The 254,246-nt window shown below is 40.6% G+C and overlaps 12 protein-coding genes across 24 annotated transcripts in view; 9 read left to right on the top strand and 3 right to left on the bottom strand.

Annotated features, from left to right (window-relative positions):
• The window catches only part of LOC110989492 (epidermal retinol dehydrogenase 2-like), a 7,427-nt gene extending 718 nt beyond the window's left edge, over positions 1-6,709 (top strand). The window contains exons 2-4 of the mRNA XM_022253899.2: positions 679-926; positions 2,930-3,046; positions 4,807-6,709. Coding sequence (XP_022109591.2) covers positions 679-926; positions 2,930-3,046; positions 4,807-4,936 — 495 coding nt within the window. The 3' untranslated portion in view covers positions 4,937-6,709. The remainder of the gene's footprint in view (positions 1-678; positions 927-2,929; positions 3,047-4,806) is intronic.
• A 129-nt stretch (positions 6,710-6,838) lies between these two features.
• LOC110989497 (estradiol 17-beta-dehydrogenase 11-like) lies at positions 6,839-11,525 on the top strand. The gene is made up of 4 exons (XM_022253923.2): positions 6,839-8,032; positions 8,601-8,845; positions 9,358-9,474; positions 10,050-11,525. Exons 1-4 carry the CDS (start codon positions 7,562-7,564, stop codon positions 10,192-10,194), a joined length of 978 nt encoding a protein of 325 aa, XP_022109615.2. The 5' UTR covers positions 6,839-7,561; the 3' UTR covers positions 10,195-11,525.
• Positions 11,526-15,771: 4,246 nt separating this feature from the next.
• LOC110989490 (YTH domain-containing family protein 3-like) lies at positions 15,772-26,019 on the bottom strand. Its single transcript, XM_022253896.2, has 5 exons — positions 25,789-26,019; positions 25,530-25,554; positions 24,252-24,334; positions 20,828-22,606; positions 15,772-20,070 (listed from the first exon to the last, which is right to left on the bottom strand). The coding sequence occupies exons 1-5, from the start codon at positions 25,807-25,809 to the stop codon at positions 20,032-20,034; spliced, it is 1,947 nt and encodes a 648-aa protein (XP_022109588.2). The 5' UTR covers positions 25,810-26,019; the 3' UTR covers positions 15,772-20,031.
• A 5,458-nt stretch (positions 26,020-31,477) lies between these two features.
• LOC110989494 (protein scribble homolog) lies at positions 31,478-132,616 on the top strand. 9 transcript variants are annotated; one of them, XM_022253910.2, is made up of 38 exons: positions 31,478-31,809; positions 34,995-35,112; positions 56,261-56,339; positions 70,088-70,177; positions 85,332-85,527; positions 85,975-86,119; positions 88,470-88,542; positions 89,819-89,948; positions 90,409-90,591; positions 91,236-91,338; positions 92,719-92,849; positions 94,565-94,660; positions 95,077-95,361; positions 97,510-97,728; positions 99,076-99,165; positions 99,855-99,932; positions 100,664-100,834; positions 103,997-104,092; positions 105,938-106,030; positions 106,596-106,676; positions 107,275-107,401; positions 107,915-108,096; positions 108,626-108,802; positions 109,564-109,680; positions 110,927-110,989; positions 111,541-111,789; positions 113,510-113,566; positions 114,222-114,236; positions 115,176-115,319; positions 116,411-116,563; positions 118,075-118,206; positions 121,564-121,830; positions 124,119-124,221; positions 124,728-124,908; positions 126,130-126,321; positions 127,465-127,559; positions 128,306-128,404; positions 128,967-132,616. In XM_022253910.2, exons 1-38 carry the CDS (start codon positions 31,648-31,650, stop codon positions 128,969-128,971), a joined length of 4,977 nt encoding a protein of 1,658 aa, XP_022109602.2. In that variant the 5' UTR covers positions 31,478-31,647; the 3' UTR covers positions 128,972-132,616. The 9 variants fall into 9 exon arrangements, with proteins under 9 accessions (XP_022109602.2, XP_022109608.2, XP_022109604.2 ...); XM_022253916.2 differs by lacking the exon at positions 97,510-97,728; XM_022253912.2 differs by lacking the exon at positions 103,997-104,092.
• Positions 132,617-133,167: 551 nt separating this feature from the next.
• LOC110989496 (uncharacterized) lies at positions 133,168-143,281 on the bottom strand. 3 transcript variants are annotated; one of them, XM_022253921.2, is made up of 9 exons: positions 143,056-143,281; positions 140,043-140,141; positions 139,363-139,539; positions 138,515-138,626; positions 137,997-138,173; positions 136,510-136,593; positions 136,096-136,203; positions 135,542-135,738; positions 133,168-133,904 (listed from the first exon to the last, which is right to left on the bottom strand). In XM_022253921.2, the coding sequence occupies exons 2-9, from the start codon at positions 140,133-140,135 to the stop codon at positions 133,809-133,811; spliced, it is 1,044 nt and encodes a 347-aa protein (XP_022109613.2). In that variant the 5' UTR covers positions 140,136-140,141; positions 143,056-143,281; the 3' UTR covers positions 133,168-133,808. The 3 variants fall into 3 exon arrangements, with proteins under 3 accessions (XP_022109613.2, XP_022109612.2, XP_022109614.2); XM_022253920.2 differs by lacking the exon at positions 143,056-143,281 and adding an exon at positions 142,863-142,990; XM_022253922.2 differs by lacking the exon at positions 143,056-143,281 and adding an exon at positions 142,858-142,979.
• Positions 143,282-146,308: 3,027 nt separating this feature from the next.
• LOC110989491 (C-type lectin domain family 4 member E-like) lies at positions 146,309-148,137 on the top strand. Its single transcript, XM_022253898.2, has 3 exons — positions 146,309-146,313; positions 147,348-147,688; positions 148,088-148,137. The coding sequence occupies exons 1-3, from the start codon at positions 146,309-146,311 to the stop codon at positions 148,135-148,137; spliced, it is 396 nt and encodes a 131-aa protein (XP_022109590.2).
• Positions 148,138-157,143: 9,006 nt separating this feature from the next.
• On the bottom strand, positions 157,144-235,811 carry mcm3ap (minichromosome maintenance complex component 3 associated protein). Of its 2 annotated transcripts, none has more exons than XM_087132907.1 (30): positions 235,676-235,811; positions 233,284-233,386; positions 230,773-231,975; positions 230,238-230,446; positions 229,122-229,242; positions 228,127-228,297; positions 226,895-226,993; positions 225,082-225,224; positions 222,023-222,079; positions 219,182-219,393; positions 218,021-218,227; positions 179,654-179,767; positions 178,981-179,146; positions 178,196-178,345; positions 177,230-177,478; positions 176,321-176,517; positions 174,443-174,610; positions 172,940-173,143; positions 171,927-172,106; positions 171,098-171,416; positions 170,030-170,212; positions 169,033-169,263; positions 168,022-168,183; positions 167,314-167,440; positions 165,146-165,247; positions 164,429-164,516; positions 163,241-163,404; positions 162,634-162,763; positions 161,452-161,658; positions 157,144-160,725 (listed from the first exon to the last, which is right to left on the bottom strand). In XM_087132907.1, the coding sequence occupies exons 1-30, from the start codon at positions 235,706-235,708 to the stop codon at positions 160,521-160,523; spliced, it is 5,904 nt and encodes a 1,967-aa protein (XP_086989033.1). In that variant the 5' UTR covers positions 235,709-235,811; the 3' UTR covers positions 157,144-160,520. The 2 variants fall into 2 exon arrangements, with proteins under 2 accessions (XP_086989033.1, XP_086989034.1); XM_087132908.1 differs by having other exon boundaries at positions 162,634-162,760.
• On the top strand, positions 182,677-188,251 carry LOC110989489 (uncharacterized). The gene is made up of 2 exons (XM_022253894.2): positions 182,677-182,855; positions 185,109-188,251. The coding sequence occupies exons 1-2, from the start codon at positions 182,853-182,855 to the stop codon at positions 186,474-186,476; spliced, it is 1,371 nt and encodes a 456-aa protein (XP_022109586.2). The 5' UTR covers positions 182,677-182,852; the 3' UTR covers positions 186,477-188,251.
• Positions 196,220-200,182, top strand: LOC110975364 (uncharacterized). 2 transcript variants are annotated; one of them, XM_022227809.2, is made up of 2 exons: positions 196,220-196,691; positions 196,850-200,182. In XM_022227809.2, exon 2 carries the CDS (start codon positions 196,851-196,853, stop codon positions 198,552-198,554), a length of 1,704 nt encoding a protein of 567 aa, XP_022083501.2. In that variant the 5' UTR covers positions 196,220-196,691; position 196,850; the 3' UTR covers positions 198,555-200,182. The 2 variants fall into 2 exon arrangements, with proteins under 2 accessions (XP_022083501.2, XP_022083500.2); XM_022227808.2 differs by having other exon boundaries at positions 196,221-200,182.
• LOC110975313 (uncharacterized) lies at positions 203,131-212,347 on the top strand. The gene is made up of 2 exons (XM_087132921.1): positions 203,131-203,281; positions 208,468-212,347. The coding sequence occupies exon 2, from the start codon at positions 208,505-208,507 to the stop codon at positions 210,452-210,454; it is 1,950 nt and encodes a 649-aa protein (XP_086989047.1). The 5' UTR covers positions 203,131-203,281; positions 208,468-208,504; the 3' UTR covers positions 210,455-212,347.
• On the top strand, positions 214,331-217,100 carry LOC110975342 (uncharacterized). Its single transcript, XM_022227759.2, has one exon. It carries the CDS (start codon positions 214,448-214,450, stop codon positions 216,221-216,223), a length of 1,776 nt encoding a protein of 591 aa, XP_022083451.2. The 5' UTR covers positions 214,331-214,447; the 3' UTR covers positions 216,224-217,100.
• Positions 235,812-243,492: 7,681 nt separating the features above from the next.
• LOC147799807 (lysosomal proton-coupled steroid conjugate and bile acid symporter SLC46A3-like) lies at positions 243,493-251,865 on the top strand. The gene is made up of 6 exons (XM_087132926.1): positions 243,493-244,017; positions 244,724-245,716; positions 246,272-246,403; positions 248,028-248,111; positions 248,787-248,943; positions 249,745-251,865. Exons 2-6 carry the CDS (start codon positions 244,732-244,734, stop codon positions 249,947-249,949), a joined length of 1,563 nt encoding a protein of 520 aa, XP_086989052.1. The 5' UTR covers positions 243,493-244,017; positions 244,724-244,731; the 3' UTR covers positions 249,950-251,865.
• The last annotated feature ends 2,381 nt before the right edge of the window (positions 251,866-254,246 follow it).

Raw genomic sequence — 254,246 nt, 5'->3', positions numbered from 1 at the left:
GTCCTTGTTAGAAAAAACAGAGGCGCTATGCGTCGACACCATCGGGTGGAAGGGGGCATGGGGCCAGTGGTGTAGCGAAGGCATTTTCTTGGGGTGAGGGAATACCAGAGTAAATTTGCCGACAGTTGTAACTAGTTCGCCACCCGTGGTACGCTGCATTTCATGTTTCGACGTACATCGTTTATGTACTAATGTTTGGATTCATTTGCCGACCGAAGCTCGATTTGCCTACTGGAAGTAATTATTCGGGGTGCCACAACCCCCGATCGCTACGCCCCTGCATGGGGCCCACCTGAAAAAGGGGGGGGGGTAAGCCAGAGTTCAAGCCAACAAAAGAGGAAAGGGGAATAAAAATCAGCAATTCGACTGAAATGTTCCGCGACAGACCCTTTCCAGGATTAATGTTTCATGGTTTGCTGCTGCTGAGTACTGTGACCACCCCCCCAACAAATCACGCGTACTGTTGCCTTTTTGCATGTATTGTTATAGGGGAGCTTAATGGATCGGTCTATTAATGGCTGATGCCTGATGGTCAAACAACTTACCCCCACCCCCTTTGAAAATTGTTCCGTCCTTATTGGCTGTTTCGCCTTGCATACCATATCTTGTTCTTTGCTTTATTATATACCGGTCCATGTCTGTTCCGATACACTGTGAATGGCCACCAATGCTCTGCAGCTTCTCAAGACCTTTCTGCCCGCCATGAAGGAAGCTAACCACGGCCATATTGTGACCATTGCTGGTACAGCTGCCTACGTTCCCATCCGCCACATGGGTGCCTACACGGCCAGTGTCTGTGCGGCAGTAGGAATTCATGACGCTATCCAGGTGGACCTGACATTTGAAGAAAAAAGCGGCATAAAGATGACCCTAGTCTGTCCGGCCTTGGTTGCCACTAACATGATACTGGGTCGGATTAATTATGGGTAAGTTTTGGTTCTTTATCATGTTCTCCATTTTTTATTTTCGTACACTGGAAAGATTAAGTACTCTACGGTGGCCCCGGAGGGACATCGCCAATCGTCAATATTGACTTCAATAAATTGCAAGAAATTTACGGCCCACCCTTCGATCGCAAATATTGCTGTCAATATTTGCGACTGAATTTCATGACTTGCTCTTCAATTCAGTCACGAATATTGAGGGCAGTATTTGCGACCAGAGAATGAGTCGTAAATGTGGTCGCAATATTGACGTCAATATTGACGATTGGCGATGTCCCTCCAGGGTCACCATAGTACTCCTCTTTTGCAGTTACCACAAGTGAACCCACCGAGTTTTCATTGAAGTTCAAAGGCAGCACAGGAACCCAAATTAATCTGCATAACCCAAAGAGTAGATCCAGAACCAAATTTTTGTCGGGGACATCAAAATTGTGGATTTTTTTTTCATGTTACATATACTTTCTGGAAAGTGAGCCTACTTTCTGCGACTTTGAAAGGCAAATGAAATAGACCAAAAATCGCCTTTTTAATTTTGGCTCTTGTTTACGCCTTTGACCTGTTCACAATGTAAGGACTTGCTGATGTCGACACTAAATTGTTAGAGCTTTAGCGACATGTCATTTTGTGAACCAACGCGTTGGTTAATAGGTCAATATGGGCGATTCACAGTAGAGCCTGAAAGTTGACCCCTGATGGCGCGCTTCCGGAACCCTTGGATAGGAAAAAAAATAACGTGCAAAGGTTTTAGAATTTATAATATTTTTTCAGTTTCTTCTTAAAAACTCCAACTTGAAAAAGGGGCTTTGAAAAATATTTGCAAGTATATCAATATATAGAAACTGAAAAATTACCTGACCTAAAAGATAAATATCCTGCCAAAAATTGACCCATCATTTCCGAAAATCTAAAATACATGAAGAACAGTGCAATACGGCAGTATCGTACGCAGATGAAATTTTACGGTTTGAAATTTTATGGTAGTCTGTGGGTAAAAACCGAAATAAAAACAGATCAACATATTTTGCACAGTTTGATAATTTATAAGATAATAAACATAAAGCAATATTCTACTTTTACGAAAGATTCTAATATTTTATCTAACCTTTGCTGACAACAACTGCGTGATGGCAACTCAACGGAATCTGGAACCCATCGACTGCAGGTAGGTAAATCTTTGCAAGGTTGTACAATCTCGTTTTCAAGAAAGCACGGCGAATGAAAACAAACGTACATGAATAAGGAGACCTAGGTATGATATCGCCGGTCGTAAAAGGTCGTTAATAAAATTCGTTCTCTACCCATCTCCATGTGACTTTTCCAAAGTATTACTTGAGGAAGACAAAGGTAAAATTCCAACATGAGTGTTTCATGGGGTGGTTTCAGTAAGGAATTATTTTTCCAAAAATTATCGAACATGACAGGACGGCCCAATGTAAAATCCCCATAGGCAGACCTTTTACTTTCAGGCTCTATAGTGCGCCTCCAAGAGTTTGCAACGCGTTGACTAATGCCAGTGCGCGAAATCTGCCGACCCTTTCCAAACGCGCATTGGGTCAACAGATTTCGCGCACTGTGATTGGTCAATTCAACGCGTTGCAAACTCTTGGAAGTGCACTATTGTGAATCGCCCGTATTAAAATTAATTCCTTGTTTATCATCACCGCCCAACCGGATGGAATAATATAAACTGAAATCTTCTTTCTCTTATTATTTAAAAACAAAATATTTGCATCATTTTTCGAGGGTGGGGTAGGGTGGGTATGTGTTTCCAGCTCAGGGCATGACGTACATGCCTCAGTTCTGCTTTTCTCGGAAAGTTTTTTGTTTGTTTTTAAGCCGTACAGACAAGATACCGGAAGTGATGACGTAATGTCTGTAGGAAGTGGGCGTAGCCATATAAGTGTGCATGCATTATCTCCAGCCGCGACTATAACTTTTGGACGTAGCCTTACTATGTGTTTTTCTCTCTTTGAACATGAACTAAGGACGGCGAGCATAACATCACCCGAGGAAGCGGCGGAGACCATCGTTGAGGGCGTCCTCCTTAATAAGCGTATTGTGTGCGTACCCAAAAGAATTTTCATTTACGCCATAATGAAAAAGTGAGTAAAATAGTTGTCAATTAGTCTTAATTGTGAAGAGATTGCTGTTTGTAAACATTCGACCCTGCAGAAGAAATTGTACCTGTTTTGTAGGTGGTTTGCACGGATCAGCGTTCTAAATTGCCGAGTATAAATTGGGATGCTTGCATAAAAACACAAGCGTACAAATTCGGTTTTGTCCCTCGCGTTAACCCGTAACGTCGTCATAGGTTCAGGCAAGTATGCACAATATGTGAGAACGATCTCAGGTTACTCAAGGCATCCTACCTTCATGCTTGAGGTGATCCAATTGATCAAAATGTCATGCAGATAGTAAATTTGTAAGACATTTTAAATCTTTCGAAACGACGGACATCTAGGTACACGTCTGGCCTTTATTTCGCATAAGACTAACTTAATTTAACATGTCTGGATCCAACTTCTCCTGCATGCAGCGATTTTTCTGATTAACTTTTTACAACGACGTCAACTTTCCTTCGTATCATTCAACTAAGTCGCCATGCTTTCGCACTGCATTGTCGGCCTCTGATCAGCGCGCGCGTCGATTTTGAACGTGCGCGTAAATTTTTGTTTCCTTTTTTTCTTAAAATTTTCAAAACAGCGCCCTCTATTTCCGTACCGCCTGAATGCTCTCGAGTAGACTGATTCCCGGCCACAAGTCCACAATTCAGAAGGGCAGTTTGTTCAAGGAACCAGACTAATTCGTGGGTAGCTCGCGCCCAGTGGCAGGGCCGTTTTCCAATACATGTACTCAATTCGGCTCCGTATCAGGCTTCAACTGTTTTTTTACTAGCCGACTTTGAAGCTGTAAGCACAGTAATCAGTCTAATAGTGCCACAGAACATCAAATAAGATGCAAGAAAGCCAAAAATTACAGTAATCCAATGTAATTTAAACGCTTCAGGCCCACAATCTGGGATTGGTTTTTGGGAACGAAGCCTCAGACGGAGACGAAGATGAGTATTGGAAAACGGCCAATATTTGGTACGAATGTTGATGTCGCACACAAACCGTAGACCATGGATGTGTTACAGAGTTGTAGCCAGCTGATCAACAACAATGGCGGCATGACGTGCGACGTGCTACTACTAGCCTTTGCTCTTTGATTAAATATGCCACTCATTTCCGTATCAGTTGGCAGTCTGAAACAGCCATCGACACCCCACCTCCCCCAAAACGAAACAAAACCGCATCGCCGCATCAATTCTGGAACTTTGGTATGACCAGAGCCCGAGTATGGGGAGGGGGGGGGCTTAAGGCGCCTTTCCATGTGTGCGTCAACACTTGCGCCAAGCATTGTGTATATCCGTCAGAATCGCCCCCTGGGCGATTTTGACAGCCGAACCACTTATCTCTATAATAAAATTATTCATTACAGAGATCAGTGAGCCGAACGCAACGCACACATGTGTTATGTTTATCAGTCGAATTTTAGCTTCAGTGAAAGTGTAACGCCTGAACGCGTCGTATACGTAACGCACCGAAAAAAAGTACATATGAAAAGGCGCTTTTACTCTTCCTGGTCGAGACTCCAGGAGGAATTTTTACCAAGTACAAACCGGCTCAGCAGTTCCGTTACTTGGGCCAGGCCTGGGTATGCGCGAAGTCACGTGGGCGTCAAATACAACACAATCGCTCTTACCCGAGCAAGCGCGACCGAGGAACAGCTATTTGTCAACAGTTTTGCATGTTTCTTACACAGAAATTGTAAACCAGTTGACAATGTTTCATTGGCAGTTCGATTTCTTTTTTCCATCCAGCATGATTCCAGTGAAGTACCTTGTGAGAATGCTGCGATTCCGTAAGATCGAAGATCCTTTGATTATCAAACATGGCGTCAGTTACGACATCTCAGATGATGAGGAAAGTGAAAAGATCGAGACCCACTGAAAGAATTTGTACACCTTATGACTTGGTGGTTGTTGGAACTTATTCTCTGAAATGATTTTAACTTGACCAGTAGAAAAAAATGGGTTTGTGGACATCACAATAGTCCTTTGCAAATAATGTTTTCGACATTTAAAGACAATGTGCTCGCTGCAGTCAATGTGTGGAAGGGATAGTTGTGTGGCCTTTAAAGAAGTACATAGTATTGCTAATTTAGAACATTAGATTTTTGCCGCAAAATGTACCGTGCTTTAGTGTGATAAAGTATGGCATATATTTTCATGTCACAAAAGGCAGACTGTTCTGAGTAGAATACCTGTGCGGGCTTGCTTATTAATTAATGATGCACTATACACACCGATCATTGCCCATCTAAAAGGCCATTTGCCTCAGGGCCAGATTCGGAACTTTTCGACATGGGGTCTGAGCTGCCGTGCTTCCAGCCATAAAGAGAAGACTGGTTTAGTAATTTTACAGGTGGTCTTACTTTCCAGGGGATGAGGGAGGTTGTCAGGATGGAACATTTTGTACGATCTCTTTCCCTGGGGGCGCTTTAAGTTGTCCATTATTAAGAATGCGAACAAACAGGTCAGGACGCTGTCGTTGATAATGATCCATCACTCCGTCTCTCTGTCTCACAAGATAGGAATAGGATTAGTGATGGGAAATGTGTTTATACACATGTCAGAAGAAGTGAATGGATTCTCTGTACACTTTTTGAAGGAAAAGTAGCCGGATTATTTAATATCGAATTGTTTAAACCCGGTAACTTATTATATAAATCAGGAGTATATATAGGCATGGGCGTAAATCCCGGGGGATCGGGGAATATATTCCCCCCTCCGCTTTGAGGGGGGGCTATTTAATAATCCCCTCATCACTTTTTTGTAATGAGAAAAAAATAAATTAAGGCTGATTGTGAAGAATTTTGGGGATATCCCGACGACTAAAACGTTTGCAATATCATTGAAAGGAAAAACAATTTTAAAAAGCCATTCTGATGTAAGATTCTGCATGAATATGATACACATTACAGATGTACATCATTATCTTGAACATCGCCTCCTATATTGTGAATACGGTGTAGCCCCCCCCCCCCCCCGCTTTTCAAATTTCCACGGCCAGGTGAGTTATCCCCCCCCACACCTTTCGCCATTCCCCCTAATTTTTCCAGAACAGATCTACGCCACTGGGAGTGGGGCATTTAGAGACATATTCAGGTTTGGAGTGGGGAAGGGGGGCAACATTTGGATTTTCCTTATAAACAATTGTTTACATTTCATTCCATCTGTCAAATGCTTTTCTGAGATCACAAATATTTGTCTCAATTGTTTCAATTTTTTATTTGAACGTGTGAAGCAATTAGATTTATTCTCACACAGAATTTATCGTGTCGCTGTGTAGAAAGAATTAGAACCCGCCGCAGTAGAGCAAAGAAACACCAAGACACGCACAGTATGTGGTGTCGTCATGTCTTAAAGCATTGGCAATATACCGCTAAGTTGCAATAGAAGCTTCTGTCATATATAGAACTAAAACTGTTCTGACTCTATGTGTGATATTATGCTGCAGTTACCCATTTGATTCTTGGAAAAACAAAGATTACTAATTTTATTACGGTAGTGATGGTACAACTTTTTCATGTGTCAGTGTAGTCAGGCATGTTTAACGCTTAGACGAGTTATCCTGTTATTTGAAATGCATGGCATTGTGGCAATAGGTAGCGTTTTCATGTTTCGAGCAGTTGAACCAATAAATGTAAGATGTTTCAACAGATCTAGCTGTTATAATTACTGTCCGTTGCAGTCTCAAAGGGCCATGGTGTTAATTTTATCAGAGAGCACATCTGTGCAACTTTTACTTCTCCTAAATGTAGGAAAACTGTCTAGCATACTTTTTGGGTTACTTTTATTTGAAAAGTGCACTTTTAAAGACATCTCTGTTTTTGTTTTGTTCTTGTTTTTTAAATAGTGACGGTACTGTTGCTGTGGTGATGGGGGGTCCGTTCAAATTGTAGACCAAAAATGTGTTCGTTGGAAACATCTGTACCCAAAAACCTCGTTCATTGCCTTACTGTCACGAACTGAATGAGAAAAACAAATCCCCAAAGTACACAAAATTTTTACGACAGTAAAATATCCGAAATTTGGGGAAATTTTAGTGCAGAATTTGGTAACTCTGCCTTAAATGACGTCACACTTTTGCTCACAAATAAGCAAGTTTGCATTAGTGCAAAAATAAACAGTTCCACAATGCCCTCAAAGTGGCACAACAAAAATGAAGTTGGATTAACAAAGGAACGTTTACAAGAACTGCATCCAAATTATGCATTATGCATAGCTCCTGTCGATAGCAATTCTATCCCGCTCGGGAAAACGACTTTCAGTCCATTTGTGAAGCTATACGTTTTCATCAGTAAATGGGACGAAACAGCTTGTTTAAAAGCCATGAATACCATATTAGATATCCTGACATATGAATAACAGTTAAAAATACGATTCATTTCAAATCGAGATGAAAAGGATACAAGTTGTATAAGGATTCCACAGTCCATAACGACTGCTTCATTTTGCACTTTGCCTCTTTAACAAAGTCAGCCGGTGTGTTCATGTACCTTGTACATCAAACATGGCAGCTAAAAGGGGTGTTGTCTTGCTGTTATATGCGATATGGTACTGTATGGAAGCCTTCTTCAAAACATGCGTCGATCTTTTCGTTCCTTCGTCCTTCCGTCGACTGAAAGATGTAAAAGGTGAGATTGTTCTAATAACAGGTGGCGGAGCAGGGCTTGGTCGTCATCTTGCGATAGGATTCGCTAAGAGGAGAGCCACCGTGGTGATCTGGGACGTGAACCAGCACGACAACGTGGAAACAGCGCGTATGATACGAGAGCTAGACGCCGGAGACGTGTACGCCTACACGGTGGATATCAGCAAGGCCGACCAAGTGTATGCTGCGGCCGAGAGAGTTCGACAAGAGGTCGGCGATGTGACGATGCTGGTCAACAACGCGGGAATAGCACATTACAAACCGGTTCTGGAGTGTTCTGAGGAAGTTATCCAAAGAACTATCGATGTCAACGCCGTCTCGCATTTTTGGGTGAGAAGCTCAGACTGCCTGTCGTAGGCCAATTCCAGCACGCTCCGCGACAGAATTAGTACACAATAGTCCTGATTTTTGTCAGGATGCTTAGCAATTTTCAAGTTTATTGGATAATCGATCATTCATTTGATTCATTTGATAATTCGTTTGATTAAATCTAAATTGATCTCATACCCAAGTTATCCGTATAGGAATAGAAAAGGCATGTGCCCATTCTCCGCAGCGATCAAATGCTTGTGCTCAATCCAGTTTCATAAGAAGTACTGAGCAATATTTCTTAATTAAAGTAAATTTATAAATAATAGCCAGCAAATACGCAAGATATGTTCTTGGTATATGGGTCGATTGGGTAGGCAACGTCATTTTTTGAAGTTTTACAGAATGGTTTACAATAATTTATTCGAGCCACTTTTTCCTCTCATTCTCTAAGCATTGAGCGAAGAGAAATGTCTCAGATTTCCACAAAGAGGTTTTACTATACCATTCTTGAGAACACAGAAGAAAACCAAAATAAAAACAAAACACGCATGGCCACGGTAATACCTCAAGCACTTTTCCTTTACAGCTCCACAAAGCCTTCCTTCCTGCCATGAAAGCCCAAAACAGCGGCCACATTGTCACCATTGGCAGCATCATAGCCTACGCCCCATACAGGTCTATGGGTGCGTACACTTCCAGCAAGTGTACCGTGATAGGTATCCACGAATCCTTACAGCTAGATCTGGCCTACGAGAACTCTGCCATTAAATTGACGCTGGCGTGCCCTAGTGGACTTGCAACAGGCATGATACTGGGACGTATAAACACTGGGTAAACACTGTCAAATCGATATTCAACTTTTTTTTCAATCTAGAAGCCTTTGTTATAGAAAATGGCACAAGTTTATTGTGAATTTAGCGACAAGGGAAGTGCAAAGGACGTATAAGGTTTCTTGTTATCTCCAGTTTCTTCATTTTTTCCTTGGCATGCCCTACCCATGAAACCAAGCCCACTCTTGATGCTATAGCCTATGGCTCCTAAAAGCGAAATGCAGGCAGTCAGGTGATTCGAGGGGGTGAAAAGGTGACTGACCCTGAGGGTGGAAAGTTGTCCTAGACTAGTTGCCCTTTTTAAATTCATTCTTGAGGAATTTAATCGCGGCAAGTTACAACAACCCTTCATTTGGGAGTGAAAAGCATTTTATTTTGCGTCCTCCCCAATTTTGCACCTGGAGACGCCAGGGGTGTTGTCAGTCCGAGGGCTTTTATTGTATACAGGTGCGGTAGTCCTTGTGTGAAATTCCGACTTTGTGAACTGTTTGCAATTTGTGAACTCTTAAACAGGGGAGCATTGCTCAGTCGACCTGATGATGCGGCCGAGGAAATCATAGAGGGCGTCCTTCTGGAAAAGCGGGTATTGTGCGTGCCTTCTTCGGCTTACTTTATGACCATCGTTAAAAAGTTAGTTTCCACACTCAGAGTCAATTCACCCGATAATCCTTTCTTTTAATTTGATTTGTTGTTCAATTTGATGTGGTTTTAATCATACACAGCATAGTACACCTTTAGGAATTTAACTAAAATAAATTCGAACGGTGACCCGTTGTCGGCAAAAACATTACTATGCTGACACAACTGATACGAATGGTTTGTATTATATGGCAACCTGCGTCAAGGGATTTGCGCTCGTCACCCACCGGTCCATCGGTAAGACTAGTGACTGCTAACTCATATATGCTCACGTGTTGTGAATACCAAGTGCTTAAGGTAGTGGGTAGATTTCTAATTTGGAGTAAACCTCATTATTGTGTCCGCCATACCTCAAAGAGGTTAATGGTACACCTGATAATAATGAACATTTTTTTCCTGTTTACAACTGAACAGCATTACCAGCAAGAAAGGTTATCTGGGTAAAATGGTAATTAATTAATGGTTGTGAGGTGCTTTTCAGGTTTCCTCCTCAGTCCACACAACTTCATTTCATGTCCAAACGGCTAGACCAGTAACACTCGTATTCTTCCGTTTCTTCAATACAGTTTAATACCTGTCAAACTGATGGTGATGTTACTCCGGTCTGTCAACTTGGAAAACACATTCGTCGAAGACAAGGAAGAATCTGAAGGTGGCACCGATGGTGGTGGTGATGATGATGATGATGATAATGATGATGGGAAGGAATAGACGGCTGTTCCATGTCCTAATCAGACCTAATAGGCATCAGGACTCGGGAAACTATTCTTCCTTGAAACTTGTGTATAGCCATGGGATTTTAGAAGGCACTTCTAAGAGCGTTATGTGCTAAATTTATTATTGCACTTTTATAAGGGCCTCCTACCTCACATTTTGTAATTCTGGTATTATGCATGGCTCCTTGAAAAACGGGTGATCATGAAAGCTTATACATGTCCCGACAACATAGTTATTTGTACTTTAAATTACAGGAATTGACGTGTGAAGAATTGTACTGGTCGGTATCTTTACAATGAGGAAGATAGAGTTTAATAAAATATTAGCTATTAACAAATCGAAGGAAAATAACAACGTACTCCAAATATAGGACACATTATTACATTATTGCTGAGTGAACTGTTACGCAGATTGAAAATGAATTTACAATTATTTTAAGGAACTCTAATTAAATTGAGCACAAAAACACAAACGGGCACTATTCTGTCCATTTGCTTTGTTTATATTCATTAATCATTTCATAACAAGATCAACAGAAATCAGATCTTTCATTAATGTCATTTTTCTCGAAATGTTAGACATAATCTTTTAACCAAGACTATCGATTGCAAGCTTTCTTGTATAGGAATTGAAGTTGGTTTATATCACTTTCATGCACTAGGCCTACTCTTGTTTGCGTTTCATTTGTTCGTTTGCTTAATTCTTTGTGTTTTCTCGTCTTGTTTGCTGCCTGTTTCACTATTTGCTTTCTTGTTTTACCGTGACCAACAGTTCTGAGAGAACTCTTAGCTTAAATATAAGAAAAGACTACTTACCTGCTTTATGAATTCTTTTCCATCACTCGCCATAATTCCTCTTGTCCATACAGTGTATCTTAATCACCAATCTGAATATGATGTAGGCGGCTCTTAGGCCCGCAAATAGCTACAAATGCACACGGCGTCGCGTATAAAAACGAAACAGCTCAGATGATCATGATGTCGAAAACTGCACTATGTCAAGATGTTCCTTCATATTTGTCAACTAAAAGGTTTACAGCTATGCACTAACAAGCAAAATTTCATAAACGACTATATCTGAGGACTTTCAAGACCAATGTTGGTATAATATAATTATTCAGATACTGAAGTCAAACGTAATCTTTTGAGTAGATCTATTAAAAAGGGTGCTGAAATGAAACGGTTACACTGTTAAAAATTATGTTGCTCAACAATGAGTTTTCTGTGAGCGCAAGTAGCCTCCCTCAACCTTGCCTAAGCTGTTTTGTCTTCCACAAACGTTAGTGTTGGAGTCCGAAAACAACTTCTGTCCATGTACAAAATGAACCTCTGTAACACGACATTAATTTTGTAATGAGACTTAACATAAGGGTCTATGTAAAGGTACATGGATTTTCTATAAGTGCACGTTTGGGTTCCCAACTGTTTTGTCTTCTTGTTTCATAACGAACTAACCTACAGAATCTCAATCAGACACGAAGATGATAGTTGTGGTTAGAAATTCCTCAATCATATTTAGTAGACTTTAAAAAGTACTGTCCTTGTCACAATCAATTTTCTGGTAATAATGCTCCCTAGGATATGCATGCAATAATAAAGTAGTTTCATGTCGCCATACGAGTACGTAAGTGTGTGGAGAAAGAACTAATCGAAAAAATAATGGTTTAGTACATAAAACTTCCTAGCTTGAAAACACTCTGTACAGTTATTATACAAAGAGTGCTTTGCAAACTTTCCACAAACGTCATAGGCGTATTTGCATCTCCAGCGGATTTGCTGCCTTTCCGACGGGAGACTGTCTTTCAGTACATGTCATGAAATATAACTGCTTACTGCGTTTCCTCCCGGAAGTATGAAGAAAAGCATGCAGATTATATCCCCATAACCAATGCAGAAAGACAATGCGATTGCATGAAAAAAAATCTGTGTTGGCTATTATCTGGCTCCCTAAAATTTTGGGCCTGGATTTGCCCCTGCTCGTTTTAGACAGACATTTCAGTTTACTACTACCTGTCATGGCCACTGAACTTGTCCGAATACTTGTACACTGTACAGTGGAACACTGCTACAACAAAGTCCTTGGAACTTAACAAATTACCTTGTTATAATATTCACCTTGTGTTATCAGTTGTGAAAAAACAAAGACTTGGGACCTACAATTGTCTTTGCCATAAATATGACCTCGTATGAACAGTGCTCTTCGTATCTGCGTTCGACTTGCTTTTGTTTAATTCTTTGATATTGTGACATGACAGAGGGCGCTAGTCACTAGGCGCGGTGCAAAGTTATAGATGGCGCTCTGCCCAGTAACAGAGGCAGATGTTAGGCGCACATAGCTAGCTGTGTGTTAAGCGAGCGCGGCGCATAGGCTCCGCCTTGTGCGTAGTGTGATAGGACAGCGGAAGTCACTGCTTGGTTACGTGAGGTGTGTGAGCACGTGCGCGGGCGTGGTCACAGCAGCACGAAGGCTATAAAAACGTGCCTAGGTAACGTTTAGTCGTCCTGATAAGCTGATCAAAGATTATGTAGCGCCGCGTAGCGGCGCAAGATGGGTAATTTGGCCATAAAGGTCGAGTTCGGGCGGTCCGTTCTTGACACGGGTTTCGTGTTCTCGCGCTCGAACGGCGGGAACAAGACCCAAGAACACTGTTCTCGGAACAGGATCACACACCATCCTCGTCATGATTTCACACGAACATACGGAAAAACTCGTGAGATTTGATTTTTGAACAGCCACAAAAAGTACCGACATGGCTTTAAAAAGCCGAAGAAAATGGAAAGTTTTGCGCGGCAAAATTAACATTAATAATTTTCCAACACAGAAGTGATTTTTTTAAATGGAAAAGAAGTAAGCCCAGTTATCCAACATTAACTCTCGAAGAATGCACAAGGGACGCTGCCATGTTGCATGTTGCTCGCCACAAATAACTACTAGCGCTAATAACATTTCCAGCGTTCGAGCGGCCACCCACGAATAACAAATCAAGCTGTTCGTGAACAAACGAGAAAAAGCCGCCCGAACTCGGCCGAAGGTGTTATCACTATGGGCGCCATTCGAGTGTGAACGTTCATGTGTGTGCGCGTGCCTGTCGCGGTGCCTGCGCCTGGCATTAACATGCACTGCGCAGTCGTAGTCCAACCAGAATGGCGCACTTGTGATAACAACGTTTTACGCGTATTCACGGTGAAGTTTCCCATCTTGAGGTAAGGGTCGGGAATCCTGTGCAAGGGTTAAAGTCACCTAGCCTAGTGTGACTGTGCCTAAATCCGAGTGGTGCGTGTGTTGTTAAGGGGCTCGGTAGGTTGAGGGGCTAATTGGTGGGAGCTCCGGCGTACGTCCGACGCGCCTCGCCTCGAGGAAGAGGGCGCCCTCGCCTTCGTCGGAGGGGCGCGGCGTCACAATATGTTTTCAATGTTTGTTTCATTGTTGCTTTAGTAGATGCAAATGTAAACGCAAGTTCATGAGAAAATGATATGGATAGCCATGCTCGGAGAGCTGACTTCATTCAAATATTGGTAATCCTTAACCCTTTGAGTCCTGCTGAGTTAAATTGGCACGTCTGTGAAGTTCCTGATACCACTAGTACTAGTGTGTACCTGAAAAATGTCAACAGCGCCCCCACATTAACTGCGGTTTTTTTTCTGATTGGTTTTCCAATGCAAGCGCGTCAATTTACCTGTGTTGAGCATAATCACAGACACTAAGTCATACAAGGCACTTCCGGCACTTGCTGCATGAAGGAACTGCCAAAGCAACAGATTTTAATAATAACCTGAGGATTCTTCTCCTTGAATTCTTATTAACGGTTTCTGAACCCGGTGATATTCTGTGTCATTACGTGTTTCAGGCACACAGGCACAGCAGCCCAAACTTGGCAACAATAAATTTAAACCGAGGGATATTTCTAAGATATATACCCATATGCTGTAATTATTACTATTATTGGTTTATTAAACATTTCGAAATCAGTTAGGAAATTTTAGTTTAGTAGTTGACCAATAATGCCAACTTGACAAGGAAAAAGTCTTCCTTGTCTGCTTAATGGTTCAAAATGAAAAATGAGAAACATAATTATTAGGATGAAGGAAAATGCAGAGCGTGATTTACACAACCAAAATGATACTTGCGTTAACACTCGTCCACCCTGCTTCCACCAGTGAGCTATTTGCACTGTCGGGTTTGGAGGGGAAAAAGGACACAGACATGCCACCTGAACAATAAAGCTGCGTAACAATAACGGTGGTAGCTGCGACAACAAACATACATGTACATTCAGATATGCAGCAAGTACAAAAACAACTAGTTTCTCATTTTCAAAATTAATTTCATGGCTCTGAGACAAAATGCACATTCAACTGACTTCTTCGCATTGTGGGGGGGGAGCTGTCTGATGAACTGCGTCAAAATCGGGCTGGTAAACAAGCGGCAGGTTAGTCTCGCCGCTCTTCTTCGGATCACAAACTGACAATGACTCCAGGCGAATCTCTGCAAACCATACATACATGTACCACTATCCAGCACCTATAAAAGGAGCGACCGTAGCCAGCTTCTGAATCTCAGACAAGCTCCTTGATCAAATCCCCAGCTCTAATCTCCCGTGATATGAAACTACGTTGCACTGTCTATCTCATCTATTAGAGTAGTTCTCAACGCAAGAAACGTTTATTGACACAAGACACGTCCGAAGTCGTGTGCCGCTTGAGGTTGTGCATAGACTTGTATCAGGCTGTGACGTGTGCAAGTCTAAAACAGCACGACAACGCTGGATCCAGGCTCGTAAGACTCAAAATCGGCCAAAAGGATCGAAATGTGAATTAACTTCGGTGACCGTTGACATGAGTGGCTCATGGAGCTGATTTCGAAGAGGCTAGCAAACAGAAACTGAGTGATGGGAACCGGTACTGTACATGTACAATGCAGGCAAAAGAAATATACGTACAGTCGACTCTCGGTAATAACTAACAACTAACTACATGTATACTGTTATAAATTTTGCCAATCTCAGTCTCTCCAAATCTGACGCTTTTCATCCTCTTTACATTCCTTTTGTGACATTGTCCTGGTTATAACAAAGCAATTGGTCTTGTCCCTAAAACTTTGTTTTAACTATTTATCATTTCTGGAAACGACACCACGGATTCCTTAAAAACGCCCTAGCTCGCAAGCCTGAAGATACCCGTAAGAGAGGAGACAAGACAGGCAGAAGCAGTCATATACATGTGGTTGCAGAGCTGGGGAGGAAAGCCCAGAGAAATATTGTAGGTAAAACCCAAGGAATCAGGTAACGACTGAAAACTACATCCACACGTGGACTGAGCCGGGATTCGAACCCGAACCGCCGAGGTGGAAGGCGAGGAACGAACCAGAGCCAAACTGATTCCCCAAACGATTTCACTGTGATTGGAAAACGTTTATGGTATGCACTGCTCGAGCTGGAATTAATGACTTGACAGTGGCCCAGAAAATAAACTCCATAAAGCTGGACTTTATACACGGAGGGTTTTCTTTGTATTCGGTAACAGTGCTAATCCTTTTAATGTGTGTACACGAAATAAACAACAGACCACTCTATTAAGATTGCTCATGTTATTAATTCATCCACTAATCAACTAACAGAAAGCTTCCAGACTTTTGTTTGCTGCCTTCTTATCACAGAATTGTATTCATTTAAATTTTGCTGTGCTATAAGCTTAGAGCTTGAGTTTCATTTTTAGATGTATTTACTCTGATTACCTCACATCCACTCCATGAAGTCCAATCGTTCTAATGACCTTTGACCTTCAATTAGTATAATGTACATACGTAAGGCGGGAAGCGTTTTTCCAATTTTAATTTTCGCAACAGGTATTCTACAGACAAAAAGAAATTTTATTAACGGGTATACAGTGTTATTACATGTGTATCATTTTAACGAGAAAGAAAGCCTTTTATAACCTATTCTAATTAATATCAATACAGGCAGTAATGAACTCTTTCGTGTGTACAGCTGAAAAATAGTACGAATCCCAGTTGGCTAAGACTTGGTTTGGGTGATTTTTACATCGGAAGGTTTTTAAAAATCACCATTTGTTAGACTTGTTTTGAGAGTGCTATGCCAACGAATAAAATGTAGACTGAATATTTACCGTGCGTGCTTTCTGCCATCAAACCCAGCAATAATTTGCAAATAACGATTAAAATCACGAAGCAACACCAACTTTTCTCCCTCTTTTTGCACTACAAGGTTTTGTGAAAATATTTTAGATACTGCCGAGATTTTACCTCCTTGCTCAATTTTTGGTTAAAATGAAGATATTAATCATCACAAAAGACAAAGGTAACAGCCTCCACAAAGTGTACACTAATTAACACCTGACGTTGAGTGACGTCTCAAAAACAAAGTGCAAGGGCAAGTGAACCTGACACTATGTGCATTGCATTTGAAGACGATAAATGTCTACATTGACGGAAATCCTATATTCGAGTCGATATTATCCAATGTGGCGACTTTCTTATGGAGTCATGGTCTTGTCACCTATCAGATCAGATACCCACTTCGGGAATGGACGCGTTACAGACTTTTTTCCAAAAGCAGCACTGATGGATTGCCATTTCTGTGTTACTTCTGTGACACGGCAAAACCTTAAACGGTGATCTTGCATGACATTCAACATGCTCTCCAAACTTTACAAAGGATTTCGTTCGACTAAAGCGCCACAGCTGAAAGAATCTGATGAGGGTAAAATGCACCGTTAAGAACTGGCTAGCGTTGAATTGAACACTTGGTTTTGCACTGAATCAATGTAATTCAAAATATACATCCGCCCAATGTAACATTCCATAAAAAATGGCATTTCTGAGTAACCCTCATGTCTCCAGGATTTAGATCTCAATGTCGAACACTGACTTTCTGTTTAGACAACATGCACTGTTGCTTTACAACAAAACCCAACACAAGCTCTTGCTTTGATGTGCACGGTTGAGGGTAACCAGCAAAAACTGGAGACCGACATGACGATCATAATTACGGTACGGTAACCAGACGTGCGTAGGAATGATAATTCAAATATTCAAGTGTGGGTAACTGGAACTATTCACATTTGACTGGCAAATGGCTCGTTAAGCTCACTAGGGACAGGATCCTTCTTCCCACTGAGACTTCGTGTGAGTTCTCTGAATACTTCTAGTGAAAGTTTCTGGATGCACATAAACCAAAGCTTATCAAGATTAAACAAAAGCTCCTGGGGAAGCATCTTTCAGGGTCGTACCTTTGTAACACAAACCAGGCTTAGATGTCACTGACACAAAGCTAGGAAGCTTTGTAAAACGTGGCCATCAAACAATGACATCACTCTAAATTGTTCAACAACGGACATTTCATTAAGGGGGGTTCACCAACAGGTACAATAATATTACCACTAACACAAACCGCCACAAAGAGGATGCAGAGAATAGACTATAGACTCTATGCAGACATGCTTGGCCAGTGCACCATGAGATCATGCCTACTTGGCACCAAATGTTTACAGTGTGTTAAAGGCATGCAATGTGTTGGCCCTACAGCACATCACTGCTAGGAACACTGTAACGTATCAATCTCTCTAGTTCATGCACAGGACCTATAGTCAAGAATCAACAGCGATCCTCATAAAATCAAAGGCATGGTTAAACATGTGACTAATAGTACCATACACTGCTCAACACAACACCACATTTGTCTGTGCCAATGTTTGCAGTAACAAATAACCATGCAGGTACATGTATCGGGTTTACCTACGCACAGACCACGGCAGTGTCACAATTCCAAATATTTTTGTTTCAACATCGCTAACAAGGTCCACAGAACACGCACAAAGATTTCCTTAAAAAACCAGGGCTCATGCTTTAGTATGGTCACAGGAAGGGAAGTTTAAGTTGCCTGTGCCGTAGAGGAATGCTGTTGATTGTCCTCATAACTGTCCATAAACAGCAGTTCTGCACAAGTACATTGTGAAACATGCTTTAGCTATTGATGTGACTGATATTGCCAGGGCTTATGCAACAACAAAGTCAGGAAAATTTGGATCGACTTTCACAGCAGATGGTGCTAAACCGTGGTTAACATCAAGAAAGGGCGGAACAATTACAAACAAGGGTAGCATCCGCCTTGTCCAGTTTTCAAAAATTGTTATCTAGAACTCTCACTATTGACTGATGCTGCAGCTGCACAATTCATTGGCCAATGTGTGAATGTGCCGGGCTGATACATGTACTTAATGTGAAGCCACACCAATTCCAACATTAAAAAGTAAACATTAAAAATGTATCTATCATTTAAAAATGGACAAACCCTGGGAAACAACCTTATAAGGGGAGGGAATGTTTAAGTGCCAGCTGGTGGCAACTACGCCCCCCCCATTTGTATGAGTACAGTATATATGTGAAGACAGTGGACTGTCTATTGTTTCAAATTTTGTTAGCATTCACCTGATGACAATACATAACTGTAAATGTAATGGCAGAAGACTGGAAGCCTCTTCTCAAGTCAACATTACATTGGTGATTTGTGATGTCATGTTGACAACCCCTCGTCCTCTTGGTCTGTCGTTTAAAGTGAAGTTTCTTCACATTAGAATTTGTAAACAATGGTGCTGCGGGTGGGATAACATACAACATTTCTTGTCAAGCAACTCTCCTGGAAGTGATGAACACCAGTTGTGTTTTTCAGCAAAATCTAGCCATCCAAGGCCTACAAAACACAGACGAGGTAGTTCATAATCTGGTAGCAAAGACTCCATGGCTCCTGTGAATGTGGTGTTTTGAGGAAACCACGGCGACTGCAGGTCTGGCTCCACATAACCAGATGACAATATCTTTCATGGTGGTGGCGTCAAGAGCACCATACTTTATGCATGATCAAGCTCCAGCCATCCAATTAAAAACTGAAGTCTGAACTCTGTAACCATTTACTTCAACTCTTGCTTTTTAGAGACTGTCTAAGATATTTACTGGTGTTTACAAACACAAGTGCAAGGAATTTCGTAAGTTTACAGGTTCGCGTTCTTACTTGCACTGATGACTTCCCTTTGAGTGCAAACACAATTTTAAAATTGGAGTGATCTCAGATGTCTCCTCATGGCAAAACCACACGTTGCGTTATCAGTCCAAATCACAACATAAAAAATTCTGTTGGTGGAAATTCCTAGCAGGGTTATCTTCCCAGCTTCTGAGGTCCAGAAAAAATCCTGCTTTAGCCAGGTCTGAAATCTTGGGTTTATTTCTCCCGAGTAACAAACAACTCTCTAAGAGTTCACTGAAGAAGCAAAAAGCAAAATAGCATTAAGCACAATTAAAGGTACTTTAGTTGACTATCCATTAAGTTTTTTAAAACATCCATCCAAGATATCCACAGAGTAAATAATGTAAAACATCACCGCTATCCAGCAATAATTATGCAACACAGGGTTATACGACGACCACTCTTACATATGTATGTTCATCACTACTTCAGTCTTGTTGATTCGAATTGTGTGCTTATCGTAGTTCTGCAGTTTTTTCACATGTTGCTGCTGTTCATTACATAATACTTAAGAAGTTGACGGTTTTGTTTGTTTTTTCCAGAGAGTTTGGGAGTTCCTTTACCATTAAGGTACGACAAAAATACTAACTTGTTTTTTTTTAAATTATGTTAACTTCACAAGATGCAAACTGCCTCTCTCTAAATGCGAACATCACAATCAGCGAGATGATTGATGTTTCCAAGTGAAGTTTCCTGGGTCCTTCATGCGTGATCCTCAGTAATGATACTTTCATAGGATTACTCCGAATGCTCCGATTTGAGCACTTGAGGGCAACATTCCCGACAGCGCATGATTAGTTCCTGTGTTGGTTCCTACGGTCACGACCAGAGGGCTATGAAGAAAATAAAACAACAGAAAAAGCAGTGTTACGAGTGCACAAATAGTGTCAATTGCATATACATGTTTCAATCTCGACGTGTTGACCAACTGTGAGAGTAAACAGTAAGCTTCCGCCAATATTGAAATTACCGTTACTGTTGTTTCTGCAATTCAAAGTTCTAAATCACTTCTTTCCTAATTGCTGTGTGTAAACTTTAAACCCTAACCCTGCCATATGCAGCACAGTGTATGTCGTGAAAAAGTCTGATGCACTTTGCACACTGGCCAATCAACATAAAGGCCAACAAACTGGCCATGTTGAGGTAATAGGAGCTATTCCCATTGAGCAATGCCAATGTAGGATCTTGTGGTGACTGGCAACCACAGAGTCCCAGGCTGTTTGGCCTTGGGCAGAATTGACTGTGGGATCTTGTGACACTGGGCAGGCAGCCACTATGACAAATGATGCAGACTGATGTGTCTGACAGAGTGTCAAACCAAAGTATCCTGGAGGGTTAGGGTTAAAAGACCGATAACGAATTAGTGCATACCTGCATAGACTTTATTGCACAGCAGTCTGTTCAGATGTGCACTTACATGTATGGCTGTCATACTTCTTTCAAACTTACATGGAGACTATGTAACAAATCACCTTTCCGTCTTGCTCCACGTTACCTAGTCTTGTTGAGTATCTAGACAAGGTTATCTTTCCAAAATTCTTCTCAAGTTTGCTCAGGCTGAGGCCCGAGAAATGTTAAGCTCTTATTTACCTTACGTGCAGTGTCTTCCTCTTGGCGCTTCTCGTAATGCCCAAAGTCGTCAAAAATGGATGTGGTGTGGCGGTATGCATGGATGATCTTGACCACTTGACGTCCCTTGTCCAGCGAAACTTCCTGAGTGTCACGTGAGTTTGTCACTGGCTTATTGTCGTTGTTCTCCAGCCGAATGTGACGCAGCTGACTGTTAGGCACATCTTTGACATACACCCAACGCACGTCAAAGCGCCCCTTCCACTTGTCTTGCATCCAGACACCCGTATTGACGTTGTAGTCCACCGGTGACATCATCTCGGCCACACCGCAGAAGTGTCCACTGCCATTGACACTATACAGCAGGTAGACGGGTCCCTTGTTGGCGCGCTCACGGAACGCACTGTCCAGGCGTTTGTTGCCGTGCTCAGTGCTGCACCAGATGCCATACTTGATGGAGCGATGAATATCATCCTCTGAGTAGCTCTTGATGATGAACATGCGCGAGTTCTTAACATCCAGTGTGAATTCGCCGGGGTTGTATGTATTAGCTGAGCGCAGTTTATCCAGCACAGGGCTGGGTGTGCTACTCTGCTGGGAAGAAGCTCCACTGCCAGCTTGATTCCCTGACATGGAACTCATTCCAGAAGTTCCACTGGCACTGCTACTGTTACCGCCACCACTGCCAGAATGAGAAGCATAGCTGTTACTACTCCCATGACTGGTGCTGGTACTCCAGCGCTGCATCTGCTGTTGTTGATTGGGTTGGTTGCTGCCATGGTTCCTTTGCTGTTGGGACTGCTGATGGGCACGGCTCTGCTGTTGTTGTTGTTGCTGCTGCTGCTGCTGCTGTCCATGATGTCCACTATGCTCTCCTTGCACATGCTCTTGGTGCTTAGTGGCCTGACCGCCCTGTCCTTGGGACGAGGCTTGGGAATGGGTTGCTTGCTGCATCTGAGGCGGCACGGTGGACGCGCTTGAAGTGGTCGCCGGCTTGGGTCCTTGCTTGTCATTACCATTCCAAGTGCCAATGGTCATGGTTTGTTTCATGGGTGGGAGCTGAGTTGGCACAGGAGCATGGGATCCTATCTTGGTTTTCAGTTTGGGTTGAGGCTTTGCTGGTTTGCTAGCAATAGCTGCCCAAGACTGGGGTTTGGCAGCTGCCACTGGGGCTGAGACTGCCGGAGGAGGAGCCTGCTGAGCCATGGATGTGGTGACTTGCTGTCCACGCACCATGTCCTGATCTGACCGCATTCCATGGGTGTTCTGGGTCATCACCGCACCAATCCCTGTCTGCTTGTCGCCAGCTGCTCCAATATTCAGTCCAGCCATCCCCTGCTCAACCGCCTTCATACCATGAGCCTTCCCATCATGCCCGTCCAGTCCATTAATGCCCTGGTAGCCACGTTGACCACCTGACGTCACTGGTTGCTGAGACGCATTGGGATAGCGGGCATAATCATAGTAAGAAGTCCCCTGCGCTGCCTGCTGGCTACGAGAGGTCACCTGCTGCTGTCCCTGTGGTCCTGGAGCAGAGCTGTTACCCCAAGATCCAGTCATGAAGTCAGCATTTCCCGGGAAGAAGTTCAAGCCTTGGTTCAAGTATGGCGGGGTAGTGCCAGGCTGGTTGTAGTAGTTCTCCGCAGGGTAACTGCTGTCATACCCATAGTTGAAGTTGTTGAAGTCCCCTCCTGTAGACCAGGTAGTCTCACTGCCAGGCATGGAGTATTGGAAGGAATAGGATGGGTAGTAACTTGGCATATAGTCCTGTGTAGGTGCCATATTGGGAGCGGTGTACCCCTGGGATGGTCAGCGTCCACGAGTAGCAATACATTGGGAACAAAAGGACAACATGGTTAGAAATTTTGTCACCAAAAATAAATTTGATTATAAAATTTGTTGCAGCTATGTCTGTACATATATATCAGCAGAAAAATTGTACATTTACATAATTACTGAAAATTGACTTATTCTTGGAGGACTCAGTATGCCAATTATAAACTGTTATGACCAACATTTGATAAACTGGTGTTGGAAACATGCCCAGTATATGAGATGTGTATGTACCAGTAGGAAAAATATATTTGTTATTAACCACATATTCATTGTAACGTAAACAAGACATGTGCATTTTCAAAAGTGATCTATTACACTCTTTGAAACATACAGACTGCTACTTCTGCATATCTACAGTTCCAACCACCACAGTGCTATGTTTTGCAAAGCTGTCAATAGCTGTGTGTCAGTGATGACCTGTCACGCAACAAGGGTTAGCTTGAATTTAGAATCAATCACTTTGAATGATTCTCTCCCCATTCTGAATCCAGGGTGCTCATTTGTCATTTATTCAAGTCATTCAGTTGTCAATTGTACGATGCAGGTAGACCACATCAGGCCAAAAAGGCAGCATTTAAGTGTGGGTTTGGAGTTTCCCCAATCTGATTCAGATGGCATGCGGACTCCTCTAAACCCTTTCAATTCATGTACATTCTCATTATAGCTGCCAATGTGTCAGTGCTGAAGAGCTGAACCCTTCATTGGAAACCAGGAGAGCCACAGGGTACACATTTCATTTTGTAACCTGTTTTTGTTGACATGCTGACTGCTGGCATGGAGAAGACCATGTTGTTACACCAACTACAAGTATATTGTACATTGACGTTACTTGTGACAAGATTGCTAGGGGATAGTTCATGCCTTGGCAGTAGTACACGTTTTTCAACAATGACAATGCATTGTCTCTTGGTTTTTCCTCAGTGCTCCACAAAATAAAGCACTTCCTTTGGCGACATCACACTTCCACCTTTGGAAATTTCCTATATTCTTTTTACAGTAAAAAATAGAAAAACAGTTGAATATAACTATGAAGTTGAGAGAAATTGAATCTACGTGTAATTAAAAAAAAAAAACGTCCAATCTGCCGGGAGGTTTTTCTCTAAAGTTCACAGCATTGTGGGTGTATTATTATTCCCTTTCAAAACAGCTGACAGTCAGCATGCTAAAAAGCGGTTTTTCCACTTGAAACAAAAAAGCAATTTCTGGTAAATTCTACACTGAATTTAAATTTTTTGTGTGTGTGCCACACTTATTAAAAGCACAATGGAAGTTATTGGTTACAACAGCAAATATATGACCATTACCGTACTTGTGACCCTCATACTTCTCTGCCGCACAAAATCAAGGTCTTGCTAGAGATGGGCAACCTCCATTCAATTATGGGCAGCCTTCACTGCTCATGACATGCCTGAACGTGACTTTGACAAGTCACGCAGAGCATCTTGTGGCATGATGTAAGTGCCCATTACAGGGGGGACATGACTGCAACCCAGTGCCAAATCACACGACTTATGCAAAATTTTCTCCTAATCAGTCAGTTTGTTATCTTGAAAATACCAGCAACATTCACGAAAGTCGGATCTGAATGATCCAGGATATACCTACACACCTGATTGGCTTGATTTGTCTGCATGTATCGTTCAAAGTCTTCATCAGAAACACCATCTTTTTGGTTCACTGGACCATTTTGAACTGCAAAAAAAAAAAAAAAACGCAACAAGTTAGTAAAGCTTTGTTCTGACGATAATTCCTGATATTAAAATAAAGTACATGGAAACGAAAACACATCTTTCAAGTAAAACTAAATTCTTAAACTGTGATATTCTGGGCAAACCGTTCCAAAGAGATCCAATTAAGACAAAAAGTGTCAGCCCTCTTCAATCTGCAATAACTTGCAATATCTAAACTCAATGCAATCATTGGCAATGGTCATAGCTTCAGAGTTCAGTCACTACATGCACCAGCGTGAAAAGCCAGCAGGACAAGATAAATATACTATAGAAAAAGTTCCATAGATGGGCATCACTTGACACCCTGGACACAAACTCTGTGAGACTGGTCTGAACAATTTTAAGCGTTTTCCAAGAAAGTTCTTTCCTATTTTCCCTGCTTGAGTTGACTTTGTGCGACTGTTATCACTTTCTGATGGCCAGTAAACCACTGCAAGGGAAACAAGTGATGTCTGTGTATGAAACTCTGATATGAACACCTGAAACTACTGAACACCTCTTCCGTTGTAATGAATTGGGATGTCAAAGAAACATTGGGCCCCTAGGTTTAATGAGGCAGTTTTTAAAAAGTATGCATGTACGCAATAAATCTGAAGCTTAAAATAAAAAATTGGTAGAATTTAGTTTCAACACATAACTGGATTTGAAACATTCAATGTGGCTGGTGGAATAGTGATGGCCTTACATTGTGAATAGCCATTACTTCTGTTTGTTGACGTGAATTCAAGGCCGATGTTTTTCAGTGTTAAAACAGAAAGAAAGATTTACTAACATACAACCAATCACAAATATGGGCAAATAGCCCCCCATTCTTAGCACAACTCCATTCCAAGAAATACATAATTTGAAATATGCCAAAAAAGTATCTGCTGGATGCCTTCCACATTGAACTATATTATGGTCCTAGTCTATTACAATCGTACAATGCTGGTCTGACCATTTCAAACTCACTTCTCAGATTTCACGTTCCACTCACATGATTGTGGAACTTGAATGAAGCTGTACCAACTTTTTGGTTTATTTTGTTGAGAAAAGGCCAGTCATTTCCTTAGATTTGACTTGCGATAAAAGCAAGTCAGCAAAATGGCAACTCCAACAAAATTTTCAGTTTGCAATAATTTCATATCCTTCACGTAACAATCACATCATATTCTCACCTTGAGCCCTTTGGGATTTCGGCTTCTGTGAACACCAAAGATCATCCATGCAGCGGAAAGCGAGGGGGAAAAGGTAAAGAGACGTGTTAAAATGGGAACAAACATTTCGCTCTAACGTTAAGATCTGAAGATGGCGGAAGTGACATGTACCGCACTGAGTGAGATGAGGCGCGGTGTGCTGTGTGTTACCGCTATTTTCAAGGTTGAGTTGACAACCACAAACGCAATGTGAAAAGTAGATGGAAAATGCGATACAAACCTGGTCGACTCCAGCAGACATTGCCCGGTTTAATTCCGAATATATCCAAGTAAAACTTTATAATGGCCAAAAGTGGCAGTTCAGATGTCCCCGCACGGGATAAGAGTCACACTGTTGCTCTAGGTGCCGTTCAAAGTCGGCAAAATGTCCACAAATTTGGGGCTTGCTGGTTGTAAAGAGCGGTAGAACTTGCTTTCCTCACGGACAATGGCGATGCTGCACATGCGCCAAGATCAGCCTCGGTCCCGCGTTATGACACTCACCCACGTGATATGCAACGTCAGCACCTTTGGAATGTATTTTTAACTGGTACTATGTCATCTTTATATTTTATACGCTATGTACGAAGGTGTACGGCACCAGTGAAAATTTCCCCTTCAATCAATTACCTAATTTACGTGCAGGAAAATAGGGGTAATTATTCGACATTAGTTTTCACAGAATTTAATTCTCTTTTCCAATGAGTGTTCCCCCAAAAATAAAGTGAAGTCAAAATGAAATTCTAACGAAAAGAGGAAATTTGAGACTTATTTTGCGACGTAGGAAGATTCCGTCCTAACAATAGGCTCTCTTGATGTGAATTGTTCTGGTTGCCTCATTATCATTTCTAGCAGGAAAGGGCTTGATGTACATGTACTTTTATTCCATATTTATGCTGGAACGAAACAAACGAATTTGAGCCTTCACCTAACGGTCTATAACAAGTCCAATATTAACGATGAACATTCATTCTTTTGGCTGGTGATATTACAAAACAATACACGTATCTTAAAACACTGCTCGTTTTTCTTTCTTACGGTACGCAGAATATACATGTACATGTACTCCCTGTTGTTTCACTTAGTGACTTGAACCCGCTAAGTTTCAGGTTTTTTTTTTCGAGTAATCGGAATTCATTCCCGGAGGAAAAAAAATCTGAAGCCGTTCAAGACACTTTTGATAATATATCGTACTCTCAACATTATTTTGGGTGATGCTTCACTTTACGTACGTACGTTTTGGGCCGGCCGCGGGGGTTGCGCCATAATACATGTAGCTGTATTCTTTTTTTAACTTACGGTTCTTTCTTATTTGCTTGCTGATGCGGAATTTTGCACAGATTCATTTTTTAGAGAAATGTTTTTTTTTGGTCTGTTTAGTGATACACTACATGTATTTTTAATGTTTGCTGCTTAATACGGACGATTCACAATAAAGCCTGAAAGTTGACCCATGATGACGCGTTTCCGGAACTCTTGGATAGCAAAAATACCGTGTAAAGATTTTAGAATTTGTAATATTTTTTCGTCCAGTTTCTTCTTTAAAAATCCAACTTGGAAAAAAGGCTGTGAAAAATATTTGCTAGTATATCAAGTTATTGAAAACTGAAAAATTACCTGATCTAAAAGAGAAACATCCTGCCAAAAAATGACCCATCACTTCCAAAAATCTAAAATACATGAAGAACAATGCAATGCAGCAGTGTCGTACGCAAATGAACATTTACGGTTTGAAACTTTATGATAGTCTGTGGGTAAAAGCCAAATACAGACAGATCGAAATATTTCGCACAGTTTGATAATTTATCAGCTAATAAACATAAAGCAATATTCTACTTTTACGAAAGGTTTTAATATTTTATCTAGCCTTTGCTGACAACAACTGCGTGATGTCAACTCAACGGAATCTGAACTTGAACCCATCGACTGCAGGTAGGTAAATCTTTGCAAGGTTGTACAATCTCGTTTTTAAGAACGCACGGCGAGTGAAAACAAACGTGCATGAACAAGGAGACCTAGGTATGATATCGCCGGACGTGAGAGGTCGTTAATTAAATTCGTTTTATACCCTTCTGCGGGTTACTTTCCAAAATATTACTTGAGGAAAACAAAGGTAAAATTCCAACATGAGTGTTTCATGGGGTGGTTTAAGTAAAGATTTTTTTTCCCCCAAATATTATCGAACGTGATAGGACGGCCCACTAGGCAGACCACGCAAGGGGTCCGGAAGCTCGCTGGGTGACCTTTTACTTTCAGGGTCTGTAGTGTGCCTCCAAGAGCTTGCAACGCGTTGTCCAATCACAACCCGCGAAATCTGTCGACCCTTTCCAAACGTGCATCGGATCGACAGATTTCGCGCATTATGATTGGCCAATGCGTTGCAAACTCTTGAAAACGCCAGTATTACCCAGTTCAGTATTTCACGCATGCGCGTGAGTCAGCGTATAGGGCCCTGCTGATAGAGCACAGACTTCAAACACTCGTCCGAATAACCTCGGACGTGCTTCAGTTTTGGCTTGCGCTGTTTGAATACAGGCTGGCTCATTAATTAGAATAACCGCGACTGGAATACTTTTTGAAGGGCTTACTTTGTTTCCCCGAGAAAGATTAATGATCACTTTCGTTATTAATGGGTTTGCATGGCTGCCATTTTGCAGGCAAGTGCTTTTCTTCCACAGGGCATGCGCAAAAGAGGGACAACAGAACTGACCTGCAAAGATGAGCACTAAGCAAAACCTCTAGTATTTTTGCCAAATCCATTCAAACTTATTTATTTATTTATTGTAATACCTAACTAGGGTCGTCCTTTCAGTTAAATTTAAACGGCTTTCCATTTACGCCCTCACATCAAAACCATTAAATAAATTTATAGATAATTAGAAATGTACAAATAAATAAGGACAAAAGCAAACATTACACAGTGAATACATTACATTAGACAGAAAAACTATAAATACACAATGTACGGGGAAACAGGCTTAATTAAACATCCAAACACGTATTGAGCTTCCGGAATATAGTGATAAAAACTAGAATGAATTCGTGTGAAAAGGTGATTATATAACAATTACATGTATAAAGACTGATTTAAAAAGTGGTTTGCATCAAAGTCGTATCATTTTAATTAATTAAGGGAAGAGGAATATCTTTGCATAGTAAAACAGAAAAAAAATCCGGATAAAGATTTACCATGGTTAGTGTTGACCTTAGTGAACGCAATATTTTGTATTTTTTATTATACAGAAGATAAATTACCGTGATTGTATCAAGGCTGTGTTTTATCATAATAAGCCAACGCCTTCGTTTATACAAAAGCTTTGCTACTGGCTAACCAATGCTTAAAATTATGCTTTGTCGACGGGAAGTGACAACCTCGCGGTCGGAGGTCGTACACAAAGTAGCCAATCACAGCCATCAGCCCTCCTCAGTCAGCGCCCTCTTTGGGCGCTGGGCGACGAGCTAATAAAGCTAGGGGTCTCAGGCCAATTTTACTTCTTATCTCTATTCCACAGATTAAATTTTAATGCAGAGGCTCCTGTGGTTGGACCTGCGTTTCGCTGGTTCACAAACGACCATGAAATGCACGCATTAAGGTGGCGTCGCTACCAGCAACATACTCCCCAACCTGGCACTGTTCAACCGATGAGGGGGTGCTTCTGCTCAAGATGGATCGGTATTTAAAACACAAGTGAAAACAACTGCAATAGCTAAATGCATAAACATTGCCTAACGAATTGAGGCGTTTGGTTGTTCAAACACCTCACTCACACAAGACGGGAGAAGAGTGGGACAAAGAAAAGAGTGAACCGCATAATTATAACACAATGTTTCTGTCTGTATAAACCTTTCTGCCTTTTTGCAGAAATGAGGCGCCATTTTGAAATAATTTCAGTTCAAAAATGTTTAAAAATCTCATATTTTCAAGTTGGCCGTGTGGTGTGTGTCAAGCATCGATTTCTTTCTTCTGTGCCAACATTTCATTTTCATAATTTTTTCCTGCCTTTACTCCCTTTTCCATTGTACCTTTGATGATACAAGCGTGAAATTTAACACACAGTACAGGTATCTTAAGAAAGATATCTGGTGATATCGCCATTGCAGATTTGTTCGGTGATTTCTTTTCTTTTTGCAAAATGTCTTTTTAACAATAAAAAAATAATGGGCAGAAAAGAAAACGCACGCGTGTATTTGTGCAGCCAGTGGTTTTTGGACGTATTAAGACCATAGAGGGTGTTTTTTACTTGTCAATCTGAGGGAAAAGTCAAGCATAAGGCCTAATATAATGACTTTAATTTGCGTAATCCCGAATAATTGAACCAGCCCCTGTGTGAACTGTATTTTCAGCACTGATGTTATTAGACGATAATTCTTAACTATCTGTAGTTGTGTTCAAATGAGTATTGCTTTAACGATTTTGAGCTTCTTTCATAAGTCTCTATCCAATGAATGCTCAGATAAATTACGTCATGCGACCCGAAGAAAAAGACAGTAGTGGCGTAGCAAGTTCATTTTGACGGGTGGATGGGGTGGGTTGGTTGAAAAGGAGCATTTGATGTCCGCGATGAAAGGTGAAACACTCTCATCTTCAGCTGACCTCCGAAAAATCAAAGAATAACTTCGACGCTCATCCTCAAAGCAGACATCGTGGACGATAGGTGGCGCTTTTGACTTCGGTGTGTGGTGCGCTAGTCAAGTTGGGCGCTCGTGTTTGGGGGGAAGGACACTTGTTTCAAAATTATTGGAGGTAAAAAGTACACTTATTGGGGAAAACAGGGCACTTGTTACAAAATACTGAGGGCGGTTGGGCAAAAAGGCACTTTATGGGGGTTAGGTGGAACTATAAGGCCACTTGTTACAAATACCGTAGAGTGGGGGATACACTTTCAATACCCCATATCATTGAAGTATTCTGACGCGAAGTATCTTGCTAGAGCAATATTTCAACCTAAAATTTCACAATAAGTGAGCTTCAATTATTGCAAGCTCTCAATATTTTGGCCTGATTTTTTTCAAAGTGTGCAATGAACTCCAATAAAATGCCCCCATAATAAAAAAAAATAATTTCCTACAGATTGTAGTTGGGCATGGGAGTGGAAGTAATAATGATTCATCCTAATTTATCAACTTCAAAATTCTTACAATTTACATGTTAATATGAGATTTTTTTCAAGTGCAACACGTTAGGGAACACTTCGAATTTGTCCCCCATTTTCTGGACGACACCGTTTTCGAATTTCGGACTTCATGAAGTAGGTTTTAACAAGGACTTTTTATAAGATGGATATGAAGTTTCAAATGGTCGTTTCACCATAGACTTGATAAACTGGAGTCTGGGCACATGTGTCACGGTTGTAGAAAATTGCTGGTTTTACGCAGTTATAGACTTCTACATGGACATAATTATTTAGGTTGACCCTAATGGCACCAGCAAAAGAAAATTTCGCTTCATGCACTCTCCGTTCACGTCTGGCTTGTAATATTTTTCAAAAAGACTAGTATATACTATATACTAGTCTTTTTGAAAAATATTGACAACCAACCGACCATTTGGAAATTTATTTTCTTTCAAACAAAAAAATGGAATCGGCTATATAATATAGCTAAATGGACAGTGGTTTGCAAATATACGTAGTTCATTCAGTTGCACACTGCCCCTGTCCCTTTTTCAATTGTTGATCAAAGGGTTACAAGCAAGCCAGTCCCCATCAGAGAAACACTGGATTTTGGCGAAACCAAGCAAAATGATTCAACAGCACCAGTATAGTATGCAGACATGCGTGAAACATTTCCACATACCGCCCCCATTCCGTGATCGCTTGCGGTCTGGTAACCGATCCCTCGATTGTAACTCTGCGCTCTATCATACACTAAATATCTTGTGCCTACGTAGGAGGCGGGCGCTTGTCTACATTGTTATCTGACGTCATAGGGCGGACATCTTGTTTGAGAATATGTAGGGTATCGCTTAACACATTCCATCCGGAGGACTCATCGCCGTGATTTCTGTTAATTCTCTACAGTTCTCCCTTTGTAAAAGCCCATGCTTACCTGAGACTTGGATCTTTACTCTTTTTCTTTGTAGACGCGGAATTTTGCCGCCATGTTCCGCTGTATTCCATTGTTTCGAGCCTGTAACAGGCATGTGGATGTTGTGGACCGCCGGCACGGGAATTTGTCAGCGGTACCTGACGACGTGTACCGCTATTCACGGACCCTTGAAGAGTTGTTACTGGATGCAAACCAGATTAGAGACCTACCTAAGGTGAGAATCTTAGATCGGGTCTACTTGACAATGCTTGATCTGCTGATTATATATATTTGAAAATTAATATCTTTCACCGTGTAGAAAGTCCTTATCAAAACTTAGTCCTAGTATTAACTTGGACCCTACTAGTTTACTACTGCTGGGCCTAGGCCTATGCCTACAAATTGTAGTCCTAAATCCTCCAATTTCAATATGATTTTACGCACACCCTAGGGGGTTAGGGTTAACATTCGGACGTGGTCGGGCGATAGTCTGAGAGTCCAAGTACCTTCCATAGGCAATACATTTGCTTCCATGAATTTGTTTCACTCAAAATGGCTTGTACCCCTTGTCAAAATCCTACTTGCCCTAATACTGCACAATCTGGGCTCTGTTTACCATTGTTAGGTGGCAGGCCTGGCTGAAATACTCTGGCATCAATAGATGTTGCCTGTCAGATGGAGTAGCCATCAGACAGTCATTCGTGCAGGTGTAAAATGTCCAGTAAATAAAGTTATGAATTTCTGAAGAATTTTGAAAACGGAAAATCTTGAAAATCCCCTAGGAACTTGTCGTGCAAATTCTAATTGAACCCAGCAGCATGTGGTTAATAAGAACAATTTTAGGTACCTAAGTCTTTGTTTTTCTTTGTGTTCCATCACTGAGAATAAGAGGCAGGTCTACATGCACATGTACCTTGTCCCAAGGACCTTGTTATAACAATGTAGCCTTGTACTGTAATGTTTTTCCATTGCAACTATATTTGATAAGAAAGTGCCATTTAACTTTTAAGCTTTGTTAGATTTGTTGGCATCTTAAAGTTCAGAATTGAAAAGGCTGTGATTATACGTTTTTCCATACCTCTCCAACCCAGTCATGCTATTTAGTGTCAACAAGTGTCAACACACACAAGTAGCGTCAACAAGTGTCAACGCACACAAGTAGTCTCAACAAAGCACCACCAACTTGAAAATACCCTCTAAAGATTTATAAGTGGTTTTATCATATTTTAGAGACTCTAAGACCTGCTACTGTGTAGGAGAAATGACGAATTTGCTGCCAGATTCTCGCAGAAAAACAAAAATTGTTCACGATATATGGAGGCTGCCATTTTTCTTTACTCTGCTGTCCATGTGAAAACAAGATTGCGGCCGGTCGGGCTGCACTAGCAGGCCCGACTTTGTAATTCAAATTTCAACACTGAAATACCATTTGAGATAGATATGACAGATTGACAGGAGCCTAATTAATATTGTAAATTGAAAAGAATTGCTGAAATGTACTTTAATAATTTGTTGACGCTTTGTTGATGCTCGTTGACTCTTATTGATGCTAAATAGCATGACCCGCCCAACCTGAAGTTTATACATGTGTATGTAAAATCCCAACCCCGCCTTTCTGTGACATGTCATGCGTGACATGTCATGTTAACAAACAGCTACCGGTACCGCATTGCTTGTGGTACATGTACCAGTGCTGCTGGTAAATGGTGACTGATTTTTGAGGGAGCAGGAATCATTTACAGACATTTTCACCAGGTTATGCAAGAAACGAAACAAGTGATTTTTTATTGGAATAGGTTTAGGCCTAGTATTAGGAACAGTGTTGTGCAGTGACTTCTTTTCTAAAAATTAAAGGACAAAAATCCGAAAACTGTATGTTGTAGTGATTTTATGCTGTCGTTTAGATGGGTGACTGCTCCATAACATACTTTGACATACAGCATATATAGAGAGGTTACTGGAAACCAGATTAAATGTAGTCACCCACTTTCTCAAGTTTGCCAAGAGATTGCCTGTGCCAGAGTACAGACAACTTCGCACTGTAGGATCAAACACAGAAAAGCATTCACAGCAATAAAAACTGCATCTAATACGGGTATCTCAAAATGGTGTGGTGTTTACTTGGAAGTTGGAACACAGCACTCACATGCCTTTTTTTTCTGCCTTTCTATCAGTTTCGTGAGCTAAGTCTTTTGAGTCGTTGGTTGTGACTTGCAATGACTGCCTTTGCTCAGCCAATATTTTCTCTGGCCCAGCATAGGGATGTTGTGGTGAGATTAGATTTGGTTAATGTTACTGTGCTGTCTGATTGTACATATATTTTGCAAGAGCTTTTTTTAGCCTGTTGATTGGCATGTACAGTGTACATGTACAATGTATGTACTCTCAGGATTGCAAGAGGCACATACGGTACAAGTACACGCAGGCATCTCTTAAACAATTGAAGCAACAGTAAAATCTTTAAAATCATTTTTTCCCTTAAAAAGTAGACTATTGAATGATAGAGCTAAATGGTGTTTTACCACAAGTGTTACATTCCATGGGACACTTTGTATACATTCTGCTAGTGCCTACCACACATTACCAAAGCCAACAAGATTCTTTGTGATTTACACTCAACCTTGAGGCTTATGGTCATTGTGCCATGCTGCTTTTACCAAAGCATTTCTCAATGAATCCAAATTCATTTCTGAATTTCCAAGTTTCCTGCATGAAAGGACCAACTTGCCCAAGTTTATGAGCCATTTTGTGGTATTTCAAAAAGGCAAGGCAAATTCATTCAACAACAAAGCCCTCCAGCTGGACCATATTCAAAGTTTGTGTCAGTGTATCGGCCACTCTGAGAGGACCAACTTTGCATGCATTGCTCTCCTCAAATGACTTCCTAAGTGCTTTATTTTGGGCTCATGCTATTAGAGAGCCAAACTGGCTCATACATGTAATTTCTTTTTAAATTTAATTGTAATTTCTTTTAAAACAATACCCAAACTTTATGAACAGATTTCAAAAATAAATTTTTGATTTCCGTGTCATGTGTCAAAATGTTTGAAAATGCTGGTTGTCAGCAAGCATGTGATTAGTTGCTTCTTTGGTCCCTGAGTGGTGAATTATGTTTTGAATTTAGGATTGTAAATCTGATTATCAAGTTGATCAAAATAAAATTATTGAAAAAGTAGTTGAGAAAAATGGTAAAAATGTTTATGTGGTCTCATTACTATTCTCAAAATGTCAGCTGAATTTGTTTTTGTGCCACTGGAATAGGTTTTAATGGTTTTCCGGGGGGGACACATTGAATTCCAACTTAACCAAATGTATTCATTTCATGTTCACACAGTCATTTTTTTGGCATCATTTTAATTTGTTGGGAACAATAAGAAATTAAAATGGTGATGGCAAATATAATTTTTGTTAAACTTTCAGCAATTTTTCCGGCTACAAAATCTGCGTAAGCTGGGACTAAGTGACAATGAACTGGAGAGGCTACCTGCAGAAATAGGAAACTTTATGAATCTGACAGAGCTTGATATCAGCCGCAATGGTAAGTATTCTCACGCGTGTACTCTTTAGATCAGGAGGATACAAAGTAACAGGCAATATTTTGAAAAGTCAAGATTTTTGAGCTGGAGTAAATGATGTTCTACTCTTACAAGCACCAGTAGCACCTACATGTACATGTACCATAACAGCATGGCTTTTGAGTTTAGAAATGTCTTCTTGCCTTCGTTGAGAACTTACAGGTTCCCCAGTATGTGTACCTGTGAAGTTCAGCGTGAATGTGTGATGACTAACTTCTGTTCATAAGTGTATACATGTACATTAGTGTGTACGCCTACATGTACATGTACATGTATAGTGTGCAAACACAAACTTTCCTACATATGTGCAAATTTAGAGTAAAATACACAAGACGTGAAGTGTTTAATTAATGTCAGTAGACATGGTAGAGTTTCCATGCATCCTTCTTTTCCATCCATGCTTTTTTTTTTCAAAGAACTTCTTAGGGCATTTTTTTGGCACAGAACTTCACTCATCAGGAGTTGCTGTTGAATCACACGTATTTATATTGTAGAAAGGTTGAACCATGGATTTTCATGTACATGTACATGTGGATATGTGTATGTCTATTGTATATTAGACCAGGTTGCTTCCCGCAACAGAAATTACATGTAGTTTTCAGAACTTTTTTGTGTTGTCCCTGATTTTCCTACGTGTGCCGACTGGTTTTTCTTTTTCTTTCAACAGTCTAGTTGTCTGAGTTCCACCTTTGGATCTATGTACGTGTTTGTATTGTGGAAAAGCAAATAAATCAAATAAAAAATACCATATATCCATGTATGCCACCTGCAGACATGTCTACCGGTATGCACTGGTACATGTACGTACATTTGTGCACAGTTCTGATGTGATTTGTCAGATATTTTTAAATTTCTTTTCAATGAAGAAAACATCAAGATTATAGTTGGTTACAGTTCATAATAAAATCCAAAGTGGTTATACATGTACATGGACAGGTAGGTCATCAGGAAAATTTTCCTTGAAATTCCAGAACTCCTCATCATTACATGTACGTGTATGCACATGCACATGTACATTGTACTGGTGAGGTACATGTACATTGTACTGGTGAGGTACATGTACATGTGTGTACCAGTACGGCAGGCCCATCATTTCAAGGCAGCTTCTCGGTTACCCCTTGATGCTACGTGTAGATTTACAGTACATGTAGATTATGCAGAAGCTACATGTACATATATATGTATGTATGTGTACATGTCAGTGGGAAGACCGGTCTGTCCCAACTGCTCAGTGTATTTGTGGCATACGTGTACATGTACATGTATTTGTACTGATGTACATGTACACGTACCGGTACCACCATAGTGTACTGTACGGCTGGGCCTACAGAGTGCTACATGTACCTCCTCATTGCCCAATGCAAAGAAACATTGGCGCTGTCCTGATCCAGACATCCTGAATTCTTGTTTGCACTTGTAGAACATAATGAAATAAAATGGAATAAATTCTGAATAATGTGGTTGAAATACAGTGCACCAGTACCATGAGTACTGGCAGTACAACATACATGTGTGGACATGTAGGCCTACATGTACGGTACCTACATGTAGTGGTAGTTTGTACAAATACATGTATGCATTTTGTATGACTCAGACAAAAAGTAGTAACATTTGTCTGCTGGGATGTGTGTGTAACATACCGGTTCATGCACATTATTTTCTCAGAGCAAAACAAATGCACATTTACATTGTAATGGTTTGATGATGCGTCCTATTAAAAAAAGAAGCAGATACTGGGTAATATACATGTACATGTCCATGTACCAGTATATGCAAATAATATGGTAGCCACTCTAAAGCTGCACTAAATCACTAAATTTTTTTATAGCTTAAGTGTACAAAAATGGATGTGCCTAGCAGGCTACACTTTGCACAGTGAGATAACACAAGTAATCTGCTGTGTGATTTGAACATGGGGCTGTGGCAAAGGCAGAGGACTGGGTATTATGAGGGTGTGTGACATCTTTCTCTATCCATTTTTTGCTTGACATTTAAAGGCTTGAGTCTGCAAAGGAACTGCCAAACTGACATCTCCAAGGACTGTCTCTCATCACAGAATGTTAATTTACCAGTACATCATGCTCAGTTGATAACACATGTACCTGTACATGTAGGTGGGTTGTCCTCTGTTTGGATGTGGGTCTGTCCACACTAAAAGACACATTTTCATGACATTCATTGCAAATTTCCAACTGTAAAATTTGGCCATTATTTTTGGCTTACGTACATGTACATGTATGGCTTCACTATTCCTGATTGTTGCCACAGAAAGGTAAAGATACACATACATGTATATTGTAAATTGAGCAGTATTTGAGAAATTACAGAAGTTTATTATCGAAGATATAACGTTTGTCACATGGACATATTTTCCTAAAATCAGTCTTAGTTTTGTCGTCTGATTGAAAAAAACCCACAAACATAATGTAAACTATTATTGTAAAATCTTTTCTCCAGAAGATATGTATTTTTGTTGAGGTTATCTGCTCAAGAAATGGCAAAATCAGCCAGTTTCATGATAGTCACTCTGGACAGACACCATGACGTACGTTTCTCCTTAATTAGCTCTCCTTAAATTCCTGTTAAATAACTTTAAAAAAAAGCTATAGATTTTGACACATTTCTCAAATGTTATAGTCCCCATGTTTAAACAGATGAATTGCTTTTCTCCATGAGAGCTGTATTTTACATGTAGATCTATAACCTGAAAGACCTGAGTTTAAAACAGTTATGTGCATGTCCACTGCAACCCCTAAAATAAGCTGGACATTTTCATCAAAATCCTGATTATTTTAACAACAAACAACCAAATCCTGTTTAACTGTGTAAACTATATCTCTACAGTTATACAAATAAAATCGTTAAAGTTGATTTCTTGTCTCTCAACACTGTGAACCCTAACACTCCTCAGTTCTCCAACAGGTGAAGGATTGAGGAGGGTTAGGGTTAAAGAAAGAGATGATTTTTGTTACATGTATGTGTAAATGTGTCTTTTAGTGTGGACAGACCCTTGTGCATCCAACCCACACCTTACTTCACTAATAATGCCATTGAAAGTGAGAAAGACTAGATTTGGTGGCAGTGACGACTCCCCTCATGATGATGACATAAAAAGACATTGAATTATACACAGGGTTTTAGCTACACTGTACATGTAGGATTAGGGACAGTGGGAGTGCAACTTGAAGAGCCAAGAATTCATATGCGAAACATACAAAACAAGCAAGCAGTGCAAAGTCTGTAGGGCCGGTGAGGGCCAACTTCAGAGCCATAGAAGCTTCTTTATATCGTCTCCGTTAGTCTCTTAGATATTTTTGATATTTTCCAAATAAAAGAGAGCTGAAATGGTTTGATTTTTTTATACAAAGAATAACACAAATTGTTAACAAAATACACATACTGGTACCCAAAAGGTTCAAAATACAGTTGCACTAAGAATTAGCCTGATTTGGTTTGCTCTTTCTGAGACTGAAAGGCAATTTCAAGTGAAGGCCAGTTTGGTATCATGACCTTGAAAGACCCTCCCATTCCGCCCCCCCAAAATTGCTTTTATTAATCAAGTAGCATCGAAGGAACATGTAAGCAGACAGTACAAGCATGGCTTGGCTAAGCATCACAAGTAGATATCTTTTTTTTTGGCACAGCAGAAATAAAATAGGTGATCGTGACAAAGAGTCAATTAAAAAATTACGAGTTTCTTCTTGGCCCTGACCTACATGTAGGCCAAGTGTAGAAAAAAACACCTTTTCGATTTACTGACTGGAAAAAGCAGTTGCTTTGCCAATAGTTGTTCAGGACTACCGGTACAGTTGCTGAGCTGTGAAATGCATGCTGGATGGTATGTACATGTATACATGTACATGTATGTTCAAAACTACATGTAAAGTATGTACAGTACTGATCGTTCAATGACTGCATATTGTCAAAGTTCTGTCATCGGAGAAGTCACTGGCTCCCGGTGCGTGCTCCCATATCCTTTGCACCAGCTTTGCCAGTAGGAACCAGCATTATCACCGCGATGTGAGAGATGAACACGGACTGGTTCCCTTTTTGGTTAAGCACGTGCGGATATAATTCTTCATGAAACCATAGAGGAAGGACACAGGAGTTTGAACTTCCCAGGCTGATTTGAAACTTCAAGTACAAGCAGTGCTTGAAAATTCTGCCCGTGTTTTTTTTCACAACTGGCTGTGCTATCACGACCTTCACAGCTCGCTAGCTACATGTAATACCAGTACACTGATTATACGTGTACATCTCATGTACATGCACATGTACTATTCTAGTTAAAACAATCATTACAATTAAGTTAATTGATGATAATGTTGGCATGATAATTCCCAAAGTATTTATATATATCATTTTATAAGATGTCTATAATTTTCATGAAGAATAAAATTCAGACGAAATACATGTACTTCTTAAATGAGCGGCACAGGACTTCGGACGTGTCTGTGTCAATAAATGTTTCTTGCGTTGAGAACTACTCTAATAGATGAAATATGGTCAGACGTCCGCCTCTTGTATTAGAAAAACTACAAAATTGCTTTCAACATCTAAGCTTTTAATTTGGACTGAAGGGATCATCAAAGTGACAACACTTTTCTAGTTCAGAATCAATTCAACCAGTTTGACAATTTTTTTCTCATATAAAAGTAATCGGGCAAAATATCCATTTTCAGCCAAAGCCCTTTTAGCAAGCTGATTTTCTAATTAGTTGCTTTGGCGTACTGCATACAAAGCCTTGGAAGTTGGAAAGCAATACATGTACTGCTTACTTTTACTGATTAACAGGCAATTATATGTCATTACATTCTTCAGAATACGGAGATGAAAGAGCTTTGAATAGTAACCTCATACTTTGTGATATAACATTTTAGTAAGTAATAGGCATACAATATTTCACATACATGTCAAAGCTATTGTGTTACTGAGCTGGTAAGTATATATGCAATCTCATCATAGCAAAAATAACAAAAAATCATTCCGTAGGCTTGTGTGATATTCTTTTTTCATTGTAAACCAAATTATCAGGAAAAAATATTGTTATACCGGTATTTAATATTGTTGTGATGACCTCTTTCTGTCATGTCAGCCACTAGGTCTGCACAAATATCATGGTCAAATCACCGTCCATCTGCAAGTGGAGCCTATCCCCAGAGTGCTGTAGGCCTACAGTACATGTAAATCTTATATTTCTTGTTTGGTGAACTCATCTCGGATTGCATTTCCAATACCCATTTGGCCGAGTTGAAAAGGAAATTGCACTTTCTAAAATTGTAGCATTTTAACCTGGAAACGGTGAAGCGTATTGTGAACTTTGTTGATGAGAGAATGCAGTCATCTTCCAGCACTGGTTGCTGTCTGAAGTGTAGTGAGTGGATCCATTTCACAGGCAAATCTCGGGGTTGATGCAGGGTTGAAAACGGCGACGATTCACACTTGAGAAGTTCAACTCCGCGCCTACCCTGCATCAACTCTGAGATTGACTTCAACTGCAGTTGAACTCAACACTGCTCCAGACTAGGGTTAAGATTTTTCAACCCGGGCTAAAAATTGTTCATGCTCATCTCTGGGTGGCCAAAGTACCACGTAACAGGTTGCAAAGAAAGAGCAGTGAATAATGACAATAAAGAACTGTCACAGGGCAAATTGAAAGGAGACGTCTACCTGTTGCAAAGGGTCTGTCCAACAATGCAGAGTTTTCTTTTACCTGCCATCCATTATTGCCTAATTTGACAACCAAATTACTAAAATAAAAACCAAACACTGAACAACCAAAAAAACCAAGAGACCAAAAACCAAACAACCAAAAAAAACCAAAAAACCCAAAACAAAAACCAAACAACTAAACCAAAAAAACAAACGATCAAAAATACCAAACAACCAAAAACCCAACAGACCAAAACACCAAACAACCAAAAAAAACCAAAAAAACAAAACAAAAACAAAAAAACCTGAACCCCAAAACTAAAAACCCAAACTCAAAACCAAAACATACTTGTACTGTATCAGAGTAAATCTGGACAGTCGCTGTCATAATTTTTCATTCATGTCATGTGAAATGTGCACACATTTCATGTACCGTACATGTACATGTATGTACAGTACATACATTATGTGTAAATGCACATTGTACATGTACATGTATGTGTACATACATGAGGTGTCTAACTCACGGCTCAACAAATTTCCCTGGGCCAGCATTTCGAAGTTAGTCTGAAGTATAGGTGTATGTTTTACTGTAAACAAATCATTGTGGTTAGAGCAGATACCGATAGGTACGTGTACATGTTCTGGTCGCACCTGCATGTACTGTACACGTATCCTTGCCATCTAATTGTACGTGTACGTGTAGGTCAGTATAAGTGAATTTCAGTAATTCTCTGTGCACATTAGATCCTTAAGAATTCATGTTGCCACTGACTAAGTCTCACCATGGAGGATGGTCTCACACATTTACATATACCGGTACATGTACATGTACATGTACCTGTGTACATGTACAATTATTATTATTTATTTCTGGTAATGACACCAAGGATTTCTCAGAAGTGCCCCAGGCACTGTTGCTTACAAGCCTGAAGAAACCTGTAGAGAGGAAACAATGAGAAGGAGTTACAGTTTTAGAGGTTGGAGGAAAACCCGCAGGAATATTCTGGGTAAAACCCATGGAATCAGGACTGAAAACCCAATCCACATGTGCACCGAGCTGGGAATCAAACCAGAACCACAGAGGTGGAAGGCGAGGAAAAACCACCTGACTACATGTACATTTTAAATAGGCCATGTAGATTTCCTTTACATGTACCAGTCATATGTGCAGCACTGTGTAAAGGACTTGTACCATATTAGCTAAAGAGCCAGTTATTTTACCAGATGTAGCCACGCTCATATTATGTAAATTTGAATTTATGATGATGTGTCCGATAAAGTCATTTTCTTCTGCAGTTTTCTTCAATGTTTTTTGGGGTGAAATTTTGATTTGTGTTTTGGGACGTACATTTTAAGTTTGAGAAACTGCTGTGCTAATCAATATTATCAATGTTGACAAAGGTGTTATTCTAATGACAAATATGACACCCTACAAACTATGTACATACATATACAGTACATGTAATGGTACAGTAAAAGGACACTGAGAGTGAGCTGTCACTGAAACTAGTACAAGATAAACATTTTCGCAGACAGTTCGCAAAGTACATGTAGTGAGTACACCAAATCTGATGCTGCTAGCCATTATGGCCTTCGGTCAAACAGTCCCTTACACCCCCCCTACGGTATTAGTCAAGTTGCTTGCGGTCAGAGCTGGAGGAGCAGCTCAGGTTGGACACAACTGAGATCTACTGTACACAAAACATGATTGCAGAGGTACCCGTGCATGTACGGTACATGAACCTGTATTCTTGACAAAAGCACTATTGCACCGTTGATTCCTCAAGGCATAACCGCAAAGGCATATATTGTGATTGTACCGTATTAGGCATATTGGTACATGTATCAAATTTCTTGATATCCTGGCCTGATGCAGTGTCAGATATGAAAAACATACCAAAGTACAATTATACGTTTACTGTCCTGTTTCAAGCAAATTCAAGGGGAGACCTGGAGTAGAGCAAATGCCAAGTAAATGACATAATAGTTGTGTGCACCTGTTGATTGTCACTTCCATGTCAGTTCCACCTCAATGGACTAGGCAGCATCAAAAGCCCCAAAAGCTAGAGGTTATTGTATTTTTAAAGAGAGCTGCTTCACGTTTGAATGTGCAGGGGATTGTGTGCATTTTCAGCCCAAAATTGCTGTACTGAATGACTGCCGTGCCCGCTGTCACAGTCTCGTGGATTCCATTGGGTTCTTTATCTGCCCTGACTAGAAATTTACATGTACATGTACATTGTACATTTACATGTATGGTACATACATGTACATGTACATGTACCCTCCAAGTAGCAAAGGAGAGATTTTTTTTGGTGGGGATTAATTGTTTCAGCTTGGTGATGGGGCTTGCGTAGAGACAGTACATTCCATCAGGAGTGGGTGGTGCAAGCGCATCACGGCCTGTACCGATCCGTGAACCTAGGCAAGCTTGTGGTCTGTCCCCGCCAAAGGAATGTCATTTCATGGAAAAGCATACCATCTCTTGCTTCTCCATGGAGTGGACTGTGACGTTCTATACATGTATAAATGTACTGGATGTGTACATGTACATGTGTTGGTACATGTACCACTGTTACCAGTGTTGATTCATTTGCGCAGATCTCTACAACAGTATGAATCTTTTGTTGCATTGTCCAATTCTTCCAGCATTGTGCTTTTTTTTCCATGACCAGGCAGTGACCATGAAGCGTTGCAAGGAAGTGTTGTCATTTATTGATGGGCGTGAGCTGACCTTGTTGTCAGTCTGCCTATGTTGCTTTCACTGAGGGGTTTCTCTCACCTTAAAGAGCCTGTGTTGGCAGAATGTTTGGGTATCAGTACATTGTACCCTATGCACCTACCGGTGCCGGTACATTGTACATGTATAGTACGTGCAACTATTCATAATTTTGATAAAGCCCTGAGGGTAACCTTGGGATAGGAGTGAAGCCCTTGATTGTGTTGGAAGTTCATGTGAGAGAATATTGGTACAGCATTCTGAAAGCTGCTGTTATGTGTCCAAAGGTTCACTGAAGATTTCTGTGAATTACATGCATAAACGTGCACCAGTACATGTTGTAAATATACATGTACATGTACCGTAGGATACATGTGTATGTGTTATCTGTTAGTGTATTCAGGTAATTTTATGAGTAACAGTCTAACATGTTGGAAGGGATTCTCAAAATGTTTATCTGTGATCGTTAGCAGTGCATGCACACAGCAAATGTACATGTACGTGGCTACATGTACAGTACACATACATTTATCTTCAGGCAAACTTGAATTCTCAATTCGGATAGGTCAATCCAAGGGTAACAAACAGTGTGGCATATAACTGTATTGTACGGTCTGTGTCAAACCCCGCGTAATGCACTGTTCTGACTCAAAGCAATACGCTATTTTTATTCTAAAAGGAAAACGCACAACTGCAAAATTTACTGGAAATTCAAAGGTGACGTGTTGCACACATAGTCCCTTATAACATCTTTAGTGCAAAGTTAAGTTTGTTTGAAGGGGAACTTGTTAAACTTGTGCTCATCTGTGTCCTGTTCGACCTCGTGGAAATGGTATACAGGACGCAGGCGCTCTACATTTTTCCGTGTTTCACTCGCACTTGTGTGATAATTAATAGCATCCGATATGTACAAAAGGGACCTTGCTGGCCCTTATTCCTTTGCAAGACTGTAATACCGGTACGTGTACTTTGTAAACATGAAATCAATCCTAAAGATATTTCTCTCAATTAAAACAAGTGTCAATGTTCATTACACAGTGTACAATAGGTGTTGGGATAATTTGTGAGCCAACGGTACAAGTACATGTACATTTACATGTACATGTACATGCAATGTTTAGAAAGCAGTGTTCGATTTAGGGAGGACAGTAAATATACCACTGGTACAGGCTTTGTGGAGTAACATTACATGGATCTCTCAGCTTGCCAGTACAAATTAATGCAAGCTGGCAAAACCTATTAGATATGGATGGCTGGGATTGGTCAGGCCATGGCAGACTTTGTCATCACTGGATGCGCTACATGTAAATGCCTGGACAATCTTGCACTGCATAATTATGTACCCATGCACATGTGTATGTAGAGGCAGAAGATTTCAATTCATCCCCTCCTTATTCACAGCCTACATGTACAGAACTCAAAATCTGCCATAATAGGCCCTCTGTATTCTGCACAACTGGGTTACTTGCTTTTGGTACGTGTAATTTTTTGTTGTGAGCCCTTCAGCAATAAACAGTGTTTTCTGAAAAGAAAATGCCGTGGTAGGCAAATTTGTAAATTGTCTTATTCAATTATTTAGTTTTCTGTCCAGAAAATGACATTAAAAAAAGTTTGAATAAACTGTGAATAAATTTGTGAATTTCTACGTTGGATTGGGTAACAGGAAACTCATTTTTTGGGTTACCTCATGAGGATGTGATTTCCTTTGAAGATTTGAGCAATACTTCAAATGATAATACCAGGTTACCTGTACATGTACTTGTGTCAGGTTCTCAGTGATTTAAGGATTTATTTCTTGTTTATTTATAATTTTTTATATACATGTATTTTTCATTCATATTTTAAATTCTTATGGTAAATGTACTGCAAGTACCGTATCTTTCCCTTGAGGGAAGTACCGGGCATATGTACATACATTTGTAAAACGTTACAGAAGTTTGAATAAAAGCATCATGTAACAATATAGTAATCTGTTTGAATGTTTCATTTTGTGTTCCATTTGAATATTCTGTGTTCATTGCTGACTCATAAAGTACTTCCCCTTATACCTGTTCATGTACGTGTCATTGCTCAAAGCAATAACAATTACTGTTACACTAATGAACTAAACCACACCATGTCCATTACAGGCATATTTATTTTGATACAGTGCATGGAGCTAGCCACTGGTTGCAGCAAGCAATTACTGGAAAGTACATGTACATGTATTGTTTTGACAGTGTCTTTCTTTGATGTATTCCAACCGGTACTATTGCACAAAATTACCTACGGAAACCAGTCATTTTTGCATTGTACATACCGATACTTATGGTCAATCACAGTGAGCATACACAATAAAACTCTATGAGTAGTTTGGAAAGATCTTCTCTCTGGTTTTATGTACATGTACATGTATGAACAGGTGCAGGTACATGTACCTTACCGTTGTTGTGATTTAATCCATAATCAAATGGACTGCATAAATGTACTGATATAGATAATTCCTCTGCTGTACATGTAGAAATTCTCAGAGTCCGTGCCACCCAAGATTAAATCCTAAGTTGTTAACAAGTGCATTTATTTCTAGTGGAGTTTTGTTATCGTCTGTTCTCACCAAATTATTGCAAGTGTTTTGACTGTCAGTATTTTCGTCCTGGGTTGATGCTCCTCCCCTGGTGCTAATGCTGTCTTTCCTGTTATGTCTCCCAATGAAAGGAAAGATTTTTTTGGGATGTCTTCTAAGTTCTTTGGAACATATTTTTGGATAGCACCAGGGTGCAGTGGTAATTTATTCCACCTCTCCTTGTTTTGAGAAATGGTGTGCCGGTATTTTCCTAAAATCTTCTAGCAATTAAAGGAACCATGCACGGAATGTTTAAAGACTCACTTTATGTGCATCTTTGTACTTCAATTTAACCCTAACCCCAAGGGTGTACATGTATGTACTGTAAAATCATATTGAAATCGGAGCATTTGGGAATTTTAGGGTTAATTGTATGAAAACTGAAATCCATTTGAAGTTACATGTACATGTACCGGTACATTTCAGTGTAGGAATGTGCACTTTTAAATCATGCAAGATTTTGTGGACAAATGAGGTCTCTATTGTTATGACGTATATCAAGCAAAACAGCTTACATTTCACAAGTTTTACTCTGCTGATTTTGAACCCAGAATTTGCTCTGTGGAAATGTGTTCTCTTTTAAGAAAAGATTACCCTTTCGCATATTGCTATTTACTTACGCAACAATTGCCAAGCAAATTTAAATGTACATACAGTTGATCTAAAAAAAAATTCCCAGCATGCTTCTGTGCACAAATCAATGCAACATTGCGGTTCGGTGCTTGGGATGATATTACATGTACATGTATTTTACTCAAGAATTTGACTAATTTTGATTAGCATTTACACAAGAAAGGCTCTAAAATACATACTAAAATAGCTGAGCAATCACTGAAACATAAAGGTGCAATTTTAAGGGGTGTGGAAAAATAATTGTGTTACCGTACAGGGTCCCTTTATTGCATACAGTCTAGTGTTGACATGCATTTAAAATATCAATGAGTAATAGAATCGTATTTTAATTTCTTCAATCCTAACCCAAAGGGTGTGTGAACAAATACATGTACAATGTTTATTAAAATAGGAGGAATGAAGATTACATGGGTTGATAATATTTTTGAAAACTTATTCAAAATTTCATTTTAGTTGGTTGAACACAGCGGGTATGCTTCAGACTGGTACATGTATGTTACATGTACATGTAATATCATACGCTTTACATGTGATAGTTTATGTGTAATTTATTATTACATTTATTTTGCACATCAAAAGTAACCAGTGGTGTAGTTTGGCAGTTTCCTTTGTCCTGTTTGGTTTGTGTACAGGCAGACCTTGAATTGCAGACAAGATTTTGTGGATACTTTGCACAAGTACATGTACATGTATTAGCCTTGACCTCCTGTACCAGTGTGCTGGATTTGTCATTAGTGAAATTGGTATGCGTGAAATGCAAAATGTTTTGACAGGGGCATGTACATGTACATTTGTACATGTACAGTACTGGTAGTACATAGTCCATGGGTACTTGTATACATGTACATACATGTACATATACCTGCACGTACTTGTAAATGTACATGTATGTATTGTACACATACATGTACACTGTACATGTACATGAGCATCGTACCGGTGCATACCATACATGTACATGTTCGCACTAAAACCTGTACCATGTACAAATGTACATGTACGACCATACATGTAGTAGGTATTTTAGGATTCAGTGCATTTATTCTGTACATTGGTGTGTTACATGTACATGTACCGGTACATCACAATGGCATTTCATCCTATTCACATTCCATATGCTTGGGTACTGTACTGTATTGTATACAGTACAGTGCAACTGAAACTTAAAGTCAGAAGTGGGTAAATTGTTCTCATTTTTTCCATCTGAGAAAATGAATATTCATTTCACAAATGGTGAAAAGTTTCCCCCTCAGTGGGAAATTTTTGACACCTTTTCACAAGTGGGAAAGATTTTCACACCTTTTTTCACAGGTGGGACAAAGTTTCACACCTGTTTTTCACAAGTGTGAAACTTTTTCAAAGTGGGATGTCAAGATGCCATAATTGCCTGCAAATGCGAATTCTTTCCCCCCTTTTCCGCAGTCATTTTGCCAGGGTTAACTTTCAATTGCACTGCACTTTTTATGCACCGTTAGTATCACTGACATAAGTATTTCCTTGTTGAGATACATGTACAGATAGGTGTCCAAACTACATTTTAAACATGCACTTTTGCACTAAGGCAGGGGTTTTGGATAAACAATAGAGAACATGTACATGTACATTGTATGTATTGCTGAAATGCTTCAGTTACACATGTACATGCACAAGCAACCATTTATATAAATAAGTGTTGTTGATAAATTTAAACTTGGTGAGTGGACTTTTGTTTAAATTACATTACCGATACCAATTACCAGTCACACATGCACGGTGCATGTACATGTAGATGTGGTTTGAGAATGCTTTCTTTGAAAGTGAATGTATATGTACATGTACTGGTACATGTTCAGTACTGGTACTCATGTTATAAAAAAAAACCTGAGACTGGAATGTACATGTACATGTACATTCTAAATCTTGAAAAAGAACCGGCTCCCTATTTCAAAAACCCAAGGTCTTTCGGGAACAAAGCATGCATGAGTCAATGTGCATTATGGCTGTGCTGATAGGACAGATTATCGCGCTTGTGTGTACCGTTAACTGTTCCCAAATAGCCTCGGACAGGGTATGCTGTTGGAATACCGAAATGGCTCTTTGGACCTGCTCTGGTTTTTTTGTGTGAAATTTTAATTCTTCCAGAGTCAAAGACATTTTCCCATGGATTACAATATTAGGCCTTCCCAATATTTGCACATGTTCATTGTACTGTGTGAATGAACGTGTACACATGTAATGCTGAATGTAATTTGATGTTGTATTTTGTAAGCAGCAGCTGCCCAGTAGGGAGTGTTTATGGAAGAAGACTGTAGGGCCCACGTACCGGTAATGCACATACTCTATGTGTACATGTATGTGTAAAGAGCTTCACGTGTACCCAGACAGTACCCTACAAATGTACTGGCAGTAATTGGAACTTGTCAATTAGCATTTCATACCAGGTACCAGTATATGGCTCTTAAAAACATCAATCAAATGTACACAAGCTGGCCACCACAGTATTCAGATTCAGTTCAATGAACTTTAACAATCTACCCGGCGGAGCACTTTTCCTATGTGAGTCTTGAAGGCTTCAGCAAGCCAAAAATTTTGGTACAAAGGACTTGTTTGTATAAAGCTGGCTTTTACATGTGTATATATACAACTTCACCTGAGGTCTGTTACGTTTTCATGTTTGTGTACATGTATATACGTGTACAGTAGTCATGCAAAGCATGCAGTTGCATCTTGTCATTAGTTGCATATATCTGTACTTAACTGACATATGCCAGTGTGGAAATAAGTCACCGTCAACTAGGAGGTGAAGACTAACTCTCAGCTTCTTACTGGTAACTGCAAGATTGACATCTTCCAGTCTGAAGTAGACCTGTTTTATCGTACATGTACATGTACATGCCCTGGGCATACATTGTACACATAGGCATAGTTAGCAAACTACCAAATGACCCTTGGTTAGATCTGTCAGGAGTTGCTGTCAGCAAATCATCAACTGTGTTGTGAAGATTCTCTCTTTGTTTTGGCAAAGAAGTCAAGCATATTGCATGCATATTGCATGCCCACCAAACAAGCTTACAAAATGTAACATGGTCACTTGTGTGTAAAAATCTAATCCATTACGTTTACCATTGAAAACCCTAAAGAATGAGTGCCTTGTCAGAGGAGAGTAAACCGTGTGCCATTTGTGCATTTTTTGTTTGGTGCAATAAAGGTGCTTAAAATCTGAAGAGAACATACATGTACATCGAACAACTAACCTGAAAGAAGTTACATGTACATGTATATCTCTAACAAATATGGTATTATGGGGTCTCATACCAGGGGTAACTACTGTACATGTACATGTAGGTGTATACTCAACAATTACTATGTCATGGTTTGAATATGCCCCTCATGGCACAATCACTATGAAATCAGCATCTGGGACAAGATTCTGACATAAGCAGCCAGTTATAATAAAATACATGTTCATGTACCGTTATATATACTGGTACATGACTGTTTTTTTTTGTCTTGGTACGTGTACTTTCACATATAAATCTTACCAATGAAGAGTATAGATGTACCGGTACTAATACCAAACCTGCCATTGGAGCTCAGCTGCCAATCCTGTGGTGCGCTTGTGTTACCATATGCGCCTTAACAAAAGCCATCCACATGTACACTACCTAAATGGGACACGTCATATTTACTGTGAACAGGCTTATCTGAAGTCCATTCATGTGGGTTCAGTCACTTTTAATGATGTACCCATGTACAGTGCCATAATTTTCGGAATATAAGCCGCCTGGTGTATAAGCCACAGCGCGCAAAAATTGGCTACTTAAGATTTAAAATTGGCATTATAAGCCGCAACAGCGTATTTAAGCCACACCGCAGCATTGACGATCCAACCATGAAGGTGCTGCGTGCTGAACCGCTAATACAGCATGAAAACATGACTGCGCCACCTGCACGTGGTACATGTACGTGTGGCCTGACTGCAGCTTTTTGACTGATTTTGTCCTTATAAGCCGCCGTATAAGCCGCCTGGCATATAAGCCGCAGAGTAGCCAATTTTTTTCAGCCTGAGAATCAAGGTACATGCATAAGCTCCGAAAATTACGGTACTCGCATTTGCATTGTGTCCAAATTGGGGCATGGTCAGCAAATATAAAATAAGAGACTTGTCTTCCAAATTGAAGATGGTGACAGGAGCCAAGCTGAAGAAGTGTAAGTGTTTGTACACACATTATATTGGTACATGGGAATAGTTGTTGTGATGGCATGCCATCCGGTCTGGCCGTGGTTATGTGTGTAAGTCTTCCACTATGCATGGATTCACTTTTTAAAAGTAAACAGAGGACGTGGGAGCTCAGTTGTTGTTGACCCCTTTGAACTGTCACAAGACCCTACAGGACAGTTGCAAGACCAACCAGGATCTCCAGTCTGTTTCCTTGCTCTGCTTCTCAAAACGAAACTACTTTATCGTCGTTCAACCTGTTACTTAATTTTTTAATTGGCTCGTCTTGTGTCTTACATATGGGAGGGAGAGTGAAGATTGTGGAATTGTCCACTAAATCTGTCAAATGGCACATCTTTGGAAATTACCTTCTGGTGTGATTTTTTTTCAAACTGACACTGAGCCAGGTCAGATGTAACAGGGAGACAAAAATATCACATTTTTGGATCCCTAATTTCTTGAATTGTCCAACTGCAAATGGACCACTCTTTACCTTAAAATTTCCTCTTGTACTGTAGGCACTGTAGTATTGGATTGTAAATGGTGAACAGGGTATAATTTATGAGAAGCTTTGCTTTCTAGGACAGTGTCTTTGCTCAACACACAGGAAAGTCAAACAGGCACTTGAAGGGGGGACAAGATGGTTTCCAGGAGTCAGTTTCCTTTCTTTAAGGTCTCATTTCTGCAACCATGTGTGTGCATAGCAGAAAGCGGTCAGAGAGGTGCCAGAGCTCACAGCAGTTGTTTGCTTTGATGACCTTATTTGGGGTCAATTTGTCATCATGCACCAAGAGATCGGTGGTACACTGCACTTGTAGTGTCTGTGCTGTAACTTGTGAGCTAGGCTAGATTCTGGAGAGCAGTCATCACTGGAAGAAGTGTACCTGTGTACATGTACATGTATGGCACAGTTGCGTGGTGATCAGTGAAATCTTGACAGGCTTGGAGACTTTTGCCTGTGCTCCCTCATAAGTCATGTCACTGATCTAGATGTAGGCCTTGCGTAGTGTTAGAATAATAGCCTAAGAGAACCTAAATTTCCATTGCTATTATACATGTATCTGTAACAGCCAGTTTAAAGTGCTGCTATCAGTGCTTATTTATAAATATAGATTACTGTGCCATCAGGTCACCTTCAGGCTCCTTTACATGTGTTTACACCTTCAGAAACAATCTTGATCTTTGTGTATACTGACAAGTACAAATATACTCAGTATGTGTACATGTACATGTAAGTTCAGAGGCCCAGCATGATATTTTTGTACAGATTTTTATCACTGCGGCAAAGCCTGACATTTCCCCACTGTGCACTTTCCATGCTATACTACTTCCATTGGGATGATGTAGAATCTGATTATTGGGTTTTTTACTGGCCAGCAGACTGGTGACCAACCATGACAAGCTCGGCGGTTGAGTGGTAAGACATCTGCATTTGTGAGCAGGGAGTTATTTTTTTACTCGTCGTAAGCACTGAGTATAAAGTGTTCATAGATATTTGCCAGTGAAAATCTAAAATATCCAATATAAAATGAACAGCTCTGTGATGCAAAAATTACTTCTGGAAAAGCTGTAATTGGGGTTGGAAACCCTACCTGTACTAAGCACATGTAGGGATTTCAACAATATGCAAAAGGCTGACGAGGGAGGCAATTTTGCGAGGCAACTGTACTGTATCATGTGTGATATTTTGCAATAACGTGTATAATTCTGTTTCACTTCGAGATTCAACTTCCAGCAAGAACTGTCGTACATTTACCCATTTGAGGTGAAACAAAAAAGGAAAAACACTGAACCAAGTGCATGAATATTGGTGTTCCACTTGTACATTTAGAGTGCACAATACAGGCACCGGTATGTGTTTTATTTGGACTTGATTATTTGGTGTGGGAATTGGAAGTGTTGGCTAAAAATCCTTATTCAGACACATACATGTACATGTACATACATGTACATCACCTACATTTTTAGTACCAGTACATGATGTACATGTACGTACATGTACCGTGCCTACCGTACCTACATGTACATAAATACTCAATACATTTGTCTCCTGTTTCTCCCACCCATCCCTCAGGAGAGTATCCCTTCACGTGATGTAATTATACATTCCTCAATTTGCACTTTCCACTGAGACAAGCCTGAAATCACATTAAATTTTCAGTGTAATTACATTGTACGTACAAGCTTTATACAGAGGGATTTAGTCCCTGACAGTGAGTCATATGCCATACTCCCAAATCTGACATTTGATTGTTTTTCTAAAGGAGTTTAAATGAGCGTGTACATGTACATGTACATGTAGTTTTAGCTGTGTAATTTTTAGTTGTAGCACTGTATTGGTAAGGTTTGTTTTTGGTTTTTACTGAGTTACCGGTACAAAGTTTGGCAAGTCATCATTACTGGTTGTCTGTGATATGTAAAAATATACGCTGTCTGGAAGTATTGGTGTAAATGATCTATGCACATGTATACTGTATACATGTATGCCTATTTCCTTTAGTCTCTCATATGCCTTGCATCATTGTATAAAGTACATGTAGCAGGACTTTTGTGTACCCATTTCTATGTTTTGTTGGTGACTTGCGTGGTGCAAGCAGCCGAACCACTTTGCGTGTTGAGTTGCTGGTGTGATCCCAGCAGCAGTCCCACCGACGGATATTTCCAATGAGCTGTGGTCGATGACATCATAGGCGGCCCCCATAGCTACCAGTCCCTACAGGAAATGCCCGCTCATAGTGCTTACGACGAGGACTATTATTAGTCAGGGTGGGATCTTGTTGCCTCACAAAAGAATCTGAGAAGTTAACCTGTTGGTAATAGTACTCAAGAGCATGCAGGAAGTACATGTACCGTAGCTAAGGAACAAAACACATACAGGGCGGCATTGAAATAATATTTTTGGGCCATGAAATACATGTAATTACATGTACAGTACATGTAATTACATGTACAGTACATGTAATTACATGTACAGTACATGTACCTTTATACGGTACAGCATATAGCCGAATTCATTGTGCTTTTTGCTCATTTGAAATGCGTGTTATGCATATCACCCCTCCGTCTAATCTTTACACACATTTTCAGAAGATCACATTTCTCTACTTTGGCAGAAGCATAGACCTGTAAAGAATTTAAAATTCCTTGTACTACTAAGTCGCCAGAATCCTTAGTAAACACGTAGAGAAGCCAAGTGTGTCCAGTAATAATATTGAGTGGCATGTTTTCAAAATGTCTCGTCACCCGACAGGTGTATGCATGTGTCCAGATGGAACTGAAATTTGCGACAAAGTCCCAAATAACTGAGAACACTTGTTTTTTTCCTCTGTCGACAGTGAACTTGGTGTTTGTAATGGATGCAAATAACTGTACATTTGTGTCATTAGAGTTTAATTTGATACACGTGCCTGACCAATTCATGGATATGTTTGTGGTGATGTGATTCATCAATCAACCTTCCACTGAGGTTTGCTGTTGGTTAGCCATGCATGTTGTGTGTACCGGTACATGTACTGTTATGGTGGTTATAATGTACGTCATCGTGTTGCTTCCGTTCTCCTTCTTTCTGCTCACCGCTATTGTGTCTATCCTTACCAAAAAAAATGACATGCCTGTTGTTTAGTATGGTACCTTACAGTAGTCAGTGTACATGTACATGCATGTACATGTAACGTACGGTATTTGCCAACAATTTTTGTGGACAAACTTTTTTTAATGAAGGGGGTTGTGGGCGACATCAGTTGTATCTCATAGGAAACAGGAATTGGAAACAAATGTGTGTGGGTGGGTACATGGGCAAGTACCGTGCATGTATACATGTAGGCTAATGTGCCAATACATGTGTGTAGAAAGTTTAAGGCATTTGGCAGCAGTATGGGTGTAGAGACTAACAGAGGGTCAGTTGTCTCAGCTGCGGTACTGGTGCTTTGCTTGATTAAGATAACATGATTCGTGTCAACTTTCATAAAGAATAAATAGGGGATTTGACTTGAAATGGATGACTCTTTCTTTATAGGGTGCGTTCAAAATGATTAAATTCACTCTTATCGTGGGCAAAACAAAACTAGTTTTCAGCCATGCTTACTCATGCTTTCCAGTTCAGGGAAAACTTACTCAATCACATCCCTGGAGTGAGCTTCACTATTAAAGGGCGTGCTGCAGGGTATGGAGTTCAAAGAGTTTGATCAAAGGTTATCTTTGTGTACACAGTGCGATCACCAGGTGTCATTTTATTGAAATGTCTTTTGCCTATTTGAGCCATACACAGTATGATATGATCGCATACATCTTCAAACCAAGCCCCACTGAGGGCAGTCATAGATCTGGGTCAAAAGTTTCCCAGTAGGGGTCATGTCCTACAAAAACAGTTTCCAGCCATGCTTACTCAGTAAACAGGTACATATAGTTTTCCATAACGTATATTTTCAAGACTGCATGCAAATATCTTCTTTGCCAACAAGTTTTAAAAACTCACATCAGGCCACACATGGTCAGCTCGTACAGTACATGTACATGTACTGTACATGTATTTCAAAGTGGAAGTTGTTCTTTTTCCACAGATTTTCATGGGAGGTATACGTTTAAATGTCAAAAAAGGCAGGATTGTTTGTTCAGTCATGTACATGTAGTGCTTCGTGCATTCCTAAGTGTAACCGTGCACTTGCGATATTAAGGCTCCAACCTTTTGCATGTCATTGAGAAACACTAGTGCCGTTCCCTCCAACGTTTTCCCTAACCGTATCCTGAGAAATACAACACGCTCCTGACCTTTGCAAAATTACATTTTGTCACCGAGTTTCCCGAGAAATTCAATGTGAAACATTATTATCCAATATGAACCCCAGGACCGTTGGAGCCTTCAGGGAGAGCCTTTGCCAGGACATGCATTACATCAGCTGTACCTTGCTGCAGGATCGTGTAGACATGCCATCTCAACCCCTGTCTTTTTTTCCATCAGTCCCAGCCAGACTTTTTTCTTAGCGAGTGTATCAGTATTTCGTGGCCCTGGGGCAAGTGTATTGAGGATAATCAACCCAGTCTCTTGCAATTTGTCAGCCCAAGTCAGATGTGTTGTTTTTGATAACATCTACATGTGCAGGGTACAAGTAATCCATTTAAAAACCAGGTCTTATTAAATTTATCATTTGCGCAGTGACAGTTATTATCCTGATATGACACTGACTGCATATAAATAAATTGCTTGTGAAAAGATCGTATCATGAAAAAATAAACATTTAATGAGCCTAAATTCATTCTCTGTTTACCTTGAATATAATGAACATTTATGTTTTATTATTCATGCAGATATCATAGAAATTCCAGACAATATTAAGTACTGCAAGGCTCTGACTGTCATTGACTTCAGTGGCAACCCACTTTCCAGGTATAGTATGCAAATAAGATATATTAGCATAATTGTCAGTGGTAAGCTAAGTATGTAGATGTGGTTACACGTACATGTAAAGTTACACAAATTGGGTTTTGCCCCTGGAACACAGATTAATTTTGGTGAGGTTGCAAAAATATGTGTAGGTAAATGACCCATTTGTGCTTGGTTTTCAAATTTTACTTTAAAGATGATGGAAATCTTTATCATGAAATTTGAAGCTATAGTTACTGTATAAGCCGTTTGCAACTTAAATTTGAATGGAATCTGGTACGCTGAGTTCTTGAAATTTACCCGAACATAACAATTTGAATTCATCATACTAATGACACAGTTGCTATACATGTATATGAACCTTGTTATTTGGGCAAGGTTTTGCTTACCATAGTTACATACAAGTACATATACACAAGAGACGCCGTGCACTAATACACTGTTTTCAATGAAAAAGAAGGGCACAAAGGAACCAGTCCATTCCAGAGACGGTGGTCGCTATGTAAAAGCTTGCCCTGAATTACGTGGTATAGCAACAATATCTTTAGTCTGGAAAATTCAAATTGTTTTGTTTGTTTATGTGCAATCAGATAACTCAGTGTACTAGATTTTACTCAAATTTAATTCGTAAAAGGCTTATTGGCTTGCTAGTCCGGAGTGCCATTCTATCAGCCAAGCTCACCCCCTTCAATTGGCTAGTCAAAAGTAAGGTCTTCAGGTGAACTTTGGGTGCAGCGCTCTACAAAACCAAGCGTGGGACATATGGCCTGCTTACTAGTAATGGATGAGGCACTGTCATATATTCTACATGTACCATCTGTCACTGTTGAAGTTACATGTACGGGGTACAATGACATTCAATACCTAAAGGAGTCCTTGCAGGTGTTCTGTTGTAAGTGAAGTGTCCAGGGCATCCACTCCTGAACGCATTTGAACTCCTGGATTTCCCAAGTGGGAGAAACTCTACTTTGTCCGGGTGTTGCTAAAATATGAACAAGCCTTTTGGGTATATCAAAAAGCAAGGCCACTGAGCCCAAGAATAAAGCTCATGTGCTAGTGGACTTATGGCAGCATTGATAGGGCTGACCTTGCACATGTAAGGCCTAGAGCTATTTTAGAATGAAATGGGACATGGTTTATGTACTGGTACATCTTGGTCACATGCTGATGGAATACTGAATAGACTCATTAGTGCTGATTGATACTGGCAAATGTACGCTGTATTCATGGTGTGTGAGCAACACACGCTTTACTTTCAAGGACAGAGATTTGTGCAAACGCAATGATTATTGTTGTCTGCATGATGCAGTGAACTTACCGTAGGGATTAGTTTTTCCTCATAAATAACATTTTACATTTCTCCTTGGAGTTAGTGGTACATGTACCGGTACATGTATGTAACCAGTACGACAAGCCATGTCCAACGGCCGAGTCAGTTTTCCATACCGTTAATCTTGATGGACCTTTCCAGGCAATTCATGTGTATTTTTACATGTAGTGGTACAAAAATCAATGGGAACCACTGAAGCATACAGTACCGGTACAGTATATTTTGTGCAGGTATTCATGAACATACATACACATACATGTACGGTACATACCATGTACACACGCAGGTACATGTATATGTATATGGCGTCTTCTTCATAAAATGAACCAAAATGCAATTCCGGATGTCATTTTCAAACCTTTTAAAAAAGACTGACTTTGGTCATTTAAAACAAAAATTAGCACCTTCAGATTTATAAAAATGGTTATTTGGGGATAATAAGGCATACTGTGTACATTTGGTGGACATTGGTTGGCTACCCGTGCAAATCAAATGGAGTTAAACTCATTTAAAGATTCACGTCAAAGTATTTGCACCAGGAAACTTGATTTCAAAACTTCTCTCAACAACAAGGAGAATTCAGTATATTTTCAAGTTATGTACCGTATTTTAAAGCCCTTCAGAAGTGTACTTTAATGAAACACGAGCCATGAAAAAAAGACCACAAAATCCTTGTTCTCTTACTGTGTATAATCACGCTCACTGTACATGTACATGTACCAGCATATGATATCTGCCAGGTCTCAAACTCTTCAACCACTGAAAAAGTTTGGCTGCATGAAAAATGTATAAGAGCACCCTGTACATGTACAATATGTTCGTTGCAAACGTCACATTTGAAGGAATTTTGATGACGTTCGAGACTTTTGATGGAAAATGCATGACGTTCGACAGTGTGGAAAATACTGTCACATGTAGTGCTCAAGAATTCCATGCTTGATGTTCATTTTGCTGCTTGTTTTAGAGATATCCCCGCTCATGTATACATGTACATGTAAATCAAAATTAAGAACTCTGAGCATTGGATTTTTTATCATGAATCAAACAGTACCGGTATGTTACGTCACGCTCGTCATTTGTTTGTGAACATCATTCAGTTTGACAGATTTTCATTTGAGAAACCATGGTATGAAGAGAAAAATCCCAGAAACTTACTTGAAGAAAATGTAATCATTCCAGTCATAAAAGAATGATGGGTTGGGGTGCTTGTTTGCACTCTTTTAAAAACTTGTGTTGTACATGTACATGTACATTGTTTTTGATTTTACTCGCTGTTTTTTCTGCTGTCGATTTTTTTACAGAATCAAATGAAGTTTGTGACTTTCGACTTTTGGACCCGATTATTTGCGAGAGATATTTATTCATTTCGGGATTATGGTTTTAATATGTGTAAATATTGTCACCAGTCACCACATACAAATCTGTGCAAAATAACCATGGGAATTATTATTTCCTGACATTTATTTTGCCAGGATTTCAACAGGTTGTTCCCGTCTGTCAAAAATTCAAGTTGAAAGATGGGCAAAGTCATCAGTGTTCCAGACATCAGCCATGACTTCCCTCATTACATCAGACATTGGGAATTAATTCACTGCTGTTCACTTCAGGAAAAATGAACCCCCGCAAGTTGAACATTATCTAATGGACCATATTTCGAGGAACCTGCCATATAGATATAGGGCATTTCAACTTTGTCATTTGTTACTGTGGGTACTTTTAGACAAGGCACAAGTTACACTATGAACATTTAACAAAAGAAGTGTGGTGCATTAACAGTGGACGCTCATTGTAAGTGTACCGCATTTCTTTTATTAGATGTTCATGAATAGCGTTAGTACATGTACATATATGTGCACTGAGGTAGGAACACACCAGAAAGCTGTCACCCGACCAAAGCATTGGATCTTGCCTTCAATTCTTTCAATCTTTTCAATGTACATGCTGCTCTTGTCTCACAAGCCGACAAGCATTGTCTGGAGCAGATGACAAGGGTGCAATACAGTGATTAGATAAGATACATAATTCCAGCTGAACTTGGCATAAAAGTCAGGTAGGGTTGTCCCTCTTGGGCAGTCAAAAATCGCAGGTATTCAGCTTAGTGATGGTAATACATCCATGTACATGTACACCATGTCAATGATTGTGTAGCGTGCCATGTACATGTATATGTACACAGCATCGTTTTCGCGTGCGTATGTCTACGTACGTATAGTCGTGCTACAGGAAAAGAATCTTTTTTTGTTCGCGTGTAATGTATGCTGATTGGATGATTGAAGCACTTGACATGCATCCATGTAAACAATGCTAATCCCGCCAAACATTTGAATACCAGGTGACCAATCAAACTGCTTGACTTTGCCTATGCAGTTTTCATCGCTTTTCCAAGTAACTGTAGTTGTGTGGAGATCCAATCATGTAGCGTCTTTTTGCTTACGTAGGCATAGCTCGTGAATGAGACGCAGCTTCTCAACATAACAGAGGAGAGTTGTTTATTTCCTTTTGAGGCCTGGAACAGGCTAAAGGTCATCCAGTCAATGATATCACCACTATACATGTAAATACCGGTAGGCTCTCTAGGGAAAGCCCTTTCCAACAGTACCAAACTTTACTCAGACACAACAGTTGAACTGTTCGAAAACACGCTCAGAATATGGACAAAATTTTGTCATGTAAAAGGTAAACGCTATAAATTTTAGAAAATATTGATACACACTCACTCCAGAAATCCTCCTTTTTATCACCTTTGCTTGATTTTCTTGTGAAAATGGCATAGCTAGAGGAATTTTTGACACATAACCTACATGTATCTAAAAATCTAAAAAACTGAAAATTGATTTTTGCATGATTTTTCATGTATATCCAACTTCAGGCACTGATGACTCAAAATAAGATTTTAGGGAACATTCCTCATTATGCCTTTGGAGGTCACAATTTATTTAATATGGATGCCTGATGTTACCAAAAATTCCTTGAAAAAATTCTACTTGGGGAGGATTTTTTCATCTTTGGCCGGCCCATACACGTGTGCATCGTGGAAATCTCCTCTTTCTACATGTGCATCGCAGTGTCTGAACTATACTTTTTTTTGACTGGGTTTTGAGTTGCCCGAACCCCTGATTGAAAGTTCTGTGAAAAGATGTGAAGTTTTCTGGAAGTTTTGTTCTGCTAAAAAGGGCAGTTTTCAAGTGGAGTTTTAGAGGCTTTCTGGTTCATCTACAAGAACCTAGGTATTATTTTTTAAAAGAATGGGTCGAAACCCCTCAGAAATATTGAAGTTTAGATGATGGATGTGGGCATTTGACTGCTGAGTGACGAGGTGTACCGTGATTTTCTGAATGGCGGTTGCCAGGCATGCTTGCATGGCGACCGGTCAACATGACGTATGCATTTTCAGGAGGGGATGCATGTAACGCATTTGTGACTACACTTCTCAATTGGGTGTTAACATTTTCCCATTTGTGAAAAATGTGTGAATAGTTTTCCCACTTGTGAAAAGTTTTCACACTATTGGTACTTACATGTAGTCTCTTTGACCCCTATGTACATGTATCCTGTGTATAGCTTTCCAAGAGTAAACTGTGGAATCCAGCATTGCAAGACAAATAAGCGTAGCCCTTAAGATTGCTTTCATTACTTCTTTGTTTTATATATAAATGGCTACCATGAACATTCACTAGGAATACAAACTGTCGTGCTAGCATTCAAAATTGAACCTTTTCAGTGCTTCCTGGTCTGTTGAGATGGGAAACCAGACCAATATTGAACATGGCCCAGCACGGATTGCACAATAAAAACTCTTGTTATTCTTAGCCACATCTGGTTACAATTTTGTGGCATAATTACAGCCATGGACATTGCAATTTTGATAACGTACATGCACCAGTATCCCACGCATCAGCGAAGCATGTACCGGTACTCACGCAATCAGGAGGGACCACTAGAAAGAATTCAGGATAGGTATGCCGGCTCGGAAAACGGGGTGGTGAAAGCGCAGCTTTGTGTGGTTTCTTACATGTAATCCCACACACTGTAACTTGTAAGCAATGTTCCAACACACATACATTTGCAAGTACATGCACATGTAGGTTTTTGAAATACACAAATCAGTAATGTACACTACCCAGTTTTTCGGAGCTGCATTCAGATATTCAGGTATGTACCGGTATCCCCGCATCTGTGGTATTTCTGTAGGTCTCAATCCTAACAGTGCACAATCTTCCAATTCAGTATGGTTTTTACATACATGTACACCCTAGGGGGTTTGGCTAATGACGTGCCATGGCCATGCTTCAGCAAGATTCGCGAGGTGCGGTTGACATAATCATCGTGGGATTACTGGGGTAACTTGAGCTACTTTTTCATCTTGTGCGTGGGGCAGTGCCGGCATAACTTTCTGGTCTGGACGGGAGCGTTGGATTAAAGCACTTATCTAAATTCAGCCTAAATTGTGCCATGTCTGAAGTTGAACGTACATGTACATATACATGTACATTGGCACTTAGTGCACATTGTAATTTACATTACAAGTCCTCTGTGTGACTGCAGTGGGAAACTGTTTTATAGGCTTGCACATTCTCCTGTGTGATGTACATGTAATGAAGGCCCCTTTCTGTCGGAAAGATTATTTGGAAGGCTCACTAGGTATCCAACCATTTTCCTTGAAACAAAATCAACGAGACCTGTTTGTCAGTCCTTAGAGGAAGGACACTGAAGGAGTTTGAACTGCCCGGGCTGTAACATCTGGCCAATTACCACTCTCTGGCATGCCTGGTATAGCGAGAGTGCAGCGAAAGCTTGCTACGCACCATCTGTGTCGCAGCCACAAAATCCCTTTGTACCCTATGATCGCCGCCACAATTTGTTGATGGTAATCGGCATCCTTAAAACCTCATGTACTGAGGTATAGGAATTTGAATTTTCATGCTTTTGTTGGTGCTTGGTATGATCTCATGACAACATCAAATTTAACTCTTGCACAGTTGCTTGAATTACATGTATGTTGTGTGCCCTATATCTAAATGTGCAGTTATTGCCCATAATGAGCTCTTTCTTCTGGAGTTATTTTGGGAATAAGTTGCCCGGTTGTTTACAAGGTTTTGTGTTTTGTTTGAATTATTTTTATTATGGCATTTGTACAAAAGCATAATTTATGAGATTTCACGATCACTCCCTGTGATGAAATAGCGCATTTTGTTCCTAATGAACTAAGCTTTCCAGTAGTAGTGAACATTTTGTTGGCCAGTCTTAGCCAAATTCTCACCAACTCTCTGAACACTGATGTATTGGACGGAGGAGAATAAAACTACAAACTTTGCTTGGATAATGGAACAGTGTATCAAAATTTTAAAAGTTCATTTACGATGGCAAAAGTACATGTAGGTCTAATATCAGGGATTTTTCTCTCTCTGTTTCCTGGTCACAGCGATAATTTGTATTTAATTGCAAGCAAAAAACTGCAAGTATTGCTGGGATATTACTGGCCCCGTTTGTCCAGCTAAGATGCAGGCAGTAATCAGGCATTTTTGGAATGTTTTGTAGTACTGGTCTGACTCCGGCAATGACCATCATTGAACAGTTGGCAACTCCTTCTGTGTCCTTCCTCTATGGTCAGTTAGATGAAAATTGAAAGTGAAATACATGTGTACTTTTACTACCGTAGAAGGCCATACCACTTGGTCTGTCTGATAGTTTTCAGTTGCTTTCGTGTTCAAGACATGTACATGTGCCTGTACACACGTGTGTGTATGTACATGTACATGTACATGTACATGTATACCAAAGCACACTGTGTGTGTGTTCTATGCTACCAGTAAAACAAAAGGTAGCGGAAGTTTCTTTTTCATACATGAACATGTTTGTACATGTATAAACATGTCTATGTACAGTACTTGTACATCAGTAATGGAACCTTTGCATTTTATTCTAATGAAAATTTACTGCATTTTACTCTTCTGAAGGAAACACCTCAGTGGAGTAGTTCAAATATTTACATTATTAACAATAATATTTACCGTAATCCGTTTCTGTTTTCTTCCCGTCCTTAGGGGGCCTATGTTGAAGCAAGAACAATCTAATTACCGGTACTAGTGAAAAGTACCGTATATGTACATGTATGAAGACTGTGATTCTACTCACATGTACATGTACATGCATGCCTTTCGCTACAGTCCTTATAACTGTAATCACATACATGTACAGTAGTATCAATTGAAGGCATGATCATTGGTCCCTGCATGCAGCACATACTGTATATATTGTACATGTACATGTACAGTGTACATGTACCAGCTGGTATGTCTAATGGAACCAGTGCAGCACTTTGCCTGTCAGGCATCATACAGGTACTGGTAATGTACATGTACCGTACTGTACATGTACTGTATGTGTATACAGTGTGCATAATATCAAAGTGTAGCAAACTACATGTATGATGACATGTGTATTTGTATCATGTATGGTCATGTAACGGTACATGTATATGTAGCGTACAGCACAAGGTACATGTACATGTGGCGTACAGCACAAGGTACATGTACATGTATACATGTAAGGTATGATGGTAAGGACTACATGTACATGTTCAGGTAGCATTGGTACAGTAGTTTTTTTATAAGAGGCACTTATCAATTTAAGGTTGTTCATAATGGTTTTTAAAGAGGAAAAGGGGTCCAATCTTGAGGGAAAACAGATTAAAAAGCATAGTGAACTAGTGTACGTGGTAACACTTGGAAACCTGGACCTACATGTGCATGTACACTATACGGGTACGTACTCATGTGCATGCACAAGTATTGTACAGTACATGTATAGTTTATTCAATTGCAAGTCAATTTGTTTAACTTGAAACAATGGGAGTGGGTGGGTGGGTGAAAAAAAATTAATAAAACGGGAAACGTCAAAAATGTAGAAACACTGAAAATTTTGAGTGGTCCCTTACATGTATTATTTTAATGTTCGGTCAGTGGCATCGGCTGTATCATGTGAGCAGCGGAATCTGTGTAGGCAGAGTGTTAATACATGGACATTGTACATGTATATGTTAATAGTATTCAGTGACATACATGTACATGCTCATCTGTGAAGAAGTTAAGATGTGATAATTTTGAAGCATTTTTAGACGATTGTACTTTACTGTATTCCTCCCCACTTCCTGAAAATCAGTGTAAGTGTTATACAGTGTGCGTTTCTAAATTGCTTTTCTTTGTCAGGCGTTGAAGATATTTTTCAGTGACACCCTGTTCATTTTGTATTTGATCTGAAGTCCTGTAGATTGTCGTTACTTGTACATGTACATACATTTATGCACTTGCTTAAAAAAACACGCTCATGCGCATGGCACTTGTACTGCATAGGTGCTTTGCCCCATTGAATTACATGTAAATCTGAGTGAAGCCCAGTGACTAATCATACTAATTGGCCTGTGCTAACAGGATATTGATTACAGTCATAATTGCAGAGGTACATGTACATATCTATCACTGCCATCAGGAAGCTTCCGGTTATTAAAATAAATGCTACTTGGGACTGAGCTGCTTAGTGTTTGCAGCTTGTACCCGGTACATGTACATGCACAGTATGTGCAAATGTAGCTTTGTGGTTTTGATATTCGGTGGTTGTTATTCTGTTATTTTGCACATAATATTGAAAGTAACAGTGTGAATTTGAACTGTTTTTATGTTAAATTAATTTTATTCTTACATGACTGAATCATTGGAATCGTAACTTTGGAACCTTTGTACTGGGTATGCTACATGTATGGTTCAGTGGGGTGTCGGTCACTTTGCCCCATTTCCACTTAACCCTATGGCACTTCGCCCCTAACCACTTCGTTCCATTTCCACTTGGCTCCATTGATTATCGTTCATTCTGTTCTTAGGCATAGGCCTACATGCAACAAGTAAAAACATCGACATTTGAGTACCCAAATAATGATTGGAGAATCCAACTTGCAAAAGCTAAAACAATGCTTCCTATTTCCCGACCACCGGACCCAAATTTTTTTGTGAGACCCTAAAATTTTTATTGGCAAGTTAAAAAAAAAAGTTTTCTTTGTTTCGTTGTTGCAGTGGTAAACACCTGTGCACAAAGCGCTGGTTCCCGCCGCACCTGTGTAAGAGAATGCGTGATGGAGTGTGGCAACCAGCAGTGTTGTAGTACTCGTACTCAGTACTCGTACTCGAGTACTACTCGAGTACCGTTTTCAGAGTACTTGTACTCGTACTTTTTCTCGGACGTCCAAGTACTCGTACTTGAACCGCAGTTGTCTATTCATGCCGCGGCGACTGTACATGTACGTGATCCGTCACGCATCGAAAAAAATTGATGTTGCAAGATTTCTTCACGTTAATTCTTAGTATTTTGTCTGTGTGTGTATTTTCTTCTATTAATCAGTTTAGTTTGAGGTTGTTTTGCTCGTACTTGAAGGGAACATGTTTCCACTAAATTTCCTGCCCGCTGAGCTTTATCCAATCGCCCGGGTACAGCTGTCTGGATGCATCGACAGTTAACCAGAATGATGTGAACAGAATTGTGTGTGTTGCTTTAAAATAAACATGCAGACGATGAGAAATAACCTTGATGCTAGTCCATCCATATGTATTAATTCACCATAATGGACAACGCAGTCGACATTAATTCAATACTGTAGAGTTCTCTATAATAACTACATGTCGTTTGTGGAACTCGTCTCTCGACCATTTTTTGAAGAGGCTTGTAACAAACTCGAGCACGGACAGCAAAGTGGAAATGGGGCGAAGTGGTGATGGGACGTTAACTTGAGATGGGGCGATGTGGGGATGGGGCGAAGTGGTTAGGGGCGACGTGGAAATGGGGTGAAGTGACAGTAAATCGTCCAGTGGATGATGGAAAAAAAAGAAATTTGAATGGAGTAACCATGGAAATGTGCCTGCATACATGTACATGTACAGTGTATACTGTGGAGTACATACGTGTACATGATGTGTGAACTATGCATGTATGTACATGATGTGTGAACTACATGCATGTATGTACATGATGTGTGAACTACATGCATGTATGTACATGACGTGTGAACTATGCATGTACATGATGTGTGAACTACATGCATGTGTGTACATGATGTGTGAACTATGCATGCATGTATGTATGATGTATGAACTATGCATGTACATGATGTGTGAACTACATGTACATGCATGCATGTACATGATGTGTGAACTATGCATGCATGTACATGATGTGTGAACTGTGCATGTACCGGTACATGATGTGTGAACTACCTGTACATGCATGTATGTACTGTACGTGATGTATGAACTACATGTGTACATGTACATTTTTGTTGTACATGTGGGAAAATGGAACATACCAGTGCAAGTACCGGTACAGAACCAGTACATGAACTTGTATGTAAAACTGTCATGACAAATATTGGTGAAGAAAACTCCCCACATGTGCCTACAATGCACAGGTGATCAGATAATTCATTGGGTACCATACATGTACATGTATTTACAATGAGTAGTCTGTACATGTACATGCTCGTACACTGTATGTACATGTACAGGTACAGGTACAGGTTTTCATTTTTTTGAAAAGGGGTTGACATTTTAAAGAGCGTTTCAAACAGTGTACATGTACGTTTTGTTACGAGTACATGCACCGGTATGTTTATGTATTGTTTACATTTACAAGTATCGGCAGTTTCATGCCGAAACTTTCGCTTTGTTAATGAGATTTGCTGAACTTACATGTACATTACATTTGATTAATTTGAATGTCAAAAAATCAACAACAAGATTGCGATGGAGTTACTGGTAATTTAGACTTTCCTGGCTTGACAAATGGACATGTGACTGCAGAGGTGACACCTTTTGGAATTTTACTTGAGTAATTGAGCGCCTGATTCGAGCGTTGTCACTGCATTCTGAGTATTGGTGCAAACACGAGAAAAATAACTGAACTAGCATACAATGTACATGTACATACCGTATGTAGATACTTTGTGCAGTGCTCAGGTACCGTACATGCGCAGGTGTTTGTGCAGATAATGCATGGATGTACAGTACAGTGTACATTTATAAGAATTCTACAGAAATATATGTACTGTACTAAGTACATATACCTGCTCCAATATGGCCATTGGAAACAATTGACCCATGTCCATTACCCTTGCAATTTTGTTTGGCAATGCAAACAGTAGTTCTCTTTCATGATGTATACCAGTTCATGCATTCACTGATGCCTCTACCTGTACAACATGTATGTTACCGCTTTGTGTACCGTACACCCATTATAAATAAATAAATACAGTTTAAAACAATGAAAAATACAATTTTCTGGTCAGATGATTTAAGTGAAAACAAGAGGAGATATTTACATATACACACTGTGTACATGTAGGTGTCTGTCGTTGCCTTTTGTTATAATACTAAATTTTCAGCTGGCTCTGCGCATGGTACATGTACGGTATATGTCGGTACTCAACGTGTACATTGTACATGTACCAGTTTGTACATGTACATGTACAGTGTGACGTACATGTACATGTACATTGTACAGGTGCATGTACAATGTACATGTATGGGACTTCTGGCCATCATATGTGCATTGGGTGACGTTAAAATCATTGGGAAATTAATGGGTCCATTGCTTGAATGAATCTGGATGAATGGCATCAAAGAATTGACAGGATGGAAGACAAAGACTTTGTATCTGGTCAGACTTGCTGAAAATCAAGCTGGTTGGAGCCACATCATCAATTCCTCTGAGTTACCTAACGACCATTAAGCCGTGGGACATGATGAAGTAATGTTACGTGTACAATGTACCGTTATGTAAATATTTGTCTAGTCAAATTGGCAAATGAAAATTTATTCCTCTAGTGTTTCTTAGAATAATTTATTATTCTTAGAATGATTTCTTAGAATTTCTTATTCTTAGAATAATGTTCAGAAGACTGTTCCACACACATGTACATACACGTACATGTCAAAATCAACTGAAATGCATAAGACAAGTTAAAAATCTCTTTCGGTCAGCACATTGTACACAAACACGTAGCATCTCCTCTTCCAAAAGTGCGTACATGTATATTCCTGGAGTGTGTAAATTCATGCCAATATATTAACTGGGTGATGTAGGAGGATAGTACCCTGAGGCCGTCCAGAATCCATCGCTGATTGAGGAAGAATGCCACTGCACCTGAAATGTGTGTCTGTGGGACCACAGAGATGCCGGTAGTTGTACTCTGCATATATGTATACTGTATGTACATGTGCCGTATACACATCGCCCTGTACATGTATTGTATGTGTACATTTATAATTCTTCCTATGAATATACCGGTATGGCTTCCCTGTCAATTTGTAAGGTTAAGAAATCCTACACATGACACTACATGTAGGTGAAATGTACCGGTACATTTTACGTGTGTGCTGTAAAATACATGTATATATTTTTCATCCACTCATCTATGTACCGGTACAGTGTACATTTGAGCTATGGGTTACAAAATCAAAGCCCGAATCATGTATCGATATATGTACATGTGCATGTACCGGTACCTGTAATCAACCCACTACATGTATGATTTATCACAGTATACACACATGTATGTGATACATCGCCTGTCAAATTTGGGAGACATTCTTCTCATGATATTTATGCCTACTTGTAAGCTAAAAGTTCCTACCACCTACCTCTGTGTGGGTTTTTTTTTTTATAAATAAATTGATCATTTTGTTGCACATGTAAACTGTAATGTGAATTTGCTGATAGGGGCAAGTCCAACAGTGCACATCTGTACTAGTACATTAACTTGCCGAATGCATACTCCTGGACTTGCATGCATGTGGCATTCACAGGTACATGTATGTTTATATACGAAGTCTCATGACGTTCCTATAAAGTTTCATGTACATGTATGGGAACTAAAAGAAATGTTCAGCCATACAGGGACAGAGACTTCATGTACATGTAGGTGCTTACAAATCAAAAAAGAATTTAACTGGAGGAGGATTCGAACAAGCCACCTCCAGAGCACTGTGTCAGGGCTGTACCTTCTGAGCTACCCAGCCCTGTATTGAGAGTTCTTCTTATATGTCGATATATTCCTTCAGGGGAACTAAGGTTCCCCTAAAATAAATCCCAAAACACCATGTGATCAGGGATCCCACCATAAGGACACCGTATGATGCAAGCAACATAAGCAATGCTGCAAACCGGGGAAGTGGTGAAGGAACGGAAAACTTGTTTAGAGCGCCAGAATTAGTTATGGAAGGAGAGGGCTACATCTTGGCATGGTTGCTTGGCACATTCCTCCAAGTGTTCATCTGAGGAATCCAAAGAAGATTGGGATCAGAATTACCTTAAAGAGGCGTTTCTGGAAGTAATCAAATCTCATTTTGGTTTCATTTTCCTCCCCCCTTCATTTCTGTAGACTACCCTCTGGTTTCACAGAGCTGCATCATCTCGCCCACCTTACGCTGAATGATGTTACCCTGGAAAACCTACCCACAGACATAGGAAAGTAAGTATGCAGGTTGCTACACATTTGCATTAGCTGACTGACTTACAACCCAATTCACATGTCTCCCCCTGAGATCAACAAGTGCGTTTTCAATATTGCCTGTCAGGAAATGTTTCTAAGGCAGCCTCTGATCGTGTCTGGATTTGATTTAAGTTCAGATGGGTACATTTCAATGCCTGAAGCTTCTCAGAGAGACCAAGCAAAATGTAACCTCAACTTGGGCAAGACGTTTAACCTAGCAGTAATTTGCAATCAGTTTCAGTGCTGTAGCCAAGAAGGAAGGAGAGAGGGGAGGGACAACTGCCCTCTTTGGATCTCTTGCCCTCCCTCTTGACCCCTCCCCTCCTTCCGATCCCCTCCCCCCAGAGCCTGGCTATGCCACAGTTCAGTTCAAGAGTTACTTTAATACCATTCAGCACTTCTTCATCAACAAAATACCGGTAAATTTGTGCGGTATGTTCCATGACTTCAGTACAGACATAATCTCTGAGACTTCCTGCACATACCAGTCCATGTACTGCAGCTTGTTCAAATCACAGCTCGCTTCGAACGGGTCACTGTCAAAAGAGGCAGTGCTGATTTGCCTTGCCCTGAATACACACAGTTTGCAAAAGACACAACACAGAGAAAAGGCACTCCCGTCTGGTGTTTGTTTCAACCTTGTAACCATGGCTGAGGTGGATTAAGAAGGGGAAGTAATGATGCATGGGGTGGCATGAGTCACAGGCAGTCAAATCTCTACACCTGGGTACATGTGTACATGTACGTGAGTGTACACAACAAAACCCAGTGAAACATTCATGCCCTCAGATACGCTGAGGATCGAACACAACTCAACCCCAACATTTTTAGAGCCAAGGAGCTTTCAGGATCCCGGAATGTACATGTACTTCAGTGTGCGCTTGCAAAATGTACTTGCACTGGTACATGTACTTGACACCGTTCTGTTTGATACTGCTTTTGAGATTTCCTAAATGCACTCCTTTTCTTACTTGAAACACAGCATAAAATTTCATACCGTACATATTATTAGTACCGGTAGATTTGTAGCCATGTCGTGTGCAGTACTGACACCTGTAAGTTCAGGTTCAGACATACATGGACATGTAATGAATAATACATGACATTTGTGTAGTGCTGAATACAGGCATTTCAGTGTGAATGAATAAGGGAATGAATGTGTGCTTGGCTGGTCTTAAACATGTGTTTAAGACTGGCTCAGGAGAATGGACGCGACTAATGCCCGAGCTGCAGGTGAGGGCAGTAATAGCGTTCAGGCCGGCTAAGCACATATTTATTCCCATTCATACATGTACATGTAAATACCTTTTTTGTTAGAGAGTCCAAGGAATTTTATATATAGTAAACTCCGGCTAAGTTGGCAGTCTTGGGACTCAAGAAATTATGACGACTTACGCGAATGCCGGCTTGTGTTGTACGTTGTCGTTTTGCCGACTTACACTTACACATGTATTACCTGTGTACTAATTCAATGGCTTTGATTTACCCTGGTTTATTTCTACCTCCATGGTCGATCCCAGCAAATTTGTTCTCGATTTTTATCCTGCAAATTCATTAATTGATCATGTGCGCCTAAGGATGAAGCTAGGATGGCAAGCCACTTGCTTATCACATCACAACCTGACATATGTGTACATCTACATGATACAGTTACGGTACAAAAAACATACACTCATCCACACATGTGCATTGGTTAAGTTTGTTCCATAAAGTCTGGATACCAGATCCGATGATTCTGACTACCCGATGAATCATTATCAAGGGTCGTCCGGGAATGTTTGGGCAGGGAACAAGACTACGTTCAATAAGGCGACCCCAAAAATGGACAGAGCGCATGCGTGTAACACTAGAGGGGTTACTGGCATGGTATTGATGTGCTCATGCTGGCCGGCGGCGTGTGCATAGGACTTGTCACTTGAAACTTCTTGGCAGCCGCGGTGAAGGAAACCGATACTGAAGCTCGACTTTTTTAAAATGCCGACTTACATGAAGGGATTTTTGTGGTTTTGTGGAAAAGGGACCGAGAAAAACATGGCGACATATGCAAAATGACGACTTATAAATGCCCACTTAGAAATGAAATTTTCAATGGAAATGCATTACAGACGATCGGGACTTTTGTCAAATGGCCGACTTGGATGATATGATGGGTTATGTGATGTCGACTTAATCGGAGTTTACTGTATAATGGATTTTCAGTGTTTTTGTTCTAGAATTTTATTTTCATTCTCCCGAACACCTCCGTCCAATTTTTGGAATATTCCTTGTGCAAACTGTCCAAATGGCGTGCATGGCAAGCCGCGTGTACACAGACTCTTGACCAATCAGAATCTATTGAACTTTCTTGTATCCAGGTGCCAGCGCGCGATAAACACAGCGGGCACTATCACTTTTCAGCGGGCATTATCAAATTTACATGGATGTTAATACACGATCAAGTTGCATGTTGTTGAATGAAGAGACTGCTTGAGGTACCGGGGTACCAGTATTTATGAATGTGTCTTTAACTGAGTCTTCAATTTGTTTGTTGTTGGTGAGTCTCGGATGTATACCAAAGGGTGGGAGACTGTTCCACAGGGTTTGCAACAGTCACTGAGAATGCCCTTTGACCATTGGTGCATGACCACTAGTCGAATTGAAGATGGAGATGTGTGTGATCGAAGGTGGATGTTGAAATGTTGGGACAGATGAAGTTACTGAGGTACCGGCATGTCAGAGTGAATGTACGGACGAAGCGTGTCAACTGAATTCACTGGGAGATGGGGGGGCCAGTGCAGAGACTTATGGTACATGTGATATTGCATGATTACAGCTTATAATCAATGTAGTGTTTGCATGTAGTGGACACTGGATTAGAAATGGTGCAACAAGTTACCAGTTTTATTTGTATTTGAAAGGCTAGAGGTTTGGACTCATTCACCCAGTCACCCTCCTCACCTGTTGTCAGTTATTGGATAGATGATACCTGTACATATACATGTACTGCTGGCAATACTGAAGGTTGACAAACGACTTGGCTTAGTTGTTAGGCCTGTATATCAACCTACATGTACCTATCATGGTACACTCTTTTAATAGCCACAGATGAGTGTAATACAGTACATGCATGTACCTCAGAGCCAATGCACTCAATATGAACCATATTTCTTCACAGCCTATAATGATCTGTTTCCATTTGTTGTCGAAAAATGTTTGATACTTACGTAGAAACCACCTGTGATACATCACACCCCTCCCCTTACCCTTCCCCTACGCTTCCCCTACCCTTCCCCTACCCTCCCCCGTTGGTACTTTGTACATGCATATGTGCCTTACTCACTGTGTGATCACGGAATCACAGTTCACCAGATGCAAGTTACATGTAACTTTGATGTATTATGAGACAGTGGTGCCTTTCTTGCTTAGAGTGAGTCAGAATGTTTGGCACAGAACTACCCAAAAGGTTTAACTTACATGTACATGCATCTCATATAAATAGTGTGCAACATGTGGCCATTTTTGTATACCGGTATCGGTACATGTACATGCACGGTATATGTACATGTACATGCACATGTATAACATGTACATGAAGCTACAAGAGGGACACGTACCAGTATGTTATACATGTGTATGTATGTATGTATGTACATGTTTGTACATGTATGTACAATGTACAGATACATGTATGTGCATTATTTAAAATTTGCGTACAGGTGCAGGTAATGCCTTTGTCATTGCAAACCATAGACTGCATGCACAGTCAGTGTACAGGTGACAAGTGTTGAGCATCGTGCTTGAGCAAGTGAAATGTAATTGCAAACCATAGACTCCATGCACAATCAGTGTACAGGTGACTAGCGTTGAGCAGCTTGGGCAAGTGAAATATCCTTCAGAAGCTTAATGTCCTTTGGTTGCAGTGCGCCCTCTGTTGTTACTGAGTGGGGTGAAAACTCTTGAATGCATGACTGTAGGGGAAAGGCCCAGTTGAAAGGGTTAGTGGAAGGTGGTCAGCTCTGGATGGTTGGGATTTGCTGTCTGATTTACTGCTAGTTGGTTCATACATGTGCATGTACATTGTATACAGATGAGCACAATCTTTGGAAAGTTCATTCATCGCCTCAATATGTTTATTGATGCTATTGAATTGTACACACCATGACAGTTTGTTCATGCAAAAACCACTGTTTACCCACCCATGTTGAGCATTTACATGTACATGTATGTGTCAGAGTGACATCATTTCATAGCAGAATTCATCCTCTTTAATATCTTGACTAGTCATTTTGTAAGGGGGATAAAGCCCCTCTTTCCTACAGAACTCAACTCACTCACCTCACCACCCTACATGTATGCGCCCACGTACATGTACATGTACTGGTACGTGTACACACATACTTGTACACGTACTGAGGTAGGCACGGCACCAGATTATTAGACTGGGCCGAAGCAGTCATTAGCTATTCATAAAGCAAGGAGGTTGGAGTTTGCTGTGGGGCCTGGGGATGGAGGTTTGTGAAATTCTGACTTAACAGCGACAACGTGTGAAACATATTTGTATTACCGGTACATGTATATGTACGTGGACCGGTACATGTACATTACTTGTGTCGTGTCTGGAGAATGTACAATATGCATTCGTGATCAGAACTGCCCCATACTGTACATACGGGGGTGAAATCTTTTGGTGAATTATGGCTTTGCAGTGTAATGAATACCAGTGATAATGGATATTTCCACCCTTGTGGAAAACCTTTACCCAGGTAAAAAAATGGGTGTTTTATTTGACCACATTTCAGTGGAAATCAAAATTTACCTTTTCTCACTGCCTTTTCAATGGCTGGTTAGAAACTGAGTGGCATCGTGGCTTTACTGAAGTGATTTCAAAATTTTCTTTTGTGACTTTTACAAAATTATTCAAAATTGCAGGTGTTGACAAAACCTCAAAAAGGGCTTGAATACACCAGAATTACATTCTGATTTCAGCCAAGTGATCAGGAACAGTTGACATACACGTGCTTACATTATGTAAACTAAATGGACACGTATGCTGGACCACAAAGATTACGCAGTGAAGCACTGCTAAAGCTTGGTCACTACAAAATCAAGTGGCAGATCCAGCATACATGCATGTACAAAAAAGGATGTACCCAAATTGGATGTGAAACTTAAAGATACTAGTACTTGTATGATGAAGGTGTTCACACTGTACATGTACATGTATTCATGTATTTGTTCATCTGGCTGGAAAATTCAGTCTATTTACTCAGTCCACTTGACAACATAAGAAACGGGAAACTTGACCAGACATGCCTCTCCAAAATTAAGAATTAAAAACAAGGAATATGTGCCTGGATTTGCCAGTGGCAGACTCCTGTGGAGCCCAGAGGATTCCTGTATGATTTACAGTGTGGCACCCAGAACTTTGCCATCAGCTTTTTAACACTTCATGGTAAATCACACTTCTTGAAACACAAATCTGTCATTTTGTTGTCAGAAACGCATGATGAAGCACTCCTCTTTAACCCTCCTATTTCAGCAGTCAAACTTCTCCAGAAGATCCATTCGTCTGTGCGGCTTTGGCATCCTGCCCAGGCGAACCATCTTTCTAGGAAATGCACTGGCATGTATGGATATTTCTGCTGCAGCTGTTCATGAATTACAGTACAGCATTATTGGAGCTATAAATAAGCAATAAACTACTCTGGCAGGCATTGGAATACCCAACTTTGGATCAGTCAAAAATTGAGATTTTCCCTTCGACCATGTTGTGAAAGGAATCGTCAGTGCTCATTTGTAGGGCAATGAAATCTTTCACCAGCAGCGAATAACAAATTCCTGCTGCAGTTGGTGTCAAGAAATGAGGGCAGGGTGTCTTGTGGGGCCTCTTACCTGATTCCACCAAGCAAGGACTGGGGCTGTGAAGCGTGACACATGATAACCTGCAGTGCATCAGGTGCTACTAGGTGGAGCTGTTACCTGATGCTGCGGTTAAACCAAATGCATGTATTTCCCCAGCATATTTTCTTCTTGAGCTGCTTGTTGAAAGGAGACATTGCATTGCAGGTAGTACAAGCATCCACATGTTTGGTGGGGAGAATGCCTTTGCTCGGGTGCCTGGTACGTGTAACCTCCACCGTACCTTGTACAGGTACGTGGATGTTCCCCAGCGTGTGAAACAGTCACATGTGTCTTAGTCCTTGCTCTGTGGTTCGGACTGCAGTTGTAGTATTCATCAGGCAGTTGTGAGGCAGATATTTGAAGTTTGAACCAAAGTGCACCATGTGCCGGTACACTGTTTGAGTAGTCCGCTGGGCTTGAGTTCATGTACACTGGACTTTCACCACATACTGAACATGTACAGTATCCATTAGTGCATGGTGCTAGGTTGTAATAATAAGGAGATGATGGCATAGTTTTCTAATGTGTGGGTTAAAAACAGCTTGGCATCTGGTCACTGATCATGGTTTCAGCTGAAGAGGGTCTGATTATATTTATCAGTGACCAGACCCCCTAGTAGGTTTCGAAATCATATCTAAACCCGTTCCTACTGTTATCTTGGTTCCTATTCCTTTTCTGTATATTTCGTCCTGATGTCCTTGATGTTTTGTGAAACGCTCATCTAGGCCATGTCTGTAGTGTTTCAGATTCAATTCCTTGGGGTTTGTCCATGAGCGATGGGTACCCTCACTATGGCAATCATCACCAACAGTTGAATAAACTCAAGCCAAGACAGAACAGCATGGCACATTACACGTACCAAACATTTTTCACACTGAACCTGCCGTTCTTTAACATCTTCACTGGCGTCTTATTTAATTCAGAACCATGTTTATTTACAAACTGATGTTTCTCTCACATCGTTCTCTGAGTAACATCTGTCCACAGAAGTGAATCCATTCGTTCAGGTCTGGGATCTGCTAACCAGCATCTGCTGGCTGTACCAAGATTGTACTGACCCTTGAGCGACAGATCTTTCCATATTGCTGCCTCACATCTGTGGAATAGTTTCCTTTTGAACCTCTGGTCCATCAGTTCATTCAAAATGGCACTCGAAAAATACATGTACATGTACGTCTATGTACATGCACTTTGCGTTACATCTTGTGTATGACACCAGATTGCAAAGACATGTACCGGTACATGTTCATTGTACATGTACTTTAGTGTGCTCGTATGGATGTAGTTTTTGGGACCAGTATTTGTTTTTGTCTGTTTGCTTTTGTGGTGCCAAGAGCGTCATGTATTATTTGGATGTGTGCACTTTATGAATGAGCATTATCATTGATGTGATGCTTCTTAGTTGTTTACTTGCAATTTAAATGACTCGCAGGATGGACTTTTGACAAATGGGAATGGTGCAATTATGGTACGTGTTTGTATTTAATGTATTAATGTTCATCAGCTGGGTTGCACTGTAACATCGAGCACTGGGAAAGCGTACTTAGAGTCAACAAGCATCAACAAAGCGTCAACAAGTTATTCAAGCACATTTATTCTTTTTTTTTTTCATTTATAATATTAATTAGGTTCCTATATACAGTGTCTTATTAAAGGATCATATCTATCTGAAATGATATTTCAGTGTTGAAATTTGAGTGACAAAGTCAGGTGTGCTTGTGCAGTCCGACTGCATGGCTGCCATCTTAGTTTTGCATGGACAGCAGAGTAAAGAAAGATGGCGGCCTCTGTACATGTACATCGTGAAAAATTTTCATTTTTCTGTGAGAATATGGAAGCGAATTCAATGTTTTTCTTACACTAGCAGGTCTTAGAGTCTCTAAAATATGATAAAACCACTTTTAAATCTTTAGAGGGCATGTTCAAGTTGTTGACGCTTTGTTGACTCTACGGTACTTGTGTGTCTTGACGCTTATTGATGCTAAATCCGAAGCATGTACATGTACCTGTATGACGTTGATGCCAAAGGTTGAAACATTGATAGCAGCCACTGTTTGGGTGCCATGTGAGGTACTGTCTGTGCTGTGTTTCCCTGAAAGCAAGATACTGAAGAATAGCACAACTGCAGTACATGTATGTACAGTAATCCTTTCATGGGTAGGTTTTGTTATTTATGTGCACGATGTGTGATATACCAGTAATTTCCATGGCACTTCAACCTGTAACTTGTAGATCAGTTAACTCTTAAACCTTTGACAGAATTATGTTTTGTGCGCTTGCTTAGAGAACATTCTGGAAAGGGTGTACGTGGACATGCATTTCATTAATTTTTCAAACCTGGTTGGCAAAATTGTAATTTGAGGACCAAATTAAAAAAAAATCAGAATCCATCAATTTGCACAAATACTTTCCATCCACCATCCACTAACAAGTACTGCATCGTGTCTTCTTCCTTTTTAACCCCATGACGATGGGAATTTCTTCTCGAAAGCCGACTTCAAGAATTCCAGCCTCATTTGGCCACTAAGGCCACCTGCCAAACCGCAAATTCTCGGTTTGTGGCCCTGCGTGCTCTGCACGCTTTGAATTACACGGTGAAAAGGCTGGTTGTTCGGTGGCATGCGGCTCTGTTCACGCTTCCACCTTCCCGTTGCCTCTTTTCAAAGTGGGGACTATTGTGAAGCTGGTGATTATGATGCAAATTTGGTCTTTTCATTTCTGGGCTATGCACAAAGACCAATTACCATATATACAAGAGCCAGGGTCTGCCGTCTTTCACCATGTTCGGTCGAGCGGGGGCCGAGAATAATAGCTGAAAAGCGGGCTGAGGATCTCAATTTTTTCGGCGTGTCTAGCCACCTCCCGGCGCGAAGGGGTTAAACATGTACATGTACTGGAATACTGTATTATCAACCATGAGCAAAACATTGAATAGCTGATTCATCTTATCAATTCACAAGCTGGGGCATTTACAAGGAAAGGAATAGTGCATTGACATGTGCAGATAACATCATGTTGGTTTTTTTTCTTCTTGTCAGTTGAGGTACGGTACATACACGTACACGTATGTACAATACAGAGCATGTGTAGGCACGGAGAACTTTGCATAGAATATGCCGTGGCATATGACAAAAACAAGTTTGACACTACTTGAACCCCTTCTCCCAAGCCACACCCACGTCAGCTGTATATATCAGTGCAGCTTTTAAATGCTGATATGATGTTTACCATCCCCAAATGCCAGCTGAGGCTGCAGACACAAGGCTCTCTGCCAGATCTGTTTGCTGGCTCAGGCCGGTTGAATCCCCCCCATGCACGCAGCCTAAAGGTCAGGGAAGGTTTGTGCACTGCACTGCAGGCTGGCAGGGCACCCAGTGTACCCCACAGGATAGTGACACACAGTGAGGAGTTGTGGACGATGTCAGACTTTGATCGATTCGCGGGCATTGGGTTGTTACTGTAGGCAGCCAAGGAGGAAGTGAGGGGACAGGTGCCCATTATACATGTACCGAGAGGGATATTGCTGGAGAAAGTTGTATGAATAATCAACCTGAAGATAAGGCTCAATGATGAGACATGAAAACTCTAGCCATGCTAAATCCAACATTATTCCATGTGATTTACATGTACGCTAGCCTTTGAAGTTTGTCAAAGCCATGATACACTTTACAACTGTACTATGGGGCGCCATAGGGCCATAATTTATATTTTATTAAACAAATGCTCTCAACCAAAAAGAAGCTCAAAATTTAAAAACAAATCATAAAAAACTGCATAGACAAAGGACATCGAGAAAATAAAAAGGTAAATTAAAACAAATGACAGAAAAATGAAGCAGAATTCTGAATCCTGCTTTGTGAACAGCATTTACTTAATAAATTACGAGAACCTCAAACGATTAGAAAAAGGAAAACAGACAAAATTAAACATAAAAAGACAGAAATAAATAATAAAAAACAAAACAAAACAAAATGATAAAAAAACCGAAGAAACTAAAAACAAAACTAAACATTCAAAGGACAGAGCTTAACGATCAAAGGACAAAAAGAAACGAACTAAGTAAAAAGCAAACGTTGAGGGCAGCAATTGCTGACGCTATGACAACGCGTAATCCGATCTCCAATCCAGTGTGTCAAGGAAGTCATAGCTCGTTGTTGCAGGGCTTGGACTAGCTGCACCATAGAAACAATCTCATCTGGGTCTATGCACTGACACTCACATATCCTAGAGGAGGCAGCGTTCTTACGGTTGTGCCACCGCCAGTGCTGCCAGTAATACTGATGTAACTGCATTGGTGCTGGAATTTGGGGGGGATGACTGCCCGGCCATGAAAATGTGAAAAGCGGGGAGTCGGGGGTTACACTACACTAAATACGGGGCGATGTTCTTGATAAAGATGTGTTTATGTAAATTCATTCAGAATCTAATCTTACATCGGCATGGCAGTTTACAGCTTTTAAAAATTGTTTCCCCTTTTTCGTGATATTTCAAACATAGTCGTTTGGAAATTCTAGAAATTCTCCACAATCTGCTTTAAGTTTTGCTCATTACAAAAAAGTGGGGGGGGATGATTCGATTGCTAATCCCCCACCTCTAAAATGTGGGGGGATATATATATCCCATCCCCTGGGATTTACGCCCAGGTATAACTGGGCATAACAGAAGTGGGCCCACGCCTACTGGCATCTCAACTAATGTTAGGCCTGGTGGTAGGCCGATACAGGAGGCTGAGGGCCTACCACCGCTGACATCTGTTGGTGGTAATGCATCCATATCTCTAGCACTCTTTCAATGAGCGTTGAGTGAATGGTTTGCGGTCTCCTTGGTTATCATGACAAAATCGTCTTTCTATCGATAACTAAACTCTCCCAAAGTAACGAGCTATGACTTCCTTGACACATTGGATTCGAGATTGGATTTACGTGTGCTGTCATAGCGTCGGCAATTGCTGCCCTCAATGTTTGCTTTTTACTTTGTTCGTTTCTTTTTGTCCTTTGATTGTTTGGCTCTGTCCTTTGATGGTTTAGTTCTGACCTTTTGATGGTTTAGTTTTGTCCTTAGATCCTTTGGTTTTGTTCTTTGATCGTTTGGTTTTGTGCCTTTATTATTCATTTTTGTCCTTTTATGGTTTATTTTTGTCCTTTGATCTTTTCCTTTTTTCTGATCGTTTGAGGTTTTCATCATTTCACAAATGCTGTTCACAAAGCAGGATTTAGAGCTCTGCTTTATTTTTCTGATATTTGTTTTTAATTTACCTTTTTCACTTTCTCGATTTTCTTTTGTTTGTTTTTAATTTTTAGTTGTGTTTTGGTTTGGAACATTCGTTTTGTAAAATATTAATTTTGGCCCTGATGTCGCCCCATACTGTACCGCCAGTACTTTTGTATGTACTTTTATATTTACAAATAGGTCCTTTGTGAGACATTTTGTGGTAAATTTTTCAGCATCAGGGAGACATTGGCCTTAAGGGAGACATTTCAGTGTCTCCCTATTTTCAAGCTACCAGAAGGAGGCCAAATTTTACTCTCCATATTTTGAGAGATGATAGTTTAGGGCCTATAAGGAAAGCATGCAAAGTTTGGTTTAGATCAGATTAGGGAATACTGAATTATGGGACAGCAAAGTTGGAAAAATTTTGAGCACGTTCTTATGGAAATGTCTCCCTAATGACCCATTAGCGGTAATTATTACATGTACAATGTATATGTACACCTGTTCATGTGTGTGCATCAAATTTTTGCATCCAACTGAAATTATTGATTATGAAAAACAAAATGTGTCGATTTGTATGCACACACAGTGTACACTTATGTTTGAATGATGTATGAATGTGGTATGGTTTGGAATAAATGTAGAGATACCGGTCCACATCTGACTCAATTGATAAACAAATGCACATACATGTACGTGCATGCACATAATATGAATTGCAAAATACAGTCAGTGTATTAGATCCACATGAATGTGTGCATATGCCAAAGGGTTGTTCTCCCCATGTACCGGTACACGTACATGTACATGTAACAGTGTGCAGCATACATGTACATGTACTTTAGCACTGTAATACTCATATCTTGATGCAAATTAGAGTTGTAACAGTACTCTTAGAATGTACATGATTATTATACCAGTACATGTGTTAGTACATGTACAGAAGTCCTTCTTTGCACAGTTTTATGTGTTAGTGTTCGTGTATTGGGTTAGGCACATGTACAGTACATTTCATGTACCGGCATGTACATGCCTTTGTGTGTTGTCTGCAAAGCTTGAGCCATTTACATGCTACGTGCTACATGTACGGTCTGTATTACTCCAGCGGGAGACTGCATAAATGTATTTGTCCAAATAAACAACTGCAGCATGTTGAGTGCATAGACCACAGTAAATCACAACTTGTATTTGCCAATAGATTCTGACTTTGTGACTTGAAATTCCTCAACTTCATTAGTGTCAACCAAAGGAGCAAGCACATGTGCAGGTCTGTGCCTGTTTTTTTAACTCTGAGAGACCAGGTCTCATCATAACAGAGACCATCATTTCATCATAGTTGAAAAGTCGCTGGTGCTTTAAGTGCTACAACTTAGGGCGTAAAATGTCTTTGTTGATGTTTGCATTTGTTGCAGACTCGATTAATGTCATAATGCATACCGTACATGTACAGCACTGTACTCGTGTTTGTCTCATGTTGGATTTTGTGTTTCATCTCAGAATGTTGATTCGACAGAAAAACATGTAACGGTACATATACCATTGTGTAAAGTTATGATCATTAAAAAAAAAAAGAAAACTACATTGTGCTCTGCCAATACAGTTTCATGTACATGGGTACCATACATTGCTACATGTATCCTTAAACTACAAGTACTTGTACATGTACCTGGTAGCTGGCATGTTCTTCATAAAATGGACCAAAAGGCAACTCCAGATGTCATTTTTCAAAACTTCTAAAAGAGTGACTTTGATCATGTAAAATACAAATTAGCACCTTCAGATTTATAAAATGATTATATTAGGCATAATATGTACTTATGGTTGACATTTGGTTGGTTACCAGTGCAAATCAAATGGAGTTGAATTCATTTAAAGTTTTATGTCAAAGTGTTTACACCAGAGGACTTGATTTCAAAACTTCTCTCAACAAGAAGGAGAGTACAATATGTTCGTTGTGAACGTCATATTTGACAGAATTTTGATGACGTTCGAGAATTTTGACTGGGTTGATTTCAAAGGTCAAACAGGCCACGATGTAGCGAAATGTTTCTCTAACGTCACTGTGAGAGATTGATGGAAGCCGCAAAATCGCCACGATCGGTATGTTGGACTACGGTTTTTGGGAACATACTTGAAGAAAATGTGATCGGTCCAGTCGTAAAAGGATTTACGTTTTTTTGAAGCTTGTGTTGTACATCGATGTATGGATTTTACTCGTTTTTCATTGTCAGGCCAATTTAGACTAAGTTGATGGGACATTTCTCTGCCTCCACAATGTTAGTGGTCCCCACAAAATTGGTGTAATGTCTGGTACGTCCCCTCAACTAGGGAACATGTATTCGTGTAGCCTACATGTATGTACAATTATGTATGTGTGTAAATTACAATGGGCAAGAAGCTTTGCACTGATGCTTGCTAATATTTGATTTCCTGTGACTTAGTGAATTTTGCCGGCCATTAATGAACATGCTACACTTTGGGGCTCAGTGGAACAGTCACATAATATGCATACATGTACACGTACATGCTGTGTACATGTGCTAGTACATAAAATGTGTCCCAAGTCTGCATACATGTACATGTATGTACTATACATGTACACAAAAATGAAAAATAAACACCTTTTTTGTGTAACCTTTGCTCTACGACCCTATAAAGGCAAATTTATATCCTGTTTTTTACATTACGCTTTTATTGTAAAATGTTAGGGATTGTATTGAAGTGCTATACATGTACATGTAAGCTCTATATCACCTTTAGTCTGGCTTTTCCTGATCCAGCCATAATGGTTCTTGTATTGATCACGTCCGGTTGTGTATTACCCTGGCCAAAAAAAAAAAAAAAGAACCAAGAAAGAAAGAAAAAAAAGTTGATCTCAGGAAATGAAAACCGAGTATTGTTTGCTTTGGAATAGCCACCCATATTAAGAGCCCACGCTCGGCTCTTGTGACATTCTGTAATGTCTACAGTGGGCGTGTTTGTGCAGTGTATCCATGTCAAGTTGGCATGATCAGTCAGTGGACCCTACTTCCCCTCGCTGCCATTGCTTTCATTGCTTTGATTGATCGTCTCCGATTGTGGTCAGGAGGCGCCCGTAGGCCTACCACCACTGTCATCTTGCTGAAGGAGACATGTTCTAAGTGACTGACGGAACTGGTCAGTTTAACATGCTTGAAAGACTAGCTATCGCATACAGAAAAGCAGCTGTTCATATGCACGTCGATTTGTACTCACCCAGGAATGTTGTAGGGTTAATTGTAAGGGTACATTTGATTTGTTTAAATTAAAATAAAAATGCATTGGAAACACATAAAATGAAGACTGCACATTGAAAAGTAGAATGGAGTGTTTGAGAAAATAAAGTAAAAAGGTAACTTAGCACATGATGTAAATAATTCAGAAAGCCTGGCAAATTGTTGTCACGTTAGATTTTATTAGTTACTGGTACGGTAAGTGGGAAAACTCACTGAGGATATGGGTTGCCAAAATTGTTAAACTTTGTATCAATTACGGGCACATGAGTAGAAAGTTCTGGAAAAGAAGATTGAATTCCAAAATCTCCCAAAGTCTTGTATGTGCACTCAGCAAGTACATGTATGTTGTATTTTGTTGAGCAGCACTGAAGTGTAGCGTGTGTATGAGTCTGGTTGGGGCCAGCCTGTATTATTAATGTGCAATACATACACTCATGTAAGCTCTTGTATGGGCCGTTGATATGGTAAGGCTACTAATGTGTTGAGATGAAAGTGAAAATGGTCACTGTTGTGATGTCAATCATGTTAGTACACACAAAGATGTTCATGACTTGCCTGCAAACATGATAAATGCGCTGAGTGTCACTCATAATGGACATCACCTTCCTAGCACCCAGGAATGGTCTTTGTTGATTTTTTCAAAATATCAATTAAATTTGCATTTAGTGGGTGAATGAATGAGCTTCACTAAAATCTGAACTAATATCGTTTTTTTTTTTTTTGCAGGGGTTGGCCATTACAGATAAATACATTATAAATGTCGCCTGCTTTTATTATTTTTTTTGCAGGCTGTCCTATCTGCTGACCCTTGAGTTACGCGAAAACCTCCTGAAGACACTGCCAGAGTCGCTGTCCTTCCTGGTTCGCTTAGAACTCCTGGACCTGGGCAGCAATGAGCTGGAGGAGCTACCGGAGACCTTGGGGGCACTACCCAACCTGATGGAGCTCTGGCTGGACTGCAATGCACTGAGCTCCTTGCCACCGGTAAAGCCTCAGATCTCAAGACAGAAATGGTCGGAATGACATGTGCATCTTTTCTAGGCAACAGAAGCCCCCTTTACGGGCAGCACTCTCAAGTAGCGTCACGAGACACATTACTGGCTTTTAGTGGGAAATGAATGCTTTCTTGGCCTTCAGTCTTGGCCTATAGTGCTCGTCTGTGGAAATGTGACAGTTGCTGGAAAATGGATATGTTTCATCTCCAGTTTCTGTCACAGGTAGCAGCAAATACTGGTCTTGTGAATGTTGGCGAAAGAAGCCCACACATGGGGACGGAGTAAGTTCAGAAATGCTCTAAGTTGTTTCCTCTCCGGGAAAGGTGTCTGCGCGAAGAAAAATCTTGCCATGTTCTTAGCTCTTCACTTCAGGATTCACGAAGAAATTTCAGTGTTCGGGTATTTTTTCCTTTGCTCATTCTCTGTTTGCCTCTAGGAAATTGGCAACTTGACCAGGTTGACTGTCCTGGACATCTCTGAAAACAGCTTGGAGAGTCTCCCTGATGAGATCAGTGGTTTACAAAGCCTAACAGACCTTACCCTCTCACAGAACTGCCTGGAGAAATTGCCGGATGGAATAGGTAATAACAATGTTAAGACTACTAAGGGAAAAGACGTTTGCAAGCTTTCTGTAAACTCATCTATAAACATTGGATGTCTGGCAACACTTGTCTGTAGCATACAATTCATTAGTATTGCATGCTGTCCGACACCAAGGTTCTCACTGGTTTATTCTGATTGGCTGATGCGTGATCATGTGTGGTTCACTAGTGTAGGCTAGCGCATGACATTTGCATGAATGCATGCGAAGACATCAAGCATGTGTATATTCCCGAGTAAAGCACCCGGTGGGATGCTAAACTCAAAATTGACTGGTTACAGTGTTCTCACAAGGAGAGTACAGTGAACAGCAACTCAAACACTGAATCTAGGGAAACTAAAAAGTTCCTTTAATTGTTGAATTGTTTGTCACATCGCTTAGTCATTGGCTTAAATAAAAAGAGTTCAGTCACAGAATCCCAGAAAATTTCCTTTCCTTATTTTACATTTTGGACAGAGGTGTGTCACAAAACACACCTGCCACTGGCATAATTGGGTCACTCCTGCACATCTATTCCTCCCTCAGGCCTGTGGGTCCCTTTACCTTGGCCTCAGGCCTTTAGGAATACCCTTGGACCCTCTTTTGGTTACTCACAGTCCCTGGGGATGCTTAGACATGCACTAGTAACCTCATTTGCAGTCCATGCTGGAAATGTTAGCCATTTCTAGAGCTACCGTATGACTACCGGTGTATCCAATGTTGAAAGTACATGTACATGTAGCATTATTATGGCCACACTTACGTGTGTGTACATGTGAGGATTTGGTACATGTACATGTAAATGTATGTACTTGTGTTTGATATGTGCTGGTACATGTCGCTGTATTGTATGTATGTACATGTATGGCATGGTTAGGATTGGAGATTGTCAAGCAGCTCTTTGCGTTTGATCTTGTTACTCCTTGGAATAAAAAATGCTGTCAAGATCCTCCCCAGTTACTTTAAGGAATCACATAGGGGGCTGATGTGTGAGTTTGGCAATTCCCAAACATTTAACCCCTTGACGACGGGAATTTCTTCCCGAAAGCTGAATCCAAGAATTCCAGCCTCGCTTGGCCACGAAGACCACCTGCCAAACCACAGATTCTCGGTTTGTGGCCCTGCGTGCTCGGCACGCTTTGATTTACACGGTGAAAAGGCTGATTGTTTGGTGGCATGCGGCTCTACTCAAGCTTCCACATTCCCGTTGCCTCTTTTCAAAGTGGGGACTATTGTGAAGCTGGTGATTATGATGCAAATTCGGTCTTTTCATTTCTGGGCTATGCACAAAGACCAATTACCATATATACAAGAGCCAGGGTCTGCCTTCTTTCACCATGTTCGGTCGAGCGGGGGCCGAGAATAATAGCTGAAAAGCGGGCTGAGGATCTCAATTTTTACGGCGGCTCTATCCGCGTCCCGGCGCGAGGGGGTTAAAATGGTGTCAAGTAGGGTTTTAGTGTGCACTAGCCCTAATACCCCATCTCACAAAAGTTGAGTTGAACAAGTACTTTCACACTGCCTTTGAATACCATGGGCGTGGTACCTTCAGGTGCATGACGCAGTACAGGATATCCTGGGTGTGGGATCTGGAGGAATGTGACACAAGCTGGGCTTATTTTGGTTGGGTGACTGATATGATGTGCTTATGTACATGTACCATACACACCTGCAGGAACATGTAAGGCTTGCTCACCAGACCTGGGTTTGTATGTCTGGGCTAATCTCCCACTTTGGTAGCTACCAGTTTGCTTTATTGGCATTACCGAAAGAATGCATCATTGCACTGTTTTAGAGCGCAACAAGAGCAGTCACTACTTCACAGAGTATTTGGTTCTGTGTGTTAGCCACACGTGTGTGCACATACAACTCCTACATGTAGCTTATTGGGTACAACAGTTGGCCATTCAATTGAGCCACACATACATGAGGTATAACCGTTTTGAATAAGCCATGCCCCTTAGATACATGCAGTTCCCAGTTTATTGGGCACAGTAGTTGCACATTCAATTGACTTGTCCACTGATTTTGAGTTAGCCACGCCCCTTAGTAAACCCGATGTAATTTGTACTTGTCTTCGTCTCAGATTTTGCGTGTTCCATGTCCATTTTGTATCATGATTGGACAGTACATGTATTTCACTGGCTGTGTTGATGCAATTCTATTGCAGTAGGTCAATAGTGAATGAACAGCAGTTAATGCTAAACATTTTGTTTGCTGGATTTCATTTCACGCAGTGGTAGGATAGTTTTCAATGGTACAATTTTTAAAATCCAGTTGCTAATTACTAGAAAGGATGAACTTAATAAATGCATAAATTTGGATCCCTTGCATCCTTGCATTTTTTGCAGGCAAACTTAAAATGCTGAGTATCCTGAAATTAGACCAGAACAGAATCATGTCGCTCCCGTCGTCCATCGGAGGGTGAGTATCGGATGACACTGTTGCCAGCACCCCCAAACCGGGGGGAAGGAGGTTGTAGTATGAGCCGATGCTGTATTCATGAGACAGCAGTGCATTGTGATGCACTGTCATTTGTTAATGTCATGGATCAAGGCTGTCAGCGCTATACAGGATATTTGTCTGCAGTGTTCTGCGGATGAATAATTGCAGCGTTGAGTTCAAGGTGTCTGTTGCCCATTGCATTTCCATAGGAGATGCTTGTAAATGAGGGTACCAGCCTGTAACGTCTGTAGGTTCTGATGTCCGTTGCATTTCTACTCAAGATGCTATTCATTGAGGGTACCAGCCTGTAACAGCAGTCTAAATATATCTCTTTTCCAGTCATTGTGTTCGATGTTTTCTTAGCCTTCAGAAGTTTTCGTAATATTGACTTTAAAAACACAAGCATCCCATCAAAGACACCCACATTTATTGTCATGAAGCTTGTACTGTAATGTGAGTTTGAGTACAGTACCCAACCGTTATATCCTAGCATTTCATCAAAGGACCTTGACAATGCTACGTTCCTGTTTGAACAAAAAGCAAAATTATTCCTTGGGGGGCACCTGATTTTCCATGAAAATTAGGTTTGAGTTTGCCGCTGAACCTTGGGCCAATTTTACAAGCTTCTTTTGGAAAGTTTAAGCAATGAATGCTTTGTCAACTACTTGACAATTTTGCCTGGTACCCAGGACATATTTTGTGCTCAGCTTACCAGGGAAAAACCCACCAGTGGTCGACAAATGGTGGTTACTCAAACAGTCCCTTATTGCACAAGTATACCAAGCATTGACAAGATTTCAGTTTCAGTAACATGCAACCAGACTACCATTTACATTTTGTAAAAACCGTCGGGTGGCTTGTGTTCGACTGTCAGAGTAGTACATTCTAATTGCTTCTACAGGGGAAGTTAGCTGTGGCACCGGGAGGTTGCTGAGCAATTCAGTTTAATGCATTGAATTTGTCGCTCCTGGGAAAAAAAGTAAAATGTCAGGCTTGACCGCTGTAAACAGCCTATTGATATGTTTATTTTTCAACATGAGAAATGGTCTATCATGCATCTATATATGCATGGTCTATCCCAAACTCGGAAAGACCCAATGGGTGTTAAAACCAATTTTTCGATATTTCCTCATCCAGGTGCAGTACAAGAAAAACATGAATATCATATTGAAATCAGTACACTTAAGTGAACTGACATTAATGTGCGACTCATTTGCGTTATTTCATTTTGCATTGGTTTTTTTTTTTTTTTCAGATGTGAGAGTATGACGGAGCTGATTCTCACAGAGAATATCATTCAGGAGCTTCCTCCAACCGTCGGTAACCTGTCCAAACTAAACAACCTGAATGTGGATCGTAACAGACTCCTACATCTAATACCAGAGGTGAGACTCCTGGAGCCAAGCGAAATGAATGTAGGGGGGGGGTAGAAGGGGAATAATAATAGCTAGGGTTTCTTAAGTGCTGCCTGGTTTAACATTTGGAAAGTTTTCTCCGTGATTTTTACCTCGGTGGTTTGAGGAAATAGCCCTATAGATTTTTTTTGGTCAATAAACTGTGTTGTTTCTATTTTGAGTGAAGTACCTGTCTTCAGCAAGGTTTCAGATTTCATGAGTTCTGAGTTAGAGAAAAGTTCCATGCATTGACAGGATGATAGTTTCATAGTCTTTGGTTTATAGACGTCAGTGTAAATAAACATCCACTTTGGATACCTTGCTACAAAAGCCTTATAAAGTAGAAAATAGATTCACTTAAGATAAAAGTTCAGCTGCAAGACTCTGTGCTCACTGGTTGTAGCAGGTTACCAGCCTTACTGTCTCCTGGGCGTGACTGTATGTTTTCCAGATCGGCAAGTGTTCCCGTCTTGGTGTCATCTCCTTGCGAGATAATCGTCTGACAAGGTTACCCCCTGAGATTGGCATGCTGAAAGAGCTGCACGTCCTGGATGTATCTGGTAACCGGCTGGACTGGCTGCCTATTCAGCTGGCCAACTGCAACCTGAAGGCTCTCTGGCTGTCAGAAAACCAGGTGAGGCAGGAGACATGTCTTGTCATGTCACTTTGAAGGTTTTTACTGACTCACATCCATTGCACACAGTTGAAGAAATTGATTGAAATACTGAAACAGTGTAGTCAACACACATGTCAGCCAACAGACATTATTCACATGGAAGCCAGTTTCAATCTTATTCCTTGAATCTGTTTTATAAATTGCAAACTGTCAATGAGGATGGCACCAGACTGTTTTATGATTGCCTTGCTTTCCAAGCCTCCCTTTCAATATTGTTTTAAACCGGGCTTTATACACTAAGGTACATTTTGTATGTTGCTCTCTAATTTGAAATTGTTTACCGGAGTAGACAGGTACTAATTTGTCATGAAATTTCATTGTATCGCTTTCATTTCTACTCTCAACTTTCAAAAATGAACAGTGAACTCTGCTTTCAATATCATTACGGCTGACCCATGAATAAATAAAGCCCATTGGGAAAATTTTTGTGAAGTGATGGTGCTAAGTCACACGTTAGTACAGTGCTCGAGGGCAGAGCTCAAGTTCCTTTGAGGATGAGGTGGCAATTGCTAATTCACACTTTGGTTTCAGAGACTGGGGCAGTCTCTAGTCAGGAGTTTCTTGGCTTGCATGGTCTGATTGTCTGATTTTTCCGCTTCCAGTCTCAGCCGTTGCTCAACTTCCAGACGGATGAGGTTGGACCACAGCAACTCAAAGTACTGACCTGCTTCCTGTTACCCCAGCGAGGACCCTCGGAGAGCATGGGTGAGGATGAAGTAGTCAGTGTAGGGTTCAGTTTGACAGAGCTGCTTAATAGTTAGCTGAAAAGTTGCGCTTAATAATAGCAGAAGATTTTGATTACCGTAACCACATATTTATATTTTTTGTACAAGATGTAGAAATCTTCCCATTTGCTACTATTTGCTACATAAGCTTCATTGTTGAACAGGGTTGAATGGTGTGGTCCATGAAAACTTGGCCCCAAAAAATAGACTTTGCTGAATAATGAGAGACAGCTTATTGGCAACACTTGATCGCCTTTCTCAACGAGTTTTGAGCTGTCATTTTTTTAGGTCGTATGGAATACAGTGGAAAGTTACATGTTCATGTATGTCTAGTCTGGGTTCTTGTGCCTCTATGCAGTAGAACATGTGAGTGATTGGTGTGTGAGTCTAGGTGCTGTATACCTTACAGTTACATGGGCCGTTTTCCAATACTCAACTTCGGCTCCGTTCCAGGCTTCAACTGTTTTTTACTACCTGACTTTGAAGCTGTAAGCACAGTAATCAGTCTAATAGGCAGGGTTCTGCCCAGGATGGTTTTAGTGCCGGCAGGACTATCTAAGCGGAGCGCCACCATCGGTTGACGCGGAGCGTACCAGAAAATTTTTGGAATCTAAAAGCCCCCAGATGGCCGGAAACAGCACTTTCTGGGTGTTTTCAGCTGTGTATACACAGCCTAGAATGAGGGATCTCATGTCTGAAATTTATGAAATTTAATAAAAAATATGCATGGCAGTGCAAAGTGAAATTTACGAAGAAATTTTACGCTTTCTTTACGATCTTCATATCTTCACGATCGATCCCTCGACCAAGATGCTATTTTATTTGGGTTCTTATCGGGAATACGTGCCGGTTGGAAAAGTTGATTTGGCAGATTGTGGCGGTCGGCAATTCTGCGTGCCGGTCGGGCGCGACCGGCGCCGACCGGCAGCGGCAGATCCCTGAATAGGGCCACAGAACATCAAATAAGATGCAAGAAAGCCAAAAATTACAGGTATCCAATGTAATTTAAATGCTTCAGGCCCACAATTGGGGATTGATTTTGGGAACGAAGCCTGGGACAGAGACGAAGTTGAGTATTGAAAACGGCCGTGCAAATCCCATTGAAAAAAGTACTGACTTTCCGTTGGCCAGAATTTTTCATTGTTAATCTCCGTGTTAGCTCTATATATCCAAAGTGAAGTTCACAGCACTTACTGAAGTCACTTTGATCATTGTTGCAAAGCCCTTTGCTGATTTACATGTGTCATAATAATTCCGTATTGTAAGAAATACCTGCAAGGTTTTGAGATAAGGTTGGGTTTAAACTTGCGAGAACATTGTGCATTGGTGAATGAACATATCTTCATCTCTATGTGGACAGAGAACCTTCTGGCTGGTAGTATCGCTACCAATGAAGAGGATAACAGGGTCAGCTGGACTGAGAAACCTGAGAAAGACAAGGCCATTAAATTCCATGATGACAAGGTGGACTTTGAGGAGCATGAGCGACCGGTAAAGCGTGCTTTGTACTTCATCGTGACTTGTGAATGTTGTATCAGTTTGTGACGTGGTGGCAGTTGGCGCATGTTGAAACTGCACCCTTGCTGGACGACATTTTGATCTCCGACTTCTCCGTGGAATGTTGCATGACATCCAGTTCTGTTGGCATGCATGTTTTGTGTGAAGTGTGCACCGATCTGAGCACCCACATATTGTTCCCTCGTCAGCCGCTTTGTGTTTCTTTGATATGGTCCCATTTGTTCACAGTCGACTTCACTCTCACATGTTTCCATGTCTCCTGGGTGGGGAGGAACATATCTCTTGCCTGAGGCTACAGAAATCGTCGGCCATTGACTGTGGCCCATTTGCCCAAAAAGGTGGTGGGGACAAGTTAACCAAATGAGCTTCCATTTTTGTCAAATGGGCATTTTGCCATTTCAGAAATTGCCTCTCGATGCCAATGCTTTATGTATGATACATGTACATGAACATTGCACCTCCGATTAACTCCAGTACTGAGCAATAACTCTACAGTAGCACACTGCTATATTGAACACTACTGTTCTGTGTGTTTACCTGCAACAAACATCCCTTTCTACTTTTGAAATTTATATGTACATTCGAGGAATGTCGTTGAAATCTGACAATTGAGAGTGGCACTTGTACAGACATTTGAATCTAGTCTTTTTCCAGATGAAATAAAATTATACATCAGTTAACTCTTGGAAGAAAAGCTGCATGCACCCGACAGAAAGAAAACTATTGTGTCCGTTGGTTTTATGTGCAGTATACTCGTATGTAAACCATCGCATAACATAAGATTCCAGAAAATCGTGCATGTGTGAAAAATCCTGCACGTCCATTCTATGTCTCATGCATACATACATTACAAATAAACATGAGCCATCGCTTTCACATCTAGAACAGGGACCTGAAGGTTTGATTTCCCCCCCCCCCATCACACTCAATCACCCATGTGGTATGATTACAGACGTACACATACTCATCAGTACTTGTCTTCATCTGTGCATTGGTTCCCATGTGCATGGTCCCCGTGAGCCACGCTGTACACGCATTACAACTCACCGACAATGTAAATGAAGGCCATTGCGCCATGTGCCATGTTAGGGACAAACTGACAAACTGGGGATGAATGATGCGCCATTCACTCCTGGTGCGAAGTGAAGCCTCGTTGCTTAAATGGCAGAGAGCAACATGTGGTTTTTCAGGTTGTCAAGTTGACGGGGGGGGGTGCAGTGGTCTATCTCATCCATGAAGATGTTGTGATTGTATCAGGCGTACTAGGGATGGGGGGACAAACTCCAATATGGAAAAAAAAATCAGTATTTTTTACCGTGGACTCCATCTTAGAATCTAAACGTTAGCATGGAGGATGTAAAGAGCTGCTACACTGATCTTTTAAGGACCGCTGTGTTTCTTATTGCAGTGTGCTACTGTCCCAACAATTTTTCTTCCTTTGTGTTCTGTGCCAAACAAGGAAACATAAGGGAAATGCGACTACATGTACATGTACCGGTACATAACAGGAAAAGCACGGATTAGGATCAGAAAGAGATTAGTGCTTTACAGAAAAGCAAATGACTCGTTAAATGGCAAGATTCTGAATGACGAATAATATTGCTTCAAGACTGCTTTAGTTTGACTTGTTGGAAGGATTATTTCTTGTAGTGCATGGTGAAGAAATACAACCGTTTTATTTCTTTCAGTCCAACTTTGTTCGTCACGATACACCCCACCCCAGGGAACTTAAGGCCAGACATCCTAAGTTTGCACACCAAGGCCATCATAAAGGCAAGCACAATGTAAGTGATGACACGGGAGTCACTGTATATCCGCAGTTTTTTTTAAGAGAGGCATAAAGTTCTTGTTTGGTAAAATTCCGTCAAATGTTTCAGTTTGAAGTTGCTTTCTGTTAGTAGATCACTCTCTTCCTTTTATAGACCAGCTTATGAAATCTGCTTGAAATCTTTATTTTCTCTGTCTTTTGTGGCTATGTAGATGGCACTCTTTCCAGTCTTTTATTTTTAAGTATTGATGGAATGCCTATCAAAAGATGACACAAATGTCCGAGGAGTTTTTTAAGGAATTGAAACCGGCTTTATTGGATTAGTTTTTCTTGTATAGCTTTGAATATGTTTTTCTACTAAAGTTCAGTTTCGTAAATTTGGCAAAATGTGATTTTGTTTGATAAAAGTTCTGTGTCTCTGTTTGATCTCAGCGTTCCACAGATGAAGACGAAAGCCAAGTGGGTACAGATGATGAAGCTGAGAAGCGGTTGTCGGGCAGCTTTAAGTCTCCGACTGAAACTGATCCATTACTCGCTGGAGCCAGTGGAACGGTCATCGTTCCTACGCTAATGTCTACCCAACTGGCTTCACCTTCACCAGTAGCCAATGTAGAGGACGACAATATGGATGATCCCCTGCTCAAAGCTGTCAGTGTTGCCCCGGTCCAAGCTGAAGTCCCATCCCCGATTGATCGGCGATCAGGGGAGATTTCTGAGGTGAGTTTTTGGGGTGCTGAGTTAGTTGTGCAAATAGCAATATGGTTGCTCTTCCACCACTCTGAGTGGTGTAACTGCCAATACGATCGTTGAAATGATGCGCATTCCAATTGCAGCATTCTGTATGCTGTTTGAATGGTTTAGCTTTTTGTCTGGTTGTCTAAACAGAGAAGTTGCAGAGTGTTCCATGTCACGAAATAAACAGTTTTTAATAGTGACCTTACCGGTGACCCTTAGAATATTAGTCTGTACACACCCAGCAGCAAGTGCAAGGTAAATGTATTAGCAGAGCCTTTGTTTGAGTGGTATGGTGGCCTTGGAGGGACATCAAGTCATCACTGTTTTTCACAGGTTTTGGAATCACTTTGCTTGTTCTTTACCTTGTTCTTGAAGTTACAGAATCAATTTTTTTTAGTTCAAAATTGGTAATTTGATTGAGTTTTAAATTTCTGCATTCACTGAATGCCATTTTACTGGTTGTGGGAGCAGCCTGTCTTTACTACCGGACAACAGAATTTTTTAAGGCATTGTAATCTCTAATCTTATAATGACAAGAAAAAAATTGTCCTGCACGAAATGTGCCACATTACAAAGGAATCCTTGCGTATGATGTGCCTGTAGGGCCGCAAAAAGTACAAGCTTGTACGAACTTACATGTACCTGTGTGAATTACCCAAAGAGGAGTCTGGTTTTCGACTGTGGTTCACAACTTGTGGGTATTCCATGCGATATGAGGCAGCCAAAAAGGGCCAACTTGTACATGTACAGTATGCACCAAACCTTTGATGGGTACCGGATTGTGGGGAAGTAATCTTTTGTTTCGAAAACTTGGAGCAAGTTGTGGGGACTTTTGTGTGCCCCACAACATCCTGTGTTCTCAATAATGTACATAGGCAGTCTCCATCACTACAGCACGTGTGCCAGTTTGTATGTTTGCCTCTTTATCCCCAGTTTACTCCGCCTTTCTCAAAATTTGTGTGGAAGGCTGTATCTCTAGAATTTTCAACTCTTTGTTCACTCTCTGTAATTCTTACTTGAAATGCAAAGTCTGTGCAATTTCAGTCTTGGACCTCCATGTCTTCAAGTTCTAAATATCCGCCACGCCAGTAGTCACATTTTACATGCACCATTCCTATTTGCCTAGATCATGGCCAGTCACCAAACCTACTGAGCCAGTATTTATCCAGACCAATTCAAGTTCCCGGGCCTGTCTACTCAGACAACATGCATTTACCCATCCTAGACCTCAAGAGTAGCTCATTCCCTGATGGGACCCTTTTGACAGAGTAGTATAGCAAGTCTAGCCCACAGCCGGTCATCAAGGAGCCTGCCCTCTAGGCCCGACCCCTTTAATGTTGTTTCTTCCTCCTGAATCCTTAAACATGCTTTTACCTTTTTGGTTTTAATGCCGATCTTTTCCGTTTGTGTTCTTCAATGTGTATCACTGTACATGCATCTCTTCAACTGTTCCTGAGTAGCTACATAGTCAGTATTAAAGAAATGATTGGTGTTTGTGTCTTGCATGGGTATTGCATGCTGGGAGAATAATTTCCCTCTCAATGTGACATGGATAGAGCACCTGGTTTTTTAACATTCTGTACACGGTTCACATCCCAGCACAGAAGTATCTGTTAACTGACTGACTTACCAGACACCAATGATTTCTTTAATGGTGACTTGATACCTAATCTACAGAAACTAGAGAGACACATTAACTTTTTAGTTTTGCTTCTAGCTGATGCGCACTCCTATACGGTCGTGTACTGATGCATCCAGCTAATACATGGACTGCTGACTGTCTCTCTGCAAACAGAACAGGCAGGCTTGCACATTAAGGTCATTTTGCGTGAGAGTTCCATTCATTAGACGGATGTTTGTGGTTGACCACAGCATCTACGTTGTCGTTAAAGTGGAGCCAAGTGATCCATTTGACATTGTTGGACATTCGCTTCAAGTTGGCAAACTGAGGGCATTTTTAGATAAGATTTGTTATGTTGGGACATATATTTACATGTAGCAGAGTGGAGGATCTTGTAGTGTAGATAATCAACAAGAAATTAGTTGCACTGATCCTAAACGCCATGTAGACTAATCCTAAAGATCCTAAGCCCACTGAAGTTTCCACCAATGGCCTGCTCCACTCTGCAGAATGACTCTGAGAAGCATGTCGGATTCTCAAGTGACATCGAAGACCAACTTGAAAAAACTGACCTGAAATTACACCGGCGTGACACCCCGCACTACTTGAAGAACAAGCGGGTGAACTTGAACGAGGAACCGGACGAGAAGACAACGGCTCTCTTGAACCAAGTCCTGGCTCGTACCGCTGCAGAGCAGGCCCAGAGAGAGCAGCCCAAATATGACCGGGTGAGGGACTCATACCAGACTTGGCTTAAATGCTAGCTGCGCCTTCAAAATTCAGGTTTAACTCCAGAAGAGATCATTGTCACAAATCCTAGCCATCCCTGGTACACTTTGACTGGAATTCAAATGGACATGGACCTAAACTGACTGATTAAGACTTAATCATTGTTAAATTCATGCGATGAAATTTGAGTTTTTTGAAGTGCTTACCTGCAGCAGGTGCTCTATCCATTTTAATTGTCTATGTACAATTTTCATAGTTTTCATCTTGCTCTGTTTTTGATTACAACGCGAATGCATACCTCTCTTCTCTTCTTGACATGTTTGTGTTGAAGTTTGTGTTAGAAGTTTAACATACGATTATTCTGTGCACAATAATTGAGAATCGCTTAAGATCAGAGCATTTAGTAATGTTAAACAATTGTTTTACTTTGGAATTCCATGAATTGACAGCATCCCCCCGGCAGTCCATCCCTTCATAAATCTCACAGCCTTGTTGCGAGTCTAAACAACTTGCGCTCTCGGATTTGTAGTACCGATTCTATACAAGAAAAGGTAGCGCTGCTTTGTGGGGTGTTCTGATGTCTGGATTCATGACCATAAAAGTCACTGCTCTTTTTTCGCACATCTCTCTTTAACCCCAACAATCCTCTGGGTTTAGTATTACTCACACACCCTTGGGGCTAAGGGTTAAAATCCTGATAACTGCTTTTCGCTTCCAATTTGCTGTGCACAGCTACACTTATTCGTTGCAGTGATTTGGAATTCAGGTGTAAAATTTACGGATGAAAGTTTTATAACTGAAATAGAGGAATAATAACCATCTATCCAACATATACATGTATGTCTTGACGTGTTGCTCTTGATCTGTGGTGACCTCTTCATTGCTTTAGATAGACCATTCTTGGCGTATGCTACCTACTGAGATGTATTTCTGTTCTTTATAATGCACTTGCAGTGAACTGTGCACTTGCTACGGAACAGGTTCAATTTAAGCAACATTGAATTGAAATAGAAATCTGTTAATAGACTGAACAACTTGTATTTTGTTCTCCACTCTGCTGTTATTATTTGTATATTTGTACTTTTCTGTCCTTAACCTCATGTAGCTAAGATGTTTGGCGTGCCACTACCAATTTAGAACAGGAACCATGTCTGTGCATATCTGTTAGAGTAAGGCAGTAAGTCCTGTTTTAAATAATGTGCCAGCTCGGAAACCACCATTAACCACAACGCTGTCACGTGTGAAGTCCACGGACAAGGCTCTGACAGATGAAAGGAAACTACGTAAACATCAACTCCTGTTACATGTAGCTGTCTCTTCATTGGGAATACTTCTGTTTTTTTCAGCTGGAAATATCCTTTTCAAGAGAAGGTGGCGGTCTTGGCATCAGCATAGCTGGAGGTCGTGGGTCCACTCCATATAAGGGCAATGACCAGGTGAGCAGCATACTCTAATTTGTCTAGCCAGAGAGAGCTCCAGATGAGTGATTAAGAAATAAGCAAACACAAGCCCATGTGTGGCATCATACAGGAGTATTAATCTCTAGCAAACATTGGCCTACATAGATTTTGGCATGTTGATCCTTGTATGAATCCAAGTCAAAGTCTGTCAAGGGAATCTGCAAATGGCATAGTCTGACATTTTTTACGTACATTGTATCTTGTGATGATATACGGTAAAATTATAAATCCCTTTCACTTGTCTTTGTTTATGTCTGAGTTCTGTTTGTATGGAAGTGGCAAAAAGCCATTGTCCACATGCACTAATTCGTGGAGATCTAGGCATATGTGCTGGCCAGTTATAGATGCCTTGTTGATCAAAGAGGCATTTAGAAATTGTAGGATCTACATGACCTTGTTGCACCACCTTAGTAACTATTTTTAACTCTGGTCACGGTATCAGTCTGTAATCAGGTTTTTTTGTCAGTGGCAAGTATATATGTTGAAGTATGTACATGTATGTTTAAGAAGAAGTATAATTTGATCATTCAGTAAGACTGTGTTCTTGGAAGCTTTGTGAGAAAACAAAGCCAAACCATTCAGACTTGTTATGGTACCTATACAGTTTACCTTTGAATAAAGGGAGTGTATTGTGGTTGCATGAATTTTTCTTGCATTACCTGCAGGGAATCTTTATATCCAAAGTAGTGGAAGGAGGGATGGCCTTCAAGCAGGGTCTGTTGGTGGGCGACAAGGTTGTCTCGGTGAGTAGCAGTAGAGAGCTTCATTGCTAATTTGCACCACTTGATTGAGCATCTGTATGAAATCTGACAGACAGGGCATGGGAAGCCTTTGAGTAATGTGCTGTCAAGCATTTCAGCTGTAAATTTGGAGCATTTCTCATACAAATGTGCTAGGGTGAACCTTAGGCAATTTATTCAGTTCTTGGAGGCATCTGTCTGCGGCTGCCTATCACTCTATGATGTCATTTTTCTCAGATAAAGAGTGGTCTTCATCCTCTTTGCTGATTTTTGACCATTGCTTTGCCTTTTAATACCATTTTATTCATCAGCCTGTTTCCCCCATATTTGTTTGGGCTTGGATTCATCCTCAGTCCTTCAACATCTTCAGTCCTTCAAAATCCTCCTACTACCTCCATGGAAAAATTAGATGTGGTTCCAATCTTCGTAAATCCTTCATAATTTCTTGAATATGTTCCTCAGAGGGGTGACCTTTGCTTGAATCCTTCAAAGTCCTCCGGCAATTCCTGTCCTTATGTGGACGCATTGCAAATGGTATCCTGGAACATTGTGGGTGATTTTCTCATATAAGTTTGACATGAATTTGTACTTCGTGGTGCATAAACAAAAAACCTTAACACAATGCATCGTCGGCAACCAGTCACGCTATGCAGCCTCAGTCCTCCGAAATGCTCGAAAGCGTTATCCTTTGGATCACTGGAGACTCTAAGCGAGGCTTTTTGTGAACATTTTAGGTAAATGGAGTGAACTTAGTGGATGCCGATCATCTAGAAGCAGTGGAAGCTCTGCGGAATAGCACAGATCACATTGACATCGTCATCTTACGAGAGACGGAGGTCAAGCCTGATGTCACTGCAACAGCTAGCCAAGAAAATGAAGAATCCACGGCTGAGGTGAATTTACCGGTGAGTTTTTTTCCCCATGCTTGTGGTGATTCTGAAGTCACTGTGTCGGCACAAGAAGCAGTGTTTCTTGGTTGGCTTGATTTTGTTGAATGACAGATTACACACACGTGTATTTTTAAAAAATAACTTGGTTACGTGACCCTTCTCCAAGTTATTGGGCTATAGTTGAAAACATTGTGGTTGCGAAGCCACTGATGATTAACCGCAGCAAGTTTCCATAGAAACATGTGCTATAGGAAACCGTAGCCATCTAGTTTTGAGCATGGCCGTACTCCCAAATGCTGCCATTGGCTGGCACAGGCTTTGATAGATGCGCTTACTGGTCGCTCAGTCAAGGTTGCTTGAGTAGGATAGGCCCTCACATTGTGTTGCTTGGGGCTGCATGAGGAGCTTTATTTTATTAACTGCATGTCTTAATCTCTGCAAGTTGATTTTTGGCCAAGTGACTTTACCGCATTGGGTTGGGCTCATTTTTCCTCAAGTCCATTCCTTAGCTTTTGGAGGGCCGGTTGTCTTGTTCCAAGAAGGCATGATGATGCAGTAATGCAGTGGGTCTGCTGTAGCCTGATTGCCAGAATATTTTGGTCAGGGTTTCCAAATCTTTACATTGGTCACTTGCAAGAAGAAAACCATAACAGATCTACGTTGCCAACTCTACATTGCAACCATCTTACGTAAAGACAATGATGCCTGTCTAGCGTCAACAGTGCAAATAAGCTGTAGAGAGTATTTTCAGCGTCACATCCAATCCCTTCATATTCACTTGCTTTCAAGTTGTTTATTGATCAGAAAAGTGGAACATATGAAAATGGATTTTTTGTTAAAATCTCAGAATAAAGATTAGCAAATTTGGGTGTGCTTTTTTGAAGGTGCACGGCTGAACTTGTTTTACAATTTTTAGAACGGAGACATTTAAAATTTCATATCTTCATTGAACTGCACAGCAATATGCCTGAATAAAAATAAATGTGCCATGCGCCAATGTCATGAAACCAGTTGCGATGGAATGCCATTGAAATGCACCACTTGTTTGTCATATGTCTGAACACCGGTAGTTGACTACATTTTCATTGATTCACTCAATAACACCCATTGCATGTACATGCACACATTCCTGTTACCAGGTTATGGGGACTGCACAGGTGATGAAATATAGATGTAGATGTTATGTCCCCACTACTCGGTCCTGACTTTCCTGACAAGAATCAACACGTTGAAGTCCTACCCACAATGCACAGTGACAGTGTCTTGTCATAACGTACCTCTCCACCCTCGTCCGCCCTGTACACACACACATTGACTTGTGATTTGCACTGGCTAACACTGGTACAAAGATTAATTATGGTTTAGCATTTCAACGAGAGTCTGTGCTATTACAAACTGCATTTGGAGATCAGGGTGGTTGCATATTGTATAATGCAAATGTTTGGTTCTCAGTGGTGGCACCATGTGGATGTAATTAGACTGAGTTGTTATACTTCGAACTGAGACTCCGGCTGCATCCGAATCTGTTGTCTAGAGCTACTGTAGGTCTAGGTCTTCACTCCATTGGAAATGCATGGAAATGCGCAGACAATTGACCTAGCCGTAGCTCTGGAAGCCTGTTTCGGACACGACCCCAGCTGTGCCCCATGGCGTATCGTATGTTTGTTGGTATTCCAACAGGAACTGGTTGTAGCAGGTGAAATTACTGTTGGGTATCCTGACTGTTTACCATCCTGACTGTTTACCATTTTGCCCCTACAATATTGGCTAACACAAACCACCTGACAGCTTATCTTGCCTTGATAAATAGAAGACTGAAAGCTGCTGACGCCAGGGCACCCTTGGGGACTCGGTTGACCCTCTGGGTTCATTACTCATGCTGCATGTTCTTGTTTGGTTGTTTGTATGTGTATTTCTCCCCTGATAGTTTATAGCATGTTTCTTACCATTGTTTCAGTAAGTGATCTTAACGGAATCGGGAATGTCTAACGAGTGCCTGGAAATGCCCAGGTGTAGTACATGTACCTGGTACATATTATATGAAGTAGGGGCTTGTGCAGTTCTGTGGTGAGTTTTGCAAATGAGCTAGTGCGGAAATTTGCAAATCATCTGCTGTGGGAAAAATGTGTAGAAAAACGCATTAAGTAAGCAACACCTGGTTCAGACTGGCAAACCGGAGTCGTGCCGAATCAAATCGAATTGAAAGCGACTTGAGTCGATCCACATAGATTTTGGTTTTACCGGTAGATAGATGTGCTTAATTCAAGCCACACCCAGCAGCTTGAGATAAAAATTTATGCTGACGACTCACTTCCAGCTGAGTCATTGCTCACCACAGTTTTTGTGAACATACATGTACGGACATTAAAAAACTTAGAGCTAGCGAGCATAGCCACGACCATATTCTTGAAATAATGCTAATCTGTGGAATTTTTAAAGACTTATGAGCATTCAATCAACAAGAATTTGGCAAGCAAACTGAAGTCATACTGATTAAATACATAACAGAAAACAGGATAAGGATAGACGTAATATTAGGCCAACCAGCAGTAATATCAGTTAATTTCAATAAAATCATATAAGATTTCGGTAAAAAATAATTATGTTACATCATTGACATTATCAACAGGGCCTATATCCATTTACGCCAGCCATTACATCATTAACACCAAGGCTGCCCCTGGATTGTTGGATTCTGAAGGTCATATTTCCTAAATAATTTGGTTGGGCATGTCTTTTGTTTGGCAGTCTGATCTGGCTGTAACTTTTAAATAAAGTCAACAGTAGTTGCTCTGCCAGAGTTTCTAAGTTATTTAATATAAAACTTCAGTTTTAATGGAATTAAATTTAATAATTTGAGTCTTTTAATTGTATCCATCTCCCCAAAGACCTGCTTGAGTCTGTTGTTTTCTTGATCTGCTTTCTTGATAACTTTTAAATAATTTTACAGTGTTAAAGCAATGGACCAGATTGGTCTCCAATTTGTGGTTTATTTGTTGCTATACTGACATAATTGTTTTGTTCCAAGTTAATCAGTGTATCCCTAGCCCTGCCAATTTTAGTTGAAATATTTTTGTTGAAATGGTTAACTAAACAAGAGCTATAATTTCATGACTAACATTCCATTCCCCCATGGCTTCCCTCCCCCCTCCCTCTTTGACCTTGACAAATTTGCAGCCGGCCACAGTCCCGGATGATAGTGAACCCATCAAGGTGCAGGAGAGGCCGGGCGTCAAGTTTGCGCCCGAGCCCAAAGTCCGACTGGTCCAAGAGGTTAGTCTGGTGCCGAGCTTTCCTTTGTACTGTGGCAGTAGCTGTAGAGTGTTTTGTGAGATCATGCAGAGGTAGATGGCTCTATGGCGTAGTTGTCATGAGTGTGAAAGCGTACCTCATGTAGAAAAAAAAAACAAAAAAAAAACAAGCTAGACAAGGGAACAAGGTTGCTGTGTCATGTTACCTTGAAGAATGTGATGGAAAAGGTCGTTACTTGCAGGTAGTTGCTTATACAGGCAGCTGTTAATTCCTAGTTGAAATATTCAAGTTGTTAAAAAATTTCATGAAACTTTGAGTGTTTGAAATGCAAGTATTGTTGGCCACTGTATGAGGCACAAATTCCGGCCCAAAAAGGAGATGAGTTTGAAATAAATATAAGGAACACATAACAATTTGAGGAGTTTATGGTTTCCTTCAAACAATTGAAGGAAAAAAAAAAAGCAAAGGACTTGCTTAATGAAATCTTGCCAAGTTTACAATTGGATCACTTCACACAGTGTCTGCTGCTCATTAAAGCAACGTGTGAAACACGGCCGCTTACGATGTAAGGGGAGTATCCAGGTAAATTGACATGTATTTCCGCTTGGAGGATTTGCTGAGACTTTTTTTACCCTCAGCAGTTTGCATTTTGCTTTTCTTTCCGGTGTGTTGTCTCCTGGTTTTTGTTTCGCTTGTGCTACCCCCACATTTAAGTTCAGACTTACATGTAAAACTGTTGCTGCATTTCATGCACTGCATTTATTCACTAACCGCATCATCCTCAAATGCTTTCACGTGTAACAAGGATCCAATTTGATTGGGTGGTGAGCTCTTGGTTGTTTTGCTAAATTAGCGGTATGCTCAGACTGGCAGCAAAATGTGGATAACTTTGTCAATCACTCGGTTATTGCTGAATCTTCCTGACTCTAAATTTTTTTTCAGAATTCTGAAATAGCGACTTTTTGGAGATTCTAGTTGTTCAGTTGACAACAGAATATATTGTTGGCCAGGCATGCAAAAGCACAAAACAAAGTTAGCACCCTATTCTTTGAACGACTTTAAACCAGAGTGGTTAATCGTTGGCTGGATTGTGGACTACTTTTAGATTGGAAAAGCATTTCCAAGGCAACAGTACAAAATCCCTGATAAACAATGCAAAATCCTGCAGAGATACTTGTCTGTGCTGCTGATTGAAAGGACTGTTCAGTTGGATCCACTCCATACCACAGCAATCATTTCATTTGTTTCAGAGAAATCCAACAGAAGATAATCACCTTCTTCATTAACCCGTTCATCATACATAACTTCTTGTATTCAAAACATACAGTATTTCATTGAGTAAAATCCAGAAGTACAATAGCACAGTGCCCTCCCAGTGCCCAGTACTCTCACTTTAACAGGATTTTATAGTACAGAGACCACAATGAGTTCTTGCCTAGTACAAAATATTTTCAGAGATCTTGAGGAGTTTCGGGGAAATCAATTAAAAAAACCCTACCACGGAAGTCAGTTTTGATTGTGAGTATTGCTTGGAATGCCATATGTTCAAATCAGGAACATACTTCCCAGAAGTCTTATCTGGAATTTGTAAGTATTTTTGACTGGAAATGATCTTCCACCTGATGGTGGACTGCCCCAGTCGAGAGTGTGATAATGTCCTGTCCCAATTGGGAGCATGATGTGAGCACACTCTCTTTACACTAAGTGGTGTTCCAAATGTCACATGAATAGTCTGGGGCTTGAGATACTCCATGAGTTGTCTTTGGTGATGCAAAGTCAGCACAACAGTTAGACGATACAAGACCAGGGTACACAGATCTTTTTGCATGAAACGCCCGTCGCTAAATTGCGTGTCTGTCTCTGCAGAAAATATCAGTGAGGTTATGCAAGGATTCCAATGGTCTTGGGTTCAGCATCGCTGGAGGGAAAGGCTCCACACCTTTCAAGGGCTCTGACAATGTAAGTGACAGTATTTAACTTGTAATGAATATATTGCCCTATATTGCCTTGTGACAAATGCTTGTACAAGTAAATCTACGGTAACTTTTCTACCTAACAACAGAAATGTGGCCTTTCAAATGTAAACGCATTAAAGATACTCTTGATTAAAGGCACATTATCATTTTTGGATCCAAATTTTACTTCATTGGAAGAGAAACACTCACAAGGCAACCTACTGAAGAACTTTTGCCTTTAATCCACAATGCATACAGCTACAAATTCTGTCCTTGCGTGGTATGTCATGCTTGTGAGAAGCCATTGTGGTCAAGCACCTTGCTCAAGGGCATAGGCAGCAGGATTCAGTGGTGCAGCATAGTGCCATGCCATGATTGCTTTTGCTTCCAGAAAACAAGATTGTCCAACGGTCAGAGCAATTGCGTTTAGCTTACTTTTAGTATGTATGTCCTTGGAGATACGAATATCTACATTTGATTAGAGTGCGCCATATGATCTCATGATTTTGCACATGCCTTATTCACCGTGAAGTGTCCTTCCACCCAAATGCTGCCTTTGTCTTTGACAGTCCATCTTCATCTCAAGAATAACTGAGGGAGGAGCCGCAGATCGCATCGGTGTACTGCAAGTCGGGGACAAGGTGCTAGAGGTAAAGAAGTGCCCAATGACAGAAGAGCCATTTCAGTCACTGTGGATGAATAGTGTCAAGATTGCACAGAATACAGACGAGATCAATGAGCTCAAGCCTGTATACAGTCGGTCATGCCTTGCCATGCCACTTTGTTGAAACTAAACAAGTAGATTTTACTCTGGAAAGATAACCCTTTCTCATCCGTACACCCCATGGTCCCCATTCATCAAGAAGAAGTGGCACTTTGCACCTGAACAGTGAGGTCCCTTGGATCAACAAATCGTATATGTGCGCTTGGTCTTTATAAAACTCTATGGATGTCTGTACTGGCTTTAATATCAAATGGTCAAAGATCAGGACTACTCCAGATTAAACTTGGACAAAATAACTTCTTGATAATGAAGCTTGCCGCAAGAAGATTTATTTATGTGGAATTTGAGGGAACAGTTTCCCTAAAGGTTGGTTATAATTTTTGGAGGTCATGGGAACAGTGTGTTGATGTCACATGAAATGATTCGACATGGTCAATCTGGGGGCTGAGTGATGCTCGAAACACTTGCCAGAAAGTTCAAAGGTGTTAACGGATTTGATGTTAATTGTCTCGGTTGTGTTTCAGATTAATGGTGTTGACATGGAATACGCTAGACACGACCAAGCAGTAGCTCTACTGACGAGCACCAAAATCATCTCTATGCTTGTATTCCGCGAGTCCATGGAGGTGGAACATCATGAACCTATCGTCAGTAAGTCAGTCGAGCTGTTGCTCCTCGGATTCTTGGAGAATAAATGCATGCCCCATTTCTGCATTGTATTTGTCACTTAAGAAACCTGTAAGAGTTAAAATGAATGCTTCAGTTCATTTTTGATTTCAGTCAGTAGGTTTTTGAGACCAGTTTGTCATTGGCAGAAAAAGCTTGACGAGTTACAATTTCACTCTTTCACTGCGTGGCCAAGTAACAAGATAGGTCAGCTTTTTTACCCTTTGTTGGTTTGTGCAAATCATTTCTCACTATCGTTGGGTAAATTTACTAACATTCTCTGCATAGAGATACATTGGCCTTGGATAAAGCAGAAAATTTGATAGAAATCATCATGAAAATGAGCAGACTAAAAACAAAAGGTGACTCCCAAATGACTGTGTATCGTTTTTATGAGTTTGGCTGTTTGCTAGGCCAAATTGATGACTGTAACTTCAATGCCTCTGAGAGTTGGTGTGGTCAAAAAGCCGCTCACTGTGAATGCTTGATACTCTGCAGAGCATGAACCTCCCGAGTACTACGATCAGCGTGCTGATGGCTACACTAATCATGTAGAGCCAGTGAAGGAAGACATACGATTAGTACGCACAGGTGGTCCTCTAGGGCTCAGCATCGTCGGTGGAATCGATCATTCCAGTCATCCCTTCGGTGGTAACCAACCTGGTGTTTATATTTCAAAGGTAAGCAGATTAATGTCCTAATGTAGTGCGAGGGATCGATGTTCTTTTATAGAAAAGGAAGATATATGATGGCTGGGACTGATCAAATTGATCAAATTGATCACTCTACTACGTGTAGTTGTCTGATCATTTTGTAGGCTACTAGGAACAAGGAACTGGTTAGTATACTGTTTGCTGCTCATAGGGCTTTGGACAGGTGCAGATATGAAGCCTGCCAGAGCTTAGTATTGTTGGTGGCAGCATTCGCTCTAGTCGTCTATTTGCTGATGGCCTGCTACTTTTGGCATTTTGGATTTGAGTGCTCCAGAACTCAAGTCTGGTGTATAAACAAGGCTCTGAATAATTTGTGACCACATGAATGCAAATGCCCAAAATTGCTAAACTTGTGCGCTATCCACGTTCATGCTAGATGAACTTTCCTCTGTATGAGTGCTTTGTGAGGGTGCTTGCTCGCCACTGTGTACGTTGGCTATTGAGCAAGGAACTGAAAACTAAATGGTTATTTTAATAATGGACTGTCCCATCCCAGATTGTTCCAAATGGCTCAGCAGCTAGGACAAATCTGTGCGTGGGAGATCGCATCATCAGAGTGAATGGTGTAGAAATGAAGCACGCTACACACCAAGAGGCTGTTACTGCACTGCTGTCCAATCCGCATGAGATCCTGCTCCGAGTCAGTCATGACCCCCCACCGCAGGGACTCAAGGTGGGTTCCAGTGGCCTGTGCACTCGTCGGGTTCACCGGCATTGCATAATGAGCATCGCTAAACATTTCTAAACATCTTATTGGGAAGTGATATTCCTGTGTGTTGAAGGACAAATTCATTGATCGGTTTGTGGAAGTTTAAAGTCAGTGTGTGCCAAAGCTTTTGGAAAGGCTGCAGCTCCTGTCATTGCGTCTTTCTCAAAGTCAACTGAAAATATTCATCTTGGAGATTTTCTTCTGAATTCTCCCAAAAAATATGTTTGGAGGATGCAGTGGCCTACCTGATACCAAGACAGAGAGAATAAATGAAAGACGTTTGTTAGTATTAATAACTGTAAAGCAAATAAGGGTTTTGAAAATTATGCGTGTACTCCACCACAACTAGAAATTACGGTTGGATAGCTCAATTAAAGTCTTTATGTTGCCCCAGTTGAATTGTTTTATTCTACCAAAATTAGAGGCAACATGTTATAATGGAGACTTTCAATTCAAATAATCATCTGTAATCTTGTCAGAAACTGAAGTGGATTTATTTGTCAAGTGTTACTTTATATAGTACATTCCCGTCTTTCTTGACCTCTCGACACTTTAGTATTGAACGCATTGCGTTTCATTGTCTGTTTGGCAATCCATACATTTCTATTCAAGCAAATTAGTTCAGTTTATACATAGATCTGCATTCATTTAGCATGTTACTGGCTGGCCTGCGTACCACCATTGAACATACATGTGTAAGACGGATTTCTTTTCTACTTCGGTAGGAAATCATGATCATCAAAGCTCCAGGAGAGAAGCTAGGCATCAGTATCCGAGGGGGAAACAAAGGTCACCCAGGGAACCCCCTGGATAAGAACGATGAGGGCATATTCATATCAAAGGTGGGTGTGAGTGGGTCAGTGGGTGTTAGCATTGGGTGGGGGGTGTAACAAGGGTCACCCAGGGAACCCCCTGGATAAGAACGATGAGGGCATATTCATATCAAAGGTGGGTGTGTGTGGGTCAGTGGGTGTTAGCAGTGGGTGGGGGGTGTAACAAGGGTCATCCAGGGAACCCCCTGGATAAGAACGATGAGGGCATATTCATATCAAAGGTGGGTGTGTGTGGGTCAGTGGGTGTTAGCATTGGGTGGGGGTGTAACAAGGGTCATCCAGGGAACCCCCTGGATAAGAACGATGAGGGCATATTCATATCAAAGGTGGGTGTGTGTGGGTCAGTGGGTGTTAGCATTGGGTGGGGGGTGTAGCAAGGGTCATCCAAGGAACCCCCTGGATAAGAACGATGAGGGCATATTCATATCAAAGGTGGGTGGGTGTGGGTCAGTGGGTGTTAGCATTGGGTGGGGGTGTAACAAGGGTCACCCAGGGAACCCTCTTGGATAAGAATGATGAGGGCATATTCATATCAAAGGTGGGTGGGTGTGGGTCAGTGGGTGTTAGCATTGGGTGGGGGTGTAACAAGGGTCATCCAGGGAACCCCCTGGATAAGAACGATGAGGGCATATTCATATCAAAGGTGGGTGTGTGTGGGTCAGTGGGTGTTAGCAGTGGGTGGGGGTGTAGCAAGGGTCACTCATGGACCACCCTTGGTAAGAACGATGAGGGCATATTCATATCAAAGGTGGGAGGCAGTGTGTCAATGGGATTTTATATCATCCAAGGCAGGTTGATAGCTCTGACTTCAGTTGGGAACTTCCTGAACAAGAGTGATCAGGATACGTTTATGTTAAAGGGTGGGTCACTAGGGATAACCGAAGGGAAACGACCTCTCATAATCAAACCCTGAACAGGAATTATAAAGTTAGGGGCCCCGTTAGACTGAATGATAGAGGGCACTTCTTTACCTAGCAACAGCTTGCCATGTCAGTGGGCTATTCCCAGTCCCCCATTGTAGATCAGCTATTGGCCAAGACGTCCTTTTGTCTCTCCGGTAGTGATGTACTGTACAAACATGAAGCTCGTATTGAAGTTTTTTGCCTGGGTTACAGGACTTCAGCAGTTGAGGTGTAAATTTATTAGGGATTACTCAGGGAACCAACCCTCTGGACAAGAGCGGCCAGGGTGCATGCAATGGTGGATCTTGGTTCAGAGAATGGAATTTCTGATCTTGTTTCTTTTCCTCCTGAAGGTAAATGAAATTGGAGCAGCTTCTCGCGATGGAAGGTTATGTGTTGGGATGAGAATATTGGAGGTAAGGTGGGCTTTGAAAATAGCGAAGTTTTGTCTTCAGAAGCAAAATTGTGTTTACAAACAGCCAAGTTCATGCCAGTTTGCAGAAACTTGATATGTATTGATTTCTGTTTATGATCTGAAGAGGATTTTTGTGATTTCTCATGGACCAACTGTAATATTCTATTCTTTCAGTTTTTGTAATTTGAGGTTATCACTTACATTGGTGTAAATAATGAATTTAAAACATAAAGAGCATCACCTGGTCCGTTCAGATTTATATGTGAACAGCTCTGGTACAGATGTCATCTTAAGAGTTGGGATCATCCAGTTCATCAAACCAGATGTCTTAAGTGCTTGATCATTTTTGCACTTAGTTCATCTTGTGTGGAATTAGTTCTTTTAAAAATTAACAGACTTTATTGGATGTGGCAGACTTCACCTGTTAAAAGTGTTGGTGGTTTTGAATCTGGTAGCGTGGTACATGTAGTCAAGTTCGAAAATCAGCTTTTCTGAGGGTTGTCTGAATCACCAAAACAACATTTTTTTCCCTGTAAATTTCAAATTGCACAGGTGAACGGTCAAAGCATGCTGGGTGCCAGACACGGTGACGCAGTCCGTGCACTGCGGAGCGCGGGCGAACGCATCCAGCTCTTCGTGTGCGATGGCTACGACCAGAATGAAGTTGCCTTCTGGCAGGCCCGACCTGGCGTGGTCGGTAACCCGCTGCAGCACTACGACAGCAACAAGCGCACCAGCCAGGAGAGCATATCGTCCATTGACAGGGAGATGACTACCGAGGAACTCAACAGGCTGAACGAGGTAGGATCTGAACCTTACACCAACTTTTTTCCAGGTGTTGCATACAGAGTCGTGATATCCCGATTTATACACTGAATTCCTCTGCAGGTGTATTAGTGAAATGGTTCCTGTTGTTTTAACAGCACTGCACCATGATATTCTGTAGTGCTACTGACCCTAACTCTGCACCTCCACTTTTGAGTCTTTTTCATCTAAATACATGTAGAACTGTGCGAAACAGCATTTCAAGATAAGAACAGTCTGACATTTGGTAGACAGATAGTCCATCTGTTTCTTTCACACGGATCTGGATCTTGATCAGCGATCCCAACGCTGGCTCGCCTCATCCATTAAGCAGGCTGTGGTGTCGGTGAACCAACGGCGGATCACTGATTGAGATTTATATCCGTGTAAAATAAATAGGGTGCAGTATTCAGGGAGGTTACTTGACACCTTCCAGTATTGGGGACCTGCTTTTTCTTTATCAGCTCAAAGCCTTGCGTCTCTGAACCGACTACATGTTTTGGATGTTTGTGTGGCAAATTTATCTTTTGTGTCACTAGACACAGCAGGCCTTTAGTGTACATTAAAAATATAACCAGTCTGTTTTATGTGATTGCATACCGTGACCAAAGAAATTGGATATGCATCACAGTGTGTGCATGAAGACGTGCATTGTATGTATCAGATCAATCATGGTAACACCCCTTTCTAGCCCTTTTAAAACTGATTGAAGAATTGTCATGAAAAGACTAAATTTTTCAAAGGTGGAAATACACAAATAATTCATTAGTAGGACATGGCTGAAAGGGTCAATTTTATGTAGAGTTTATAATGTAGTTTAAAGAACATTACTAATTCTTGCAACCTTCAACTACAACTTCTAACTATTCTAACTATGCATCTTGGCATTTCACTAATTTCACTAATGGCATGGTTGTTGGACCAAGCCGATATTCCCCAACCATGGTTACCTGTTAATCTCCCCATCTTGTTGATTAATTTCCAACATCTTTTTGCCTTTTCTGCTTTCATCTTCACTTTACTTACTGTTAATTGTCTTGTAATTTTTTTTTTCAACCTTTTCTTGTCTTTCTTTCTTCACACTCCTCCTCTTGTTTGTCTTTTTTTTGCTTTCGACACTGTCATGTTTTGCCTTGCTGTCGTTTTCGTGACACTGCTTGTTTCTGTAAATCTGTTGCGTTCTTTATCTTGTGTTGTTGGTTTGGATCATGACATGCGTTTCCATCTTGCCTTGTTCATTTGTACTGTTGTGGTTATTTTGTGTTTTTGTTTCTGTATGACCTTTTCAATTTCCTCTTAAACCATCACTCTTTGCCACTTCTGGGCTACGTTTGTTCTGTCTGTTTCATTCTTGTTACATTGCCCTTTTCACACCTGCAACAATTTTCTTCATGGGTTTTTTTCTTCTTTCTGCTGATCAACCATGTGTTTATCAATCTTCCTGTTTTAATCTGTCGAAATATCTGTCACCGTTTTGTTTCCATCGGCTGTTTCTTTGCATTTCTTTGTTCAATGTTGTCGCTTTTCTTTCCGCATGTAAACCTCTTTCTGTCATTTGTGCCCTATCTCATCTTGCTGTATCCCAATTTCTCTGCCTCTGCCTTCCCCTAATTATCCACCTGTTACCGTACTACCCTGTGTTCTTATCCATGACTGTCACGCCATTTGTTACCCTGTTTGTCTCTGTCCACTGCATGCTGTCCCATTTTGATCACAGGAGAGTCAGTATCAGCAGGAGGCTGACCAGTGGGAAAAGGAAGAGCTTGCCAAACTGGTAAGATACCTCAGTTACAGTCATCAATAAACCCAAACAAAGCCTTATTTACACGAATCTCACAAGAGAATTTCCAATGTACGTGTATATATCTTACCAGTAGCAACTTTAATATGTTTTGATTCTCTCTTTTTTGTGGCAAGTACATGTAAGCTTATGAAGTGTCGTAGCATGACTTTTGGTTATCAGCAGTCAATTTTTAGTTGATTTTGTTATTTGTCCAAATCCTGTAGCATTAATTTGTCACCTGGGGCATTTCCTTGATGGACATTTTCTCACTAAATATCACTTTGTGCAAACAAGTATGTTTTAGGACACTTTTGTTGGTCTTCTTTTTAAGTTGGTTGATTTTGATACGGTTTTTATTCAAACTGATTGAATTTGTCCCTCATTTACCAGTTTACCATGCTTTACAGTGGAAGAATCCACTGAAACCTGGAATACTAGGAAAATATTAACAGCATCAAAAATCAGTGTCATCTCCTAAAGCTTGCCGCAGTTCCTATATTTGTAGTGAATTCTTTTGTGGTTGAGAAAGCCGTAGGTGTAGAAGCATCCCTGTGGCAGTTGCTTTTGGTTGGGTTGTTTCCTAGTTTCCCTCATTCCTAAATTGTTTCTGTTATCGCTTTCATTTCCTTTTCACTCCTCTGTGAAGGATTTGACACTGAAGGTAACCTGCTCTTTTCATTCAGCACCGGTCTCCTTTTCTGTGACAACTTTCACATCTGCCACGAGATTGATACTAACACAACAGGCACACTACTTGGAATTGACATAAAACGTGGAAAATACATGCATTAAAAGTGTGCATCTGATCGCCTATGTCTTGATATTGGGATCAAGTGGATTGTTGACATGCAGGTCAAAGGTCATTTAATGGCCGTGTTCGTGACCAATTGAAGGCACCGTTACAGTGTATTTGGAGTTCAATTTTCATGTTTTTCATCTTACTATATCTGTAGATCAAAAATTGCAAATTTGAAAACGAACAGAAAAATATTTAAATTAGAAAAAAACCAGGAAAACTGTGCATATTAGTAGATGAGGTTTTCAGTACGTTATCGCTCACCCATGATTTTATTTGCACTGCACTCGCAATGATATCTTGCCTAGTTGCTTTATGCTACACACCTGTAAAATAGATTAGTGGATAGCAGCCTTTAGTATCGTCATCACAGGATATATAACCAAACTTCATTGAGGTCTCAAATTTCAGAAATATTGCCAACATCTAAGAGTTCAGGGTATTATACCGTTGATCTAAACGTTCATGCTACTTACAAGCCGCACAATTCCTAATGACATCAGTGAATCAGTCTACACCAGGAGAGAGATGTCGAGCTGAACTTTGAAAAGGATGTAGGGTGAACTTGTTCCTTATTCCCATCATTATTTTGCCAAGCTTCATGTAGGAGCACACTACAATCAAAGCACTTTCCTCACACTAGCTGGCACTCATTCACTTGAAGAGTCATATTCACCAGGAAAGCCCTCTAAAGTAATCGGTGTTTGTCCTTTCCATTTACTCAGTAAGATCCAGTCGGGTTGAATGACTCAACATTGAAATATCATAAAATTCTTCTGATTTTTTTTTTTGACCCTGTCTCAGGAGGCAATGAGATTACAGAGGGAGGAGGATACCAAGCTACTCATGTCAGACGACAACATTACTAATGATAACCCAATGCAGAAAGCCACCATGAGAACATTGGAAGATATTGAGCCGCCACCCCCTGTGGCAGTGGAAGAGCCGGTATGGCAGATGTCAAACTCAAACGATATGGCAACTTTCTCTTGTCTTTTACAGTGGTCTCATTTCCTGTGTTTACAGCTTTCTACACAGTGAATCCCTTGTGTAGTTTGCATGCTCATTATTTGTGACTTTTTGTTTCATTTCACCATGTTGTCGCCGACACTTTCAAGACCGTTTTACCAATTTTATTAGATAGTACCTGTTTAGGTTGAATGAACTTTTTACATAGTGACTGAGTAATCCAACAGTTTTGGTTTGTGACATGTGCATGTTGCATGTTGGTTTGTGTAACAGAGTCCAGTAACATGTACACGTATGGGGTTCAGTAGTCGTGCATGTGGATTGTGCTGTGTTTTCATGTGTGCTGTGTTAAAATCACATGTTGTTTCCAGTCATCATGTTAATCAGATGTGTGTCTAGATTAACATTGCACTTTGCACAAGATGTTGCCCACTGTCGAAAATTGCACCACTGTCTTAAAACTCTCCGTATAATTTTCAGCAGAGTGTTCTTTAAATCTGAAGATCGGAACCATAGACACTGGACGTTCATGCACACATCAATCTCAACTGTGTATCCTTACAACAGTCTTGTGTTTTGAAGTCTGGTTTGAATTGCATAGTTGCAAAGAATCTTAGGTAATGAGTTAAATAAAACAGTTATGATGGAAAACGTTAGTGTTACACTGCAAGTGGTCTTAGGATAGCCGAACAAGGCTTTGATGTTGATTGATTTACATCAAAAGCCTTTTTTTGTTTCTGTTTTAAAACCTCATTATTCAGTGTACATGTATTTCCACATATGGCATGGAAATGTTTTCAAAATACCTGGAGTGGGAGGGAAATAAAAACTTGGTGTACCATCCAGACAACTACTCTGGTTGGTGTTGTATGTCAAGGTTGAAGGGGTCAAGTACTGTATTTTAGAATGTTAGTTTTCTACCGTGCATTGTGTCTTCAAATGTTGTAATTCTTTCCCAGAGAAAGCAAGATGTCTCAGTGGACATGACCCCAGACCGCGGTGCTTGCTGCCTTCCATGCTGACAATTTGTCCCCTCTTTCTCTCTGTCGCTTCCCGTCACGTGCATACAGGTGCAGCAGAACCCAACTCCTGTAACAGAATCGCTGCCTTCCCCTCCGGTCATCGCCAACAGCTACAGCAGTCCAGAAGCCGAGGAAGACCTGCCCCCTCCCCCTCCACTGACCAGCCCTCCTCCGTTCAGTCCACCCCCTGCCGAAGAAAAGGTACGTACCCGGGGGGAAGGGGTCAGTTGGTTTGGGAGAACAGCGTTGAATTTAACGTAGTCCCGAAATAGCTTGCCGGAGTTTGCACGTGCACTTTTTTACACCACCACAGCACTCTGCATGTTCCAGCAGTATGGAATCTTTTGGAAGTTCCCAGATGTTTCTCCTTAGCTGTCCAAGATATCCTCTTTGTCCAAAGAATTACATGTACTCTATCTCTTGCCACTAAAAAACAAGTAATAATGTTCCTTTTCCTCCGAATGCAAGTGCTCCTGTGCCACGTGATTTTGATATTCATAGAGGTGAGAGAATGATTGGAACTGAGCTATCGTACATTCCTTCGAAGATTGTTTGTTTCATGTGGGCCCATTAAGCAGTCGATGGCTGTTTTGATATTGTGTGACATCCAAGATGTAGCCAGATGTCCTTGTGGTTGTTATAGGCCACCAGAGGAAGCACACGAAAGGGCATTTCCTCTCCTCAAAATTTTGTTGCTGGAGAAGAACAAGTTGATGGAGTCCCTTTTGCTGTGGGCAGTCCTCCATTGTCAATAAGAAATATAGGAATATATATCTTTATTCAAAATCGAACTTGATGTTCTGGACCAGTGAAATCTAAGTATATAGGACACCATGTAGCTTGTAGAAGCTGTTAACCCACTGTAGTTGGAGCTAGCAAGGCAGAATGTAGAACCAACTTAAAAAGTCAATGCTACAGTGATAATATTAAAGCCATACGTATATATGTACGTACATACATTGTATAATGTGACTGTGGTCCTAAACTGTCTTTAGAATAGTAAAACTAATTTGCAAACTCTGTCCTACATGTATGTGACTTTTTTGAGCTTAAAGAATCCCATACGGCTCTGAGATAAGCATGACTGAAGACATGTTGTAAGGGGGGGCGGAGTTGTCCGAGTCGATGCCACCCCTCTGTTGGCAAAATGTTTACATCACAGTTGTCTCGAAATGAAAAAAAAAAAAAGGCTTGAGCCCTTGAGGTCAACATTAAAGTACAGTATTACGATTCCAGGAAACTTTATCCCCTCCGGTAGATTTCTTGCGTTGATTTCAGGAACGTCTTTTTTAATACACCATTATTATGTAGTACTAAATATGCAGTACTAACTCCTTTTTTTTTGGCTCATTTTTTGGCATGGCAAAGCTTATATTAACTGCATGCAGCATGATTGAATGGCAAGACCATGCCATTTGTGGAATGTGCGAATGTGTGCAATCACAAAAAAACTTGACTAAAGTGAATAAAGCCTGTGAGGATGTACTATCCTTTTTTGATTGGCAAACTTTTTTTTTTTTAATTTTCTATCCAATTCCTAATATTTTTGGTACTACGGCAAATCGCATGGTCTCCAAAGCAGGTTGCGCCCCTTGCTTGCCTCGTCTTCCTCAGCAGCACCCTTTGAGTTTCGGTTGTGTATCCAAAACAACTGCACGCTGTATCTCTTTTTCTTTCTTTGCCTCTGTGCACCACTTTTTTCGCCGACACAGCCAAAGAAAATGGGTCCGCCCGTGGCCCCTCGCCCCGCTAAGGACCCGGCTGGTAGGTCCAAGCTAGTCTCTACCTCCAGCACTGCCACAAGTCGCTCCTCTAGTACGTCTAGCCCACCTACATCACCCCAGGTAATGATTTGGCAGGAACAAAGCCTTTCCCTCTCCCGCCGCCTCCTTCCTTGGTTTCAACCCTTTAGTTACCAAGCTTTTGCTAAAACCTGTTCCTTAAAATCGGTTTTATTTTCTTTTTTTGGCCGCTGCATTGCCCATAGTTGCATCACAAACAGCCTTAAACTAAAGTTCCAGACCATTGTGGTACTGTTCCGAAGCTCATGCCTTTGTCATCCTCAGTCACTAACAACACTCTGAGAAACTTAAATTATGAGGTGTACATTGATACACACACACATGCTCTTAACCATCTTTGATTGTAAGACGTTTTTGTGCAAAACGTTGGAAAATGGTTTGGCATGGGTATATGTGTTATGGTAGCAGATGCCGTGGCCATGCAGATAACTTGATGATCCAAAGGATGCCTTTCCGGGTGAATGTGTCACAGTTTAAAGATCAGTCACATTGGTAATTCACAATTTCAATTTTTATGAAATTTAGCTATATTTAAAACAATCTAGTTGGTTCAAACTAAATAAAGATTGCTACTGACATCAACAGCATGAGTTGAAGCGCTCCTTCATATCAGGCAAACTGAAAACAAAAGTTGTCGGGAGCATCCATTAGAAGCCTGTTTTGATGACGTCACTCTATGGCTCTGCAATTTTAAAGGGGGAATGCGCCCGCGTGCATGGGCGCTGTTCTTGCTCAGACTTAAGTGTGAATTAAAAGAGGTTGGACAGCAGGAGTGACTTGGAATTGCTTTTCCGTCGACTGTCTTGATCAACACTGGATCATATGACAAAGTTGAACTGTGCCAATTTGAACCGCAGTTAGGTCCTGATGAATTTCAAGCAGATGGCCGTGGTCACTTGCTGAGAATGTAACTTACTTTACCTGTCTTTCCTCTGTTCTTGTGCAATAAAACCCTTATTACGACCACAAGGTCAAGAAACTCTGGGAGAACGAGAGCCGTATTACGACATCATCAAATTGCTATATTTGTTTGCCGTCCTCATCAACGCATTTTTCTGACTGAGCATTCTCGTGGTGGAAGTGAACTCCCATAATGACAAGTTTTTCATAAATGCAAAGAGAAGCTGCCACGTTAGCCATGATATGGGTGATATAACAATGCCCAGTTCCCTGTTAAATAACCATTTTATGTCAAAGCAATGTGATTCATCTTTAATATGACAAATGCATGTCAAAGGGCTGTGCCATTTCTAGTTGTAAATTTATGATTGCGTGCCGTGTACAAGTACATATACATCATGCGCATCAGACAAACATTTGCCTGATTTGTACACACACTTGAACAAGAGATCTAGCCTTCTAGTAATTTACTCATGGTTACCTTCAGCTTCTGGGGGAGGCTCTAGTGTGGTATTCGTGCTCTTCAAGCCACTTGATTTTGGAGAGTAGTTCAGATTTGACCTTCTGAGTGTCCCGGATGAATGGTACTACCAACGTTACACTGGTAACTGAAGGGTTAAACAAATGAGGAGGTTCAGATTGTCTTGCACACCGTTCCTTGCATTGGTTGAATGGGAATGTTTATATCATACATATATACAGTATGTGATCGCATTTACAATGTATGTACATTGCATCTTACCTAATCAGCTTCATTTTGAAATGAAAGCATCTTTGTTTTTAATACTGTGTTATAGATTTTGAATTAAGCAGCGAGAAAATCACAATCAGTGATTGTGCTCAGTCAGAGTGGGAAATTAAAAATCTTGCTGTGCAGCAGCCGCTCAAAAGCAGTCTATTGGAAACTTATGATAGAGACGGACATGTCAAGGCCAATTTTTGAAAGCGGATTGGTCCACATAGTTGCCATTAAGTGACATATTTGACAAAATTGACTTGCTCACCATGTTGCATGTGAAATCATTCCACCAGTCATCATTAGCCTCGTACTGCATGTGATATTAACTCACATTATACTCCATGCATAAATAGTCGTACAATTTTGAAAATTGTTGTTTTAGTTCAGCTGCTTGTAATCATCAATCTTTCACTCATTTGGGTTTAATATGGCCAAATGGCTGTAGACAGGAGAGCTAAACTGGCCTTTACTGGGACTGTTCGTATATTTTTTCTTCTGGTTGAGTGACCGAGAGTGAGGGTGTATATTTAACTCATCCATATTATCTACATGAAAAGAGTTTGGCTTAGATCTGTCGCTATATTTAGATGTGGGGAATGATGTCAGTTGAACATGGTCAATTAACCATATTTTACACTGGGTTTACAAAGCGCTTGGTGACCATACCGCCACCACATACAGCTGACTAAAGTGTGGTGCCACACTGCTCTGAAATGCATAATGTCATTTAAGGTTATGCCCATTAATAACACAAAAAACACGGGAATAATCCTGAATGAAGTGTAAGTCTCTCCTGCAGGCCTGCTGTTATAGAAGCCCATCTGTTGTCGTGCCGCCCACTTGACAAAGTGGAAGTAGTTCACACATGAGAATGACTGTAGTTGTTAAACTATTGAGGTTACCGCAATTTATCAACCAGTGTGATTGAAAACATGTGCAATTCTCGTTAATGTAAAGTGATGTAAATGGATACTGGTTTAATGTGATTTGTTTTTCAAAACTCAACAAGGAATTTCCATGATGGTGTAATATCATTTGACAAGTACGGCAAGATCCTGTTGAAGTACATGTAAGAATCAATAAATTAAATGAAAATAACTTAAGAAGAGTGCTTTGACACCTTCATTTAATCTAAGGTTGAGGAAGATAAGATTTCACGTCGATAAATCACCCCAGTGCTTAGTCTGGCAAGATATGATGTTGTAAACACTTCCTCATTGAATTGCATGACACACTGACTTGACTACTTGCTGAAGTTGATGTTAATTGACTGGCTGACTCTGACATAGTCCACTTTTTAAGACAGCTGCAGAAGGCAAATGAGTTCCAGGGAATGACTTATGAGAGTATGTTGTCGACTGGCAAGTTGCTGTATTGAAATAATCGCAGTCATTTTGTAGGTCTGTAACTTAAAGACGACTTCCAGTGTGCTATAGTAAGATACATCACATTCTCCATTTATCTATTTATGGTACCAATTGCACTTGCTTCCAGAATAGTTGTAGAATATGCTCACATTATCTCGCATGTTTTGAAAGTGAAAGTCAGGAGTTATTATTCTCTTATCTTCCTTATAGAGCAATTGCTGGGATATTACAAGTTCCTAAAAAAGTTTTGCTTTCTTGCTAAAACTGTGTCAATTAGATTACTGAGATAGACATGTGACTGTTCACCTGTTCGTTTTTCTTGTTCTGCTCGATAAACATCCTAATGACCCCTCTACTTTTCTACGTAATGCATACCCATCGTACCGTTCACAGCCTGTCAAAAAGGTGGCCCCTCCCGTCGCCCCAAAACCCCCCAAATGGGATGACCGAGATCCCTCACCGCCCCCCACCTGCCCCCCGACAGAGGAAGAGCGGGAGGAGATGGAGAAGCTGAAACTGGCCAAGCAGGCCCGCAAGGAGGCCCTGAGGGTGGCGCGGCTGTCCTGTGGCAGTGTGGGCAGTCGCTCCTCGGGAACAGGGAGTCCCATCCTGTCGCCAGAGATCATATCGCCGGTCTTGTCTCCGCTCATTTCAACTAAGGTGCCAATTGCTGGGATTTCCTGTGAGCTTGTTGGTGTTGGAAGATGGAGTTACTTTCTTGGTGTTGCTGGCTTAATGTCCAGTATTGTCCCCTCAGGTTGCATGCTGCTGTAATGTTATTGGTGTTCTTTACTTTCAAGTGTCATGAAAAATGACACTCCTCCAATCTTGTCCTTCACTCTGTGTTAAAACTATTTAGTTCAACATATGACACATCACCATGTCTGACACAGTGACATGTTACTATTCATATATTGAGTCCCATTTCTTTTGTATTGAACTGAGTGTCCTATCGTCTGTTACTGCACTAGTTTCATTTCTCATTTGCCTATGACTCTTGTCAAGAAGATCGAGAGTTTTGTTGTAGGACACTTTGTTTCTCCACATCAGCACATGCATGGCCTTATGACAGTTGCCAAAAGTAGTTCCATAATTGCATGGAATAAGATGTGATTGGTTTTATACATGTGTGTTTCCAGTTGGCCTTTTATTTTTTCCATAGTACAAGATGTAAATATAAATGTACAAGTAGTGTACACTTTGTGGATAAACCCTAGGTGTGAGCTTTGTGGTTTAAGTTGCCCTGTTGGATATTGTGGTTTAAATTTTGGAAGTTACTTTTTGATGTTTTGGCCGACTGCATCTTTAATCCTTAGTGATGCTCTTTCGTTCTTGTGACCGCACAGAAACATGTTTGTTGTGCATCTTCCCTTTATTTTGTGTGATGTTAATTTGATGGTGGTTGATTTTCAGTGCATGTTGATTTGTTGATGGCTTGTTACAAAACTGGCTTGTGGTCGTTGCGGCCTTGTGAGGGTAAAATACATGTAGCTTGAAAAATTGTATTTGGAGAAACTTTCAAGTTTGAACAGCGGTTTTTAGGCCAAGAAAGTGAAACCAATTCAGACCGGATATTTTGCCCTGCTGTATGTATGCTGTATCTCAAAAATTTGAATTCGTTTCAAGGCCGTACATGTATCTCCAACATTTGAATTTGTTGCCAAGGCCGCAACACCATCCAAGGGCCAATCAGCAAGACATTCTGTGAAAGGCATTGTTTGTATTTTGTACACACTTTTCTACAATTTTCTGAACTTCTTTATTGAAAAAGCGTTGGGGCGTACAGGCATTAGTGCTTTTAGGTTAGCATGGCTACAGCCATGCTGGAGATCAGACGCTCATGAAGTACATGAACATGTAGCAATGAACTCAGTACTTCAACAGTGTCCCTTGAGCTGATAGACTGTATGTGCACACTTGGTTGGCATGAATCAGGGAGGTCATGTACTTGTACCCCGGGTACATGACACTATTGTTAACTTGAGTATGTGCACACGTGTGGGGGTTGTTGTGAGGGCATTGGCACACAGAAGTAGTATTCTAGTATTGGCCTAACCTTTCTCTCTGTGGCCAGTAATGTGGGGGATAGTTGTGCACTGAGGTCAAAAGGGGAAAACTGTGAGTGTCCATATACTCATAGCCACAGATTATCAAGGTTGACATGTTACTTGTTAAATTGGAATGATGCATTCACATCCTTGGTTTGCTTCACGTGCTTGCTGCAGTGAAAGTTATTCCCCCCTTGTTGCTTGGCTGATTGTCCTTCAGTTCATACATGTGCTTCATACGAATTGTGTTGTAAAATTTGACGTCAGAAAAGTTTGCCGATGAATTGTACAGATTTGCCATAGGCAAATTTATTAGGGGCATCACAACGTCACTTTGCATTCACAACAAGTTGGGATGGAAGGTAGCACTGTTGTACACCTGTAAGGCTGGGATGGCTAACCTCTTTATTATTACAACAGCAGGGTGAGAGAATTCAGCTTTTTTTAAAATTCAGATATTTAGTCTGAATTTCAGCTTTTTGTACACCTGCGCTGTTCAGAATTAGGGGAATTTTTCATTTTCAGAAGTTTTTAAAGCTGTTTTCAGTTTTTTTGTATGTAGCCACTCACACCCTGCAGTAGTCCAAAAAAGATCCAGCCCAACTTTATTGACATGTCAAGTGCTCACACCCCATACTAAAGTTGAGATAGTAGCAGGATAACAAAGGAAACAAAGACATAAAGTGCCTCAGGATTTACATACAGCTCTCAGAACATGATTGGCCGTTCTTGATGCAGTACTTAATTATACGTGTACGTGTATTCAAAAGGTTGCCCCATTGCATGCCATTTCCTTTTTGTTTGGTTCAGTTACGTTTCATCTGTTGCCGTTGTTTCTGTAAACCGTATCTGTACTTAGATAATGAATGCAAACCTGTGTATTGGATTGATTCCATATAGCCCATGATGAAAGCATCCGGACCCGAAGGGCTTGCCTTCAAAGACAAATGGAAGCGTTTTGAGCAACAGGTCGATGAGCAGGCCCACTCGACACCCAAGTCAAGTAAGTACAGCTGGACTGTCTGTCACAGCATGTTGTAGTGTGTCTGTCATAGTGTCTGTTGCATCCTCCGTCAGCATGCTTATTGTCAACTCTTGCGCCCTTTTCATTGTCACTAATGTTCTTCTACGTATTTCCTTTGTTAAATGGCCAATTTTTATGTACATGTATGTGGCAGCTGCTGTATGGGCATCCCTTTTTATTTCTGTTTTCTTTTTTTCTTAACAACCCAATTTTTAATTCCCAAGTCAGGAAAGCAAAAACATTTTGATGCCGCCAAATATGTCTGTAATTTCTAAAAATGAATAAAAGTAAAAAAAAAAGGATTATCCTCCCAATTCAGTTGGGAAAATTGTTGACACTTTTGTCTAGCGTCTTGTACCTGTAGAGCATTCACACTATGAACAGAAAATACAAACAATAGGCACTTTATGAAGTTGTACAGTAATAACTTGGGTTGGTTCACTTACTAAACATATCAATGTGATGGACTCTTTGGTTGACTGCAGCTGGCAAGAAAGTCACCCTCGTCAGCGATCAAGATTTGCAGAAGATCAAAGAAGATGAAGACAGGAGAATGCACTCCATGAGTGAGGATGACCGCATGAACTACTCACGCAGCATCACCATAGAAACCACGCCCAGCAAACAAGCCACATCGGACGATATATTCAACATCACGGGTTCTAGGTATGTGCTGTGTTGTTTGTCCAACCGTTCGTGTTCTTTGTGTGTCTGTGTGTTGCAAACTTGGAGTTGTGGGTATTGGAAACTAACAAGTAGCTGATGCTTTTCTGCAACTTGGCTGACCATGAGGGCAGAGCATTGGGTTTGCCTAACTCAAATTAGCTGGTTGGTGGATGAAAAAAGTTGTCAAAAAAGTTGTTGGAAAAAAGCTATCATAAGCTTCTTAAGCAGTTATGATTTGCTGAGTTTGAGAGTATTTCTACTTATTGTCGAGATTCAAGCTTTATAAACATGTCATGCATAAAATTCTCAGACGGCAAGCCTCCGGAAATAGAGTAAATTGCACACCACCTAATTGAATGAAATGAAGTATGCTAAAATTACCCTGCAGAGTTTTGAATACTTTGAAAGAGATTGGTCAAGGATCCAACCATGAGGCTTTCTGTACTTGAAAATTATCTTTCAGACACTATGAAATGCAAGTTTTCTGAGAATACTACACCACCGGACTTAAGAGGGACAAAAAAAGATTGTTAGTGCTCACCAGGTGTCAGATTTTCTCAGACTAGTTTCTGTCTCCAGGGCGTGTATAGCTGACACCACCTGGGCTGACGCTGTTTAATACAAAATGATATAAAACACTGGTATTAGTGATAGGATTAACCCTAACACTCCTCAGTCCTCCAACAGGTGAAGGATTGAGGAGTGTTAGGATTAAGGGTCTTGGTGTGTACTTGCACTGTATTCTCATCCTGTCCACTAAAGCACTATCCAGCTTATGCACAATGTCTACATTGATTGAGGCCCACCGCACTGTATCAACTAGTTTGTTTGGTAACTTACAAACATTTTCATCCATCGATCTCTTTCCATGTACATGTAGAATAAGATCTTGAGTAGACCCACAAACAGTAGTCAGGTGCCTAATAAATAGCTTCAGTCATCATAAGGAACAACACTTACATCACCAGGAGCAAAAGCAATATGGCAGAAGTACCAGTATTCAGAAAAAAAATCAACATATAACGACACTCCGAACAAAAGAGCAGATTTCTGTGAGGAAATTATAAATGTTGGGAAGAATTTTCACTTGTACCTGTTGAAGAATGTGATTGTGAGGTCAAAGTTCACAGTTCATGCACTTGTCTGTTGTCGTGATTAGTGTGACACCCAATCCCAAAAGAAAAAAACTGACTTGCCAAACAAATGCTGTTCTCCTTCCAGCATTAGTCCAATAACTGGTCTACCCACTGAAATTAGAACGGCGAAAGCCGAGCGAAGGTACTATGAGAAATTAAAGGCGGAGGGCCACGTGAGCCCCGACGTCAACCAAGAGGATGGGCTTGAAAAGGGGCTGTCCCCGGCGGAGATCAGGGCTAAAGAGGCGGAGAAGAGGGCAGCATGGCGGGCAGCCAGGTAGCGTCTATCCCTGCCCCTCCCTCCCTTCACTACAAAATAGTCGCCTCCAAATCCAAAACGTTCACATGACTTGTTGAAGCCTTACTTGAAATTACCAGAAGCTTTGAGGTTCAAAACATTACATTTTTTGCAGTTAACTTGATTGTCATAAGGAAATTGTTTACCATTTGGATTTTCCTTCACAGAGATGTGGGAAAAGATACAAGATGGAAATAGAGTTATTTCTAAAAAAAAAATTCAAACTCCAAATCAAAATTTATTCTGCCAAACCACTCCAAAATTTGTTGAACCCCTAACAAATTACAATTTGAAATGCAGCTTTTTTGCTTTTATAACACTGAACTTTGACTTCCAGTTTCTCTCCTTCTAGTCCAGAAAAAGATGCAATAATGAAAACTTTCACTTTTCTTTACGTTTCAGTCACACTTTTTTAAAAATCCTGTGGTTGATACTTTCCATCAGTCTAGTTTTGCTTGTCCTAGCTATACATCTGCTCTGCATAATCGTCTTTGATGTAGACGTGGATATTTGGATTTACATTCAATTTGCTCATTATATCTGCTCACTTTAAAAGTTGCTTATTTCTTCATTATTCATTGCAATGCTCGCAGTAGTTGTGCTGGTAAATTTCTTCAATAACATGCTTCTTTTGATTAGTATGAACACCAAGTGCGGAAACTGCCAAAGTTGCACAAACTTTGGAAACACAGCCATAGAGTTATGCATACAGCTGCTTCATTCAATAACTTGGTTTCTGAAGCTAAAAGCTGTTGCCATGCATCCTACTCTGGTTTGCTAGAGAAAGGTTTTCTTGTTTAGCTTCATACCTTCTCTTTCTGTGGAAGAATGAGCTTTATTCTGATCCTATCTGGTGAGTTTCTAGTGGTGTTACAACAGTCACTGTGACAGACCACCTCATAAAGGGTTGCCCTGCATGATTACTCATCCTTCACAGTTAGAAAGTATTCCATACAAGGGCAAATCTCCAGCAGGTGGTTTGCCATTAGATCACCAGATAGGTTCTTGGAATGAGCTTGGCCGTGAGGGTGTGTGTGTGTCGTGCTCTGCTCTCAACTTGGAGTTTGACAGTGTTGGTAAGAATTGTAAGGCAACTAAACTAGGCTTAATACATCCACGCAGGATGAAATCACTGGATGATGATGCTCTCAGGGCCCAGATGGTGCTAACACAACACAAGGATGCTGAAGATGGTCTCCGCTTCAATGCCCTAAGTAGTAAGTAGCCTTGAGAGAGAGACTAAGTCAATGACCTGTGACGCCTGTTGACCATACATCATACAGGGTGGTGCCAGGAGATGAGACTAACCCTACAACTAGAATGAGAAGCCTCAATGCATGACTACTGTGGTCAAGTCCAGGTTACATGTTACGGTGTTATGCCTCCAGGACCAATACAGTGTTTTCCACAAATACCAAACTGAAGCCATGAATGACATATATGTGAGTGTAATGTCCTTGTAGTTTTGGTGTCTCCGTGATTTTCTGTCCATTATTACACCAGACTGCGGCATTTACCCTCCATATTCAGAAGCTTCTCATTGAATCATTTGTCATGACCTGTAGACTAGGGCATATGTCCCCCTCCCACCCCAAAACAGCCCCTCTCCTAATTTCTTTTTTTATTTTAAATAAGAAAAAAAAATTGGGGGGGGGGAGTCTATAGGCCTATCAGTTTCCTTCCAAAAGAGTGTAAAAAGCCCTGAAATGTAAAATGCCTCGTAACATTCCATGAAAAAATCTCCAAGTTGTTCTGCCAACATGTTTTGCTCCCCCTCTCCCCCCGGGAAAAGGAAAAAAAAATAAAACAACGGGTTCTGAATCCACCGTAGTAGCAGTGCTAATCAGTTCAGTTTTGTATTTGAGCTTACGGCTATTACTCATGGCCCTTCTGTTTACAATATTGCAACTGTCAACTCCCCCCCCCCATATTAAACTGATGAAATGATTGTTTGCCTTCTCAGATGGCAACAACAAACCTTCAGAAAATGGCGAGAATCCGCCAGTCAAGGTATCGCCACTGGAAGCTGAGCTACAGTTCATTGATGATGAAAACGGTGGAGGTAAGCAATGTAAGGGACAGTATGTCACTAGCATGAGAATTGCCACAAGCGCCTTGATGGACTATTCATAAGAGCCATGAGTATGTGAGATTAGGGCCAGGAGGGCTTTATTCACAGGTCGGCAAATTTTGGATCATGTATCCCAAATCCACTTCATTACTTGAATACTCGGCAGTGGAAGGAGCTTAGTTACAGTTTGCTACACTTACTGATACGGTGTTGCTTTGGATTGCTACAAATTAAAATATAAAAAGGTGGCTTTTTGGGTAGTGTGATTTTGGAGTCCATCAAGAATCCCAATGAGTTCATCAGAAGTCATCTTGTCTTAAGCCAAGCCACAAGCTATTCAAACTACCTACAAAAGCATTTCTGTCTCGTTGTTACTGCTTCACTCGTTGCTAATCTTGGACTTGTGAATGTCAACAACTCAACTACATGTACAACACTGGCGCATGGCATCAGCGTAACTGTTCCGCTGCATCTGTTTCTTTCAGCCTGCAAGACTCATAAATACAAGCTTTTGTTTTAATCAATATAACAAGATTTATTTCTCATTCCACAGATTGAGTCTATATAGCCCCTGCTACAAGTAGCATGCTGGGAAGCATTGCTCAACCCGCCTGTGGAAAGTGGAATGTTCCAGTCTTTCCAACCAATCGGGTGTCTCCATAAGCATGCGGCAACGCTACTACACTTTTTATAAATGGAATAAATCAAATTGCAGATTTTTAACCATGTTGCACCACAGTTTTTGGAGCTATATTTTTAACAAAGCCTTATCAAATCTGGGGATCGGAAAGAGGTTTTTAGATGGTGTAGGATTGTAGTTTTTATCTAATAAGTTGGAGGTCTGATATCAACACACACAAAATCTGAACGTTTCCTGTATCATAGTCATCATATTTGTTTTCTTTTTGTTTTAATACATTTATTTATTACTATAAAAAATTGTTCTCCAAATATAGTAGGATGTGTAAATTTTGAAAGGGGAAGTGTTTGTAACAACAGGTTTCAGGGGAGGGACTATTTTCTCTTGCATTTTGGCAGCATTTGAAAGGTAGACAGTACAGAGAAAAAGCAGTGGACAGGATTTGAAGAGTGGAACGTAGCAGTATTTTGAACCTGTGTAGGTAGTGTTGTTCAGATTCACTCCATATCTGCAACACCGGTAGCATTGGACCATCCTTTTTCTTGTACTTTGATGTACAGAATTTTAACATTTTTAATGGAGATATGTACAGACATGAGAAAGTGAAGACTTGTTTATCATCTTTGTAGTGTAGAAAGACATCTGGGAAGAAAGAGGTTGGATAATTCCAGACATTTTAAGCGTTGAATGTCCTTTGGTGTGAAATCTGTCATGTTTCCTTTAAACTTGCCAAAAATGTGGGTCCTTTGAAATAATTTCTTCCCAGGCCAAGATTTTAGCAGTTGTAGGTGTTGATTTTAATTGAAAATTGTATTATTTCATGATTATGACACAATTCTTTTTAAGTTTTTTGTAATTGGATGAGCTGTGAATAAATTTCCCATAATTATGTGCTTTTAGCGTACTTTTTTATGTCACATTTTAGCCCTTGGTAGTATTTGTCTGAGGATTCGATAAACTTTCACTGCTGATCGGGAAACTCTCTAACTTTTCATTTTCACTTGAAGTGTTGTTTGGAAATGAGAAAAATGGCGAATAAGAAATCATGTTAGATGTGGTGTTGCACGGACACAAAAGCAGATGTACCAAGAACAAATTCTAATGTTTGTACGTACTTATTCTTAAAAATGTTTTCTAGAAAGGAGAAATATTTTGGAATTATTGAAACCTTTGCCCAAAGGAAAGGCACCTTACTTGTAAATAATGTAAAATTTGAAACAAATTGTCTCCTTTTTTGGTCCCTTATTTCAACCCCAGCTGCTCCTCCTGTTTTTCTCACTCTTCCCAATTCACAACTTTTTTTTTCAGAGTTCAGTTTTCATAAACTCTTCAGACATATGACACAGCATCCCCAAACTAGATTGAAGTTGCCCGAAAGGCTTTGAAGTCACTAGACGATAGTGGTGAAACCACAACACACAGTGCAGAGTTTGTCAACAACAGGCAAAGCTTCCTGTGAAAAAAAAAATGTAGTTTGGAATCGCTTAGCAGACTGGTACTCTGAGCAGTTTTTAGTAGTAAGCATGCCATGATATGTAAATCCAAAACCTAGTGGATGTATTTATACCTTGATTTGGGCTCATGTCTGGTTTGAACTCTTCCATTAACATCGCACAGCATCTGGGACTTGCTTCATATCCAGCATTTGTGCACAACATCAGCAGGTGCCGTAGGCAATGTGGACATGTTTGGATGGGTCATCGCAGCGGGGAATCAGTGATTGAAACTTGCTCTTGCTGACCAATCAAATTCCTTTGCTGGATCTCACTAATAGGTGAGAAATTCTGTAGGTGACTTGTGATGGAATATGCTCTTCAACATGTACTTTGGGTGTAAATCAGCGTGTTACTTACTACACAGATCAGCTTTGATTCCGATAAAACCACCATGCCCCTATCATGGCATTATCTGTCTGTTGCAAACATGCTATTCAGATTATTCCAAATAGTTTTGATTGATAAGATTTACCCTAAATTCCTCATCCATGTTTTCCCCACGTAGATAAAGATTCATTAATCAGGATTTTGGACAACTTTATGTTTCGGTCGTATACTGCGTTGCCTTTCCTTACGTACAGGTTTTGGTCAAGTTCTCTTTCAATTTCATCTATAAAATGCAGTTACACGAATCAAGCTTTCATTATTCCAGGCACTCTAGGGCTTGCAATTCTGTATGATTGAGTGGCTGGTTTGGAACAAAGTTGCTTCTCATGTACCCCCTACAAATTTGTAGCCGTGGATATATCTGCATTTAAATATATGGTGCCTTTTCTACAATGTGGTGTTATATATTGTGAATATTGTAGTACTTTGGGGCCTGCATTTGTGAAAAACATGGACAAACTTGGCTGCCAGAGTTAATCCATGAGACACTTTAATATTGGGCCTCTTTGTATATTCCTGAATATTTTGTACATGGATTGAACAAGCAGTGTACATTGGGGGAAAAAACTGTGGCCAACAGGGGAGGTATTGGGGTGTAGAAATAATATGTACGCACCTCAATTCTCTGAAATTTTTGTTACAATTGTATGAAACATTTTTTTAATAGTTTGCTATTGAGTTTGCTTGCTTATTGGTATATGCCATTACTTTCTGTAGGCCAGCTTTATTTCTTTTCTTTTGTATTTATACACTTGCATTGAGTGCCATTTATTCAGACTTGCATATTAAACAAATCAGTAATTTCTTGACCATTTAGCTGGTTGTACTCCAGTTTTGTTGGTTGTGGCCAGCCTTGTGGGTGGTCTCAATGACAAGTGGATTTAATGTACATTTTAGTCGCAATTCTTGTGCCAGTTCACATTTTCCAAGCTGCCCAAGCGCAGTGGGAACTGGTCAAGTTTGCTTTGATCAGCACTTTAATCAAAATCAAACCAGGAAAGTGTCTAGAAATCTTTATTTCTTGGTGGCACTGGGTTTGAATGCACCGTCTTTAGGTTTGTTGTGTATGAGCTGTTTAATTTTTAAAACCACTTTTGGCTTAGCCGTGGCTATTTTCATTTCAGTTGTCACTTTGAAATGTCCAAGTAATACCCCGTCAGCAAACCCCAGTCATGTCTTTTGTGTTGTTCGGTTTTCTTTTCAAGTTCTTTCAAGGCAAAACTAATCACAGCAAGTAAGCAATTACCAGTCTTCATTTTAAAAATGCTTCCAGTGTCATCACTGATGAGGTAGACCTGGACCTGGTCACCGTGAATGCTTATGGCATGCCAAGTGTCTACAGTTAACAAATCAGGTGTTACTTCCTTATATCGACACATTTAAGAACCTTGGGAACCCCTGTCCTGTTGCAGGCTTCACTGGTCATGGTGGCAAACTTGGGCATCATTTCGAATCTGATCTAAAAGCCTACATGTGAAGCATTACATAGATACTCCACACAAGACTGGCGGTATATTTGGACTTCAAGGTAACGCTGAACTTTTACCCATTTGTAACTTGACACCAACTTCAACACTGTACATAGGAACTGTGTAATTATAAACCCACTGTATTCCGTTAGAATGTGAGGAATCCTTTGTCATTTCTGATATTGATTAAATAAATAGTATTGGAGAATAATTAATGTCCGGATATTGTTATTATTAAAGTCTATGAGAGTAACAATTTTGACATTTATATTACAACCCTGCCAACTAAATCATTCATTGAATGACTTCTGCTGGGTGAATGATTGAATTGCCCCAAAATGATTGTACTCCATTTTTAATCACCAGATATGGAAAAAAAATTTTTTTTGGGTACAATCAAGCAAAAGGAGGTTGGCAGGATCTTGTTTAATAGATGCCAGTTTAAACATACTCAGTGGGGATTGAGAAACTGATTTTTAACCAAATGGCAAATTTTTAATCGTGAAAAATGTAGAGTGTGCTTAAGTTCCATGCGTCATTTTTCATACTTACCAAACTTGCGTGCATCCAAGCAAGATCACTAATGCTAAACAGGAAACTGAACTTTCCAAAAGAGACCATCTGATCAGAATACTAATTAGATTCTGCAGTTTAAAACCCTGGGTTACATTGTTTTCATGTTTTACATGAGCCAGTATTTGTAATCAGTTATACTCTTGACATCAGGGTCACCGAGTGAAAGTAGTTTGGATCAACACCAAATTTGGAAGTACATGAATACAAATTTTATTTCAATTTTAGACTTTAATAAACATGCAATGGCTTCACCAACAAATACAGTTATAAATGAAAGCAAATTCATGACAGGTATAGGACAACCAAAATTCAAATTAAAATCAAAATGCTAGTTAGAAACTACTAAATGGAGTCGAGCCTTCCTTGCATAAACTTCTCCTCACAAACCTACCCCAATCTGTCTTTTTGCATAAAGAAAAAATTCTACTGAGCTCAAACATCAGGCCTTCTGAACATTCTAATCATTTCACATCTACAAACTGAACACCACAGAATATATCTTCCATTCTACAATTTATTTCTACTTGACTACTTTAAAAATAATATTGTGTTCTATAAATCTTTCACCAGAAAGGCATTAAAAATTTTAAGATTAGGTATGAGTGAGAAATGAGTTAAACTTTAAAGACAAACCTTTAACCTGTTAACATCAACCCTGGCAAATATGCAATTATAAAGGTCGAATTGAAATTACAAATTTCTTTAAAATGGGTATATTATACAAGTACAAAAAATATAGCACTGGCACGAACATGTGAAAATTGAAAAATTCAATGGGTGTTTTCCACCGCGACCATGGCATCTCTCTCCTTGATGAGCTGGTCTTCCTATTGAGCCTCTGAAAAGGAGGATGTTTCAGGACACGAGGCAGGACTGCTAGCGGGCGAGAGTTCTGAAGTATCACTGTCAATATGGCCTTTATCCTGAAGAAAAAAAAACCCAAGAAATACAGTACACCACACAGAAACTCATTCAGATCACTTTGATCAGGTTTTTGTTGAACTAAACAATCGATTGGGATTAGCCAGTCAATACAGTGTAAACTAAGATAGTATGTAGTTTCATCAGCCTCATGTGAGAGGGTACCTGCAAAGTATTGGCAAGTTTTAATACACATAAAGATAGTCGTAAATACTACAAGAAATACATCCCATGAAATGTGAGCAATCCATTCAAACAAAGAAAGATGGCATACTGTTATCAAACCTCAGAAATTCTTTTCGGATTGAAGACTAGGTCCAGAATTTGGGACTGTAACAACACTTACTGGCTCAGCGGCATTGTCCGTGGCCCAAGTTAAACCCCTTTAGGGTGTGGTTGCAAAATTCTACTGAAATTCAGGATTAAAAAAGTCCACATTCCAACGAGTCACTCACTTTTGTGACTTGAGTCGAGTTGAGTTATTGTGACACGGTGACTTGAGTCATTAGGCCAAAAATCAAATCAAGTCAAATATTAAAAATATTAACAAGAGCGAGTCAACTTTTCAAATTTACCTCTGGGTAAGTACACATGGTCACTCCACATCTACTCTTGACAATAACAACACATGACATGAACATTATAAAATGGCATTAAGTTCCAGTATTTTTTCACCCTGAAGTTTGCTTTTATTCTTGGGACTCGAGTCTTACCAACTTTTACTCAAGTCTGTTCTTCTTGTGGGGGACTTCAGCCATTTGCTTCTACCACTCAAGTCGAGTCACAAAAGGCTGTGACTCGAGTCCGACTCAAGTCAAGTCAAAAAAGGCTGTGACTCAAGTCAGACTCCAGTTGATTAATTGGGTCCGGGCATTACAACAAAAGCGGTGATAATCCAGCCTTGTTTTGAAACCGTATACCAGGATTTGGGGCATTGTGAGCGAGCGGATTACTACCGGGGACAAAAGCGCTCCACCACTGCAGTGATGAGCCACACAGCACCGCTGCACGCTAATCTGGCCCCTATTGAAAAGAGGTCAGCAGTGCACTAAGCCAGGTTCGTGAACAAAAGACAGTTACACAACACCGCACAATCTGGGCTCTGTTTACAAGGCTGCTGGCCTGGCTGAAATACTCGGGCATCAATGAAGGTCACCTGTAAACTTAGAGTAGTGCCTAAAGATTACTTCGTGTGGCTATAAACGACCGTTAAATGAAATGATGAATTTTTGAAGGATTTTGAAAACGGAAACAATGATAGTCATGCCGGCCCAGCATCCGATTGAAAAATGCCCCGGCATGAAGTGGTTAACCACTTCCTGCCGGGGGTTCCGGGATCGGAGACGTATGGTTTATATGGGTGGCCGGGGTCTCCGAACTCGGACAAAGGAAAAAGGGCCCTGTAACAAAAGACCGTACTCCGAACAAAAGACCAGGCTGCTGGGCATTACCGGCATTTTTCACTCTCAAAAGTGGTGATAATCCAGCCTTGTTTTGAAACCCTATACCAGGGTTTGGGGCATTGAGAGCGAGCGGATTACCACCGGGGACAAAAGCGCTCCACTACCGCAGCGATGAGCCACACAGCACCACTGCACACTAATCTGGCCCCTATTGAAAAGTGGTAAATAAACCTTACCGGCTCACTCCCAGCATCACTAGTCTCCCGCTCTGACTGGCTGCTGTAGGCACTGTCGGACTTCTTCCCAGGGCTGCTGGGTTCAACCACCTCCCAAGGAGGTGAGGCTTGGTCTTCACAGCGACGGAGGGCAAACTTGTAGACACCAAAGCCAGAGAGGCCGGTGGTGAACCAGTATTTCTCAACCATGTACACACCTGCAGGGAAGGAATTTATGTTGGGATATAACTGATTCAAGCAAGCTGACCATGCCCCTTGTGTTGGAACATTTCATTTAATTAACTTGGGGCAAATTTCTACACCGAGGCTATGGTAAGGTCTCAATACAGCCATCTGTGGGGGCAGAGAGGGTTAATTGTGGTTGATTGTTGTATGCTCCCAAGGGAGTTAAGATGTTTCTAGGCTCAGTGAGCCCGAATAATGAATACTGTGTAAAGCATGTCCAGAGCCTGCCAGGTACAGGAACGCGCATAAAGTACACCATATCATTAATATTGTAATGCGACGTCTGCCCTATTTAGCACTGCCTCACGCCGAGTCTTCCACTAACTTACCATCATATCTGTAGCCCTCCTCTGGTGCATACGGACTGTCCAACTTGTAGCCACGAATCACACGCACAGGACGCTTAAACTCAATATTCCTGGTGAGTGCCAGGTTCCCTGTTGGGCAAAACAACGAGACATGACCACAGAAAGTATTCACAGACACTTCTGTAGGCTCTTCACACAAAGGCCAAGCATACTGTACTACACAGGCTTTCCAGATGAAATAGATTAATCCACAACTGTTACACCACGGTGCCCAAAACTCACTGCTGGCTTGTGAATGACTGTACTTATATCCTGAGCTAATCCTCAGAAACGCTGTCAGAAGCAAAGGTACTGTATATCAGTATTTCAGGCTGTGTACGGAACAGTTTCCTGTAGGCCAGGGATTCCTAGCTACAATGTATACATTCATCTAACCTCTAGTCAGTGTCTGGTCCCTGGACTGTGGTGCTGTGCGTAGATTCTTAGGGTTAGCCTTCGTTCCCTTCAAGTCACGACCACCTAGAGAAGAACCAAATCACAAAAAAGCACAATAACATTTCCCTTGAAAGTATCTGTCGGTAGAGGGTTTGCAGAACAGCCATCTTGTAGGCCAGTGCTTTTGTTCCACAGGGTATGCATACCAGGAGCTTTCCCTACGGAAAAAAAAGAACTGCCTTTCAAGATGGCTACCATGCAAAGCCTCTACTCCCACAATGATTCCTATTGGAAAATTAAAGATGGAATATACTGACTGAAATTACTGGATTAAGACTGAACATTAAAATGATCCCTTTAGCCCCTACACACTGACTCCTATGTTCTTGGAATGTATTGATTTTATTAGGTCCAGCCTTCAGGAATGTCTCCAATGGGATGGTCCACTGATGTCATTTTGACACCAATTTATGAAACTCAGACATACTATTCTTGCATACTGTTTTCCAAGATAAGCTTGCCCAAAATTCAAACTTTTCCAACTGACATGTCTATAAAGTTTACACAGGCTGATGCACAAACGGGTGAATCATAACTGCTAATAATAACACAAGAGTGCCGCAAATTTGCACTGCATGACATGACATTGAAACTGGCAGATCCTTTCAAAACTGTGGAAGGTTTGGTAATATAAAGGGAGGTTCAGGGTATTTCTTTTAAACAGGGGAAATTACTGTACGTATGTTTCTCATTTAGTGAATAATTTTGGACGGTTTGCGATGATTCCAGGGAAGAACATGTACATTAGTTAGGCTACTTCAGCCCAGGAGCTGCAAGTAGAGAAATGAGCCCTAAGCACTGCACATACATGGGCGTGTTTGATAGTGCAGTACGTATGCAATAAGGGGAGGGTGGGTGATGTAGGTTCCATACTGATCACTGCAAGACATGCAGCAATCCCAATGAATCAGTCTGGTATTCCAACAGCGTATTGCCCAGTATGAGGCTATTCAGGCACAGCTACATGCACGCATGGCAGTCTGTCCTACCAGTGTAGCACTACACTGACTCCAATATAAGCTTTCTTCCCGAAAGACCTAGACTTTTAGAAATACCAAACTGGCTCACTGTCTGAAGAAACAAAGAATTTCCAAGGTAGGAGTGCGTAGTATTGCTGTCTGTACTGCGCCCGTCGTGAGCATTCAGGATATGCAGGTACCTCTACCGGTGGGTAGGCCGTCACCAAGTTAAGGGGTCAATTTCTTTTGTTTGGCCAGAGCTCTAGGGACATTTCTCTGTCCCCATAACATTTTCGGTCCCCACAAAATAGGTGAAATATTGTGTGTATGTTTCCACAACTACGGAACAACAAGGATTGAACTTATGGTGTTACTGAACACAAACCCAGGCCTTCAGATGAAATGACAACCTCCGTTACAATTCACAAACCTGTCCCGACTACACAGGTTTCCAGACAGTCCACATACCTTCTCCAGTGTACGTGAAACTCTCTCCGAGGTCCAAATCATCCTCGTAGCCACCCGACAATGCCAATGAGTAGCATCCCTCTTCCTCGTTGCCATGGATACCAGCCACTGTGGGACGATGGATGCCATCTCGGGAGCAGTCAATCCGCATCATCCATTCCTGACCAACCTCTACACCTGAAAGTTGAAACAGTATCAAATGACATTTAATTGTGCTAGGAAATACCTACAGATTTATCATTAAATCCCAACACTACTAAATCCCAACACTACTAAATCCACATGAAAATCACGACCAAAAAAAAATTATGTAAGTGGAGTCCGGCACTTGCATAAGATTTTGCGAAATAAAGTGAAGTAAACAAAGCGAAAATGTGGTCAACCTTTAAAAGGTTAATTATGTACAATAAACAGAGTCAGTACATTTCTGGAATTTAGTTTATCACGTTGTTATGTCGTGCACACTGTGCTAAATTGGTTGAAATGCTTGACCATCAAGCATGGACGCCAGATCTTACCTTCAATAGCGCCAAATGAATTCTCTCTTCTGACTGGCTTGGTGGGCGTATAGTCTGCGTCTGGATCAGCCTTGGACAGGTCAGCATCAACCTCATCAGCAGTCGGAGGTTTCTATGAAACAAGTCAATCCTGTATCTAATTAACTCACAACAGACTCAACCTGCAAATGTTTTGACTAGCAACTACGACCACTAAAATTTGCAGTTTACTGAGCGGGCTTACTGATGGAATGTGTGCTTGGCTTACTCTCAAATGTTCCTTTGTGACCAGATCAGAAAAATGGATGCTGATAATGGCCTGAGCTGAACCCTTTGAGTCACATAGTCAAACAAGTTGAACAAAAGTTATAAATTTTCGACAATTCTGTTCAACATTTTTACTTCTTTTCAAACACCCCTCAGCCATCTTATCTCTTTACATGGAATGTGGTGCACATGCGGAGTGTACAGCGTAAGATTGGCATAGAATGCAATAAGCCAGTGTAGTGTGAATTTGAAACTCCCGAAATGTGGGCTCATTGTAAGTATTGTGCAAACATAACTAAAGATTGTAAACATTCGTCCAGTTCGAGGCAAAAGAGACTAGATTTTATAGGTGTCTAAATTTCACGCAATCTTAAGACCAGCTACATGATGGCTACTAACCAACAGGAATGGCTGAACTGTCTTAGGTATTTATCAATGAAGGACAAAATTATTTGATACTTCACTTATCCTTGATGGGAATGTTAGCATTCTCGGATATGGTTGATTCTTGACATAATACATCTATCAGTGCAAGCAATGCAAGTTTGACAAGCACCCGTATGTAGTAACCTTGCATAGATTCTGTCTTCATGAGTACTTACCAGTCCAATTAACCGTCTGGATTTCCGCACACCAGATGCAAAGGAGCTTCCAGCCTCTTCGTCTAAACCACGCCTCTGCAGCAGGAGTTTACTGGGTACGGGGCTTTCGGATTGCTGCTTACGTTTACGGGTGAGTTGCTTGGGACGCTTCTGAATGTTCCTTGGCTCAAGCTGAAACTGTTACATAATTTTTTGAAAAGGTGACTCTTTTTTCCCAGGCAAAACAATTTACAAGGGCTCATTTTTTTCTTGAAGCTGACTTCCTGGACTCTACTTGTTGCAGAAGTTGTTTGTTTGTCATTTGACATGACCACACTTCCATTGCGTGCGCATTTAAATGATTTATTTTCATTTGAAATGTGCTGAATCCTTTAAATTCTGCAATAATGAAAATTTCTAAATTTTGAGCCAACATCTCAGCATTTATGCAATTTCCTCAAAAAGCTAAACGTTTAGTTGAACATTCTTTGGGTTTTTAAATACCGAATTTCAGAATTTATTCTTAGTTTTAGCTTGTGAAAAGATTTCATCACATGTGTAAACCCTCAGATTTAGTTCACCTTTGATTTTAAATGTCAGATTTGAGGAACAAAATGAACAAATGAAAACAAAACAAGAAAAGCTTGTTTGGCTACAAAACACTATTTGGGTGAGTGGGGGCTCTTATTTCCGCAATTTACCGGTTTGTACAAGCCTAGTTCCTTTAGCACACGCTTGTTTTCCTCGATGTTCTTCAGACGCTGGACTTCATAGGGTGACAATTCAGCTGGCATTGTGGTCTAAATTAAAAAAAAAGAATAAGAAGTGTATTACAGAACCAATACAGCAGGTTGTATGAAAAGTGGCTCTAATGAGATTTATAGGACTTTGATGGGGACTGACAGAACACAAGGACCTACATGTAAAATCCAGGCCTGCTGTGGGCTGTTTCAATTTGTTTACCTACCCTGAAAGTTGCAAAATCATCCTTTTGACGTTTTATATTGAATGCTACATTAAACATGTTAAATGCAGGATATTTCTTTCTTTTTTATGGATTTTTTTCAAGGGAGATACATACATGTAAGTCTAAAATGGCATTCAGTCTGAAATAGCTTGCAATAGTTCAAGTCTCCCTCAAAAGACACCTACTGCGCAATCTTCAGTCGGCATTCAGACAGAAAAAGCAAAAGCGAATCAGGACTGGTTCACATTCAAATATCAACTGCCTTTCATAAATTTGTAACCATGACTTGTAATATTTGTTCTGTTTGGCCTAACGTCAATGAGTGACAACTGAATCGCCCTGGCTACAGTTATGGCACTTTAGGCTGGTTACCATCTACTTCTATTACACCAATCTGGACCACGGGAAACAGGGACCAGACCTTTATAAAAATCTCTGGTATTAATCCAACCCCCAAAACACAAGAAAAGGAAAGAAAAGTATCTATGCTTCAGAAGGAAATATAGGATGTACAGTAATTGAAACACGTAAAGAAAATCAGCACAACACAAAAGTTGAAGAAAGTTAATGAGCTCATATAATGAGGCCTGGCCTAACAATATTGCCCCGCCATTGTACACAAAAAATGATGAAGTATGTTACTCCAGTACAGGGCTTAAATTAAACACCAGGTCTGGGTGTTAGGACTAGGCCTCCCTTTTCACCATTTTTGAACTTGGTTTGTTGTACAAATCGAGTCCCAAATTCGACAAAAGGAGTTCTTATTGCCCTAGGTAGCTACTGATTCTAGTGCAGCACCTATGCCACAGGATGTTGGTGGGGCTTATTTTAAAAACAGTATTGATTCCATCACAAGTCCCTGCAAGTCCATCACAAGTCATTCAGTCTTAAGCCAATTCACAAGCTATTTAAATGAGCTATAGCAAAAACGTTCCTTCATCATTGTTAATAAAAATAATAAAAATTATAATGTGCATTTTTGCAAGTTAAAATGCGCGGTACTGTATTTTCTTGAGCAGTCCTTACAATGGCAGCAGCATAGACAGTGCCCTCAATGTGTACATTCCACCCTGTTACTTCTGACTGGCCTTGTGAAGGGACTTGTGACTGGCCTTGTGAAGGGACTTGTGACTGGCCTTGTGAAGGGACTTGTGACTGGACTTGTGAAGGGACTTGTGAAGGGACTTGTGACTGGCCTTGTGAAGGGACATGTGACTGGTCTTGTGAAGGGACTTGTGACTGGCCTTGTGAAGGGTCATGTGGCTGGCCTTGAGAAGGGACACGTGACTGGCCTTGTGAAGGGACTTGTGACTGGCCTTGTGAAGGGACATGTGACTGGCCTTGTGACTGGCCTTGTGAAGGGACATGTGAAGGGACTTGTGAAAAGACTTGTGATGGACTCAAATACAACACTGTATTTCACCGTGGAGGAGGGATTTACCTACATGTACATCACATTACTAGCCACAAAGTTGATCCGTTGAGCACAAAATTTCTGCAATTTTTTAATTTTGCACAATCACAGATAAATGTACGTAGTGCCACTAAAATTGTGCACAGCACTAAAAACTGCATGGTACACAATCACAAGGAACAGTCCTATGTAAGAGACTGACATCCACCCCCATAACTGTGGGGTCCGACGTCTGTCCCGCTCCCACAAGCTGGGCGGACGTCGGACCCCACAGGGGAAACTGACATCAACTACATGTTTTGCACAAATTTAATTGAAGAGTCAATTTTTATGTGTGATTTGTGCTGCACGTGGCACGTATACTTACGGGGAACGTGTTCATGTACATGCCAGCCACGATGTGTCACACAAAATTTTGCCCAATAGTTTTGAGCTTTTTGATGAATCAGAAAAAAAATTTCCAATAAAATTAAAATCCCAGACTAAACAAATAATCAGGGGAAATAACTTTCTTTGTACTGAGAATCTAGCCAATAAAAGTAATATAACTGAGACAGCTGGGGACTTACGAGAGAATGGGAACCAGTTTAGGCCTGTATCCCATCATTCCGCCTGGTCAAATGGTAACTATCATGACTCCTTTTAAAAATTGCACAGTTCGAGGCACAAAACTGCACACTTTCCAAGACAGTGCTATAGTCTAATCACTAGTCTGCCTGAGCAAATTATAAATATATGCAAACTTGTAAAACCTGCACATGTAAAATTGCACTGGATATGTCTACAGAGTTTTTGTCATCTAAAATGTTGATAGGAAGTACAGATTAGCCCTACCATGCCAACATACATGACATATGCTACTTAAAGCGCAATCTTGAACCTTACACAAGATTAATTTATTGTAGGTCTACTCCCTTCTGCATGTTCCGAGTACCCCCAGAATTAAGAATGGAACGGGGTCCGTCGTCGGACCCCACAGTTTTGGGGGGGGGTACGGCTAGGCCTACGTTCTAAGTTGATTATACTATCACTCAGCCTACGCAGTATTAGTAGGCCCACAATAAAAGAATAAATTTCCCCAATTCGGTTCAAGACAGCGCTAAACATACACGTATATAGTAATAATATACCAAACCTGACCATGCACAGATTAACGATATTTGCCCTCCTCTATGTTATGAGTCTCTATCATGTCTACGCCAGCCTACGTGTAAAACATAGAGCAAGGACAGTACGCCCAGTCTGGTCCTACTGCCACATGTACGTGTACTAGTCAGCTAGTAACGTTAACTACCTAACCAGGTAACGTCAGCTGTTTCAGCACAATACTCACATCGACAGGTGTGATTAAAGTCACTCTTGTAAACTCTGCTGGGCTCCGTAATTGAACAATAATTTACACTTCTTCTTTTTCGTTCCCTTCGCGTGCTAAATAAGAAATGTTTATAGTGAATACTTCATTGCTTAGAGCCCGATGCAACACGAACACAATTTTGTGTTTACACGCACGCATGAAAACACGTGGGTTTAAAGGACGCTTTTAATGAATGAGCAGGGGTTTACGCGGGAAAGTTTTCGTGGGTATCCTGTTTACACTCGTACTCTAAAATTGAGTGGATGTTTGACACCGGCGAAACAAAATTCAGACGACTGCTGCGTGTTTAAAAACTAACAAAAAGCGTGTACATATATTTTATGTGACATTGACATGTCGACACCGCAAACAACGTGCATATCAAAGCACAATAATATTAAGAGGTATATTACACGGGTTTCTTCAAAGGATCCTACAAACTGAAACATTATTTACGCAAAAAAAAAAAACATTTGGTCAAAGAATGTGGGGGAAAATAAAAAAAAGAAATACGATGGTAAAAACAGCCGTATGTGGACTGAGAGCGGATCCACGACCACTTTTTTGGGGCGGGTTTTTTAGGGGGGACTGGGGAGGACAAATATTTTGAACGATTAACCATTCAAGTTTATGGCCTTTCAGAGGGTTAAGACCAGACGTGGTAACAAGTCAGTTCTTGCAAGTCCAGGTCGAGTCACAAGTCATTTGGTCCAGTTACCCGCGTCAAGTCACAAGTCATTTGTTCAGTGACCGTCAATTTGTCCTTGTACAAGCAAGTCCCAAGTCTTTTGTCCAAGTACAAGTCGCGCATTATCTTATCCAGCTCTTACAAGTGAATGACGCTGGGCATCAACTTAAGACAAGAGTTTTTGGAAAATGAATTAACTTGCTTGATTAGTCATACGTACACGTATGTACTCCTACTTCCTACACCTCATTGTGCGATCATAAACAATTTCCATATTTCCATGTGTTCTGCTACATTTTTACATTGTACATCAACAAATTCCAAGTGATACCAAATGCCTGTCACTGTTTCTGCACAGCTAGGTTAACACGACTACTTGATTACCAGCAATTAGACAAAGGCCTAGTTTCTATTCATGGAATGTTCATTTTACGATAATAATATAGGTTTTCCCGGCCAATTTGGGAAAATGTCTACATGAAATAGCAGTTTTCGTTTTCGCGCAAAATAGAACGAACATTCAAATCTCCGTTTCTATTTAACAAATAAAAATTTTATAATTCAACGGTGGGTGAATTTAGTCGTATGGAGTCAGGGTTCAATTTCCGAGCCCCTATAATGCTAAACTATAATAAGTTTAGTATATCGACATTTATTTTGGGGCGAAATTGAATTCACTCTGCAATCTTACATTCATCTTAATTTAAACTCAAGCTATTTCGCAAAATGTGCAGGTGATTTCGCGTTGTGTGTTATTTAAGGTATGCTAACAAAAGTTATATTGGAAAGAGTTCCATCTACGGACGCCACTTGACACCTTGTGTCAAACCCTGTGAGACTGGTCTGAAAATTCTTTTTTCAAAGTAAAGTTTTTAGTTTTTGTTTGTTTCTTTGTTTTTTGTAAATTGAACTTTTCTGGACACATTTTTGCTTTCTGACGGCTAACAGCCTAGGTCACTAGCTGTAGGGAATAATCACTAGCGTCCGTATGTCTGGAACTCTTCCCGTTATAATTCTTAGACGGTGTTTGATTTATTTAATGTTTAAATACTCATTACTGAAATAAACCACTTATGTTGTCTTTGGAAACATACCGACTATTGTACGAATCCTATATTTAAGCACCGAGGCTAAGGGAACCTTCCTTCTTGTGCTACGTTCATGCCGCAATCACATCATACAGCAAAGTTAGAGTTCCCATATACCTTCTTGCAATGGTTAAAAAGGGAGGCACAGAAAATTCATAAAGACCTTAATTTGTGAACAATTGATAATCCTTGATGAGTAACATTACATTTGTTACCAAAGTGGTGTCAAGATTTGTGCAACCCTGTATCTTATAATCAAATTGAACGTTTATTTTTGCGCATTTGAATTACAGCAAATGAAAATGAATACTCATTTCCGAAGAGTCACAATAAAAGACGTATTTTAGGCGGATAAGAATGCTCATTTGTAATAGCTGGCAACGAATACGTCAAACCAAATCCCAGTCACTTATTTGCTTATACGAAACGTACGGTAATGCATATTAATTTATTTGAAGGATTCAAAACGAAGTTGAATGCTTCTTATTGCGAAAATGAAACCAGGTTTTAAGTCAATAGAAGAGATAAACATAAGAAGAGATAAACATAATCACCGCGGTGGATGACAAATACAGGAAAAAAGATAATCGATGACTCGCGGTGTCGTGTTGCTGGTAGCGACGTTTCGGCTGCTGGTGCTGCAAGCCTTCATCAGGCAACTGAAGTCTGGATGCTGCAGAGTCCGCTATATTTTTTTAAGTCGCGCTCAAAATCTACGCCACAGTGAATTTTTGTTTTACAAATTAAATTGTGCATTTTCCGAAATTGGCCTGGAAAGCCTATATTTTATACAACCTCTGCACTGTTCCGTAGATTTAATGTCCGCATGAGGACATAGGTTTAAAATATCTTGCATTCCCGCACGCAGCTTGGTGATGTATGTACTTTATCCATGCGGAAATGTGTCCAGGGGCGAGTTCAAATCATTCACGGGATGAAGTTTTCTTAGATTTTTTTGTGCAACTCCTCTTCAGCGTATGAAACCAATTAGAAAATGTTCTATTATTCAGTGACAGGTAAATATTCACCAAAGTAACAATGAAGAGTAATAACAAATACCTCTCACTCATTTCTCCTTATATTTAAAGTACAAACTACACACCTCGAAATGAAAATGCAACTATGTCACAGTAATATTTGCGAATTAGAATAATTTAATAATTTTCCATAAATTTGGCAAACAGATAATTATAAAAGTTTTACTGACTGATAAATGTTGTTGTTTGGTGTTTCCTCCTCTCCTCTTTTCTCTTTAAAAAGTTTTTGTTTTGTTGGGGGTGGCTTAACTAGGGTTAAGTGTCTGGAGGCACTCGGGGATGAACACATTTTTTCACGGGGGGCACCACAAGAAACTAGGCTGCAACTACATTACAACGGACATTATTCAAAGATTTCAAGGGGGGGCACAGGCAACCACTGGGGGACGTGCCCCTCCCCTAGTTACGCCACTGAGGGGATGGGGTAGGTAACATCCAAGCTCAGACGCAGACACAGAGAGGGGGTGTGTGGGTCAACCCCCCATCTCCCGCTCTGACATCAAAAAGAAACGAATAAATAAATGACATAATAAATAAAATGAAATTTTGTAAAGGTTTATTTTTTTGTTTTGTTTTACATCAGTAGCAATTTAATGCGGTACCTATTTATTTAATTTGATATAGTTTGTCATATACATTTTGTAATCCATAAACTATTTGCCAGTCTCACCACTAAAAATGTGTGGGGCAAGGAACCTCTCCCGGAATATTTCCTTGATTCGCCCCAGGCCTATTCTGTAGCCTGCTGTCATTATGAAGCTGCAATCGTTCTTTTCAAAGCTACTCTTGGAACTTCTGTATTATTTCACCGGCCAAGTGTCCAAGGCACAAAGTAAATATTGAGATTTTGGTATTGACATTTTCTTAATACTCGCTTAAGACAATACCGGTATACTTGAGTTGAATGAAGTGGAATATCCAGGTCTAAAATGGATGGAGGATTAACATGAGACTTTTTCTCTGTAAACTCTCGAGTTATTTCGTTTTAGTGAAACAATTTTTGTCCCGAAGAAAGGTGATATAACACCGTTTCTAGAATGTTGGCCCTTTCAAATCCTGAGAAAAAAATGCCAGGGTGGCACTTGCGCCCTGCTCCGCCCCCAGTACGACACTGACTGATCACTTAGCGAAGACCGTCGTTTTCGTTTATTAGAAAATCACCTTCCCATGATTGATTAATATATTCCTGCCTGACGTTCCTTTGATGGCGTGCACCAACTATTCAGAACACCAACACTGCGAGGTGACAGACCCAGGCCTATCTGTATTAGCTAGCTTGATCTTACTCGCAGTTCTGGAATTGTTCGTGCCACAGTTGATCAAGTTGACGAACACGTTTTTTTAAGAACTGGTCCTGATTTTGGATTCATTCTTTTCCTGTATCATTTATGAACACGGTACAGTCGTCATCAACAAAATGCATTCTCCAGTTCTCATCAATTTTGTTTTTTTCTCAAGTTGTTTTGTCACCCTGGTCTTATCAGGGGCGTGTATTCCATGGAACGCTGCTCCACCTCGGGTCTGCCCTACAAAGTGGTACAAGTGGAGAAACACCTGCTACTTGGTGACGGAGTCCACCGTTGAGTGGACCAGCGCCAGAGATGAATGCAGAAAGTTGGGCGGCGTCCTGGCGGTGCCGCACTCCCTGGAAGAAAATGATTTCCTCCTGGCATTGGTTCCAGACAGAAGCAATGCTTGGATTGACTGCAGTGATCGTGTGATGGAGGGTAGCTGGGAGTGCAAGGAAGGAGGAGAAGAGGTCAGCTACAGGAATTGGGATCAGGGTCAGCCTGAAGGAGGTAACACGGAGAACTGTGCTGCAATATCTAAAATTGACGGTTCACTTAAAGCGTGGCATGATCATATTTGCGCTCTTCATTTCCACACCGTCTGCAAGCAACCTGTAGAATAAACCATCGTTAATCGAGTAAGTACGCTTTCATAACATGTGAACGTTCGATAAATGCACAGAAACCACTACTTTGTGACTGCAATGGGTGGAGATGCTTGTAACTTTCGGCAAATCCAATCGAGCCCATTTACTCTAAAAAAAGACTATTGAAACTTTCAATCTGCGGTAATCGTACCTTTTGCAGCCGCATCATGTAGACATGTACACTTAGTGTAAACCCTCAAGTTTTCTATTTTCAGCAAGAAGCATTTGTTTGACCATTATTGGTATCTGGATCAACTTTTAGATGACCCTCCCCGGGTGGCATCATCAGAGAAATTCTTGATCTACTTTTGAGTAATCCAGAGCTAGATGCACGCAGAAAGTTAATTGGGCGGCGTACTGGCGGCGTATCACATTTCCTGGAAGAGAACATTCCCTGGAGAAGAGAACCATTTTTGTGTGGCTTTGATGCCATTAACGACAGAGAGAGAGGTCAGTTTGGATTGACTGCATTGATTTAGCCGTCGAGGGAAGCAACGGGTGACAATCAAGAAAATGAAGTGCTAAAACCTGTGCAGAGCGTAAGCATGATGGCATAACTATACTCGGTCACTGTTCATTTCCTTGCTACCTTCAAACAAACTGCGTATGCTCGTAAATTTTGTTGTAAAGTAGGATTGTCCATCTCACAGCTTTGTCATGACTTGCACCTTGATCTAGATATAAGTTATTTTTTGTGTTTCTTAATTATAAGTAGCTCCTTCTTACACGAGCTCCTCCAGTGATTAGAACACGCTCGTTGAATGAACACTCAAGTTGTGTGTTATCTTCTGGTTCTCAGAGTTGTAACGAGTCACTAGTTTTTGTGACTCTAGTCGAGTCAAGTCGAGTTATTATAACGTAGTGACTTGAGTAGACTTGAGTCGTTAGGCAAATAAGTCGCATTGAGTCAGGTATTTTGCTCGAGTCAGTTCGAGTCACATATTAACACAATACCGTAATACAAGAGAGAAAGTAATTTTTTGGGCATTTTGAAATTTACCTCCGGGTTACTAATAACACGTGACGTGAATATTATGAACCGGCATATTCTCTACAGATATTTTTTCACCAAGTATAGTTTGCTTTTATTTATGGGACTCGAGTCTTATTAACTTTCACTCGAATTGGGTCTCCGGACGATAGGGATTCGACTCGGGACGAGTAATTTGCTCGGAGTGACTTGAGTTGAATCGAGTCATTTACCTGTCGGGACTCGAGTCGCCGAGAATTGGGACTACAGTCGAATTACTGAGTCATAACAGCTCTACCAGTTCCGCTTACTTCGGATCCCTGATGAAAATGGACATTACGTGAGGGAACATGAAGAGGGTTGGTTAATTGATCACCAAGTTTGACTTCCTGACGGAAATGGACATTATGTGGGCGAAGAAATAAAGACAGCTCCTGTAGATTCCTTAAAACGCCTTCAATCAAAGATGGCTCTTGTAACTTCGAACTCACTTTGCCAGATTGAGTAGCATCAGATTGGTGCCTCTAAAATTTCTGGCTGTCATATCTCTAGTAGGCATGTAGCATAGAATTGCGGCACTTGTTCATTTAAAGAGTTTACATCACAAGGAAGCGTACATTTGTTCTTAACTTCAAAAGAATGGGGCTGCATGCTAAGTGTTATACATTTTGAGAGATGCATGCAAAAACGTTCATAATAAGCACCATTGCGAATTCATCGAAATTTGGTCGCGTTTCCCGCATTAAAAGCTTGGTGAAACTGCCATCACAATCTCGACTGACTTTTCTGAAATTGAAGTTTTGTGCATACATTTGAACAGAAACAGAGAAAACCTTTATTCAGTGACACTTTTTTCAAAATGGATACAAAACTGGAAAAATCTAATGTTGGAGCCAAAAACTGTTATCCACCGTTTCTTTTGAACTGTTTCTGTCCAAACATTCGCTAAGGAGAAAACTACCGTGAGAATATTCCTGAGAGCTATGATAAAACTGTAATCACCAACAAGCTTTTGGTGAGTAAAGAGTTAAATTATCGGTTGTTCTCCTTTATGTGAGGATACATGTAGTATGAAATCAAAGCGTAATTTACTAACAGAAAACGTGTCCCCTGATCTTGTACATAGAGAAAAAAAATTATCATTGACTGTAATTTTGCACAGGACTTAGAAATAAACATTTTACATGTAGGTGTAAAAGAAATAGACTGAGCAGTACAAGGAGTTAGCATACTGTGTTTGTATTCTTGCAACTTATTCCTAGAGGCCTAAACAGATGTCTGTTTATTAGATTTCTGGTGTTTTCCATCGTTTTACGCTTTTGTTCATTAGTTTAAAAAAGTCTTTCTAAAAATCTGATATAGCTTTGGTTCGCAACTAGGTATTGTTTTTAAAATCGATGTACGACTGTATCCAGGGCTTTTGTGTAAACCCCAATGCTCTTTCCTTTCTTTTCTTTCGCAAATCCAGGTGGTAGGTATCCAAACACATTCATTTCTAAGTTATTCTGGTTTTCTATTCGTCGTACTTGATCGAGTGGAGTAGGAAAATCGACATTTTGAAAGATTAGCCGTCGTGAGTGACATAAGTCCGTTTTCTCTCTGTTTGTCCTATAATTAGAATTAGCTTCAATATTTTCCTTCACGTTGTGGGTGTTGATCCCCAGTGCCGCTCTAAGACACCGTCTGATACATTCTTGGTCTTCATTTTGAAGATTAATGATTGCCCATGCACTTATTTTTGAGGTCTCCTGGTAAATCTATGTACAGATTACCCATTACGGGTTTGTAGGCCTACCTAGTGATATTGATGTAAAAAGCTGTTGTCGTTTCAATGTCCCTCCCCCGAACCTCAAGACAAATTGTGATTATAACATGGTTGGTTCGGTGGTGGTACATTTGTTTAGGTTAACATACTCTTCAAGCGTAGATCTATACGCAATCTGCCAGAGTTTATAGCTAATGGTCTGGCCATGCCCCCTTTCTACAATGAAACTAAGTATTCTCATTTTTTAAGGAATTTTATTTTTCTTTCAAGTTTTTCAAGTGACTCACTTCTAAATTAACATTACCCAATATATTTATTATTTTTCGCTGAATCATTTAAGACAGAAACTTTTAAATTTGAGTGTGTATATCTCCAGTTCGAGTTCTTCCATTTTGTCCCGTAAATTTTCATGGTATATCAAATAACAACATTCATCGTTAGAACCATAAATATTACACATTTCATCTTTTTCAAAACCATCCTCTAGTTTATCTCAGAGATTCCATGTTCTCACATCTTACATTTTTCATCATATAGTTGTTGTAGTTTCTTATTGTTTTTATTTTTGTTGCTATATTAGTTCTGTAGCTTTTTAAACTCTGCTTGTTGGTGTAAGCCGCCATACCCTTCGTGTTCAATAAATCTCACTGTTTTTCACACGAGGTTTTACAACAGGCCCATCTGTACTTGTTTAGCTGATGTTGACATACAACCTCGGAGTGAATAATAACAAGTAGACCTATATGTTTTCTGTGTTTGCAAGATAATTCCTTTCTGCACTCGTCACATTTTTTTTCATACCGTACGGCCATAGAGGTCGGCGTCGATATAAACATTTTACGCATCAGCAAGCATTTTATTGATTCCTTCTTAAAGATTTTCAAATCTGACAAAAATTTGGGTTTGCGACAAAGGCTACAAGATTTTGTGTTCATGCTGTCTCACGAGCTATCTAAATTTTTTATTAAATTTAATTTTCAATTTTGAAACCGAGTGAGCGGGCTTGCGGAGTGTCGATATAATTCCACGACCGCGGCCTAATATGCGGTCGCTTGAATCATGTGAGCGCAATATAGGTTAACGGCTACCTTAATTTGGAAAACGGTGCGCCGTTTAATATTTAATGGACGGCGCATTACAAAATTACAACAACAATTACCACTTGATTTGGGCAGATTAACTCGTTTTCCCTTTGAATCTTGCCTAGTGAGACATACTGTGATTGCCGTTGACTATATCGTGTTTCGCTTTGGATATTAGACACAAGCAAAGCGAGTGCGAGCGAAGTGATTGTGCTTCGAGGTCATCGCTAAGCCATGGATGATTAAAGTGGCCTTTCAAGTATTGTTTATAGGCCTACCAAACTACGTACAGATTTTGGACAGACTTGAAAGGAGTTTTGTTTTTGGCTGAGTCGTGGGAGAAAGAATGATATAAGGAGCAATTTTGAAGCGAATGAAGTGAGAACGAAAGCAGCCTATTTGGCCAACATTGGAGAAATTGGCCCCTCTGGGGACCCTCCATGTTTTCCATTGGGGATTTTCCCGGTTTCTTGGAAATCGGGAAATTCCCAAAATATTTGAAGATTTTGGGGAGCTGTTTCTCTTAAATGTTGTTTTGAGATGCTAAATAACAATAATTTGGAGAATTTCCCGTGTTAATAATTTCAAATTTCCAAAAAATCTCCTGGGTTGGTACTCAGAGAAAAAAGAATAAGGTTAGATTCCAAACACCAGTTTTTCCCTTGAAGGTACCCAGGAGATTCAAGGGTTTGAAGAAAGTGTTATATCATATATCCGGTGTTCAAATTTGTTCATTGTTACAAAGATATTTGGGACAAAAGTTACACTGGCATTGTTATGGCTCCTTTGTTTTTTTTTTCTCTGTTCGAAGGAGTCCGTTTCAGCATTGTGTGACGAGTAAATAGTTATACATTCTGGCCTCCGGAAGAAAAGATTTTGGAAGCCAAACAGTTTAAAGTTATAGGCCCAGAAAAGATACGACAATGTATGACAATCTTTCCATTTGAGTAACAGGTAAATATTCTTCAAACTATCAGCGAAGAGTACTAAAACTACACATTTTTCATTCGGCTTTCCTTATATTTAATGCACAAACCACATGAAAGAAAGGAAACTATGACTATGTAACAGTAATACATGTATTTGTGAATAGAGTCTTATAATAATGTTGCATCTCAAAAGACAAAAAAAAAACCAAAAAAAAAACCAAAAAAAAAAAAAAAACAAAGGAAACACAAACAACATACATTTTGGTGTTTAATAAGCGACTCAGCTTTCCTCTTTTTTTTCTCCCCCTTTTAATAAATTTTTAATTTTGTTATAAATGTTTGTTTCCCCGGGGGCTGTATATCCAACCTCAGGCAGGAATGCGGGGGGTTGTGGGTCACCAACTGCTCAAACAGCAAAAAGGAAAAGTATAAATGACACAACAATTATGAATCATAAGGGTATTACATCATTTATTTCTAACCTCAGTAACAATTTACTGCATTAGCTATTTCAGTCGAGTATATTTGTTGATTACAGTGGTGTGTAATCTGGTCTAAAAAGGATGGGGGGAATCGAATTTTTCTTGTTAAATCTCGAGTTTTTCTTTGTTAGTATAGAGCAATCTTCATCCCCACGAAAGATGGCAGTACCATTTCTAGAATGGTAGCCCTTTCAATTCCTAAGAGGAAAAATGCCCACATGAATGGCACTTCCCCCACCCCCGTAATCGCCAGTGGACACACCACTGGCTGATCAATTCACCAACGTTGGTTGAAGGAGCAACGTGTTCCTGCCTGACTTTCCCGTTTAAACAACTTAATGGTGTGCACCAACCATTCAGACCACTGTTCATGCGAGGTGACGTATCAGTTGCTCGATCTTACTCGCAGTTCTGAAATGGTTTAGGCCACGGTTGATCAACTTGATGAACACTTGTTTTTAAGAACTGGTCTTGATTTTGAATTTGTTCTTTTTCATATATCATTTAAGAAAAAAAAGCCATCATCAACAAAATGCGTCGTTCAGTTTTCATCATTTTTGCCGCCTTGTCAAGTTGTTTCGTCAACCATGTCTTACCTGGGGCGTGTATTCCATGGAATGCTGCCCAACCTCGGTCCTGCCCTCCAAAGTGGTACAAGTGGAGGAGCACTTGCTACTTGGTGACGGAGTCCACCGTTGAGTGGACCAGCGCCAGAGATGAATGCAGAAAGTTGGGCGGCGTCCTGGCGGTGCCGCACTCCCTGGAAGAGAACAGTGTCATTGTGGCTCTGATTCCAGACAAGCGCAAGGCTTGGATCGACTGCAATGACATGTCCGTGGAGGGACACTGGGATTGCAAGGAAGGAGGGGTGGAGGTTAGCTATAGGAATTGGGATCTGAATCAGCCCCAAGGAGGTAGCTTGGAGAACTGTGCTGCAATATCTAAAATTAACAGTTCACTTAAGGCGTGGCATGATTATGTTTGCACTCTTCATTTCCACACCGTCTGCAAGCAACCTGTAGAATAAGCCATCGTTAATCGAGTAAGTACGCTTTCATGTGAACGTTCGATAAATGCACGGAAACCACTTCTTTGTGACTGCAGTGGGTGGAGATGCTTGTAACTTTCGGCAAATCAATTGGAGTTCAAAGCCCCTTCACTCTAAAAAGAGTGACTATTGAACTTTCAATCTCACTTCATGTTTTGTGCAGTAATTATACCTTTTGCAACTGTACCACGTACACTTCACGTTTTCTCCGTTCAACAAGAAGCATGCGTTCGATCGGTACTAGGACCTGGGACACGTTTCAGCTGAAACCACGGGCACCATGAGAGAAATTCTTAATACTTGATGACCGTGGACCATGGGCGGGGTTTTTTGACACATGGGGGGGTGATTTGTTGATTTCTAAAAGCTAAGTCATTAGTTTTTATTGTGACTTTGATGCTTGGACGAGAGAGAGGAGAAGTCAATATGGATTGACTATACAATGGCCATCGAGGGAGGCAAACGAACGACCATCGACACGCAGCGGAGGGGCTGAAGATTGTGTAGTCATTTTAGTTGAATAAGGCAAGCAGGACGGTACTGACTGTCCACTCACTGAAACATTTCACTAGTGCCCTCAAGCAAACTGCAGTCAGCCAACTATTGCTGCACCAGTAAGTTTTTTCTCTAGAAGAATTAGTGCCGACACAAAGCCCCATCAGCTTATAAAGGATTGACAACAGCCTCCGTGCAACATGCGCGGTATATTTTTCAATTAGTGTGCATTCTGATTTATACTATGATTTCATTCATGCGATGGATCAGAAAAATGCTTTTTGTGAATATGGTTTCTCTCCCACTGCCCAGTTATGTAGAACATATTTCAAGTAGGCATATGGCATACAATTGCAACATCATTGTGCAAGTACGTACATGTACTATTGTGTTCATTTTACGAGTTTTACATCACAAGGAATGTTGCAAATTTAAGCGTACCTTTGCTCTTAACCTCCAAAGAATGAGGCCGCATGATCGGATGTTCTGTTTTTGACATATACGTGTACAGAACTTTCATGAGACTATAATGAGCGTTATTGCAAATCAATTAAAATGGTTGTTTCCCACCTTGTAAATTTGGTAAAGCGTATTTTATCAGGCTGAAACTGATAATCATAATTATCATGACCGGCCTTTCTGAAATTGAATTTCATTGTGTAGACGTAATTGAATAGAGAAGGACTTTAGATTGGATACTTTAGGCTAAATGGGTATAATAAAAATTGGAAAAATCATACGTCTTTTGAGCTATTTCTGTCAAAAATGTACTAAGAGCAAAATATGGTGAGAATATTCAAGAGCCATGATAAAATTCTGATTACCATCAAGCTTACAGTGAATAAAAAGTTAAATCATTGGTTAATCTTATTTGATAAATGGCTTCATGGATTTTTGTCTTAACGATAATTCAGTTAACAAAAAAGAAAGTATGAAGCTGGAAAAGGATTAACTATCTATTGAATACATGTAGTTTGAAATCAAAGCGTAATTTACAAAGAGAAATCTTGTACAAGAAAAATCATCGTAATTTTGCACAGGTCTTAGAATGAACTTTTAAGTGTATAAAGAAGACTTGGCAGAACAAAGATCTAATATAGTGTGTCTGTATTCTTGTAACTTGTTCGTGTTGACCTAGTTCACTTCGGAAAGGCTATCAGCCTTTTCTAAGGAATACAAGAAGAGATTAAACCAAAATTGGAACCTACTCTTAAAGAAATTTAATTTAAAAAAATTAATCTAGCTTTTTTTTTTTAATTTTTGCGTATTATACGCCAATAGTGTCGGGCATGTCTTTAATTTTAGGCTGCGATCATGGCTTTCATAGATACTTGTGCTTTACACTGTATGTTTCAACGGTTCAGTTGTCAGAGGCACCAAACTTAAACAAGTCTAAATATCCAAAATAACTACTTTCGGCACTGGAGTTATGTAGTCGGTGGCTGTCGGTCATTTCTGCAAGAAATCTATTCCGAGACTCAATCTTGAAGGAACTGAGAAGCAGTTTGAGGTACCATGGTGCAAATATGGTATCTTTGCTCAGCTGGGAGTTATGCGTTTGCCAGTAGAAGTGTGAATAGATGAATGCAATATCTGTAAGTATTGGAGTTTTTGAGGGGGGTAGGCATTGCGAAAATCGATTTCTATATGGCTCGACATGAAATTGGCAGCTTCGTAATATCAAATCTACAAATCTTAGCACCATCAGCCCTGTCTGTGAGGATGGAAATCCCTTATCCTGTATCAAGTAGCATCATATATATCACAATCCTCATTGTAAATTCAGCCCTTGGATTCAGGTGTCTGCGACATTTTGTCTCTCAACCTCACTCTCTACATTAGCTTACATCGAGGACTTCTGCATGACATTTCAAAGGAAACAAGGCTAATATTTCTTTTTGCAAGTAAGCGACATGTATTCTGTAGTTTTTGTCGTGTTAACTGACTTGTGTTGTAGCTTTGTCACTCAAATCAACGCCAGATGTCGGTCTTTAGGGATTGACTGCCCACCTCCTTGGCATCTTTGGGGCAACTCCTCTTACTTGGTGACCGAGTCCACCTTTGGGTGGTCCACGGCCAGGCCAGAGAGGAGTGCGGCGTTCTTGCCGTGCCTCATTCCCCGGAAGAGAATAGTTTCATTAATAACTTTGATGAAAGCAGGACAAGAGGTATGGATAAACTGTAATGACTTGGCGGTTGAGGGAAGCTGGGAGTGCATAGAGGGAAGAGCGCAGGTCGGCTACAGGAATTGGACGAGGATCAACATTGTGCAGTCTCCTTCCACGGAGCACCGGAAGGATAGCCCTGCAACGACCCTTTCTCTGCGGTGTGCAAGCAACTATCCCAGTATTTCGGTACTTTTCAGGTAGCTTGAGCTTCAAGAAGGCTGTTGATCCAGGACCTACCTTCAGTTTTGTTCATCTAATGTTCAACATGTACATCAGCAAAAGTGGTTTAAGTTCACAATTTCAATGTGTGACACATTTCATCATTTGAAAAGATTGATTTGTGTGGTTCGACTAAAATGTTGAATCAACTGACGGTTCATTTGTGACTGCTGGTTTCATGCAAAGTTTAATCTGGGCTTTGGAGTAATTGTTGAAAAACTCAGCATGCGGGGACAGCAACAGAAACAAAGCTGTTTTTATTATGAACTTGCAGATGACTCACAAATAACCTTAAGGTACATGCAAAGACACAACGTGCTACGACCTGGCATACTTGAGGTGTATTTGACGTATGGGAAGAACTCACTATTTATATCATTAGAAATGCAAACAAGAAGATTATGTTTAGTGTTTGCAGTTATTTCCTTTCGTCTCGAGACTGGCAGACACAGCAGGCACGTCTTTAAAGGACTGACCAAACAGTACAAATCCCCAAACAATAAAATTGAAATGACAAAAAGCCAAGATACATGTATGTACAGTTAACTAGAGAAGACTTTCACCGTATGCTGGCTGTTCTAATACCAGAAGTTCACTTGTGAAAGAGTGGCAGATTCTACCAAGATAGAAATTAACAAAAACAAACAAACAAACAAACAAAACAAAACTCCTCATCGTTTCAATTTTTCCACATTCATTAACTAACTTGTGCATAATTCCGTTTAGAATCTTGCTTAATGTCAGTACAAGATTTTTTATTATCATGACTTTTATTTCAAATTCTGGCATAAAAGCTTTTAACCCTAACGGTCCCAAATCTTCCGATTTCAATATGATTTTACTAACACCCTAGGGGGTTATTCTTTTGTAAACCGAGGTCTCAACTTGTTCAGTTATCTCCACACCTTTTCCTCTTGAAACAGACTACAGGGAAAGGCAAACACCCTGCATATAAAATATATAAAAAAATTAGCTGCTGACTTACTGGTAATTTTAAACCACCTTCCCCTACAACTGGACCTCATTTCTTTTTAACCCTCAAAGAGCCAGGTCATTTTGGCCATCTCACAGCCGGCAAGGAGGGGGGGATTTGCTCCCCAAAGAACATGGCTGTGCCAAGTTCGATTTAAAAAAAATTGGCATGCATGTAATCATTACATGTAATCAAAAATGTGAAGTTTGGGTGGGATGGGTTTATTTTTACTGTCATCTGAAGTTCAAGGCTAAACGCTGCCATCTGAGTGCACTGAGCAGCACAGTTTGGAAAAAGTATACATTTTTGGCTGCCATCTCTTGGAAAAATGCGCACTGAGCAAGGCTGGTATATTTGATTTTCACAAAACTGGTCTCAAAAAGACCACCACAAGTTGGTCTAAAAAAACCCTTAAGGCTCAGCTCCTGAAAAAAAATAATAATAAAATTCACTGTGGCGATATTGGAAAAATGTTGGGGAAGGGGCAGATTACACCCCGGCTCTTTTAGGGTTAATAAAGTAAAGTTTCTTCAGGAGGAGTGTCAGTGGCCAGTTGAAATCAAAGCTGAAAACAGCTAGCAAAAAGCTGAAATGTTAGAAATTTTAATACTTTTGTACAGACCAGGTGTACAAAAAAACTGAAATTAAGGGTCAACATCTGAACAAAAATGCTAAAATCAGCAAAAAAGCTGAATTCTCACACCCCTGTTTCTTCCAATAACTCTCAGTTTTAAGCCTCTCTGAAAATCCTGCACATATGCTACACCTGGCGATATCACTGAACGTTTCCTTGCTGTCCATGATAGAATTTCTCGAATTTGGATGGAACTTTCTGAACCGTTAATCCTTTGGACAGTTAGCCGCTTTTGTTCCCGTTTTGCTGAAACCGCCCCTTTATCCTTATTTGGTGCCAACTAAAAAGACAGAACTGTTGACAAGCTTTGTTTTCGATAAGTGTAAAAACTTGCAGGGACCAACTTATTGCTCCTTTATTAACCCTAAACCCCTAGGGTGTATGTAAAATCATATTGAAATTAGAGGATTTGGGACCGTTAGGGTTAAAGATGTTGACAGGATTGGAGAAAAAAGAAAAAAAAAGATGAAAACAAAACAAAACTAAAGACTTGCTTTCGATAGTCGACAGTGTTGGCCGTTATACCTATTAAGGTGAGACATGCATGTCTCATAAAACTGTTCTTAGTGATTTTGTCATAAATTATGCTTGTTTGTGTATTTATTCTTTCATGGGAAGACAGTATGGCTGAAACTGAAACTTTACATTTGAAACGTGGACAATGGACATTGTAATAGACGTTTTGTTGGATTGTAGTTGCGACTTTTGAGTAAATAAAAAAAATAAATTCATCAGTGTTAAAGTGGAAAAAAAAATGAAGTGTCCAAGTCGCTTTTTACTTCAAAGTGAAGCACTGTCCACTCAAATTTAATTGATTGCTTGGAGTCACAAATAGTGTAACTATATGATACTGTGTGCAATCAAATTTCATGTAATTCAAAACTCTGGTAGCCCACATTCAGATTTACACTGAGGAAAAGAAATTCGAAAGGATCTAACAGGGGTGGCTGACAACAGTGCACCACCAAGAGGTTGCCATGGAAGGGACACTTTTTGCAGTGCATTGTGGGAAATGGTTGACAAATTCTATTGGCCAACTCCATGCAGGGAACTTGACTTCTTTCTGATATTTGTCAGGGATGAAAGTAGTTTCAGCTAATCCTACTTTCTTTCTATAAATGGAAAGTCTCAATGTAACAAAAATTTCCCCAACTTGTCAACTGACAACATACGTCAGATGTAAATCATGGCAGGTCAGCAATGCTGTTGTTGACTGTAGACTTGAAAACTGGCCTCTCCATGGCAACCACTTTGTGGTGCACTGAATTGTGAATTGCCCCCATTCAAGGAGGCTTTCAATCAGACCATGAAGCAGCACATTATAACTTTTCTGTTGAAAAATGAATCACAGGTCATTCAGTAAAAGTCTGCACGGAGGCAGAGCTCTAATTGTGAGTAGGCCATATTGCGAGGTAGCAACTGACCTGTTGTGTTTTGAATGCTCCAAGGCACATTTTGACAACTGTTTCACCCAAATATGAGTCCATCACCTCACATCTTTGCTAAAATCGGGTCCCAATCTTACAAAATGAGTCCCAAGTTGCCAGTGTCACTTTTAAGTTAACAGCCTTTGAAAAACTCTTGATAAAATGTCACTGATCAAATTTGGAAATAAGGACAAATCGTGGGGCTGCTTTGCAGTAGGTGTCTGTGCATCAGTGAGATTTACCATTGTAAGCATCGCAAGAGACGGCAAACAATGGGTTTCCATGGGAAACTAAATGGTAAGGTGAGCCAGCACACAGTCTAAAGAAAAATGTACCAAATTACTGCAGTATCCCAGCTACAATGGCCAATTGGAACACTTCATCATAATCAAAAGAGATCTTTTGACAGTGACTAGACACAATTTGTATGGGAAAAATGACATTTTACTAAGTGCATGCACCAATAAGTACCCTGCTCATAAATAACCAACGGAGACCAGTGTCTAGAGGCTCAGAAGACTGGTCAGTCGGAGCTCTGTAAGTCTGTCCGCCCTGCGCTCTGATTCCATAGCCAATGCCAAATCCTGTAGACTTTGCTCCAAACGTGGTGAGGTTGCTTTCTGCAAGGAGTGATCTGTTTCCGTCATGCCACCGTGTGAAGTCGTTCCTTTTGCGCCATGGAGCCACTGATGTAGGAGATCATCAAATCTTGCAAGAAAGAAACAAAAAAACAATCAGGTACACAATGACAGGTACATGTAGATAACATCAAGACAGGATTGGGTGATTTCACTGTTCATTAATGCACTCCCTGAATATCAATGCCCTTTTTGCATTTCATTCACACAAACTTTAGAGCAACTACTGCTCCGCCACCAAAGTAATCAAGAAAAACTGTTGCCAAAATGGCAGGGGTCGTGCAGATTTTACAATGCTTGGAAGACTGATTTGGAAAGTTTTGGGGAGACAGGTTGGCAAGGTGGTTCTTACCTTGCCTTTCACTTCTGCGGGCCGGGTTCGAATCCCACCTAGGCTGACATGTAGATTTGGTTTTCAGTCCCCACCCGAGTCCGCAGGTTTTCCCTAAAATATTTACCTAGGGTTTTCCTCCCACCTCCATAAACTCTCAAGCTTTTTTCATTCTCTTCCTACCCCTAGGAATACTTGGGACAACAGTTTATATCTGACAGTGCTTTATCCTGCTCATAAACCTAAAAAAAACAAATCAAAATTAAATTTGCAAGTGGCACATGAAAGTTAGAAATGGGAACACCCATATACATGCACACACAGATATGAATGTGTAAGAACTGCCACTTTGATATAGCACATGGCACCTTCAATTCCTCTGCAAATAAGATCCTCTTTTTTTCTAAAAAAAAGTGCTCTATTTTGCTGGGACTTTTTCCAATCCTTGCAGAGAGGTGACCTTACTTTTTTGATTCCTCTTTTGCAGATGACAACACTGTCTTCACAGCTTGAGCCGTGTCCTTGACATCAACAACATACGGTGGCTCCCTAGCTGAGACACTGCCTCTTGGTGTCCTGTTTTCCTTCATTTCAGCCATCTTTGCTTCCAGCTGTCTATCCATAAACTCTGCCCGTTTTTGTTGCACAGTGGCAGCCACGCCTGACACAAATCTAGGAAATCACACAAAAAACTCTGCTGTATTTGTAACAATTTACATTTCCTGCTTCTGGCGTCGACATCTGGCTAAGAAATAAAATCCAATTGTCCACAGTTCTATACTGTATGCAAGCAGATGCTACTCTCTTCCTAGTTTGGAATGCAAGTCTGCTGCATTAGAAGGTAAGATGCAGTAGTCTTGTATTAGATTTCCACAATTACACAAACTATAAATGATAAAATTTCAATTTGAACATTTTTTGGCTACTTTCAGGAAGTGAAACTGTCATAGAGCTGCAAATACATCCGACTTTGGTCTGTCTGTGACTGCTTAAGAATGTATCCAAATGTACAGACATGATCTCTGTTTAACCACTTGCTGCTGAGGACTCTGGTTTCGGGCACCGTGTGTTTATCTGCATGGCCGTGGTCTCCGAAATTGGACAAAGGGAACTGGGCCTTGTAACAAGTGACCGTACTCAGAACAAAAAACCAGGCTGCTGGGAATTACCAACATTTTTTCACTCTCAATAGTGGAGATAATCCAGCCTTGATTTGAAACAGTATACCACGGTTTGGGGCATTTAGTGCGAGTGGATTACCACCGGGGACAAAAGCGCTCCACCACTGCAGCGATGAGCCACACAGCACCACTGCACGCTAATTTGGCCCCTATTGAAAAGAGATCAGCAGCGCACTGTGCCAGGTTCGTGAACAAAAGAATGTTACATAACACCACACAATCTGGGCTCTTTTTACAAGGCTGCAGGCCTGGCTGGAATACTCGGGCGTCAATAGATTTTGTCTGTCAGACTAGAGTGGCCACCAAACAGTAATTCGTGTGAGTGTAGACGTCCATTAATTGAAATGATGAATTTTTGAAGAATTTTGATAACTGAAAATCTTGAAAAAGTACCGATTATGTACACTGCATTTTTCAAACCACCCGGCAGCAAGTGGTTAAGGATTATATTGAAATTGTTCCTTACCGTGGTGGTTGGAGGAAGCTGTCATGTATTGTTGTCTGAAGGGCTTCTTTCCAGGCCTTTGGGGTTGGGAAACTATTAAACTCATGCTGAATGTAGTAGACAGTTGTCTGCTTACCCTCATTACCCTCTGCTGGAAACAAATATTACAAAAACTGATTTCAAATTCCAAACCTCACCAGACGATGCAAAATCTTTGCCGTGATTGACAGCCCTGCACAAATACGACAGTTACTACACAAGATACAACATTCAGGCAAAATATCTACCAGATTGGAAAGACAACAGGAAGGCACAATGCGATGGGATACATGTAGAGTGTAAAGAAGCAACGGATTGGGAGCAACATGAGATCAGGTAACTACTGAGCTGAATAGTCATATCGTGTTTTAAAGAGACAGTGTATTGTAAAAACACATACACACTTTTACCAGGTTATGGGACAGGTGTTGAAAGATGTTTTGGTCACTTAATTACGTTCGAAAATAAGTTCTGAACTGTTCATGATAATGTGTCCATTTCCATCTGGGGAATTTAGTTATTTCCCGCACTCTGCTAGGCTTACAAAGATTCAGAGTTCTAGTTGCTGAGGTAGCCGTTTTGTACTTACCCTGGTCATGTGTGTGTACGGTGGACATCACATAATCAATGCATTCCTGTATGACTCTTGTCCATGGGACATGTCCTGCCACTGGTTCACAGCCTGGTGCATCAAAGGCCAAGTAGCAGGTATCTTCAAAGGTGCGACGGCATTTCTCTAGAATTCTCTGAACTCTGCCCAAAATAATGCAGTAGGGTGCAAAAAGGGTCAACTCAATGCTGACATATACAATTTGCTGAAATCTCCAGCAAATTAATGATTCTGAGACTCAATTATTTGACGACTCTCAAGAGACCAAAAGTCAGATGACCTTACCCAAGTTTCACCCTACAAGAGGCTGGACAACACAACTGACCATCATTGCCATGTGTGTATCTTGCACAAAGGAAGATCCTTTTGGGCGTGTGAAATTTGAGAGGAAAATTCTCGTATATTCTACACTAAATATGGAAGAACACATAAACAGGCTGCAAAGACACAATCAGCTGCCACTGTATGGCAACAACGTGCTACGTCTTGTTCAAAAAGGAAACCAATGGTTTTTCTTTCCTTTTAAACACTCGATAGATGAACATCTTGATTCCATTAAAAATCACTTCATTATGATTATTTTACTACTTTTATACTACTTTTCTCTGGATTTGTTGTAAACCAGTAATTTAAACTATTCCTTCTCAGTGTGTTTTCAACATATTGAGAAGAATTTGTTGTCAGTGAAATAGCCCTTGGAAACAGCCTTTGTTCGGCCTTCTGTAACATTGTAGTCATTTCACTAACTGTTAAAAGCACTGATACTGTTAGGTGCTGAGATATCTGTGAAAAGGCTTCTAACCTTATCCCCATATGCCATAGTGGTGTTCAGTTAGGTGCCATTAAAATGAAAACTCCCTGAAAATTCCCTTGCAGGATTAGTTTAATGAGCCCAGGGCAAAAAACCTAAGAACAACCTTGAGATCCTGCTCTCATGGCGAAGTGGTGTTTTAATGAGAATTTCAACGCTAAATCTGAAGTCCCAAGGGCAGGTAAGTGTCCTAACTTGTCCTCGATCGATAAACAACATTGGGCCTCTGACGTTGGCTTCCCTCAGGTCAGTAACTGTAAGTGGATTACAGCATGCCCAGAGTGCATCTTGAAGGGACAAGATATTCATACCAATAAGGGTGCAAAGCCAAAAAGTGTCCTTGTTTTTCAGAGTACCTTGCAAAGAGAGGTGCCTTGCTTTTGTGACTTCCAGGAATTGAGGCAAGGTATTCCTGACACAGATCACACGCTCTCTGCCACTCGTCTGTGGACAAGAAATAACAGCAAATCCATCACTGTAGTGTTTCAGAAATATCTCTGGAAGATTAGTCATTGACAACTGTTTAAAACTAGATGAAATCATAATCACAATAGGGTGTTTTTAGGCTAATCTGTCAATCTGACTTACCAGCCATTACTGCTATGACACATCACTTGTCTGCAGGATGTATGCACCGTGCTTAATGGATCTTTGACTAACTGGGTGCTATGACTTTGAAAAAGCACGAATATCTCCAATTTCAGAAGTGTAGTGATGTCCCGGTAATGGTATTTCCTTGGTTTAGTCCGTTCAATATGTAATGTACATGTAAATACCTATTGCCTTTTACGCACATAATTGTTCATGTGATGTATTTGCTTTGGTACTCTACAGCTCTCCTATTAGTAGTATAGACCTTTATTAGGATGTTGCCATGTTTGTCTTGTTCCATGTAGACCCATTGGCAATAGTAATACAAACTCACATATTGATAAAGGGAACAGACTATTTTCCCTTCCAGCCTCAGTTTGGTTATACTGGTTTGATTGGTAGAAAAGCAAGATGACTGCCCCATAATAGAGGCCTATAGGTGTTAGGTAAATCTTAATTTAAGCAAGATGCTGCTGACGTACCATCTTCATGAATCAGTGGGAGAGCTGGCAGAGTAAGTGAACGGATCCTATTTCGTAGTAGCTGGATGGTGTCCTTGGCATTCCAATCGGGATGTGGAAGCTCTGTCAATCAAACCAAATCAAATCATACAACTGGCAAAGTTGAAATGATTCAAAAAACAACTCTGCCTGATTTGGGTGTCTTACAGGTAGCAAGGTGCTAATGATTACAGTACAATTATTCCACTTAAGTCCACCATGAATTTGTTATTCAAAACAAATGACCGGCTTTCACTGAGGCTTGCAGAATCCCCACTCCATGAGGCCTCTTTAACATAATGTAATCATTTGCATTATTATTTCATACAAAGTGCAAGGGAATCACAGAAAAGTAAGAATTCCAAAATAATGATCCAGGCCTTAATTCCTAACTATGGTATTCATCCCAGTCGAAACATGTCTCAAACCATGTTGTTGTGCACGTCAGTCTCACTAACTGTTGTGGAAGCATTTTATTCTAACAATTTGGCAAGCAAATGTTACCGCCTAGTATCAAACTCTGAGTTCACTAGAAATAAGTGCTTGAAGGCAAAGGTTCAGTAAAGTTCAATGAACCATCCTTGTGACTTTAACAATAATGCAGTGCTTGTATAATTAACTGTCCGGCTGAAATGTGATTGCACACCTTGTGTTGAAGTGGATCGATACTGACAGAAAGTCTACCAAAATGCTTACCGTACTGGGTAAGATCGATCAGTGACAAATTGTCAACCAATAGTCGATTTTGACTGGTAACCCATGTTTGAACATATATCGGGCACCAGGCAAAATTGACCTGTGGTCACCAAATTGCTGCTGATTGAACTTGCCCAAAGATGTGGTGGCATAGCAGCAAAAAAGGCAACAAATGAGACAGGGGTTGCTTGGATAGAATCAAACCTTAACAGATGTGATACATGTATATCATATGATTCTTGCACTGCAAGACTGCAAGTAACCAACAAAATCTACTCAGGGTTGTTTATTCCTGTAGATAGAGGTGATTTAGCTGTGTATCCCATGCAGAATGTTACCTGGCAACCAAATGATTCCTAGGAATGGATAGGTAATTACACAGGCCCACTAAGAGGCAAACAAGGCTGCTAATAAAGCCACAGTTGCCTTTAGGCAACTGTGGCTTTATTAGCAGCAGTTAGGCATCGTTCCCTGACATGTCTAGGACCTGCAGGATTCGAATCATACACTAGCTCCTTTTAGCAAAGCCTGATTGCTTTGGCCAACCCTAACCAGCCATGCAGATTAAAGTGCATGTACCCAATTAATTATCCATCTAGTCATTGCTGGCATATAGTAGTGTTGTGTATATTGCTTGTAACATAAGGCCGCTATTTTTCACAAACACCTTGAAGGGGCTGTACTGTCCATGTACTTGACTGAACTAAATGTGTAAAAGGCTTATTGTCTTTGAGATGTAACTTCTCTGATTTAACCCTAAATGAGCAGAGGATGGGGAAAATTCCAGACCCTGACATGTTTTTCCCGACAGTACTGCAATGCATTTCCTAACATGCTGAGCCTTCTGCATTTTTTTTCAGTAAGATCTTGTGCTCATTGTACATCAGAATTGTGAAAATCAGATATACCGTTCTCACGCAATGCTCAATTTTCCCTGATAGGTCAGCCAAAAAATGAATACTTTCCAATTTTCCGGCACAAAATACTGAGCTGCTGGGCATTACCGACGTTTTTTCACTCTCAATAATTGACATAATCCAGCCTTGTTTTGAAACAGTATACCACAGTTTTCAGCATTTAGTGCAAGTGGATTACCACTGCGGACAAGAGTGCTCCACCACCGCAGCGATGAGCCACACAGCACCGCTGCACACTAATCTGGCCCCTATTGAAAAGAAGTCAGCAGCGCACTGTGCCAGGTTCATAAACAAAAGAAAGTTATATAACACCGCACAATCTTGGCTCTTTTTACAAGGCTGCAGGCCTGGCTGAAATACTCGGGTGTCAACAGATTTTGTCTGTCAGGCTAGAGTGGGTGGGTGTAAACGTCCATTAGTTGAAATTATGAATTTGTGAAGATTTTTAAAAACTGAAAATCTTGAAATTTGCTCGTATGTGTGCACTGCATTTTTCAAACCACCCGGCAGCATGTGGTTAAATGTCTTTTGTTGTACCTGTCTGTCCATCAGTCTTGGTAAACTCGGCAGGAGGCCAGGAGAGGGAAGTCAGGGTACCACTGCTTGCTGCATTAGCAAGGTGCCCGACCACAGCATTGTACAGGTCAATCACATGATGACAGCCCTTCATATGGAATGGAAAGGAAAACCGTAAAACTTATTTACACAGAGAAGTGCTGAGAAACATCCAGAGTTAAATTTTACGAGGTTCATTTGTCCTAATAATTTAGGGCAGGGAACCAGACTACATTTAGTAAGGCGAACCCCAAAATGGACAGAGCGCATGCGTGTAGCACTAGAGGGGTTACTGGTATTGATGTACTTATGCTGCGCCGGCCGATTATCAACCATGGCCTGTGCTGCTAATAAACAGACATCAGTCAAGCAGTGTGGGACTTGTCACTTGACACTTCTTGGCAACCGAGGGGAAGGAAACTGATACCGAAGCATGAAGGTTTTTCAATGCTGACTTACACAGAGGTATTTTTGTGGTTTTGTGGAAAAGAGGCTGAGAAAAACATGTCAACTTATAGGAAATGATGACTTACAGATGCCGACTTAGAAATGAAATCAGGAATTTTGTCAAAAGGCCGACTTTGATGATATAAAGAGTTAGGAGTTTATTGTACCAAGAAGAAAAGGAACATCTTCAGTTTTAAGCCCCTAATGTAGTGCTTTCAGGACATCTTGATGTTTAATTGCTACCTGCTCTGGGAGACAGGCATCCCGTCTTGTCCTTGCATCTTCATAGAGCGGTAAGTTGAAGAACTCTGTAATCCCTGTGTCTAGATATCCCTTTAGAGAGTCCTCAGACAGCTGGGGAGGTGGTAAGCAGTGAGAAGCAAGCCATTCTACGGATTCACCCAACTGTAAAGATGACAGGGAAAGGAACCTCGGTAACTGCCAACAAATATACTACTGCTCATCTCTGTTAACCCCTTGATGACGGGAATTTCTTCCCGAAAGCCGACTCCAAGAATTCCAGCCTTGCTTGACCACAAAAGCCACCTGCTAAACCACAAATTCTCGGTTTATGGCCCTGCGTGCTCTGCACGCTTTGAATTACACGGTGAAAAGGCTGATTGTTCGGTGGCATGCGGCTCTACTCACCCTTCTACATTCCCGTTGCCTCTTTTCAAAGTGGGGACTATTGTGAAGCCGGTCTTTTCATTTCTAGGCTACGCACAAAGACCAATTACCATATACACAAGAGCAAGGGTCTGCCTTCTTTCACCGTGTTCGCTCGAGCATGGGCCGAGAATAATAGCTGAAAAGCGGGCTGAGGATCTCAATTTTTACGGCGGCTATAGCCGCCTCCCGGTGCGAAGGGGTTAAGGAGAGACTATGGTGTCACTGTTTTATGCGCTGTCTGGTTCACTAGCATGCATAGGTGGTTGGGTACTATGTCTATGTGCACGCAACATAGCAAGCCCAAACAGTTCAACACACAACAAAAAACACAAACATGCCAACATTTGTTACTTTCATGTAAGAGCTCCCAACGATGCTCTTAATACGGAATTTGAATTTTGTGTTCAACTTTCCTGCAACATGGTTCCATTTTGACATCTCCCACTGTTGTTTTGTACAAAGTGCACTTTGCTGTTTTGTATTTTATTTAAAATTACATTTAATTTTAGGATCCTTTTTTGGGGGGGCAAAGATTCCAACCCCCCCCCCAAATGCTTTCAAGTTTGTTATTACCCCTTGATTTACCTCTTTGCTATTGACTGGGTCTTCAACCTTACTAGTGACCACCAGGAAGTGATATGACGACACTAATCCCATCTGAGACAGCCCTCGAAGACCAAGCCTCTCCTTGCAGACACTCTGAGTATGCTCAGTCGCTGGACAATCAAAGAGGCAGATGACTAGAGGAGGTGGCGGGGATGCCGGCTTGGCTTGTAAGAGGGACTCAAGCCTGGACTTGGCTCCCTCCCAACAGTTCTAAGGAGACAAAGTTTGAATATACTAAAATTTGTGTCCAAACCATTTTGTCTGGAACCTAACAAGAGCTTTAAGTCACTTTCGGTAACCAATAGTGGGAACTGCATGTGCACAGACACTCCACTCTACAATGGCAGAGAGATATTTCAAGCATCATCACTGAGTGTCCAGTGCCCACATACACAATTTCAAAGCTTGTACACATTCTGATGAAAATTGGTTGTGACAACTCCGTGCGTGTACAATGTACCAGTTCTAGATGGTAAATGCATGGTGACCTCCACTGCTGGCTCTTGTTTGTAGGCGAAACCAGTGTTCTTGCTGGTCACTTGCAATGACCCATGCCAACGGTGGTAAGCTTTGTGTTAACAATGGAATGGAATCAATGTTCCATGATGGTCACCCTGTACAAACTGAACACAATCCTTTCCACCATTAAAGGGGGCCATCAGGGATGTCCTGGGAAACATCTCTGGATTCTTCTACAGGGTACACAGTGCCATCTACGGTTATTAGATAAGACACATGTGCATAGATCTCATTACCTACCTGGCAAATGTGGGGGGAGGGGGCAAGGCTTTTTCTGGTGGGGGGCCAAAGCCCTCAAGAGCAATAAACTGATAAACTATCAATGATGGGGGGGGGGTTAAAATCAGGGTATTTTCAGCTAAATGGTGATTTCGTTCCCAACCATTTTTCTGATCTTCCCCAACCTCCACTTGTTATATCTTTTTTTCCCAAGTATCCCCCATTATGTCTCACTAACCTGGTTACGGCTGGTTGGATCCAGTGCAAACAGGATCCCACTGGTTCCTAGCATCTGATGCCGTGTTTGACGTCCTGTTGATTCCAGGGAGCCTAGGGTGACCTTTGTACAGATACTAAGTGTACACGGCTGGCTAGGTGAGGTGTGTGCCACCTTGGAGGAGTAGAGGCTGAGTGTCTCAACCTGAAGAAGAAATCAAATCATTGGTACCTTATCACGCATCCTGGTCATCTACGTTCTCTTAATTAATATAATGCAATGAACAGTGTTAATTCCAATCCTGACTTCTGCTCTAAATGTGGAGGTACGTGCAACTATGAAATATTTCACCCACTAAGAATAGATATTTCATGGAACGTCCTAATCAACATGTACAAGTATGAGGCACCAAATGATAAAAATGTCTTGCACGCATTCAATCGAGAACAGTAAAAGTTCATCCATAAATAACACAAGAATGTTTTGTTCGTTCTGTCCACTGTAACTTACTCCCTAGCTATGCTGGAACTCCTTGATACTTTGCCAGATGGGGGAGAGATGACTGGCAAAATACCATCCTGCATCACGACACCAATGCTTTTAAAAGCTTCAGGAATGAAACTACTTGTATCTGATTTGACGTCAACGAAGATTTAGAAATATGAAATGAAGATTCGGGAAGAGTTTTCCATTCTCTTGAACCCACACTTTTTCAAAGAAAAGTCTTGATTCACATCAATGTGGGCAGGGCTTCAACAAAACACACCGACTGATTTACAATGGAAATGTAAGACCATGTTAATCTCTTTTGTGCAAGAGGTTTTGAGAAGAACTGGACAGTGTGCTCTGTCCACTGTCAGAAATGTTCAGGGAAACAGTTTTTTCAGTTTAGTAAGTTATGTTACTTCTGCTAAAAAAGGATGGAACAACTGAGAATATTTTGACCTTCATGAAGTATAATATTTACACAACAGTTTGAACTACAAGGTAAAATACTGAGTGGCACAACTCACAAACACATTAATTCTGCAAAGAGTCCCTCCAAATGTCCACTTTTAGTGAAACAGTTGTCAAGATTTTCACATATACCTGGCTGTTGTCCCCAAGATGCTTTTTCCGAATCTCCTGTGAAATTTTCCCTCTTTGCAGCTTGGCTTTGAGCCAATCGCACAGCACTCCCTTGTCATGTGACCCAGGACTCGGCAATGACACCACCAGCTTCCAGTAATGATGCTGCTGTCTGTTGCTGGGGACACCGCCAGCTGGCCCCGGTGCATGATGGGAGTGGAAGGAACTGCAAAGCATGCTGGGTAGGTCAAGGGGCGACCAGGCTTGCTGTTGGCGGAGGTTCTTGAGGTAGTGGATTCTCAAGATGGATCTGGCAATGTGCTCTCTGCCTACCACAATGCTAGAGGTAAACAAAGCAAAATGTCAACATTACAAACACTGTTGGGAGGCAGGATCGTTCCACAGATTTTTATCCCAATACTGTGGAGAGCCTTTAGTTTTTACTCTGCAGTCTTTTCGTTATTCTGACACCAATTTTATGACAATTTTATCAAGACAGATCAGGTCAGGTCAAAATATCAACTGTCCTTTATGACACGTGCTCACTGATACCAGCCGTCATTTCTGACGTTGTGAAGTGCAAATGATCATAAAAGAAAAAGCCTTTTTTCGGATGGAACTGACACTTCACAGATACTCATTGTAAATTTCTTAACACAAAAATACATGTTAATTCAAAAAATAGAGAACTGGTTGTGAGACAGCTAAGATCTTGGAGGGTGGGGTAGTGGGTTAGAATTCCCCTGAAGTAAGAAGGGTTCAAATTAACCTGGTCGTTTTATGATTGATGAATATGTACTTTGGTAACAGGTTTAGAATCTTTTCTAGAACTGATTCTGAAAAACTTTACCCAAACGGAGAGTCCAATGTGACATCCCCTTGACGGTGTCCCTCAGTGACCTTTGACACATCCTCTCTACCAGCCCACAGAACCTTGAGCTGCTCAGTAGCTGTCTGGTTGGGTGGCGCAGCAGGGAAGGACAGCAGTGTGTGCTTGAGGTGGATACGCTTGGTGTAGGCCTTGTACCATCTGTCAAGCACATGTATTAATTATGCATTACAGTTTCATCTGCTACCTTGGTCACATAACAATCCTTGAAATTTTGGAGACAATGTTGAAGTGAAAACTGGTATACATGTACATACTGGCAATGTTGTCACTACAGCAGGTCTATGCACACTGAGGGACTGTGACCACAAGAGGGTGCTATTTCCTTCTGGTCACTGAAAGACCACCTTGCATCTGTAACTTGCATATCGTTTTGCAATTATGTATGTGCTTGCAGGTGTCTGGGACTGACAATGTTGAGTGCTGTGTCTAGCAAAGTGATGTACATGTACATGTAAACAAAAGTGCTGTAAACACAGTCAAATACACACAATCTGCCACAGAAGCGCAAATCAGAGGACACAGCATGTAATGGAAATTACTGTAATAAGCCAGTCAGCTGCAAAACGAAAAATACTCAAATTTTGCACCTTCTCACTGTTGTTTATTTCTACAATAGGGATGATTCCCAATTTAGTGTGCCACCCAGAGATTGCCAGGGAGAGGCCATTTTTCAAGTTTATGGTCTGCAAAAGCATGGTTGCCATGTTGCACAAAGTCAGTAGACAACTAGCAAAATTTTTTGACAGACTGTGGCATTCCATGTAACAGAAAGAAGAAAAGATTTAAACTAGGACCCAAAATACACTTACCAAATCTTCTTACCTGACAAACATTGGAAATAGTTTAAGTTACCTGCGTTCAGCTGGGAAATAGGATTTATCAACCAATGCACTGCTGAAAAATGGCCTTTCCATGGCAACCTCTTGGTGGGTACACCATAGTGTGAATTGCCCATATCTGGCCACTCTTACCTGTGAAAGTACCTTGCTGTCTGTCCCATCAGCACAGCCCGCTCACTCTCAGCCAATCGCTGGTCTCGCAGCTGTGTCTCTGATTGGATGACCTCAGCAGCTACCTGCTGGCATTCTGACAGCAAAGTGGTATCAATCAGATCATGCTGTACCTCAGATGTGCAGCGCTCGATGCATTCCTTCTTGAGTTGCTGCTGTACGGCTCTGTGAGCAAGGCACATGTAAGTTACTTACAAAGGTACATGAAACGTCGCATTTACTAAAATATGCAGGAAGCTGACAGATCTACATGTAGCTCACACTCTGGGGTGCTGTTTGGCAGTCATAACCAAGAACTGGTTCAGTTGTAATTCTTCAGAGATTTTCTTTAGAAAATTTCACTGGATAAGAATTAATCGTGACGGTATATAGTACTCAAACTTTCAAAGCAAGTAACCAAAGAGAAACAACCAAATCAATTCTTGGTTATGACTGCCAAAACATGTCCCTGGCAGTTACACCCTCAAACTTCTAATCTCTGATGTCTCTGAATTTGTGTGCCCTAAGTCACGCAACACGTTCCCCAACTTGATCATATACACATGCAGCAGTCTGCCAATTTCCAATCTTTCCGTTTAGGAACACTTCACATAGTGGTATTGTAGTGTGGACTGAAAAAAGCCCTCACAAATCTTCTGAAGTCATTGGTAGGGTTTCAAGCACTATTCTACACTTGTAACTAGACTCAATTGCAATGCCAGTGGTCGGAAGCCATATAAACATTGAGTGCCCATATGTCTATGGGCGGCCAAAAGAGCCAAAATTAATTTTAACAAAAATAAAAAAATTACAAGCAAACAGAATCTTCTTATCTCTTCAAAAATCTAAATAATAAAACACAAAAAAGGGCCAAAACCATTTGAGAAACAAATTATTAAAAATTTTAATTAAAAAAAATAAAAGTTACATGTTGCAAAAAATAATTTCACCAAAAATGAATAATCACGGCTGACAAACATTTTCTTATCAAAATGTAAATGGTAAAACACAAAACAAACTCTAAAAAATTTATAACAGAAATAATGTAAAAAATAAAAAACCAAGATCTGAAAACAATATGCCCCAAAAAGTTCCCAAAGTGAAAACAGTGAATCAAAATACAAAATAATTTGGAAAAAAAAGAAACAAAATTGTCCAAACTAAAGGTCGCCAGCAGTTTACTTCAATTTTTCACAATGAAACTAAATGCAAATCATGAGAAAAATTCTGAAACAAATTTGGTTCCGACGTATAATACTTTATTTTTTGTAAAATTAATTTTGACCCTTTCGGCCGATTTTGGCCCTTTTGGTCGCCCGGGTTTTTTTAAACAAACAAACTCAACGCGAATCAATAGAAAATTCTTAAATAAACTAACTTGGCTCCATCGTTGAGTTTGTTAGTTAAAAAAATTTTAAAATGGCGGCCCAAAGGGTCAAAATCGGCCCTTTGCATGTGGCTCCTTGCATGTGGCAGGATCCGTACCTTATCTCAGTGGTACCAATCACCCTTGACTCCTCATCAACCACGGTGTTCACCGTCTCCTCCACGATGTCCTTAGCTGTCCGTTCCATTCTCTCTCTCCTCTCCAACATGGCCTGCCTCTTTCTCTCCTCTCTTGCCTTCTGTTCAGCCATCTCAGCCAGTCGAAGCCTGGTGAGGTGTAACATCGGGGAGACACTGACTGAGTTTTAAGACAGTGTCTGAACACCAAGTTGTAACCTTTTCATTACTGATCTTCAGCACTCTTCATCTTATCATTCCAAGTTAACAACGACAAATGGGGTTTTATCAATGACTTGGCAGGTCAATTAATTCAAAAAGAGCCATCAATACTGGGATTTTCAAAGCTTAGGATCAAGTTTACGTAGGTTTAAAACAGCTTCGGTATCCATGGATGATAAGTAGCCTCCATGGCATTGTCTGTAAAAACTGACTTTCCATTTCAACGGTGTGGGGACAGCAACAAAGTGAAGAAATGTCAAATTAATATCAATCACAAGAACAACTGATGCAGGAAGATCATCTATTAAGGACGGTAAAGTATGGCACATCATCATCATTCAGAAGCCACTGCGGGGTCTTCTACCTTCTACAGAAGAGCAGTGTTCCAGCTGAAACCTGTGCGCAGGTTCACAAAACTTAAAGTTCATATTCCAGTGTTTTTTTTTGATTGCATAATGTTGTTGAGGCTTATTTTCTCACAGGTTTGCATTTAAAGGAACCAGGTAATAGAAATATTTTTCATAAATTTTACCAAGAACCCTTGAAATTGCATCTTTGGGTTTGAATTGACCTGATTTTAAATTTTTGGTTTGCAATTTTAACCTATATTTTGATGCTTTTTGGTTTTATGCTAATGCTATTTGCATATTCATGATGTCATCCAAGGCACTGAATCTCAATGTTGCACTGATTTGTGCACAGACAATTTCTAGATTTTTTTAACCACTGATATGGCAGATTTTATTTTCTTTGGCAATTCATTTCTGTGTCAAGTATATGGCAATAATCCAGCAAAAAACTTTTTCACAGAAATGTTCCCAGACAGTAAATTTGGGGTTCACAATTTGAACATGAAAACATGCAACCTCAATCATGTCTTCCTGGATTTACTTGTGCATCAAAGCAAAAGCGCCCTCATTTGTCCAGAAATGATTGGTAAATTTTTCATGTTTCAAAAAGTGCACCATTCAGTTCACATAACTCAAAAAAGATGTCAAACAGTCTTCATACATGGAAGAAGAGTACAGAGATACACAAAAAGTGATTCTAAGAAAAATTCATTTCCTGGTACCCTCAAGCAAAGTAAAATGTAACATTTTTTTGAATAAGTCTTCACTGATTTGATCAACCGGCATGTAACACACTCGCCTATCAGTGTACTCTGGCAATGTATGTATGATCTACATACATACCAGTAACTTGACAGTCTCATAGCTTACTATCCACAACAGTAGACATGTTAAGCAGGAAGAATATTTCTACCAGATTGGCAGGGAAATGTCAAGGGAAACAAATACATGTAAGCATTCTTGGTGAGAGATTAAAGGAGCCCACTGTTTTGTTACTTGTACTGGTCCGTTTTTCCCTGTGGTGCCAGCCTCCAGGGTGTCACATGAACTTAGACTAACGACTAACATTCCTGATTCTAGCTGCAAATTAGTGCTCCTTGAGGTTTTTCTACCTCTGAGCCTCATATACAGTTTACCTTATTATTAACAGTAACTATGCTACTTGAAGGGATCTAGACGCATGTCTGGCTTACTGTCAATAACCCAAGCGATACCGATACATGTTTCTGACAATCAGAAAACACAACATCTTGATATCTGTCAACCCTCTAGGTCCTTGACCACGTACCTGTCTTGTTCCTGCTCAATGACTTCATTAGCAATCTCTCTGATCATTGGTGATACTGCTCGTTCAATTGCATCCTGCAGAATCTCCAGTGAGCCAACTTGGATGAGATGGATCCATCCCAAGAAGTTCTCACTAAGGTCTCTCACCAGCTCATCAATCACCTCCAAGAACATGCTCCTGGCAACCTCCTTTACCTCCTTTATACAAAATAATTAAAAATAAAATCAAAATCTAACTCAAACTAAGTACAATCATTAATTAAAGGTACTTTGAATTGGGTGTGTGATTTTTTTCATTCTAATGTTTAACAATAACAATGACATTGGAGATGATGCGAAATTTGCAAAATGTCAAGTACGGAGATGAAGCAAACAACTTATCTCCAAAATGGTCCAAATCAGGGGAATCTTGTACTTGGAATTTTTGTACAAAATGCACAGAAGTAGTCAAGCATGAGTCACTCCACTTTTTAAATCCCAAATTTTTTTGGTAAAACATCCGGCAATCTGAAGAAAAATATCATGATAAAATCACACCCCTAAGTAAAAGTTTGAGCCATCCCAGACCTTTTACAAGAACTGGTATACTAAATGCTGTCTGAGAGAACATTGGACAAATTTATGAGCTTGCTATGGTGGGACTTATGCCCACAATTTTTGGTTTGTTACAGATATCATTCCATTTGGCTGTGAAATGAACACATTATATGAACAGCAATCAAATACAGCTGATGCTAAACTTCACATCTCTCAAGGCTAAATTCCATCAAAGTCAAGAGTATTTATCGACTCCGATTGGTCACTTTTCTTCAGTAGCTAGTAATTACTTACTGAGACAAGAAATGAACCAACATTTTTAATCAAACGCATGATTTGGAAGTCAATGAAGTTCTAAGGGTTGCCATCATACCATGTTAGAGTGTGGTGGTTTTGTGGCTGACTGCGGGAATGCACTGGGAACATGTGATTGCACTACAACGGCTGTGCCATCCACAGGTTTGATGGTGCTTGCTGCCTGCTCTGAGGCCGTCAGTTCTTTGTCCTCTGGTGTTGCTCCTTCCATGGTGACAACTGTGAAGCCTTTGTAATGGCCATTCTCATCAAAACTTGAGGATGTCTTGTGGATAATGTCTGGCGGCAGGGGCCCACCATTGACCACCTACAAAATTAGAAAATATCAAGTCACATTTGCTCCCAATTTGCTTTTTGAATATTCTACAGATGTCACTAAAACGTGACAGAAACCTCTCAACCACCTGCGGACAGCATTACTTCACAATGAACTAGCCCTAGTATTATCATTTTTAGGTGTGGGAAATTTTTCAACAACAATGTAGACTAGCCACTTACCGTAACTAAGTGGAACCCCCACAATGCAGATCTTCGGAGTCATTTCTAAAAGATTTGAATGGCATTTGTCAATGTATTACAATGTAACTTTATATTGTACTCTCTTGAGGTTCCACCATGGAGCGATATTTGCAAAAAGGATGCCTTGTGTGGCAGCCAACTTCAACACAATCATCTCCAGGAATTCAAGGAAGTGTACAAGACCAATGAAATTAGATGGTTGAGGCTGAGACCTGCTGCTGCAAACTTGTGCTGCCACAACATTTTTAACATTCTCTGCGAGAAAATACCACTGATAAATTACTACAGGTTCTCCTCAACGGTGCTCCTGAGAAAACCAGTCCAGGACTCTCTTCTCAAACGGTTTCAATACATTACGAATGATGGTTCGTCGAGCAAACAAGTAGATTGGATGAGTGTACGAAGTGAAAAGCTCCTGAAACTTCCAAATCTGCTTATTACAAAGCTCTGCATTTAAAATTCTAAGGCAAAACCTGAGCGAAGGAAACCTGGAATGGATCCGTACCTCTCCGATGGGCATGGCATTCTTGGTTTCAATGATCCTGTGAGATCTCCCTACTGAATGAGTGATGTCTGGTTGCTGGAAGGCAGCACGGTTGAACTGCACCATCTCGTCCTCCACGGTCAGATTGTGAGACAGGCAGAACTCTAAAGCCTGGGTGTTAAAAAGTAAACACAGCATTGAGTGATGTTTCCGGAGTTCTCAAAACAAAAAAATGTACTGTACAAATTATCGAAAATGTCAACTGGACAAAGAATGTCACTGTCTAGACACTGTAGCAGAAAACACAGGCAGATGCATTACGACACTCTATAGCTAGAGACAGTCTTACAATTTTCTAGCGTCAAAGCAACAGCCCAGTGGATCTGATGAGCTTTCTGTATTAAAACCATGCCCCAAACATCAACATAGGATGATTTTTTCACATTGGGTTAAAAAACATCTGTTACAACACGCACAGTAATAGCGGGTACCAATGAAACTGCAGATAAGGTTTTGAAGCTACCGATGTGGCAGCATTTCAAAGACTCTGGCTTACACAACTTTACAGATGTTTGACTTAAATGTAGACTGCATTGCCATATTTTCATCTGCATAAAACTGGCAGACAGTAAATTTGCAATTACCCATTAACACACATGTACATGTAGAATACATCACATCTTTTGTGATGCAAACAACCCCCTTGCACGGTTAAATAGAGTCGAAAAGTTAAGAAATGCTCAGATATTGTCTTTCAACTCTACTCCCTAAAAGGAAGATGAGGATTTAACATTGCCAATGCTCACCTGTGATTGGTCATCAAATGCCAGTGTGTTTGTGATGTTGGCCAATGGGAAGCGAGATCCTCTGGTTTGGCTGATGGTGTAGGCCTTGTTCATCACATCCAGTGCCATATTCCGTACTTGCATAAAATAACGGTGCATGATGCAGGCACTGAGATAGGTCGCTGACCTTTTACACAAGGAAATTTCATTAAATTATGATTTTTTTTTTCCGCAAAGGATGAAACATTTTCATAACAAGTCATTCCTTCCATCAGTCAAATAACCATTTCTGGAAATCATGGTAATGCAAAACATATTTGAGGAGTCAATGCTGTGATTCCTCAATGAGGAATTCAAAGCAACTATCTCCAGAACATTTCAAGCAAATTACACTTCACATGTGTGTGTTTCCTCAGAAGTGGAAAATGAAAAAACGATATACATGTAGGTAAAATACAATCACACTTCCTTATTTCCACAAGATTTCCGAGAATAATAAGTATGCTGGGCAAATGATGACCAAAATTTGTTTGTCAATCAAAGAATCAGTATTATGAAGTCACTGACGTTGCCTTCACTTGAAATGCAAGGGAAGAAATTACAAACCAGTGCGTTCTGTGCTACTGGTATAATCATTTTATGACAGTGCATGGTCTTTTCAGCATCGTACCCCTCTGTTAAAGAATCCACCCACCTAACGAGTTTGAAGAACTTGACATAGTTGTTGCTGCTGACAGCGGAGAAGGCCTTGAGAGCAAACTTGACCGCATCTGAGCTGCGCACCTCTTTCTGATACTGCTGTACTTGTCTACATGTAGTGAGAAGAAAATTGAAGCAATATCAACTTGTAATGAAATCAACCATCCACACAGACACAATACACCTTTTAAGATAAAAATTGTTTGAAGTGACAAAATGCAATGCATCCTACTCTGAATGAGGAAATGAACATTTAATGAAATGATACAGAAAACAGAGGGATTACAAGTAAAGATTAGATTTATAAATATGCAAAAGCAAACTGGACATGACAAAGTACTCACGTCATAGTAAGCAATGGCGTGAGTACTTTGTCACTTTAATTCAATTTTCAATATTTACAGCTGAATTTTATTTGAAATTAGGGGGCTTACAGTATCTACTTTTTACGGGGGGGTTTGTGCTTCATTCCTTGTCAAGTTAGAGAAATCATTACTGAATACGGTAGCAACTGCAAAAAAGGGTCTACACAAATGCCTTTAAAAGTAAACTGTGTGTATGTTCACCACTATTCAGCTGCCGAAAAGCAGTTGACCATAACCTTCCTCAACACAAGTCGATCCTGTGCTAGGTTTACTGGGTCTTCTATCAACCAGTGTTCTCCAACCTATGAGCCTCAAGCTGGAGCAAAAGAGGGCGCAATTTTCTTAGCAACGGAGGCTCCTTTGGTCTGAACTGAACTTTGCTGGATCACAGCCAACTATGAAAGCATGTTACAGTTGCAACATTTCCAACAAAATGAATACTCCCGACTAATATGGCTATTTTCACTGAGGAGGTGTTTCTGCTCAAGGCGAGTAGAACTAGCATTTGCCCGCTATTCTTTTCTTGTCTTCCACCACCTTCAGAAAAAATAGCCCACCAAGTTCCAATGTCTGGATCCAATTATATGGCATTGCTAAGCACAACCTTTTATGCCAACACAGGCTCAGTGTCCAATATCTCACTTTCAAATAAGAAGATGAGGAGCACCTGAGTAGCGAGCTTTATTCCTGGTTAAAGGAAATCAGCACAAAGCTTTTCCCATGTCTGTTATTTTGTGTTTGCTATATTTACAGATTTTCTTTTCTGCAAAATGCTTTTCCACAGCACTATACTGTCACAACTGCAGTCAAATAACTCGGGAAACTTCAGAGGTACATTTATATGTTTCATTGTGAAAATCATGACATGGTTCTCTGCTTTTTCATTCCCAAGTTGGTTTTGATCAGAAGTAATTTGTCTGCCAATGTATGTTTCAATTACTTGTTTGTCGTGGGGGTTTCAGTTCAATGCTCTTTGGACTAGACAACTTCACTGTTATCACTTATCACCTAGGTACAGGGTACCGGTACACAATAGGCTGGGTTCTGAAGAGCTCTGCACTGTGCATTTGAAAAGTAACGAAACTCAATGGGACTGTTAGTGACATTTTAGACTGTTCCATAAAACGGGGAAGGGTGTTAATGCACAGTTGCCTTCCCAAAAGTTGTTTCCAACACCAAGATGAATCAACCAAAGCCAAACAAATCAAAAAGATGAAAAAGAGAATTTGCTGAGAGGCAGCTTTCTACAATTTGAAGAAAGTTTTAAAATACGTAGCATAGCTCTCCATTTCTTCTATCAGTTACAGCATACATGTAGTCAGTTGTGGTTCATTAGTAATTCTTAAGGAAAAGAAATATTTTATTTAGGTTCTCTATAGTGACATAATCCTTTTCTGGTGAACTATCTCCATCTGTTTTTTGGCATGAAAATTTGGTTTGGACCTCCCCCATTCTTTATACATGAACTGCCATGGACTTCAGTGAATCAAACACAAAACACATACAAAACAGATACGTACATGCAAAAATCAACCAACAAAGCAGTTGTGCGGGTCCCAAATTTGATGCTAAAAAGATCAGTGTCTGGACAACCTTTGACACCTGACAATGACAAGATAGCCAATGATACTAGGCACAATGTGTGCAACATACATTTGCGACAACGTTTTATGGTCAGGTTTTAGTGAAAAATGTTAACTTTGTTGGAAATTGCCATGCCAGCTATAGGTTTTTTACCCCCAAGCGTCAACAACATGACCTTGGGAACATGCCAATATTAAGTAAATTTGAATACAATACCTCAAGATCATGTAAACCATATAGCGACACAACAATGCAGCCCAAGTAAACAAAAACACAGTAAATGCGTTTGACAAGACGTGAGAGGCTGAAAGGGTAAAGTATTAAATGAAATTCCGTGTATACACGTATGTAAGTAAGTGTAGGCACTTCGGTAGGTAAACCAATTTTTGAACATGTACTGGTATTGTGGAAGGTTAACTTGAACTTTATAATGTGTATTGGCATTGGTACATGTACCTGTCCACTTACATCTCACATATACATGTATGAACATGTACGTGCACGCTCATTGAGTTATAACACAAAGTCAGAATAATTTGAAAACTGTGTGTGTGAAGTGCTATCATAAGATCTTGTATTGCAAATCTTTTCTATAAACTAGCCTCCTATGACCATGGTGACTGGATACCAATACTTTACAATCACTATATTTAGGCGCTACCAGTAGTTGGCAAAAATACTGTATTGGAGGATGGAAACCAAAACAGTGCTCTGCATGAGTGCACTTGGAATATTACAGCAAATGCTGGTTGACTATTGGCATTCATGTACATGTATGTGTAGATGGACACAATACATGACATAATACCTGTAATTTCCCAAAAGGCTGAGGTTTTTAGGGGAATTTCCAAAAAAATTATCAGAAAACACCTGGAAGCACATGAAAACATCGCGTGCAAGAAGTGATAAAAGCCCTTCAAACTACTGCTCTAAAAAAATTGGGAAATCCAAGGTCCGCCTCAGTCACCCGTTAAATGTCATCAACCTTTCATTTTGAATAATCACCGGGCTCAACTTTTAAGAAGCAGGGTCATGTTTTCTCGGTGGGAGGGGCGTCAGTTGTGACAACACTGTTACTATGCTTTAAGCTTTTCAAACAGTCATTGAGCCATAGAGTTTAGATTCCTGGTGCCAAACATTGCATGTAGTTTCCCTATCTGCCTGGATGGGTATTCAGTTGACTTGCTACCTGTTCCACATTGCCTAACTACTTTTCAACTACCAGTCAAACTGGAACAGCAAAACATGGTAAGGAATCTTAATTGTGCAATTTTTAACAGGCATTTTCATCAAATGATTCCTCATAATGCCTCTGTTATTTTCCCTGAAGTTTTACAAAAATTGTTTTTACACGGGTAGTCTTCAAAAGCCCATGACCCAAGAGTAGAATCCTGCAATTTTGCAGCAAAGAGAAATTTTACTTCATTAATGGGTGCAAATAAAAACTGAATGGAAATTCCCTCTGAGTAAAATTGTGCGGGTTAAAAAGGATTCAATGACTTTGATGGTGATCCCTGTGAGTGAATCAAGGAAGATGCATGCATGTGTGGGATGAAGCAGAACTACATTTCCATACATCGAGCACAAGCACACAGCAAATCTGGTGCTGGTGATACTTAAAAAGGTGTTTTTCTTGAGATTACTTTTCAAGTGATAGAAAATACAACTCAATTTTACTGTAGATCTAAATAGTGCTTAAAAAATGCCTAAAAAAATGCACAGACTAAAAGGCTGCTAAGGAGATGACTTGTTTTTTTTGTACATGTACGTTACAAGTAGAATTCTGATCAAGTTTCAACTTCCTAAAAAGACAGCAGTCAATTTATTAATTGCAGGGTCAGCACCAAAGAACATGTGCAAATGGTCCTTTCATTGGCTCATAAGATGACACATGTGGTAAACACTGCATCAGTAAAGACATCTGTTTCTGTAGTTTTTGTGTTACTTAATCTATGCATAATAATCTGACAATTTACGACTGGTTACAAACCAAACTCAATACAATGGTCCAGTGTACTGTCACATTAGGCAACTGATATTCCTACATGTACTTCAATGAAGCCAGCCTGAATTTGTGCACTACCTTACACAGACTGTCAGTTGGGTAATATGCTGACAACGTCACTGTTTGAATCCAACCGCACTCCACATTTCACACTGGACAAAATCAATAATGCTGGTACATGTATGTTTCACAACAGCCAGCAATTCTTGAATATACAACTTAATCATTGCATCCGATAACTGCAACACAATGTTTACATGTATCTGTATAGTGAAAACAAATTTCTTTTTTTTAGAAATATTCCCCCACAATTATTTTGGGGATCATTAGAATCCAAATCCCACCTACTGTCTTTGGTGAACTGTATAAATATGCACACAGCTCTGATCAAACCCATTCTGCAAAGTAACGGCAACAGCAATCAACTGAGTGTACTGCAAAAAATTGGCAAAAGATATACTGTGTAATGGTCAGCATTGTGTCCCTCCTAACCATGAGACAGGTAATTTAATACTTTCCTTGCCTTCTCCTATTAAAGGTCTACAAATAGATCTGAAGATATATTTAAAAAAAAACTGTTCCATGGGAATTGGAACCTTTGATGCAGATGTTGCAATCATCTCACATTAAAAGCAATGTGACAATGGGTATGAGGACTGCATAGTGTGCAGAGAAACTTTGCACCTACATGTACATGTGCATGTAACAGTTTGATACAAGTGTAATGTATCACTATACATAAAATAACTGTTAACCATCTAATGCTGGTGAGCTGACATTACGGGTGCAGTGTCCTAATTCAAGGAAAATTCTCCGCCAGGCCGAGGTGCACAAAAAGTACCCCTGAAATTGTTTTGAAAAGAGGGGTCTGTTTGGGCAAAGAGATGGTGGGATTTTGTCAGTATGGCCCAGGATCATCTCTGTAGATTCAGGGGCACCCATCTGGGGGCAAAGCAGACAAAATGGGATTGAAAACTAGTCAGAAGAGCCCGAGGAAGGTGAGGGATGTCATTTGAAAAATGGCCGCTGGGAGGGCTTGGCAACATTCACTTTTCGGGGGGGTGAGTTTTTTTTGGGCGGATAATTTAAAAATTCATTGGTTAACCTACTAAAAATTGAAAATTAAATGAAACCTGAAGGACCAAACAACACATTGATTTTTGTTTGAGAGGCCTCAGGGACTTCAGTTGCCTACCATGGGGCTCCAAACTTGGTTGATTTTACACTATTTTCAATCGAGCTTGAATTGGTTCAGTGCACCCTTACGATATTTACTCTAATGACATGAGGTCAAACGGGGTAGCCACAGCAAACAATGCTTCAATTGGTCAGAAGTTATAAATGCATATTAATGACCATCCTTCAAATACATGTATACCGTACACCAGTGCATGCATGTAAACGATGAAGTGCTAGATATTACAGCAAGTGGTTACGTGAAGGCTTCAATTCTGGATCCAATTACTGAAATCATTTTGGTTTATTTTGTTGCACAGGATACCAGGTTGGGTGTTTCAACAGTGCTTTTTCTTCTCTGTCCTGGCATCGCCTTCTTGCAGCCAGTGGATCCATCCTACCAGTGTTCTGCACTCTGCGAATACACTGAATGGGCTCTGGATGCTGACTGCAGGAACCGTGACCTGACCTCAATCCCCGTCCAGTGCAGCGATGTCGAGACCCTTGACCTCCGACACAACCAAATCAGAGTTCTGCCTTCTGGAGCGCTTGAGGGTTTCTCCAACCTTCGTTACCTGGACATTGAGATGATGGAGCTGGAAACCATCATGCCTGGGGCATTTAAGGACAACGTCAATCTCCTCCACATTTATGTTCAAATAAATCACCTCACAGTGATCCAGAGTTTCACCTTCAAGGGTGCGCCCAATCTTAAGCAACTTTTTCTGAACAGCAACAAAATCCGAATCCTGGACCCCAGGGCATTTGCTGGCATTCCACAACTTGAAACTCTGTTTCTTAGTGACAATAATATTTCTGACATCTCTTCGGATCTGTTCCGTAACTTGACCAAACTCCGATACCTGTACCTTGAAAACAACCACCTTTCCACAGTCCCTGAAGGTGCTTTTGCTGGACAGAGCAATCTCAGACACCTTAGCCTGGCTGGTAATAAGCTCACTCACATTCCCAATGTGCTTTTCGAAGGTTTGAAGCACCTGAGGGCCCTCAAACTTTCCTACAACCAAATCATCTCTGTAAGTCCTCTCCCTACCTTGCCCAGACTCAGTCATGTTGACCTCTACAACAACCAGCTCACCTCAGTCACAAACCTGACAAGCATCCTCAAAGTGTCCAAGAGACTCCGCCGGTCAAACTGGACAAAAAAATTCACCACGGTTTTCCTGGCCAAAAATCCACTGAACTGTGACTGCGAGATGGAGCCGCTGCGCATCTGGATGCAAGTGTACCAGGAGGAGATTGGCAAACATCATCGGGCGAATGCAACGTGCGCCTTCCCGGCTGAGCTCACTGACGTCAGTCTTTGCCACCAACAAGCTCCCTTCTGCCCCATACAGACAAGCACCCAGTCATCCATGGACCACGCTAAGACTGTAACCCTGACCAGACTACATACGCAGCCAGTTGACATCTCTGTAACCCTGACCAGACTACATACGCAGCCAGTTGACATCTCTGAAAACACTCCCCTCACGGCCATCACCATAATTGTTGTGTGTATCTCTAGTGTGGTCTTGCTGGTGTTGGTCATTTGGACAGTGTACATGAAATGTACTGGGGGTTTAATCCCACACACACAGCATAATTCCAAGGAAGGGTACAGCAGGGCACCAAATAGTGATCCAGTGAATATTACACAAAATCCCATGCATGGGCGGGGAAAGTAATGCTCTGCACACACTGCATGTGACTATGTTTGAGAGGTGCAAAATCTTTCAAATGTACATGTACATGTACTTCCTTTCACAATTAGTAATTGTGAAAGGATGGGTTGTAGTGTTGTAGTCGAGTACTTTTTTCCGAGTACCAAGTACTGCCGAGTAATTTGACCGCCGAGCACAGAGACAGGCTGAGTACTTTGCCAGCAGAGTACCAGTACTGGTTTCTGAGTACAAGTACTTGTTTTGCACTTCTGAGTACCAGTACAAGTACAAGTACTTCTAATTCCGAGTAACAGTACAAGTACTTCTAATTCCAAAGTAGTTTTATCTTACTTTAGAGATTCTAAAACCTGCCACTGTGTAAAAGAAACACCGAATGCAGATGACATGGCTACAAGAACAAGTGATCTGGCTAGCAATGTCACGGTCACTACATGTGCGTTGCAGCAGTTGACACAACGTGCACGGCGCGGCAAAGTCTATTTTCCAGACTCAATTATTCACATGCCTGTGATTTTCTGTATGCTGGGTTCATCATTAGAATTTTCGGGTCCAGGAACCAGACTACCAATGCCCAAGTAAATAGCGGGACCATTCTGGAGTACCACAATATAATTTGCATACGTGATTGGTTAAGTACGCACACAGACGGCGAATGGGCCATATTCGTTAATGGTTCCACATTCGGCCTTCTCTTTGTCAGAACCGTATTGAATGATTGGGTTCAATATTTTTGTACCTTATTTTAACGGCCGTGGTAAGTTAACTTAAAGGAATTTTATCGAGTACTGTTAATCGAGTACGAGTACTTTGATGCTCCAGTACAATTTTTGGATGTCGAGGTCCGAGTATTTTGTAGCCGGAGTACAAGAACTGTAGTTTGAGTACTTGGACATCCGCGTACAAGTACGAGTTCTCTGAAATTGGTACTTGAGTAGTACTCGAGTACGAGTATCGAGTACGAGTATTACAACACTGACAGTTACGATGAAAAAGTATGTGAACAAGGAACCAAAAAAGAGAAAAATAATAACCTGAGAACAAAAACACAGAGGCAGTAATACAAGAGAAATGACAGAGAAGAATAAGGCAGAGAGTAAATAGATACATACAGGAAAATTACATTCCCTGGCTGTGAATACCACAGCTGTATGTACTTTATGAGACATGTACATGTACTGTACAGAGTACACTACAACAGAGGACTGGTGTGCAATTTCAACTGAAATGTGTGAAAAAATTGATGTCTTCCATAAATACATGTGTATTTTTACCTGTACATTGCAACACTGCTGAAGTGGTACAAAGATTTTGAAATGAATTAACTGTGCATACACACATGATTACAACTGTTTGCCATACATATATACATGTACATCATATATTTCTTTACAAAATATACCCAAAATGATGTATACCTCCAAGCGGAAAGGAAGATCAGTTGGACAAATGTTACCTTCTAAAACAGAAGACTGATATGTAAAGATATATGTAATGTGAAAACAGACAAATCTGTCTTCAATTTTCAATGGCATTTAAATCTTTAAGCTCAAAAATAACAACGAAAAAATAACCACATCAAATATACTTTTAACAAAATAAAACTAGCAATTTCATTTTTATGTCTTATGAATTTTTCAACCAAGGGACCATATAAAGACTTAGCATAGAAGCTTTGTACCAGCACTCTTGAATTTTATAGTTTAAATTTGTTAATTTGCAATGGTTGTTTGTCTGTTGGTGTTGGTTTTCGAATAAAGGTTCTACTTTTTTCAAATAAATTACAGTGTGCATGGTAAAGTAATGTGTTTAAACCATGTGAATCAGCATCTGTGCCAGTTGGCAAGACATGGTATTGTTTCTAATAAACCCACTCCACTGACACCGAATAGCATTCTATTTTCCAATGACCATCAAGACCTGTAGCCTCAACTACTAAAACTGAAAGACTTGCAGACCCTTCTGATTCAAGCAGGATAGGCCTCCCCCAAAGCTCCTAGGCCAGCTACCTCCTCTTTTATTGTCTGCACTAATACATGCATGTCTTTGACGCTTGACTCATTCCCTTTTAAGGCATAAGAATGAAAAAAGTCACTCTCAAAGAGTAAAAAAAAAACTCTAAAAAAGGGCTATTCACATGTACCGGTACATGTACATGTAGCTAGCCCAAACTTAGGCCCTTTTTGTAATGACAGCCAGCTGCCTAGCATACATGTGCATTGTAGATCAGCATGTGTACCCCTAGCAACCAACCTCAACAGCTCGCACACTGCAAGTATCACAGGCTAAGGGGGGCTTCCTTGGAATTTTTTCCAGAAAGGAACTGAAACCTGGGGATCATCCCTGTTAATGGTTGGCAAAGGTGAAGTTTGGGAATTAAGGGAAGGCAGATGGGGCTATGAAGTGTATTTGGTTCTAGCATGTGGGATAAAAAACTATCACTATAGTATCATTATTCCTTGCCGTTTTCTCATATTAACTTGTTTTGCTGAACTCTAATGGACTTATGCGGCATGGGTGCTCAGTTTGCAATGCCAGAGTTAATGGTATCTAATTAGACAGAAAATGAAATCTGTAGGTATCACAAATAACCCAAATATGTCTATGTTATCATCTTTGTTTTGCTTTTTAGGTTGGAGAGTAATCGACTCTTTACTTCTCTTTTCTGACTCCAACTTATCTTCATCATGGTCACTCTTATCTTGGTCACTTTCAACAAGTGACATTTTTGGGGGTGCATTCAGTCATTTATGGTAAGAAAATGGAGATTATTACAGGACACAATCACAGAGGTGATATGCGCTAATTCTTGCTGTTTCAGTGGATTATGATATGTCCAATGAAAGATTCACTCTTCTCAGAATCACAGTAATCCTAGGAAAAATTAAGAAATGATTTTGTCAACAGCTAACTATGATTTATGCTCAAATTTGCCTAAGTCTACAATATAAGCGGGCACTTAACCACTTTCCACAAGTCACTGATCCATCAACTTAAAAGACACTTTTGGTTTCCAATGCCACTGCACTGATACCGTAAGGGGACTGCTGGTAATCTTTTTTGGGTGGGGGATAAATCTCTTTTAAATTCAAATGCATATTTTGATCAACAAAATCATTGCAGTAGAACACTCTTGGACCACATTTGTTACAACACTGATAGAGCTTCCTTTTTCCCATTGGTGAAATAAATTCTGATGTAGAAATACCGTACCTTTCCCACTCAGCAGACTGTCTTTGTTCAGGTTTAAATTGGGAGCAACTGTAATTGTAAACAACTTCATGCTTTATGTACTGTACACTTGTGAGCACTGTGTGAATTCAAAATGTTTGAATTCATTGTACATTGTGCAGGGTGCAGCTGCATTCAATAAATGATCAACAAAAACCGTCCTCAAATAAAAAGCCTTGGAAATTCCCTCGATGAGCAAACGACCCACTGGCGTCACTGCCTGGTTGGCACGCAACTGTTCCTTTTGTGCCTTCTATTTTTACAGACAACAGTAGGTTAGAAATGCACCAAATTCAGCAGCTGAATTGGGTTGTCAGTCCCCACCTAATTCCGTCAATTTTTCCTGAAATATCTACCTGGGGTATTTCTCTTACCGATACCTCTAAGACTGAACAATCCTTCACTGTCTTCCTCATACTCATGAATTGAAAATCATGCAGAAATTGGCACCTCATGTCATGATGAACAGAAAGAAAGAAAGAAAGAAAGGAAAAGAAAGGAAAAGAAAGAAAGAAAGAAAGAGAGAGAGAGAGAGAGAGAGAGAGAGAGAGAGAGTGTGTGTAGCCCCACACCCATTATTCATGTCTCTTCCAAAGGTTCAAATCTTACTCACCGGCTTGAGTCATGTTTTGTTAAAATAAACAATTTATGAATGAATAAATAAAATTAACGGGCCTTTCCCATGGGAAACTGGTGTGATTTTACCTGAAAACATTTTCAGGCAGTACTCTGGGCATTGTGCAAATTTGAAACCCCAGATATTGCTCACAGCTTTGTCAGTAGCATGGTGGCTTTTAACAAATGAACAAAAGATCCCCGCCCCCGAAAAAATACAAATGCCTGGAAATCCCCACAATGAGAAACTGGGTTGGGCATTGACTCACAGGGAGTCAGGTTGGTACAGTGGCTCCTTCCTCACCTTCTTTTTCTTGGCTGGAATCCCATCAAAGTCCGAAGTTGAATTGGTTTTTCAGTTCCTACCTAATTCCATAGGGTTTCCATGGAATATGTACCTGAGGTTTTTCTTCTATATGTTCCTCTAATACTGAAAAATCCTTCACTATCTTCTTCACTCTCATGCATTCATAAACATGCAGAAATTGGCACTTCATGCCATGTTAGATGAGCACACAGAAATAAAATAAAATAAACGTAAACAATGCTCTGAAGGTGGTGGGGACAGGCTGTGGCCAATGCAGATGATATTCAAACGAAAACTGCACACACCTCCTTCCCCTTCTTAATTAAGTGACAGGGGGTGTGTCTACATGTACTCAGTAACCTGAGCCATCCTTGCTGTAGCAAAACAAAATCTCTCTAAAAATAAAGAACAATTTTTGTTGAGGATTTGTAAGTAAAAATGGCATCACAACATTACATGTACATGTAAGTTTGTGTCCAAAGGACACCTACATTACTCTGCTTTTAATCCACAGAGACAGTGACAGCATAATCATACATGTAATTTAATGCTTGTGAGGATTGCATTCTAAGTTTACAGCAATTAATGTAAGTTGCAGCTGTTGTTTGGCATAAAACTGCAAATCCACAATTAATGGATACCCAAATTCAATATAACAAAAAGCAGACTCCTACATGTGTATGTCATTACTTTTTTTATATGTAACATGATTCAAAGTAAATTTACATGTACATACATGTAAATGATACCACTTCCTTTTTAAGCATAGCTGGTTGTAGATGTAAACACAAGATTTGAAACCAATTAAGTGCCGAGCATTCTCAGTCAGTGATCTCACCACAAATTTCAAAACTGGGAAGGTACGTAATACCTTTGTTTCCTTGCGATCAATACAGCAGTGCCAAGAGCTGTAGCTAAATTTAGTCATAAAGAATATCCATACATATACGTTGCACCCCCCCAACAAACAAGCCCCCCCCCAAAAAAAACCCCACTATTGTAGGCAAAGGGTCTTGGGACTGGGCCTAAATGCTTTTCACAAGCAGCTAAAAGGGCTTGAATATTCACATATTAAAAAGGTCATTGTTCTGCTTGATCGTTGATTCAGTAAATCCATCACATGTATGTCAATTGTAGGCAAAGGGTCTTGGTCAATTGCAGTTTAGCACAATACATTTCATTTTGGGGATATTTATTCCTTATTACATGTACACATTCATGTATTGAAAAAGTGAACTAAATGCATATAAAAACAACATGACTTTAAAGTTTAATTAAAGCTAATTCCATATGATATCAATTCTGCATGCTGTGAAGAACTGATCACATTCTAAGATTTAGGTCTATTATTGTTTTTTATCTCCCAACCATGAGACAGCTAACATTTTTTCCCCCAAAATGCTTTTATTTGCACCTTTCTTTGGCCAAAACAGTGCTCTGTTGTATTTATATGTAAAAACCCGCCCGAAAAAAACTTTGTCATACTCACATGGCATACACTATTTAAAATATTGATTATGACAGATCACTCCCACGTTAACAGCGACTGGTCATTAAACATCAACTGGTATGAAGTTCAGTGAAATGAATATTGATGACTGCACTTTAAACCAATCAGGTGAGCTTTATAAAGTGCCACTTTTCATTGATGAGGTGACATTGAAATTCCACTAAAACTTTAATTTTGACCCCCAAAAATTCCTTCCAAGACATCCAGGCTTATTCACAGTGTAGCATGACGGCATAGAGCTACATGTACATGTAGGTACTCAGAAGAGCAACTGTGAAAAAAAGAACTCGGGTAATTGTTTATAACAATGTACCACTATCTAGATTAGATGTGCTAAATTAAGCTTCACAACAATTCAGATCACAACCATATCAATGAAATCAAGAAAATATCATAGACAATTTGTTCTGAATAAATAAGTCCAAAGGGATGGTAGACAATTACACGTAACCTCTGTGTCGGAGTCCCTTGACAGCACACTTTGGCCACACATGTAGATTGTACATGTTACACTTCTATGTACACGTATGTACTAGTACACTGTATTTTCGTAACTCTCACACCACAGATCTACAGTGATCAGCACTTCCTTTTCATACACAGTGATTGGTTAAAACTGACCGTGTGATCTCACTTTGTGAGTGACACACCTAGTACTATGGCCAATTTTGCAAAATGCCTATGACAAAATAAAAATGTAAATAAAAACCATCCCCATATTGCCACATACATGTACCTCTGTTCATGAATACAAATACTTATACGATGACACTTCCTTTAAGCACTAGCAACATAAAAAAGGAAGTGAAACCAAAAGTTGAGCATTCCCGACCACCGACCTCACCTCCACTTAAATTCAAAAACAGAAGACTTCCCTATAATCTAAACTGGTTACCTAACAGCCTACATTAAATTTTTAAGATCCGGAAGTTTTATTTACCCATATGGGAAATCCCAGGTCAATGATATGTGATACTGTAGTTCATAAAAGCTATTAGAAAAACTCTTTAAAAACGTGTACTGCCATACATGTAGAAGTCAACACAACATAATACATGTAGGTTGTTACATCACATGTGGTAGAAGGATGTGCCGACTAAAATAGTCTATACTGCCACCTGTTGTTCTAACCACCACCATAATGCTGCCTGCTCAGATGAAAATTTTTAATAGGTACATGTATGTTTTAGTCATGGTGTCCGCATCCCAATTAAACACACATGTAATTGAACATAACATAACTGAACCCTGCTCAGTTTGGTATCCTCATTCTGTTTCTTTAATAATCTCATTGTCAAGAGGTGTTAAATGGCATGAACGGTATATGGATGCTGTGGTAATCAGATTTCAAGGAAGTCTTCAGTTTTGAAACTTGCATTCTAATCTTCCATTTGATACCTACTGGTATAAGACAACAATTTCCAACAATTATTTCGGGAAGGGGGAAGGGGAAGGGGATTTTACCTTTGTGTTGCATTTTGGGGCACCCTGTAAACGACTGTTTATTGTTGAATCTTGGAATACAAATACTGAACTTTTCATGTACAGTGTTCAAGGCATATTGTAGCCTCTGCTCATGCATGTAATGAGGTACGTGTACAGTGTAGCTGGTACAGGCCGATAGTGAGTGGCGAACATAAGATTTCAGCTTCAACTAGCTCTCATGCTCATGAATAGTCATTGGATTGGATTGACTATTCTCATCTGAATTATCTAATGGAGAAGAGTGTTGCAAGTAATTTGTAGAGATGAAGACTAACTCACTAGGGGAAAACAGACCTGGATCAAGTCCAAACATGGTGAAACACTTGTAACCACATACATGTACTGCACAAGTACATGTATGTGGGGAATTCCAGAAATTAGAGGTCCGTTTGTTTTCGTGTCCCTGTCACATTTGACATATGATTTTGTAAGTTCAGAACACATTTTCTGATTTCCAAGAGTGAAGAATTAATTTGACATATGATTTTGTAAGTTCAGAACACATTTTCTGATTTCCAAGAGTGAAGAATTAATTTGACATATGATTTTGTAAGTTCAGAACACATTTTCTGATTTCCAAGAGTGAAGAATTAATTTGACATATGATTTTGTAAGTTCAGAACACATTTTCTGATTTCCAAGAGTGAAGAATTGATGCCAATTACCTGCCAAACAAATAGTAATAGCCAGCAAACACATAACGTCACCATAACGCTACTGGAAAGTTACAGTTTGGTCACATTAGACAATGACGTTATCAGGACGTTATCGTAACGTCAAATTCCGACCTTGACTTGATTTCGTGGGAAAATGTTTTTGACGACGTTAAACGCTAACGTCTTTTAAATGTTTGTCTTCTAACGTCAGGCAACTAACATTATTTAAACGTCTCGACAATGTCATTTTTATACCTTACTTTGCGAAGTTTGGAAGATGTTTTCCGATAACATTATCTTAACATCTTTTAAATGTTTGCTTTTAATGTCAGGCAACTAATGTTATTTCAACGTCACCACAACATCATTTTTATACCTTATTTTGCAAAGTCAGGAAGATATTTTTTGATGACTTTATCCTAACGTTGCTGAAATGTTTTGTTGCTAACGTTTTTTTCTGACGTTATTTGAACGATTAACAACATCAGAATGTAATGTTAACTTGTTACGTTCAGGAAACTTTAGTTTTATTCGAATTGCTGGCAGCCATATCGAATTAAACATTTATTTACAATAAATTAGAAAAACTCCATACCCAAACCCATGGCTATAATTCAGGGTATACCAAAAAAAATGTTTATATAGAATTTTACATGTTTTTCGATTATTATTTTTTTAAAACTTATAGAATTTATTTAACCGCCATATATTGCCGCAGTTGAGAAAACTTGAATGCAGTTTCATATACTTCGGTGATACGTAAAAAAAAATGGTAAATTGGTTCCCGTCTGAAATACATCGGATAGAATCAACGGAGGGAACCAGTCAAACATTGTGCGTCTGCGCAATGCGGTAAATTTGAATTCAAAAAGACACCAACCACTGCAGCTGTTCGGCCCACTTCTGTCGCTCAGTTTCTCTCGATTTGTGGTGATGCATACAACATATGTGGAAAAATAGCTGCAGCGGTTGGTACTTAGTGTCTTTCGATTCACGCTGCACTGCTCCAGTTATTTTGCCAATCATCATTTAAGGTGAGTATACAAATGTAGAACAATTTGTAGCATTAATGTGATTTGATGCTGTGTTTGTTCCAATTTTATTCATGTTATTTCGGCAATTCATAATACTTTAATACATGTAAGGGTCTAGGCCTAGTAGGCCTAGTATTAGTATACGTCTTTTTTGTCACTTAATTGATCGAGCCCATACATATATACTGATAGGCTGTATGTTTATCAAATTGTAATTAATTGTATTGCCTGTCCGGGCAGTGCTATGTCTAATTGCCTGGGTTCAAATAAAAAGTGGAAAGAGTTCCTTAAGTGGATTGCTTAGAATCAGTGCCAATATTTTACTTCTACATGTTTTCGTTTTTTAATGTTGTTAATTTGTTACTGACTTGTTTTAACCACAGCCGTATATACATGTACATGTACTGAATGCCAAACCAACTTGCCATCTTGAAAACCAAAGATCAACTTGCCCGTAATGAAATACAAAATAAACTATGGGTGATCCACAAAACTGTGTTAATGTCAATGTGTGAACAGTGTCTAACAAGTAAACTGTGCGCTCGTTTATGAATGTTCTTTACATGTTATTTCACAACGTCGTGAGGACATCAGTTTGTAACGTTATTATCAAACGTCACCACAACGTCTAAAATACTCCACACGTTTATGTTGCCCTGCCGTTATAATGTAACGTTACTGCGACGTACAACTTATACGTTGCTGTGACATTATTTTGTTAACTGGGTAACTTGAAATCAATTACGGTGACATTTCCATGTCAAGTAACACAGGTCAGATATAATAGGGACACAAAAATGTCACACTTTTGGACTCCTGTAATTTCTGAAATTACCCATGTGCAGTACCTAGAGCAATGTCAAAAACCACGAGGTAACAATGGTGAGCCAGTACTTTGAAAAGATGTTTTGAAAACACTTAATTCAGTTGGGCTGTTTTTTCTACTTCACTTAATTCCAAAGTAGGAAAAACCTGGGGAAATCCCAGAACTTTACAAAATGTACGTCCATGTGCTCTCAAAGAATAGAATACTGTGCTGCATCACGCTTCATGGCAGTATAGGCAAGAGTCTGTCAATAGACAGAGCAAAGGTGAGAAAAACATCCCACAGCACAAGTCTGGAGATCCCTTACCATGACAAAACAGGTCCCTTGTCAGGGTTAGGTAGAACACTTTAGATTTGGCAGGCCTGGAAGATTTTTATCATTTGCACAAATGCAGTGACCTGCATATTTTGTGAGCATACTCTTTCTCATTAACTTATCAAGGCTAAAAATTTCAGTACATGTACACCGTTGGATTACAGCCAGGGAAGAACACAGTAAAAGTCAACATTAAGCACAGAACAGAGCCGACACATTACTGAGAAAAGGCCAAAACAGGGCAAGTGAGGCCGAATAGTGCAGTAAACACAGAGCAAGGTCAAGCAATGAAAGCGGAATAAAGTGATGCACGAAGCACCATCACAAAACTGAAACTGATGTTGAACGCTGGTTTGTCTGTTGAATTTACAAGTGCTTTTCCATCAATCCAACTGACAGTATGATACTGGAGTGTCTCAACACCATACTTCTAGCATCTCAATTCATCACCTTCAGTGGAGCGCAGACATCCCAAGATGCTAACTGCAACACTGTCTGTCAGTATGCACAGGAGGATCAAGATGTCGACTGCACAGACCAAGGGTTGACTGATGTCCCTCAGGGATGCAGCCCCTTCATGGAGGCAATGGACCTGAGGGAAAACAGCCTCAGGTACCTGAGTCCTGGTACCTTTAATAGATATAGGCGACTGAAATACTTAGACCTTGCATTCAACCAGATCTCCAATATCTCAGCAGGGGCCTTTAAGGGGTGTATTTCACTTGAGAAAATCTACTTACAGAGAAACCAGTTGATGAAGGTCCAGGAAGGGACATTTGAAGGAGCAACGAATCTCATTGGACTCTACGTGAATGAGAATGATATCTCCCATTTGCATAGTGGTGCCTTTCGTGGCTTGGATAACCTACAGTACCTGGACACTGGAGACAATGAACTACAGTTCCTTCCACTTGGAATCTTTGATAGCTTGAATCAATTACAGTTCCTCAGTTTGGCCAATAACAACCTTCAATCCATAAGTGGCTTCCTTTTTCATGGATTATTGAAGCTGAAGACACTGAACCTCTCCGGAAACACTCTGACTTCAATAACCAGCTTTCCAACCCTGCCCAATCTAAGGACACTGGACCTCTATGGCAATGACTTACGAGACATCGGTGACTTGGCCACAAAGATCACTGGATTGGAAAACTTCTATCTGGCACAGAACCCCAATATTGTGTGCACCTGCTCCATCAATCCTCTGGGCGAGTGGCTTAAAATCCACAGGTCAGGCAAAGATCCCAGCAAGATAGATGTGAGGTGTCATGACCCACGGCATTTACGGGGTCAACTACTTCATACGCTCTCTGAGAGTTCCCTTTGTTCAAATCCAAGCTCTGACTCTCCACGGCCAATTACTGAACATTCATTCACTTTGGTGGTGCATGAATTTACAACTGACAATAGAGACACTGGACCAGCATCACATACCAAACACAGCGGGTACATAACCACTTCTGTGAAGCTCTCAAATGATACAGATAAAGAGAAGGCACATCAACAGAAAACAGAAAATTCAACAATCATCTACATAGCTGCTGGGACTGGAACCCTTCTGACTTTTATCCTTTTTCTGATCATTTTAATCACGTGTCTGGAATGGCGGCTCTGGAGGAACACAGGAAAAAGTCGAGCACTTAAATCAAAACAGCGTAAACCACCACATGATAGGCAACAGACAATACCAATGATGCATATCACAGCCAACAGATGCATCCAGGATGACGGCGCTTATGAACCTGTCCGACCCAGCCTGATAAACAATACCAACTTCAGGTCCCAGAATGATCTCAATGCAGTGTCTGAGGAAACCCAGTTGTGGGTGGACCAAAACCATAATGCTGTTCCCGACGACCTGGATGAGGCTAACCCATATAACACCAGCATAGGAGATTGGAATGCACAGATCCCCTTGACATCATCAATGGACTCATCAAAACACGATGATACTCCCCCAGAGCAAGAGAGTGTCTGCACAAACCACATCTTAAGCAATCTGCCAGAGGGCACTCAAGCTGTTTCTACTACAGAGGGACCTTATCAGAAGCATGAAACAGCCTCCGTGTATGTGCCACATACTGTGTTTTCACCAAATGCTTAATTAATGCTGCATTAAGAGATACGATCCGCATGTATGAGTAACTACATGTAAGCTACGATGTACTCCCTACATTCATGGAAACTGATACACTGATGAACACAACCTATAGCAGAACAGCTCTCATTGAGGATCTACCAGTATTTGCAATGATTCTTCTCTGAATAAGTTATGAAGTCTTGACAGAGAAACTGAAAAGAACAGACAGTCCATGTATGGTCATCAGCAGTACATGTAGATCAACAAAGAAGTGATTCCTCACCCTCCGAAGAACGTTGAGATTATGAAAAGTCGTAATTTCCTAATGTCTGTGATGGTTGTACTGTGTATAGGCACTTCTTTTAAGGCAAAAGTTTTACACAACCGAGGGTGTACATGTACTGCAAAATTTGGCCAGCCGGGCAAAATGGAGATAACTTTCTAAAATTAAAACAACAGGTCTATAGATGCTTTTCTGAAGTACAAAAAATGAAGGTGGTGGCAAGCAAAAAATAATCACTTTTCTTTTCAGACAATGGGAGGGGGAGGATTAGAAAAAGCATACACCTGTTTGACCCTTGTGAAAGTGATAAAAAAAGAGGTGGTTGGCCCTTTGGCTGGCCATTAGAGGGAGGAAAAACTTAATTGCCTGTGAGGTACATGTAAATCCCCTTATTTTTTAAGGCTATTGAACACTGCATAAACACAAAATTTGCTCTTTCTAATAAGAGCTACATATACGATTACAGAACATACTAAATGTGTAACGCTTCAATCATTTTATTGAACTCTATTTCTTATCAAATTATTTCTTATATTAAGAGTTCAAAGTAACACTGCCAATTCTGTTTATACTTTGGAATGCAAATTTATTTTGATTTGTTATTGAAAAGACAACTTGAACAACCTTCAGAAAATATTCAATCATTTTCTTTTACAAAGGGAATGAAATTCAGTAAAGAGTAAACATAGCAGCATTTGTTAATAATAAGGAAAGAAGGAATTGACAGATGGACTTCAAGACACTCTTTATGAATACATGTGTAGTAACTGCCAAAAATATATGCAGTTTATACAGTGTAGTTTTTGCAAATAAACGGGTGAAACATTCAGTGGAGAAACACGATGAAGACAAAGGTCATGAGTTTAACATCATTTGGATGCATACATGTACATACATGTACACTGTACGTGCAATAGATGCACTTGAAATTGCAACATTAGATATTTGGGCCAAATTTTTTTATTCTGTCTTCAGTCATTTGAAAATAAGCAGTAAAAGGTCTGATTTAACTGTTTCAACAGTGAAACTAAATGTATATTGTATATTAACAGAGTGCACTTTGGGACACATTGTAGTTCTAAAGCAAAGCTTTCAGTCCTTCTGTAATACATTTTAAAAAAAGAAATACTCAGACAGAAATCAAATGGAGATAACGCTAAACAGACAATTATAATATTCCAATTACATGACATGAGGCAACACAATCCTCCACTATTTCCCCCATGTGGCTGTTTATTTGCTCTGGGGCCTATTTTGTGTATACCTTTCCAGAGGTGTCTTTTCATGAATATTGCACACTTTACTGTATAAATTTTGTGCATAAATTAACATTATCAGTTGTACTGATAATAAAGATAAACTGAACTTCTCTGCGTTTCTTATCTATTTTTTATAGGTTTTATTGTCAATGTGAATGTCATCCAGGGAGGGGGGCACCAAATTTGGACATTGACTGCATGGGGTGGATGTAAATGTAATTTCAAAATAAAACAACCAATTGTTTTCTAGTTCTGCACTGCTACTTCAGAAAAAACATTGTGTCAATTAGGTAATTACAATTTGGGGGAATACTGAGTCAACATCGTCGAAGAAATTCTTCAGAAAACGAAACTGTATGATTCTTGTAACCGTCTGTCCTGGATTGTTTCGTGAAGATAAATACCCATCCAGGGACAGCTGGTACAGTCTCTTAGTCAGCCCTCTCCATCGCCTCCTCAGCCCTCCACATTACCTCAACCTTCCCCATCAACTCAACCCACCATGCCACCCCATCAGCCTGCTGCATCAGCTTGCTTTCCTGACCTTGGAATGCCTCCTGTACCGTCATCTTCCCAGCCAAATCATGTACCACCTAGTTCAACACTGTAAGCATATCCTGTACCATGGGCTGTAAACTCCTGTGTAGCTGTTCAGTACCCTGATCGTTGTTATCCAGGTAAGGGTTTATCATGTTGCTGGTTCATGTACATGTATGTAGCAGAGCCATAGTCACATATAACTGGTTCATTTCATTAATCGTTTTACAGCCCACAGGACAAATGTTACAGTGCTAAACATTTTATAAACCATTTTATAATTGTACCTGCACTTTCTGGGGCAACAACAAGTAATCAGTAGTGGCTCACTATTTTAAAACTCCCTAATTTGGGAGATAGCACAAAGGTTGGACAGTGGAATGCAGTTTTCATGACACAAGTAGTTTGATATCATACATATAGTGGTACATTGTATGTATTGACTAAATATTCATTTTGTTTCATTTCACTTTTTCTATAAGGTATAACTGTAGCTGTTAATGGAGAAAATCAGGCAAAAGTAAAGTTTCCCCTGCCCCATAGATGGCACAAAGTCACTTCATATTTCCTGAAGTTGATGACATCCAAACAGTTGACAGATGATGGGTCGTACAGTCCATCACTCTTCTGCCGAAAGGATCCAGCTGCCGAGAGTGGATTGTTCCTGATTTTACTTGGGACTAAATTGTATTCTTCCAGTACTGACTGCTACATTACCTGTAGCATTTGATATTTTGAAATGATTGTGATACTCTTCAGCAACAGGACCAAAAGAAAAACTGACCTAGGTTTGATGAATGTCAGTAAAGTACATGACAATCTGTCCTGTTACGTGACCGTCTGTCCTGTTATGTGAATAGCAATACACATTTTAAAATCTCTTCACTTTATTCCATTGTCATTAAACATCAGCCAAATATAAATTATTGTGTATTATAAACCACCACAAAGTACACCAGACACTGCCACAATGAATATCATACTGTGTCTTTAGATTAACACATGAGATTGGAAACATGCCATTAATGTGAACACTGTTTCTCTCTGGTAGGTGATCCACTGATAATATTCAGATAACTCAATATTATGCAGACTCCATAAAGACTAATGAAAGCCATGTTTGATTCAATATTTCGTTCTTTATTCAGAACATCTTGATCTTCAAGATGTTCTGAATATGTTCTGATGGTCGTTTAGAAGGTCGTGCACCGAGTTTGCTGAATAAAACAAATAAATTCTTTTTTGGAAGTCCTGTATCTGTCCCCCTCTTTTGCATTACCGGGTTTTGAGGGACAACAGCACCCAGGTGGGTATCAACCCTATGGCAACGTGTGTTTTGAGTGTCAATAAAGCCAACGGTACAGTACCCAACACATCATCAGTAGTCTGATACAGTACCCACTGTGGGCTTTATATTTTGTAAATAATATTTATGAAACACTTTGCTTTGGGTGGACGCTGTGTTTGTTGATATTTAATACCCACTATAGGCCACGTGACTTAAATTAGCGGGTGTGCAAATGCAAATTTCCATATTCATGAGCAAAACTGTGATTTTTTCCAGAGAAACTGCCTAAATGTTGCACTAGCTGACTTGTTCACATACAGAAAGCTGCTGGAATTTCACTGAACGGTGTCTTCCCTGAAAGGCAATCCAGTGACAGTACACGTACTTGCCCAAGATTAAAGTGGGATGCGTTTCAATTGAAGAAAAGATGTATAAAAAACCTTTTTTTCCATATTTTTTTGAAACATGGAAACAAGAACCAAAATCACACAACAAACCAATGTTAAAGTGACATACCAGTACAAAGAAGAGATAAGATTAATTATTGCTCGACTGGAAAATAGAAATTGAAGTTAAAGAAAATTTTGCAAATCTTAATCACACGAAGCACCAAATTGCAACCATTCTTTTACATTAGCACTCCTAAATTTTAACACATGTAGACCTACATGTACCCAATGTGACATCAAGTTTACATTGATTTTCATACTAATGCACTGTAATTTGAAAGAGAATTGTTCTACTCATCTCCAATAATATTCTGCCTGCATAACTCAACCCCCCTCCAAACATCAACATTTAAAGCAGAAACAATTATGAATAGTGCAACCGTTTTTCCCATGTCCCGCCAAAACCCAAATGCAATACATACCTAAAAGGCACATGTACAGTGTACATATACATGTACATGTACACACTGTCAAAACATGGGATTGCCGCACCACTTTTGATTGTCCTTCCAGTTTTAATGAAGGGGCAAAATCATATTTCTCTTACAAATTAATGACTTTTAGAAATTCAGAAATGACTTTTAGAAATTTTGTTTCTAAAAATACGTACCGGTATTTTATTAGTCACTCTTTGTTTACAGAAAGTTCATAAAAGCCATCAAAAAACTATGCCTCAACACATGTACATGTAACCACCCCTCTCTTGAAATAGAATGGCCAACACATAAATACATGGAAGCACTGCAAATGCACCCTGTAGTCAAATGTTTGCATATATCAAGACCCTGGGTTGGGCGCCGAATCAAATCGAGCCTGGTTGGAGCATGAGTGACCAGCTGGAGAACTCTGCCAGGGTGCAGAAAAAGCTGCAGTGGCAGGCTGCATGATGATGATGATGAGCTGCAACACCCATGACCACAATGTCTGATAAGCAGGTATGTTGACATCTGCATTTCTCCTATTGTTGTTGTGGTTGGTGGAGAATGTTGTTGCATAACACAAAAGAGCTAAGTGTATAAGGCTAGAGCAGCAACAACAAAGAACAGCACTGCAGCAGACCACAGAAAGGGCAGGAGAGGTACACCACTCACTACCAGCAGCTTGCATGGCACTGCAAAACAACAGCGCAGATACATACATGTACATGTATGGTATAACCTTGAAACTGCACATAATTTTGTTGTGTGCTGTACCAGAGAGAATTTTTTTCACATGATCGTGAGGGTGGTGTTGTCCTGGCTGGAGGAACAGATTAGGAAGCAAATTCTTAAGTGTTCCACTTCAACTGAAGGGTGATATTATCAGTCATGAAAATCACAAATTTGTACAAATTTACGCATATCTGCACAGCATAACCTTTAATAGTCATGTTGTGAGCTTTGATACCTGTGCCATTTGTCTGATATTTTTTGAGCTGTGCCACAAGTATACTGACTTGCCACATTGTACACTGTATATAGTGCTGTAAGTAAATAAGCTGCAGGCTACATGTATGTGTTCGTTAACACAAACACAAAACATCCCTTTGAAATATGCTACATGTATTTACTCTTCCTTGTAATTACATCAGTACCAGCAAATGTACACTGAACGATGAATGCAGAGATAAACATGACGTACATGTGTACAATTAAATTTAACATTTAATGAATGAATTTTTATTTACCCTTTTTTGTGCTTCCATTCCACACATGTGAGTTTTCAATGCTTGGTTTCTACAGTTGTTATTTACTTACCTTTTTTCAAAGGGCATTATATTTGTTGTTTCCTAAAAATCCAAATGACTGGCTTTTTTCCTGATCAGTGATGCACGTGAACATAAAATAACAGTATCCTGACTACATGTACACCCACAATAACAAAATAAAATATGCCCAACACTGTATGGATATGAATGAGCACATCCTTCCGGTGTTACATTTCTGACCACAGCACAGCCAAACCTCTTTCAAGGTACATGGACAATGTACATGTACATTACTTGAATCTCTCTCCCCTGGTAAGATTCATGCTGGTACAATGTATGATTTCTCCACCAGTACACTCTGTGCACAATATTCCACTCAAGAGATCAATTTTACATTTGAAATCGGTTCAGAAAATTTTCCCAAGTTAGTACCATATACATGTAGTTTAACAAGGTCAAAATGTTAGAAAAACCAAAGCATGCACGCCAACATCCCTGAGATTTCTGAAACACAAAGGAAATTCTTGTCTTGTCACTTATCTTTCAATTTATATTCAATTTCTTGTGGGTTAACCAATTACATTTTTAATTATCACCCCAAAAAGTGATTTTTCCGCAGTCTGATTGCAGCCATTTTTCAAGTGGCAACCCTCAACTTTCTCGGGCACTTAGGACCATTTTTCAACTGTAGTTTTTAGCCATTCTGCTCTCATATGAAAGCTCAAAGACCCAGGGAGTTGATCCTAGCAAGGATTTACACAATCTCACCATTTTGGGGGTCAAACAATCTCCTTTTTCCAAAGATACTGTGGGGGGCTCTTTTAGTGGGGAGACAGGTCTGTGACCACAGTGATTCCGTATTACTTTTGTCTCCCCTATGCCCATCTTGCTTGTGATGTATATTGAATTTTTGGCATGAATAAATAATAATAATAATAATAATAATGCTAATGAGCTGGCCGGAAATTCTCCCTTGAATTAGTGGTCTGCATCCCTAGTTTGGCTAATGTAAGTCCCTTTCCCAGGAAAAAAAACCCAAATGAGAAATCCCAGGGAAAAAAAACCCCAAATGAGAAATCCCAGGGAAAAAACCCGGAATGAGAAATCCAGGACACTCAATTGTGGCAGATCTATTTATAGCAACTCCTGCACAGAGACAGTAAACACCACTAGGATCTGGGATATGATTGGCCTTTATGTGACCTTTGAACCCAGGCATTGGAACTATCCATTATCAGCCTGGAGGTGTATAGCATCATACAACATGTACCATACATGTACAACATGTCAGGGTTTGCCCTTAACTTTTTTCTCATTTGCCAGTTGGACTACTAGTGATGGCTTTTTACTAGTCCACCAGCATTTTCACTAGTCTGCATCTCCCCCCAAATTTCAACATTCTTTTTTGGCACTAGTGTTTTCTGCTCCAACATCATACATAACAGTGTGCACTCGGTGCTGACTGTTGTTTATTTAATTGTTGAAATGGTTGATGAGTAATCATAAATGTCCATGGGAATTATGAATTTTCAGAGTATAACTCTACTCAAGCAAAATAACACACAAAGTGGTTACCTACTGAAAATGGTTTGTTTTATTTACAATCCAAGAGACAGAGCAAAAAGTATCATTATGGAAAGTTTTATGTACATGTACGCTTATGCAGTAACACATGTAAATGTACATATATACATGTACATGTATGCCCTTCGAAATGTACATGTACGTACAGTACATGTTCGTTCTAGACTGACGGTCCAGTACCCATGGGGTGCATTCCACCAAATGGCTGTATTTCTGCTTGTGAGCTCATTAATATTTTGTGATTCCACGGGCTGTTTACAATAAGACATGCCATAATCAGGAGGTATCATAGAAATATTTCTATAAATCCTGAATTTGGGACTGATTATATCCAGTTCGGGGTATTTCTACATTCAGAGCTGAGTGCATAGTTTTACTACTATTTTGGAGGTATCTTTGGGGAAAGGCGAATAAAAAAATTTCGTGGCTAACCCCATAAAATTGTAACGAAAAGTGATCTCCTGGCCACAATCTTGAATTTCCAGTGAACAAACAGAGGCCAACCTCTTCCCAAGAGTCAACAGGTAGTGCTATTTCGGTCTGATTTTGCAATGTTTTCTAAAAGGGCGCGTACTTGTACATGTATTTGGTGTAGTGCAACCAGTAGCGTGCGAACCAAACACAAAATCACAACCGTGACATCGCTACTATCACAACTACCAATGACCAATCAGAAAAATCAGTATTGCATATTCATAGTAACGTAATGCGTTATACACTCACCATACATACTCGGCACTTCATACGCATGGGATGCATATTCATGACTTACATATACCTCTACGATGCAATGCATGATAAGCCCGTGCTGATTTAGATCTTGTATGCAGAACCGACGTCAAATCATAATGTCGAGACATACCGGCTACATGCTGTAGTACAGTAAACCATTGAGGAATGGCCCACAGTTAAGTGCGATCGCGCCGCAAAGGCGTTGTGGAACAGAAGTTTCAGACTATTTACTTCCGCTTTCATAGATTTTAGCATTACTTCTGCTAGGCTGGTGCCAGGGACCGAAATATTCTTGGTTGCAAAAGTGTATTTTATTTGGTTCCAATTCCAACAGCAGCTAGAGGGCATGCATCACAATCAACTATTTCGCCGCTTATTTCAGAATGTTGTTTTATTAGACCGCCAGACTACCCAGACGAGGGCTTTCGCTAGACCGCCGCGGTTTTTACTTGAATTTGGCTAGCGGACCAGCGTTAAGGTCGAACCCTGCATGTACTTGTAATGTAGGCAGTTTACTAGAATTTTCCAATGCCTGAGAAATATCGGTTGACAGCTATAAATTGATAAGCTTTTTCTCCGCCAAATTTTCATGAGATGAAATCTACATATGCAGTTGACAAAAATTGGAGGGAAATTTGAAGTGGCAAAAACTTTGATGTGTTAATTGTCTGGTTGCCTGACAGCAGATTTGACCACCAGGTGCTCCATCACAATACAGATTCCGTTGCACAGTCCACCAAAAACAAACATATTGTAGATCGGTGTTTCAGATTCAAATGTAAAGTGTCAACTATAGTGTCCAACTTTTTATGTGCAACACTTGCTGAACATTCTGTAGAACTGCCATTTGTTAGCTTTCTTGTGAGAAATGTTATGAAATTAAGAAACACATGTGTAACATACATGCAGGTGCATCTGTCACATCTCTGTTTTCAAAAACAAATAAAAGCAGGTGCTGTTCGTCCTTGTATATTTCAATGTTGATGGTGTCATGTGTGACTTTTTGGGGGAACCCCCTCATTTAGTGTATTCTGCTACAGTACATGTACATGTACAGTATGAAGACTGTAAACTTATGTGTACCAGCAAATTTATACAACTTCCTTCAAAACCGTATCAAAACTGTTGTGCTGCCAAATAGCAAATACATGTACAAAAGGAGAAACACACTGTACATGCACACGTAATGAAAGCGTATCACAACTAGGAAGCCCAGGGGATTCCTGTAATATTTCCAACCAACAGAAATAGGCATTACAAAATACCATGCGGCCACTCTTCCTTGTCCAATATTATTTTAGGCAAAGTGCAGCAAACTATATAGTCACATGCACACATGCAGAGACACAACTCAGCATTTATGAAATCCTTTGGAAAAGCAGGAAAGACTGACAACTTTCTTCATTTACATGTACATGTAACATATGAATGGAATACATGTAATTTGAAATGATGCAGGTGAGCTCTATGTATGTACATGTATTATATTCAACTTGAAATGAATCATGAAAAAAGCATGAAAACAATTGTTACCACCAAAGATTCCTAAGTACTGTTTTCTTTTGCATTCAATACCAACTTTGTGTCCTGAAATTTTTCTGTCCAACTACATGTACCTGCAATCACATTCAAAATCTCTGAAATGACCCCTTAGAACAAAGCACAACTTTTCATAAATCAATTGCTAATGTGTCAAGTACACAAAATTTCCTACATTTAAGAAATTTATGATGGTCATGTTCCAGAGAATGGACCATGGTAGTGCTGCGCACAGTAAGTTTAAAAGGGAATCAAGTGGTAGTAACATATTTGTTTGTTTGTGTCAGTGTCTTTTTTATGTGTGTTTTTAATACAATTTGTTCAATATACACAAAGTTGTGTTCCAGTGTTTTGTAATGTTAGTTTTCATTACTTTTATAAATGTCTGCTTGTTTTTTTAATGTTACAATGAAATACTTTTTACTCGCAAAATTAACAAATAAAACACGGAGGAACATGCCACCTAAACACTGTCTTAGAATGCCCCGCATGTGCCAAGCTTCAGGTCAAACCTGTACCTATATACATGTACGTACATTAACTCAAGAAATATTTCCTTTGTATTACAATTTTTTTCAGCAAAGCCCTGACTGCCACCAAGTAGTGTAAGAACATCATGGCACTCTACTGTCACATGATCATTACCATGGCATATCACATCGTCGGCTCAGTTCTCCTTTTCTGCGTCACCATCAGCTTAGTTTTTGCATCAGGAGATACCAGCTGCAATGTCACCTGTGAGTACACAGCGTGGGCGCTGGATGCTAACTGTAGGAACCGTGGCCTGACTGAAGTCCCCTTGGAATGCAGCCAGTCAGAGATGGTTGACCTACGTAACAATGACCTCACCTACCTTGGACCAGGTAGCTTTGCAGGATATCGGTCACTACGATATGTTGACCTTGAGTTTAACCAGATTAGTAACATCGCCAGTGGAGCCTTTGAAGAGTGTATCTCACTCCAAAACATCTACCTACAGTTTAACTCTCTGTATGAGGTCGCGGGAAGAGCATTTGAAGGGGCATCTGATCTGAAACGGCTTTTTCTAAACCAAAACAGCATCACATACATGCATCCTGATGCCTTTGTTGGCTTAGATAAACTGAGTGGACTTTACATTGGCCACAACGACATCACCAATCTGCATGCTTTGGTGTTTCGTAATACACCCCTCCTGAAATATCTGCATATGGGTGACAATGGCCTCATGGCATTCCCTGCTGGCATTTTTCATGGATTGACTAAACTCAAATACATGAATGCAGAGAACAACAATCTGAGATCTATTGATGGGTCCCTTTTTGAAAGCCTGGAAAACTTAGAGGAATTGAATCTCTCCGGGAATTTGATTGTTTCAGTAACTAATTTCCCAATATTGCCTCAGTTCAAGATATTTGACCTTTTTGAAAATCACCTCAATGACATTGATGATTTGGCAGCTAAAATTAATAGACTGGATCAGTTGTACTTGGCCAAAAATGACAATTTGAACTGCACATGCTCAGTAGATCCCATCAGGGTGTGGGTTACAAATCACCTAACTGATGAAGGTGTTGATATCCTCAGAGCAAATGTGACATGTGGCTGGCCTCAGCACTTGAACGGTTATCCACTTTGTAACCTCACAAAAAGCTCACTGTGTCCAGCTCCAGAGAAGTTTAGTTTAGCTGGAGTACAGCCCTTTAACCAGATCACCACAGTAAAAAGTTTTAAAGGCAAGAGCAACGACATTTCAGCTGATGAACCAAGGATGTCACAAAACTCTGGGCTTAACCTTGTCATCCTTTCCATGGTTGTTGCGGTAATCACTGCCGTTTTTGTCATTCTTGCTCTTGTGATCTTGATCACATATTTAAAATGTCGCACACACAAACATCAGCAGGCACACAAAGTTCCACAGGGACTGAGACAACAGCAGCAAGAAGGGCATGCACATGCATCACAGGTGCACAAAGTGCCAAACAGGCAAATTCAAGACGATGATGGGGCATACGAACCAGTCTGTTTCAGGCCATCTTCTCCACCTGACTCCGCCTTTGGATCACAAGATGATGTCTTTGCCGTGGAAGAGGAGGAAGCCCAATCATGGCTTGAACCAACCTACCGGGTTCCCCCCTATGGCTCGGAAAACTCCAATGAGTTTGGTAACCCCAGTCCTCCGTACATGACTTTTGAGGAATGTAAGGTAAAGTACGCATCACCGTCCCAGGATAGCTTGACCGTAGATGAAGAGCCTCCCCCACTGGGCAAGGACTGGCTTATCACTGATCCATTCATCAAGCACATGCGAGAAAATCAAGCTGTTTGCAACTCAGAGGCACATACGCCTCTTCCTCTGAAGCAAATGGCTACACCTTACATATCTCATCATGTCTTTGTTCGGTTTTTTCATTCACCAAGACATGACCAATATCCTATCCCACAAGAAGTACATGTACTTAAGCCACTCTGCAACCAACATGACCAAGACGAAACCCCGGGCCAGACTAAAGAGCACGCTCAAACTCTAAGCACAAGCCCTTTTCAAAATTCTTCAAGTAAAATTCCATTCATCAATTGTGCTTGAAGATTTTTCTCTCACTGCATCTGCATTTGCCACACATCTGATGGGTTTATCTTGTTTACCTTTACTCTGTGCCCTCATACATGTCTGCTGAACACTTTTTTTAATCCATGTCCAAGGCTTGCAATGAATGACTCTGAGATCACAATAATGGCATGTCAATTTTGTCCATATTCAATTTGACAAAATATCCGGTGATTAAAGTGGAGAGTGCATAACGAATATGATGTACGTTATGCACAGGGTGTCAAGATGGTTACATTCATGTACAGTGTACGTGTATATTATGTTTATGTAAGGTAGGTACATCAAGACGCTTTTCCAAGTGCATTTATTACACAACACACTGTGCACATTACGTCGTGAAAGCTACATATAAATAAAATACTGCATGCTGTCAAGCTTTTTATAGAACACACACACCAAAATAGATTTTCACATGTAAATTACAATATTTCAATCAGATCAACTTGAAATCTAGACACACAATGACAAATACAGTGGAAATCATCGTAAAAAATTACTGTCACACATTTGTACGGTACATGTACACGTATGTATACTAGTATTTTAGTGACTCTTCTGCAATTTTTCCGGTAGAGAATAGGAATACCTACTAGCTTGTGTAAAAGCTTACATGTATGTGCCCCATATTGGGTCTCCCGGTGTGAAGTTGTTAATTTTAATTTGCAGGCTCTCATGAATTTGTTTCTTCTCCAGATTGTGATGCAGGACAAAGATCCCATTGGGATCCAAAACAAACATTTGTATGCTGTTGAAGTTTCTTTCAATGCATACACCGTACATACCAACAAGTAACAGTGCCTTACATTTGTTTGAATTTAACTGCATATCATATGGCTAGTGTTACACTGCTGAAAATGCCATCTGTACATGGAATTGCCTTTGCGTATTTTAGAAATCTGTTTTCCAAAAACTGAAACATTTTCGAACAGAAATGAGTGAAAATATTATCACTGAATAAGGCTTCACATCTAACACTGCCATACATGTATAAAATGTTTTGCATATTATTGATAAACTGTATGCTGCATTTCTTTATTAGTTTTATGTCAGATTAAAGCCTACGCTGTAAAAAAACTGTAAAATGGTTTAAATCCTTTTTATACTGTAGAATATTTTAAAACGGGCTTAAAGATTCAACTTTGCGATACATATCAAATTTATATTGTACTTGCATGTACCAGTACAATGCATTTTTCCATGCATTACACAGTCTAATGAAGAATTAAAAAGTCTGTATAAATGACTGTTGTTAATGTCGTATGATTTTTTTTTCTGTTATGTTTGATTATGTTATGCTTTCTGAATGTACATGTATGTACATTTGAATAACTGACAGATCGTGTATTTTGTAAAGTCATCTTAGTTTATGGCAACATTTATAACATGTAGTGTCCTGAGCGGTCACTAGCATGCAGGCTGATGCTGCTCTATCACTGCCAAATGTTTTAGTTTGCCCAGTTGCCCTAATCAATTAAAAATAACCCATCTGTAAATTTAGAACGCCCAAGGAATCTGCAATTGTTGCAGATTTTTCTCACTGTGATTGCAATTGCGTCCTGTACGTAACATGTTATGAGCAGGCGTTGTGTACAGCGTCGAGTCTACACTTGGTGTATGCAGAGATACCAACTTGTAGGATTTAGGCATAATTTTTACGATTTGTTTAGTCTGTTTATGACTGTACGATCCAGACTCAGATTTTTATGATTTCCAACTTGAAGGTACAAAATCATGCAGTTGTGTATCAACTCTATGTAAATTTTCTATATACATGTAGATGCTAAAGATTTGTAACCAGTATTGTATACGTGCACATGTATGGCATGGATGTTTACGGTGAACTGGTTTCAATAAAATTGTTTCAATTCACTCACGGTTGTCACAAAGCATAAATGTACGTGCTGTCTGTTTTTAGTGTAATGAACAAATGATCAGAGGCTCTCTGCTATGGGAGACCGAACTGCACATGACTGGCACTGTCCCACGGTCCTTCCCCCCCCCCCAACTTGGAAGAATGAGGTTGGGGCTTGGGGAAGAGAGAATATTAACAGCTCCTAAACTTGAAGTGGCAAAAACCTACATTGTACCTGTCACAACATTTCAGACTGACACTTGAAAGTGCTCACATTTTCTGTAATCTTGATCGGCCCCAAGCCCTCCAATTCACCCACAGGGTTCCTGCTGGTCTTTTTTATGGCCAAATTCAAAACCAGCAGCCATCTTTTAGAATTTTGTAACTTATAAATGTCTACCCATTCCAATGTTTTACAAGAATATAAGAAAAATGGTGAATGGAGATTCCAATCATTCCGTTTCACCCATTTCACATGATGATTTTGTTTCATAAGACCTGTTTTTTTCTTGCCTTTATATCATTTTAAAAATATATAACAGCATATGCCAGTGACCGGATCGCGCAATCAAGGTAAGAAGATAACCTGCACTGCACTTAAACCAGATGAGGTTACAGATAAATGCCACCCAATTAGGGCTGGTCACCTTCTTTGCTGACTACACCATTGCAGTTCAATAGAGGGAGCAATCACAGCAACATTACGTAACACTGTACATAACACTGTACATGATTCACTAAACATTATGCCCTTGCACTACATCTGCCAATCAGAAAACACCACTCATGCAAGCAATGAAGCTCATTCCATGTGGCTTTGGATGAGCCGGCTGATCAGTTTTCATTTTCAGGATAGAGATTATGATATTTATTATTACATGTATGTCACTATTACGGGTATGTTATTTTTTGAAAATGCATATGTAATATTTCTCCTGAACATTTATCCTTTAGAGTACGTGATTTTTTAAAACCGTTTTGAAGTGGACAAGTTTCAGATGCTACATCTACACGAATGAGAAACTTGCCCCTCAGCATACCGGTATACCCCTGGTATGTAAGGTACCTGGCTGATAAAATTGACACAAAGATCAACATTGCTAGTTTTCACTGCTCTCATGTTAACCTGAATATTGAATGTATTTTGCTGTCTGCAGAACATTAAATCTGTATCATGGCATTTCACCTTGAATTTCACACTCGTGTTTTGATGGGCACATCGAGTGATTTTTTAAACGCAATACTTGCCACATAGAAAAGTGTTCTTTTTTTGTTCTTTTTTTGGGGGGGGGAGGGACTAAAGCTGCAGGTCACCTGGGGGTGAATGCAGATCAAATATGAGATGTCTGAAATCATGTCAATCTGAAATCAAGAATGATGGTCACTAAGGGTTCTGGCTAGGCCAGTTCCATAATTTGCTATGCATGAGCACACCGTGCCATCCAGTTGGTAGATTCTCAGCCTCCATGACAACAGCAGACTAACTGGTAAAACAACTGGTGAAAATAACAGGAAGTCAGTGTGGGCACTACTTCTTTCAAACAGCTGGAAAATTTAACGGGCACCGTACATGAAAGTAGAAGTAAACTCTAAATTTATTTATGGGAAGAGAAAGCCAAAGTAATCTCTTTCTCTTACAGTGCTTTCATTAATTTCATAACTGAAGAGTGACAACTTAGAACAGGGAGAAAACTTAAAGCACGTGAAATGTTTGCTTCCAAGTTTTATTATCTATATGAGTAGTGCATCTGTGACTGCCGAACTATGTACATGTACACCACACCGGGAGCTTACCTTTTACAAGGATTCATACCAGGTACATCAGAAGACAGAGAAGCAACTCTACTATGGAAGAGATTCCAATTCTGAGAGTAAGTCTGACCTGAAGTTACAGAGAAACTGCGCTGTGCCTGTAACGCTCCAGGCACTTGCTACAACTTGCAGAAAAGCAGGTTAGAATGTGTGATATTCAGAGGTAACACAAAGGAATACCTTGGACATTGGGTATGATACTCAAATACCTACCAGTATATGTAGATGGAATTTTTCAGCAAGCCTTCTTTGCTATCAAGTAGCTTAACAAGACATCAAAGCATTGCCCCGTCTCCAACGTTACCATGGCATCCAATGTTATCAGCTCACTTCTCCTTATCTGTGCCATCATCAACACAAATGTAGTGCACGCATCACAAGATGCCAGCTGCGATGTCACCTGTGAGTACACAGCGTGGGCGCTGGATGCTAACTGTAGGAACCGTGGCCTGACTGAAGTCCCCTTGGAATGCAGCCAGTCAGAGATGGTTGACCTACGTAACAATGACCTCACCTACCTTGGACCAGGTAGCTTTGCAGGATATCGGTCACTACGATATGTTGACCTTGAGTTTAACCAGATTAGTAACATCGCCAGTGGAGCCTTTGAAGAGTGTATCTCACTCCAAAACATTTACCTACAGTTTAACTCTCTGTATGAGGTCACGGGAAGAGCATTTGAAGGGGCATCTGATCTAAAACAGCTCTTCCTTAACCAAAACAGTATCACATACATGCACCCTGATGCCTTCGTTGGCTTAGATAAACTAAGTGGACTTTACATTGGCCACAACGACATCACCAATCTGCATGCTTTGGTGTTTCGTAATACACCCCTCCTGAAATATCTGCATATGGGTGACAATGGCCTCACGGCATTCCCTGCTGGCATTTTTCGTGGATTGACTGAACTTACCTACATGAACATTGAGAACAACAATCTGAGATTTATTGATGGGTCCCTTTTTGAAAGCCTGGAAAACTTAGAGGAATTGAATCTCTCCGGGAATTTGATTGTTTCAGTAACTAATTTCCCAATATTGCCTCAGTTCAAGATATTTGACCTTTTTGAAAATCACCTCAATGACATTGATGATTTGGCAGCTAAAATCAATGGACTGGATCAGCTGTACTTGGCCAAGAATGACAATTTGAACTGCACATGCTCCGTAGATCCCATCAGGGTGTGGGTTACAAATCACCTGACTGATGAAGGTGTTGATATCCTCAAAGCAAATGTGACATGTGGCTGGCCTCAGCACTTGAGGGGTTATGCACTTAGTCACCTCACAAGAAGCTCGCTGTGTCCAGCTCTAGTGAGTTTTGGTTTCACTGGAATACAGCCCTTCACCCAGACCACCACAGTACAAAGTTTAGGCAGCAGCAGCAGCAACCTTCCACTTGCTACTGAGCAAAACACTCAGCCTTCAACCCAAACCGCCTCTAAGCAAGGTTTTGAAGGCAGTGACTACGACCTGCCACTTGTTACTGAACAAAACGCGCAGATCTCTTCCCAGACCAACTCCAAAGATGGATTTGATGGCAAGGATCAGAACCTTCCAGTTTTGGAACAGAACGTGCCAGGAAACTCTGAACTTGATCCAGTCACCCTTTACAGCATCGTAGGGGCAGCCACTCTTTTCTCTGTCGTCTTTGTTCTCATTGTCTTGATGAAGTATTTGAATTGGTACACACGCACATATCACCAGCGGCAACAGCAGGCACAGACATGCAAGAGTCTACCGCGACCAATCACGCAACGGCAGCAAGAGAGGAGCCTACCGATGGTGCCAATGGCGCCTACCAGGCAGATTCAAGAAGACGAAGGGGCATACGAAACAGTCATTCAAAGATCGCATTTTGCAAGCGACTCCGACTTTGAGGTGCAAGACGATGTCAGCACCGTTGATGAAGCTGAGGCACAAATATGGTTTGAACAAACCTATGAAGTTCCAACCAGTGACTCAGATGACTCCAATGAATTTGGTCATCCGGACCCTCCCTACGTGGCAGTCCCTCGTGACATCCCTGGTCAGACCCCAGAAAGCACTCCACACCACTATGCCACAACAATTCTGTGATGTGAAAGCACACGTGCTATTACTCTTCCAAAAATGCCACAAGTGAAAATCCTATCAGAAAGTGTGCTTGAAAAAACTTGTGGTTGTACTATTTACTTCCCAAGACTGGACATGAATCAAGTCCAAATTGCCGTAAGATGTGGAAGGTGCTGTTTTTAATTTAATCTTATATGATTAGTATAAAATTTGCTTTCGATGTTTACATTTGGCTCTTTTGGTATACTGTTTTTATTTATTTTGTATTTAAAAAAAAAAATTCACTCCATGCATCGTTACATGGAGATACTTTTCCATGGTTGAAAGTGTCTGCTGCTTGCAAGATAACAGCAAGGACACCAATGCCTTCAAGTTCTGGTTTCATGTATGTGTAAATACTTATACATGTACCATGCAAATATGAAATTTAATTTAACTTTGTGACAGTCTACATGTAGTAACTGAACAAATGTAATCATCTCAAACGTATTTATAGTTTAAGGCACATTCTGAATTACATGTACATATGAAACTATGCGTATGTTAAATGTACGTAAAAAAATGGAGACTACTTCAGTTCTGTACAATGTGATTCTTGAATCTTTCTACTTGGCTGATTGTGCAAATACACTAGCAAGCAGCACGTAGCAACTCTCCATCTTTTTGCTTTTGAATAAACAGATGGAGAGTTGCTTCATGCTGCTTGCTGACCGGGATTAACTGAAATGTACAAATCTCACAAGCTAGGGAGCCTAATGTTTTAATCCTATAAAATGTAAACTATTTCTTAACAGCATGTACAAAGCCTGTGAGAAAGATAACACAGTTGATGTGCTGTGTACATGTAAAGTTACATGTATTTGGAGCAACAAAATAACAAAATGGGTCGTTTGAATAGTCACATGATGTGATAACAATTTTATCGTTTAATTCATTCTTTGGATGGCTAGCTGGGAAGTGTGCGACTGAGATTGGTGCAAGACTGCCCATTAAGGGCAATGCAAGAGGAAGAAGTTAAACTGAAGTGGCAAAATGTTTATGCCTTATTAATTGATCACATGAAATTTAATGAAACAAGAGCATGCTTATGAGTTGCAACTTTACCAAATGACCCTGGCAGTATGACGCAACCAAGTACAATACTGGGCGCACCTGCACCCAATTGTTGGACTCAACAGTCACCACAAGTGCAGACCTCAATGTCAAATCCCACTGTTGGATTTTGTTGCTGTCTGTTGAAGTTTTGTTGCTTTTCTCCAGCAACCCTTTCACTTTGGGTGAGTTGGATTGGGTTGCATACTATGGGCAATTCACAACACAAAGCCCATCAAAGAGGTTGCCACAGGGAAGGTCTTGTTTGAAGAGCATTGTGAGAAATGGTGACCAAATTCTATATGGGGAACATGAATTTTTCCCATAGCTTTTTGTGTGGGTAGAAGATTCCTGAGTTCATTTGAGCAGCATTTTACTTAATCCTGTCTTCTTTCCAATGCATGGAGTATATATCCTAATCCATCAAAGACTTCAACTTATTGATTAGCACACACTCAAATGCACATCACTGCAAGTCCACCATGCATTATGTCAACCATAACTTCAAACATAGCCTCTCTGTGGAAACCTCTTGGTAGCCGAAGCTATTGTGAATCGCACACATTACACAAAAATCAACAGAAAATGCAACAAGGGCTTGGATTAAGGAACTACAAGTTAGAATCAAGTTCGCCATCTCCAGAAAAGCTGATGCTTTGTCCTTTAACAAACCAATTCCTGAAAGAAAACAAGAAGTCAAACAGAAATGCAGATGCGGAAACCACTTACCTGAGGATGTCCCTGTCGTTGAGGTTCAGCAGAACATCGTATGCCCGGAACTCTGCTTCGTTGGGACAAACAACGCCCTCGCTTGCTAGATCGCGGTAAAACTGCTTGAGGGACTGCATGCATTTAGTCAGGTTCTCGTTGTTGATCTTGGGGTCAATGGTACTGAGGTCCTCCTCACACAGCCGATGGGAGCAGAAGATGTGAAACCTAGGAACCAGACAGCAATGCCTGGAGCATAAGGACCTTTAAGTCTGGACTTAAAAATTTATTTTTAATACAGTTCCATGTAAATTGTAAACAATTTCCTCTTCCCAGTTGGACAGGATTCCATAATCATGTCTTTAAAAATTTCACACTTCATTTATGATGCATGATATTATTTGACATCCTATTCGGCTTAAAAGTGCACCCAAAAAGTTCTGGAGAGAGTAAGTTTTACAAGTAAATATTTAAAAAGCTCTGTTGCTGTGAAGGCACGTTTTATTTGTTTGGCAGGCAATTTGCATTAAATCACTCTTGAAAATTAAGGAGTACAATCTAATTTTTTAACAGGTTTTTACCCTTTAACCCTCCTATGCTGAAGTCACTCTTTGGGTCACTTGGTAAACACCTCAAAGAAGCACAGCTGTGTCGTGTTGTGCACAGCACCAACATGCAAGAGAGTGACCTTGGCCACTTGTGCATATTTGTGCTGTAAAACTAAAGGAGGGTTAATAAACCAACAGGTATTCATAACAGTGTATATTCAAGAGTTTGTCCAAACTTGTGAAAAAAATCACAAGCTTTACTTGGGTGGGACTCGAACCCATAACCTCCTACTTACTGCCGTCTTAACCACTCACCAACAGAGCTTTAAGATCAACCTGTTATTTTTAAATAACATCTCCCTGATGTAAAGCAAATCTTGAGATACGTTCTAAGCTTCCAATATGTCGGATACAGACACACAAAAAAACGAATCTCGGATCTAAGAATGAGCAAAATGTTTTAAACCTTTTTAATGAAATCATTCCACTTTATAACTACATGTACAGAGTGGCTCGAAATCATGTTGTAGAAAATGGCCATTATCAGAACCCAATGTTAAAATCAGATCTGCCTTAAGTGAGCGGTTTCACACCCTGGGAGTTGGTGTTTCCATGCCCTGGTAGGAGTGGTTACCTTGCACATTTCTCCATGAGATCTATGGCAGTCAGGTCTCGTAGATCCTGCTGTGTGATGTCCTTGCGGATTCCACGCGTCCGACTCCAGAGGAAGTCAAACCATTCCTCCCAGTGGCCGTCCTGTCCCGTGTTCATGACGTGACGCATCAGGTAGTTCATCGTCATGGTTAGGACAGGGGCTGGCCTCATCTCGTGGGGTAAGGGCTCCTCCTGAAATCACGGCAAAAATCACAATGTTTGATGTGAAGGTTGTGCATACTAAGACCGTGTCCGGAATGGGATTAAAGAGCTACAGGTAAGGCTAGGCCTGATATCTGCAGTGCATTTCCAACGGTTTGAAGACCTAGACTTGAGCTATGACAGATTTGGATGCAGCCTTAGCAGGTAAAGAGGTGACCTCATAAAAGTTATAATAAGCCACTGCATGTCATTTGTAAGTCTGCATAAATTTGAATGCATTCCAACTTTGTTGAATTTTGCAACGAATGTTATATTGTAAATTACGCTTTCTGATTTGTTTATTGGAAGTTTAAACTGGCCATTAGAAAAAGTAAATGAAAAGAGTAAATTCATAAATGTTGCATCTGAAACCACAACTGGTAATAGAAAACTGACGGTAGTTTCAAGCAGATTAGTGAATTTATCTACTTTCCTTCTTTTCATTTCCTTCCTTTTTCATGCCACACTTTATATCAGGGTGAGGTGGATTAACAAGTGCCATGGACACTCATGGACTAGCGTGAGATCACTTATCTCAACATACCTACGAGATAGCACACACCCCATTGCTGTGCACAAACAAGTGAGGCTTCCATGTGCTGCAGCCTACGCGTCTGTAATTTTCCAAGTTTTCAATCAGTATTGAGTGATGAACAATGCATGGGTTGAAGGTGGTGGACACTCATTAACCACTACCAGCTGGGGACTCCGAAATCGGAGCCGTATGGTTTATATGTGTGGCCGGGGTCTCCGACCTCGGACAAAGGAAACAGGGCCCTGTAACAAAAGACCGTACTCCGAACAAAAGACAAAGCTGCTGGGCATTACCGACATTTTTCACTCTCAAAAGTGGTGATAATCCAGCATTATTTTGAAACTGTATACCAAGGTTTGGGGCATTTAGAGCAAGCGGATTACCACCAGGGACAAAAGCTCTCCACCACCGCAGCGATGAGCCACACAGCACCGCTGCATGCTAATCTGGCCCCTATTGAAAAGAGGTCAGCAGTGCACTGAGCCAGGTTCGTGAACAAAAGACAGTTGTATAACACCGCACAATCTGGGCTCTGTTTACAAGGCTGCAGGCCTGGCTGAAATATTCGGGCATCAATGAAGGTCACCTGTCAACTTAGAGTAGTGCCTAAAGATTACTCCGCGCGGCTATAAACGACTGTTAAATGGAATGATGAATTGATGAAGGATTTTGAAAACGGAAAAAAACGATAGTCATGCCGGCCCAGCATCCTCAACGTTGAAAAATGCCCCGGCACGAAGTGGTTAAAAATAACCCTGGCATAAAAGCTGGTTCATTCTTGGGGCAAAAGCAAAAACCAAAACGATTTTGTAATGTCAGACTAAATATCAGCAAATTCATAAAAGTTGGAAACATTTTGTACATGGAAGTTCACTCAAAATGTTTCATGACATCAGATTTTCTTTGCTTTCACATTTGCCTGAAGTAAGAACCGGCCTGAAATATAAAAAGGGCGTCCGTGCAAAATGTCCTCATAGACCTGAAACGACAGCCCGCTGTGACTAAAAGATCTCCCGAGACTCTTGATCAGCCTCCAACACACACATGCATAAACCTTTGACCACTTCGCGCCGGTGGCAGTTATCAATTATGATGATGCTGGGGCGGGATAATTATCATTTTTTTCCTGTTTTCAAAATTCTTTAAAAATTCCTATCTTCATTTACTGGACGCTTACACCCACACAAAGGACTGTCTGGTTTCTACTCTAATCTGACAGACAACATCTATTGATGCTGGAGTATTTCAGCCAGGCCTGCTGCCTTGTAAAAGGAGCCCAGATTATGCGGTGTTACGTAACTTTTTTTTTGTTCACGGACCTGGCACAGTGCACTGCTGACCTCTTTCCAATAGGGGCCGGATTAGCGTGCAGCAGTACTGTGTGGCTCATCTCGTGGAGTGCATTTGTCCCCGGTGGTAATCTGCTCGCGCTAAATCCCCCAAACCCTGGTATACTGTTTCAAATAAGGCTGGATTATCTCCACTATTGAGAGAGAAACAATGTTGGTAAAGCCCAGCAGCCTGATCTTTTGTTACGAGTACGGTCCTTTGTTACAAAGCCCAGTTCCCTTGTCTGATTTCGGAGACCCCCACCACGCATATAAAGAATACATGTCCGGTACCGGAAACCCCGGCGGCAAGTGGTTAAAAAGCCTCCTAACCACCTAACCTCCTAACCACCTGACCTCCTAACCACCTGACCTCCTAACCACCTGACCTCCTAACCACCTGACCTCCTAACCACCTAACCTCCTAACCACCTGAACACAACAGGAAGAGTTGGCTGTAAAATTTATTTGGAAATCTGACATACATGTACATGATCATTATAACATGATCATCATGAACAAGTGACATTTGATAAACTTTTGAGCTGGACAGAGAGTAAGTAATTAAATTAAAAAAAAGGATACCCTGCAATATATCTGTATGGAGGAAAGGTCACACGCAACCACTAACAGATGGGCACAAAGTTTCAGTTCACGGGGAAACTTTCTCACCTCACGAGTGTGAAAGAGGAACTAAATCTGGTAAGACATTAAAAAATGGGTCAACATCAACAGAGGAACTAAAAGCTCAATTCACCTGATCTGCTGAAGACCTGCTGTACTCTTTCACAGCGGCATCATGGTTTACATGTACCTGTGTAGGGAAAAAAACAGAAAATAAATTGATGCATTTAATACCGCAACCCTCTGGAACAGATTCGTTTCAAGGCATTTAAAAAAACTGAAACAAGGCATAAAGCGTATGCCCCCTCCCTTCAAAAGATTCACTTCAGTATGATCCCCTCTGGAAAAATCCTGAGTATTTAAGCATTTAAGAAATTACTGGCCCAGAGAGTATGATCCAAAAAGTTACATGTAGTTATGAATGAGTGCCCTCATCAGAGCCCTTAAATTTCAGAACTTATCACATTCTTATGGGGATGCACATGTTCACAAAGGATATCAGCTTTCCACTGACCAGGGGTGTGATTTGGGGAAAATGAACAACCCACGAAACATTCGTCGGAGGGTTTTGCAAGTCGCGTCGGCCACAGCTTCCCTACAATTTGCTGCATATCTATTTGATTATAGGAGGAGATTCAGGTACCATACTACATGTAAGCCACCACAAGAGCTGTTCTTACTTTGAGGGATATAATTATAGCATTTACTGCAACAAAACCCTTGTCCTCATTCACTTCAATTGCAACCCCTGACTGACACCTCACTAGCATTCCTGTCAAGATGGATGGGTAAAGACCACTGACCCCCCCTCAAAGGGTATAAAGACCATCTTGTCAAAGTAGCCCAATTTAGTAATTGGATGAAATACTGCAATTGAATACTCTGTTACTGTAGACAGTCCCCACTATGAACTGCTGATAATAGCCTACAGCGTGTTTAGCTAATTCATCAAAGCCTACGCAAATGCATGAACATCTAAGCAGGACAAGAAACTGAACATGATATTGTGAAATATACTGATTTCAAAGATTTCTGAAGCTTCCAAAAGAAAGATAAATTAAGGAAATTAATATGGAGGACGTACACCGTAGGCTTTATGTGCATATAACATCCTCCCCCCTGCAAGGACACGTAAAATGTAGCTACAAACTCCAATCCAATTGCTACAACAATGCACGCAGATCAAATATGGTGCTAAAAAATTGCACACCTGGGTATGTGAATTGAAACAGGAACACAAAATGGGAATAACATATTACAGGCGTTTTGTATCCTTTCTTGAGAACTCCAAACAACAGAAAGCAAAACATTTTCAAGAAAAAAGCTCTCTGCCTATTTATAAATAAGTTACACTGCCAGAAAGATCATGCCCTGTTTCGGCACTGGTATGTTTACTATGCATTAAAAACCTCAGCCTTCTCTAGTTTCTCTGTGAGATCTACGATTCAACATTTAACTAATAACCAAGAACTAACCGGTGCTTTACATGGAAATAACTTCTCGGAAAATTTGGAAAAACCTGAGTATGTAGGAACCTCAGTAATATGCAGTTTGGAAAGCTGTCTTGGGGACAAATGGAAGTCTCTTGGTTTTCTCAACCCTTTGACAAATTTTGTGCATCAAGGTATCGCACACGTAGATGTAAATTCTGAAGGTTGGGAACAACATTAGTAAGCCGTATGAGTCCCATTTGGGTGCAGCTTTGTAATTTTATGTCTTTAGAAGGCTCTGGACAGCACTAAGTATTTGCACATGTACACACATGTACATGTACATCAGTGAAAGATCGAACAATTCTAAATATTTTCAACAGCACCCTGATCAAACTGTAATGCTTTTCATTTACTTCCTGATAAGATACTTTCATAGAAACCGGACTTAATCTTCAACTGTTTATGCTGTATGTATATTTTGATTATTTAGACAGAAACCTTCAGTTTCACATTTCAGTTTACAATTCGCTCTGGCGTGGGAAAACTGCAGGTGACAAAAGTTCTATTCTTCTCGTTCACAGCATCGACATAAAAAGCACAGGGAGTAATAGGCAACTGGCCAAACCTGTAGCGAGTACAGCTGGATGATCATCATCACTATCATTACTTTGCTTTATTTCTGAGGGTCACACTCCCAGGAGCGTGCTTCCACAACCCTGGCCCAAGTGTTAGTGCTTTGGTCATTGATACAACTTTGGTCACGCCCGTGTAATGTCATTGTCCTGACTAGATGTGAATGACAAACAAAGGTTGGGGGGTGGTTCACCACTGGCAGAAAAGCAGCAGATGCAGCAAACCCAAAAGAGTGTGTACATGTAAATAAGTGTTTCAGTCTAGAATGAGAAAAAATGTCATCTGATTAGCGTTTAAAGCAAATTGGGGTGAGGGCGGGATGAGGGGTGGAATGAGAAGTAAAGTTGGGATGAGGGTGGGATAACGAGTGAAGGTGGGGTAAGAGGTAGGGGTGGGTGGGATTAGGGTGGAGAAAGGTGTAAGGGCAGGGTGAACTGGGTTGAGTGGTAAGAGTGGGACAAGGCATGAGGGTGGGGTGGGGGATAAGGGTTGGGTGAAGGGTAAGGGAGGATTTATGAGGAAGAGTGGGTTGAGAGGCACGGCTGAGGCAAGCAGAAAGGGTGTGTAAGGGCTGAATGTGGAATGAAAGGTAAGGATGGGGGTGACGGGTAAGGGAGGATTTATGAGGAAGAGTGGGTTGAGAGGCACGGCTGAGGCAAGCAGAAAGGGTGTGTAAGGGCTGAATGCGGATTGAAAGGTAAGGATGGGGGTGACGGGTTAGGGAGGATTTATGAGGAAGAGTGGGTTGAGAGGCACAGCTGAGGCAAGCAGAAAGGGTGTGTAAGGGCTGAATGTGGATTGAAAGGTAAGGATGGGGGTGACGGGTAAGGGAGGATTTATGAGGAAGAGTGGGTTGAGAGGCACGGCTGAGGCAAGGAGAAAGGGTGTGTAAGGGCTGAATGTGGAATGAAAGGTAAGGATGGGGGTGACGGGTTAGGGTGAGATGACTGGTTGAGGATGATGTGGGATAAGGCTGCATTGAAGAATGAGGGTAGAGTAGGGGTAAGGTGCTTCATCTGAAGTGGGTGATGACTGGGTCGGTCAATACATCAAATAAATACTGCCTTGACGACTGAAGTCACACAAGACTTAAACAATGGGACACTTCTGAAACCCTTAGCCCAACCTGGTCTGTAGATCCTTGTAAGACTTCGTATGGGTGTAGTCTACGCTGGACCTCCCTCATGTAGCGCTCCTTCTCGGGACACATGTCTGGACATGTACCTTTAATAGCCCCTGGCATTGCCAGGTTGGTTTTTTTCTTCAGACCTGAACGTGTAAAATTATAAAAGTATGGATGCCTGTAAGCGGTGGGTAACCGCGATTGGTCATCAGAAATAAATGCATAAATAAATACATAAATAAATAAAAACTGAGAAATCATCATTCATGACAGTGTGCTGGTACTGTATGGCTCACAGTTTCAATGAAAGGAGAAGGTCTAAAACGGAACTTGGACGTGCTATTAACAGTCTAGAGTATTACCATATATGGGCATACTGACCTTTCCCCTCTGACACAGCAATTTTTGTCCAAATCCAACCTTATAAATATCTCAAGTTGGCAACAATGAATTTCAAATCACATTATGTCTGCAGTCAGGTTTTCTGGCACAGTCAATCAAATTTTTGTTATCGAAATTTTTCTTTGGTGTTTTGTTCCATATGCTGCAACGTTTAAGAAAAGCATCCCATAATATGGAAAAACCCATACAATCCACTGCAAAGTGCTAGAACAAGCCTTGTGATTGGTCAAATTGCACAAGATTTGTGCTGCAATGGGTCATCCAAATATGGTAATACTCCAGACTGATTAACAAGGCATGAGCGGCTTTAAAAGTCTGCAAAAGTAGTGGTTTTTTTTTAGAGGTCTTGTTGAGCAATAAACAGCCAGTTCTTATAAAGAGTTATATCACATACAGGGAAAAGCCAAAGACTTAAAATAAACTTCACATAATCACAGTCAATGGGCCCAATGTCTACATCAAATTCCTGTACAGCGTATTCAACCATGGTTGGGCGACCAAATGAAGCGCTTTGGGCTTTACCAGACTGCAAAATCAACACGGGATGGCGGCAAAGATGTACTCGGTATAGTCTTAATTTGAAAATGCAATGAATAGCAGAGAAAGAGCATGAACAATTTCCACCTGCATGTGTACAAATCCGTAGCATGCATGATGGGAAGGCACCTGCATCATCGTTGTCTAGTCCTTTCACAAGTCCAGTCACAAGACAGGTCACATGATGAAAGATGACAAAGGAATATTTCAGGCACATTTCCACTGTGACTTGACTTGTGACTTGCAATGACGTGTGAAAGCAACTCCCAGTTGTATACACACTCAAGCTGGCCTCAAAATCAATACATGAAAGGCCGATTCATTATGCCCCCCATGGTGCTCTGACAATAACAGGCGTGATTTATGTCTGACGTGTGACAGATGTACAGGTCACTTGCCACTAGCCTTTTTGAAGCATGGCGGACAAAATAGGAGGGTGAAATGTGAAGTGGATAATTTTGGAGTAAACACAAAAGATTTTACCCTATTGTGTCCACCAAAGCTCAAATAGGCTCAGGTCCGCTGTGGGCAGACCTTACGAGAACGGTCTGCTATCCCATCCACACTGGCAAATCCACTTGGATTCACCTTGAGACCAGTTTTAATTGATGACCGAACACTGAACATTTTCCCACCTGCCATCAAACCAAATCAAACAATTTAAAATTGGAAAGAAATGTATTGATCAAATTGGTCGGCCGACCTTAGCATGCTGACTGGTTCAGTACTTACAGCATTTCTTCTGGTATGGGCTACGTCATGGCATATCATGGATAGGCTGGTGAATTTCTTTTAGTGAAAAATGACAGAGGGTTTGGGAACAGGGCGCAATCAACATCAAAATGATGAACTAAATCAAGGACAGTTCGCTACTTGCCTTGTCTGATAACTCTGTCTCTGTCCTCCAGAATATCATATCTGTCTTGTGCAGTGTGGCCAACCTGCTTGCTGAGTAAATGGCCAGGAACTGACAGATCTGAACAGGTAGAGACAAAAAATAATAATCTCTCAGTGGCGGTAAACCATGTTACAGACTTCATACCAAAAAACTTTATATGGCACTGGAGGTTTCATGATATCTTCACAGGCATTGACGTGTGGCATGAAGTCCACACGATCAATCTTCAATTACAACTGAATGCACCTGAGTACAGCTACAAAGTTACAATTGGATTAAAATTCTCTTCCATGTGTACGTCCTTTGTCATTTCACTATTGAGCAGAATTTAAGTATTACGTCTATAGACGCCACTAACCACAATGTTAACGTCATGCTTTCTGCATGGTGCACTCAGTCAACATTCTCAGTGCCCCAAGGAACAAATATATTTTGCAAATGACCACTTTTGCACTAACTGCTGTAAATGAGGTGTGTCATCTTTAGTATCAGTCACAAGACTTAAGCAGACATCAGGTGCTAAACCTCATGCAAGGCCCTGCTTCACATGACGGCGGTGCTCTGTGCAGCATCTCATGGAGGAGTAAGGTTCTGCACCTTCCACACTACGAGGTGTCATGCTGTGAACCTCAAGCAAAGTAGTGCCTGGAGGACAACGTCAGGAGAGACGATGCGAGGTGCTTTATCTTGTGGGACATTGTGTGAGGGTCTCCACCTTGAAAGTCACTCATACCACTGTGTACCATAGGGAGCAAGAGGGTACACCTCACGCACGTTTGTGCAAGATGCTCTTCTGTGGGCAATGACGTGAGGTAACCTGCTACATTTCATGCAAAGCGCAGTGCATTATGCCCCTTGCCTCACATGTGAGACACTGCAACTTGGGGAGTTTGTCACGAGAGGTTTGCCTCTCGCCATATCCCCTGAGGGCAAGTAATGCTCCTCACAGACTTGGTCTTATTCCAATACTCGACTTCGGTTCCGTCTCAGGCTTCAACTGTTTTTTACCATCTGACTTTGAAATTGTAAGTGCAATAGTAAGTCAGATACTGCCGCAAAACATGCAAAAGAGCCCATTTTTATAGTACTTCAATTTAATGTCAAGGCTTCAGGCCCACAATCGGATTGGTTTCGGAGACCAAGCCTGAGACAGAGACGAAATTGAGTATTGGAAAACGGCCTAGGTACAACGGAATGAACTGGTTACTCACTAGTTGTCTTCTGATGGCCTGCTGCTGAAGTCGTGCTGCTAATCTGCTTCACGATGCTACTACCATCCTCAGGATTCACTTTTGCCTCTATCTTGCGGTTGAACATTGCCAGGGACGGCCTCACACCGATTTGTTTGCTCTCTGTGTGTTTTGTCGAGGACACCTTGTGGTCTGAGGGTAAGAATTCAAAGATGGCAAGCCAGAAAGTTACAAAAAGCGTAACACACAATACAATGTAAGGAATACTTTCTAGAATAGGTCTCCATTTATACCAACTCTTTGTAGAAAAAGCACGCACTGCAGCAGGACAGGGTAGTTAGACCTTTGCTGCATTTTTTTGTTGGGAAAGTTGGCACCAGTTGGGGATTTGTCCCCACATCTGGGATTTAAATATCTGCTCGTCCTCTCGCACTGTTACAAATTGCCTGTCGTCTCCCAGCAACTGATCTAGAAACTGTTACCCCTTGGTGCTATCTGAGGCCATTTCCAGTGCACTTAATACTTTGGATGAAAGCAGGAATGCTTAATTACCAGTGTTACAGATTTGTGAAATAAATAGAGGATTGTAACTTCTGTACCAGCACCAATTGGCAATCCTGAATCATTTTGGCCAGTCCTCAGCAAAGGTGCACAGGTGGATAGATGAGACACTGTACTTCAAGTTCACCTACTTACAAGTAGTGATTGGGACATACATGTACATCAGAGCTGTTTATAGAGAGAGTTGCACCAACTTCAGACTTTGGAACCAAAATGGCTGTTCATTATGTGTGCAGTACACTGTGCAGCTGTTGTGTGCCAACTGCCGACGTGAACTGTGCATAATCCACCATTTTGGTTCCAACAATTGAACCACTGACATGCAAGTAGACTGCCCTCTATGATCCCCATAACAAGTCAATTAGATTGAATACTCCTCCCTTTATCTTCAATTTTTGTCTTCCCCCTTGGCTTTTCTTGGAGTCGTTTCACCTGGAGTCGTACGAAGTACCCACCATCTTGTGAGGGTCTGTTCTCCGATTTAGGTCCTGGGTCCCCTTGCCTCCAGAATATGGCTACTGGTTTAGTGCCTCGTTTCAAAACTCGGGCCTTCTTCTTAGCATAGGCTGCTGAATCCTGGCACACAAAGAAAAAGGACCACTATGAGTGACTTATGATTTATCTGCAGAGACAGCCCACTATTTTTTCAATCATCTTCTTGGGTAATCTAGCACAAAACTATTTTTCACAAACACTATCAGGAAATATGCAGTGGGTATTCAGCTCCACTTGTTTGTATGCATATTACTACGTGTTACATCAATACAAACAAGATTCTCCTAACACCTGTATGGTTAACCCTAACTGCCCAAAACCTGCCATACTCCAACAGCAGGTTTTGGCAGGTTTGGTACCGTACCGTAGGAACCTGCTGTTGAATTTTGTGAGACTTGGGATGAAAGGCCCAGGGAGATGGTGTTGGATTCTGTGTGAGTTGGACACACACGGGTCACTGTGTGCAGTGTCTGGCTTGTTGTACCAATTGTTGGACTATGCTTGATTTTGTCAGGTTTGGTACTGTTCAATGCAAGTCATCCTATACTGCATAGACCCATCCATACCATATCACTCAAACTCCAACAGGCTCATTCTGTTGGAGTTTATCAGGTTTGGTGCAGTAACCTGCATATGTACAAGTACATAGACAAGTACATGAACCTGTTGGATTTTGTGAGGTTCAGTATGCTTCCTAATGCAAGAGCCTAGGGGGTTAGGGTTAATTTGGGGAAATTTTAGGAACATGTGGTTTGGATTCACAAACAAATGTTTAAAGATTGGTTTAGATTCACAAACAAATGTTTAAAGATACATGTACAATGTACATGTGATCTAAGATTTCCAAAATCTGGCCATGAAAATTTTGAGATGAAGTCTTCTTTGCGAAACTAGTCAGGACACTTTTTGGAAATTTCATGTTTGCTATTTTACCCAACTTAGATTTTAAGCAAGGAGTGGCAAGCCTTTTAATCTTTTTATTTCTTTTTTGAAGGCCTAAAACGTCTGTAGCCCAGTAGATTTCTAGAGTTACTGCACACATTTGAAAACTAAACCTAAAAGATACATAAACTTACATGATCCGCAAAATAAACAATGGCAGAGTGTTTAGCAGCATTGGTGAAGACACGGGTGACTGGGCCATACTGTGAGAAAAAGTCCTTAAGGTAGGCTCGTGAGTTGGCCACTGGTGGCACCCCCTTGATGACAATGGCCTGCAGTTTCTTGATCTCCTCTGGGCTGGCGAACCGTCGGGAGGAAGAACTGGAAGAAGAGGATCGGCGGCCTGAGGAAGAAGTGAGGAAAGGAATGGACAAACTCCACACGATGAAGACGTGCTCTGGAAAGTCCTTTGCCAGTCAGCCCAACATGCCAATGTTTGAATAGATTCTCAAGGTAATAACTAAGCAGTCTACACAATGGTGGCATAACAGATTTCTGCTTTTGCAAATGCAGCTTTACGATTTTGTTTTGTGATGAATGCATGAAGAGGGAACGGTGGCCCTAAATAGACATCAGTCGCAATGTGACCACTTTGTCAATGCAGGTGATTTTGGGGTCAAATATTGGGTCTCATAATCTTAACTTGGGTGAAGAAGGGCAAACACTGACCTGGCTTGCTTTCATCTCTGGTCTTCTTAATTTCATCTTCACTGGACCTGCCTGGGCTTTGTTTTCTTTTCTCTGGGCTGCGGCTGCGGCTGCGACTTTTATGAGTCTTGCTGGTCAATGCATGGCTATCACTTGGCTGATCCCCTCTGGGTGAGTCATGACTTCTCCCACTAGCTTCAGCTATGGCTTTCCCAAACAGGCCCAATCTCTTGATCAGGGGCTTCTTCTGCCTGGCATCCTTCTTGCTCGTGTCTGCTCCGAATGTCTCTAGATCGGTTATATCACTTGAGGTAGATGAGAAAGGGTCGTTGAAGGCCATGAGAGTTCGTTTGGAGGCAGCTTCTGACCGACTCGGGGAGAGCTGCCTCTTTGCTGGAACATCACCATGGTCACGGCGACTTGATAGCTCTATAACTTTCCCAAACAGCACTTTACCCTGAGGCTTAAATTCTAGCTCTCTGGACACTTCTTTCCCAAAGAGAATTTCGGGCTTTGGTGCCGATTTTCCAAAAAGCAGAGAGCTAGACTCTGTGCTCTTGGGCGCAGGCTTGCCGAAGAGGTTCCTGGTCACAGAATCCACACCTGGAGAAGCTTCTTTGCTTCTGAAGAGCGATTCAGGCACCTCTGTTGCTGAGGAATGTAGAGACACTTCTTGAGGGCGTTTAGCAAATGGATTTGCCGTTGAGTCCTGTGCAGAAAGACTGCCAGCCGAGTTGGTCCCTTTGTGTGAGGTTTGCAAGTCATCTGCAGAGGCATTCCCAGACAGGGGTCTGATAGGGAAGAAGTTGCTTGTCTCAGCTTGAAATACACTTCTTCTGGTAGGTGAAGCCTGGTACTGCTTTTCAGACCCAGGTGCTTCAGATTCCTCCGCAGATTTTTGAGGGGAATTAAATATCCCACTGCTGACACCACCTCCAGGCAATGTCTTATCAGAGGGTGGACTTGAGGACACGCCAGCACTCTTACCAAACAGTTTAAATGGTCCCTGGGGAACTGAGGTTGGTTGCGAGGTGACCACCCGTCTGGGTTGATCTGGCTCTGTGTCAGGGGTATCAGCACCTGACGACTGGCCCCCTACGTTTGCTTGGATGACAAGGTGGGTACCAGATAAAGGGGAATCTGTAGCGATGACTCTACGTCCTCCAAAGATCCCACCTGCTGAATGATGATCGTCCTCCTCCATTGAGCGTCTCTGATGTCTTCCTGCTCAAACAACGACAAACGCCTCAAAATGATGAAATTCAAAAGACCATGAATGTGTGAAATGGCTCAAATGTACCGGTACATACCAAGAACCTATCAGATCTTCCAAATCCACCAGCAAGTTGCGATGAATTTTGCAGGACTGTGGAATGTAAAGCTCAGCCACTTTTATCCTACACTGGATTTGACTTACTTATCAGTTCATGTCATAGGATATGGTAAACAATAAAACAACCTTTGTGTTTGTTGTTTAGGTCGAATAAATAGTTATAATAATAACCTGGATAATACATATGGTCAGCTGAGAGGTTCAACTCCACAGCTTACCCCCCAGTTTATTTATTTTTGCACAGTTTCCACTGCTTTTGTAAACACACTCCATGTCTGGCAAGTCCACGGAAGCAGACTGGGCATTGAACATGCTTGGTCAGTTGCCAGAGGCAGTCTCCAACAAAATATTCCAGAGTAGATTTTTTGCAGTATCCAGACAAAGAACATGAAATAACACTTCATGGTAGGCCATCAAAGTGTTGAAAATCACATTGTGGTAAGAAATGTCCTACAAATACTGAACAAAAGACTCTCAAGAGTCAGCATTGTGAGGATTTGCTTGGGTTGAAAGTTGGCTGATCTCTATTGAGAGGTTTTTTGAAAGTGATATTCTACAGCCATAAAAGAGTTCTGTCCACAAGTGGCTAATAGTTCAAATTTGTAGAGTGGGCCATTACAGCCAATGCATACATGTACCTGCGAACATTGGACAGTTAGAAATTGGAACGTCCATTTTACGCAAAATGCACAGCTGTACAAGAGAAGCTATTTTATGGACATGTACACACACGCATGTGTGCATAACTGCCACTTTGACAAAATAGAGAGCAACCTCTTTTTTCTACAAATACCATCCTCTTTTGCTGGGATTTTTTTCTTTTTCTTTTTTTTCTTTTCATAGAAATTGCAACTTTCTGATTTTTGAAGTCTGAGAACTAAAAACTGTGACAGTTCCAATTCAATCAGAATGTCTGGCGAGTATGCCAATGGCTTCTTGTATCATGGAGGATTTTGGAGGATCCAGGAAGGTTCCTACCAGTAGGAAAAGTAATAAGAGTTACGTGTAGGGTTTAATTTTACATTTCCAACTGATTCAGTGATCACTGTTCCCACGAGGTAAGAACCCAGTAACCCAGAAATGTCACGGTGCTCACCACTTTGGAGTGTCTGCTGAGTACTTGTTTACATTTCTTCAGTATTTCTATTTACCAGTGTAAATCTCACCGTTGTTTACCCTACGACATGCGCAGTACTCACTTGTGCCTCTTTCCTGCCTCAGTGGGTCATCAGGAACCGCATCCCTGGGAGACTTTACTCCTCTTGCCCCACTCTGGGAAAGGCGACGCAGGGCTTCTTTTTTCTGAAAGTGACAAATTTGGATTTTTCACATGAATGATGCTTGATGTCACTGTTTTTGAGGTCTTGTATGATACATGTACATGTATAAATGAACGAGCTTGAAGCCCATCAAAAAAGACGGTTAGTAACAGGTTTTGGAGGGAACCCTGTTTTGGAATACAATTATGGGACTCAATGAACAAAGCGCATGGTTTGCCGTGATCCAGATTTAATACAGTCAGAAGTAAACTGATACTATGCAGGCCTCTATGTCCCATTCCTGCCAGTGAAACTGAATTCCCCCATTGGTGTACATGTCATGTAAAAGTACAATTTAAATGTACAATGTATGTGAGTGCTATCCCTTGATCTATGAACTTCATCATTCTGCTTTGGAGAGGCAATATGACAACCTGCATACATGTAGTTCTCAGTATATGTGAGCACATTCTTAAACTGTGCGACTTCCAGCACCAGGTACTGTCCACTTTAGCACGTTTCTGCTACTTGAGCTGACCGTTAATTTTTTGGGGGGGGATAAGTTTTGCCAACACATGAGACAATATTAGCCTTGTTTTGAGTCAAATCCTACGTTGAATACTATGATATGCATCCTTTTTGTTTAAATGCAACAGGGAAAGAATTCCATAATCCGGACACCACTAATTTTTCCTTGCAGTGAATAGCCATCTGAAAGCAATGAAATGTCCAACAAGTCAAAGTTAGCAGTGAAAATATTGAGGTATTCACTTAGAAAACAGAATTGTTCAGACCACTCTCATATGCTTTGTGCACAGGTGTCAAGTGGCTTCCCTCTATGGAATTCTTTCCTAAACGGCTCCTAAGAATTTATTTCAAAGGGATGAAAGTCCAAAATATCACTAACTGTAGGTCTTCATTATATCGCCACAACTGTCAATATGTTGGGCACGATCAGTTAATTTGTCTATCTTTGTGGCATCTGTCAATCTTATCACACAATTTGCCTATAATTCTGCACTCAACCAATTGTCTTTTCTTCCTACAGGTAGCTAATTAGCAGTTGTTGACATGGTGAAAGCATGGTGGTGGAAGACACTGTTTGGAAAAAGGTAAAAAGCCCAAAGCTTTGGCTGGACTGGTACATGTATGAGATTCAGATTTCATACAGGCGCATAAATAACTTAACGGGAATAAATATGTGCTTGGCTGTTGCGTTTAAGACCGGCTCAGGAGAACGGACAAGACTAATCCCTGAGCCATGGAATTAGTCTCGTCCATTCTCCTGAGCCAGTCTTAAACGTTAGTTTAAGACTAGCCAGCATTATTCCCATTCATACCTTTTTATGAAAAACATTTTATTAAAAGAGTCAAAAGAAGTCAACAAATGATGGATTTCTAACAATTTTGTTCCAAAACTTTACTTTCATTTTTCCCAACACCCCTGCCCATTTTATGGTATATTCCTTTTAAAAGTTGTCCAACAGAATCCCCCTCAATGAACTATTAAATGTGAATACACGATCACATGACACGTTCCAACCAATCAATAGGAATAGAAAAACTGTCCCAGGTATTTATGACTACAGGATTGACTAGTATATTATGCCTAGTATAATGCGGTCACATGACTGGGCTACATTATACAGTAAGTAATATCGCACACAACACATACAAATTTACAATGTACCTTTAATATACCCCCAGAACTGTGGGGTCCGATGGACGTCGGACCCCACAGTTCTGGGGATACGCTACCTTAAATAGCAAAGGCCTAGCAAGCATTATGTTAGCTCAGGTGATATGTCAGTCTTTATTTGTTGCAGGATAATAGCAACTTAGCTGAGGTCAATGAGATCAGTCTAAACTTTGTAGAAGTTTAGCATTATGATCAAGTTCCCTCAGACACCATACTTTCAGTTTTAGCCAGCCACTGTATGATGTGGCACTGTGCATGTTATCAGTGACGGGCATAACACAACCGGTTCATGGTACTACTAGCTCTATGTTCTTTACTCTATGCTCCATTATCCACACAACTTGGCCTACATGTACATTATCATGCTTGTACATGCATGACACGATTGCTACCCCGCCATACCATACTACAAGCATTTATCAGGCGGCTGGGCCTAACGTTACATTTCAGTTATATTTGTACAGTTACATGAATCGTACTTTAGGCTTAACTAGTTGTAGCCTAAGGACCTTTTGCATGATTTGCGATTGCGCGCTACAGTCGCGGCGCGCGACGAACACCATAGTTGTGGGAGAAACAAAAGCTCAAAGGATAGGACCTACGCTAATTACACACTTTTAGCAATACTAGTACCTTTTTTTGATTGTAATAACTTCGGCTGCTCATGCTGACTTTCAAGTAGCAGATAGTCCTACACGAAAGTCACGTGTGCACGGACATGTATCGATGCATCGTATGTACATGTACATGGGCGCATTCAACCCTTTCGCGAACCCTGACGTGATGACACAGCTTGGGCTCGCTAGCTGCGCGCATATGAAGGCGTTATTTACACGGCCATATGCAGCCTGACTACGAGGGCCGATCGCGGACGAACATTTCTTTTATTTTGCCAAGATTGTCTATTAAATGCTTTGATGGAAGTTGAGCAACTCTGACAAACTCGTTAAAGCCCTTAGTACAGGAGTTGCGATTTTCATTTGAAATATTGGATCAGGAAAATTTCCTTATAGTATTTACCTCGCCAATATTTCGAGCCATACTTTGAGTTTGCACTCACAAAGTTTCGTTCTATCGTCTAGGGCAGTATCCAAGAACTTGCGATGAGCGCAGATAACAGAAAAGTTAGAGGTATTTTCAATTTTTGCCGAGTCGCATACTGTACGCGTACGGTCACGATGTATGATATCTCTACTCGCTTCAGTACCACGAAGTTGGCCCATTCCTCCCTCCCCAACTGGAAATTTACAGGATAAATTTACAGGATGCTAAACAAATATCTAAATATGGGTTCTTCTTGTAATAATTATCAATTATGAAACAAATCATATAGGGAAACTGATTTGGTACTTACAGACTGTGGGCCAAGCAATGAAAATATTGCTAGATTTTTCCTTTGTAACCCCCACTGGTATCTAGCTAAAATGTTGCCAATAGGTAGTTGAAAGGGCACTTATAAATGGTGTACAACTCAAGGGAAAAATTTGCCCACTAATTACTTAATCCAAGAGAAAATGCAATTGTAATAGCGCCCTCTGTTGGTCAAATATGGAGAACTATGTACAAAGTCTATGAAAAAATTTGGAATGCCGTGATGAATGACATATGTTTTTCAAAAAATGCTAAGGACAAGGAAGCAGGACAGCAATGTGAAAATTTACGTAACCAATTTTTTTAATGTAACCTGGCCATTTGGATATACTAATACTATACCCAGCAAGAAATGAGACCGAGGAGTGCCCCCCCCAACATGTCCAATCCCTATACACATTCCAGGCTATTGTTACTTAACACATCCCCCCAAGATGTCAGCAAGGAATTCCCCAGATTCCTGCGAGACTGTGACCAACACAAAGCAGGGAAGGGGGGTTCTCTCCGTCTCATACCTTGCTGCATATGACTAATACACCCGGAAAAAGCATTTCCTTTAAATGTTGAAATACATATATGCCTCAAACTTTCAAAGTTTTGTATATTTATAATATACATTTTATTGTACATGTAAACTGATCAGATGGAAGTAAAATCTCTTTACTTCATCAAATCAGCAAATCAATTGAGTCGTCTTAATCAACCAACGAATAAATCATTTACTCAACCACTCAATTTGTCATGTCCATATAAATATACATTTTATTTTGTTTCAGAAAAAGAATACCAACACAAATCTACATGTTATTTACATTGATTCTTGCAAACAAGAATAATACACAATGTTGCTGGAAATATGTAAATTATTAAAAATTAAAAAGTTTGCATGGAAAATAATGTTCTGTGGCTGATAGAACATGCCTGCGAAATGTAGATATCCAGTGCAAACAGACAAATGCTCTTACGGTTCAATGGTTAAATAAAAGAATACAGTATCCCTGACAAAAATCCCATTTCCTAATACACTCCCTACATCCTAAGTACAGATGTATGTATTCAAATGACTAAAATGAACATAGCCAGTGGCAGCAAAGCATTAAAAAATGTAGTTTTCAAATGGGAGGGCATCCTAATACACACGTTGCTTTGTTAACCCATTAAACCTTACAGTCCTGAATCTTCCAAGTTTCATATAATTTTTCACACCCCTAGGGAGTTAGGGTTAAATTGTTCATGTACACAGTTATTATTTAGCTCAGTGCATACATGTAACAATCATTTTAGAGGTTTTACATGTTACTTTTTTTTATTTGTACCCTGGTAATGACATTATGAAAAGCATATATTTACAAAACTGCTCATTTGCACGTGGCATTACAATAATGACTTATGTTCTGATCGATAAAGCCCCCCCAAACTCCGGTTTCTGGCCACAAGTTGGATCTAAAAGTTGGATCATCATCATCAGCATCCTCATCATCCTCATCCTCATCATCACCATCTAAACCACGCTGAAAGTAGGCAGCATCAGAAATCCTGGCAAAACTAACAAGTTTCGCAGGTTTGGGGCACCATCTTAGATCAAATTAAAACTTTTTTATTTTGCTGACGCGCATGAATAGAACGATGCACGCCCTGACCAAAAACCGGAGACTTTTATGGCATAAAAGATATTCCTCTCATTTTTATAAAAGTTAATTTTGCTTTCAAATTCCTTGTAGTGTCGATTGTCTGTGACATGTTGTCACTTTTGTAAATAATAAAGGAACTGTAAATAAAGGGAATAAATGGTGTGTCCAATTGCAAGTTAAAATGGTAAGTATATGTTTAAAGTATGTTCTGAAACATAACCAGTAATTTATTTTCTATCAAATCCCAACATGTGATATACAACTAGCAACCTATCCTAGCTACAGGTGTTAAGTATAATGTACCTGTACATGTATTTCAGTTGAGAGCTCCTTTCAGTGGTGGGATAGCTGTCACAGTACGCGTACCGTCTACTCATTATCAGCGTCTGTGTCATTACTGTCATTGTCGTCGTTTTCGTCATCTTCAACATCTTCGTCTGTGGTTTGATTCCTACAATCAGTGCATTTGCGCAGATCTGTGCAAGAAATATTGTACTGACGACATGAACACCTCCCTTTGCCTGTGCCAGATGGCTGCTCACAACTTGCCTTTTTACATGCACAATATGTCAGTTCAAGCAAACTATTAGGAGCAGGTGGCATATCTCCCCAGAGAATGTTCAACTCATCATTTTGCAACTCCCAACCATGCCCGTGTGGACTTGGAACATCTGGAAATTGCTCAAGACAGGCAGAGTGGAAAGCAGCTTGATAGTTAGCTCTCAATGTGTGTGCCCTAAGAGAGTCCTTTGAGGGTGGAAGTCGAGCCCCTGATTTTGTAAGCATAACAAACATGTTGTATCTTGCCTCATTCATACTCAGGAAATCTTGCTTGTACAATCGGCAAACTTCTCCACACCTGTAAATAAGTTGTCACTGGCAGTAAAGGTGCTCCCGAACTGCTTGAATGTGGCCTGGCAATCTTCGTCTTCAGTTAATAACTTGTACGTTTTGGCTTTGGACATGCCATAATAAAGCTGATAGAGTCGCAACCTATAAAGCAACGGAATGCGATCGAAGCATTGCAAATATTCTCACCAAGGTGCAAAGAAATCTTGGACAAACTGAGAGTTCTTCTGTTGTGACCTCTCCCTGTGTGGAAAAGTAACTCTGTACCAATGTCCTTTGCCTTTGTTACACCTCTGATGAAGACATCTGTATCTGGACTCTTGGTGATAACCGGAAAAGAACCAGAATCAGATGATGTAGAGGGCTGATGTACCGCAGCATACTCGCAGAGAAGAATTAGCCTTGTGTCTGCTTCTTCGCGGTTGCAGTTCAATTCATTAACAGGTTGAACAACCATCTGGCTATTGTCATCTTCAAACTTATGACACTCCCCATCATGTGTGACAAAGATCTCAATCTTTCTGAAGCAGACAGCTGGTCTCTGCTCCAGGTTCTGAAGAAGAACTGAATCAGCTCAGTTTTGTTGACTCCACATGCAACAAACTGTTTCCACTGCTTCGGAACCTGCTGCTCTTCACCAAAGATCTTTGTTAGTAAGCCGCCACGAGCACCCCTTCTGCCTCTTTCTGCATTCTTAATGCTAACAGCCCTGTAGGTATCAACAACAAAGTGAATGGTTGTGCTTCTCATACTCCGTGCAGGGTCAACTAGTTGCTTCAAGATGTAGTCAGCAAGTAGGCCAAATGTTAAGGGGATACTATTCTGAGGAAGCTCTTGTAGCATTGCCATAGCGTCAATGATCCAGATACTCCCCAAAGGAATCTCAACCACAGAAGGTGGCTGAAGTTGTGACTCAATGTGATGAAGTAAGGATAACTTAATCGTCTTGTTCACTGAACCATCTTAATGTGAAAGCGATAGAGGAAGTGGACCCAAATTGTACGTTAGCATTTTACGAATGTCTAGTTTATGAACGTTTGCAATTATGAGTAATCGTTGGAAGAGATTACTGTCAGCTTGCAGTGCCATTTCTTAGCCCTTTTCCTTTGAGTGGACTACCTTGTTAATTGATCAAAAGATCTTGGTCTTCATTTTCTTCATGGTAGAAAACATGCCCTTGTCTCCCTGAAGACGTTTTTTGCAGTAAGTAGTAAGTGCAACATCACGCATTGAGGTACTCTGCAGTGACCTCCTGTGATGCAACAAGACCAGATGCTAGATGAGCAACCTGTTCAAAGCTCCACCATCTCAATGTATGACGACCACAAATGAAAAGATGGACTCTTTTTTGATTGATCATCAATGAAACTGTTGAACATTGTTGTCAGTGACTCATGCTGATCCAACATGACAAATTCTGTGAAGGATGGATCAGGGAATGATGTATACAACTTGAAGATTGTGTCCTCCATCTCGGCTTTCCTGGATTCACAAAGTGAATCCAAGTGAACCCCTGAAACTCAGCCACCGGATCCGATCCATCGCTTCAGCCACACATTTATGCATCCGGACACTCCTGTTACAGTGATGACCATTCATGGCATCATTCATAGAACCCTGAGCAACAATCCTTGACTCGATCACAATGTTTTCCAGACCGGCATCTCTAAACCGTTTTCCGATGAAAGCTAGCATTGCTAGCGTTGTGTGGAATGCCTCAAGACGGACAACTAGTCGCTGCTTTAATATATCATTGCTCCATCAGATTTGTTGGGCTCTGGCGTAAATAGCCTGATCAGACACCACAACAATCTCCTGTTTACTGAGTGCGTCTGCTATCTCGAGGCTTCTGTTCACGGTGGTAAAGTCTGTTGTACTCTGTTGGGCTTGCATCAACAATGGGAAGATATTCAACAGTAGTAAGCCTTGGTATCTCTGTTTGCAGCAAGGTGTTGCAGCCAGTCCACCCTGGGAGGAGCTTTTCAGTCAGTCCCGAAAGTTTCATGAAACGTAATGCCAGATTAACCCCCTAGGAAGAATCTGAACAGGGCGGTGATGTTCTTCTGCCAGACAAATGTCTCCTCCATATGGTTTGGGACCTGTACGTTTACTGCCAATGTACTTCTGAATATGTGGAGGAAGCGGCTGCATGGACCTTTCTCTAGATCTGGCTATAGGAACTGACTGAGATGGTTGGATGGTATGTGATGAGGTGCTGGAAGGCCACTGAAGGAGAATTCCATTTGTATTATGGGTGATCCCCTTGTCCGAAATCGTCTCCTCACCAAAGTCATTGTTGTCCCACACGACAGTAGAACAGGAAAATGTGCTCCCAGCTGGCAGGATATTTGCTCCTAGGGCAAGCTGTCTCTTTGCCAATGCTGTGTCGTGCCCCAGTGTTACAGAGTTGGACACACAATGACCCAAGCCATTTAACAAACCTATCAATTTGGCAGAGCCAGTTAAATGACGAACAGCCATCACAGGTGATGCGTGCTTCGGTAGCAGCATTCTTCCCGGCGTCATTTAACGTTCATATATTGACCGATTCGATGACGCCATTACTGCGGTGTCCCCGTCACTCAGGCGCGCATTCCTAGGCTTGACAAGCACGTGATTTTGGTTAGCAGTGCACTCCCATTGGCTGATGAGGAGGCATTAAATGTGCGACCCTCTGTTCACTCGCGTGAGGACACCGCAGTAATGGCTCCTGATTCTTGTCACTAGATTGGTCTATAGGGTCCTATTTTATCTTACTCTGAACTGTGTAGCTTGTTTAATTTGCCAACTCTTGTCCAGAGAAGAACAGTTAATGATTGTTTTTTGCTCCACTAACATATCCATAACCATTACAATTTAACTACCGCTAACCCACTTTCCCTCCATGTTCCAGAACGCCGAACCAGATCTGCACCCAAACACATGATGCATGTTCCGCGGAGCCGGGTGGATGTAACGAAGCAGGGCTTTGTTTCAAGGGATTTCAATTGCCTACAACCGACTCCACAAAACGTGCGATGTTTTGGGGGCGCGTACATTGAATTCGTTCCGTACAGAGATTTACAGAAGTCCTTCGCACGAACAGCTCAACTATGAACATGTAAATTGCCACAGGTTTAGCCAGCTTTACACTGAATTAATTTAAATGTAAGTATTTACTCAAGTTTATTTTTTTCTAATTATATATTTATATTTACATGTAATTTGGATTTGTCCCTTGTAAGTTAGTTTTTATTATTAGTTGTTTTTTGTTTTGTTTTTCATGATACCTGTAAGTGGCGTATCTCCGCTGTTGAATATCAAAATAAATAAAATAAATATTATGATTATAAAGATGAACAAAAAATTGACTGGAGCAGGATTTGAACCTGCGGCCTTTGGAATACCAGTGCTCTCCCAACTGAGCCACCCAGCGCTATGTTAGTGGCGCTTCCCATTTGTCAATATCTCTGGTCGGGAGCGCTAGCCAGAAGCATTGTATTATCAATTAGCGTATCTTGAAGGCATGCTACAACCGCCTAAACGCGGCATTTTATGCACAAGTCATTTTTTGCTGATAGTTACAAGTCAAGTCACGAGTCACAAAAATAGAGACTAGAGTCAAACTCGAGTCCAAGTCAAGTGACTCGAGTCTACAACTCTGGGAAAAAGCAAAACAACTAGCCCAATTGATTCTGTAATAATATCTTCTTCTTTTAAAATATCTGTTTTACCAGATTTATCATAGATAGGACGTCAAAGGGATCGCAATAAGGACTGCTTCTTGCAAGTAGCCTTTGTAAGGCGTTGATGAGCGGGAGACAACCTTCAGTCCCGAGTCACGCTGTGATGCGGCTCAACAGGTTAATACTGGTACCAATAATTAACTATAATCATGTTGATTACTGGCACGTGACCAATTCACAAAAAGAATAAAAATATAACTGATCAATAACTGAACAAGCCGATCCTCGTGCTGCAGGCTTTGTTGCAGATGCTGATGAAGCCTGTGCGTGGGTCCATATGGGGGCTGAATCAGCTCGCTGGTGTCTGCGTCACCTCTTCCACCTATAGCTTCTCTCTGTTGCTCGCCAACCAGAGTTCCTGCTTGACGACCTGCCTCCAGCTGGCTCGATTTGCTACAAGAACCTTAACAGTCTTTCAGGTTGATGCTGCTGGCCCTGAGGTCTTGCATCCAGACGTCTTTGTAAACACTTTATTGAAAAACATGTAAATAATGCAAAAAGTGCTGGGCTTATAATGTTTAGAACGTAAACACACTTGAGGCTTTACGGTACACGTTCATTATAATAACAACTAAACAACTGCCGTCACCATGTTACTCAGTAACTATCGAACGTGAAGGAATAGTATCACATTTTCTTTGTTATCTTTGCAACCAAATAGACATGTCGTTACAAATGCTGCCTCAATTTTTTTCTACTGGCATAACATCTTCAAGTATAGTGTTGCTTACCCTATTGAATACTTACCGTTTCTAGGCAGATGGAATTGTCAGTTGTTTAATTGTTTTATTATTACAGGAAATATTATTTCAGGGGATGATTTGACATTGAACAATTTAACTATTACTTTATTATTTATATTAAATCAGTACAGGTAAACTGTCCAGATTTAGAGGTGGTTACTCAAGGTAAAGTAAAGATATGCGACAGAAGTTGATGTCACCTCGTTTCAACGTTTGTGTGATATCAAAGTGACGATAAATTCACCTTTGACAATTTTTTAGGGGGGGGGCCTGAGAAATGCCTGTTTGAAGTATCTCTTTTATTAATTGGGGTCCAAAGCCAACTTGTGAACTTCAGTGCGATGAAAGACAAAAGAGCACGTCCTTGTGATACGTGATTCAAAGGGTTTCCCGTAACTTGATCGGTTATTGTGTTTGGGTAGGGCTTATCTTTTAAATGTGAAACCAAATATAGACCCCTACTTGGACTTTATGCTCGTGATCAGTGTACCTCGAATGACAATTTTCCTCATGCAGTGCAACCTGACAGTTCCATGCACAGCCTGCACGGTTTACGTGCAAGTTCTCATTACGTGAAAGATGTAATGGAAGCAAAAGATCGAGGAAATTTCAACGTTTGATGCTGTAGTGAAGAAGCCCTGGGTTTTTCGTTCAAAGTAAGATTTGTAACCACAATTAGGCCTATCTTCAAGTTAAAATGCTATTTTAAACGTAGGGAATACTAGCATGCAGGTGCTTGCTGTTCCTCTTAAAAATACATCGAAACTGATGCAGAAAAGGAAGGGTCCAGAACCAACACCCCCCTTTTTCTTGGAGGGGGATGGTAAACATTTTTTTTTTTAGGGTACACAAAAAAAATAGATTTTTTATGTTATCTTAATTTACTTTGGCCTCTCTGCGGGCTGAGGCTACATGAGGCATTTCACACGCTTTTGAAAGGTAGGAAAATGAAATAGACTAATAAATCAGATATCTCCCATTTTCTTTCCAAAATAAATTGCTGCTTATTTTGGAGGACGACCCTCCTCCGCCCTCCCTGGTCCGACCTTGTACCTCTGCTGACAAGGGGACAAGGCCAACAAATGGGCTTACGACCACCACTTTTGCGAACTTCATATTACAAGTACATATACTTGCATCACGGTGTCAACAAGGAAACCCTCAACGAAGTGATATGAATTTGAAATTTCCCTAATCATACTCCCTTTCTTATGCGTACTTTGCGCATTTGAGGAGCCTTAATTCCAATCTGGCACACACTTGCACTGCGCGTGATTTATGAAAAGGGCTTACTAGCGTCATGTAGTCCAGTCCTCCAACCAGTTTGCAGTATAAGCAAATATTCACATTATTGTTATTCAGGCTAAGCAATGGAGGACAGCAAGACTGAACGAACTCCTATCTTACCGGCGAAGACGACATCCAGTCTCGAGCGAGCCCGCCGCCGATGGGTTACTGTGGAACCTATCATTGTGCTGGGCACAGTTGGGGTCATTTCTACCAGTTTGATCCGACCTTTCTACTTGAAGGAGCGACTCGGTGAGTCGATGTTCAACATCACCGAACAAGATGAGTTCTCCAAGTGCCAAGCAAACGCCAGTGATGGCGGAATGGTGGAGGATGACGTCCAGGCGGAGGCTTCCCTTTGGATTCTGTACTTATCAACGGCTGCGAATATACCCATGATAGTCAGCTCGGTTATCCTCGGCGCATTGAGCGACCGACTCGGTAGGAAGATGTGTATGGTAATCCCACTCGTCGGTTACATCTGCCAAGAAATTGTGTACATCCTGACGGTCTGCTACCACCTCCCACTACCGGTTCTCTTTGCTGGTGACATTCTGCAAGGAATGGGTGGGAGCTTTGGGTTGCTGTTCGCTGGCTGCCTCTCCTATATCAGTGACATTACGACCGAGAAACAGAGAACCATGCGCATAGCGGTGGTGGAAATGCTAATGCTTTTCATCGGCGGTTGTGTCGAAGTTGGTGCTGGTTTTCTGATGCGAGATATCGGCCCCTTCCCACCACTAGCATTGGCACTGGGGTTCAATGTTTTGTGCTTGATATATATTGCTATCCCCAGCGCTCTGATTGAAACCGTGGACCGTGACAACATCCCCGAGAATCGCAAGGGGCTCAAAGAAGCTGGTCGGAGTGTGGTCGCAATTTTCAAGTTCACCGAGGACGGTCGGCGGTGGCAGACTCTCCTCTTAACCCTCTTTCTCTTCTTTATCACGCTGAATGTCCACGGAGTCACGTCCATCTTTATTTTGTACGGTACAGCCCAACCGTTCTGCTGGTCTGCTGTCACTGCGGGATTGGTGGCATCATTTGTTTTCGTTGTCGGCTCTTTGGGTAAGTCAGTGTTTCCTGAGAACTTTATTTACCACTGTATAAATTGAACGACGGACAGCGAAGATGCTGAGTCATACTGTTGTCATTGTGTAACATGACGAATGCACGAGCAGTGGCTCGTCCTGGGGGGAAGACAATTGCATGTCCTGGACCTCATGTAAGGTGTGCCAATTCAAACCAATTCAAGCTACATGTAGGCGTACAGAGATAGGTTTGTTGTACTGTCTAGTACTTTGGTCTTATTTTGGAGGGGGGGGGTGCCAAAACGCTAACTTTTTGCCGGACTGCATGTGAGCGATATGCTGTATGGTTTGGGATACTCTGCGTTTATACTTCACAGCTGGATGCTGCGGTAGTCTTACGGAGCAATAAAGGTGACACACCGGGTCCAGTGGGCGTATGGCTTCTCTCACATACCTTCCTGCACGTGTGTTTCGCTCGTGCTAGACTTGGCCCAACCCCATGCTCTCCATTGTATGCGTTATTTTCCCCCAAAAGTAAGCCTGTCTCTGCAGATTAAAGAGGAATACAAAGGCATCATTTGCTTTCATGCAGGGATGGTGGCCGGTACCAAAGTGTTTTCTTTCTGCTTGGGGGAGTATTTCATCATGCACATCAGTTGCCTGAGTTTTCTTGCGTCCAACCTTGTCATGGGTGTGTCAAGAACAACTGTGTTAGTCTTCGTGGGTAAGTCAGCAAATAAGGGGGTAAATTCCGGGTGCTGGAATTTGTAACTATAGATCCCCCATCGTAACTTGAAAGAGGGGATGACTCATAGGACCATTGTGTGGAATTTTTGCAATAACAAGGTGAAAGAACTCCTAGAAGAACTATTTGGAATAGGGATAGGATGCGGCTATTATCGACCAAACAATATTAAAAAATGTTAAGCCTCCCGTTGTTTTAGGTTTTTTTAATCAGAATTTCATCAGTGCCTCCCTAAAAAAATGTTGACTGTGTAAGTTTCGGGTACGGAAATTTGCAGGAAAATACAATGTCACTGTCATAATGTGCTAGTTGGACTCAAACTAGGTACACCATTCGTCGAGGGTTTTGGCTGGGATTGCCTTCACGTTATTCTATGCTCCTTTTACTTCATCGATTTAAGGACCCTGTCACATTTTTTTCTCACGGAAGACAGAATATCCTGGAATGGTGGAGGGGCTTATTCTCCTACGGGGCTCCGTATAGACCATCCCAGAGAATGAAAATAGCTACTGTCGCCCGCTATAGGAGCAGCCACGTTGTTAGGTTTTGTTTTCCCATCGATTTTTTTGTTCTCCGCTACCCTTTCTATCTTTCCTTTCCGCTTCCTTAGCATCCCGATTCGACTCCATTGTTATCGCGATTTTGCTTTTAAAATGTCCATCTGCAACTCTACGTCCCCTAAGGCCTTGGCTGCGGTACTGCCAAGGGTAGATTTAGAAATAGTGGACACAACAGAATTGCCCTTCGTACCTTGTGTGGCACACGTCCAGGGGCATACATGACCAGTATGTCAAAATACGATAACAGTGTGAAATAAATATGTATGAACTAGGTCTCTCGCACCGACGTGACCAACGTGTCGGCAACTTTGATGAATTCCTGCAACAGTTCCATAGATAACTTAGCACAAAGGTCATGTCGACGGAACTACCAGCTAGTGGCGGTTTTTTCCATGGGAGGGGCAAAAGGGGGGGGTGCTAAAAGCCCCAATCCAACCTCGGCTACACGACTAAAATAATATGCGTGTGGACTGGGTCAACGTAACAAGGCTACAACGGGTCAAAGTTCGAATCAATGACTCGAAACGAGGCCCAACTCATGATAGGCTTAGTTACTTTGGTTCACTTTGCTCGTAGGAGAAACGTACAATTTCAAGTCACAGCCCTCCTTTCGCGGTCTCGAGATTGTTAACAGCGAACGTAATGTCACTTAAGTGCGGGAAGAGATTTCACAATGTGAAAAAAATTGTGATTGTGTACTATTGTGGCTCATCATTAAATTAGAAACCGTAAAACCGATAGTAGACTTTCCATCAGTTCGGCATTTTCCGAAGGTGGGCTATCTTACGATCTGGATGTCATTCGTGAGGTCAGGTGAGGCTGCGCTCATCAGCATGCCTTCCTGTATGTGTGTAGCGATATATGTAAACGAACGGATACAAAGTCTTTGGGTTTATGTGCGCCTGAAATCTCTCCCGTTCCACATCATGGGTAGGTCGTATCCACATCAAACCTCGCTTACAGCACTGTAAGTCTAAGTTTAGGAGATTTCCTAACATTTTTGGAAATCAGTTTCATGTCTTTTTCATTATTTTCTCTTTCAGCGAGTGGTTTAGGCACTTTACGGGGAATGGCATTTCCAGTTGCAAGATCAGTTCTGTCAAAAATTGTAAATCCAAACGACATCGGTGAGTACCAACTTGAATGAAGGATATAATCGGGGCTCTAGAGGATATTTTAAGGAGAAGAAAAGTACGAAATTTCAACAGGATAAGTTTGAGTTCCTCTCAAGGGGCACGTGCGCCGGCAGAGGTTTGCAGGCGGGGCTTACGACTCCTCCAACTTATAACGTAGTGGTATGTCAGATGTGTAAACCATTCTCATATGGGCTACTCTTCGAATAGGGAGGGGGAAAAGTTAGCAGAAATATCGACTCCGGTCCAAAGGTTTTGCTTCATTTTGACTTTATGGTAGTTCACGTCTTGACAGCTGCGTGGAATTTTAAATAATGTTGCGAATCATTCTGTAGCCTTCGTATTGCATTGCCGTTGATAGTTTACGGCAGCTGGTATAAGTGAAAGGTAGCACTGTGACCAGGGGCGGATCAATTATTTTTCTAAGGGGGGGGACTAAAGTAGCAATAGTGAAATGCCCCTACGGCGTGGGATATGGAGCCATGTTGTATTCTAGGCATCTGTGATGCAACTTGAGGAAGTATGGTCCCCTTTTTCTTCTCTCCCACCTTTTTCTTCTTTTTCATTTATGTATTTGTTTAAATTTTTTGGGGGGTGAAATCCGCCCCTGGTGGCACTGAAGAAAGAGTGGTGTATAAATCCTGCCCGACCGTTTCCTCCTGTCCCCAGGTGCGGCCTTTGCCATTGTAGCTTGCGCTGACAACCTAGCAGGGTTTGCAGCTTCATTGATTGCACCAAGCGTCTACGCTGCCACAGTGTCCTACCTGCCACCTGCAGTTTTCTTCGTGTTTTCTGGCCTGGCCTTGATCCCGAACGGTATTGTACTGTAAGTACATATTTCCCTTTGCTTGATATATTAAGTTACCGGTGAATTCACAGTGAGGAAAGGAAACCAAAGGATGTAAGCGGTGACTTTTTTTCTCAGACACGCTTTTAGAAGAACGTTACACTACTCTCTAGTGTATGGAAATATTTAACATCCGTTTTGGATTCAGAATTGAAGAATTTAATCGAAGTATTTCTGAGAAAAAGGTTGTTCTTTGGTTAATGTCATGTGTCAAAATTATGAAAAATTGAAGCAACATTTGCATTCAGTCGCAGTTTTCTGCCGAGAATGATATGAGTCTTACACATGTGGAAAACTGATTAGCCTAAAAGCAAACAGGCATCTTTACTAGAAATAGTAACTGTATCAGAGCCAAAAAGGTGGGGTTTGAATGACTTAATTTGAAATTTATTTGCTCTGCTGTGCTGTTTCAAATAAAATCCTGCCGAGAAAAGCACTTTCTCAAAATACGACATCGCGCACGAACCACCATTCGTGCAATAGCGTATAACATTGATGAAGAGATTATAATGATTCCAATAATATGCCAGATGCTACCCTTAGAGAGACACAAATCATACACAATTGTCAGAAAAGGAGTCCATCAGCATACTGTGACCACATTGTGTGACTTTTTTGATCTGTCGACAACTGCATGTTTTGGGTGCAGCGAATACAGACGGCTAGACCTTCTCTGGATGGCACCACCCGTTCATACTATCATGTTTATTTTTTTGGTATTTTTAAAATATAGTTTAGTATATTTGGTATTCATATTTAAAAACATTGCCTCAATTACAGGATACTACAGATATTCTGGCCGCGACCGAAACACAGCGAACAAGTTGACGACTGCGATATGTGTGAGGAATGCCCAGCTGATGATTTGACACAAGAACCAAAGACATACATGAGCATTCCCAGACAACAATCGGACCAAACGAAAGCCTGGCTCTCTGATGAAGGCGATGAACTGACTAACAAACTGAAAAGTAACTTTGATTGATAGAAATTTAAGAAATGAATAGGTGACCCTTTGCTCTAACCGCATATTGACTGTTAAATTATCAACCTGAGATAACGATGGTATTTTTAGTGCATCTTTAGTTCATGTTAATTGGTCCATTATAAAAGCGATATGCAAATAAGTAATTTAAGGGGAACAAAATTCGCCACCGACACCACGAACTAACGCTTAGTCAGGGCGAGAGGTGATTTCATTTGTGCACATTTTAGAGAACCGAGTCATTTCCGTCCTCACGAACTAACACAGATCTTAATTTCACCAGTTAAAACGACTTTTCGTTAAGTTTTTTGCAATACAACAACTAGTTGGATGGATCAAATTCATATTAAACTTTATAGAACATTTTTCTGCGCTGTATTGTCTTTACGAGCCTGGGTGTCAGTTCGTGAAAACGAAAATCAGTCAATTTTGCGACAGTTCAAATATATGCACCCACGACAGGGTGTCAGGTCATGAAACCGAAATGGTTGATGACGCCGTTTTCACGAACTGACGCCTACTTGCGGGTGAGTGTCAGTTCGTTTGTTGGTTACGAATTGGTCAATAATTGTACAACCGTTTCTGGTCGTACTTTGAATGCAAAATGTTCTGAGTCCGTCGTCCAGAAACGAGGCCGAGACTTCCAAATGCACTTCCGAATGAATCTTTAAAATATATGAACACTGGAAAGAACAGTGAACATTATGGCTGGGTAGAAGAAGAGAAAATTGATTTTAAAAAGAAAAAGCTAGGATTTGAGATGGAGGAAATAATGGCAAAGTTCGCTTCTCACCATGGCCTCTTGATACAGTAGCGTGCACCCAGCACAATTTCAAGATTTCAGTTGAACTGCAAAGAACAATCGTCTGAGGCTGTTGGGTTTGTAAAGGCTTTCATCTTTCTACGCCAACATTATAAAGGCGAGTAAATTTAATGTGGCAGGCCGACAGTGCAATTAATGGAAAAGAATTTGCAAAATGTTGGACAATCTGACAAGCTACAGCAACACCAAATACGAAATCATATTGACACTGTAGCACGAAATGCCTAATGAAAAACATGACCATTATGCTGCTATGTGCCTAAGACACAGCAAACTCTGATCTCTTCGAAGTAGACCTGATGTAATATACAGAGGCATGAAAAGAAATAATTGGTCAAAGGTATCTGGCAAATAATTTAGTTAACCATTATTCTGGTAAGGTTTGAATCAAATGTACATTGCAAAATTCAAGTCAAAGGAGTCAATCAGATAATAAATCGCATGACTCTTTCCTGTTCTGTAATAATTATATCCCAAATAAAGGCAGCCACAAATACAAAATATGCACGATAAAGCTTTGAACCAATTTCTGTTATCCCTGTTTTGTCTTACAAATTGTAATAGGCTTTCCATTGATACCTTTGATGCATGTTGCTTCTTACACATGCCTAGCTACAATTGCCAGGGAAGGGGTATGTAAACCATTTTGGGACAAATTGCAAAATCATTAATTACCAATGATTGTACCTTATGAAATGGTATCACTACTGACGAAATTGGTACAATCTAACAGAAAATGATAATCCTAGTGTTGGATATACTATTTTGTTGATAAAATGGATGCCAAACGGCTTTGCATTTTCGTGCGCAGTTGGATCGATACGATGTTGGTTGATTCAGAATAGCCTGATTATTGTAAATTTTAAACGGCGGGTTCAAAATAAATGTATGAAATTAATTCATTTTGGGTGAATTTGTAATTTGGGGCTAGATTTTTTGTCTCAGAAAACTTCTTTTCTATTAATAAATGATGAAATTAGTGCAACGTTTTGCAATTTTGATTATTTTCGTCGGCAGAAAGGGTCTGTAAAATCCACTTTTTTATACTGTTCTGAGATTTACCGTGACTTTAAAATCTTATGAGTGGAGGGAAGATGTGTGTTGTCCGTGGAGTTGTGTTTAGATTCTCCAGAAATTTATTTACGCTTCTGCCCTTTGGTATAGAGGGATCCCAATACGACGCTTTTAGCGTTGATCTGCGCACTTCCGCGTTTGAAAACGAGGCTGTATGTGTCAGCTTCAATTCTTAATACGATCAAACGATTGAAAGTAAGAAGTCAAGACACAAAATACATAACGGTATGTTAAATTCAGACTTTTCAGGCTGCAAATTTTTGTGGAAGAGTCGTTCAGGATGACTCGACACGTAAAATCAAAACAAAAAATGACGACAATTGACCGCGAACTAACGTACCTGAGATGGTCCTGTATCTTGTGCAGTGGGCGTGGTTTAAAATAAAGTGGACTCCGCGGGCGCGCGCGACGAAGTTCAACACAGAGAGCCTCGGTTTCGATGCAGATATGCGCAGACGGCGCTAATACGAAATCCCTCTATTTCACGATGTCAGTCGTTGAAAACTTCCACGCTATAACGTCGTCTGCTCGCACGGAAAACCTCAGTCTGCTTGAAAATAAAGTGCGCATGCGCGCTTGTTATGGCCGTTGTCTCCACGGGGCATGAACATACGTACCTGCTCAAGAGCTGATTCTAAGGTCAAGATGGAGAATCTCCGCGAAAAGGTTAAGGTAAATTCACCTAGCCCAGCGTGACTGTGCTTAAGTCGCGAGTAGTGCGTGTGTCGTTAAGAGCTCGGTCAGTTGAGGGGCTAATTGGTGGTGCGGTATTCCTGATAGGAGCTTGCGGTCGATATAAGGGCGGACTGCTATCTCGTGACGTGGTTTCGTGCAGTGGCGTAGCTAGGATTTTACTGGTGGGGGTAGGCACAAAGGGGCACCAGCATCTAATGGGGTGCACCAGCTTTCAGTGGTGTGGTTTTTGGGCCAAGTTTTTGTTAACCTTGTTCAATATCCATTCTTCCGTTTTTTTCAGGGGGGGGCACCTGGGGGGCACCGGGAATGGGGGGGGGGTAAGTGCCCCAGCCCCCCCCCCCGTGGCTACGCCACTTGTTTCGTGTAGCGCAGTCCCCAATAGCCCGGTAGACTTGCTCAAGTTCCTGATTTCGCACTGGATGCCCACAGTTAATTGTGGTGTTCGCTAGGCAAGGTCCAGTCACGTATAGCCACAGAGTCGCTCCTTCAATAGCGCCCTCTACTGATGAATTGGTTGAAGGAGGGTTGATGAAAAAACCAGCCATTTAAATTGTTGTATATAAGTCAGGTGTCCACACGGAGTTATCTCAAGTCATTGCTGTCCAGGTTGTGTCACTAAGCTTTGGGCCAATCAGACTAGGCGTCCTCACAACGAAGACCAGAGATCATCAAACTTTCTTGGGGGACGGTATACTTCCATCCCAACAGACTCCTCCCTAGCCGCTCAGTGACTTTCCGATACGTGCCGTCTGTCACCACGCCCTGAGAAGGAGGAGGGCACCCTCGCAGCCGCTGGAGGTGCGTGACGTCACATAACAAGGAAGATAGCGATTACTAAAGACTAGTAGTTTCAGACTGTTGTAATTTGGTGCCTGGTAATCCAATAAGGTTATTTTCACAACATGACGTGACATTCCGGACATTTATCTACGAGGCAGGAGACTCATCAAAATTAAAAACCCAGTAGAAAAGGCAAATTAACTCCCTTTGTCTCGACTGTCATGTGAAGTCTATCAAATCGTTATAATGTGTTTGAAAGTACTGTTTATTTTGTTAGCATTGGCATTTTATTAGCCATGAACAAGACAAAAATGCAGTAAAAGTAATGATACAAAAGAAAAACCATTATTTATAATAATTGTGCTTGCCACACTGTACTTGGAAGATCTTGATTCTTTTTATGTCAATGAAAAGTATGTTTGAGCCATTTGAAATAAGATTTTGACGCTCCTGTAAAAATGTTGTTTGTTTCATTTAGTCCGTGCCTTGAAATAGGTTCATACGGTTACTGCGAACAGCTTTCATGTCTTTCACGAGTGTGGAACGACAGCACGCAAGCACATCATCTTACTTGCTCGTACAGTACATGTAATTAACTTCGGCGTTTTCTTACAGGGGTCTAATGACTTGATGGGGTTGCATGTTGTCAGAGAAGACAAGAACTCTTGTCGACTTTGCAGGGATGTTCTGACCATTCAGACATCGAAAAAAAACCCCCAAAACCGAAAAATAAATAAAACGCAAGCAAAAGGAACGCATGGGGTCGAGGTAGAAACATGCAAGACAGGACCACACAGTAGCTGCACGACGTGACAGGCGACGGTACGACGCGACACTCAACGCGACACATCAAGTGTGTACAATAGTAAGGGCAAAAGGAAACCACACGACATGACGTCATGATGCAAAGAAGCCGTCGTGCCG

This window comes from Acanthaster planci, linkage group LG02 (assembly GCF_054643075.1).
Source record: "Acanthaster planci isolate LZ-2023a linkage group LG02, COTS_SCS, whole genome shotgun sequence".
NCBI lineage: Eukaryota > Metazoa > Echinodermata > Asteroidea > Valvatida > Acanthasteridae > Acanthaster > Acanthaster planci.
Note: the sequence above shows the minus strand (reverse complement) of the source record. Positions and strands in the feature narration are given on the sequence as shown.

Coding starts and splice junctions, on each gene's coding strand:
- LOC110989497 (XM_022253923.2), top strand. CDS start 7,562: ATGGCAGCTAAAAGGGGTGTTGTCTTGCTGTTATATGCGATATGGTAC. Junction 8,033..8,600: donor ACGCCGTCTCGCATTTTTGG/GTGAGAAGCTCA, acceptor TTTCCTTTACAG/CTCCACAAAGCCTTCCTTCC. Junction 8,846..9,357: donor CTGGGACGTATAAACACTGG/GTAAACACTGTC, acceptor ACTCTTAAACAG/GGGAGCATTGCTCAGTCGAC.
- LOC110989490 (XM_022253896.2), bottom strand. CDS start 25,809: ATGTCTGCTGGAGTCGACCAG. Junction 25,555..25,788: donor TGTCTGCTGGAGTCGACCAG/GTTTGTATCGCA, acceptor TGGTGTTCACAG/AAGCCGAAATCCCAAAGGGC. Junction 22,607..24,251: donor AGACAAATCAAGCCAATCAG/GTGTGTAGGTAT, acceptor TGACCATCCCAG/GGGTACACCGCTCCCAATAT.
- LOC110989494 (XM_022253910.2), top strand. CDS start 31,648: ATGTTCCGCTGTATTCCATTGTTTCGAGCCTGTAACAGGCATGTGGAT. Junction 85,528..85,974: donor CACTGAGCTCCTTGCCACCG/GTAAAGCCTCAG, acceptor GTTTGCCTCTAG/GAAATTGGCAACTTGACCAG. Junction 126,322..127,464: donor GCAGCATGGCGGGCAGCCAG/GTAGCGTCTATC, acceptor ACATCCACGCAG/GATGAAATCACTGGATGATG.
- LOC110989496 (XM_022253920.2), bottom strand. Junction 136,204..136,509: donor GGACCAGACACTGACTAGAG/GTTAGATGAATG, acceptor TTTGCCCAACAG/GGAACCTGGCACTCACCAGG. Junction 133,905..135,541: donor GTGATGCTGGGAGTGAGCCG/GTAAGGTTTATT, acceptor TTTTTTCTTCAG/GATAAAGGCCATATTGACAG.
- LOC110989491 (XM_022253898.2), top strand. Junction 147,689..148,087: donor TCAGGGTCAGCCTGAAGGAG/GTAACACGGAGA, acceptor ATCAACTTTTAG/ATGACCCTCCCCGGGTGGCA.
- LOC110975364 (XM_022227809.2), top strand. CDS start 196,851: ATGATACTGGAGTGTCTCAACACCATACTTCTAGCATCTCAATTCATC.
- LOC110975313 (XM_087132921.1), top strand. CDS start 208,505: ATGGCACTCTACTGTCACATGATCATTACCATGGCATATCACATCGTC.
- LOC110975342 (XM_022227759.2), top strand. CDS start 214,448: ATGGCATCCAATGTTATCAGCTCACTTCTCCTTATCTGTGCCATCATC.
- mcm3ap (XM_087132907.1), bottom strand. CDS start 235,708: ATGAGCAGCCGAAGTTATTACAATCAAAAAAAG. Junction 222,080..225,081: donor TACAAGGATCTACAGACCAG/GTTGGGCTAAGG, acceptor TTCCCTACACAG/GTACATGTAAACCATGATGC. Junction 172,107..172,939: donor ACAGCAAGGTACTTTCACAG/GTAAGAGTGGCC, acceptor TGTGCTTGACAG/ATGGTACAAGGCCTACACCA.
- LOC147799807 (XM_087132926.1), top strand. CDS start 244,732: ATGGAGGACAGCAAGACTGAACGAACTCCTATCTTACCGGCGAAGACG. Junction 245,717..246,271: donor TTTCGTTGTCGGCTCTTTGG/GTAAGTCAGTGT, acceptor GCTTTCATGCAG/GGATGGTGGCCGGTACCAAA. Junction 246,404..248,027: donor AACTGTGTTAGTCTTCGTGG/GTAAGTCAGCAA, acceptor TTTCTCTTTCAG/CGAGTGGTTTAGGCACTTTA.